Source organism: Mirounga angustirostris, unplaced genomic scaffold (genome assembly GCF_029215605.1).
Source record: "Mirounga angustirostris isolate CCGP_5_RB_7025 unplaced genomic scaffold, mMirAng1.0.hap1 SCAF_6, whole genome shotgun sequence".
Lineage (NCBI taxonomy): Eukaryota > Metazoa > Chordata > Mammalia > Carnivora > Phocidae > Mirounga > Mirounga angustirostris.
In genome coordinates this window covers 141,220,894-141,509,251 of record NW_026991714.1, presented here as the reverse complement: position 1 = coordinate 141,509,251, position 288,358 = coordinate 141,220,894, and the positions used below count along the sequence as shown (strand labels likewise).

At 45.1% G+C, this 288,358-nt stretch overlaps 3 protein-coding genes across 3 annotated transcripts; 1 reads left to right on the top strand and 2 right to left on the bottom strand.

Moving 5' to 3' along the window:
* Positions 1-98,564: 98,564 nt before the first annotated feature.
* On the top strand, positions 98,565-178,612 carry PDZD8 (PDZ domain containing 8). The gene is made up of 5 exons (XM_045878940.3): positions 98,565-99,692; positions 123,641-123,766; positions 140,080-140,182; positions 169,167-169,329; positions 173,505-178,612. Exons 1-5 carry the CDS (start codon positions 98,815-98,817, stop codon positions 175,706-175,708), a joined length of 3,474 nt encoding a protein of 1,157 aa, XP_045734896.1. The 5' UTR covers positions 98,565-98,814; the 3' UTR covers positions 175,709-178,612.
* A 490-nt stretch (positions 178,613-179,102) lies between these two features.
* SLC18A2 (solute carrier family 18 member A2) lies at positions 179,103-216,474 on the bottom strand. Its single transcript, XM_045878941.3, has 16 exons — positions 216,385-216,474; positions 215,853-215,988; positions 214,230-214,578; positions 205,308-205,366; positions 204,956-205,039; positions 204,571-204,663; positions 203,681-203,770; positions 203,523-203,566; positions 203,391-203,451; positions 200,844-200,939; positions 190,918-190,996; positions 190,687-190,738; positions 189,971-190,034; positions 188,131-188,250; positions 187,860-187,993; positions 179,103-181,388 (listed from the first exon to the last, which is right to left on the bottom strand). The coding sequence occupies exons 2-16, from the start codon at positions 215,971-215,973 to the stop codon at positions 181,284-181,286; spliced, it is 1,551 nt and encodes a 516-aa protein (XP_045734897.1). The 5' UTR covers positions 215,974-215,988; positions 216,385-216,474; the 3' UTR covers positions 179,103-181,283.
* Positions 216,475-240,267: 23,793 nt separating this feature from the next.
* On the bottom strand, positions 240,268-252,201 carry KCNK18 (potassium two pore domain channel subfamily K member 18). Its single transcript, XM_045876308.2, has 3 exons — positions 251,982-252,201; positions 249,314-249,442; positions 240,268-241,183 (listed from the first exon to the last, which is right to left on the bottom strand). The coding sequence occupies exons 1-3, from the start codon at positions 252,199-252,201 to the stop codon at positions 240,387-240,389; spliced, it is 1,146 nt and encodes a 381-aa protein (XP_045732264.1). The 3' UTR covers positions 240,268-240,386.
* Between the last annotated feature and the right edge of the window lie 36,157 nt (positions 252,202-288,358).

Here is a 288,358-nt window from a genome sequence, read left to right as displayed (position 1 = left end):
CTTCCCTGCCCCCCTCCTTTCTCACTCACTCCTTTTCTTCTTAAAGTTAATTGCAACTTTTTTCTCAGCGCTCTGATCTGGATAAGCCACATCTCATTAGAAAAAGATTTAGCTGGAGCCAAAGCAGGCTGGAGAAGGAATCCCTAATCAACAGAGAAAAGATTTGGGTGTAATTGCTCTCTCCCGCCATTCTCTGCCCCCCCTCGATCTTTCTCTGCTCATTAATCTGAAAAAGAAAGTCGCAGCCCAACGTCAAAGTGCTTTGGGGTGTTCTTTTGGGGGGGGTGTCTACACAGAGAGCATGGGTTATTGGAGATATGAGTAAAGCATTTTGGTTGTGGGGAGCAGTGTATGAAGCACCTTGGTTGGGAGAGTAAAACTCTTTGAGGGTGTGTGTGTGTGGGTGTGTGTGTAAAGTGCTCTGGTTGTTGGGGAAGGTGTGAGTGGGATGTGTGAACCCTTTGGTTGTTGGAGTGTGTGTGTGTGTGTGTGTGTGTGAAGTGCTTTGGTCAACAGGGGGGTGAAAACTCTTGGGGTGTGTGTGTGTGTGTGTGCTTGGGAAGCACATTGGCTGTTGGGTGCATGTGTTTGTGGGTGTGAAGTGCTTTGGGGGTTGGGATATGGTCAGCTGGCCTGGAGGGAAACGCTTCAGTTGTTTGCACAGGGGCGTGCAGCGTTTGGGCTGCTGAGGGTATGTGTGTAGTGGTTCTTCAGTGTGTGTGTCTGTGCCGTGCTTATGAGTTGCCTCATTCAATCCTCAGGAGACCCCGAAGAGAGCTCTTACCCCACGTGTGGATGGGGACACTGCTGCTGACAGCTTGCTAACATGCTGAAGTCACTCTGTAGGAGGCAGAGTCAGAATCTGAGCATGGGACATTGGAGGGCAGAGCTCTGGGCCCTCAACCACTGCTTTCCAGGAGAAAGTGAGGAACTGTCTGGGCATGGGAGGTAAAGGGAGAGTGGGAGAGTACCCCCAGGCTCTCTGGGAACCCAGGGCCCCAGTGTCTAAGCTCTCCCACCCACTTTTCCCACTGTGGCCCAGCCCAGGCCCCTGGCCCTCCTCCTGAACCCCAGGGACCACTGCTGTTGGGAGAACCCAGGCAGATAGTGGCCCCATTTTCCATCTCAGCCCCCTGTGGGTGAACCCTGGCTGTGTCTCTGAGCACAGCCCCTGCACATTTGCACCCCTAACCCCAAAAAAGGATCAAACATAGCTACTGGCCCCCCAGGTGGAGCTCCCTTGTAAAGACAGCATCTCTACAGGAGTCAAGCCAGGTGCATTGAGGCAATGGTCTACACTGGGAAGCAAGGACAGCATCCAGGTGCCATGGTGACCAGAGCCCAGGGCCCCACGTCCCCCAGGGAAGGGAGGGCACCATTCCTCCAGCTTCTCTGTCACCTCACCCTCCTCTCCACTCTCGGTCTTGATTGGACTTCAGGCTATTGTGAATTGGTATGAACACTCCCACCACACCAAGGACAAGATGGACACAAATATTTGCAAAGCATGCCAAAGCTCTGCGTGTGACCCTGGAGGAAATGAATCTGGGGAGGGAGAGTTTTCAAAGGCACCCAGTGACCGGCTCAGAGCAGGGAAGAATTGGGGATTTATCACCTCCACGGCTGAGCCCGAAGGCAGACCCTCCACGCCCATCGGGCTCCAAGCAGATTATCTTCCAGCTACATGAAGAGGGTCTGCCCCAGACCAGGTGTAACTGCACAGACTTAAACCATAGAGCCATGCGCTCAGAACGCTTATCAAGGCCTAGAACAGTGCCATCCAATACAGTAGCCACTGGCCACATGTGGCCATTGAGCACTTGAAATGTGGCTAGTCCACACCGAGATAAGCTCTAAGTACAAAATCCACCCCAGATTTTGAGGACTTGGAGTGAAAATCAAACGTCCAAGTATCTCATTAGCAATTGTATATTGATTCGATATTTAAATAATATTTTGAATATATTAGGTTAAATGAAACAAGTTATAAAAATTAAAAACGATGCACACACGTCAAGTACTTGGGTTCACCTGATTCCTTTACCTTTTTAAAAAGTGGCTACTAAGAAAATTTCAGATTACATATGTGACTTGCTTTTGCGGCCCCTATTAGATTTGTGTTAGCACCGGCCTATAATATAACCCTTTCATGAATATTGTTATTCCCATTTTACTGACGAACAAACCTGCTCAGTGGTTGAGGGACTGGGCCAAGAACACCAGCTAATGAGCCACTGAAGCCAGAATTCACATCAGGAGAGGCCAGTGATCCTGGCGGGGAGTCTCCTATCTGATGAGATGCCTAAAACGAGATGTACTGTTATTTTGACAAGATCTTCTGCACAAGTGTCTAGTGCGTGAGGACGGAAGGAAATTTGGAATTGAATTTGGAATCTTAACGGCAAAATAAAAGCCTGTGGCGTGGTTATGAGGGGGGCCTCCCAACACCAGCAGGGAACGGTAAGGTGCAGGATAATTCTTAGTGCCTGGTGCCTGGGGGGGGGGGGCTCCTCAAGTTCTCCGAGTGAACTTGGGCTGGTCCCTTCCCATCTCTGGGCTTCAGCGTCTCCATCTGTGAACAGAAGGGGCTGGAAGAAACGTTCTCCGAAGTCCGTCAGGATCCGGGGTGCACCTCAGCGGATTCCCCCCTCTCGGTGGTTGGGAGGGGGCTTGAGTGCAACTTGCCGGGTCCCTGGGCAAAGGTCCCTTCTCTCGCGTCATCTGTGAGATGGGGACGAGAACAGCGTGACGTCAGAGAGCTGCTCGGAGGGCCAATGAGCTCCTGTGGGCGGTGCCCTCCGCGCACGCGCAGCGCGCAGGAGGTGCCGGGTAAATGCCCCTCTGGTCGTCGTGGTCGCCGTGGTAGTATCCAGGCTGACCCGCTGGCTTGGAGAGTTCTGGGTCGGCAGTGTCTGCCTGGGGGCCTCCCCCTGACCTGACTCACACAAATGCTGACTTTGATCGAAGGCAGTTTCCCCTGGACTTGGCTTCTGAAGGGTTGGTTACAGCTGCAATTCACTTCCCCGATTACACGAGTAACAGAAGCACCCAGAAAGAGCGCAGCTTGGCGGGCGCCCAGAGGACCGTACTGCGGAGGGAGGCTCAAGATTCTTGTAATAGAGCATCTTCTGGAATGTTCCGAGGAAGACAGGAAACCTCCACCACACCTCCCCCCCCCCACCTCCGGTGATGTATTAATTTGTAGTGTTACTTCTTTCTCTCAGTTGCAGTGGTCAAATGTCACTTTTCCATTCTTTGGAGGAGTGATGTAGATCCGGGGCCACGAACCTTCTTCACCCCCTTCCCACCGCCCCGCCGTGGGAGGACTCTGACCTTGGTTCTTCTCAGACAGCTGTTTTCATTTTTTCCCCCCCTGAATTGTGTGGGTAAACAGCCTCCTTTATTAGATAAAAGCTTTATCAGCTCAGCCGCTCACCTTCTACATACAACGTCTTTCTCACAAATACAAGTCTGCATTAAGAGTGAGCTGAACCCGATTTTGTCTCCTGGGTCATTATCTTGGATTTAATCCGGCGGAACCTTGAGTTCAGAGTGTTGGCTTTCAGCTGTCTCTAGCGTTCATCGGCTGCCATCTGCTGGGCAATGCTGGTATGACACGCTCCCCGGCTGGCAGGCCATTTCACCAGGGGTGAAGAGGTTCATCCAATTGAAAAATATTTATTGAGGGGAAACTGTGCCAGGCATAGTTCTAGACGCTTGGATCCATTGGTGAACAAAACTGACAAGTATCTCTGTTCTTCTGGAGCTTATGTTCTTGCAGTGGTTGATAAACAATAAAGAATTCAGTAAGGTAGAAAGTGATCAGTGCATGGAAAAAAATTACAAAGTAAAAGATGTAAGGGGGATGGGAAGTGCTGGGTGGGGAAGGTGAGTTCCCATTTTAAATAGTTTTCCGGGTCAGCCTCATTGAGAAGGTGACTTTTGAATAAAGGATTGAAGGAAAGGAAAGCCTTTGCCATGGAAGACAAGCTTACCTGACAGAATGGCTGGGAGTACAAACGCCCTGGGGTAGGACTGTGCTCTGTGCATTCAGGGAGTAGCCAGGAGGCCAGCATAGCTGAATAGAGTGAGCCAGGGAAGAGGAGTCAGAGAGGTGATCAGAACGAGGGAGAAGGGCCAAGATAGTGCAGGGTCTTGTGGGTCATTGGCTGTCTTGATCGGCTTAGGCTGCCATCAGAATATATCATGGTGGCTTATGCAACCCAGACATTTACTTCTTTTTTTAAAAAATTTTATTTATTTATTTGAGAGAGCGAGAACACATGAGAGGGGATAGGGTCAGAGGAGAAGCAGACTCCCTGCCGAGCAGGGAGCCCGATGCGGGACTCGATCCCGGGACTCCAGGATCATGACCTGAGCCGAAGGCAGTCGCTTAACCAACTGAGCCACCCAGGCGCCCACCCAGACATTTACTTCTTACAGTTCTAGAGGCTGGAGAGTCCAAGATCGAGGTGACAGCCAGTTCAGTTTCTGGTGAAGGTCTCCTTTTGGGCTGTGAAGGGCGACTTGCTTACTGTGCTGGCGTGGCCTTTCCTGAGTTCCTTGTTGTCTTCTTCATACAAGGCCACTGATCCCCCCAGGAGAGCCCCATCCTCGTGACCCAGTTTAACCCTAATGACCTCCCAAAGGCTGCACATGGCATCACAGTGGGGATGAGGGCTTCCACGTGCTGGCGGGTTGGGGCGTGTGTGCAGAAGCCACGTCAGCAACATCACAATGCCAGGATGTACAGAAAAGGCTCTCAAAAACACAAGCCACTCTGCTGATTTTCTTCATTCATTCAGTACATGAGGTGGGGAAAATAAAGTCCAACCATGTGTGTGGAGGTGATGTGAGTGTGTGTGTAGCCTGTGTGTGCATGGGAGTGAGGGTGTGAGGGTGTGTTTGTTGTGTGTGAGTGTGTGTATGTAGGTGTATGTGTGTGTAATATGGAGCAGCTACTCACTGAGTGATTAAATTTCATTTAATTTACTTTGGCGTCCCCTCCAAAAAAAACCAATTTGTACCAAAAGCATGCTTTCTTTTTTTAAAATTTTTTTAAAGATTTTGTTATTTATTTATTTATGTATGTCTGTCTGTATGTATGTATGTAGAGCGAGTGTGAGCAGGGGAGGGGCAGAGGGAGAGAGAGAATCTCCAGCAGACTCCAAGCTGAGCAGGGAGCCTATTGTGGGGCTCAATCCCACAACCCCGAGATCATGACCCAAGCTAAAATCAAGAGTTGGACGCTTAGCCTACTGAGCCACCCACGCGCCCCAAGCATGCTTCCTAGGTACCTGTTTGCTGAGATAAATGAGGCTTTCATCAGGGTCCCTCACTTTCCTTCCCCACCAGCTCTGCCTCAGACCCTATGACCTGGAAGGCTGATGTCCTCTTGCCATATTAACATACAGCAGGCTGACTTCCTCTTCCCTCAGGCCTGCAAACATACCTGACTGTCTTTCCTTCTGCAACATTTGCTGCTCGCCCCTCTTCTTGGGAGTGGAGCCCACCCTTCCCCTAGCTTGCCGTGGAGGGTGCAGAGTTAGGTAAGACCCACCACAGCCCTGGCCAAAGGAGATGACCATTTCCCAGAACCCCAAAGTCATGACTGAACTCAATTGCCCAGTGTACAGAGGTCAGAAGTGTTTGAACTTGGGGGGCCGATTGAGTGGCTTTATTTTTTTATTTTTTTATTTTTTTAATTTTTTTATTCTTATGTTAATCCCCTTACATTACAACATTAGTTTTAGATGAAGTGTTCCATGATTCATTGTTTGTGCACAACACCCAGTGCTCCATGCAGAATGTGCCCTCCTAAATACCCACCACCAGGCTAACCCATCCTCCCACCCCCCTCCCCTCTAGAACCCTGTTTGTTTTTCAGAGTCCATCGTCTCTCATGGTTCGTCTACCCCTCCGATTTCCCCCGCTTCATTCTTCCCCTCCCGCTACCTTCTTCTTCTTCTTCTTTTTTTTTTTTTCTTAACATATATTGCATTATTTGTTTCAGAGGTACAGATCTGAGATTCAACAGTCTTGCACAATTCACAGCGCTTACCAGAGCACATACACTCCCCAGTGTCTATCACCCAGTCCCCCCATCCCTCCCACCCCACCCCCCACTCCAACAACACTCAGTTTGTTTCCTGCGATTAAGAATTCCTCATATCAGTGAGATCATATGATACATGTCTTTCTCTGTTTTTGAGTGGCTTTAAATTGTACATTTGTCACTTCCCAACTCGGGGATTGGAGGTGAATTCTTTAATGTCTCCCAGCTGCTGCTCCAATGGTCAAAACCCATCTCATGGAGGAGCTGAGGAGACCAAAGGGATCTGTCATTCAGGTCCCTGAAGTTTAGTGAGTACGTACTATGTGCCGGGTGCTGGTCTAGGTGCTGGGGGCACAATAATGAAGTCTCATGAGGTATATATTCTAGCAGGATGTAATGTTAACTAGCATAAGATGGCAAAATTTCAAAAGAAGGTGTTCAAGTTTCTAAGAGCACATATTTAGTGCACTCCCAGGTGTTGTGTGTGTGTGTGTGTGTGTGTGTGTGTGTGTGTGGAGGATACCGAGGGATAGATACTGGAGACACTGAAAACACCATTTATAATTACTTAAAATTACAAATCATGCTGTATAAATATTTTTAACATATAACTGAATAGTAATTTTATTAAAACATTTACCAGAAATATAAACATTAACAACTTCAGGATAAAGGTCCCTGGTGAGAGAGAGAATGAGACAGACGGGAGAATGGGATTTGGAACTACATGTTTAGCTACATCTGTAATAATTTATTTCTCTGTAAGAAAAAACCTGATGCAAATATGGCAAAATAATTACTTCCATTGAATATTTTTAGATTTATTGTTTCATCTACTAAATGCAGTTATGAATAAAGCTGCTATAAACATCTGTGTGCAAGTTTTTGTGTGGATGTAAGTTTTCAGTTCATCTGGGAACTGAATACCAAGAAGCGCAATTGCTGGGTCATATGGGAAGGGTATGTTTAGTTTTGGGAGAAACCAACGCTGTCTTCCAAACAGCCTGTGCCATTCTCCATTCCCACCTGCGGTGAATGAGAGTTCCTGTTGCTCCACATCCTTGTCAGCATTTGGCGTCATCAGTTCTTTGAATTTGGGTCATCCCAATAGTTATGTAGTGGTATCTTGTTTTAATTTGTTTTTATGTGGTGATATATAATGTGTAGGATAGTTTCAGAAGCTTTTTTTTTTTTTTTTTTTTTTGCCATCTATGTATCTTCTTTGGGAAGGTCCATTCAGATCTTTCACCAGTTTTAAAAATCAGGTTGTTTGTTTTCTTATTGTTGAGTTTTAGAGTTCTTTGTATACTTTGGGTAGTCGTCACTTATCAAATGTGTCTTATGCAAATATTTTCTCCCAGTCTGTAGTTTGTCTTCTCATTCTCTTGACATTCTCTTGACATCTCTTGGCATTGCAGAGCAGAAGTTTGTAATTTTAATGAAGTCTAGGTTACCAATTACTTCTTTCATGAATGGTGTCTTTAGTGTTGTATCTAAAATGTCATTTCCATACCCAAGATCACCTAGGTTTTCTCCTATGTTAATTTGCTCTTCTCTCTCTAGCTTCCTAATGTGGAGGCTTAAATTATGGATTTTAGATATTTCTTCTTTTCTAATATATGTATTTAATACTATAAATTCTCTTCTAAGCACTGTGCTTTCACTGCAGCCCACAGATTTGGGTAAGTTGCATTTTCATTTTCATTTAGTTCAAAATATTTTAAAATTTCTCTTGAGATTTCTCACTTGACCCATGTGTTATTTACAAGTGTGTTGTTTAATCTCCCAGTGTTTGGGGATTTTCCAGCGCCATGTCTGTTAGTGATTTTTAGTTTAATTCCATTGTGGTCTGAAAGCAGACATTGTATGATTTCTTTTAAATTTGTTAAAGTGTATTTTATGAATATGGTCTATCTTGGTGAATGTTCTATGTGAGCTTGAGAAGAATGTATTCTGCTGTTGTTGGAAGAACTTCTTCTATTAAAGCCCTTAGCGTATTACTCATAGTTTTGTTTTTAAATTCCTGGTCTGATAATTCAAACATTCCTTCTATATCTGACTCTGGTTCTGATGCTTGTTCAGTCTCTTCAAACTGTGTTTTTGCCTTTTAATATGCATTATAATTTTTTTAAAAATCCAAAGATAATGGACCAAATAAGAGGAACTGCTATAAATAGGCCTTTAGGGATATACTGAGAAGCTGGGGTGGCAGTGGGGGTATGGGGAACCATTCCTTAGTCCTACGATTAGGTCTCAGTCTTTTTTTATTTTTTAATATTTATTTATTTATTTGAGAGAGAGAGAAAGGAGAGTGAGTGCTGGGGTGGGGGGTGCGGAGCAGAAGGAAAGAGAGAGAGAGAGTGCATCTTCAGCAGACTCTGTGCTGAGCATGGAGTCTGACTGGGGCTCGATCTCACCACCCTGAGATCATGACCTGAGCCCAAACCAAGAGTTGGAAGTTTCACCGACTGTGCCACTCAGGTGCCTCTAGGTCTGTCTTTTGGTGAATCTATGCCCCTGGACTGTGAACTTCAGGGGTACATCTGTCCCCACCCAGCCCTCAACTTAGATGGGAAAGAATGGCTGGATGGGGCTGGAGTTGGTATTTCCTTTCCTTCACATGAAAGACTAAAGCTGAGTGTTTCTCCTCATGCAGGTCGATTAGGTTCTGATAAAACCCTAATAGGTTAGTCTCAAGGAGATAGCTTCTCTTGAAGGCGAGCAGTGTTAAGAGGAGAATTATCTTTAGAATGTTCCTTTTTTCCATCCCCCTGCTAGAAGCACAAGGGGAATTTTTCTCCAATGTTCACTGTGAGAACCTGGTGGAGTTCCTGGAGATAAAACTCACAGAAACGTGGGGGCCCCCATGACCAGGCCCACTGGGGTTTTTAGTCACAGACTTGCTGAGCCTCCAACTCTTTGTCAATGACAGCTCTGGGCTTCCTCCTTGCTCCCCCTCACTGATTTCCCCAGAGGTTTCTATCAGAGGGTTTCTGCTCTGGCAAATTCTGGTTCTCTGTATGCTCCTGTCTGTTTCTCCAAAGTGGGGGGCAGTAGTTTGCCCTGTGACCTCACTTCTCAGGGGGATCTGGGAAGAGTTGTGCATTTTTCAGTTTGTTCAGCTTTTTATTTGTCGGGATGATTTGGCCCCTTCTAAACGCCTTAGTTACCAGATTGGAAACCAAAAGTCTCCTTGCCTTCTTGCCTTTGGCTGGTCTGGGGTACCCCAGGAGAGGATTAGCTTCACAAAATGAGTTTCTACTTTCTAGAAATGATGACATAAAATTGATGTTACTTCTTTAAATGTTGGAAGAGTTCTCCAGTGAAATCATCTGAGACTGAAGATTTCTTTTTCAGAAGCTTTTTAAATCACAAACTCAATTTCTTTAATGGTTATATGGCTACTGTCTATTTCTATCTTGGTTGAGTTTTCATAGTTTGTGGTATTTGAAGAATTGCTCCATTTCTTTTAAGTGGTTGCATTTATGATTATCTGTGTCATCTTTTTATCTTTATCAGTCTTGCTGGAAGTTTATAAATTTTATTGATGTTTTTGAAGAACCAGCTTTTCGTTTGATCTTTCTCTATTGCTTTTCTGTTTACAATTTCAATGATTTCTGCTCTTACCTTTTTTATTTCCTTCCTTCCGCTTAGTTTGGGCTTAGGTTTGGTCTTCTTTCTCTAGTTTCTTGAAGTAAGAACTTAGATTGTTAACTTGAGACATTTTCTCTTTTCTACTGTACAAATTTAGGGTTATAAATTTCCCTCTGTTCTGCTTTAGCTGCACCCCACATATTTTGATGTTATGTTTTAATTTTCACTTAAGTTCTATGATTTTTAAATTTCCTTGGACATTTCTCTTTGATCCATGAGTTATTTAGAAGCATACTGCTTAATTTCCAAGTATTTGAAGATTTTCTTGTTGGCTTTTGACTCACTGAATTTTAACAACAGTCTCTGGTATTATTTTGTCTTCACGAGAACAGAACTTTGTCTATTTATTCTACTGTTATATCACTAATGCTGAGAACAGGACGACAGCATATGCTCAAAAAATAAGGATGAACAAACAATGGAAATATTTAACTTAAAAATCAATAAAGAAAACACTAATTTGAAAAGACTTATGCACCCCTGTGTCCATCATAGCATTATTACAAGCTATGGAAGCAACCTAAATGTCCATTGATCAATGAATGGATAAAGATGTTTTGTATATATGTGTGTGTATGTGTGTGTGTGTGTGTATACACACACATGATGGAATATTATTCAGCCATAAAAAAGAATGAAACCTTGCCATTTGTGACAACGTGGAGGGACCTAGTGAGTATTATGCTAAGTGAAATAAATCAGGCAGAGAAAGATAAATATTACATGACTTCACATATACGTGGAATCTAAAAAATAAAAAATAAATAGAAACAGTCTCTTAGATGCAGAGAACAAACTGATGGTCGCCACAGGGGAAAGGGTTGGAAGGATGGATGAAATAGGTGAAGGGGATTAAGAGGTAGTGTCTTCCAGTTATAAATAAGACACGGGATACAATGTACAGTATAGGAAATAGTGTCGATAATATTGTAACAATTTTGTACAGTGACAGATGGTAACTAGACTTATTGTGGTGACTATTCTGTAATGTATATAAATAGCAAAACACTATGCGTTGGACACCTGAAACTAATACAATGTTGTGTATCAGTTACTCTTCAATTAAAAAAATCAATAAAGAGAAAACAAAAAGCTAAAGAGAGAGAGAGAATGGTATCAGAACATTGATGGTGATTCTCCCTGGCTGGGGAAATAGGGTTTTCTTTATTTTCTTCTATCTTTCATATTTTTCAAATTCTCTGCAGGGAGCATGTAGTACTTTTATAATCAGGTAAAAGAATTATCAAAGTGGGAGCTACTATTTCTGATCATTTTCACTCCCTCCCTGGCAGGCTATAGCAGAATTTGAATTGCTGAAAAAGCTGAAGACAAGAGGCAGGGCTAAAAAGATCCTCAGGAATGTCCCAGAGCTGACCTGAGCCAGACTCCCTCAGGCACACAGGTAAGGACCGTGCCAACCATCATTCTTGTTGGCTTCTGAGATTCCTGCTACAATCCCTCTATCCTGTCCATGTCATGTGATGAGGGTCAATTTCATCCTTCTCACTGCTCAGAGGACCCTAGAGAGCTCATGAATTAATGTTCATTCCAGGAGATCTGGTTTGCCATTGGAAATAAAACATCCATCTGCCTAGGTCCAGCCATAAAAACTCCTTTAACAATTTACTTTAAGGAAGCAGTATTTGTGTTTGCTTTCAGGGCTCATAGGATGCAAAAGATTACAAAAAAAAAAAAAAAAAAAAAAGCAGGAGGGAGCAGAGAAGAGAGGCTACAGCCTCTACAGCATTGGGTTTTGGTTCTTAATTTTTAGGTTTTTTTTAATGTAACCATCTTTTACACCTTTGGTCACAGCCTCTTCGTGTGTTTTCAAGGTAATCTCTTTGGAAAGATGAATAGATGAGACAGTGATGGTAACCCCAGCTGGCCAGGGTCACCACCCTCACAGTTCTTAGGTGTGGACATTTTCTGAAGATGATTGAATATGCTTTTCTACTTTTGAAAATAATGCTGAGAACTTGGTTTAAAATTATAAAAATATGTTCATTCAATAGAGAGATTGCCCAGATCTGGAAATTTATACTCATCCTTTCCTAGTTTTGAGGTAAAGTGACTTGCTGGAAGGTTCAGGGATTTCCTGGGGGCCCAGGATTGGGCAAGTATGGACCCTGAGACCTGGGGATAGCACAGAGCACTCCGGGGACACACCACCCACAGTGGGAGTGGAGTGTGGCCACGGCTGCCTTCTTAGAGCGGAGCCAAAGAAACCATCAAGATCAATAAGCATAGCCATACCAATTTGCTGGAGTCTTAAAGAATAGCCAAGGACATGAGAATCTGGAAAATAATGACATAACCTGATGGGAGAAAATGAAGAATCCATATCTCAGGAACAGTTCATATCAAACAGAACAGGCTCTGTTAAAACCAGCCAGAAATAGAATACTGTAATATAAGCCAGTCTGCCCATTTCAAAATCATTTGAATTCTGCAATTCCTAAGCACCTGATTTGTTTATCCATGTAATTTTTATTGACACCTACTATTCTATTAAATTAAACAAAAAACATGAATTGCTCCTCCATGGCTCCCTGGTGGAGAGACCATCCTTGCCCATCGTGGGGACTGTTCACCAACTCTTTCTAGCTTTCCGCTTTCTGAAGATGTAAGGATTTTGCTTTCCCAGCCCGTAAATGTTCGGCATGGCCATGAGACTTGCTCTGGCCAATGAAATTTGTGCAGAGTGACACTTTGGGCAGAAACTTCAGCCAGTACATAATTCACTCCATCTTCTTCCCTCTTACGTTGTGATTGTGCGTGTGTATGTCAAGAGGAAGTGAGCCTGGGTCCCAAAGTATCCAGAGCATCCCTTGCTGACCTGCATGGGACAGGTAGTGTGAACAAGAGAAAGCATCTACTGTGCGAAGCCGCCAAGATCTGGTGGTTGTTACTGCAATATAACCTAGCCGGTCCTCACTGATGTGCCCGCATGCACACACACATGCACATGCACGCACTTACTGAGTCCCTTTGTGTGCAAGAGAGGAACCCAGGGCCGGGGGGGTGGGGGGGGGCGGGGAGATGGGGATGGGAGGTAAGACACAATCCCTCTCTCCAAAGTTTACAAGCTGGTTTGGGAGATAAGATATCTAGACAATGTATAATGATAATGACACAAAAGTAGATGGGTCAAGAGCAAAATGACAAGATGTTTATGTCCCTGCAGCCTTAGAAGGAAGGAATCAGGTGGGCTCCAGGATGAATGCCACGCATCTCCTCCTGCTCCCCACCCCTAGATGCGCTCATTACCCTCTATGCTCTGCTGTCTGCCCCGCGAGAGTGACCTGCCTACATTAAGAGGCTCTTTTCCCTCTGGCTTCTGACCAGGTTGCGTGAGTGCGGGGGAGGATAGGGTGGGGGCGCAGGAGAAGAGCCAAGGGAAGGAGGAGACTGAGGCTGGAATATTTATTCCTCTGGCTTCCTTCTTGTGGGGTCACTCAGGCTGGCTCCACCCCTGGCTGACGGGCCCAGTTCCTCTCAAAATGATCCTCTCCTCTTGACTGTATCTTTCCAGATTTTCATAATACTCTCTCCCCTTACCCATTCAGGCCCAGGGGTGGTAAGAGCCCCACAATCAGATATTAGCCCCATATGCTGTACTATCCCATTTGATGTCCCTATACCTTTTGTAAATAGTTCTTTTTTTTTTTTTTTTTTTAAGGACTTGTTAAATTATCCTATTTCGAGCATGCCATCTGTTTCCTGATAGACCCTGACTAATAGATCTTGCTTTGGAGAGCCAGCAGGAAATGATCATGTTTGGTCTAATTATAGGGTCAGCTGGTAAAAGAGGCAGAAGGCTTTACAAAATGATTAACTCTTCATTAAGAAATGAATTTTTTTTTAAAGATTTTTTTTATTTATTTGACAGAGAGATACATAGCGAGAGAGGGGAACACAAGCAGGGGAGTGGGAGAGGGAGAAGCAGGCTTCCCACCGAGCAGGGAACCCGATGTGGGGCTCGATCCCAGGACCCTGGGATCAGGACCTGAGCCGAAGGCAGACGCTTAACGACTGAGCCACCCAGGCACCCCATTAAGAAATGAATTATTAAATGGCTTTGCTTCTCCCGCCCAAACTGGAAGTTTCTGCTCTAAAGAATAAAAGGATTGGAGGCAAAACACTGGCCTCTTTGCGTCTCTGATGAGTTCCCACATACAGCACAGAGCTGCTTGGGATGGGGATACAACCTCTTTGCCACAAACCTACTGACTGGGAGTTCTTTATCTGCCCTGGGATTCTGGTGGCAAGTTCACTGGGTCTATTTATTGGTTATTTGGTTGATTGGTTGGCTGGCTGGTTGGTTTTCCCTGTAGGAAGCCAAAGAAGCCTTTGAAAAAGTTGGATTTGAGAGAGTTCTGGTCTCCTTCTCTGTTCCCCACCCCCAGGGACCCTGCTTCTTAGCTGCACCCCACTCTGGGAAGAGATCGGAAGAGGTTGGTCCCTGGAGCCCCAGCAATTCTCAAAGCATCTGGAATGAGCAGACGCTTGCTTGCAGCTGCTGGGGCTGAGCCCAGAGGGGCAGGCTTGCTTAGGCATGCAGGGATATAAAGTTAGAGGAAGTGTAGCCAGCAATTTGGAAAATTTAGGATTTCTTGGGCCGTCATTGGGTTTTTCTGTTTGTCATTGACTTGTGTATGTATTCTCTCCAGAGCAGGTAAGAGATGGGGAGAATGAAGGGAGGGCATTCCTGGGCACCAGGTCTGTATATCTGAGCAGATGAAGACAGAGTGGAGGAAGGGGACAGGGATTGTCTGGAAGTCTGGAGGATCCTCTTGGCACCTGAGTGCCAGAGGGTGCATGCCAGGGCCTGGAGCCATACCCACCAGGAGCACAGAGCACAGCCAGAGAGCCAGGCATTAACAACTCCCTTGAAATAAAAACATGCTCTTCAGGGAAACACATACTGATTCAGTCGGCAAATAGCAGAGGGTTCTCATTATAATCATAAAGAAAGGCAGGGCTGCTGAGGAGTGTCGGAGTTTCAGAAAAGAAGAGGGGAGATAAGAAGGCAGGGAGTACCACATCTTCTTTATCCATTCATCTGTTGAAGGGCATCTCGGCTCCTTCCACAGTTTGGCTATTGCGGACATTGCTGCTATGAACATTGGGGTGCACGTGCCCCTTCTTTTCACTACATCTGTGTCTTTGGGGTAAATACCTAGTAGTGCAATTGCTGGGTCGCAGCTCTATTTTTAACGTCTTAAGGAACCTCTGTACTGTTTTCCAGAGTGGCTGTATCAGCTTGCATTCCCACCACCAGTGTAAGAGGGTTCCCCTTTCTCCACATCCTCGCCAACATTTGTTGTTTCCTGCTTTGTCAATTCTTGCCATTCTAACTGGTGTAAGGTGGTATCTCATTGTGGTTTTGATTTGTATTTCTCTGATGGCTAGTGATGTTGAGCATTTTTTCATGTGTCTGTTAGCCATTTGTATGTCTTCTTTGGAGAAGTGTCTGTTCATGTCTTCTGCCCATTTTATGCCTGGGTTATTTGTTTTCTGAGTGTTGAGTTTGAGACGTTCATGGAATATTATTCAGCCATCAGAAAGGATGAATACCCACCATTTAATCGACATGGATGGAATTGGAGGGGATTATGCTAAGTGAAGTCAAGCAGAGAAAGATAATTATCATATGGTTTCACTCATATGTGGAACATAAGCAGTAGCACGGAGGACCCTAGGGGAAGGGAGGGAAAACTGAAGGGGAAGAAATCAGAGAGGGAGATGAACCATGAGAGACTATGGACCCCGGGAAACAAACTGAGGGTTTCAGAGGGGAGGGGGTGGGGGGAAGGGGTAACAGGGTGATGGGTATTAAGGAGGGCACGTGTTGTGGTAAGCACTGGGTGTTATCCACAACTAATGAATCACTGAACACTACATCAGAAACTAACGATACAGTGGCTAACTGAACATAATAAAAAATAAATAAAAAAGAAGGCAGGGAGTGCAAGCCTTGGACAGCCTCATCCTATTGCTCAGACCCTGGCATGCACATTTTGGAGGGGGCGAGAGGAGGCAATTCCTAGATGCTAGATTTTCTTCCAGAGATGACCAGAGAGGTCGTAGATTCTCCATGGAAGTTGACCTGGAGCAGTACTCTTTCACTCTGATACACACACACACACACACGATCATGCACCATCACACAAGCTCATACACACGCACATGCTCACATTCACCCCACTCACATACATACACACAGAATCATGCACAACAATACACTCTCTCTTACACACACACACACACACACACACACTCAATTTTGATGACCACATTCTCTCTTAGATATGTTCATACTGTGAATCAAGTGAAACAAGGTCTTTGCAATTCTCTGCTCTGACCTATTTTATTTGTTTTATAGTTTAACTCTCAGAAGAGCACTTTATTTCTCTGAATCCAGCTTCCATGGGGGCCGCTCACTATGGCCCAGAATTCCTTTCCACTTCTAATGCTCCTAAATGGTTCTGCATGGCTCCTTCCCTTGACATCTGAAACAGAAGTCTTAAATGGCCCAGAGTATTGATGGTTCCTTTTTAAAAAAAAAATGCACTCTCAAGGGGAGGTCGGACAACTTTGCATCCAGTTTTCATTCATCTTGAGTTTAAGGGCTGCTGTCTGTTTTGTACGTGGGAGAATCTCTCTTCCATTTAACCGATGCAGCGGCTAACCTCTGCTCTCTGTCCCTGCGTGAAGCTGCGGCCCACTGCACGCTGGGCCTGTGTTGCTCGCAAGCCTTCCACTGGTATTCCTTTCGGCTTTTCAACTGACCACCTAATCACCGGTCCTAATAACATCAGATAAGAAGGTTTCTGCTGTGCTGTGCTTGTTTTCAAAAACTGAAAATGTTATCGAGCTGGAGTCAAGTCCAACCTTAGACAGAATATAAACACCCCAGGCGGCCAGACATACCCAAGGCCATGGGTTCCTCTGACAGAGAAGGGGCCTTTCATGAGCCTGTGTGTGTGCAGAAGGCTTCCTGGAGGAGGTGAGATATCTGATGAGCCTTTGCTATGGATTGAATGCTGTCCCCCCACCAAATTCATATGTTGAAGTCCTAGCCCCTGGTACCTTAGAATGGGACCCTACTTGGAAACAGAGTTATTATAGATATCCTTAGTCATACTGGAGTAGGATGGGCCCCTAATCAATAGAGCTGATACCCTTACACAGATGGGAAGTCCGAAGACAAATGCTCACAGGAAAATGCCGTGTGACATGGAAGCGAAGACCAGGATGATGAGTCTCTAAGCCAAGGAAAGCTGAAGACGGCCAGCAAACCAGCCCAGGCCAGGAGAGAGACCTGCAACAGATTCTCCCTCACAGGAAGAAGGAAGGAGGAACTGACCCTGAGACCACCTTCATCTCGGACTTCTAACTTCCGGAACTGTGGGCAACACGTTTCCATTGTGGAAGCCCTGTAGTTCGTGGTTTCTTGCTATGGCAGCCTGGCAGGCTAACACAACCTGAAGGACAGAGGAATTTGTGATGTTCAGAGGAAGTAACCTGGCCACCAGTTGTTGCAAATAATCATAAACCTGAGCAAGTCCTTCCCCTGCCTCCCCCGTCACTTGCAGAGCTGTTAAAAATGATGCAGCGGCGGTGGGGTGGCGGGGGGAGAATCTCTGAGTCTGAGGACATGTCACTAGAAACCTCCACAACTGAAAAGCAAAGAGAACAGAGACGGGAAAACCAGAACAGAACATGCCGGGACTGTGGGACAACCACGGAGCTGTAACATACGTGTAATAAGAACACTGGAGCAGAAGAGAGCCTCTGGGCCTCAGCTCCTGCCCCTAGAATGGGACGAGGTGACCTTGAGATGTGCCCGGGGTTCCAACCCTAACAGGGACCTTTGCACCTAGCCCCAGGTTACTCTGCAGGGGGCTGTGGAGGCTGAGGGCTGTGGGAGCAGGTCCCCCCAAGCCGGTCCTCAACCCACCCACCCATCCCGGGGAGTCCAGGTGCAGCACCCTGCTGGGTCGGAGCAGCTAACTGGCTTCATGTTCTTCTGTACATGCTGAACTCTGCCAAGATACTCAGGCATTTTACAACAGTCCAGCCTTCTCTTATTACCCCAATACCTCCCACGCCCTGTCTCACACATACACAAGACATATATTTGAATGTTTTGATGGCAGTAAACTTGGCCCATCGCCCAAACCTCCAAGGGGAGGCCACAGGTAAAGCTCCCACCCAGCCACCAGCACCCAGAGGAACCCCACCCTATCCCATGTTAAGGACACATCCAGGGGCAGCCACTCTGATAACAGAGTCTGGGGGCCAAATGGAGGTGCCTGCCTAGCCAGGGCTCAGCTTGGTCCTCACTGCTGGCAGGACTCCCCTAGGGGGATTCCAGGGCCCAGGTGTTGTGACCCCTGAAGAAGAATCAGCTCAGGATCAGACCCCTGTTCAGGGAGCTGAGCCTTTGGATCTAGTGAGGATGGAGTTGCCTGGAGTCAGGTGGCTGAGGTCCACCACACAGTGGGAGCCACAGTCTGGAAGGCTGCTGGCTTGCAGCTCTGATGGACCCTCAGGGTTCCTAAACCTCTCTGTGCATGAAGCTTGGTTCTTTGGGCTCAGCCTGGAGAGGTGGGAGCAGGTGAGCACTCTCCAGGGGTAAGTGGCCCTGTGGTAGGGGTTAGATTCCTAAAGACAAGCTTACCAGGGCCTGGGAGGTCATGCCTGGCCAGCAAGGGGAGAGGTTAGAGGCAGCTGGGATGCAGTGGGCCAGCCTTGTGCAAACTTCCATTTCTTCAGCTCAAAACTGGAGAGAACCCTCCTGGGGCTACCACTGGGTGAATGGGCTAACTCAGGAGAAAGTGCTCACTACCTACAGAGCACATGCACACCTGGTTTAACAATGCCTGCCACCTGCTCTGCACCTGGCGTCTGTGTGCCCAAGTTCTGGATTCAAAGGGCCTGTGCTCAACTCCCAGTCCCTCCAGTCACAAGCTTGGGCAAGTCTACTTCTTTGAGCCTGTTTCCTCATCTGCAAAATGGGGACAATTCCAGTGCCTACCCCACAGGACTGACAGGCTCGAACGGTCGTCTCTTTCCCCTTCCTGCCTCTATTTGCCGGCTTGCTGTTTATTGAGTATGTCTGGTAAGCCATGCACAGTGGGGGAACGAGGACCAGTATCCTTAGGAAAGATGCAGTCCTAGCTGGACACATGTCCACAGAGAGAGAGGCAGATAACAGATCACAAAGCAGCCAACCTTCTCTTCAACAAACACAGTAAAACTCCCCAACTGGTGTCTGTCTCAGGAGCTGGGGATAGAAAAATGAATAAGAATGGTGCCCATCCTCAAAATGTCCAATAATGTCTGATAATATAATTCCCATCAACAATTAACTGAATGCTTCTGGGGACTTTGTGTGCCTCACTTCATGAATAATCCTCCTCCCACTGCATGCAGAAAGTCCTGTTAGCCCCGTTTTACAGACAACGATCCTGAGGCTCTGAAAGATTCACGTGACCAAGGTCTAAGTGACTGCCAGTCAGTGTCCAAAGTGCTCTAACCAGAGCCTGCCCAAACTGTTGTAGAAGCTTGGGAATGACTTTCCAGAGCAGTGCAGGTTGTAGTGAAGGAAGAACAGTATTAGAGCTGTTTCTTGAAGGACTCAGAGAATCTCCAGCAGGCAAAGCCAAAGGGAAAGATACTCCTGGAGCAGAAACAGCATGTACAAAAAGCACCTGGGTATGAAAGAGTACAGTTAAGGGGTGTGTGTCAAGTATTTATTCTGGAATCTAAGAGGCTTTCAAGGTAGCAGTGCTTTCAGCTGTGAAGGGAGGCAGGGGCGAGATTATAAGGAGCTTTGAATGGCAAACTAAGAAGTGGAACTTCAGGAACCAATAGGGAGCCACTGAAGATTGTTAAGCAGGGGGAGAGAGCATCGAAAAGATCATGGGCCAGTAGAGGTGAGTCATACTGTCAGCGTCCTGGGTGATGAGGGAGAAGAACATGCACTGAGTAGGTTCCTGGAGGTAGGGCTTTCTGTTGGTAAGGAGGATCGAAGTAGGCCCACCACCCCAATGAATGCAGCACATTGAGAGGGAAAAACAGTTGTTAAATGAAGCCATGAGCAGAGAACATGAAACCTGGAGCATTTCCATTCAGCCCAGATTTTCCCTGCACCCACTTCAGCACTGGGAACTAAAAGAGAAACAGCTAAGCAAGTGTATGATTTATTGAGCTGAGTTCCTGTCTCTCTTAGGCTCTCCAGCTCTGACTTTCCCACTATATTTAGATGTTCCAGAATTCTCCTCTGCCCAGGCATTCTCCACATACCCACCCTCACAAGAATGAGCACGTTTCCTGCCCCGCACCCATTGCCAACCCCACTCAGCTGCCTATCCCACCCCAAGGCTCAGGTTCCAACAGGAGTCTGAGGGACTCCAAGTGTCACAGCCCCCTCTTCTCCCTAGATCTTGATTCCACAAAGAACCACCCAGAGCCTGGTGTTATTCTCCTACTGAAGAAAGGAAAAGCCTGAATTATTTCTTTGGCTGGGTTTTTCACCATGACTGGTTTTCATTAGCTTCTCAAGTGGAAAATAAATTCTACCCAGTGGAAAGTTGCCACTTATATGCAAGGAGCCATTGTTCACTAAATATGTTTCATGCCGAATGACCCAAGCGCCCAGTCTGCTGGGGCTCCGGCCAGGGCCCTGAGGGAGTGTGCTTTGGAGACCTTCGTGGCAGGCCCTGTTGTAGCAGCCAGTGGCCGGTCACCTCTTGTTAAACCTTCAGGGCTGAGGAAGTCTGAGGAACTTTAGCGTCTGCTTTGCACTGCCCGCCCAGTGTGCAGAGCTTGGACCCCCTCCTCAGCCTCTTGCTTTCAGCCCAACTCATAGCTAGCTGGCCCGGCAGAGAAGCTTCTCAAAGCCTCATCTGCCTCCTAGCTTCTCCTCACCCCAGAGCTAAAATCAGGGGTTAAAGAGAAAACTAAACGAGGAAAGGAGACCAGCCGATACAACTCCAAACCATGCAGCTTTGTGGGGCCCGAGGGGGCCCTCCTGGGCACAGTTCTCCATGTAAGGGGCCAACACTGGAGGGGCTGAGACCAAGAGAGGTCTGGGCTTGCAGGCCAGTCCCAGGACACTGAGTGGCAGGTTCAGACACAGGTAAGAAGAATATAGGCAGGAAGTGGAGACTGAGAAAGGAAGTGGGGAGACCGGAGATGGTCAGAGAGGAGGGTAGAGAGAGACCGGAAGTGGAGAGACTTGGCCGGGGGGGAAGTGGCTGTGGCCAGCAGGGGCCAATGTTGTTCAATGTTCCTTTGCCAGCTGGACTCCCCATGCAAGGGGACGGAGAGGATTGAAGTCTCTACCGGGAAAAGTTCAAGCCTGGAGATAATTTAAGCTTTCCTGGGACTCCGCCAGCCATTTCCAGGTTTTGTCAAATTTTCCACCTACTACCTTTGCATGTGGAAGCTCAGTCTCCATCTTAGAAATCCTATCCTCAAGCCCCATGGGCTTTTGTCAACTTTCTTGGTTATTCAGGAGGGTTTGTGGTTGAAGCTGGGTGGGATGAGGGGTTTATAGGAACTGGCTAGAGCTATATCCCTCTCCCTGCCTCCCATTCACCTCCACATACACACACACTTGTGCAGGAGGCACTTCTTGAAGGATGGAGGCAGAGCATCAGGAATTGGAATGTCCTGCTTTGACCCCCAGAAAAACACCGGGCATCCAGACAGGACATATTCTCCACTGCTTGGGATGGCAGTAAGTCAGGATTTTTTTCCCTACTTTATTGGGTAAATACAGAACCAAATTACATAATATATAAAGTACTATAGGTAAAGTTATATTTAAATTCTCTCCTTCCAATCCCTCTCTTCTGAGGATTACTATTTAGATGTGTATCATTGATTTTTTTTAATGCCTTTATTGATCTACTGGCTTTTTTCTCCCCAGACAAAACTAGGACACATATTTCTAAACTTGCTTTTTAAAAAAATTTAGCACTACATCCAGGCTATTTTTCCAGCTCATGAGATAGGGCCCTGACTTGTTTTTTTTTTTTTTTTTTTTTTTTGACAGCTGCATTGCATCCCATTGTGTGGATGTACCATTGTTTTAATCCACTCAGGCTGCTCTCACAAAAATAACATAGACTGGGTGGCTTATAAACAACAGGAATTTATTTCTCACAGTTCTGGAGTCTGGGAAGTCCAAGATCAAGGCGCTGGCAGGTTCAGTGTCTGGTGAACCCCTGCTTCTGTGTTCAGAGGTGCCTGGCTTCTCACGGTCAGCTCACATGGCAGAAGGGGCAATGCAGCGCTGTGTGGTCTCTTTCATAAGAGTACTAATACCATTAGTAGGAGTACTAATACGGGCGGCCCCCTTGTTAGTGCTAATTACATTATGGTGTCATTGGTGGGGAGGGCCCCACCGTCCTGATGTAGTCACCCCTCAAAAGCCCTACCCCCAAATACCATTGCATTTGTTGAGTAAATACCATTACTCAACAAATGAGTTTTGGGGACACAACAGTTCATTCTGTAATGATGAATGATTAACCATGATTTTATTAACCAGTCTCCTGTTGATGGACATTTAGGTTGTTCCCAAGTGGGCTTTAGTTGGTCCTGTTGGTTTGGTTTGGTGTGATTTTGCTGTTACGAGATGATGGTCACGGTGATGATCATGGTGCCCCTCCCCCGGGGTCTGACTGCCCCCTGGAGTCCGGCAGTGGCTTGCTGAGCCAGAGGAGATGTGCGTTTCAAGTACAGGGGGCACTGCCAGATGGCGTCTCAAAAAGATCTTGCAATTCACACTCCTTCAGAATCATCTTCAACCCCGAACCAAAGGGTGATCATTTCTCAGGGAAAGCCTTTTTTTAATTTCGTTTCACTTTTAGGTAAAACATGGAAACTACTTTGTGAGCTCTAAGGTATTTACAGCTCAGGTGCTAGCTACTGATGACTTGCTCCATATATTCTCAGTAACAGGGCTCCCCATCCCCATTCTGCAGATTTTCCCAGGTCAGGGCCCAGCCAGGTTTCCTGGAAGTTCTTGGAGGGAGTGGGGAGGAGATGGCAGTTTTAGGGTCACCTCCAATTCCGCACTGAGCAACCTTAAAATCATTTTATTTGGGATCATTTTGTAATCTCATGCATGCTGTTCTGTCCCATGCCTCATTTAGTCACATTAGGACTGAGCTGTTTCTATAGCACGCGCACACACACACCCCTCACACACCCCCCTCACACACACCCCTCACACACCCTTATTCGTATGTGTACAGACTACCGAAACCTTGGGAGAACCAGAAGGATTTACATCTTAGGATACATAGTAATGACATTTCACAGTTCAATATGCCTATTGCTAAAACTTCCCCCAAACATTTTTGAAATGGGGGCTCTGGTCTTCTGATTTTTACTTGACCCATCTCTTTCTCCCCCTATTTCTGCTTGCTCTTAGAAAAACAACTGCCCCCAAATAATAATAAACCTTTCCCTTTTCTAATACACCAAAATTCAGTTCTCCCCAGCCTCTGCTCCCCCGTTTTGCGGCAGTAGGACAAGACAAAGGAGCCTTTCAGATGATGGGATCCACCCTCCTTAGAAAGGGGAGGTGGTGAGTAGCTAAACATGTTCACCCTTTCCCACACTAAACAGGTTCACTCTTTTAATCCACTCTCTACCCCGAGCAGAGTGTTCTTTAAAAAAACATAAATCCGATTATATCACATCCCTGCTCCATCCCTGCTAGCTTCCCAGTGCCATTAGAATAGAATCCAGGGGTGCCTGGGTGGCTCAGTTTGTTAGGCAACTGCCTTCAGCTCAGGTCATGAGCCCAGGGTCCTGGGATCAAGCCCCGCATCGGGCTCCCTGCTCAGCGGGGAGCCTGCTTCTTCCTCTGGCTCTGCCTGCTGCTCCCCCTGCTTGTGCTCTCTCTCTCTCTCTCAAATAAATAAAATCTTTAAAAAAAAAAAAAAAAAGAATAGAATCCGAACCCCTTTCTGGGCCCACACCTGCACCTTTGCTGAGTCTTTCTCCTGCACACACAGCCAGTTCTGCTCTTAGCTCTCCAAGCATGTTTTAAGGTTCTGTGGTATCTCCTTCCCTCCCTCTCCCTGCTTATCACAGACACAGGACATCAGTGCCCATGTAAGAAGGCCACTTGCTCCCCTCCAGCTTCTCTGCCCAGCCCTCATCGGGGCACACTGGATATCCTGTCCTGGGGGCAGGGAACGGGGCTTGGATTGAGCACAGTCTTCCAGGTCTTTTGTTATGTACTCAAACCCAGGTTCTCAAACCCTGCACTCTTGTTCTGTGCATGGTGTTGCAATGGTCCTCTCTTGGGGTGATGATGGTCCCACGGCCCAGAGAGGGGGAGGGGCACAGGATGACAGGAACCAGGAGAACCAAACATTTTAATGAAGGTAAGAGCTCATATTCTCTTAGCAAAGATGCTCTCACAAGACAGCGGCTTCTTTCCAGTGAACACTCTTCAGTTCTTGCATAGGGAGGGGTGGAGAGGGGTGTGGCCCAAGGAGCATCCCTGAGGGGTGAGGGCAGTTTCTAGCCTGCTCACTACTTGGTTTACATTGAGAGGGGTGCAAGCCTGGAGAGCAGATGCAGGATTGCTCAAGATAAGGAAGACATTTTGAGAGACTGTAGATTAGGAAAAGAGGAAACGTGAAGCAAGAAAGAGAAACTTGAAGGAAAGAACAAAGATGTTTCAAGGGGATTTCTATAGCATTTTGCTGTATCATGACATCTTGGCTTCTTTCTGGGCGACTGGGGCAGTGTCCTCCCTAACCTCCCGCGGTGCCCCTCCAGTGCCTTCTCCATACACTGACAGTGACTGATCTGAAATGCAACTCTGATTGTCCCCTTTCTGTCTGAAACCTTCAATGGCTCCCCATGGCCCTCAGAACAAAGCCCAATCTTTCCAAGTAGCCGTGAGACCCTTCATGGTGTGGCAACTCGGGGCCTCTCTCTCTCTGCTCACCTCCCACTCTGCACTTGGAGAAGTGAGCTGCTACCCTTTTCCACCTCCCCGGCCCTCCATGTGCCATCTGATTCCTCACCACTGGGCCTTTGCACAGCCACAGACCCACTAAACTCCCTGCCTTTTCCTCCATGAACTTTTCTAATCCTCACAACCACCCCGGGAAGAGGGAAGCTTTATCCTAGTTTCAGAGAGGAGACTGAGTCTCAGAGCATGGAAGTCCCCTACCAAAGCCACATGGCTTTAAAAGCAGAGGAGGCAGGTTTTAAAACCAGGCCCGTCTGATGTCTGTGCCCTGTCCACCATTGCCACCAGGGCTGGCAGTCTCAACATGGATGATGTGAACAGATGATATGTCTTTATAGGACAGGAACTTCTTAGTCCAGTCATTGGGCCACTGTACAGAACCCTGGCTCCAGATAGTTTTGCCTGTGGGAGGAATCAAGAAGATTCTAGAAAGAGAAATACTGTATGATTCTACTTATATGAGGTCCCTAGAGGAGTCAAATTCACAGAGACAGAAAGAATGGTTGTTCCTGGGGGTCAGGGGTGGGAGGAGTGGGGAGGTAGTGTTTCTTAGGTGAGAGCTTTAGTTTTGCAAGATGGAAGGAGTTCTGGAGACGTACAGTGGGTGAGGGCTGCCCAACAGCATGAATATACTAAATGCCACTGAATTATACACTTAAAAGTAATTAAGATGTTAAATTTTGTAATGTGTATTTTACCACAATTTAAAAAAACTTTTAAAATCACATAATAAAAGTTACCAAGTTCATGGAAAAAAGTGAAATTGGGGCCTAACACTCAGAAATTTGGTCAATTGCATATTTAAAAGAGAGATAGGAACCTAAGAAAAATGGTAGCATGGTCTTACATATCAATGGTTAAAAAACACATAAATGCTAAATAAATGTAGTACCTCACTTTGAAGGAGAAAAAGAAAGATCGAGAATGGAGGTTCGCAACTTCCTGGTTTAAAGATCCCTTTACACTCTTGAAGCAGTAAGAACCCCAAGGAACTTATATTTATATGGTTTCTCTCCTATCAATATTGTCCACAGTCAAAATGAGGACTGAGAAACATTTAACAAACTAGAACACACAAGCACACATTCCTCCAGCCATCAGAGTTGTCACGTGTCCTAGAGCTTCTGGAAAACTCCGTGACACACTGTGAGAATGAAAGGGGAAAAGGCAAATAATGTCACAATATTCTGGTATGAAAATAGTTTTGACCTTGTGGGTCACCTGAAAGGGTCCTGCAGACTTGCAAACATTCCCAGGACACACTTGGAGAATTTATGATCTCTTCTAGAACTAACGTAGGGTCTTTAGTGGGGCCAGTGGAGAGGCTGGGAAAGGGGGAGGTGAGGTTATCCCAATGGGGAGTCATGCACCATCAGGAAGGACCCCTGAGGATCCCAGAAAGGCTGACGGACGCAGAGACAACCATGCCCACATGACCTGTGAGCAGTGTCCCCTGCCGCTCAGCCGCTGGATGCCAGGCTGCCCACACTCCACTGCTCCCTGGGAGGACACCTTCGGGACCTTCCCCGGGGCTCTGGGCAGCCTCCAGCACCAGCCCCTCCACCTCGGTCATTCCCATATTTGCAGCAGGAAGGAGCCTGAGAGTAGCTTTGCTGCCCACCGAGCTAGCGATGGCCGAGCCTTGCCCTGCTTCGCTCCCGCAGATCCCACAGCAGCGGCAGCCAGTTTAATAAGGCTTATTTAAAAACAAAAACAAATCAGCTTATTGTCAGTGTGAAATGAGTTGTGTTCGGCCGTAATCCCCTGTGGTCAGCCAGCTCTCGGAAGCTACACCAGCTGTCCCGGTCCCCGCAGACCGCCTCAGTGAAGGTTACGTCCTCTTTTTAAATGACGAGAAGCAGAAATCCAGTAATGCATTCAGTGCAGTGAAAACTTAATCCCAAATATCATTTTTCCTCATATGAGGAAAGTTAACTCGCTGAAGATTCAATTCGACAAACACCGCCTCCGAATTGAGGTCATCCATTTACTTAATTGTCACATTGTTCCTTCTTGCACTGGCTTCTGACCAGCATGCAGGTCAAGCTCTCGGCTGGGTTTTATTCATCTGATGTTCTGGTCCCCTCCTGGTAAGTGAAGCCAGGATGGGGAAGGGATTGGCAGTGTGCCCCCACTGATGCCAAATGGAGCTCCCTGCACACGCAGGCATTTATGGGCCAGGAGGGGTCACAGGCACTGGGGGCATCAAATGGCATGCCCCTTTGGGAATGCTAGGATCCTGGAGGAGCCTCTTTTGCAGGGGGCTCCTTGGCCACCTGGGGGAGGTGGTAGAAGGGCTGTGGAGCCTGAAAAGAGGGGCCCTGCCCTGCAGAGTGGGCACTGTATGAGGGTTCTCTAGAAACAGAACCAATAGGAAGTACCTGGAGAGAGAGGTTCATTATTATAAGGAGTTGGCTCACAGGATGATGGAGGCTGACAAGTCCCAAGATCTGCAGGTTGAGTGGGCAAGCTGGAGACAACAAAAGCCAAAGGTAGAGTTCCGGTCCAAGCTGGAAGGCCTGAGACCCAAGAGAACCAATGGTGTTTCAGTCCAAAGGCAGGCGGGCTCAAGACCCAGGAAGAGCCAGTGTTTCAGTTTGAGTCTGAAGACAGGAAAATACGGCTGTCCCAGTTTGATGGCAGTCAGGCAGGATGAATTCTCTCTTACTCAGGGGAGGGTCAACCTTTTTGTTCTATTCGGGCCTTCAACTGTTTGGATAAGCCTCACCCACATGATGGAGAACAGTCTTTGCTTTACTTAGGCTACTGATTTAAATATGTTAATATCATCCAAATGCATCCTCCCAGAAACACCCAGAATGATGCTTGACCAGATATCTGGGCACCCTGTGGCCCAGTCTATTTGATACATAAAATTAACTATTGCAGGCACTCAAAGAAAAAGAGAGACAAAGATTATCTCCGAATCAAGAGGGATACGGTGGTGCCCACTCTGAAACACAGGAGAGCTAAAAACTGAGTGCCTCATCTCAGACTGGTGGTGTTTCTGAGGCTGGGGCTTTCCTGAGTCCTGCAGCTGTGGGAGCTGTGACATGAAGAGAGGCTAACTTTGTAGGGCCTACAGGGCCTACACCATTAGAAGGCCAGACCTCTGGGCAGCCATCACCACTCCCGACCCTGGGATCAAGGAGGACCTGCCCCCAGCTGCCAGGCCTCTCAAGACAAGGCAACATTTTAGAGCAAGGTGTCTCCACTCCTGATTACATCTCTATGGCTTTATTGATTAGTGCTGAGTCTCCAGACAACCATGAGAGTAAAGGACATTCACTAAAAAGAAAAGGAAGGAATGAGAAATCAGAGAACCTGCTTGGAATCAGGTACCAGGAAACACTTTGCAAGTATCTCATTTAACAGGTGAAGAAGGTCATGGTGGCTCTCTTGTAATTATGATTAATGGTTAAGCAACATGACTGAATACCTAGGATAAGCCTGACCCTATGCTCTATAGTCTTAACACATTTAATCTGCTAATCACATTAATCAGAATAACCCCGAAGGTAGGGACCATTATCCTTCCCATTCTACAGATGAAGTAAGTGAGGCACATGGGCGTGAACTGACATGGGGTCATACAGCTACTGAGGGATAGGTCTGGATTTGAATCCAGATGGTCCCTCCAGAATTAACCACTCCATGATGCCCCCTCCTCCCGTAAGTGGGGTCCCCCATTGGGCCCCCAGGTTTGAATTATACACTGGGCACCCAGGGAACAAACTGAGGAACATGGCTGGGTGCTGGGCTGAGGGTACAGCTCAGGGGAGTGAAAAGCAGACTTCCTGAGGTATAAGAAGGAGCAGAGCAGCCTGCCAGCCTGGAACCCTCTGGGTCCCACCTTCCTCTTGCTAGGGCCATGGGCAGCCTCTGGAAGAGGATTACTAGAAAATGAGAAAACCAGACAGCCCCTCAAGCTAGGCTAAGGGGGCGGTGGCAGCTCTGACTGAGGGCAGGAGTATGGGTGCGCCCGCCTGTGGGGAGAGGAACAGGTGGGCAGGAAGCTGTTTCCTGTCTAAGGGTCTGTTAGCCTCCTGTGCCCCACTCCAGGCTCCCCTGTTGCATCTGTAAAGGCTGTGGTGACAGGGACTCTGCCTTCTTTCAACACACAGCAGACAGTCCCTCAGCCCGGTGGCCCCTCCGCTCCAAACTGCCACAGTGATGCTTCCCAGGCCAGCTTTTTCCCTGAGGAAAACAGCTAAGTCTGCCCTTCAAGTCCAGAGCAAGTGCTGAATTTTAATTCTGGATTTAATTCCACGTGGGTTGAGCCAGGAGCCATTCGGAGGTGGATTAGCAGCGCTGACATGCAGCCTCTGGTCTTTGGGAAAAGTGACATAAGCCACCACCCACTAAGCCTGGCCCCCGTGGATGTCTCCCTATGACTCAGGTAGCGCTTTTAGGGAGTGACCCCTCTGGGCCAGTTTCACATATTTTGCAGATCACTCTGCCCACCCAGGAGCAGGGCTCAGCAGCATGATGGGGAGGCAGCCAGAGAGGAAGGATGCAGCAGAAATAAGAGGTATAATACCAATGGCCATGGATTCCTAAAGGGGGAGGTTTTTCTCCTCAGGGCCCTTGCTGGGCACCAGGATATGCCCAAAGTAGAAGAGCAAAAGGGAGTTGAGGAGTTGGGACTTGTGTTAGTGTCTTTTGGAAAAAACAGAACCAACAGGAGATATATATATATATAATCCTGAATTATATATTCCAGGCCAAAAGCCAGCAGGCTCTAGACCCCAGGAGAGCTGATGTTTCAGTTTGGGTCAGGAAAAAGCAGGAGGAATTTTCGCTTTCTTGCAGGAGGGTGAGCATTTTGTTCTATTCGGGCCTTCAACTGATTGGATGAGGCCCACCCACCTGAGGGAGGGCAATCTGCTTTACTCGGTCCACAGATTCAAATGTTAATCTCATCCAAAACCATACTCACAGAAACACCCAGAATAATGTTTGACCAACTATCTGAGCCCAGCCAGGTTGGCACATAAAATTAACCATCATAGGGCTCAAGGTAAAAAAGGAGAGGATACATGGCATAAAAACACCTAAGGGCTAAGCGAGAGAAGTCACCTTTGACCCAGGAAAAAGCCTAATTGTCCTACAGTTGCTCCAGCCTGAGGCCAGAGCATGTGCAAAGCCAAGTGGCACCGAGTGAAGAGGAGCCTGGGGAGGGTCCAGAGGGAGGGGAGATATAAAATATGTACAACCTGGGCCATAATTAATCAACAAATTAATTAATATGTAAGTGCAATTACCTTCTATTCTCTAAACAAAACTATGCTGAAACCTCTCTTTGGGGACAAACATGGTATTGCAAATCATTCATTCAACCCTTCTGAGAATTCCAACTCATCTGTGGGGTGATCTTTTTCCTTTGTTCTGGCTGCTGCCGCCTAGGAGGCCCCTGTCTGAGCCACACTTTCCTACAGGGTCTGCCTCAACCTCTTCCAAGGGCACCCCCGTTAGAGTGACACTCACTAGGTCCCTGGTTCCTGGGGTGCTATCACAGACTGGGCTGCCTGGCGTCCTGCCCACACATCATGCCCGGGAACACACACACCTACCACGTGGTCTGGATGCAGACAGCGTTGGCCATGCAGCTGCTGGCCCTGCCCCCAGCTTCGTGGCACTTAGCCATGCTGGCTGCTCTGGAGAGGTGGCAGGAGTGGTACTCCCCCTTGCTGCCCCTGTTTGCTCGATGCTACCGAAGGCTGCCAGCACCCTCTCCAGCGTTCCCCTCTGCCCTGGTAACCTCTTCTGGGCTGCCAGGGCCAATGTCATTTGTTGGCATAGAGTCTCATCAGCTGATACATTTTACCATTTTGTATAAGAGGATTTCAGTATTTTAATCACAGTGAGACTTCCCTAGTACATCCTCACCAAATCACAATCCTAAGTCAGAAGGACCTAGGGGGCATAAGGAAGGGAGTGGTAATAGAAAGGGACCAAATAGGAGGGGTTTCCCTACTAGCTAGACAGGAGCCGCTGAGTGAGGCAGCCCAGGAATCTGGGGCTAAAGTCCAAAATGTAGGTTTTGGCTCTGCTCCAGTAAACCCTGCAGGGATGCACTCCTGTGATTACATAGGTTCGGATGGGATGTAACTGCCAATTGGCCAATAGAACCTGGAACAGCCCGGTGCACAAGCTTATCCTGGTGGTTCTGTAAACTTATCCGTGATGCTGCCCCGCATTTCATGTGTGTGAAATTTTCCTCCTTTAATAGCATTACAGTATTATAATTAGCTAGAGATCAAGAGCGATTTTTATTTTTTTATCTTACTTTTATTTTTAATTTTATTTTATTATTAGATTTTTTTAGAGAGAGAGAGCACATGAGCAGGGATGTGAAGGGGCAGAGGGAGAGGGAGAGAGACTCTTAGGCAGGCTCCACACCCAGCATAGAGCCTGACATGGGGCTTGATCTCATGACCCTGAGATCATGTCCTGAGCCAAAAGCAAGAGTCGGACGCTTAACCAACTGAGCCACTCAGGCATCCAAGAGCAATTTTTAGAATAAAACTCCAGTGTATGTGTGGAGGGAAAGAAAGAGAAGTGAAGGAAGGATCGTATTTAAGAAGATAAAAATCCGGGGCACCTGGGTGGCTCAGTCGTTAACCGTATGCCTTCAGCTCAGGTCATGATCCCAGGGTCCTGGGATCGAGCCCTGCATCGGGCTCCCTGCTCTGCGGGGAAGCCTGCTTCTCCCTCTCCCACTCCCCCTGCTTGTGTTTCCTCTCTCACTGTCTCTCTCTCTGTGTCAAATAAATAAATAAAATCTAAAAAAAAAGAAAAAGAAAATCCCAGGGAGGAAAAGAATAAAAATGATAGCTATTATTCATCACAGGAGCTGGAATGGCGCTGTCCCTCCAAGCGGGACATCGGTAAGGAAGCTCTGCAGTTCTAATCAGACACGTGGCGACAGTGACTTGATCCAGGGGGATAAGAGTTAAATGAGCAGCCAGAGAACGAGAGCAGATGCTATGACCCAAGTGCCCTACAGCCACACGGCCAAGAAAATGGACAAGTAAGCCAACTCAAGTTCAGTGGACTCCTCCAATTCTTTTCTCCCATCCAAAGCTCTGAGCCACAAACTCTGGGTCTGAGCCAGTTTCCAGTTAACTTGGCATCTCGCCTCTTCTCTGGCCTGTGGAGGCAGCCCTCACTGAGCTGGAGGGAAGGCCACCAGCAGAGGCCTGTGTCCTTACAGCAAGAAGGCTGGCTCCCAGGGGAGGGCTCCTCATCCCCCCTGGGCTCGGCTGGGCAAGCTGGGCCCAGGGGTATTCCCCTCCACCTGGGCCTGCACCTGTTCCAGGTGGGTGAAGGCCTGCAGACCTGGGTGGAGGCTAGAGAGATTCTGGAGAGGCTTCTGGTTTTAAAAGAGGCCACGCTGGGTTGATGATAGGGGTGGAAAAACATCAGGAATAGGAATCTGGGGTTTACTTTGGGTCAGTGTTAGGGCTTCCATCTTCAGTGTGTAAACTGAAAGGAAGGGGGTTGAACTGTCTACCAAAGGATGTACCAACCCTGCCCCCTTCACCCCTCCAGGCTCAGTTCTCAAGGAAGGCCTGGGGATAGGATCCAATGCCCTTGACACGTATCAGGCTGTCTCTGGTGGCAGCTAGGCATCTGCTTCCTACCCGCAGAAAACTCAGTCATGGACACTTGAAGAAAATAAAGGGCAACTGTTTGGGTCACTGAAATGCACAATGACCCAGACTCCTTGCCTCCCACGTCCCTAGACTTGGCTCCGGAGGCCAAGGGGTGGGGTGTGCCTTTCCCTGCCGAACCATCTGGGTCACAGCTTTGTGAAGTGTTTGTTTCTGAGCAGGCTGACTTAAGCAGTGACTAAGCTTGGAAGTCATAAAAGCTGGTCATAAACCTGTCAGTGAGGCTGTCGGCCAGGCCAGGATGCAGACCTCGGGTGTCTTTGCAGCTGGGCAAGCCCTCTTGCTTCCCCTCCTCCGAGCACCCCAGGCAGTCCCTGCCTGAAGTGTGCCGAAACCCAAAGAGCTTGCCAGGTCCTGTCTGGTGGGCCATGATGGTCCAGCTGGGGTCCACCTCAGACAGAGGGCAGGGCTAAGCCTGGGCAGGAAGAGGGGCCAAGATCAGTGTGACCAGATGACCAGGGCTCGGGTCTTTTCTGAAACCCTTTCTGAATCTATGGGCAAGAAGCCCTGGGATTTGAGGAAGGGGGTGTCTCCCCGGGATTGCTAACTCAGCTCATTGCAACACCTTCTGCTCCCTGTGGATGGTTTTCACCACAGTGACCACAAAACCCACAGTCTAAAGAGCCTGACCTCAGCTCAGCTCAGCTCAGCTCAGCTCAGCTCAGCTCAGCAGTGTGACTGGGGTAGGAAGCATCATCTCTGTAAGCCTCAATTTTGTGCAGCTCTAACATGGGAATGATAGTCTCACCTGCCCTGCCTGCCCCCGAGGCATCTGGCAAGGCTCAAAGGGAAGAATATATTCAGAGGATTCGAAGAAGGGCAAAGTGCCATGGAACAGAGAAGAATAACAAGTCTCTGAATTCAACCCTCAGACCTTTACCAAGTGCCATCTTCACGCCAGACAACATCTGGGCCCTGGAGATGCAGAGAAGAGGGAGAGCTACGGTTCCTGCCCTCTTCAGGCCTAGCCCACAGCTGGATTCCTGGAAGAGACGAAAATGCATGCTAGTAGCCGCACCAACAACATTAATAACATAGCTCATCCACTGCGTGCTTAGCCAAGTACTTCACATACATTTAATCCTTGAATTAAACGCAGGACACCCATTGTTATTTCCATTTTGCAGATGAGGAAATTGAGGTCCAGCGGGGTGAAGTCATTTGCCCAAGGTCACTCAGCTAAGAAGGAGTAAGTTGTCTGATTTCAAAATCACTCCTGTCCAGGGGGTACACCTTTTCTAGAAGTTTCTAGCACACACATTTTACCTAGTGTTTTTGTTTACAGCTTTTTGCAGCAGCCCAACCTGCTATGTATTTAAAAGCAGACCGGCCTCCTTTTCCTGCTATGAAATCTTGAGCAAGTTCACACTTGACCACATTCTAGTGGCCTCTGGGAGAATAGTGACACCCATGTTGAGGTGCTTTCATGGGGAAGAAAGAGAAGATGCTGCATTATGAAGCACCTGGCTTCTGGAAAGCCCTCTCCACCTGCTCTCCCCCATTCCTCGTGCCCTCCTTCCTGCCTTCTCTCCTCCACACTGCCTCAAGGAAGAGGCTGCCGTCAGCCTTCCCAGCAGACCAACTCCTGCTCTGGAAGCTTCTCCAGCTTCTTAGAGGACTCAGCCCAGCAAAGCTTAGCTTTTTGCACTTGTTAGAGTCAAAGGATAGTGGTGATGGGGCAAGACTCATTTCCCCGGGGCTCTGGCTGCCAGGAAGGTGGAGGGACTCTCTGCAACACAAGGTGTCCTTCATTCCATCAACAAGCACCTGATGGGCTCCTGCTGCTCAGAAGGCTCAGGATTACAGAGTAAAGCCTTGCCCGAGGGGCTCTCCTGCCCCAGAAGAGACATGTGCTCCTCCCCATGCAATAAGGGGCTGCAAGCACTTCTGGGGAAGTCTTCCTGAGCTGTCACTGGGGCACCAACGTAGGAGTGGGAGTTCTGCATTGGCGGGAGGGAGGAGGGAGATCAGGACTGGCTTCCTGAACCAGCTCCTCATTGTATGAATTAGAGAATGAGATCAGAGCTTGCCAGGCAAGGTTTGGGGGGAGTGGAAACCATGATGTGGAGGCATTCAGGGGATTCAGGGCGGTAGAGCAGAGGAGAGACCCCCCCCCCCCAGGTGTGGGGAAGCCAAGGAGCAAGCCGAGGGGCACCTGGCTGGAGAGGTAGAAGGGGGCAGATATTGAAGGACCTGAGGCTGTTCTGGGTGGTGGGGAGCCCAGAACACAGGGACACGGCATGATGAGATTCATCCCATGCACAGCGGGGACCAGGGGGAGGCTGGAGGCCTTGAGGTTTGAGGGCCACACCTGGGACAGGCCGGCCCTGGAGAGTCTTTGTGTTCAGCCACCTGTTTCCCTTTTACTTGTTCGAGGATCAGAATCTACTCATCAAGGAGTAGGGCTTAATGAATATTACTTCCAGTATTTCATGAGAATCAACCCCAGAGAGCAGCCGTGTGGCCTCCTCAGTGGCCATGCCAGGCTGCCTCTCTTCCCGGCACACAGCGGCCTCCTGGGCTGGAGGATGGGCCTGGCACTGAGGGCCTCCCGGTGGCTCGGCAACCATCCCCATATTCAGCTTCAGAGCTGATTCTTTTTAGCTCCACGAGCCAACTTTCAGGCAAGCATTTTTCATTTTCCCAAACCACTGGGACCCACAAGAAAATAATAAGAAAACTACTATTCAGGCTGCTTCTTCCTGGAGAAAGGGAAAACTTTGACCCCTCGTACTTGGTTTCTGCAGCATCTAATTCAACTGTTCTTAAGCGTGAGCATGTACAGGAGATCGCTTGGGGTATCTGTGGCAATGCTAGGCCCCAGGTCCCACCTTCAGATGTTCTAGTGCCACCGTTCTGGAGTGAAGCCCAGGAACCTGCATTTTAAGGTATCCTGGTGGTCACAGACCACACTTTGAGAAACCCGAGGGTATCAGTGAAAGCATCTGATGGCCAGGAAAGAAGAAATCTAAGTGTGCTGTAACTCCGCTGGAATCCCGGCCTCCAAGAAGGGGGTGGGCAGATGTTGGCCACCTACCCAAGAGCCAACCCTGTCCCTGGTCCACCAATCCACCTCCTTTCTTGCTAACTAGAAGCCCAGCTCTGTTTAGGAATCAGGCAACCATGTGTCCCCTGGCAGGCCGCCCCCTCCCTGCTCTAGCCCCAGCCCCGGGGAATCCTGATTGGTCTAAATGAAGGGTTTTCAACCCTGGCTGCAGAGTAGAGTGCCTGGGGAGATTTTAAAGATACCCTTGAATGGAGCTGAGATCAGTTCAAACAGAGTTTCTAGAACTGGGACCTGGATGTAGGGACTTTTTTTTCTTTTAACTCTTCAGGTGATTCTAATGTGCAGCCTTTGTTAATCACCAAACCAATCACAGTAGTAATTCCATTCTCCCTGCTGGTGATTGACTTAAGAATGTACACATGGTGCGTTATGGCGTAAAAGAAGGAGGTCTGCTCCATATTCTTCAAAAGGGATGTGAGGATGTCGTCTTTGGACCTTGTGGCCTTTGGACATTGTTGTGTGAGGTTGATGGCAGCCATCTTGTGATGGTGAAGGGACAAGCTTGCAAAGGTCAATACTGCAGTCCCCCTTATCTGCAGTTTTGCTTTTTGTGGCTTCAGTTACCCACAGTTAACCACAGTTTGAAAGCAGATGATCCTCCTTCTGACATATTGTCAGCAGGCCAATAGTAGCCTAATGCCGTTCCAATGTCTATGCCACTCCACGTCATCTCATCACATAGGCGTTTTACCATATCGCAGCTTCACAGGAAGAAGGTAAATAGTACAATAAGGTACTTTGAGAGAGACAGACTACACCTACATAACTTTTATTATAGTATATTGTTCTAATTCTATTGTATTATTAGTTATGTTATTCTCTTACTGTCCGAGTTTATGAACTTTATTATAAGTATGTCATTATAGGGAAAAACATAGTATATATAGTGTTCACCGTCTGTGGTTTCAGGGATCCACTGGGGGTCTTGGGGGTCTTGAATTATCCCCCAGGGACAAAGCAGGGCTACTGAATGCTGAGGATGCAGAGCAAAAATATGGTAAGAACCTGGGTCTTGCATTGGCCACTGAAGCGTTGCATTTGATATTGAACTGCAAGTTAACCAACCCTGGAGCTGTTCCATCTCTGAACTTCTGGTTATATGAAATAATGAGTGTCCCTTATTAGTTAAATCACTGGTTAGATCATTTTATTTTTGGGTTTTTTTTTTTTTGGTTGTTTTGTTGTTTTACTAGCAAACAGCATTTTAGATGACACAAAAAGATGAGATTTTCTTTTTCTTTTTTAAAGATTTTATTAGAGAGAGAAAGTGCATGCACATGTGAGTGGGGAGAAGGGAAGAGGGGGAGGGAAAGGGAAAGGGAGAGAATCTTAAGCAGATTCCACAGTGAGCACAAATCCCTACTGGGGGTCAATCCCACAACCCTGAGATCATGACCCGTGCTGAAACCAAGAGTAGACACTCAACCAATTGAGCCATCCAGGCACTCTGACAAGATATTCTTTACATGACACAAAAAGACCAAGATATTCTGGATTCCAATTGCCCTTATAATGATGCCTTTCTGATCTTTCAGTGATGAGTGTCCACATGGCCCTTCCTTAGGATTCCAGAGAGAACAGAACACCTTATTGATGAAACCTACGGGGTCTGGCACTGAAGTCAACCTGTCTGAGTTCAGATATGCGCTCCATCATTAATTAACTATGTGACTTCTGATGATTATGTAAGCCTCCTCAGCCTCAGTTGTTCATCTGTAATTTGGGGATAATTTTACCTATTATCTTTTTAGGATTTGACAACTGGATTTAATGAGATACTATATGCAAAAATCCATTTAACAACAATATTGGTGCCTTTAAGTGTTACTACTCAGTATTGAGTCAAACAAGGGCAGTCTGAATTACTAGAACATTCCCAACTTCTCAGTAAAGATAACTCAGTAGTAAAACTAAATGCCTTTCTATGTTTATAATTGTAAAAGTCAAGAGAAAACCTTTGCCAGGCTCTCTCAATTCCTATCTCAAGCAATGTGGTCGCCTTTCCTCTTCCAGGGAATGGAATGAACATAACTTTCTATATCCTCTAACAAAACAGAGATGAGGGATGATCCATTGTACAGTTACCTGGGCACAGCACAGGTAGACATATCACCACAAGCTGTTCTTGCCACTGCAAACTTGAATACTCAGAGGTCTAGGGTGCCTGTTTCCTGACACATGATTCATCAGGCTCAAGATATCCCACAAAGATGCCTGTCTATCCATGTGTTGCTGTGATGTCTATCACCATAGTACTCAGGAATGCTTGGAGCTGCTGCCATTTTTTTTAAGGAGAATCACAAATGTGGGAGAAAGTGGCTTCCTGGCCTCTGGGGCCTGTCCTGGTGAGGTGTGGCTGATAGGCTGAGGACCAGTCAAGGCAAGAAGTAGGTCTGCCTCTTCTGGAACATCCTGATCCCAGGCATGCACCAGAGTTACACATTCCAGTAGTTCCTAGGCCTACCCTCTCAAGAGCAGAGCCCTTTCCCCAGCCCCCATAGCCTACAGTGTCTGTGAGCAGTATCCAGGCAGAGGTCCCCCCCAGGTGCTGGAGATAACCTGCCTGGTCTCCCTGGGGTTCCAGCCTTTACTTTGGTCTTGCCAACAACCACGTGCTCACATACTGTTCAGCATGGCCAGCTCTGAGGGGTAGGATACAATCTGAGTAGGCGAGTATGTTCATGTTTTACTTTAATCACATCTGGTTGAATTTGTTGCAATGAGAATGTGTTCTGTGGGGGCACCTGGCTGGCTCAGTCGGTAGAGCATGCAACTCTTGATCTCGGGATTGTGAATTTGAGCCCCATGTTGGGCATAGAGCTTACTTGAAAAAAAAAAAAGAAGAAGAAGAAAGAAAATGTGTTCTGTGAAATACTTCTTTATTTTCCTTAAAATGAAGGTAGGTGGGGTTAAGAGACCCTATCAGGCCTTGTTGGCAATGAGAGCTTCCTGTTGACCTAACTTAGATAGCGTCTTGGCAGCTTGGGGGAGGGAGTGGTACCCAATCTTCTTCTTTTCCTTCCCTTCTTGCTTCCAGACACTGGGTATCCACAGGCTGAACTCACCTTTGCCCCTTCAAATCTTGTTTATTCTGTTCATGAGGCTTATTCAGAGGCTGCACTCAGACCCTAACACCAAAACTAATTCAGACATAGCACCTGGGTGAAGCCAAAAGTTGCCACCAGTTGATTCTCTTTTCTACATGTCTCATGGTCTTGCTTTGACACCATTTCTGCCAGTGCCTTTTAAAAAGATTTCATTTGTGATACTCCAATAAACCCCCCAAGTTATGAGATATCCTAATTAATACCCGTGTGCCCACCAGCTAGCTTAAGAAACAAAGGTTTAACCAATAATGTTGAAGCTCATCACACTCTCTCCTCCCCCTCCTCAAAGTAACCTGAATTTGGTGCCCGCCATACATATCCATTGAAATTAAGTCTGGCTACAAGTAACAGAAACCACAAAACAGTTGCTTACATGAAGGAGAAGTGTATTCACTTTTGTAAAAAGAGATCTGGAGGAAAATAGCTCAGGGCTGCTGTGAGAGCTCCATGATGTTCAAGGAGCAGCCATCCAAAGTGACACTGCTTGCAGCGTGGGTTTTTCCTCCCAGACTAAGATAGCTGCCAAGCTCCAGCCATCTTGTCTACCTCTGAGCCAGCAGGAAGGAGAAGAGAAGGAAAGAAGGGCATCTCACCTGCCTTAAGCAACTTCTTGAAAGTTGCATGCGATCATTCCTTTACATCCCACTAGCCAGGCTTAGTCACAAGGCCATACTCAGTTACAAAAGAAGCTGGAAGCTGTAGTTTTTATTCTAGCCGGCCCTGTGCCCAGTTAAAAATCTAAAAGTCTCCTTCTAAAAAGGAAACCGAGTGAAATTAAGTGGTCCCTGCCTCATCATAGTCTTAACCAGAATGCCAACTCAGGACCTTAAATTATTGAAGATGCCTTTTTTTTTTTAAATAATCTTTCTATATATTTAGTATACTTTAATAAAAAGTATGCAAATAAGAGGCACCTGGATGGCTCAGTCAGTTAAGGTTAAGCATCCAACTCTTGGTTTCAGCTCAGGTCGTGATGTGAGGGTCTTGAGATAAAGTCCCATGTTGGGTCCCACACTGAGCATGGAGTCTGCTTGAGATTTTCTGCCTGTCCCTCCCCACTCTGCCCCTCCCCCTGCTCACATGCTCTCTCTCTCTAAAATAAATAAATAAAACATTTTTAACAAGTATGAAAATAGGGGCGCCTGGGTGGCTCAATCGGTTAAGTGTCTGCCTTCAGTTCAGGTCATGATCCCAAGGTCTTAGGATCGAGCCCTGGGTCCAGCTTCCTGCTCAGTAGGGAGCCTGCTTCTCCCTCTCCTGCTCCCCTTGCTTGTGCATGCTCTCTCTCTCTGTCAAATAAATAAAATCTTAAAAAAATAAAAATTAAAAATATGCAAATAATATAGCTCAATGAATTTCACAAATGGATCCAGATATAGAATGTTACCAACACCCCAGGAAGCCCCCCTCATAACAAGAAAGAGTCCATTATTAAATAAAATCCCAGGTTAGTAGCTCTCTCATTCAGTGTTGGCTTGTGAGACATTAGTCCGCATTACTCCTTAGTCTCAAAAGGGCTATATTCCACTTTCTGTTCAGTAAGTATTTCTCCTGATGAATGAATGGACAGAAACAGAAGTTGAACTTCCCTGAAGAGAAATCCTGACAAGGGAATATGTCCATGGATTTGGTTATAAGCTGTGTTAGATACTGACAGATGGCATTTACTGTGCACCTCGTATGTACCAGCAGCTGTACAGAGTCAAGATGCCATTTTTGTCGCCCTCCCCATTCCTGGATCTGCCCTTGACGGGACGTGTGTCCTATCACCTGAACTTGGCACTCGAGCCAGCTCTGCTTTGGGTTACTCATCTGTAAAATGCGAATAATATTGTTGCCATGATCAAAAGAGGAAAATGTTGCCAAGGTGGTCTGTAAATACAAAGCTGGACTTAAAGACCTTGCCCATTCCTTTTGGGAGACCGTCTCTGAGTTCTGCCTCTACGATTATCCCACAGCGAACGGCTCCATTTCTGTTCATGCCCCTAGACTCCCAGGAAGCAGGAGACACCACCACCTCCCCTCGCAGAGCTGAAGAAACATCTGGTTGAGGGAGCCAAGGGCTTGTTGTTTTTCCATTTTCAACTGGATCTGAGTTGTGACCCCTTTGCCCCGTGTTGCTGCAGCCTCCCCTAAATTTCTGGAACGCTGGGGCTGGCTCCGTGTTCTCCTTTTGTGCCACCCTCCTCCCTCCCCTTCTCACTTCTCTTACTGTGCCAGCCAATATATATTTAGCTCTTTTAACCCTGCTCCATAAATCATGCCTGCAAGTCAAGTCCCTGAAAATGTTTCCCCTGAACTGCCTCCAAACCGTATCTAAAATACTTACCTTCCGGTAAATGCATCATAGCGAATTCAGAGTGTCACAGCTGCCTTCCTTACCAGGAGGAAGACAACAGGGACACTGAGAGGAGCAGAAAAGGTGGGGCTCTAGCACTCTGTGTCCCCCCCATGCCCGCCCCCCCTCCCCGCCGCAGCTCTGTTTTTTAAAGATGCTGAAACAGCATTGAAGGGCCTAGGGTGTAATTTATTCTTGGTCTTCACCATAGCGGTATAATCTGGTGATGAAGGGTTTGGACTCAAGCATCTGAGTGCCTGGGTTAATATCCTGGCTTCATCATCTTTTTGCTGTGGGATCTTGGCCAAGTCACTTAATTTTCTGAGCCTCCACATCCTCAGCTATAAAATGGGGATGATGAGCATTGACCTCCCTGGGAAGTTATGAGAATTAAGAGATAAAGCCTACAAAGTTCTCAGCATGGTGCCTGGTACTTGGTAAGGGCTCAGTAGATGTGAGCTGTGGTGGCTGTATTTCCTGTGGCCTAGCCAGTATCTATTCTCTTCATCACCATTATTAGCAGAGCCCTAGTTTTATGCTGGGTGCCAATATACCTCAATTTAAAAAATAATGATGATAACTTTTGCTGGCTTCCCCTGAAGCCCAAGGTAGTCACATGACACAGTTCTTGCCAAGGAGATACCCGCTGGAATCCCAGCTGATGCTCCCAGGAAAGGTTTTTAAAGGGAGGAGACAAAATTGGTGTGTGCCTATCTGCCCTTCTCCCCTTCCTCCTTTTTCTTGTTTAGAGTACGAAAGTGATGTCCGCACTTCTGCAGCCATGTTTTGACTAGGAGTCAAATTTGAGAAGGGCAGCCATGAGTTCAGAATGATAGAACAGAAAGATAAAAAGAGCCTGGGTCTCTTCTCCCAGATGATGCTTAGAGCTGCCACATTAGCCCTGGAATGCCTCCCTATGAACTTTGTTACCAAATAAGTGAATAAATAAACAGCCCCCTATTCTCCTTATTTGTCAGGTTCCCATTACTAACAGCTATTCACAATTCTTAGGTGCTGCAAACATCCTTCAGATGAGAGAAAATTCCAATTAGAGCCAGATGGGAATCTGAAGTAGTTTTCAAACTGTGTGCTGCAGAAGCTGGGGGTTCCACAGAGGACCCCCTCTCAGACTGGAGATTGGCATGGGGGAGTATGGGGCCATGCTACTTCTCCCTACCCCATCTTTTTTTTTCCAACTTTGTTTTAATATATTGTAGGGAGAGAGGTGACCCAGTTCGTTTTTGTTTAAAGAATTCCAGGGCAAAAAATAAATAAATAAATAAATAATAATAATAATAAATAATAGAAGGTTTGGAAACCTCTGTTCTTGTCCAACCGCCTCATTTTACAGATGAGTGATCTAAGGCCCCAAAAGTGAGGTCATTTGCCCAGTCAAGCTCAGCCAAGCAAAGCCAAGAGGAGAACCCAAGTTTTCTGCTCTTTCCGGGGGCCCTGCCAAGGGCTGGAACTGCCACAGAAACAAAACAAAACCAAACCAAAGGCAGATCCAAAGAGTTTACAACCCCTCACAAAGCCCCAGCCGCCTGAGCCCTGCTCAGCTGCCCACTCTGGGGGGAATGGACAGACCATCCAGTTAAAACTGAGGAGGGCCAGGAATGCCCTTCCAGGGCCCTGGGCAGCCAGTCCACCCTTCTGCCGAGACAAAGTTGGACCCCATTCCTCTTCTCTCTCCATGGCAGTGCATTAATTGTTTATTTTTTTTTTAAAGCGCTCACACACGAGATGCGTGGAGCAAAGAGAGTGAATGGATGGTGTGAAATTCTCAGTACTTGGGGTTCTTCCTCCCATTCTTATAGTTTTCCTTTTCACAATGCTGGCTTAATCAACTCCAGATCAATGGCTGTGAAGTTGCAGCTGGAAACACCACTTCATTCAAGGTCAACCCAGTTCTACAGCTAGGTTAACTGTAGGAGGTGGGGAAGGCAGAGCATTTATCATGGAGCCCATAAAGTAAGTGTTTAGAGGCCCCATCATTGCTGGGTTGCCGTCTGGGCACACTTGAGTAGAATAACCAGATGTAAAAACAGTTCGAAATATCTCATTCTAGGACTTGAACTAGAAACTCTTTCTCTCATTCCTCCATCTGATCCCTCCTTCCACCTATCCATCCACAACAAATATTTATTGAGCACCTATTCATGGGTCTAGCCCTGGTTCAGAGGAAAACAGGCAAGGTTCTCCCTTGGAGCTTATTTTGGGGGAGTGGGGAGAGACTGAAAAGCCAAGTAGGTAAACAATTCAACAAAGACAGAAGAGGCCACCCTGCACCCTCCCTCTGGGGGGTAGCCAGGACAATGCAGCCCCACCCCCACCCCCAATTTATCAGATGTTTGCTGGTTATCAGGTACCCAGTGTTAAGTGCTTAACACTGGATTCTTTTGCTGAACTTTTTTTGGAAACAGGCTTTCTACCCTCCCTCAACCCCCAGGCCCCCAGTGGGAGAGAGGAGCCCCACAAGCTTTCAGGGAAGTCCCCATATCAGAGTGAGTTCAGCAGCACTTCCCTTTGTAAGTGATGGGCAAGGCCCAGGGCTGCTTAAAGGCTCTTATTTGTAAACTGGGAAGGTTTCACAACAGCTGTTGAGCCAAAAGAAGTCAGCATGATTCGATCTTTCATAAGTTCATTTGGCAACTATTTGAAAAGACAGTGGAAGGAAACTAGGATTGACACTATCCTTAAAATTAGAGACCCAAGTTCAAATTTTCTTTCAACCACCCCTGCCTCCCTTCACAAGCCCTTTTTTTAAGGAGCTTCATTTTCCTAGTGATACTAGTATTCCACTCATGGAAATGTTATGAGGATTAAAAAAAAACCAACCCAATACTCAGCACATCTCTGGCATAGAGTGGAGACTCCACAGATGGTGATTAAATCTGCCTTGTGGCAGGGAGAGCCATGGAGAGATGGGGAGGGTCTGACCTAGAGCGAGGACACTAGGGATGGGAACAATGTCTGGGAAAGACAGTGAAGGGCTAAGATTGGTGGGACTTGGCCAAGTATCTAGATAGAGCAGGAATAGCCATTCATGAGGGCAAGGAACTAGGAAAAGCTTGGGAGACTTGCTGGAAGTGGTGCCACTGATAAAGACTGGGACACCAGAGAAGCTTAGTTCGGGGGTGCCAGTGGGCCAACTAGGTAGACATCGATGGGCATCTGGCAGTTGGGGACTGTAGAAGTTATCCACATGGTGTACTCCATAGAAGCAGTGGGTGTGGGTGATGTCTTGTAGGAGACATCTCCCATTTTTCACTGTCCAGTATATACAAACACACTGCTTTGAAGAACTGCTCCTCCTCCTCTCCCATCATGGGCATCTGGCAGGCCCGCCATCACTGCTTTCTGCCCCACAACATATAAGAGTAGACAGCAGGCCTAGGTCTACTCCATCCTAGCACACAGCTCCATGATTGTGCCAATGGTGAGTGTACAACCCAACATAAGGTGTTTAGAGTCCTTCTTCAGGATTTTTAATTTGGAACTGGAGAAGAGCTTTGTCTCTGAGTCCCAAGTGGGAAGAAATTGAGGGCTGCCAGGTGTCATCTTCTGTGATATGCGATGAAAGCTAACGTGCTGGAGAGAATAAGCCAAGCAGAAGCCAGCAGAATTGAGAAATCAAGAGAGGGAAAATCCTAACAGCAGTGTGTTCCTGAATCCAGTCCCCAAAACCTCCAAAGCTGCTGTGTTTCCTTCACTTCTTTGAGCTACTCTAGGCATGTGAGTTCAATTCCCTGTTTGTTCAGCTCACCTTAAGTTGGGTTTCTGTCTCTTGCAACCCAAAGAGCCTTGGTTAACTCAGCTCTCAAAGACAGAAAGGTTACATAGCTGTGACTTTTAACACTTTATTATTCATAGACCCATTTGCGAAGCTGACGAAAAGCTATGATGTGTATAAAGTGTCGTCTACGGTCTTAGGGAGGGCCCATCAAAAAGCCCGCCTGGGGCTGCTAGATCACCTAGGATACAGGAAACAGCAGAGAGCCTAGGACTGAACATTGGGGTGCAGATCCTTTCAGAAGACAAGGAGAGACTAGGGCCAGAGGAGAAGAAGCAAGAGCACAGAGGCAGAAGGATAACTGAGAAGGGGCATCATGATGGAAGCCAAGGATGAGATGTCCTGAGGAGGAAGATCCCACCTGTGACCCACTGAGGGTTGAGAAGGGCTGTGGAATTTGGGGACTGCATAGTGGAAGCCTGGGGGAGCTCAGCAGGTGAAACATGGGGCAGGGCCGTGGAGGCCAGGCTGCGAGGTGTTTAAGCATGAGTGAACCTTGAAAACATGATGCTGAGTGAAAGAAGCCACACACGAAAGGTCACATATCCTGTGATTACATTTACATGAAATGTCTAGGATGGATTAGTAAATCCATATAGACAGAAAGTAGTTTCGTGATTGACAGAGGCTGAGGAAGGGAGGAATGGGGACTGACTGCTAATTAGTATGGCCTTCCTTTTTAGGGTGACAACAGTGTTCTGGAATTATATAGTGTTGGTGGTTGCATACCTAGCGAATACACTAAAAACTTCCAAATTGTACACTTTGTTTTTTAGAGAGCATGAGGGGTGGGGGGAGAAGGGGAAAGAGAGGGATAGAGAGAATCTTAAGGAGGCTCCACACCCAGTACAGAGCCCGATGCAGGGCTCAATCTCAGGACCCTGAGATCATGACCTGAGCCGAAACCAAGAGTCAGACATATAACCAACTGAGTCACCCAGGTGCCCTAAGTTGTACACTTTTAAAAAGTGACTATTATGGTAAGTGAATAATATATCAATTTTTTTTAAAGGAGCAGCTGATGATGGATAGGAAGTGGTGAGAATAGACCCTCCTCTGAGGAGCTTAGCATGGAATCTAATAGGAGGACTGGGTGGCACTGGGGGCAAGTAACAGGTTCAAAAATCATTTTTTAGGATGAAAAACCCTGACCTTAGAACATGGGTGTGGAGGGTAAGATAATGGCCCCCAAAGATATTTCTGTCCTCATTCCTGGAAACTATGAATATGCTCTCTTAATAGCAAAGGGGAATTAAGGTTGAAGATAGAATTAAGGTTGTTAGTCAGCTGACCTTAAAGTAGAGAAATTATCCTGGATTATCTGGTAGGCCCAACGTATCCCAGGGGTCTTTAAAAGTAGAAGGAAGGGGCACCAGGGTGGCTCAGTCGGTTAAGCGTTTGCCTTTGGCTCAGGTCATGATCCCGGGGTCCTGGGATCCAGCTCTACTTCGGGCTCCCTGCTCAGCCTGGAGTCGGCTTCTCCCTCTGCCTTTCCCCCTGGCTTGTGCTTTCTCTCTTGCTCACTCTCTCTCTCAAAAAAAAAAAAAAAAAAAAAAAAAAGAACCAATACAAGTAGAAGGAAGTAGACCAGTCAGTGTCACAGTGATATGAGGACTCACTGGCCATTGTTGGCTTTGATAATGAACAAAGGGAGCCATGAGCCAAGGAATGGGAGCAGCTTCTAGAAACCAGAAAAGACAAGGAAATTATTCTCCCCTCCAGAAGGAAAAGCAGCCTGCTGACACCTGGACTTTGGCCCAGTGAGACCTGTGTTGGACTTCTGACCCATAGAATTCTAAGATAAATTTGTGTTGTTGTAAGCGACTAAGTTTTTGGTAATGTGTTACAATAGCCACTGGGGTATTCCAGAGGTGGGGTGACTAATAAGGAGCTGAGTAGATATGAGATGGTAGTGAGATGAGAAGTATGTTGGCCAAGAACTAACTGATATGTGAAACCACAAACTGCCACTAAATTGACAGCAGAGCCATGGAGAAGTCATTCTTTTTCTTTCTGGGCCTCAGTTTTCCTGTCTGTGAAATGGGAGTATTGGAGTGGATGGCCTCTGAAGGCCCTTCGAGCTCTGATAGTCTGACTCCAGAGGCCGGCCCCTGGGCTTTGCAGCTGCTGTCATTGGGGCAGCTCACACCCCGTCTCTCTGTGCTGGGTCTCATAAGGGATGCTGATCTTACCTTTGGTTTTGCACTGTGGTTTCTCAGAAAGGCTGTCCTGCCAAAAGATGGTGACAAAGGAAGTTCAGCTGCCTTCCACCAAGGCAGGAGAGTTGAGGGGACCTGGGACACAAAATATACCCAAGCCCCTGAAATGCCCCCTTTGAGTTTAGGCATGGAAAACATCCACTTGGTAGGAGCACTGCCCCTCTCTCCCCTCTCCCCATTGGCAGACCCCACGAATGAGTCTGAACCTTAGAATCCTCCTCAACACAGTGCCTCCTGTAACCAGTGCCCATTGAGCAGAGGTGGCAGGGGAGGTGATAGCTCGATGGTGGTCTCGGGTTGAGGGATCGCTGATCCTTTTTGAAACCTTGGAAACCTTCTGGAATTCGGTAAGACCTTAAAATGGTTTCAAATCCTAAACAGCAAACTGCAGGGTAATGGGTTCACCAAGGTTCTGATTGAAGGTTCCTGATGGCACACAATAGAAATCCACTCTGGCCAGCTAAGGAGAGAACACCAAATCTGAAGGTATTGGGTTGTTCACAAAATCGAGTGAGAGGCAGAAAAGGGAGGGGAGAGCATGGAAGTTAACGGGGAGAACACAGTCACATTCATGCCACAGAAGAGGCTTGATTGAGGCACTCCGGTTGGCACCACTGGACATTCTCCCCATGGCCTCTGCATTGGCAGCTCAGCTGCTGCCACTGTGAATAACCTCTACCTGAGCCCACGTCTGTGGATCACTCTCCAGGTTCCAAGTCCCAGGGAAGAAAGCCAGCTGCTTGAGCACAGGTTCGGGGCTGCCCCCTGGTTGGTGAGAGCAGAGGGAAGGCCTCTGCCCCATTCCACCTTCCCCAACGATCTGGGGGCCCTGCCTCCCAGCTTAACCCACTCTCTGGAAGAATGCCCCTGGTACCAAGCAGTTTCACATACTAAATCTCCGTCAAAGGGTCTAAAGTCCTCTGCATTCAGATGCAGACGTCTGGAAAAGACGTCTGACATCAGTAGTTCAGCACTCCTGTTTCCGAAGCTCACGTGGCTGCTTAGTATCAGAACGGGGACTAGCACTGGCCTCCCAGGTCTTCCTGCCCCACTGCACTATGCTCCCGCCTGCAATGGGGCTACTCCAGGAGGTGGGTGTTGCCATGGCTACAGAGAGTCACAGCTCTTCCAAGATTGGATGAATTTCTTGAGGGGTCCTAACTTTCTGAGATGGGATGAGTAGCAGCTCTATATAATTTAATCTTGATACCTTTGTAAACACAGCTTGCAGACGAATACATGTCTAATTCAGGAAAATAACCCTTTGCCAGGTTCTGTAAGTTTTTTCTGAGAATATGATTGCCCCAGGGACAGGTTCCTGAATACCACAGCAAGGACCTCTGGGCAGCAGGACAATGGGAGCGGGGGGACCCTAGCGCCTGGGGTGAGAGGCAGGAGAGGAAGCGGGAGGGACCCTAGGCGGACAGGGAGGAAGCTGGAACTTCCAGTGGCTTCATTATTTTTCATCAAGTGGCAGCACTGTGTCTTGGCTGGACAGGGCAATTAACAGCTCCCCAAGCTCCTAATGAGTACTGTTCTTGAGATGTAAGCTACCCACAAAGTTTCCCAAGGGAATTTATTCCTGGAAGCTAACTTCTCAAAAGTGGCCTCCCCTGGGTGCCCCTGGTCCAGGGCTACTGGATTTGGCCAATTGGTTAGAAATGGGAAATCTGGGTCCAGAGCCACCACTGGAAATTTGTGAAGGGAGATCAGTAGCATAGCTCAGCCATGACTCCAGCACTCATAATTGTGCTCGACAAGGACACTTACCCTGACCCTGGGACAGCCAAAGGGTCCTGCTTCCTTCAGGCCTCTTTTGAGACTGTTTTTCCACAGGGTTCTGCCTTGCTTTGTACCCTAGTTCACTTGGGCATGATCACAGCCCCCAGAGGCAGGGTTTATGGTTGGCCAGGAGCCAAAGCTTTGTCCTAGAGCAGAGCCCAACCAACCAGACTCTCTCCTGGGGAATCTGAACTTGAGATTTGCAGAGAATTTGTTACTATTAGCAAGAACAGTGGAATTTGAAGCTAAGAGTCTCTGAGTCTCTGAGGAAGAGAGGAAGGCTCTTGCAGCATGGCTGCTTGAAAGAATTCAGAGAACAATGAGCCCTGTAATTTGAGGTTGTCTGGATTTGTTCCAGATTTCTGTGACCCAAAGGATCCTCATTCCAAACACATGCTCACCTAGCCAAGTGGACAATGAGACATTTTTATCCAACTGACTCAAGCCTAAAGGAGTCCACTTTTGCCTCACACCGAGAAGACATGTGGGATTCAGCAAAGTTTAAAAAATGACTTCAGTCCTCACTTTAGTTTGTTAGTGAAACACGGACAGGGTTAAAATCTAGGAGCAATTGGTTCCTCAATACGGAGAAATATTCTCAGTGGAACACAATCCTCTGAAGCCCCAAGGTCTAGCCTTTACGAGCCACTAAACAACCTTCCTTCCATCTAGAGATAATGGAAGATGGTAGGAGGCCTTTGGTTCAATGGAAAGCACTGACCAAGGGTAAATTATGGAGGTTCTCAGAGCCACAGTTGTATGATCTGTAAGCTTGAGTGTGGCCTGCAAAGCATGGGCTGACCCTTGTGCCTCTCCAGCCTCACAACCCACCTTCTATGAACAGCTCTAGCCATATCCAGTGCTTCCAGAGTGCTGTTTCATGCCTCCAAACAAAGAGTACCTTTATCTAAAATGCCTTCGCAAGACTTGTCTGTGTAGCAAACTCCATTCCAACCTTCAATAGTATAGGAACTAACATTCTTCAGGTTGTAGGATATGGAAATGGACACTGAATGATTAGAAGGCATGCCTCGCAGATTAAAAAAAAAAGAGTTTAACTACCATATTTCAAAATGGACAGGGATAAGAAAGCTCATGATTTAAGGACTGTCACTCTAAAGAAGTGGTTCTCAATTTGGAGTGATTTTGCCACCCAGGGGACATTTGGCAATATCTGGAGATACTTTTGATTGTCATGACTGGGATATGGGGTGCTAGAGGCATCCACTGGATGGAGCCAGGGCTGCTGCTAACGACCTACAATGCACAGGACAGCTCCTCTCACCCCAGCAAAAAAAAATTAATCAGCCCAAAATGTCAATGGTGTGTCAAGATTGAGAAACCCTGCTCTAGAGGACTGCTATTACCATGATTCAGTTCCAATGATGCCCAGCCTGTAAGACTCTCCATTCTAGTGTTTAGTTTACTGTGAGATAGAACTTGATTGGCTCACCTTGAGAACTTGTCTACCCTTGGATCTATCAGCTATGGCCAGGAAAGGAGAGTCACCTAATATAGACTTGGCCACTGGGGACACCTCTCTCTGTATTGGGAATGTTCCCAGAAAAAAAGTGACTTCTTGTAAGCTGTGCATCACAAGAGCAATGGGACCAGAGCCCAAAAAGACATCACCCTTCTGGAAGCATTCCCACCACCTTTAAGATAGAGTTACCCATCTCCATTCTTGGCTCTCACCTTACCTTGCACATGCTTGGTCTTACTGAATTCTAATTAGTTTGTCCGTGTGTCCACCTCTCCTAAGAGACTTGGAATTCTCTATGGATTGAAACTGGGCCTTCCTCATTTCTGGAAACTCCCGTGTCAATATTCTGGTTACCTGTTGCTATGTAACAAAAAACCCCAAAATTTAGTCACTTAATGACCATTTCACCTCATGATTTTGTGAGCCAAGAATTTAGTCAGGGCTCAGCTTGGTGATTCTTCTGTTGCACACAGTCTCAACTGGTGTGACTCAGGAGTATCCAGCTGGCAATTGGGCTGGTCTAGAGGGGTCCAAGATGGCTCCTTGTATAAGTGGTGCCTTTGTAGGACAGCTGGAAGGAAAGCTGGGCTCAGCCAGCACCCTCTGTCTAGTGTCATGGCCTCTCCATGTAGTCTTTCTAGAAGGATAGCCACATTTCTTTTTTTTTATTTTTTTTAGAGAGGGAGAACAGGGGGAGGGCCTGCGGGGGAGGGAGAGGGAGAGAATCTCAAGCAGACTCCATGCAGGGCTCCATCTCACGACCCTGAGATCATGACCTGAGCTGAAACCAAGAGTCGGCTGCTTAACCAACTGAACCACCCAGGCACCCCAGGGTAGCTACATTTCTTATGTGGCAGACCGAAGTTCTAAAAGCAAATGTTTCAAGAAGATGTAGGCTGAAACTGAACAGCTCTTGAGACCTATCATTAGAAGTCCCAGAACATCATTTCAGCTGCATCCTCTGAGCCAAGCAAGTCACCAAGAACTGCCCAGATTCAAGGGGAAGAGAAGTGGATTCCACTTCTGGATGAGGCGCAACATGCCAGAACAGAAAGGGAAGGAACTAGTGGTGGTCATCCTTACAGATAATCTACCACAGGCTAGTACAGTAATGGCTCAATAAGCATTTAATGGGTAAATTAATCAATATGAAGACAGATTTGCCCTCCTGAGTTCACACAGTTGATATAATGGTTAAATGAAAATAAAGCAAATGAAAAATGCTTTTGAAACTATCAAGTGCTATCAAGATGTAAGGGATTCCTGTTCGGAGAAATTGTGCCAAACTCACTCTACTTTTTAAATGCATGTTTGCAGGGTTCCCTCTGGGCTCTCTTCTCTTTCTTTCCAGAGATTCATGACAGACATTACTAATCAATCACTGCTCTATTCTGTTGGTGCTGAACATGGTCTCAGAATCCTTCTCCACACGACACTCATATCATCCAGTACAAATTGATCAAAATTGATGAAGGAGTTGAAACCTATTTGCTCTCTTAGTTCTTGCCTAAATTCCTATTGCTAAGCCATTCCCCCAAAACCCAGGTCCCTAGTTTCTTAAACCATATACACAAACTGCTTCCTTTTTTTTTTTTAAGAGAAAAATAAAAAGTTTAAACCCTGAGGAAGATGAAATGACAGACACCGTCACCCTCCAAAATTGGATTTATAATGGAAACACAAACTGATTATGGTACTGAGCTATGCCATTACAAATTATTTTGAAGAAATAACTGTATACAAGAATAGTCATATGACATCTCATAAAGGAGAAAATCTGTTTACCTCGACATATTTTCCTCTGTAAAAACTCCATTTCAAGGTGAGGCAAGCCAAAACTTGTCTATCTGGATGAACGCAATCCACGCTGGCTGGCCACCATCTGCTTCCATGCTCCTCACCACCCACAGATTCCCCTAACACCCACCCTGCTGACTACTCAGCTTTTTAGAGAATTTGGAAAATAGATTTTGACGGTTCATCTAAAGCCCTTAAGGGAAGACCGAGAAAACACCACCACACAACCTCGAGTTCTAGAATGACTTTCTGCCATCTGATTGTTGAAGATACAAGGTCATACCTTCGACAGGGTGCATGGCCCTGAAAACTATTTCTCTTCCTTTCTCAGCCTCTAGGCTCCCGCCACTGTCCTCAGGCAAGAAAACAAGCTGAAGATGACTAAGAGAAGTTGGGGGGCCACCGATGTGGCTCAAGGCTCTGAGCCCATTTACTTACCTATATGATAGGAATAATAAGAGTGGCCTTGGGGCACCTGGGTGGCTCAGTCGGTTGAGCGGCTGCCTTTGGCTCAGGTCATTATCCCAGGGTCCTGGGATTGAGCCCCGCATCAGGCTCCCTGCTCAGCAGGGAGCCTGCTTCTCCCTCTCCCTCTGCCTGCCTCTCTGCCTACTTGTGCATTCTCTGTCAAATAAATAAATAAAATCTTTTTAAAAAAAAGTGGCCTTGAGGGAGCTGGACAGTTCAAAGGCAGTGTGGGGTGGGAAACTAGGGGCTCTCTTTTCACAACTGTGCCAGAAACCACCAGCAAAATATGGAAAGGAACAATCACTGTTAGCTTTCCAAATGTCAGCTTCACAGCTTCCTCAAATGTGGAAAATTCCAGGCTATGTAGCAACCCTTCCCCACCTGGCAGGAATCAGGCCCTCCTGACTGGGGCATTGCTTCGTGGAGTTGTGTTCCATACTGCCTGCTTAGAAACAGCCCACCAGCTCCCGCAGCACGTGTTTACAAGCAAGGCTATGAAGTAGGTATTATTGTTCTCATGTGACAGATGAGCAAATGGGGGCACAGAGTGGTTAAGTAGCTCACCCGGTATGTCCCAACTAGCAAATGGCAGAATCTGGCTCCAGTAGATTAAACTCTAGGCTATGCTATCTTTCCAGAAGATGCAGATGGCTGGAAAGAAGATGGGGCCAAGCGGGTCAGCTGGAAAGAGTTTCTCCCCCCACTGCTTCTTATGCCTTGCAAGTAGCATTTTCAGCTTTATTCCATAAGGAAAATAAACAAACCAGAGCTGCCTGTAAAAACATGGACAAATCTCATGTCTGATGTCAAGCATTGTGTTGAGTAAAAAAATCAGAAGGATGATACGCTATGATGTCATTTATATAAAGTTTTAAAACATACAGAAGACGAGATATTATCTGGAGATGAGATATTTTCTGGAGATTCATACATATACAGCAACAGCACCAAGACGTTCCTTGGGATGATAAACATAGCTTTCAAGATTCACCTTGGGGACAGGTGCATACCGGGGAGGGGTACACAATAGTCTTCACATATATCTGTAATTTTGAAAATCAAGTTCGATCGTGGGAACATGAATGTTCAGTAAACCTCTGTGCCTTTCTGGATGTCTGAAATATTCCCTGATTAAAAAAAAAACAATTTTCTACCTTAGAATACTGACTTCTCAATGAGGACATCCAGTTCATTTGTTGCCTCTTAGTTTATATCTGCCTCCACCTCTTTAAGTCAATCGATTATCAGATGGCTTTGAGCATCTTCTGATAATACCATTATAATACCAATGGCTCACATTTGAGGGAGCTTAGTATGAACCAACACTTAAATACTTTACAAACACCAACTCACTTGGATTCACAATAACTCTAAAGGTGGGACTGTTATTATCATTATAACCATTTCACAGATGAGGACACTCCGGTTTAAAGGGAGCTGGGGACTTTCTCTGGTTCCTCAGCTAGTATGTGGCAGAGCTGGGATTTGAGTCTGTTTCTGTCTGACCACAGGGCCTGTCTCTGTACAGTACATTGTCAGGTGCCAGGAGAGGGGCGAAGCAAGCAGGAAGGATGATGTGGCCCCAACCTCAAGGGGCCTCTGCTCCATCATGGATGCCCTGTGCCCTCCTTCCTCCAGCTGCTGGTAGTACTACCAGCTGCCGCTGTCGGCTGAGTCCCTCTCCAGGACTTGCCCTTGACTGGACAAAGTCCAACATCGCGCCCTGTTCCTGGAGCAGCAACTTCTGATGACTATTGACCTGGGATTATGAAGGCCAGCCTTTGGCCCGCTCAGAGGGCCCTCCCACGTTAGAGCTCCTGGGGGTGAGGACCTTGGCTGTGACCGCTCTGCAGCTCCCCTTCTCCCTCTGCCCCTCCTGCAGCCATCGCTCTCCCATGAGGTTAACCCCAAGAGCATCCCCCAGTAAAATTCTTGCTCACCAACCTCTATTTCAGAGCCTGCTTCCCAGGGAACTGGCCTGCTGCAGGCCCATCGGGAAGGAAGGCTCTGTCGGGACGCTGGAACAATCCCATGCTATGCTGTAACTATCCCAGGGAGAGGTCAGGAAGGCCCGCAGAGTTACAGACAACTTCCTGCAGGAGGCGGGGACCAAGCTGAACCTTGAAAGACAGGGAGAATTAGATTATTATTTGACCATCAAAAGGAATGAAGTACTGATGCACACTATGACATGGATGAACCTTGAAAATATTCTGCTAAGTGAAAGAAGCCAGACACAAAAACCACAGGTGGGATTCTGTTCATGTGAAGAGAACAGGGAAATCTATACAGAAAGAAAGTAGATGACTGATTTCTTAGGTCTGGTAGCAGGGAGCCAGGGGATTGGGAGGTGAGAGCTAAAAGATATGGGGCTTCTTTCTGAGGTGAGGAAAATGTTCTAAAATTAACTGTGAAAAGGTTGCACATATCTGTGAATATACTAAAAACCACTGAATCTTACACTTTAAAGAGATGATTTGTGTGGTGTGTGAATTGTATCTCAATAAAGCTGTTAAAAAAAAAAAAAGACAGAGGAGGGGCGCCTGGGTGGTTCAGTGGGTTAAGTGTCTGACTCTTGATTTCGGCTCAGGTCATGATCTCAGCGTCATGAGATTAACTCTGCGTCCGGCTCCGTGCTCAGCGGAGAGTCTGCTTGGGATTCTCTCTCTCTCTCCCCCTAGGGCCCGCCCCCCAAAAGAAGACAATGTGGATAGATTGACAGGGTGAGAGAACTGCATATGGGCAAAAACATGAGCAAAAGCCTGGCAACCTGAGTGTGTGGGTGTGTGCGCGTGCACGCATGTGGGTGTGTACAAGTGAGAGGGAAGTAAAAAACCACAAAGATGATGGGGAGGCTTTGGTCATGTAGGGAAGGCCTGAGGCCCACACAGGAAGAAGTTTGTCCCAGAAGATCTGGGAGTAGTGGGATGAAAATGTGCTTTAGGCTGATCAGTCTGTGCAGTGGGTATACTGGGAGCCAAGAGACCATTCAGGGGACTCTTGAGGCGATCCAGTATGTGGGCTGGGGGACAGTGTCTTTGCTGCAGCAAGATATTACTTGGTTTAACACACACACACACACACACACACACACACACACACTAGAGTTACATGTCCTTTTGTGTCTTTCTCAACTCATTGGGCTCATCCCTGTATCTCTCCTACCAGTCCACCCATGCCACACACTGAACACTCCACCACATCAATAGCCACCATGGTTGCCTTCCCATAAAATCCTCTCTGCCAGGTTCTAAAGTTTCCTTTGAGATGGCAGTGAACTTACAACAGTGTGCAGCCTCCCTATAAATCTTGTCACTTACCTCCATGATGCTTTCTCACCTCCTAAAATCAAAGCTACAATTTGGGCAGGGATTTTTATTTGGTTAAAGATAAAAGCAATCTTGCCCTTTCCCCAGGACCACTCCCATCTGGCATCTGGGACTTCATTAAATCACTCTTCCCCACTGTCAAGGGTGAACTGAGTCGGCCCACCTCACTCGTCATCATGAATGAGGTCAGCCAAATGTGACTACTCAGGCCATGCCCCCAACTCAGCTTCTTTTAGAAACATAGAACAATAGAGGTGGATGGACTTGAAAGGTCGTCCAGCCCCACTTGGCCATCTGACAGGTGATGACACTGGGGCCCTCCACCTATCACTAACTGGAGGAGGCAGAGGGGCTTCCCATCCCTCTGAGTTTCACCATTGAACCAGTCCAACCTGGCCTTCCACCCCTGACATGTGGAGAACAGAAGTCAGCGTGTCTTCTTCCACTCCCCAGGATGGTGGGCAAGAATTCCTGAAGAGGCTTTTCTCCTGGGTGCTCGTTCTTTCTGAGAACACAGAACTTCCCATATAGACAGTGTGAAAGTCCCTGTGCTCACCCAGCAGCCATTGGGATCTGGGTCAAATGTCAGCTGAAGACCCCAGCAAATCAGTCCCTCCCTAAAACCAAAGTCCAGGCCTCTGGTTTCTTATGGTATAACATCAACCTCACCAGTGTTGGGACACAAAAGTGGTAATAGGCGTACATACCCAGTGTCACTGCTCAGGCACCTTTCAGCTTGGAAAGTGTACATGGGGCTCCTGGGTGGCACAGGTGGTTAAGCGTCTGACTCTTGATTTCGGCTCAGGTCATGATCTCAGGGTCATGAGATCAAGCCCTGCATCAGCTTTGTGCCTGGCATAGAGCCTGTTTAAGATTCTCTCTCTCCCTCTCCCTCTGCCCCTCCCCTGCCCTGCTCATATACATGCTCACTCTATCTAAAAAAAAAAAAAAAAAAAAGGAAGGAAGGAAAAGAAAAAAAAATAAAGTCATGTGCACAGATATCAACTCCAAACAGCAGGGACCAACCCTGTTTTCTTCTCTGCTTTATTCCCAGAACCTAGATAGGAGTAGTCAAAAAATAAATTTTATGACAAAGGAGCAAAGAGATATGGAGATGATGGAGAAGAGACAGTCTTTTCAACAAATGGTGCTGGAACAACTGGACATCCACATACAAAAAAAGAATCTAGACACAGACCTTATATAAAATTAACCTCAAATGGATCATAGATCTAAATATAAATGCAAAACTAGAAAACTGCTAGAAGATAACAGAGGAGAAAACATAGATGACCTCAGGTTGGCATCATCTTTTTAGATACAACACCAAAGGCATGATCCACTAAAAAAAAAAAAAAAAAAAAAAAATTGCAAGCTGGACCTCATCAAAATTAGAACTTCTGCTCTGCAAAAGACAATGTCAAGAGAATGAGAAGACAAGCCACAAACTAGGATAAAATTTTTGCAAAAGACACATTTGAGAAAGGACTGTTATCTAAGATATACTTAGGTATTAAAACTTAATAAGAAAACAAACAAGCTGATTTTTAAATTGGCAAAAGATCTGAACAGAACTCACCAAAGAAGATGGACAGATAGTAAAAAAGATTATGAAACTATGCTCCACATCATATCAAGGAAATGCAAGTTAAAACAACAGTGAGACACCATTACACACCTATTGAAATGGACAAAATCCAAAAAACTGACAATACCAAATGCTGGCAAGGATGTGGAGCAACAGGAACTCTCGTTCATTGCTGTTCGGAATGCAAAATGGTACAGCCACTTTGGAAGATGGTTTGGAAGTTTCTTACAGAACTAAATTTATTCTTATCCAACAATCATACTCCTTGGTATTTATCCAAATGAGCTAAAAACTTATGTCTGCACAAAATCCTGCACATGTACACTTATAGTAGCTTTATTCATAATTGCCAAAACTTGGAAGCAATCAAGATGTTTGTTCTTCAATAGGTGAATGGGTAAACTATATACCAAATAATGGAATATTATTTAACCCTAAAAGATATGAGCTATCAAGCCATGAAAAGGCATGGAGGAAACTTAAATGTGCTTTACTAAGTAAAGGAAGCCAATCTTAAAAATAGCTACATGTTGTATAATTCCAACTATATCATGTTCCAGAAACAACAAAACTATTGCTATTTACTGAAGACAGCAAAATGATCAGTGGTTGCCAGGGGTGAGGAAAGAGGCAGGGATGAATAGCAGAGCCCAGAGGCTTTTTAGGGCAGTAAAACTACTCTGTACGTTACTGTACAGAATATAGTATACATTTATCCAAACCCATAGAATGCACAGCACCAAGAGTGATCTCTAAAGTAAACTATGGACTTTGGGTGAGACAATGATGTGTCAGTGTAGGCTCATTGAATGTCACAAAGGTACTACTCTGGTGTGGGAGGTTGTTAGTGGGGGAGGCTCTGTGTGTCTGGGGACAGGAGGAAAATGGGAACTCTCTGTACTTTGTACTCAATTTTTCTGTGAACCTAAAATTGCTCTAAAAAATAAGTTCTATTAAAAATATATTTGGGGGCGCCTAGGTGGCTCAGTCGTTAAGCGTCTGCCTTTGGCTCGGGTCATGGTCCCAGGGTCCTGGGATTGAGCCCCCCATCGGGCTCCCTGCTCCGCGGGAAGCCTGCTTCTCCCTCTCCCACTCCCCCTGCTTGTGTTCCCTCTCTCTCTGTGTCTCTCTCTGTCATATAAATAAATAAAATCTTTAAAAAAATACATTTGGAATCAATATTTCCATTTTTCCTCCTAATTCCAAGGTTTATAGAGGTGCCTAAATGTACCCATGAATCAGCCCTGGTCACTGCTTACCTCCGGGTCCAGGACTATCCAGCCCTGTGACAGACCCGTGTCCTGGGGTGCCTCTCTGAGGCTCCAACTGTCTCCAGCAAGGGTAGAAATCCACACCATATGCCTAATGAAATAAGGGAGAAAAACACACTCCCTCTGGGTTATGCTCATTCTACAGACAACCCACAGCAAAGATTTCTGGGCCCCAGAACATCACATGTCCACCCAAATTTTATTTTAAGTCATGTCACACTGTGCCCTGGGTGGCCAGGTCAGAATGTGCTTGACCCCCAGCCACCGTGGTCCACCCTTGATGTGCACACCCTGTTGCTAGGTTTCCATCTATGAGCAAAAGGCCCTGACAACATGGGTACCGGACTGAGGGGACTGGAAGGCTGCCTTGAACTAAAAACAGCTCCCAGGGACAGAGTAAAAGGGATGGGGGAGACCAGGATCATCTGCCAGTTTAGAGAGAGCAGAATAAGTCAGGGGTATAGGCTGCATGAGGAAAGGCTGGGAGGGTCCCAGGAAATGTGAATGATCCCCTGGGCTGGTTCAGAGCTGCACTCGTGCGGGCTGTCGAATCTGCCTTCCCCCTCCAAAAGGGCTGCCATGGCCATCCAGGCCGGTCCCCAAGATGCAAGCCTCCTGGGCCTCCCTTTCCTCAGGGTCTGACATAGACATTTGGACAAGCCCCGGAGGCACCATGGAAAAACATTTGAGACAGTCAGGAAGCCCCAGTACTTTGGAGTGGAAAGCCCCAGTCCACTTTCCCTAGCCCCAAACATTGTGCGATCTCGGCCAAATCACACAGAGCTGCTGGGTGACCGTAAAAAGAAGCCATAACGGAGCGGTTAAGAGCATCAGTCGGGCCTGGGTTTGAAGCCCAGTCCCACCGCTGGCCCCTCTGACACATTATTTCACCTCTGTAAACCTCCATTTCCTCTTCCAGTAGTACCTGATGGGGTTGCTGTAGGGCCCAAAGAGACGTGATTGAGTTCGTGCAAGGAGAGCACTTAGTCCAGGGTCGCGCAAACTCTAGCATGCTGGACTACTGGGGCCAGTCCCTAAGGCGGTCGTACCTTCCCTTCTTTCCCCTTCCTCCTCATTTAGTGGCTGCTCCCTAGCACTTTCTTGTTTCTGTTTTTATTCAAGCTACACACTTGCACAGTTTAAAGCCTCATAGCTCTTCGAGGCTCTCCCCCTCTCAGTTTTCCCTATCTCTTCAACGCTTTGCTTTATAATACTTCTGATACACCTGGACTTGTACTGTCCTTGGGAAGGGAACGAATCAGCCAACGGAGATGTTCTAAGGCCCTGCTGGAAAGGCTGCTTGTTCTCTCACTCTTGCTAGATCCGATCCAGAAGAGCTAGCTCAAACAACGTAGAGGGAGACTCCAAGAACTGCTGCCTGTCAGCCACGGAGCTGCAGAAACCCAGCCATTCAATTAAAATACGTGTCACTATACACTTTGCTTTTAATCAACACGCTTCCTCCTGTTCCGTTTTAAATCCGGGTGCTGATGGCTGTGCCCTGGCTGGGAAGAGGTTCGGTTATCAGGCATAGATCAGTACTGACATCCAGTGGTCACAGAGAATTGTCTGCCTGAAGCTCCCTATCTCGCTCTGCCCAGAATCCAGTGGATGTTCACGCAGAGGAAGGAGGAGTTGATAGAGGGTGTTGGCTATCGGTGGGTGCTATTAACTCGGGGGAACTGTGTGATTTACAGCTGGAGGCCATGTAACCCAGGCCAAGGCCTTGTCAGTTTGCAAGAGGCCCATGGGATATTTGAATGCTAATCCCAGAGTCATAGGGAGAAATGGGGACCATCACTGGCAATGTGGTAAGACCGGAAAAAATAAAACTGTCAGTGGCTACATGGGACTTTAAGTTAGAAACCTTGATTCAAGACTCGCTGCTTCTGTGTCACCTTGGACAAGTCCCTTAAACTCTGTGCTTCAGCTGCCTCATCCTTGAAATGAGGCCGATGCTGCCTGCCGAAACAGCCTCACAGGGTTGTGGTCAGTGTCCAATGGGAATGTCTGCAAAGTGGCTTGTAAACTGCAAGCGGCTGGGCCGCTAAGATGAAGGTGGTGATGGAATGGACAAAGCAGAGCTGGTAAGGAGGTACCAGGAAGGACTAGGACTCTGGGGGTGTGGCTACGTGACAACACTTCCAATTTACAATGTCACTGAAGCTCTGGAGATTCGGCGTTGGATGGCCAGCGTGGCCTCATCAGAAAAGCATTTCCTCTGCATTTTCCTCTGGACTCAAAGTCTCTTGAGATAAGCATTGGTGAGTAACTTCAAGAGCCATCTAACTTCAAAAATTACATCTCAAAAAGATTTTGTAAAATAGAGACATAACTCAAATGAAAACTTTGAGGCACTGCTCATTCTTATGTCAGAGGGAGCTCTCCTTAATATCAGCTGGACTAGTAGACCACACCCTTGTTCATTTCCTTATTTTTTTTTTCTTGTGTTTCCATTTGTTTTTGGCCTAGGGCTTTGCCCAGGGAGACTAGTCTCTCAAAGTGGCTCTAAGTGAAATTATGAAATGACCAGCGATAGAGAAATGTACGTAAGAGAGAAAACGTAGAGAGGTGATTTTCGAGACTCAAAGACCACATTCCTGACTCAGTTCGTGCCATCAGATTGCATAATTTATTAAAATGTACCTTTAAGAAGTTGAGTCTCCCTAGTGAGCTTTATTTAAAAGAAACAATCAATTCTCTCATGCTTCCTAAAGGTATCAGAGGGCTCTGAACCCAAAAAAATATCACACTGCTTTTTCCAGATTTCCGTATATCTGTGGAGCAAAAAAAAAAAAAAAAAATCCATTCTAGCCCCAGAAAGGGGTTTATCACAGTTTATAGAATTATAAGAAGGGCTGAAAAAAAGTACAACTTCCAATCCCACAGCAAAATCAGGCCCACGGGGGGCAGGTGACTCTTCTAACACCAGGAAGCTACCCACTGAACTCGAGAGCTTCCATCCTGCACTGCAGAGGCGTTCCACAGCCGCTCCAACCCACCAGCAGGTGGTGCCCTGCACCCTGTCCCCACAAAGCGAGCGAGTGATTGGACATTGAGATTTCCACTACCACTGCCCCAGGAAACCCCCCTCCTTCCCCACCGGTGCTTGTCAGAGCCAGCAGCATCAAAGCAGCCTTGACTTCATGTCCACTTTCCAAATCTCTCTGGCTGGCTAAGTAGAAGTCACACCCAGAATCCTAGCTGCAAGGGACTCTGGGAGATACAGTTTTCCCATTTCTGGCTTCTGTAGTTTGGAAGGGACATCAGGAGGGCAGAATGAAAGGGGAGCACCAATTCACCGTGCCCACCACGATGGCTTATTTTTATTTTCTTCTAGAGTTCTTCTTTTTTTATATGACTCTTTTTTTAATTACATGCTTACGTCAAAGATAACAATATAGAAATGAGGTAAAAATGAAAGTGCCCTGCCCCAACCCCATTTTCCAAAGGCAATCACTGCTTATAGTTTGATTTCTGTGCATTTTGGTGGGGGGGGGGGGGTTGTACTATATACTGCTCTGAAATTTGTTTGTCACTTGAACATAGATCCTGGACATCTTGACCGTGAAAGGACATGTGATTCTAACTCATGCTTTAAAAAGAGCTGCTGAGCGTCCCATCAGAGAGGTACCCTAGTGATGGACATTAAAGTTGTCTCTAATTATTTCCTATTATATATATAGTTCAAAAGGAACAGCTGTTCAAGCATTTGGAAAGGTCAGTTTTCCAGAAGTGATAAACCTGTACCATATTTCGAAGCTGAGTCTTCCTAATCACCACACAGTCAGGGGATTTAGTTCAGCTGGCCAGAATTTAAGACTCAAAAAAATCAGCTTAGGCCCTGAAAATTTTTGACTCAGCAGACATTGATGGAGCCTCAGTTGCGAGCATGAGGGATTCACAAACATGGCCCCCTTTCTTATCCCCAAGGGGCCTACCCTCTGCCAGGAACACACAGGTCTATGCACACAGCTGGTTAGTACCTGGCCCAGGCGGGGGGAGACGCAGAGGGCTGGGAGAGCAGGGAAGAGGACATGGCATTGACCTCGTGGGCAGTCCAGTCAAGAGTGCCAGAAAGCTAAGATTAAGAATCCTCCACCACATGAGTATCAGGGGGTCAGAAGGAAGGCTGGGTCACACATCTGCTGGGTCCCCAGATAGCCAATTAGAACATGTGACATCCCTTAGCAAAGTGGGCACCAGCCGCTACAGATCACCCCAAAGTGTGTTTCCTCTGCAGTTGTTCTTCAAACCTTGACTTCAGCTCATCTCTATATGAGCTGGGTGCCCCCCAGCATCTCAGCCAATCCCAGTCCAAGCCTGTGTACACAGTGGCCTCAGCAACAAGGGTTGCAGTGGGTATGTACTGCTCTGTCCGTCACATCCATCCCTGTTCCTCTCCCCAACAGGTAAGAGAATACACCCTCCTCCATTCTCTGCTCTGGAATCTGGACAGAATTGCTTCCCACCCTCCCAAAACATAGCCCCTTTCCTAGACCAGTGGCTGATTTCAAGGATGGACAGCCGATGCAGCCTGAGTCATCAAGGAAAAGTAAATCCCAGCACTTGTACAAAATCTGGGCTGAAAATTATCCTCTCTTTCTCTGAAGATCTGAAACGGAGGCATGCTGCTACTATAAGGGGAAGGCTGAAGCCTGAAGCTTCTAGGGTCATTCTGTGAACCCAAGGAAGGCAGATTAGAGAGGTAAAGAAATGACTTCAGAGACATTATTAGAGCCTGGATCAAGCATCACCTGAATGCAGACTTTTCTTTAGACTTCTAAATTACATTAGCTATTATATCTACCTTATTGACTGAACCAGTTTAAGTTGGAGTTTTCTGTCATTTGCATCATACAGAGAGGGACGCTTTTTTATATATCACCCACAGGGGCATTTCCTTTCTACAGCCTCTAAAAACAACTCATATGCAACGTCTATCCCTGCACCCAGTTGCTGCCCCAGAAAACCGCTCCTGTTGGCCTCTCACTGAGTGCTCTTTGAATGTGTGTCCTAGAAAGTTAACTGAAACTGACTTAGATGAAAAAGAATCTTATTGGCAGGAAGAGCGGGAAGAATCAAAACAAGGGCCTCTGTCACTTCAAGATTCAATCTCTCTCCTTGGCCTCTGGGTTCATTCCTCAAACCTGTTTTCTCTAAGAGCCTGGAACACCACTAACCTCAGCTCTGGGCTCAAACGTACATGTTTATTACCCAAGAGGTAAAGGTTTATTCCTCCAGCCCAAAGTGTAAAAATTCTCGAGAGCTCTGATTAGCCCAGCATGGGTCACATTTACATCCTTGGGCCAATCAGAACAGCCAGCAGAATGAGGTACGATGATTGGCTCGGCTTTCTTGTTTGTTTGTTTGTTTGTTTGGGTTATTTGGTTGGGGGCAGGATCTACTGGCCTGACCCTAGACGCAATTCATTGTACAGAAGAAGGTATGATTCCTTGAAAAAAGGGAGCAAAGCCGAGAAAGAGGTTAAGGGATGCTGACAAGTCATGATAAAAATGTCCACAAAACCTCAGCATTTTTGTGCAGATCCATCGATATGGGTGCAAAAGAGCTTTTGTAAAATGGGCTTTGTTCAAAGCTGGCGGCCATTTGTGGATAGAGTCACTGATAGAGCTGAGAGGCCAGGTGGGGGGGGTGACCAAGCCAGGACTTAAAGGTGGGCATAATGGTTTGCAACTAGGATTGTGACCTAGTGCAAGTCACGCAACCTCACCAAGCTCAGTCCTAGAAGGAATAAATGATATAATGTGCCTCACACAATGATTAAGGCTTTAGTACCTTCCTCCCAGCATGTAGAATCATTGTGGAAGAAGAATTCAAAAACCCAACTGTGAAAGTCTTTTCTAAAGATGTCAGTAGCAGGAAACTTCAAAATGAAGATTGAGCGGGGCCCCAAATGTCCAAGGCGGGGGGAAGTGATGCCAAATCAGCCTTGACCTGAAAAAGTTTCAAGATATAATCCATAACAAAGAAATGCCAAAGGAAGGAAGTGAAGGAAACGTGACCTCAGGTGGACACTTTTTCCCTGCTCGAGCCATTGTAATGCACCCAATGGGCATCTGCTATGGTCTGGCGCCCGATCATGTGGATTGCCACGTTGCCCCTCCAGTTATTTTCATAATGCTAAGAGGTTTATACTCTTCTTAAATTAAAACAAAACCATCCGACTTTCAGTGTTATTAAGTGACAAGACAGAGATGGGCTGATTAACCCTGCAAGTCCCCGCCTACAATCTACCTGTGGCTTCCCAATGGCGATCTCTGTCCAGTCTCGACATCCTCCCCGACCTGAGCATCCCTCCACTCCCTCTTGAAAATACCCTTGTACACTTGGCTGCAGAGGATGAACTCCGGGGCAAGGTGAGCCATGCAAGGGAACGACCCACCTGCAGATGCAGCCCTGGGAGGGGCCCGCTGTGCTTCTCAGCCCCTGCCCACTGAGTCCGGCCCACCCTCTCACCCAGCCCTGTACCGCGGCCAGCTGCCTGGCAAGGTGAGAGATAAGACCGCGATGTGCGGAACATCAACGCTAGACCAGCCCAGCCCGGGAGACTGCAGCTAGCAGCTCACAGGCTGGCTGTGGTCCATCAGCCCCAAGTTAAGAGCTGCTGGTGCTAGGCCAAGATTAGAAAGGATGGGCCCCTTTTGGCCCAGTGAGGCTTCCAGGGCACAGCCCAGAGCCCAGAGCATTTATCGGCCCTGGCCTGGAGGAAGCTCTTCCTCCATAGGCCGTGCGCTTCCCTGGAGTCGGGGAGGAGAGCTGCAAGCACTCAGGCAGCCCAGGGAGCCCCTTGGCTGCTCCCTTTGCTCCTGGGGGGCTGTGGGGGCCCAAGAGCAACTGCACAAACCCCGCAGCAGTTGGTTCTCATGGCTGTGCCCTGGCTCTCGCACTTTCTCCCCACCACCTCCCTTTAATGAAAGGCAACTCTTCTGATTAATTTCTGGTTTCCTGTCATTGTTCCTGACTTGTCATCAATCTCAAGGTGTGCCAGGATGCTTTATATTTACTTGGAATAGCTTGCCTAGGCCTGCTGAGTTGGCAATCCTATTAGCAGGATTTTTTTTTTCATTGTGTTTGTGAGATGAAAGAAAATAAAAGGCCCTGTTTCCAGAGAATTCTTCCTGCCCCATTTCTCTGTATCCCGTGAGGTTCTGGGGAGATCATGAGGTCTTGGTGGGAGAGGGGCGGCGATGGTGCTTCTCTCCTTTGGTGCCGAGAAGGCCTGGGAGGAGGCATTGCTGGTCCAGCCAGGGGCAGTTGGATCCAAGTCCTGCCTGCCTTTGATGCAGGCAGAATCGTGGGGAGGGGCGAGGAAGAGATCCCTGACAGGCCAAAGCAAAGAAGTCACGCAGCTGAAATCATGGCCAAGAGGCTGGCGGTCAACCCAGGGGCTCTAAGTCAGGAAGGTGGGTTCCTAGTTCTTGAGCAAGTAATTCCAGCTCCCTCTGAGGCTCACTTTCCTCATTTGCCAAGTGGACAGGACAATTCCTGCCTCAGAAGGTGGCCAGAAGGCTTAAATGAAATCTCATATGTATAATGCCATGGCACAGTGCCTGGTGCAAGGACGGCATCCAACTACTATTTTGGTCATTCCTTTTTTGGCATGACCATTCCGGATTAGACCATTCCATTAGAATATGGCTCCTGGTGGCTCGGGGAGAGCCAGGGACCTTTCTGGGGGGGGAGGGGGGAGGGGAGATAATAAAGGTTTGGGAAAGGCCCCGGGAGCCTAAAGCACACAGAGGACTAATGAGAGGAGAGGGCAGCATCCTGAAGCTGCTCTCAGGAGGTGATCTATGGCACAGAAGCAAGAGACTGAGGTGCTCCAGCACCACTAAGTGGGGAGAACTCAAGAGCACTTCTCTGGGTCACAGAGCTCAGCCTTGCACTCGCCAGGCTCCACGTGAACAGTCTTTGTGTTAGTATTTACACTAAGTCCATTCTTAGCTGATCTTCTTTGTGGCTGGCTTCTCCATCGTGGTGAGCATGGGCTATGTGCAAAACGAAGCGCTCCTTGATTCATGTTGGGGACAGAGAGAGTAGAGTGAGTTCTCTGGTGAAAGGTTAGGAACAGTTTAAAGCAATTTTCTTGGGAAAGAAATCCTCCTAAAAAGTCCCACTTGGGTGGAGATCGTGGTCCAATCCCGCAATGGAATATTACACAGTTGGTAAAAAGGCTTTGCGTTTGAAAAGGTCTGTGAAAAAAGTAGAGTACACAGTTGCACATACTGTGTGATCTAAGCTATATGAAAATGCATTTTTAAATTTGGAAGATGAAAATATACCTTCTTACCTTTAGGCAATGGATGATGAAAGCCTTTTTCGTCTTCTTCTGACTTTTCTGTATTTTACTAATTTTTCAAACAGCATGTATCTTTATAATAATAATAATGAGGCCAAGGGGAAGGAGGAGGAGTTAAAGAACATTTAAAGGCCTCTCAAGCCTCCATGCAGTGCTCGTTCCCATTTAAAATCGCACTTTCCCTCTCTCATGACACCAAGAAGTCATTGCGGAGGGGGGGAGGGAGAAAACAGCACCAGGTGACAGGTGCATCAGCATCAAACTTGAATCTACAGTTGCAGGACCTGAGGCCCCTTCCCAGGCCTGCCAGATGCCGACAGTGTAGGTAATGACGCATCCTCATGGTGACCTCCTTTAGCACCTCACATGCCAGAAAAAGAGAAGATCCACGAGGCCAGTGGTTTTCCAAAAGCAATCTCATACAGAAGTTCAGCATGTAAAACAGGTTACAAAGGAGGGAGGGACGAGGGAGGGATGCAGGGGCTTCAACCATCCCCCCAGCCCCCCACATCCCCATCCCTTAGTCCTTCTTTTGATCTCTGTACCTAGAAAAGAAATACAGCTAAAAAACGTCGTCATAGTCAACTGGCCCATAATGTGGAGAACAGACAAGATGATGGTGGGGGGAGGTGGCGATTCTATTTCTAAGTAATCGGTAACTACATTTTTGCTGAAAATTCAGATCTCTTTAAATAGCTCCATCCGGCTCTGTTTTAGAAACAAACAATAAGGCTGTTTTTACCAATACATTGTCTGGGAGGGGTATAGGGTTCGATTTGTGAAAACATTTAAGTCTTTGATATATCTAGTTGCTACATGGACCCTACAATTTATGAGACTGAATAAAATCATGATTACTAGCAGTTGATTCAGGCTTACAATAAGTTGTCTGCTCCTGGTGAGTTCTGTGCTTGGTTTCGGGCTGGGGGTTGGGGGGCAGAAATATCTTTTAGATTTGTTTCTGCCTAATTGTCTCCTGGAAGAACAGATTGCTGTGGGTTCTAGTTGCTGTTTTTTTCACCCATGTGAGTTTGTGTGTTACAAGAACTTGTTTGCAAATATGATCTAAAATATTAAAGGCATGGGTCTTTTCTGCGTTTTGATCATGTAACTTGACGTAGCACCTTGGTTGAGGTCTAGATCCTGGTGAATGGGGAAGCTCTCAGCAGCTTTCAAACGCATCTGCCTTTCAGTCTGTGTAGCCACTGGGGGCCTGAGTGGTCCCTTCCCTCTGTCTCTAAAGAGGGGAAGCCAGAGGCTGCAAGAAGCCTTTGTAAAACACACCGGTGTGAGTGAGTAGGCAGGCAGGTGTGCTCAAAGGGTTGCTGGGAGTGCATTTCTGGTCAGCCATGTGCTGGGGGGGGGGGGGGGTTGCTGAAAGAAAGGGCCCACAGAGGTGCCAGGCTTTTCTGTTCCCCAGAGGCAGCAAGCACCTCTGCTGGGGTCCGCACTGGGGCTGACAGCCCAGACAGTAAGGATGAGCTCTAGAGGAAGACTGCTTCCTCCACCAGCTACTTCCTGGGTGACCTTGGGCCAGCGTTCCCGCCTCCTTGAGGTCGAGCACTCACCTGGAAAATGGAGATAATCGCAGACGCTTGTTAGGAAGACTTTTTACATAATCTCATTGGCTTTTTGGTTATGTAAGAAAATGCCTGCAGAGAGACTTACAAATTATGTAGAGACGAAATAACATGAGATCCCGGGTTTGCTTTAAAATAATTCAGCAAAAACAAAGTGGGAGATGAGTCCATGTGCATTGGTTTCAAGAACAGGCAAAACTCATCTATGGTGATAAAAATAAGATTGAGAATTGAAATGAAAATGAAATGAATAAAAAATGAAAAGTGACAAGTGGAAAAGAGCACTGGGGAACTTTCTGGAGTGCTGAAAATGTTCTGTAGCTTGACTTGAGTGATGATTATTACATGGGCGTAATATTTGGCAAAACTCATCGACCTACAAATGGTTCAGAAAAATGTGTGTGTGTGTGTATATGTGTCTGTGTGTGTATAATGTATAATAAAGCAAATGGGGTAATTTGTTACCATTTGGGGCATCTCTTTGAAGAGTATATGGCAATTCTTCATATTGCTTTTTTTGCAACTTTCTGTATGAAATTATTTTACAGTAAGTTTAGAAACTCATCAAACTTCACACTTAAGATCTACGCATTTACTTTTATATGTTATATACCAAATTAAAGTTAAAAATCGTATGTAGCAAGATCTTGATAAATGTTGAATCTGAGTGAGGTATATGGAGGTTCGTTATCCTATTCTTTCTACTTTTGTGTATATTTGACTATTTTTATAAAGCAAAAAGAAAAAAAATTTAAGCATTAAAAACAACCAAACTAGGCATCACATTCCTGGCCCTGTGCCCAACACTAGGTGGCTTCCCCCTCTGAGAATGGCCCATCGGGGCCACCCTGCCCCCTCCCTCTTCGGTGATCTGGAAATTCTTTGCACGTCATATGCTCATGCTGGCATTGCCTGTGACCATGCTTGCACTCCAAATGGGTTTTCTCTGTCCTTCAACTAGAACGAGGTGAAACAAATAGCCAGACAATATTGGGATACACATCTTTTCCAAGCTCGCATTCAAGTGAACCCCTTTGCCCGGGTACCTTCCTCCCTCAGAAGCCGCGCTCAAAGGAGCCCCAGTGATGGCAAAGCCAAGAGGAAAAGTCACAGAGGGCAAAGCCGGAGACGTGTAAAAACCTTTTAAGACAAGCAGGAACCACTCTGGATCTAATTTCACTTTTGCAAGGTAAACATTTGCCGTGGCCCAGACAGAGGGAAGACGTGAGGGCCGGTGACCTTTGAAGTGAATCAAACACATCTCTTAAGAAAGCCTCCATTTGTATGAGGATGGTGGCTGCCTGTTCCCAAGGGCTGAACGGGAGGACCGACCCAGGAGGATGGAGATGGGGCTACCGTTCTCAGCTGTATCACTGATGATCCATGTGACTTTGGGAGAGTCACCTCCTCCTTCATGGGCTTCTTTCCTCCCTCCGCAAATGAGGGTTTGAACCTAAGAAGCTCTTGGATATGTTCCAGCTTTGTGATTCTTTAAAACAAACATCGAGCCTCAGGTGGAGAGGGACTCCGGGTCAGGGAACAAACCTTACATGTTTCCAGGGCCCAGGTAGGAGACAAGTAGGGACGCAGGTGGGACAGAGACTGCAGGAAAGATACCGGCTGTGGCCAAATCTCCCCAAGTTTTCAGAGACGCTGAAAATCTAGATTTTTCTGTCCTATCTCCTGATTTTCAAATAATAGTAACTAATTCAAAATTTTTTAATAAATTCTATGTGAGCCTAACAAAAATATTTGTGGACAGAATTAAGTCCCTGGGCTGGCAGAATGGGCCTTTGGTGTCACCTCATAGCCTCCTCGTGTGGGGGCTGGATCTCTTTCTCCAATCTTTTCAACATTAGGGTTCCATGGCTGCCTAAGTCTCAGAGCTCATCTCAAGACTGAAGGTAAATGTTAATGACACCTATTTCCAGCACTTTTTTCCATAACCTACAGTAAAATATCCATTTTACATCTGCTAGTGGTTTTATACATGTGCACATACATACATGAAACTGCAAGAAAAGATTCACGAAATAAAACTTGCCCCTCCTGCAAGCAGTGCCCTCTGATATTCTATATTCCATTTTTGAAAATTTTGGTGGCAACCCATTAAACTGACTTCATGGGTCTTGTTGGGAAAACATTGCTTTAGGGGCCACGTTTACTAATTCTCATTTAATTCTCCCTCTTACCTTATGAGGTAGGAATTATTATTATGCTTACACTTAACAGAAAAATGAATCTCAAGTTTCACACACCAGATCTGATTTTCTTTCTTCTATTCCTTTAATCAAGAAAGACAAGAATGAGATGAATTAGAGGACTCCAAAGGGCAAGGTCAGAAAGGAAAAGTCCAGAGGCAAAGCAATCCAGGAGGACCTTGGGAAGGATAGAAAAGTAAAGCAGGAGGATTAAGGCTGTATGTGGTGGGGCATGCAATTTAATGGCTCTGTCTACCCTATGGAATCCAGAGGAAACTCCTTGTGCCATGGGTAAGTGGCTTCATCAAGGAGGGGCTGAGACCGTCACCTGGGTGGCTCCTGCAGACCCAAAGGGGATGACAAGGTCACTAATGCCTAGGTCACATTTATGAACTTGAAATTCCAGCTCCAGACTTGTAGGGGTGGGTGATTGGTGGTTGCAGTGGAAGAGAGAAAGGGGAGCATTCAAATCCGGATCCATGTGACCATCAAGCCTGGCCTGGGAAACCTCACCACTCAACTCTACTACCTCCCCATTCATTATGAATAAACTGACAAAAGTTCCATGTTTTCTCATAGGCAATGGTCAGAGAGGACAAGAGACAGAAGCATAGCCTAGGGATGTCAGTGGGAGAGATTTTTTTTTAGATTTTTTTTATTTACTAAGGGAGAGAGAGACAGAGCATGCGTGCGAGTGGCGGGGGGAGCAGCAGAGGGAGAGGGAGAAGCAGACTCCCTGCTGAGCATGGAGCCCAATGCAGGGCTCCCTCCCAGGACCCCAAGATCATGACCTAAACCACAGTCAGATGGTGAACCGACTGAGCCCCCAGGTGCCCCAGAAATTTGGTTTCTTAAGACTGATGAACTTGGTTCCCAGCTGGACCAGTCAGCTGAGCCTAATACTATTTTCTCTGTTCAAGCTTTGCAGCAATCTGGGCTGGGGCAGGCAGCCCAGCAACGCCCTGCCCAGCAAGGCTCTGCACAGCCTGGCCTTCCTTCACTCACAGCACGTCAGGGCTATTGAGTCTAGGATGGCTGAGTCTATCGCCATCCTCTGTTTGTCTCTTTCCTTCGTGTCCCGTACCTCCAGATTCCTCAAGAGAACCCGTGGAGGTGAGTGTCTTGTGGATAAAGTCCAGAGGCAGTGATTTCCGACATGGCGTTGGGTGGCTTTCTGCTTTCTCCACGGTGTCTGGTACAAGCACCATTGCTGGGTAATATTTAAAGCCAAAGAGTCTTAGATTAGCATCTCCAAAGTCAATCAAGAAGGCAATTTCTTCCCTTGGTTTGTATTTGTATATTATTAATGAACTACAAGGCCTCCTTGTGCGGTAAATTAGCCTAGGTAACTAGGGAGCGGAGTACAAATATTTTTTCCCCTTAATGGCACCAGACATTTATCTCATTCGGAGAGAACTATATACAAGCACAAGGAGGGCTCCCCATTCCAACAGCTGAGGAAGCACCCCGGACTAGCTCTGATAAATACTGATGTTTGTTTATCCAAATGTCACAGACCATCCTGGCAAGCTGCCGCCCCCCTCCCGACCTCGGCGGCCGTAACTGACAACACTTATTATGCAAGGAGGAGATACAGGAACCCCAACTGCCTTTGCTGAATGGCTTTCAGCCTTTGTTTCCTGAACACACACACACGCACGCACGCACACGCACACGCACATGTAGAGAAACCAGTTGTCCTGACCTACAGGTGTTAGAAATGGGACCAAAAACCCTGTGTCCTATCATTCATCGAAGGGCAGAAGTATATACTACTGTGTAGAGAGAGAATGGCCACCGGAAGATCTGGGCCTCCCTGTAATAACTAGCTCAGGGACGTGTGAATGCTACCCCCCACCCCCCCGCCCCCGGAGTGCTGCTTTGTTACGAAAACAATGCCATTAAGAAATAAGCTATGCGGGCGCCTGGGTGGCTCAGTTGGTTAAGCAACTGCCTTCGGCTCAGGTCATGATCCTGGAGTCCCGGGATCGAGTCCCGCATCAGGCTCCCTGCTCGGCGGGGAGTCTGCTTCTCCCTCTGACCCTCCTCCCTCTCATGCTCTCTGTCTCTCATTCTCTCTGTCTCAAATAAATAAATAAAATCTTTAAAAAAAAAAAGAAAAAAGAAAGAAGCTATGCAACCTATAAGTCCCAGAGCATGAACACGGACACGTTTATAACCACCTAGCTGCTGAGTCACCATTGAGTTCCTGAGCACCTACCAAGTCCAAGGTGGTACCCCTCATTGAATCCCACTCATCTATTTCATTTTTAAAAGATATTTATTTATTTATTTATTTATTTATTTCCCTCCTGTGCACCAGTGGTGGAGGGTGGGGGGGAGGAGAGTAGAGGGGGAGGAGCCGAGGGAGAGGGAAAGGGGAAAGGGAGAGAATCCCAAGCAGACTACTTGCTGAGCGGGATCCCACAATACTGAGATCATGACCTGAGCCAAAGCCAAGAGTTGGACCCTTAACCGACTAAGCCCCCCAACCCCGGGCGCCGCCCTCCCCCCATCTATTTCTAAGCAACATGGTTCAGCTTCAAAATGTTTGAGGACTAAAGCGGAGGTCCATGTATTCATTCCTTTAATAAATAATGATTGAAGGCTTAGCATGTAAGTGCCAGGTGCTAGGCACAGACCACACACTGGAAAAGACCCAGTCCCCCGAGAAGCACAGCAACTAGTGGACAGACAGACGGTAGCGAGGGGTAACGACGTGCCCTAAAGCAGGCCATGAGAGAAAGAAGCACCCAGGCTCCTGGGACACACAGGAAGGAGTGGCCCATGACAAGTGGTCAAGAGAGTATCCTGGGGACAAGCCCCGGGCTCCCTACTCATGTCCTCCGCTTTCCCCCACATGATTCCTGCTCCTGGGTGATAAGCTCACTCCTGCAGGTGGCCCGCTCAGGAGGACTTCAGAAAATCCCAGTAGGCATCTCCCCAGACCCCCAGATTCCCATCTGCTACCTCTAGAGACAAGATAAAAGAAAACAAAATTGTTCCTCTTCTCAGCATTTTCTTTCTTACAGAATCTCCTGTCTTCTGTCCGTCTGGGCTCCTTTACCCTGTGAGCTCCTTGATACACTCTAGATGGTGCAGAGAGCCCCGAGGGCCCTCAAGGCGGCCAGGGAGGCTGGAGTCTCTGACAACACTTTAGGGAGACCTGCACGGGGTCCAAGACATGGTGGGAAACCTCGTGCAGCCTCTGGCCCCTGCAGATGGCAAAGAACCAGAGCATAACTGCAGGACGTCTCCTTCCGCAGGAGTCCGTGGGTCTGCGTGTGTACACAGATGTCTCATTTACATTTTATGGATTTCTACCTGGATGGCGTAATGAATATCTGCATGCAGCATTCTCTTCGCCTGGAAGATCGCCTGCCTCCCCACCCCCGTCAGCTTCATCTGGTTAACCACCTACTCACCCTTCAGATCTCGGGAAATGTGCCTCTGCCCCAGAAGCCTTTCCTGACCCCTTGGGCTAATTGCCTGAGTTATTCACTGTCATGTGCCAGATACTTCTCTATGACCTTTGGATAGTTCGCAATGATACAGTTCCCTGCCTCATTTCCTTTTATCTCTGTCTGTCCCATGGCCATAGGCTCCTTGTGAAAAGCACATGTCCAGTTCATTCCCCTCTGTAATCCTAGCTCTGGCTCAAAGTCCAGCACCTAGGATGCACTCAACAAATTCTCCCTGAGTAGTGAATGAAGTTCAAGGGATGTGACTCTCCCCAGACCCCGTTTCTCCTGGTATGCCACACTCCTGCCTGGCTTGGACTTGTTTGGTCTGAAGCTTTGCTTTGGGGATCAAAAGAATTCTAAGCAAAGTCCTTCAACCTCCAAATCTCTCCTGTGCCACTTGGCCTAAAGGAGGCTTTCAAAGGCAATAAGAGAAAAATAATAAATGGGAATTTTAAACAGGCCAAATATTTTATCAATAGTAGCACACATTTGTTGTTTCAGGAAAAGACTACGGTAGATAAAAATCAATAATGCTTTTGTTCCAGAAGATTAACCAAATGTTTTGAGCAAGAAGAGAATCTAATGGATAGCTTTTCTCCTGCTTTTCCCCCCTTAGTAATATGATGTGGTTACACCAGAGAGAAAGGTTTGAGGAGACAGGTTAGAAGGCTCAGACCATTGTCTAATGCAGAAAGGAAGATCTGGAGAGAAGGTTAGAATCTCCCTGACCTATCAAGTTGGTGGGTAGATGGAGGTTGTCTGCCCTTCGCACTGTCTTTGGCATTCAAACGAAAACCTTCCAGGATATCTGCCGGCAGCCCCCTTATCCTCAAACGAAGGCCCCCAGACACAAGATCTCACCCCTGGGCAAGAGTTGATTGGACCCAGGCTGAGCGATTCTGTCCCCCACAATTTAGAATCAAGCCACGGAGACACCTGTTGGTCCATCAGGCGCTTCAAATGTGATGTGAGGACAGGTCAGGCTGACAGTGCCTGTTTGGGCCACGTGAACGAAGAACCAGAGAGAGCCAGTCTGCAGGCCGAGAGAGAAGAGTGACAGGAGAGGAGAGGTCGAGTACCACAAACAAGAGAGCCACCCCACTCCCAACTTTCTACATTCTGGTCCTTGTTCCTCATGAGGCCAGCCTGAACTTCCTGTGCCAGATACTTCTCAGTATCCCACAGTACCCACAGTAGCCCCCGTGTACTCCTGGAAAGTGCCCCCTCCCCACCTTTCCTGTTGCCAAAGTTAGCCTGAGTGCATTTCTATGCGTTTCTGTCCTCTGTGTGTTAGTTTTCTGTGGCTGCCATCACACATTACCACAAACTGGGTGGCTTAGACCAACAGAAATTTATTCTCTCACAAGCCTGGGAGCCAGAAGTCTGAAATCAAGGTGTCAGAGGGGCCACACTCCCTCCAAGCCTCTAGGAGAGAATTTTGCTTCCTCCAGCTTCTGGTGGCTCCTGACGTTCCTTGGCTTGTGGCTGCGTCCCTCTAACCTCTTCTTCTGCCTTTCCATGGCCTTCTTCCCTTCTCCCTGCATCTTCTCCTCTTCTGTTTCTCCCAGGGACAATTGTCATTGGATTTGGGGCATACTTGTTTAATCCAGGATGACCTCATCCCAAGATCCTTAACTGCATCTGCAAAGATCCTTTTTCTAAATGTGGTCACATTTGTAGGCACCAGGGGTTAGGACTTGGACATATCTTTTGGCAGGGGGGCCACCATTCACCTCACTCTACCTTGTAGCCCGCCAAGCTCTAGAATAAGTTTACCAGGTATTCCTGATTAGCCATGCAAAGTGTAGGTGACCAGCAGATGCAGAGCCCACAACACAGGCTCTTTATAGAGCCTCAAGGCTAGATACATGAATGAAAAGCAATTTCCCTTTTTTGTGTGTGAAAAGTGTTTCATGGCATTTTGGTTTTGAATATTTAGGGATGGAGTTAAGCCTTACCTGGCACATTGACTGTCTTCTTTAGCCTCTTTTTGGACCTTTATCACTGATCACATAATTAAATGGTTACTGTCATGTACTGAGCCCTCGTCAGGTGTACCCGGCGCTGTACTTGGCTCTTCATGGGGAATCACACTGAATCTTCACCACAGTGTTCTGAGGGCAGAATTATTATCCCCACAAGTCGTACCCAAGTTGGTCTGGTACCAAGTCATTGTTTTTCACCACTAGGATGACCCTTTGGGTGATCTGGCACACTTGAGGGCTGTGGATATCAGAAGGAAGAGGACAACCTCATACGGGCATCACCTACTCTGTGCCAAGCAGTGTGCTTGCTGCTTCACATTTGTTACCTCATTTGATCTTTATAACTCCTCTGTGAGAGAGAGGGTGCAGAAATAAGATAAAGGCTGCTTGCACTTAGCCAGGGCTTCCCGTGGACATAACCTGCTGAGTCAGTGGGATAACATGTTCCCAGATGTTCCTGCCTGTCAGGGCCATGGGGCATCAGATCTCTACAGATCTGCTCATAACTTCTGGAAATAGGACACAGGTAGACACCAGAGGGACAGGTATAAACATACATCAGAAAATGCCTCCTGAATTAGAATCTCTTTTCTTTTTCCCAAAGATTTTATTCATCCATTTGAGAGAGATAGTGAGAGCATGAGCAGGGAGAGGAGCAGCGGGAGAGGGAGAAGCAGACTCCCCACTGAGCAAGGAGCCCGATGTGGGACTTGATCCCAGGACCCCGGGATCATGACCTGAGCCGAAGGCAGACGCTTAACCAAACTGAGCCACCCAGGCACCCCTAGAATCTCTTCTTGCTTGCAAAGCTGCTAATATCACCTCCCCAGCTAGGGGCCTGGCTGGGAACTCTTCCCCAAAGAGGAGGCTTCTCTTGGCACATATTTTGTCTTCATAATTTTCTGCCCCAATCCCTGGAAAGGATTTCCTTTTCAAAGCCTCACCCTAGACTCAGTTTCTGTCCTCCTTGTTCCTCTTGTCCCCCTCCGATTTGAGGACACGAAACTCAGCTAAAGATCACAACTGACCTTCCCCCCATTATTGCTCTTCATTCAGCTCCATCCCCACAGTCACTCAAGGTGGCCACCAGGATGTCATCCTCAGCTCCCCTCTGCCCAGGGCCATCAGCCATCAAGTCCTGCCCATCTTTCTATACTCTCCGTGACTTCCTCTCTCCCTTCATCATCACTGCCTTGGATCAGGTCCCCAGCATGTCTTTCCTGGGCTCAGTCAGGTCTCCCTTGCCTCCATCAGCTCTTGATTTGATCTTGCTCTTCTTTTGCTTTCAGTTCTGTGATGGGCCCCCATTAACCTACAGCAGTGGTTTTCAAAATGTGTCTAGAGGGACCCCAGTTTAATGAGTCTTGTTGGGGTTTTAATGAACCCAGTAAATGAAATTCTGCCTGAGTTTTGAACACATTGAGAGATACACAGGACTCCAACAGATGGAAATGAAAATATCACCTTTATTACTGGTAAAGCTACATTGAAGGATATGGCTTAGCTCTGGCCAAATAGCATGAATTAAACCACAGATGCCCTGAGCAGCACAAACATCCCTCCTTCTTGAGAAGTGATTGTTCTTTGAGAGGAGCATTCGCATGTATGGATAAAGGAGTATGAATTCATGTGCAAACCCTGAATTAGGCTCTTATAAAATTGTCAGGTGGCATTTCCCAAAGTGTGCCCACAGAACACTAACCTGGAAAAGAGAGGGTCTGGAAAGAAAGCGTTCCATGGTCAAATGCCTCTAGAGAAGTCTGCACACCACATTCTTCACTGAGAATCACAGCACACATGAGCATATTAAAAGTTTCCAGATCTGCAGTAAGGAAATCAGACTGATTTTGTTCACCAGAGATCAGCCCACTGTTTTCTGAAATTATTTGATGAAAAAACCCTTTGGAAGTGGTGACTCTCTATTTCCATGTGAAAGAAACTCCATCAGAGTAAGGCTGCTGGCCTCTCTCTGCCCCCTTGGGAGGAGGAAGAGGTGACTGAGCGGCCAGAGAATGGAGTAGAAGGGAGTGCACCTCAGGCCCTTCTCCCTCTCTTTTCAAGTAGAGTTCTCCTAAGTGAACCTTTTTGTTCATTTTTGTTGCTCTAACAGACTATGGCTCTAAAGTCTCTTCTGAAACTTTGTAGTTTTGACAGTAGAATGAGCAGTTAGGAATGCTTTCATTAAAAAGTTTATGACTGAAGTAGAGGGTATGAGAATTCTCGCTTTCACAACCGGAGAGCAGTTGGTTCAAGCTTTACTATGACCTCTGAGCTCTGATACAAAGGGGGCTATGTGTGGCCATTGGGAGTGGCTTTGTGGTTAAAAGAAATATGAAATCCTTTGAAGCGTCCTTTGCAAAGTAGAGAGCTGTGGAACAGTTTCAAAGTAGGAGATTCCTAACCTTCACATTACTTTGGAAATATGTGTTGGTTTTGTTCACTAGAATACATAAATAGAGGACGAAATGTTGTGGTGGGAAACCGTTCTTGGTCACATACAGTTTGGCTTCTCCTCTTTAAGAAAGGGATCCACCCTTGACCCCCAACCCCAAAAACCTTTGAGGTCACTGAAGAACATGGAAGAAGAAAGGTCTGCCTAGCTAAGCAATTTTGTGGGAAGAACCATATACTCATCAGTCTAGAGTCTTAATTACTCTCACTCTGATGGGAATGACTGTAAAAAGGCATGTGGTCTAAACTGGGCAGGATTGATGTTCTCAGCCAGCTCATCAATTGTCTCCAGTCCAAAGATATTTTGGTCTGAGACAGGAAATGAGACAGTGAGGATAAAAACATCTGAAACACATGAACATCTTCCACCTATTGATCCAAAGGTATCAATAGGAGGATGTAATGAGCCCAAGTGTGGTTGGAGGAAAGTAGCTTTAGCACAAATGAGAACAGAATTTCCTTGGGGGTTGAATGAGCATCTAGGTCAATTCCTACAGAGTTCCAGGAAAAGAGGAGTTTTGACCACCATCAGTTTATTTGATCAATGCATTCAGGCCCTCAAATGGACTTCTTTTAAATATGTACTTATAACCCTGACAGGGCTCTTAATAAACCAATACTTGTCAATGACTCCAATAATGGTCAAAGCTCCTGTTTAGTTCATATAAGAAAAACATGCGCAAGGGTGTGCCTTTCAGAGTTAATGGTTGTAAAATTAGAATGTGCCCTTCTACCCACAGGAGTTCACATATACGAGATGTATGTAAATCATTCATTCAACACGCTTTGAATTCCTGTGTCTGGAGTAATAAAAACAGCTAAGGTAGAGTTCCTGCCCTCCAGAATCACAGTCTAGTTGGAGTGACAGGCATATTAGCTAATTAAAGGACCCTGTGGAGTGACAGTCAAGGACAGAAGTATGCACTTCTACAGTGAGGTCCAAAGGAAGGTGTGTCAGAATGCCTGGGGAGGGGATAGAGAGTCTTCAGGAATAAAGGGCAAGTTTGGCAGGAAGGCAAGGGCACTCCATTATGAGAGAACTTCTTATGCAAAGGCCCTGAGGTGTAAAGTCTTAATATTCAGGGGACTGCTCATGGTTAGACATGAGAAGTATAGGAACAGAGAGGGAAGACATGTAAAATGAAGGTGAAGAAATGTGGGGAGAGCCCAGATCTTTCACTCAATGATTGAGATAATAGTACTGAGTACCAACTACGTATCTGGTAGATACTGTTTGTTGCAGTGAACAAGACAGAGGCAGTTCCTACCCTCGTGGATGAAGTTTGCATTCTGGTGGAAGACACGGAGAATAAATAAGGTGATAAACCACTTCAGAAAGTGATGAGGGCTATGAAGGAAACAATCAAGGAGATGAGACACAGTGATGGGGTCAGGGAGCAGCTTAGAAAGCATGGTCTTGGCAGACCATTTAGAGATGATGGCTTTGGAAGACCTGAAGGTTGGAAAGGCCAGAGATGAGTACTGAAGACCCAAATCTGGAGGTCCCTATCATTTAGAGGACACAGAAAGAGGAAGACGAGGCAGCAAAGAAAACCAAGAATAAAGATTTAAGACCCAGTTGGGAGGCCAGAGTAATGAAATCCAAGGAGAAAAAGGAGTATGAGAAGATAAGCCTCCACTACCCTTATCCACTTTTCATTTGGTATTCAAAAAATAAATGGTTATCAGATTCCCAGGTAAAGATCGTGGATTGACCCCAAGCATCTAACTTGCTCCCTCTTCAAACATCATTGAAAACTGCATTAAGGGAATTCTTTGGTAAGACCTAAACCCCCAAGGACAGGGAAAGTAGGCTGGGAAACAACATAACAATTCTGGAAAGCAGACAGATGAGTGTTAACTGACTTAACAGACAGAGAGAAGCCGAGTGCTAAGCTGGCCATGGGGAAAGCTAAGAGTCAACCTGATAGAACAGAGTATAGGAAGAAAATTCAAAAGGCTCAGCAAGTGGTGGCACCGATGGCACCAGAAATGAGGGTGAAGGTGGGAGATTAAAATGAGGAGGACTGCTTGAAAGCTGTTTGAGAAATTGTTAGATTCTTCTAGCACTCCACGGTACCACTGAGTGCCATCCACCCCACCCCACCCCCAGCAGAAGACTGGGGGTGTAGTCCTTGAAGGAGCAAAACACAGCAGAGGGCAGGAGTGCTGTAGTTAAAAACATGGATCACTAATAAATGCGTGCATACCAATTTATGAGATTCCTCCTGATTTCTACCCTCATTCAGTGCCCAGAACCCTGACATTCTGGTCTTTACCTTCAAGGCAGGAGAACCAAAGAGCATTCTCTGCAGAATCTGACTTGCCCCCAACAAAATGTCTAAGGAAACAACATAAGCAGAGCATCTGGGTGCCTCAGTCAGTTGGGTGTCTGATTCTTGGTTTTGGCTCGGGTCATGATCTCAGGGTCGTGAGATTGAGCCCTGTGTTGGGCTCTGCACTAGGCACGGAGCCTACTTAGGATTCTCGCTCTCTCCCTCTCCCTCTGCCCCCGCCCCCCAGCCCCGCATGTGTGTGTGCTCTCTCTCTCTCTGAAAAAAAGAAAGAAATGAAAAGAAAAAGAAACAACATAAGCAATTACCCTAAGAATGACTGAGCTCAAAATCTACAAGGCCCCCAACACACTCAAAGATCCCATCAGCTTTTTTGTCCACCTCTCTTAAATATGTTTAGACAACCAAGGACTAACTGACTGCTGAGAAAAGGCTTTAATATAAAAGTAGGGCCTAAAACAAACAGTAAAAAACAAAACAAAACAAAACAAAACAAAAAGAAACCTTGAGGAAACTAGGAAGAGAGAAGACAAATTCAAAAATGACCCTAACTCAGAGAGTAAGAAGACACTGCATCCATGATATGAGAGCTGGATTCTATTAAAATGGGGGAGGAGAAGCATTTAAAGGACAGGGGGGGAAAATCTCTGAGAAATTAACATTGAGTCAGAAATTAAAACCTCAGCAGAAAGTTTAGAAGATAAAGTTGAGAAGCACTCCTAGAGGAGAAAAGCAAAAAGAATTAAAAAGTTACAGGGAAAGGGGGAGAGAATTAGTTGAACAAACAAGGAGCTCCAATCTTTGAATAACAGGAGTTCCAGGAAGAGAAAACCAAGAAACTTAAGAGAAGGAAGCCATCATCTGAAGGACAGGCTTTTGGTTGAAAGCCTAGGAGTACTGAGCACAAAGGATGAAAATAGACTCTTACCGAGCACATTAGTGTAACATTTCAGAACTCCAGGAACAAAGAGAAGATCCTATAGGCTCCCACAGGCAAAGAAACAGAATAAAAATAGCCTCAGATTTCCTAAAAACAACACTATAAGGCAGTGGAGCAATATCTTCAAAATTCTGAAGGAAAATTATTTCTCTACCCAGTCAAAACGTTAATCAAGTATGAGGACAAAATAGAGACATTTTCATATATGGAAGTTCTCAAAATTTTATCTCCCACACAGTTTCTTTGGAAGGTCCTAGAAAATGTGCTTCATCAAATTGAGGGAGTAAAGAGGAAGACATGAAAGATGGGAAAAAGGAGATCCAAAGTAGGAGAAAGGGGAAGGCAATCCAAGATGGTGGTTGAGGGAGGACCCTGGGTAACACTATGGACAAGATGTAGAGGATGACTAGTTCTGATCGGAGCCCATCAGAAGGCTCTGGTAAGGGTACTTTCAAGAAGATGATGTTAATGAATGTACTGAGAGGCAGTGGAGATAACTGGCAGAGAGATAAGGGTTCAATTAGTATTAGTACTTAGGAAACTAAGGAAATGATAATACAAAAGAGTTACTCCCAATGAATATAAAAAGTTACAAGAAAAAGGAAGAATACTTATTTTACTACACGAGTCAACTCAAAACAGTTATATATGATCTCATTAGTATTAAAGCTGAATATTGACCTACCCCAGTGGATTGTAATTTTAGTGTGTGGATAGGACTGTGAGAGAAGAAAAGAGTGAAATCTTCTTCTTCTATATGAAGACCTTAATAGATAATGCCTAAAACGGGAAAAAAAAAATTAAAGTAGCAATACAAGCACATTCTTAGAGATATGGAAGTAAATACTGAAAGTATTAACATACCAGGAATAGAAAAGAACTTCCTTAGTTTGGTAAAGGGCATCTATCAAAGACCCACAACTAATATCATACTTAATGAAAAAAGACTAAATGCTTACCTCCCAAGATCAGGAAGAAGAAAATAGTGTCTGCCCTTGCCATGTCTATGCAACATTGTAATAGCCTAGCCAATCAGGCAACAAAAACAAAAACAAAAAAAAAAGGAATTGAGATTAGAAAGGAAGAAGTAAAACTGTATCTGCAAATGACATGATTGTGTACATAGAAGATAAGAAGGAATCCACTAAAAAACACATTTGAATTAATGAACAAGTTCAGCAGTATGGTAGGATACAAGATCAATATACAAAAATTAGTTGTATCTCTATACACTAGCAATGAATAACCTGAAAATGAAATAAAGAAAACAATCCCATTTTAATAACACAAGAAGAATAAAATACTAAGAATAAATTGAACAGAAAGGTACAAGATAGTCACACTGAAAAACACAGAGCATTATTGAAATAAATCAAAGAAAATCTAAATAAATGGGAAGACATCCCATGTCCATGGAACAATAGATTTAACATTGTTAGGATGGCAATTCTCCCAAATTGATCTACAAACTCAATGCAATCCCTGTCAAAATCCCAGTTGCGGGCACCTGGGTGGCTCAGTTGGTTAAGCAACTGCCTTCGGCTCAGGTCATGATCCTGGAGTCCCTGGATCGAGTCCCGCATTGGGCTCCCTGCTCGGCAGGGAGCCTGCTTCTCCCTCTGGCCCTCCCCCCTCTCATGTGCTCTCTGTCTCTCTCATTCTTTCTGTCTCAAATAAATAAATAAAATCTTTAAAAAAAAAAAAATCCCAGTTGCCTTTTTGGCAGAAATTGACAAGCTGATTCTAAAATTCATATGAAAACGCAAGGGACCCAGAATAACCAAAATGATCTTGAAAGAGATCAGTTGGAGGACTCACACTTCCTGATTTCAAAATCAGCAGAACTACAGTAGTCAAGACAGGGTGGTTCTTGCATAAGGATAGATATATAGGTCAATAGAGTAGAATTTAATGTCCAGAAACAAACTCCCACATTTATGGTCAATTGATTTTTTAAAAAAAGAATACAAGACCGTTCAGTGGGGAAAGAAGAGTCTTTTCAACAAAGGGACAACTGGTATCAATATGCAAAAGACTGAAGTTGGACACCTATCTCACACCTCAGACAAAAATTAATTCAAGATGGATTATAGACCTAAATGTAAGAGCTAAAACTATAAAATTTCTAGAAGGAAACATAGGAGTAATTCTTCATTACCTTGGGTTAGGCAATGATTTTTTTAGATATGACATCAAAAGCATAAGCAACAAAGAAAAATGGATAAATTCAACTTCACCAGAATTAGAAATTTTTATGGTTCAAAGGACACCATCAAGTAAGTGAAAAGAAAACTCACAGAATGAGAGAAAATATTTGCAAATCATATATCTGGGAAAAGACTGGCATCCAGAATATATAAAGAACTCTTACAACTTAATAAAGATAAGTAGCCCAGTTTAAAATAGGCAAAAAAATTTGTCCTGACATTTCTCCAAAGAAGATCATTATTAGACATTAAGGAAATGCACATAAAAACCATAATGAGATACTACTTCACAGCCATTAAGATGACTGAAATCAAGACAATAAATAATGGTGAACAGGTAGAGAAAATGGACCCCCACACACCACTGTTGGGAATGTAAAATGACACAACTGCTTTATAAAGTTCTCTAGTAGTTCCTCAAAAGGTTAAACATAGAGCTACCATATGACCCAGGTATTGAACTCATAGGCATATATCTAAGAGAAATGGAAATACATGTTCACACAAAAACTTGTACACAAATGTTCATAGCAGCATTATTCATCATACCAAAAAGTAGAAATGATCTAAATGTCTAACAACTGATAAATGCATAAAACAAACTGTATATCCATGCAATGGAATATTATTTGACCATAAAAAAGAATGAAGTACTGAGCTATAACGGATGAATCTCGAAAACATCATGCTAAGTGCAAGGAGCAAGAAAAAAACCAAACATATGATTCATTTCACATGAAATACTCAGATTAAGCAAATATGTAAAGACAGAAAGGGATTAGTGGTTGCCTAGGGCAGGGGTGGGAGGAAATGGGGAATAATTGCGAATGGGTAAGAGGTTTCATTTTAGGTTATTGAAATGTCCTAAAATTATACTATTGTGATGGTAAAGCAACTCTGAATACATTAAAATCTAATCAGCCATACACTTTCAACAGGTGAATTTTATGGTAGGTGAAAAATATCTCAATCAAGCCAAAATCTCATTAATCATAATGATATTGGCAAAACAAAAACATATTGTAAATATCTTCATAGCACTACAATGTGTTTCTTCATCTTACTACTCAAGGCCCTGTTGACACTTTTTCAACTTATAGTGACCTTGTAAATTTCGTTGGTTTTCAAAAAGTAAGATAAGTCAACATTCTGTAGTTGGAGGGAAGAGGTACTCCAGAGTTCATGGTCAGGTGTTACCCAACTGGAAAGCATAAGTCAGCAAGTGTTGCTTCACATCTTGTAACCTAACACTTTAACACATGCTTAGCTGTTATGCAGTCATAACAAGACTTGTCTTTGGGGGGAAACTTAAGAGTAAGCCGAAGAAAGATGCTTAGTCAGGGGCCCTCCTAAATTTTTCTTTGCTGATGTTGATCATTTGGTTCTTCTTGATGTGAGGTGAGAGGGAGCAGACAGCCAATATGCCATGGTGGTCACCAAGTCAGAATCTGGACACAGATGAACCTGGCTTGGAATACCGCCCCTGCCACTTCCTAGCTGTGTGACCTTGTGCAAGGTGTTTAGCCTCTCTGTGCCTCCATTTCCTCTCTGTAAAATGGGAATTCTATACTTACCTCTGTTTTTATTTGAAGGCTTATCCTATAGTAGGGTGCCCGTTAAGAGTACTTTTATTTTTAAAAGACTCTTAGTAGGCACTTAAGAGCAATATATCTTGGCAATTTTTTCCTGACTTGAAAAAAAAAAATAGTGTTGTCCTCTGTAGATCAGAACCTTATCCACTCATTAGTTCTGTTTTATTTTGATGTGTTTATTATTAAGTTATGTAGGCAAGGAAAAATTCTTCCTCTACCTTCCATGCTCTTCCAGCTGAACTAAGAATTAAATTTACATGAAACAGTAACAGGAGGGAAAAAAAAAAAGTCTTATTGCAAGTGCACTGAGGCCCAATAACAAAATTGAGACCTAAAGAAATGACCAAGTCAGGCAATTTTTATACTTTTTAAACAAAGAGACAATATATCTGTGAGGAATTGACAGGACAAAGAAAGCTTAACCTTAGTAAGGAATTTTAAACAGAATTTGTGCAGGGGTAGTAAATGAGTAAAAAGTAACAAGGTTTGTTTATATAGCCTTCTCAGCTTTAAATTCCCTATCTCTGGTGATCAGGATGGCTCTTCACCTCCTGATACAGGAGGGGACCTTTCACACAGGAACTTTATTTCCTGCTTTCAGTGGGACAGAGGTGGGTCTGAGTGTCCTTCTTACCCAGGCTGCCTCTTAAGTAACTTTTATTTAAAATAATCAGTATATGGGGCACCTGGGTGGCTCAGTCAGTTAAGCGTCTGCCTTCAGCCAGTTCATGATCCCGGGGTCCTGGGATTGAGCCTCGCGTGAGGCTCCCTCCTCAGCGGGAAGCCTGCTTCTCCTTTGGCCTCCCTCTCCCCCCGCTCATATTCTCTCTCTCTCTCTCTCTCTCAAATAAATAAATCTTTTAAAAATTAAAATAAAATAATCAGTATGTCAAGGTGTCATAGTTTGGGTCAGCCTGCCCTTGTCGCCTAAAGTTACTTGTCAAAGTACTTGCTGAAACTCAGCTATCAATCAGGAAATAAAGAATTAAAACATTTGATTTCCTTTTTTAGAGATTTATTTATTTACTTTGGGGTGGAGGAGCAGGGGGAGAGAGAGAGAATCCCAAGCAGACTCCCTGCTGAGCGTGGAGCCAGACACAGGGCTCCATCACAGGACCCTGAGATCATGACCTGAGCTGAAACCAAGAGTCAGACACTCAACTGACTGAGCCATCCAGGCGCCCCAAAACATATGATTTCCAAATATTTTGTTACTCAACTGCTGCTTAGCAAGAGCACACAGAGCGCAGAGTCAGATTGAGTATGCCCAACTGAAGAACCCCATTCTTCTCGGGTGTGGTGGGAAGTAAGGGCCAGTATACGCAAGAGGTAATGTACCCGTTCTTGGCTCAAGATTGCCTTCTAAGGCTCCTATTAATTCAGTATTCTCTACTGGGCAAATCCAGATTCAGGTTCTCCCAAGTTTAGCCGTCCCAACCAAAAATAAGAGTCTCCTTCCTATAGTCTATATATTCTTCTTGGGGTTGGGTTCTAATGGGCCCTGCTTAAATCCATGCCCACCCTTTCTATAACAGTCACTGTTGTCAGAAGGATTGGATACTACAGATTGGCCCAGACGTGGGTCTTGTGCCTATCCTTGAGATCAGGGGTTAGGAATGGAGAACTCCAGGAGAACAGCGTCAAAGTGAGAGTTCCCAGAAAAAAGGAGTGTTGGGCAGACAAAAACAAAACCCAAAACAGCAGAGGAGTCCTGTTCTATCTGCCTGGGTAGTACCCACAAGCTTTGTAGAGGAAGTTGCCTCTCCTCTTGTGCCCAGAACTGACCAGACCAGATACGAGCCCCAGAGCAGCCTGCAACACATATTGGCTGGACACAAGGAGACGGATCAGCTCTGAGTTGACTCCACACAGCCAGCCAGTGGCGGCCCTTCACTAGGTGGCTCCGAGCTAACCCATCAAACTTTCTCATTTAGAAATATAAATGCCCGGTTGGCAAAAAAGGAAGGCTGTTTTGCACTCAGATTGAGATTGCCAACAACCCTTAGCAATTTGTCCAGGTTTCCATGAAACTCACTCTCTGCATCCCCGGGGCAGAAACAGGACTCCACACAGTAAACCTAGTTGGCTGAAGGAAAGCCAGGCCTGTCTTTTCCTCCTAAGAAATTGGCCTGGATTGATCCATACAATCTGATGTCCTGGACATTTCTTCCCCTGCCTTTCAAAGGGAAAATGTTTCTGTTGCTGAATTCCGCACAGCAAAAAATGAGCTACTCTTCTGGCAAGGAACAATATGGCCAACATAAAGCTTCCCTCTTTGGAAGGGAGTTTAAACGCTTTGGTAGGTGGCCAGGGGAGATTTAACCACAAGACTTTCTGGGGGAGGAAGCCGAAGTCAAAGCCAAGCACAACAGAAATAGTACCCTGCTGGGGGTTGGGCAGGTGTCCTGGGTTCAAGTCCCTGCTGGGGCACTGTGGGCAAGCTGCCTCTCCTCTCTTCTGGAAAATGAACAATTTCAAAATCATTCATTCATGCTGCAAAGCTGTGTGCCCGGAGCAAGAGGGAAGTGTGGCTGAAGAGTGAGTTAAGGTAGAAAGTGGGAGATGAGGCCTGAGAGGTAACAGGGACCAGGTCATTTGGAACCTTGGACTTTGGCTTTTACCTTGCATGAGAAAGGGAACTGTATTAGTTTCTTTTTTTTTTTTTTAAGATTTTATTTATTTATTCATGAGAGACAGAGAGAGAGAGGCAGAGGGAGAAGCAGGCTCCCAAGGAGCAGGGAGCCCGATGTGGGACTCGATCCCAGGACCCTGGGATCATGACCTGAGCTGAAGGCAGACGCTTAACCATCTGAGCCACCCAGGCGCCCGAGAACTGTATTAGTTTCTTATGGTTGATGTAACAAAAGACCATGAATTTATGGATCGAAACAACACTAATTTATTACCGTAGAGTTCTGGAGGTCAAAAGCCTGACTTCAGCAGGTCTCACTGGACTGAAATCAAGGTGTTGGGAGGGTTATGTTTCTTCCTGGAAACTCTAGGGGAGAATCCATTTGTTTTGTCTTTTCCAGCTTCTAGCAGCTGTCCACATTCCTTGCTCCTAGCCCCAAGCCACCTTCCAAGCCACTAATGGTGGTTGAGTCTTTCTCACTTCCATTTCCCTTCTGCCTCCCTCTTCCACTTTGAAAAACTCTTGTGATTACACTGGGCACAGCTGGATCATCCAGAATAATCTTCCTATTTTAAGGTCAGCTGATAAGCAATCTTAATTTCAACTGCACCATTAATTCCTCTTGGCCATGTAACACAACATACACACAGGTTCTGGGGATTAGGACTTGGACGTCTTTGGGGGGTCATCATTCTGCCACCACAGGAACCACTAGTGCTTTTGAGTAGATGAGCGGCACGATCAGACTTGTGCTTTTCCACAGTTGCTTTGGCTTCAGTGTTTGCACAGACATTGGGGTGGGAAGGGCAGAAGCAGACAGACCAGTTAGGAGAGCACTCCAATAATCCACGCCCCAGATGATGCTTGAACCAGGATGGCAAATGTGTTAACAAGTGGTAGAATTCCGAGGCACCTGGGTGGCTCAGTCAGTTAAGCATCAGCTCCTGATTTTGGCTTAGGTCATGATGTCAGGTTCATGAGATCGAGCCCTGCATGGGGCTCTGCACTCAGTGGGGAGTCTGCTTCTTACCCTCTCCCTCTATCCTTTCCCCTGCTCACACGCTCTCTTTCTTTATCTCCCTAAAATAAATAAATCTTTTTTTTTAAAGATTTTATTTATTTATTTGAGACAGAATGAGAGAGAGAGAGAGAGAGCACATGAGGGGGGGAGGGTCAGAGGGAGGAGCAGACTCCCTGCCGAGCAGGGAGTCCGATGCGGGACTCGATCCAGGGACTCGATCCAGGGACTCCAGGATCATGACCTGAGCCGAAGGCAGTCGCTTAACCAACTGAGCCACCCAGGCGCCCCAATAAATCTTAAAAAAAAAAAAAAAAAAGCAGTGGTTAAATTCCAAATATATTTTGAAGGTAGAATCAACAGATTTTGTTAACAGAGCACACGTAGATACGAAGGAAAGGTGTCGAGGACAACATAGGGCTTTTGGCCTGAGCCTTAAGAACAGAGGTGCCATTAACTAAGACGGTGAGGACCGGCCAAGGAACTAGTGTGGGGTGAACATCAGCTCAGTTTTACACACAGTAAGTCATTCCACACCCACACCCAAGTGGAGATGTCTGTGAGGCTGTTGGATATATGGGTTTCCTAAAGGAGTTCGGTGGAGATGTGCAGATTGAATCAGTACATCTTGAAGCATAAGCATATGGGTGATATTTAAAACCATGAGGCTGATTAAATCACCTAAGGAATGAATGTAAACAGAGAAGAGGTGAGTGTGTCCTGGGGCCCCAGCCGTTACAATGATCTCCAAACAGTGAATCTGGCTCTCCCAGCAGGTCTCAAGGACTTAGCATCACTAAGTCTCTTACTGCTGCAGCCTGTTAGTTTCTCCCATGGTTACCTTTTCCTGTTTTGCCAGAGGAGAACAGCCAACAGCTCTTATTTACAAGACAAGTTGGGAAATGCCATTTTTTTTTTTTTAAGCTGAACCATTTGCTGCTTTCAAATTCTTGTTTTTTCTTTTTAATATTTATTTATTTAAGTACCCTCCACACCCAACGTGGGGCTGGAACTCATGACCCCAGGATCAAGAGTTGCATGCTCTTCTGACTGGGCCAGCCAAACGCCCCTCAAATTCGTCTTTGGAATGAAAGGAGGAATGAATGGATATTGGAGAGGCAGCTAGCAGTTTCTGCCACAAGCCTAAGATAAGGCAAGAACAGGGTGTTACAGGAGCATAAAGCAGGGGGCCATGCCTAGACTAGGGCGGGAGGAAGCCTCCTAGAGAGGAATGTTTAAGTCTAGACTTGAAAGGTAGTGGTGGCCTGCAAAGAGAAGAGCGAGAGAGCTTCAGGTGGAAGAAGTAGCATGTGCAAAGGCCCGGAAGTAAGAGAAAGAGCAAGGCACAAGGAGGAAGCACAACAAGTGCAGGAAGCCTGGCGCACAACCATGAGCAGGGAGAGTGTTAGGGATGGCGTGGAATCTCGAGGCAAGGGCTAGATGGAGACAGGCTTGAGGGATTGCACTCAGGAATTAGCACTTCATCCAGAAGCCTGTGGAGAGCTGTTGAAAGATTTTAAGTAGGGAGTAGCTTAATTTGGCTTGGTTGCAGAGTGGTGAATGAAGTAAGGAGAGGAAAACCGAAGGTGGGTAGACCAATTAGGAGGCAGTAGCAGGAATTTAGGTGAGAGAGGATAGTGGCCCAGACCAGAGAAGCATCAGGCGATAGAGAGAAGTGGAAAGGCTTTAGAGAAAAATTTAGGGGGGTATAAATGCTGATTAAGCCTCATGTATCTAATAAAAATCTGCTAATAGGCAATCTCTCCATTCTCTGGGTCAATGCCCTGGAGTAGTGACAGGCCTAGGGTTTGCTCTTCCTGCATTACTCGTCCATTCCCAGAAACCACATCTTCCTGCTCACCCAACTGTGAAACCTCAGTTGCTTTTGAGGTTCACTTAATTTCCAACCAAATTCCATTGACTAAAATGTCTCTTAAATCCAACGTACTACGATGGCCTCAGTCTAGTCCCTGATCAACTCTTGCCTGGATTCAGGCAAAAGTTCCTCATAAGTCTTGCTCTCCTTCAGTACAAACCCCCTTGCATGCTGTTACCGGTTATGTCTTAAAAAGGATTGCATTCACTCATTCATTCTTCTATCCCTCCAGTCCCCCCTCCCTCCCTCCATCCTCTGAGCATGTTCCCTCCTAGGTGCTTTGGGAGCTGAGGATACAGAGACCAAACAAGCCATGGTCTTTGCTCTCAAAAAGCTCACAAGTAGCCTTTGGTTCTGAGCAAGTACCTCAGAACATGGTAAGAAATGCTATTTCCATGCTGACCTTCAAGTGCACTGAGGGCAATGGAGAAGTTCCTAACCAGATTTAGAGAAGTTCAGGAGGGAAGGGGGTGTGGACAGTGAGGGAAAGCTTCCTGGGAGAGGTGATACTCCAGTTCAGTCTAAAAAGAGCCCAAGTAGGAGTTATTCAGGCAATGGGCAGGCAGAGCAAAGGGTGTTAAGGTCAGAAGGAAAAAGCATTCATTCACATTTTATTTATGTGTTTATTTAGAGAGAGAGAACGAGCACGAGCAGGGGGTAGGGATAGAGGGAGAGGGAGAGGCAGACTCCCCACTGAGCAGGGAGCCTGATGCGGGACTCAATCCCAGGACCCCGGGATCATAACCTGAACCGAAGGAAGACACTTAACCGACTGAGTCCCCCAGGTGCCCCATTCACATATTCATAAATATTTACTGAGTACCTACTATGTGCTAGGCAAGAATGACAAAACTAAGGAAAGTAAGATCATTGTGCATTCAGGAGCCTGCAAATGGGATTCCATATGGCTAATGAGCAGAGCCAGGATTAGGATGAGGTGAGTGAGGCACTCGCCTTGGGCACAAAATTTAAGGGGGTGCCAAAAACCCAGTCTTCAAGATAAATAACATTTAATACAACATCTAAAAAGTAAAAATTCATATGGACTCTATGACAAGCAAAAGATCAAGATTTTAAATAAAGACCGCCTCCGACAGTGCCATGCCAAGAAATGTTGGAGCCTAAGACAAAAGGAAAAATGTGAATCCCTATATATACATGTTTATGTTTTTTGTTTTTTTAAGTAGGTTCTATGCCCAGCATGGAGCCCAATGTAGGGCTTGAACTCACAACCCTGAGATCAAGACCTGAGCTGAGATCAAGAGTCAGATGCATAACTAACTGAGCCAGCCAGGTGCCCCCACTTTTATGTATTTTTAATGGCTAATGTATCCCAGAACATTAAACCAGTTGAAAATATATCAAAAGTTTGAAGAGTAGGTACATTAAAGTTCACATTAAGCCTAAATATTTTGTACCCCAAACAGAGTTTATTATAATTTTACTTTCCCGGCTTTAATGGAACCAGATTTGTCAATAATATCTTCAAATTCTACTTCTGGAGTAGTGTAAAAAAGAAGTTGAAGTGTAAGCAAAGGCCAGATCACGAAAGCCCTTGTTTGCCTTGCTAATGAGTTTGGGTGGCATCCTAAACGGATGCTGCCCTAAAATGAAAGGCTGGGGGTTAAACAGCTTGTCCAAATCTCTGCTCCTCCACTTACTTAGTAATCCTTGGTACATTATCTGCATTAAGTGTCTGTTTTCTCCCCCATAAACTGGAGATGCTAGCACCTACTCCAAAGGGCAATTGAGAGACTCCAAATGCTTCTAAAGTGCTTAGCACAATGCTTCCCAGTTACAATGTGCTTGATGTATGAGAGACATTATTATTAATATGGCTGTGGGGAGCCATTGGAGGAATTTTAGCAGCGAAGTGACAAGATCAGATTTGTCCTGGAAAAGATCACTCTAGTGACAGTGTGTAGGATGGTTATAGGAGGCATGACAGGCAGAGTGACTGGGTAAGACCTAACTGAAGAAGTAAAGTCATCGCAAGTGAAAGGAAGAGGGCCTGAAATAGGCTCTAGTGATAGGGAGACAGAGGGACACATTTGAGATATACTAAGGAGTACAAAGAACATGGGGGAGTAAGGAGGGCAAGCAAAGTTTGGACAGGTGGGTCAATGGTAGGGAACACAGAGGAAGAGCCAGCTTGAAGAGGCTAGTTGTAAGGTGAAGCAACTAGGATTACATTTGACTTAATGTTACAGAAAATCCAGAGGTTGGTACAGAAAATCCTGCTATGGTAGCCCCAAGAGGTCATGAAGGATCCAGGCATCTGTCTGCTTTGCCATCTTTAGCATACAGCTTCCATCATCAAACCTATCTCAAGGTCCAAAATAACTCCTGGAGCTCCAAAAATCTTGACTTTATTTCAGACAGTTGGAAGAAGGAACAAGAAAGGAGAGCAAAATGGTGTAGTGTACAGCTGAGTCAATTCCCTTTGAGAGACTTCCAGAAGGTCCTAACAATACTTCATACAGATCAGAAACCAGGCACGTGGACACATCTATGCATAAGGGAGACTGGGGGATAAGAGTCTTTTATCTAGGTGCATTGCCATTTGTGATAAAATGGGAGTTCTCTTATCGAGGAAGAAGGGGAGAATAGACAATAGGCTGGCAACCAGCAGTGTCTGCCAGAGGGGAGACGTTCAGTTTTGGTCAAGTTGAGTTGAAGATGTCTTGAGAATAGGCAGGAGAGAAGTATGGCTGGAGAGGTGTGAGCTGAAGCCTCCAGAATTGGTCATCATTCAGGTAAAGGATGTGGAGTAAAGAAAGAAGACGGCCAAGTAGAGAATTGTGGAATCGCTCAAAACTGTATGGGCTGGGGGGAGGAGTAGCCATCAAAGCCAAACCCAAACAAACAAAAGCAGAGAAGGGAAGCACAAGGAGAATTAATGTTAGTACTGTTGAATCACTTGGGGTCCAAAATAATGTAGAGATTTTTAAGGATCAGTCAATAACACTCCTCTGCCTCACCTGAGTTCTGAACCAACTAAAAATGAGCATTGGCGCCACGTAGATACCGGCTAGGGTGATGAAGAAAAATGCACACTTGATTTGAGGGCCCAAATAAGAACAAAAATCATGAATTTATAGATGCAGAGGGAAGGAAGTAGATAGTTGAATTGGCTGAGGCTTTGGAGATAGAGATAATGGAAGGAAAAGGGATAATGCCATAGTTTTGGCGTAAAAATCTTTGGAGACCTATATAAAGACAGCAAAACAGAATCTAAACTCACCTTGACATTCAAACCCTCCCTAATGCAGCTCAAGCCCGCTTTACCGTCTTACCTCCATCTCTCCTCCCCCTCCCTGCACCAAAGTTATTTATACCACCCTCCAGCCATCCTGGTCATAATTTCTCTCAACTGTTGGACTTCCAACTTCTGAGCTTTGGCCTCCTTCTGATTAGAATGCCCTTCTAGTCACCAAAAGCCAACAAAAATTCCATTGACCCCAAGAAGTTCCTCACTTTCCTCAGCCAGAATTAACTTTTCATCCCCTGTTGGACTAGAATTGTCCATTTATGCTCATTCTCAACCCTCTCTGCCTCCTTGGCGAAGTTGCTCCATACACCAGCAGCCAAAAGAGGCAAGCTCCTTGGGCATAAATGATTGGATTCGTAGATCCAACCTGGGTTTCTCTCCTAGTGCTTGACATTGAAATAGCAGGTCACATTAGGCACCAGGAACATAGGACCCTCTAGATTTGGGTGCAGAGCTGGTGCCTCCCAAAGCTGCCCACACGCTGAGGCTATGGGGCAGCCGGAACCAAGAGCCTTATGGAGGAAAATGGCACAGACTTGCAGAGAGGTGTAGCAACAAGATACTGGGTAGGTGGGGCCAGAGAAAACGAGTGAGAGAAACAGCCCTCTCTGTCATAGGTTTCTGAGAGAGCCCCAGCTGAGCATCTTGGCAGCTGAGTTCCTGGAGCTACCCCCAGTATTGTTAACATGAATCCAACTTTAGTTAGGTGAGCTTGAGGCAGTTTCTGTTCCTTGAGATCTACTATCCCTATCCCCGAACCAGTAAGGCTCTGTTCTAACAGTACCCCAGGTGCTATCTCTTAACCTCAATTACGTAGGTGTGTGTGTCTGCCTCCACTGGGGCCTGGCAGCCCTGCGGGGTAGGGACTCTGTCCAATTCATTCCATATCCCGAGCCTGGCACACACTGGATGCTGAAGAATAGTCATTGAATTTGAATTCTGACAGTTCACAAAATGGTGTGATGTATCATTTGTTAGACAATCATTCTAAATTTCTCTCTGCATCCCCCCCCCATTTTGTGATATTTGTGTCATTTTACATCATTTTTATCAAATTGGTTTTCATGCTACTCACAAACTCTCCATATTCACATGCTTTGGCTTTCCAGTCCTATTAAGTGGTCAGTAGAAAGGATTCAGACTTTAACAGCAAAAGTGGTCCATGCCTCTCTCTAGTTGGTGAGGATGCTAGTCTTATAAGCATCCCATCTTGCAGTATTCAATCGCCTTTACCCATGAAATAGATACTTCCCATGAAGTCTGTTGGAGCAGCTTAATTTCAATGATGTCATTTAAAACTCATTAAAAAGGTCAGCGGGCAGGCAAAATGCAACTTCTTCCTTCAAAAACCTACTCAGAATCATAGATTTTCAGAGCTGGGACCAAAGGTTCTTAGACTTTTGAGTTTCTATGAACTAGATTGATTTTTTTTTAAAGTTGATGAATTTATATTCTTCCAGGGAATGCCATTACAAATAATAAGCTTCTATTAACACAACATCATCTCCTGCAAGGCACAGGACAGTCCTCATAACAGAGAACCTTCTCGCTCCAAACGGCGGTAGTATAAAGGTTAAGATAGCTTGGGTTGGCTGAATGACCTAGTAAAAGGCAAAAGAAACAAAGGTCTCAACCTGGTGAATGTTTGCAGGTGGCAACATGGACTGGGATGGCCAGGTGGGTTATGATGGGGTCAGCCAGTCAGGGGCTGGACTCATTACCCCAGGCCTGGATGAGGCTAACACTTATGGGCATTTTGATTTTTTTTTTTTTTTAGAGAGAGAGAAAACACAAGAGCCAGCACACACAGTGGGGGAGGGGCAGAGGGAGAAGGAGAGAGAGAATCTTAAGCAGGCTCCACACCCAGCGCAGAGTCCCATGATCTCACAAGATTATGACCTGAGCCAAAATCAAGAGCAGGGACAGTTAACCAACTGAGCCACCCAGGCACCCTGGACATTTTGATTTTTAAAAGGAATAAGGCCTGTAAGATGTTTAACACCGTGCCTGGAACATAGTCAATTCTCTAAAAATATTATTATTTATGATAATATAATTATTAAAATCATTATAGGTGTTTAATAAATGTTAGCCATTTTTAACACGAGGGAAAAATTTTTTTTATCTTCCCAAAAGGTGTGCTGAGTTCCTTCATGGATTTGGAGTGACTGTATAATGGATTGAAAAGATTCAGGATTCCCAGAGGCAATCTGAGGAGGAAGGAGGGGAGAGGAGAGGAGAGGAGGGAGGAGCCTGTGAGATGGAGTGCACACTGTAGACTCACTCCCAGGAAGATCACCAACTTTCCTCGTGGAGGTGGCTAAGGAATACTTTAAGATGCAGGATGGGTCAGTATACAGTTTGAGGATTTTGGATCTCAGGAATGTATAAGAACTACTCCTTTGCTCCACCTCACCTCCAGCTTCAGTGACTTTTCTCACAGTGGTGCATGAGTTATGGATAAGGTTTTTGGTCGAAATTGAGGAAGAGCCTACAATTCCCATTTGGGTTGAAACCATGGAGAACTGAGACAGCAGTCCTGAAGCAGACGCCAGGAGTCAAAGGTGAGGACAAGAAAAGACCATCCTGGAGTTCCCAGAAATCCCGACAGGGCTTTGGACTTCCATACTACGTGGAATATGGGGTTTAAGCCCAGCTCCTCAGCAAGCACCTGTCTTACATTCTCCCAGTAAAGGAACCATTCTGGTCTCACACCTGGTAATGAGTAAGTAAGGCCTGGTTCCAAAGTTCTGTACCTGCTCTAGCTGGGTCAAAATGGGGTGGAACTCTGTCTTTGTTCTAGAATCATCCAGATTCGAGACAATCAGTAGCTTGAAGATCTTACAGGGCTAGAGAGAGGGGCCGTGCCCTGGCCCTTAGGGCCACCTGGAGTCGTCCTGACTGTTAAGTAGGGAATATCTGACCTCCGTAGGGCTAGAGGTAGAATTGTTGTGGTGTCCACGTGGCAGGAGCCACATAAGCATTTATGATGTAACAACCAAGTAGCCAGAGGACATGAGGAGTATCACTGTTCTGGGCAACCTGGCTTCGTTAACTTTATGGCTTTGGTCAGTGTGCTACCCTGTGCAAAATTCCAAGTCCTTCCTGACCCTCCTCCCCAACTCCCCCTTCCTGTGCACCAGGGAACCAGTAAACCCCCTTCCAACTCCAGCAGTTTGGTTGTCATGGTACAGATTAGTGACCAAGGGCTGGGGAGTTAGTTTTAGACAAACCAGCTTCCATTGCGTGACCTAGGCAACTTCTTTGCCTCTCTGCGCCAGTGTTTGCATCTGTAAAATGGGTGGGGGCTAACAACTTCCTCTTCAACACACTGCAAGGGCTCGATGGTGAGCCACTATTCATCTTCAGATCATCTGGCAAGTTCATCTCACTCATCATCCCTGCTCGTCCGGGCTCTTTAACTTCCTTCTCACTTAAATCTCGAATATCCACCTTGGTGCTCAAGTTTGCATCTTACGCCGTTTCTCTCCGTCCCTCCTTCCCAGGCCCACCCTTCGCAGACGCAGAGCGTCTGCTGGTTGGATTGATGGTCAGCGACGGCGGTCTCTGAGGCAGTTCAGTCCTGTCCTCGGCTTGGGAAGTCTCCGAACGGCCAGCTCAGACCCTCTGCGGCGCTGCCCTGCAGGGAAAGCCGCTGCCAGCCCATCTCTCAGGGGCGCGAGTGAAAGAACCACACTGCAGCAGAGGTAACAAGCAGGGACCGCGGCCAAAGAGGGGGGGATGGGCGCATCAGAAGGTAACGGGAGGGCCGGGATCAAGAACGCGCCACGCCATCTACGCCCGGCCTCCTTCTCCTCCAACGGTGGCCCCAGTTATCTCCCCGGATCCCGTCGCTGGCTCCAGAAGTGACAGCCACGTGGACCGCGGGGGGAATGGAATGTTGGCGAGGGGGGCGGGGCTGGAAGGGCGCCTGGGAGGTGAACTGGGAGCCGCATACGCGCGCCCCGGCGCCGGGTGCCAGGCGACACGGCCGGGAGCGAGCACGCCCCTGACGTCACGCGCCGTTCGTCCAATGAGCACAGGCCGGAGGGAGTGCCGTTCCGCCCCCTCCGGCCCGCCGCCGCCGCCGCCGCCGCGGCTGCCGCCGGCACAGCAGCAGCCTCCGGGAACGTCTGAGGAGTCGCGGGCCGCTGCGGACTCCGGCGCCGCACCGCGCCCGCCGGAGCCGCCGGACGAGGCCCAGGGAGCCGCTCGCCCCAGCCCCGCCGCCCGATGTCCTCAAGATGGAGGCAGCGGGGGCGGCGACGTGAGGAGAGCGGCGCTGTGGGCGCGGGAGCAGGGGCCCGGGCGGCCCGGGCGGAGGCGGCGCCGGGATGGGGCTGCTGCTCATGATTCTGGCGTCGGCCGTGCTGGGCTCCTTCCTCACGCTCCTCACCCAGTTCTTGCTGCTGTACCGCAAACAGCCCGAGCCGCTGCCGGACGAGGCGGCCCGCGCGGGCGACGGCTTCCGCTACATCAAGCCGGTGCCGGGCCTGGCCCTGAGGGAGTACCTTTATGGCGGCGGCGGGGCTGAGGAGCCCTCCGGCGGGCCCCCCGAGGGCGGCGCGACCCCGGCCCCGGCCCCGGCTCCCGAGACCCCCGCCCCGCCGACGCGGGAGACCTGCTACTTCCTCAACGCCACCATCCTGTTCCTGTTCCGGGAGCTGCGGGACACCGCGCTGGCTCGCCGCTGGGTCACCAAGAAGATCAAGGTGGAGTTCGAGGAGCTGCTGCAGACCAAGACGGCCGGGCGCCTGCTGGAGGGGCTGAGCCTGCGGGACGTGTTCCTGGGCGAGACGGTGCCCTTCATCAAGACCATCCGGCTCCTCCGGCCGGTGGTGCCCTCGGCCAGCGGGGAGTCGGACGGCCCCGAGGGGGAGACGCTGCCCGCCACCTCCCCCGAGGAGCTGGCCTTCGAGGCGGAGGTGGAGTACAACGGGGGCTTCCACCTGGCCATCGACGTGGACTTGGTCTTCGGCAAGTCCGCCTACCTGTTCGTCAAGTTGTCCCGAGTGGTGGGGAGGCTGCGCTGCGTCTTCACTCGCGTGCCCTTCACCCACTGGTTCTTCTCCTTCGTGGAGGACCCGCTGATCGACTTCGAGGTGCGCTCCCAGTTTGAAGGGCGGCCTATGCCCCAGCTTACCTCCATCATCGTCAATCAGCTCAAGAAGATCATCAAGCGCAAGCACACTCTTCCGAGTTACAAGATCAGGTGAGAGGGAGGGACGTGGGGGGAAGATACCCTGCCGGCGCCGGGGCCTAGCTGCCAAGAAGTCGGGCCTGGGCGGGCTGCTGCTGCCTGCGTGGAATGGGAAGGCCAGAGGCGCATCCCCAGCCCCCGCTTTTCCAGGGATCTCCCCAGCCCTGGCCGGACAGGACCCGGGAGGAAGGCGAGTAGTGCACACATTCTTTGCTTCCAGAGGGCATCAGTATGAGCCAGAAGCCTTCTCGCGTGTTCGCGGGCACTCAGGGTGCTGTCAGCGTGGGTAGGAGCAGCATGTTGAAAATGTAAGGGCAGTCCCCCTAATCCCCAGGAACGGCAGTCTCCCTAGTCCCCAGGAGTCGGTTTTGGGCCGGTGAGAAACTGTTCCTGTATGTGGTTGAGGCATTGAGGGCGGTTTTGCAGCATCACCTTGGCCACCTTGAGAAATTGGTCCCGGACCCAAAGTACCGGCGTGAGAAAGAAGTGTGCGGATAGCCCGAGGCTGTTGTATTTTGCAACTGCAGGCCACTTTTGCAGTGGCGCTTTGCCAACTTTCAGGCCAGAGATGTAGTGTCTGTTGTAAAGGAGTATTTTCCCACAGCAAACTGAAAGCCAGTTGGGAGCCTATACATACCGTAGTTCGCTGTAGATTTTGTGTTAATGTCATCCTCCCCTTTGGGGGAGGTTCTGTAGCACAGACCTAGATTCTGCTCCTCATGTATCAACTCTGGCTGCAAGTTTCTCACACGGTACCTGAGATCACCCTGCAGATGGAATTTTAATGATAGGTAGTGATTTTAACTTTTTAAAGCTCTCCTGTATGTGGTGGCTTAATTTTATGTAGTATACTGTTTCGATTAATGGGCAAGGGTTTTCTGTTTTTGGTGTTTTGTTTTGTTTTTTTTAATATCATAGAAGAAGTGGAAAGGGAAAGAAAGTTTTGTAAGGATAGGGGCTTCATCTACTTTGATCTGAATTGTTGGAGTGGAAAGGGTCATACGTGGCTGTTTCTTCAAAATCAGCTGAATTTTTTATCACTTTCTGTCCTCTAATTTTCTGTTCATTAAAATGACTCTTGGATTTTGTCAGTCTGGTGTTTGCCTTACTTAGTGCCCTCTAGTTGCATATTTCTAGATCACTAGTTTTCTACCAAAGTGTCAAGCAACAGTGACCCAGGTAATCCAGAGATATTTTATGTTTGGGTTTGTAATGGATTATTGACTTGTGTATGTGGCAGATACGCCTTACTTATTATGTTTTGTTTAGGCTAATAGCATAGAGTGACAGCTTAAAACTGTTGAGTGGCAGGAGAAATTTACTTCATAATGGATATATTTCCATAGATTTGCAGAAGGTGGTGAACTGGTTGTTCACTGTGTTTGATTTCCCATTCTGTGAAGTAGAACATACTTTATGAAACCTGCTCTTCAAGCTTTGGAATGTAAGTGACTAAATTATAAATGAGTTCTGGTATTTATTTAACCCGTGAGATGTTTATTTATGGCAGTGTGTTGCTAAGAAAGTAATGAGAAAAAGTTACAGATTTTTGGTATTCTGTTTTCTGGGTAACTTTCAGGTAATCAAATTTGACTAAATTATTATTTGGGGGGGTTATTGCAGAATAGCCAATGGCAATGAGGTTGGATATCATTTTGAGGGTTTGTTTTTTTTTTAACGTAGACTTGGAATTCAGTTAAATCTGAAGGAAATTATGAATAGCAGTTTTGGAGACATTAGTAGGTTTTATTGCATTGAAGGAACTTTATATCACTTAATAGCATCACCATTTAAAGTACAGTAAAATTGCTTTCATTTACTATATCTGAAGGGGTTTTTTAAAAACATAGCATGTGTCTGGTTATGTATGATAGTTCAAATTTTAAACCTTACACATTAAACGGTCACCTCCAGAAATGTATGTTTGTGCTCTTTATATTAGAAGGCATTTAGGTGGTAAATCAGTAAATACTAACAGAACTTATTACTTAATCTGCAAATATTTGTCGTACACCTGCTATGTGCTTATCATTGTTTCAGTGTTGGGGCTTCAGTACTGAACAGCCTCAACCATTGTAGAGCCTAAAGTTTAATGAGAACTGAATTAGCAGTACTTAATATGATTTAACTAGAATGTGATTGATTGGAGGGTTGAAGTAACTAGGCAGCTGATTTTAGTTAAGTAAAAGAAAATAATAGAAGTGTGAAGATGAAATGGGCTGCTCCAGGAAGTGTTGAGTTCTCTTGTCTATGTAGCTTTTCTGCCAGTATTTTAAGCTACTGATGTTGTGGAGCGGATTCAGATTTCAGTTAAGAGAGTGAATTAAAATACATTTAAGATGTATCATAATTCTCATAATGAGAATTAAAGTAGCTATTGTTTACCCTTTTATATAGATGAGAGAGTAGTGCTCAGAGTAGTTAAATAACTTGCTTGAAGTCACACAGCTGTTACGTAGTAAAATCCAGCCCTGATAAAGCCAAAGCTACCTTTTTTCCTTCAACTCTGTCACCTTGTTCTTAAGGTTTTATTTTTTGTTTTTTTTAAGTATGCTATCAATATAACATATATGGAGGTACTTTTACAAATCAACTGAGAACTCTGAGAAGAGTGTAACTAAAGATTTTTTTTCTTAAATTGAAAATTTTGAGAGCAGATCCTTTTTGTTTTGTTTAAAGATTTTATTTATTTATTTGACAGATAGAGAGAACAAGTAGGCAGAGAGACAGGCAGAGGGAGAGGGAGAAGCAGGCTCCCCGCCGAGCAGGGAGCCCGATGCGGGGCTCGATCCCAGGACTCTGGGATCATGACCTGAGCCGAAGGCAGCTGCTTAACCAACTGAGCCACCCAGGCGCCCCTGAGAGCAGATCCTTTAAAGGTTTAATCTTTGGGTGCTGCCCCACTAGTATTTCTTTTTTAATCCAGCAGATTTTGTTTCCAAATAGAAGGTCTGCTAGTTTATCCTTTTTAGCCATCTAATCTACTTAGAGCTAAAGCAGTAAAGAAAATTGTATTGAGTCTTAGTATCCTTTGGCACTTTAATTATTATATAACAGAAATACCTTACCAGTTAACATTGTTGTCACTTCTCCCCACCCTTTATTTGTTTTTCCATTTCATGTTTCTAAAGTGAAAGTGGCCTGTGAGGAATGCCAGTTCCTGATGTCTCAATCTAGAGATTCGAAGGAGTTCAAGTGGTTGCTTTCTAAGGATTGTGAAGATTAACACTTCATTTTACCCAACTAACATAGTTTGTAAAACATTATAATGTTTTTAAAAAATGAATTATAATATGTATACATTTTCCACATATTTAGTTTTACTAATATAATTCTAAATTCATCTCCCTCAAATGCTGTTTTGAACTTTTTCCCTAAAATAGTAAATTAAAGTACTAGTATGGGGGGGGGGGTTACCAGGTTTTTTTGTTTTTTTTTTTTTATTAACTCAAAAATTAGTCTTCAGGAAAGAAAGATTACCATTAATATTTATGATTATATGGAGAATCCATCTTCATTGTGAAATCTGAGTAATGGTCCAGGGTTGGGAGTCAGAGACTTGAGATTCTTACTGATGCTTCTCTTCCTAGACTGTTACTGCTGTGTTTTAGCACTGATTGCATACTGAAAGGCCATATTCAGTTTGCAGGTACTTTTTATTTGGCCTCATGGTATTTTTCTGTTGTTGTTTCGTAATTGCCAATATTTAAAAAGGGAAGATTTTGCATGATTTGGATTTCTGGCTTCTTTTAGGAAACATTGGAAGATCTTGTTGCACCAGGCCTGGATTCCTTATAGCAATAACAGGATGGAGAGATAGGTCTGGTAGCAGCTGCAGGAAGTTCTTATGCATAGTTTATAGTCCCCACCTACTTACTAATGGTAGTTGTCTGGCCTGGCATCATATGAATTTGAGATCCTTTCTAAATAGGGAGTAATACTGTTGCTAACCAGTGAAAATGGGAAGAGTTAATAGCTGGATAGTAAAGGGTGATAATTATTACCTTTCTTTAAATATTATTATCTTTCAAGGGACTTTCATTGAGCAATTTTATTTTATAAAAGACTTCGATATAATGTTGAATTTTAAAAAATCATTCTACCAGAATTTTTTTAAAAAGCCCTTGAAACATTTTTCGTTCTCTGCAGTACAGTGGTAGTAAGTACATAGTGGCCGTTTTTCACTTGAGTATGGTGGATTTTTGTTTTAGTGTGAAGTGGATCATTAACTATGTAAGGATATACTAATCTGATCTACAAATAAAGGAGACAACTACTTGTTGATATTTGAATTTGATGAATGCATGTGAACAAATATTTGGGGGAAAACTTCACTCTTCAGATTCATAGAATATCTTTTGAACATGGCTGTTTTTGTCATAACTGTTCTGTTCTTTTACTCCTGAAAAGCTTTGTGCTGTATACATTTGTGGAAATTTTTCAAATATTCCTACTGACTAAAGACCAAGGAGGACCACTGTCCCATCAAAGGCAAGGACTGGGCTGTATTTAGTTAGGTAGGCTTTTTAGCATGTTTTAATTTACCTATATCTTCTCTAAGTATACCATTTATTTCAGAGAACTAAATTAGGCTTGGTCTGGAAAGCCTCATGCTCTATAATGTGGTCTGTAATTATTTTTTCTTTGTCTTCTGAGATGAGGAAGAAAAACATTTACTCTTACTGTTAATTATAGCTTTTTCATTTTACTGATTATTTGAAGTAAAGTTTTTTTTTTTAAGATTTATTTATTTTAGAGAGAGTGTGCGAGCACATGAGGAGGGGCAGAGGGAGAGGGAGAGAGAATCTCAAGCAGACTCCAAGCTGAGCATGAGCCTGACACAGGGCTTGATCTCACGACCCTGAGATCGTGACTTGAGCTGAAACCAAGAGTCAGACACTGAACCAACTAAGCCACCCAGGACCCCTGTAAAGATGGTTTGAGTAATCATGTCTTAAAAACTTCCAAAGTAAATTTACTGAAAGCTGACAAAATCATTTGTAAGTGTCATGTACTGTATTTATTCACTTACTCTTTCATATACTTTATATGGACAACTTTTAAAAGGTGTCTTAGGCTGGAAAATATTTTACAATAGCTTCCCAAATCCTTAGTGATTGTAGGAATCATAGTTTTACTTACTAAGGTTAGTAGGAAATACAACCTTTGATACTTTGGGAGAGTACAGACAGGGACATTATTGTATCACGGTAGCTATTCTGGAGTCATGATGGAGCAGTAGATGAATATCTGCATAAAAAGAATTGAAAGATCATTGTCTTAGATAAATAAAATCAGGGCGCCTGGGTGGCTCAGTTGGTTAAGCGACTGCCTTCAGCTCAGGTCATGATCCTGGAGTCCCGGGATCGAGTCCCGCATCGGGCTCCCTGCTCAGCTTGGGGTCTGCTTCTCCGTCTGACCCTCTTCCCTCTCGTGCGCTCTGTCTCTCATTCTCTCTCTCAAATAAATAAATAAAATCTTAAAAAAAAAAAAAAGATAAATAAAATCATTTTTAAAATACTTATTTTCAGTAACTGTTTCCTGAAGACTAGCATACCTAGTGTTATGGTAGGTGTGGTGAAGGATAAAAATGGTTATAACATAGTTCATGCTTTTAAGCTGGTTAATCTTTCTGGAGAAAACAGAGAACAATTGAAGCTCATTATAATGGCATCTTGGATATATTTGAGACCTTACGTTTTGTGAGGAACAGGAAGAGGAAAGATCAGTATCTCTGCTGATGACTGTCCTATAACATTTTGTGACCTTAGATCCTTGGTACACCTAAGTATACTCCCATTAATGCTGGTTTTACTTCTTTCAAGTTAGGTTTTCTTAAGCTTTTTTGAATTATTGTGATTTGGGCATTTATAACACTTTAGATGGAAAATAACCATATTGATAAATTAAATCTTTGCTCTAGAAACTTGGTTCACACATTGAAGGGAGAAGAGTAATTATGAGGAGACTATTAGATTCTCATGAGTAACGTGCATGCCTGCTGGCTGTCCAGGAAAACCCCAGTTAGTTTCTGAAAATAGCCAAAGCAGATCATTATAAAGTAGATTGTATGGGAGGAGCATACCTACTGATCAAACACTTAATATTGACTTACAAATATCACTAATGATCTATCATATGAGGCACAGGCAAGGATAATAAAATCAGTTTGCTAACTATATGCCAGGGACTGCGTGGGCAGTTCGGTACACTTGCTGCCTCAGTAGTTAGAACTACTGCGTGGGAGAGTTAGGATCTCATTTTTACAGATGTGGAAACTTGAGACTTAGAGGGGGTTAGTGACTTTCTCAAAGAAAGAGTCTTGACTTCAAAGCTCATGCTGTGTTATTTCTGTAGAGGTAAACCAACTGTTACTCTAAAACAAGCTGATGTTAGTCCTTTGAGTTAAGAATGGTTTTTACATTTTTAAACTTCACATTTAGAGTTGCTCAAAGAAGAAGAAGAATATGAGACAGATCATATGCACCCACAGATTCTAAAATATTTACTATCTGGCCCTTTGTAAAAAAAAAAAAAAAAGTTTGCTTTAAACGTTTAAACAAAAAAACCTAAAAAACAAGACAAAAACCATACTTAAGTGCCTACAGAAAAGGAGCAGATGTACATAGATGTTGAAAGGTACTTTTAAGCCTTTTGAGGGTTTTATCTTTTTGGATTTTGGAAAGCTAATGAGAATTGTGGCTCTCTGCAGAAAAATGCATGAACAGATTTTCATGTAATTTCATGAAATTTATGGTGTGCTTAGGGTGCTTAGACTCCAGGTTGAGTAATAAGCACAGACAGAAGGATACAACTTTGTTGCCATAAGTATAACTAAAACTAACATGGTTAAATATTAAGCACTTTAATAATTGTGTTGGCCTTCTTAGAAGGTATACAGGACTCATATGGCTCAGACATTCCTAAAAAATCTCTATCCAAGGAAGTATAACCAGTCTCGCTCTCTTTCTCTTTTTTTTTTTCCCCTTTTAATAAGATTCCCTATAGCAGACTGAGGCTTTTTGAATCAGTTGTTCAGTAAGAATATTTGACATTTAAAGTTAAGAGTTTCTACCACCCAATACCATGTTTAGAAGTTAAATATTGACCTGACATTTCTTCCTATCAAATTCTCTATTTTCTCAGAACAGTGTCACCAGGAAACAAGTGCTATTAAATCCCTTTGTTCCATTACTAGAGTCATAGGACCTACCGACACTTGGCATGGCATCAGAGCACATCATACTTCACTAGAAAGTCATAAAGCAACTACCTAGTTATTAGTACAGGTTTTACAGAAGTTTAGTTTGAAAATGTTTCTTGCCAAATTGCTAAGACTTACATAAAACCACATACGTACTGTACTTGTACCAGAGAAAATGGAGGAATACATGTTAATTATTTATCTTCAGATAAGTGGAACTACAGGTGCTAAGGAGAGACTGTCACTGTTATTGGATTTATTTTATTTTGGGGGGTTGCAGCTATAGAGAAGTGCTTAAATTGTCTATTCCAGTCAATAGAGCTTTGGGGTAATATGTGCCTGACTTTAGCACTCTCCCAAGCAAGAGCCCTGAACAAGAGGCCTTCTCTTCCCTAGTCTCAATTTCCATATCTGTAAAATGGAAATGGAAATAATATCTATCTAATGTAGAGATATTAAATGTCACGTATATGCTATCTACTGAATAAACGTATCTTCCCTTTAGTAACTAATTGAATATACACATTTATTGATTATCCTACATCTGTCAGACTTTTTACTCAAGGTATGTCAGGCATTTGCTAGGTGACACATTAAACTCGTTTCCCCTTTCAAAGGAATGATAAGCTCATTGTAAAAATGCAAATAGAAAATATGATATATCAAAGTGAAAAATCTGTAATATCTTAAAATGGTTAAATTCAGGGACTATTCTTCCATACTTTTTCTTAAATATATTCTAATTTTTTATTAATTAATAAAAATAGGATCATCCCATTCTTAGCATCTTGCCCTTTTTTTTTTTTAAACTTACTATATCTCGGCTTTTCTAAATATACCTACCTCATTTGTTTTAACGGGTTCTTAGAATTACATTGATCAGAAGTACTATAAGTGAACCAATTCCTTATTGATTTTCTTCATTTTTCTAACTAATATAAATAATGATACCATAAACATCCTTCTACCTATATCTTTGTAGATATTAGGTTTTTTCTTCTGATGTTTCTTCAGGTTGTTTTTTGGTTTTTGTTTGCCATATTTTTTGCAAATGCTCAAATAGTATTTAGGAACATAAAGAAGTTGAAAATGTACTCCTCTCCCTTTTAATTTCATCCCCCAATATATCCACTAAGTTTGATGTGTACACCTAACTCTATGCTCAGACACATATTCAGACCTCTTGCATGCTGAGGAGGTTCCTCTCTCTCCCTCTCCTTTTTCCTCTCCCATCTTCTCTCCCTCTTTCCTTAACAATAAAATGGGGGAGTATATTATAAATGTCACCCGGCAAATTGGTTTGTAAGAGTAACATGGATATCCCTCCTGGCAGTTTGTATGGGTCTCTCATTCACCACTTCATTTCACTCCTGGCTGCGTCTCCAGCTTTGACCTTACCTTCTATAACTCTTCCTTTCACTTAGTCTCTTCCGGCCTCCTGGCTGTTCTCACACTCCACGCATGCGCCCATCACAAGGGCTTTCCTAGTTTTTCGTTAATAATGTTTTTCCCACAGAGAGCCAAAGAGCTCACACCATTTTTCATGTCCCTGCTGAAATACCATCTTTTGACTGTCCTATATGAAAAAGCACGTTAGCCCTTTAAATGCCAGACCTTTTCTTTTTGTATAAACTTTTTATTGACATATATATATGTGTGTGCATGTGTGTGTCTGTGTAGCTAGAAACTGCCCAACTCCTAAGTGTATGCTTGATAAATTTTCACAAAGTAAACTCAGCTATGTAACTGAAGTGCTGGAATTTTGAATTCTACCTCTAAAGAGCTCTGTATTCTTTGACTTTCATAAACAGATGTACAGAACATATTTTAACCTTCTTTTTTTAATGGTGGAAGGTTGTTATTATAAACACAGTTAGGCTGCTGATATGTAACCTAATTCTGATTGTAAAATAAATATGGAAGAGGAGTGCCACCTCCCTTTACAAACATACACACGCACACAAATTATGCTGATTGAAGTCACCAGCAGTTCACAGTGCTGAGTTAAGGTCTGTTGGACACTTTAGGGGCACCAGCTCTCCTCTCATTTCCACAAAAACAAAACATGAATGTGTTTGCAACCTTCTCTGACACTCCAGAAACTGTGGCTTTTAATTTCACATTCTTAGGAAAGGTCAATATAGACAAACTCTAGATGATCCTTTCCTTGGACTGATATAGAATAACAATAAAACTAATTTTCACTGGTCTGGTGCATAATTAGCAATTTTCATGAAACCAGCAGAATGCTTTAGTACATGTATTTCTTCTCTAATCAACACATTGGGTGTTATGCCCATGAATTCTTCATGTATTGTCGGGAGGATGGAGGTGATGATATGGTAGGTGGAGTACTGGGATGTTTGTGCTTTGGTTTGCATAGCTCTGAGAAAAGAGCTAGAAAATGTCCCACTGCCCAGCATAATTAGTTCTTGTTGGTATGTACTTAAAAACAAGAATACTAGGGGGCGGCTGGGTGGCTCAATCGGTTAAGCATCTGACTCTTGATCTCAGCTCAGTTCTTGATCTCAGGGTCATGAGTCCAAGCGCCCCAATACTACACTGGGCCTGGAGCCTACTTAACAAACAGACAGACAAACAAGAATACTATGATTAGCACAGTAAAAATGTTTTGGTTGGGCTTTTTCCTTTGTATTAAGTATCTGTATGCATACTTGGTTCAGTGGTAAGGTACATTGCCAGTTAAACAGGTATTTGTGACCTCAGTATGTTTAGAAACATACTTGTTTCTAACATAGAAACATAGAAACATACTTGTACATACTTGTACAGAAACAAACATTGTTGTAGGATCAACTCCCATATCCTACCTGTATAATCTGCAATTACAAGTGACTACTGTTTTTTGCTATAAAATCTTAATAATAATGAGGACATATTTCTATTTAGTAGCTGGCTACAAAAATCTATATTTTAAAAAAGAACTGGGTTCTGTTCTTAGATACAGGCATTTCATGCAGACATCAGTATCTACTAAATAGTGCATCTGGCGTTAGTGTTGTGTGCTTACTGTCCTTTTCACACAATAGTCTTTCATATATACTCGATTATACTCCTACTCATCACTAAGGATGATTGTGGTTGCTGACTACACAGTCTTGCTACCTTAGTTATTTGGTCAAGCAAATAAATAATTCAAAGCTTTTAGTTCTGTGAAACTTACTGTGGTTGAAGTAAGAGCCATTCTATTATAGCTAATTTCACTGTATAATAATCATTTTTTAAATGCACTGAAAACCTCATTTTCTTACCATAAGTATAATATTCTGTAAGATTTAGGACAGGTGATGTCTGGTCTATTCTAGTATTAGGTCATATTAGGTCATATTCTAATATTAGGTCATCTAATAAAGGTCATTAGCTCTCAGTATTTAACTTTGGATTTTAAACAGGACTAACGTGCCAACTTTTGACATGGAAAGAATTTAAATGTAGCAAACTATGCATCCTTCATTTATTAATACTGGAGTGGTAGATAGTACAGATTGAATTTAGTTCTGGATTTTGAAATTAGTCAAGTTTAAGGAGAAAATTCCCGACAGTCTTAGTCTGTAATAAAGCCCATAAATACAATTTATCTAAATTACAGGCCATATTTTAGTAAATTGTTTATTTAAAATATCTGAGTATATTATTCAAAATGTTTGGATTTTTTAGTGCTATAGACTTAGGATTTGGACTTGTTATTCCGAGAATCATGCCAGTCAACAAGCATTTATTAGACCAGACTCTGTGGTAATAATTGTTGGAGCCTTGGGGATACTTTGTGCTCTTAAGGTTTCTCTCGAAAGTAACTCAGCCTCTTTGTCTTGAAACAATAGGATTAGATGACTGGGAGTTTCTCTTTTACTTCTGGAATTACTGTTGATTTGTTGATTTAGTGTATTTTTAGGCAAGTCATGCAACTTGTTATTTTGAAGGCTTAATGAAATAAAAATTAAAGTTTTAAAAATTCTAAGAAAAAGGAATTATGTAATTGTGAAGTGGCATTATTATTCACTTATCTGTTATTTTTGCAGAGGTCTCATGTAGGGATTTCTCTCAAATATGCAACTACAAATCATCTTAAAAATACTTCAGTAAAAATTTAATAAGTTCCAACTTTAGGTAAGAGAAGCAGAGATACAGATAATATTAAAGCATTTATGTTTCAGAATATGCTTTGCTACTTTTATTTGGATAGAGAAAAAATTAGGAGAAAGCTGGACAGATATATAACCTTAAAGTATTAATTTTTCTCCTTATTTCTCTTGTTCAGATCTTTTGCTGTTCCTTCATGTCTTGAATGGAGTTTTTGTCTATTTGATACATCTCACTGGCTTAAGATCAGACATTTGTATTACATACTTCATTGTTTATGTCTTTACCATAGTAGAGAAGTGATAATTTTACTTTAAGATGTTTTCTCTTTCCCATTCCACTAGACTTAAGAAGAGATTCAGTTTACTCTGTGTTTGTACCATCTTTGACCAGGGCACTATACACTGTAAAGGGAATTAGTGCTAAGAGGGAATAAATAAAACAGCCCTTCCTTTGAGAAATTTTTTTTAATCCAGTACCGAGAAACAATGTACTTAAAGTAAGATGGTGGGTTAGAACTTAGAATTTAAGAATTGCCATGATAGCTGTTAACCTTCTAACTTAAGTGGTTTTCAGAGTATGGCTTGGGACCACTTTGGATTTCCAAGACCCTTGCAGAAGGGGTCTACCATGTCAAAACCATTCTCATAATAATACAAAAATGCTATTTGCCTTTTTCAGTCTCATTCTTTCAAGTGTTTTCCCAGGATGATGTCATCATCCTGACAGTAAATGGAATGTGAACTTGTGAGCTTGTGTATTCTTGTGTTTAAAATAGTGTTATTTTGGGGGGCACCTGGGTGGCTCAGTCGGTTAAGCATCTGCCTTCAGCTCAGGTCATGATCCCCAGGTCCTGGAATCCAGCCCTGCATCTGGCTCCCTGCTCAGTGGGGAGCCTGCTTCTCCCTCTCCCTCTGCCTCCCTCTCCCCCTGCTTGTGCTCTCTCTCTCTGTGTCAAATAAATAAAAAGAAGTTTTGTTTTTTTTTAAGAAAAACAATTGGTCTTTGGATTCCTTAATTTTTTAAAATGTGTAGGGGTCCTGTGAACAAAATATTTGAGAACTGCTGATCTAATCTCATTTATTTTTACCATATGGGAAGGAGATACCCCTGTTGCCTCACTTTCTGAGTCAGCTTTAATGAACATTACATACATATATTATTTTCAGTTGATTTATAGTATTTAATTCTTGGTGTTGTAAGCAGTACAGGTTTGAGTGGATCTGTTGCAGTTATGATTATGAAAGCCACTTGAACTTCCTCATCCTTAGTTTCTTCATATGTAAATAAGACTTTTAATGCTACACATTGTTATGAAGTCATGAGAATCAAGGATGTATATGAAAGTATTATATCATTCACAGACATGCTAGAAATCAATAAAGTAGTAATTTTTGTATTCTTTTTTTTTTTTTAAGATTTTATTTATTTGAGAGAGAGAGAGAATGAGAGAGAGCACATGAGAGGGGGGAGGGTCAGAGGGAGAAGCAGACTCCCTGCTGAGCAGGGAGCCCGATGCGGGACTCGATCCCGGGACTCCAGGATCATGACCTGAGCCGAAGGCAGTCGCTCAACCAACTGAGCCACCCAGGCACCCTAATTTTTGTGTTCTTTTATTCACAGGTGTGTGTTGGGGGAGCTGGTAGAGAGGAGTAGGAGTTTGGATTTGAGGACAGTTCTTTTCTCCCCCAGCTTTGTGAAAGCTGAGAATTTCAGTTTTATTGATCATAGGCTATGGTAAGGGACCCCCTCACATGTGAGTTGTGATGAACATAAAAAGATATGAGATTTATCAGACATGGTCAAGAGGATTACTTTGGTTGCCTGAGTGGCTCATCTCATTTGATACTGTATCTCTCCCGTGCATAGGATATCAGTTAACATTGAACTCAAGGTGAGTTCTATTATGAGGGACCTGCAGCCTCTGTTATCACTCTTTTGTTCAGTGTATACAGTGTATATATAAAACCACATCAGAAAATTGTGAAGAATTTTAGATCTTGATTCTTCTATGCAGAATTAGGAGTTTGGACAAAAGTGAATATTTCATATTAAGTAGAGGGTAGGTGGATGATTGGGAAGAAGTTTTTATAACCGTGTTTGTTGTCATTCTTATTAGTTTCATAACTATTCATGGATACCTTTTTCTCCTTACGAGCACAGGAATTAAAATCACTTTCCCAAGTATAGACTCTGTCAGCGTGGTACGCACCCAGGAATTCCATAAATAGAACAATTCTCCATAGGCTTCCATAAGTCAGTGTCTTACTATATTCAGCTTTAATATATGCTTTAGTTACAAAGCTTAATGATGCAGAGGTAGAAAAGTAACGCCTCAGGTAGGGAGGCATGCTGGCTATTATTAGTTTCCTTGCACTTGCAAGTTGATTATCTTCAGAAAGAACACAATTTTTTTTTTTAAGATTTTTATTTATTTATTTGAGAGAGAGAATGAGACAGAGAGAGAGCACATGAGAGGGGGGAGAATCAGAGGGAGAAGCAGACTCCCTGCTGAGCAGGGAGTCCGATGCGGGACTCGATCCCGAGACTCCAGGATCATGACCTGAGCTGAAGGCAGTCGCCTAACCAGCTGAGCCACCCAGGTGCCCCCAGAAAGAACACAATTTTTAAAAAAATCAACTGGTATGATGACCGAAATCATGGCCATGTGGAATCTAAAGTCCAAGGAAGGCCAACAGCTATGACCTTGAACATCATACTTGGTGAATGCTGACTCCTGAAATGGTTCTTTGTGGAAGGGAAGGAGTTTGCTCTGTGGTTAGGTCTCTAGGAGACCAACCTTAAAATAGATAAATACAAAGTTTGATAGGAAATATTTCTAGAGCACCTCCCAGTGCTTAATGCTTTATGTGAACCTTCTCATCTAATCCTTACAATAACCCTATAAGATAGGTAATAATTATTATCTTACTTTTACAGATGAAGAAACTGAGGCTCTCAAAGTTGAAGCGGCTTGCCCAAGGTCTTAAAGTTAGCAGATGTAAGAACCAAAATTCAAAACCAAGTACTGACTCTAAAACCTGTGTGCTTAACACTGCTTTAAACTGCCTTGTCAAAAAGAAGCTGAGGAGTAAGGGATACCAAATGCTTTTTATTATTTCACGTGATTCTTATAACAGCTCTGTCAGCTGGGTGTAATTATTATCCTCCTTTTTCATATGAGGAAACTGAAGCTTAAAGTCCGAGTATGCTCAAGGTTATGTTGCTAGGAAGTGGCAGAACAGGATTCCAAGCCAAGCTATGTTCAAGCTCCAAAGTCTGCTCTTACCCACTATTCTCCAGTAGCTGTCATGTATGTTTCTTTTCTCCAGGCAACTCACAATTTAGTTGGGAAGAGGGGGTGGTGTGAAGGGAAAGCTATAGAGAGAAAGAGACAAGTAAACAGGGTGATTGGCGCATAGTAGAGGTATGTGTAAAGTGCTTTTAGAACACAGGTGAGGAAGTGATACTGGGTGGAGGGGACAGTTTACAGAGAGGAGGTGACTTTCGGAAGTAGAATTTGAATGGTGGAAGGAGCTTACCAGGGGGGACTAGTTATAAGTGGTTAGCAGGCAAACAGTCTCTCAGGAGACATAATATGGCAATGCTAACCCTGGTAAGCATGGAGGAGTTTCCTTCATGAATTGTCTTTTTAATGTAATATCAAGTTGTTTAAGTAAAATTGAAAATTTGCAATTTAGTTTCATGGTTTACTAAGATAGAAACTTAAAAGAGTATTTTGAACCACTCATACTTTGTTTTCTCTCTAACTTGTATGTAGTTTTGTGTTAGTGTGCCACGCTTTGTATAATAATGTGTGCCAGAAAGGTTATGGCCAGTTGAGGTTTTGTAATGATACTTATATGCAGCAGGGGAACTCGCTATTTAAAGGAATACTAAGATACCTCCGAAGAACGACAAATGAAATGCTTTGAAAATGATCGCCCCGGCTTTGTCTAGTCCAGGTATTTGGTTTAGGAGAGTTTGGAACACACTTAGCTTTGTTTAGTTCCCAATGTGAGAGAGCCACGACTGTCAGACTGAAAGGCAGGAACCACACAGAACTCCCAACTGCCTCTTGAGAACTGCTTGTTCTACTCTCTTCCTTGGGCAGGATGTGGTGTCGTTTGTATTCCTGAGCATGAAATAAGACTATAGTCTCTGAATGCCTAACTTTGGTCTCTGTATTCTCAAGGAAGCACATTTGTGGAAAGGCATGAGATTACATTTGAGCTGACCAGTTTTTTAGACACAGGGAGATGGGATAGAAGTATAGTGTTGGTGGGAGAAGTAAAGGAACTGAATCAGGACATTGTATGGTAACTTTAGGGATGCAGTGAGGTAAAGGGGAAACCAGTTTGATAAGACTCGGAAGAAAACCAGAATCTGCGCGTCTGATACATGCCAGGAACTCCACTAGGTGTTTCACATGTGTGAATTCTCTAAATCTTTGTAAAAGTCCTATGAGGTAGCTTTTTATTTAAAGAAACTGCAGGCTTTTGTTTTGTTTTTTAAAAATACTCTTTTTAAGAAGAGGAAACCTAATTTCAGAAACCGCAGCCTTCTAAGTAACCAGTGAAAATCTGAGCCAGGCCAGTGGGCAACACAAAACAACAGTGGAAGAGACATCTTAGTAATACAACAGAGAGGAATGGAGGTGGAACGGATTAGTTGTGAGAAGGGAAAGAGTAAATAATGTAACTGCAGGTTCCCCAGTGTCTATGAAATCCACAGTGCCAGTAAGAAAATAGAAGAGGAGGAAGTTTAAAGAAAAGGTGTCTCATTTACTTTTAGGCATCAATATATAGAACTTGTAGAAACTGAGCAAATGATGTTGCTAAAAAAAGTATTGAAGAGAAAGGAGACAGGAAGAGAGAACTGAAGTTGTTTTAGTATGCAGAAAAAAACCTCTTTTAATTCTTCACTATGGAAAATTTCAAACTTAACTCAGAAGTTAAGAGAATCGTTCAGTAAACCCCCATAATCCATAGCAGACAGTCATTAATTTATGGCCACTTTTGACCATCTCTGTCTCCCCACACTCCCCTCCCCTGATTATTTTGAAACAAATCTCTAGGTGTTGGGATTGTATGATTCTAACTTTTGTGTTGTTTTCATGACACCCTCCCTCCTTGACAAGTCTCGTCCAACTTCTGCCTGTATTTCTAGAGATAGAGGGTATGCAATGCAGTGAAATAGCGGTGCCTTTTTTTTTTTTTTACTTGCTCTAATTGTTAATGAATTTTCCCTTTTATTGAGCTGAAAACTTGAGCAGATTTATTACTTTGGCAAAGACACACAAGCCCATGCTGAAATCAAGAGTAGATTTAGACCTCAGACTATTTTTATATTGGGTTTGTAGTAAACCCTCTTTCTCTAAAGATCACAGTGTTTACAAACAGTTTTACTGCTACCATGTGATGGAGATGTCACCAGCTGGCATTCAGGGTGCTTATAGAGCATTCTTGAAGAAACATCTGAGAGAAAAAACATTTTAGACATTAAAAAAGATTCAGATCCACATACGAGAAGGCTTGGCTTCTCTTGTAGGTGTAAAAGTTAAATACTGTATATTTTTAAAATGTTACCAAAGTAATGTACATTTTTAAATTAAACATGGTATTTCTTTTAAACTTTTACAGAAATACAACTCACCCCTTAAATGTGCACTAATTATAAAATTCAGTGCATTTTACACAGTGAAGAGAAGAGCATTCAGAACAAGCAAGTAGAATATTACCAGCAGTCAGGAAGTCCCTGCCACCCAGTCACTACCCTCCCTGCTCTGCCTAAGAGTAGCTACTATCTTGACTTCTACCGCCATTGATTTTGGGGTGGTTTTTATTATCTGTTTTTGAACTTTATATAAATTGAGCCATACTGTATGCGCTCATTGTTTTTCTAGATTCTTTATGTAGTTCAGCAGTACATTTGTGAAATTAATTCATGTCATTGTGTATGGATGTGTAGTTCATTGTATTTGCTGTGGAGTATTCCACTGTGTGATTGTACCTCAGTTTATCCCTTCTATTGTTGATGAACCATTGGATAGCGCTGTTATGATTATTCTTACACATTTGTGGACATTTCTATTGGCTATATCTAGGAGTAGGTTTGCTGGTTCACAGGTTATGTATCTCTTCAGGTTTAGTAAATACTACCACAGAGTTTTCAAAGTAGTTCTAATAGTCTACACTAGCAGTTTCACATCTTCTCCAGCACTTGGTATTGTCTTTTCATTTTAGTTAATATACATAATTTAAAAATCAAATAAAAAATCAAATAATAACAGAACGACTTAAAATGAAAGTCAGCAGTCACTTCCCTAAACCCTCTACTTTGCTCACCTAAGTCATACTCTTCAGAAGCAACCATTTGTAACTATTTCTGTTTTTAACAGCTTTTAAGAGGCACTGATTAAGAACACAGATTTGGGAGCCTGACTGCTTAGGTTCTTTTTGGCTACACTGCTTACTAGCTGTATAACCTTGAGCAAGCTGTTTAACTTCTGTGTCTCCGTTTCCTCATCTACAAAATGGGAATTATGGTACTCATCTCATAGAATTGTTGTTAAGAATTAATAAACGTAATGCTTTTTATACAGTAAGTACTCAGTAAAGTTAGCTTTGCTAATTAATTATGGTGTTACCTCTATATTGCTCAACAATGTTATATTGCGGTTCTTGATTTAACAATTTCAGACATTGTCTGTTGATTAACTTCTTTCTGAGGTAGGTAAGGATTTAGTTAGGTGATACCCTCTCTCACCTTCCCTCTGCCTTCTCCTAATACAGTTTTTGTATTGTTTTGTTTTAAGATTTTATTTATTTGACAGAGCACAAGTAGGGGGAGCAGCAGGGAGAGGGAGAAACAGGCTCCTCTTTGAACGAGGAGCCCGATGCGGGGCTCGATCCCAGGACTCTGGGGTCATGACCTGAGCCGAAGGCAGACACTTAACCGACTGAGCCACCCAGGCGCCCCTCCTAATCTAGTTATATCATTGTTTTCAATTCATAAATTGAACTATATGCTTATTTATATATAATTGATAACATTTATATTCTGTTCAGAGTTGTCTTCCTTGACTGGTCTTTGTGTTTACATTGTTACTATGTCTGTATAATTTTTCTTTATTGCAGAGCTACCTAACATGCAGTTTTATGTTTCCTTCTCTATATTCCAATTTCAAAATCTTTGTGCCATTCAAAGCAGTATGTCCCTATAATCAAGTTTGAATTCTTTATTTTTTACCTAATTGCCTTAACCAAATTTTCAAGATTTAAATGAAAAATTAACCTCTCCCTTCTCATTCCTTCTATCTTGTCCATTCCCCTTATTTCCAAGAGATCTTCTTGGAGCCTTCTTCCCCTGTTCCACAACAGAGCTCTCTCTTGGCTTGTCACATACCTGTCTTCTGGGTGTACAATATCATTGCTTTCTGGACTTGGATCCACTGTTTTCTGGATCACTTTGTTCTTTCTTGCTTTATGCCCTCATTTTGCTGGCATTTATTTTCATATAACTTTTTAATAAAGGATGCAGTCTCCAGCAGTCTCTTTGTTTTCTTCTGAACTAGTTTCCTTATCTGTGTAAAATGAAGAAATGATTTGCAACTGTGCTTCACCATGTTATTTTATGGATCAAGAACAATAATATGTGTGAAACCATGAGTGTCCTTGCTGGGTACCTTCAGGCCAGGTTTAGTGCATTATTCCTGCAGAAAACTGGGTAGCAGTCAGATCAGGCTCTGGAGTCACATTTGAGTTTTGTTGTGGACTGAATTGTGTCCCCCAGAATTCATATGTTGAAGCCCTAACCCCCAGTGTAATGGTGTTTGAGGTAGGGCCTTTCATGAGGTAATTAAGGTTAAGTGAGGTCATAAGGATGGAGCCTTAATCCAGTAGGACCAGTATCCTTATAAGAAGAGGAAGAAACATCAGGAATGTATGTGCAGAGAGAAAAAGCCATGAGAGGACACAGCAAGAATGTGCCTGTCTGCAAGCCAAGGAGAGAGGCCTCACGGGACACCAGACCTCCTGGTACCTTAATCTTGGGACTTTCAGACTCTAGAACTATGAGAAAATAAATTTCTGTTTTTTAAGCCACACAGTTTGTGGTACTCTGTTTCAGCAGCCCTAGCAGACTAATATAAGTTCCAGTTTTGGCTTCAGTGTGTAGTATTTGTGAGACCTCTAAGACCTAGTTAGACCTGCAAATGCCCAGTTTTGGGGTGGTTGTAAGGATTAAGTGAGCAAATAAGTGACTTTTAGTCAGTACCTGGTATGGTAACTGTTTAATCTTTTTCATAAGTCTTAAAAGGGGCTATAAGTTATTTTAACGGAGCTGTCATTTATGGTTTTGTTTCTTATTTAATCAGATAATTCTAACCAAGCATTTACATATCAAAGCAACAATAAGAAATTCTTTCTGGGTAAACTGGGTTGGGATTTTTCTTAACAGTTTTATTCAGGTATAATTCATAGTCCATAAAATTCACCCATTTAGAGCTTACAATTCAGTGATTTTTAGTATGTTCACAGGTATGTATAACCATCACCACAGTCCCTCTTAGAACAGTTTTATCACCTCAAAAAAGAAAACCCTCTACCCTTCAGCTATCCTCCTCCTAACCACCCCAACCCTAAGTACTAATGTACTTTCTGTCTCTGTAGATTTCTCTATTCTGGATTTTCATATGAATGGAATCCTATAATTTGTGGCTTTAGGGCTTACTGGCTGCCTCTATTATTTCTTTCACTATTTTTTCTACTCCCTCTCTCTCCTCCTCTCCCCTCCCCATCCCTCCCTCTGGCGCTCCCGTTATGTGTGTGTTGGTGTACTTAATGATCTCCCACATTCTCTAAGGCTTACTTCATTTTTCTTTATTCTTTTTTCTCTTTGTCCTTTGGCTTGCATAACGTCTGTTGCTCTGTCTTCAGATTCACTACTTCTTTCCTTCTGCCAGTTCATATTTATGGTTGAGAGCCCTTTTGGTGAATTTATTTCAGTTGTTAGTTTTCAACTCTGGAATTCCCACTTGGTTGCTTTTTTTTTAAATATACATTGATATTCTCTATTTGATGTGGCATTGGCATAATACTCTCTTTACCTCTTTAATCATGCTATTAAAATTTTTCGTGGACATATTTGTAATGGCTGTTTTGAATTCTTTTTCTGTTAAATCCAATACCTGGTCATTCTCACTGGCAGTTTGTGTTGCCTGCTTTCTGCTTTATGGGTCAGAAAGAAATCTGCTTTCCTGGTTCTTTGCATGCTTCACAATGTTTGTTGGAAATTAAATATTTTAGATAATATTGTAGCAACTTTGAGCCCTGGTCCCCCCTCCCAGGGTTCATTATTTATTTGTTTTTTAGTGATTGCCTGGGTTATTTTAGTGAAGTCTACCCTCTACCCCCATTGTGCCTGTTGTTTTCACCAGTACTCTGGGGCATATATTGTTCTACCATCTAACCCAGTCAAATTGTGGCTTCTTTGAAGGAATAATTTCTGAGGTCTTTGTTTGATACTTGTTCTGACCGCAGGAGAGATCGCCCAGCTGTCTTATTTCCTGTAAACTAGGCAACCTTTATTGTAGGCTATATCTTCATTAAATCCATGAATCTCCTTCCCCTTAGGTTTGAGTTTCTTAGTTCCTTTGGGAAGAGATCAGGAGCTTTTTTTATGGCATGCCTTACCCTTTCCAGCCCCCTTAGCAAAAATTTTGAGTCAGTTCTGGAGCTGGGGGTGGGAACAATGGCAAGCTTCTCTGTGAGTGACACCCCCACTCTAGAAGCTGGGTAAGAGTGGGGGAGGGGTGGCAGCAGCCTGAGGTGCTTTAGGCTTGCCTCTCTTGGCATAGGACCATTGCAGCAGGAGCCAGAGCAAAGATGATCAGGGCACTGTGCCCAGCATGAAATCTCCATTCCACAAATGGGGGCAGGGTCAAGGAAGGGAGCTCCCATCTCTTGACTACACCTGCCTGGAATTTGGCTCTGTACTAGGAGGCAGAAGCCTGGATGGGAAACACTGCTGTCCTGCTCTTCTCAGGAAGTCTCCCTTTGACTGTGACCTGGAGGTGAGTCGCTTGTGTTCTTGGCTGCAGCAGCCTAGAGTGGAATCTCTTCCTTGCTGAGCTTGTTGGAGGGGGCGGTCTTGGTTTAGGCACCACAGACTCACACCTTTCTTAACAAATTTTTGTAGATTTTCTTGAATAGAAGTTCCTTCATTTGCTGTTTACCCTTAGGGACATTTCAGAGGCTTTACGTGTTTTTTTTACGTTTTTGTTTTTATTTTAATAATTTCCACCAGTTTTATTGCAGAGGGGGTCAGTGGAGCTCTTCATGCTGTCACGTCAGAAGTTGATCTTTCTGGGTTGGTTTTTTAGGGCTTCTGCAGGACGACGTACAAGTAGCTTATTCAGGGAGCTTGAATGAGAAGACAGTGACATTTTTAAGTTGATAGGTTAACAGAAGAAAAGGTTCATGAATTCTGAGGAAGGATAATGTGGTAGGATGGGAAGGTAAAAGGAAAGGGTAGCCTGCTTTATTGTTTAGATTTCTTTATGGGTTTTGGGATACTTAAAGCCTTGGACTTAAAAGTTTTGAAAACCAAGTGTCCTTAGGGAATGTGAATGTGTGGATTTTATTATTAGCTCGGTGAACAATAGCTTTATCCCACTGTTTAGTGTGTTATTTTTAAATGGAATTCAGTTTTGTGATTTTAGTGTACTTTTGTGGCATAAACACTTTTAGGAAACACTGCTAGCAGCATTAATAAACCAAGTTAGACTTTATTCCATAGAACATTGAAGTCACACACCTGTGGGAAATGTTTTTATTGAATTTTAAGTTTATATATGACAAGAAAAGTTGATTCATAGAGCAGCTGTGATTTAGCTGGATTGTTACATTCAAAGTTGGTTGTGTATAGTATAGTGATCTTTGTAATGTTTTATGGAGTGACAGTAATGTGTTCTACAGGAGCCATAAGACTTGTGTGTTAAAAGCACTCAACTACAATAATGTATTAACATAATAGATTTAGTTCCTAATTTTTTTCCCTCTAAAAATTTGGTGCCAGTTTGAATCACATGACTTCAAATGCAAATTAAGGAATTGAGGAGGACTTTCTGCCTGCCCCCTAATTCAGAAGCAGGAGAAAAGCACTGAACATGGTTTGTATACCTACTTATCTTTCCCTAAAAAGTTTTTCCTTTTATCCTGTTCATTGGGAAACTGTAAAACAGTATTTCTCCCCCTCTATCACTATCTTCCGGTATAAACTGTAGTGGGCTATTAATATATTCTAAATGTTTATTTCATTTTTAGTGTTGGATTTTTATAAATCAGCTCAACACATACTTGAGTCCTGATTATTTGCCTGAAGGGTACAAACAGTGTGAGACCAGGTCACGTTTGAGATTTCAAGGCATAAATGCACAGCAATTTAAGTGACTGCAAAATAAAGAAGAGTGAAAGCAGTGCATGTGCTCTGCTGTGATCTGGGACCTAAAGCCGATTACAAAAAGCATTTAGGATTTGGCTAGGCTTTGAGAAGTAGGGAAAACATCCAGTTAGTTCAGAAGGCCTGAAAGCAGGAATATGCATAGTATCTTCAGAGTACATGAGGTGACTACACTTTCGATATAGGAAGGTTTCTTTCTAATAAGGAAAAATGCCAGTGGAAAGATTAATTGTGGTGGACCTTGGATGTGAAACCAAGAACTTTTGACCGTCTCTTTTTGTGTGTGGTTAGTGAGAAGCCATCATGTCTGGTGACAATGTGTAAGGTGAATTGAAAACTAGGCCCCCGAGCCCAATTTTCTCTTCATTTTCCTTGTCCTTTGCTTTAATGAGGAGTATGGATTGTGTTTCAAATTAAAGTTTTTAAAGCCTGTAGTTCATAACTCAGCACAAGCTTCTCCATGAAAACCAGAGTATTAAAGAATAAGCACATATAGGCCTGAGTTATTCATAGGTAACTGAAGTGTTTGGGCTTAGGTGGAGTCAGACTAGCTTGAATTCTGGTTTTGCCACCCACCATGTAACACTGAACAAATCCTTTAACTTATAAGGCTGACTATTCTCATCTGGAAAGGGAAGCTGGTTCTATCACCCTCTCAGGATTGTGAGCATTACATAAGAGAAAGCTTGGAAAGCTCTTAACACACTGCCTGGCAAATAGTAGACAATTCTGATGAATACCTTTGCCACCATTAATTGTTGTTATTATTAATCATTTTCATGTACTAATTACTATGAATTATATTGTTTCCAGAACAGTGCATTCTGAATTTTGATCTTGTACTGTAGAAACACTCTTGCCATCTGGTCCAGAAAGAATCACTGTCCTGACCCACCCAAGTTTCAGGACCTAATGGTGGTCTTTAGATTTTCTTTTTCTTTTTTCTAAGTGTCTTGCCTTGTCAATGAGGGCATGCAAAAAAAAAAAAAAAAAAAGCAGGAGGTCTGGGTGCCAGAGAGAAGACACCATCTGCTGCCAGTTGTAGGGGAGAATGATAAGCTTTGGATTTTTAGGGCTCATGCAGTATTAGGTTTTTGTTTTACATCGCTTTCCTACAGGTAGGTTTTGTTATTACTCTTTAAACTATGGTGTTTATTGTCCAAAAATTTAGACTTATCTTTACTTTTCCCAGGTTTAAGCCGTTTTTTCCATTCCAAACTTCGCAAGGATTTGAAGAAGATGAAGAAGAGCATATCCATATACAACAATGGGCACTTACTGAAGGCCGCCTTAAAGTTACATTGTTAGAATGTAGCAGGTATGTTCTTTATTTCATCATTGCTACATTATGGGAAAGAAAGTGCAGTGAAAATATACTTAAGCATGTTTGTGTTTGTTCCCCCTTTGTGTTAATTTATTATGTATGATCAGTAAATCTTTAATCATAAATTTCATAAAACTAGTCCTTCCCTGCTTGCAAAAAATATAAACCATATTTTAAGAAAGCATTCTAATGGAGAGGATCATTTGTCCTTCAGTGATTCCCAGACTTTTTAAATGTTTGATGCTCTGTTGGCATATTTCCAATTTACTAACTATTGGAGAGCTGTTTATAGTATAACATTTTTGAGACTTGTTATGTGATAATTGGAAATACCAATCAGAAATGCTTAGAAAGCCCTGTGATTCTTAAAATTTTAGAGCTGAAAGGGATCTCAGAAATAATCTTGCCCAGCCTCCCTTATTTTACTTTGCCTGCCCTATAGTCTAAACTGTGTTCATATCTTGCTTAAACTACTTACCACACTAACCTCCTTACCTTTCTCCTAATACTGGTTACCGATATAACCACCAGAATGGCCTTTTTAAAATGCAAATCTTCTTTTCACTTTCCTACTTAAAATTCTTTAATGGCTTCCCCGTTACTAGAATATAGACCCAAATCCTTGCTATGGTCTGCATGCCCCTCTTGCCTCTCTGGCTTTTTTCTCCTCTCAGCGCCTCACTCGGAGTGCCTCAGCCACATAGGTTTTCCTAAAGGAAGATGTTGGTAAACTTTCTCTCTCAAGGGCTAGATAGTAAATATTTTAGGCTTTACGATTCACATGGTCTCTGTTGCTCGGCCATATAGTATGAAAGCAGTCATAGTACATGGTATGGCTGTGTACCCATAAAACTCTACATGTGAATTTCATAATTTTCGTGTGTCATGAAATATTCTTTTAATTTTTTTCAATCATTTAAAACTGTGAAAACCTATGGTAGTTTATAGGCTACACAAAAACAAGCAGGGGGCTAGATTTGGCCCATGGACCATAGTTCACTATTCCCTGCCTTAGATGTTTTACCATACTAAGCTTCTTATGTTGACTCCCCACTGTTTTCCAGGCTGAAGGCCCTATCCCATTTTCTGCTTCTTGAAACCAAACTTCCTAGATCGGCTTCAACACCTGCCTCTTTAATGTGTCTCCTGATCATTTCAAGTACAAGTGTACTGCCCTTATGCTACATTTCTATGACACTTGTTTATACCACTTATTTGGTACTTATCACTTCTATTTTTATTTCCCGCCCATAATAAAAACAAGTGCCTGAGTACACAGTTATATTTTGTACCTAATATATTTGTGTCTTTGCTAATAGGTTAATTTTAAGTATACTAAGAATGTGCTAAACATTTTTTTTGTTTTGTGTTGGAATGGTTCAGTATTGTACATCATTATGTCAGAAAGACTGTTTGAAAGGAATTCTCTTATCAAAGACTAAATATGCTGTAGATTTTGTAAAAGGGACCGTAGTGTACAGTTAAATGACACAAGAAAAACACAGCTCTCACAAGTCTGAATTTGAATTGGCTAAGCTAATACGTATGTAAGCATGAGTATTAAATATCTAATTATAATTTGGGTTTGTCACATTAACATTAGGAAGGACATTTTTCAAGTGATTTGTGTCTAAGGAAATTTTGACCAGATGTTTTTTTCTCTTTCAGTGAATTTTCTTGTAGATTCACATTTCTTGTAGATTCACAATCATACCATTGGATTATCTTTTCCAAAATAGTCATAGCAACTTTTAAATATTAGAAGGGCAATTTTGGACAGAATTTCTTAACTCTCCGAATCTACCTACTCATCTACCCCTCCCCAAACCTGTAAAAGATAGCCTTGAAGGAGATTTATTATTCACTTATTCAACATACATTTGTTTACTATGATGTAGATGATATGTAATAAAGAGATAATGTGCTAGGAACTTTTATTTATTTATTTTTTAAAGATTTTATTTATTCATTTGAGAGAGAGACAGAGACAGAGCACAAGCAGGGGAGAAGTAGAGGCAGAGGGAGAGGGAGAAGCACAGTCCTCGCTGAGCTGGGAGCCCGACATGGGGCTTGATCCCAGGACCTGGAGATCATGACCTGAGCTGAGGGCAGGCGCTTAACCATCTGAGCCACCCAGGTGCCCCCCCCTTTTTTTTTAGATTTTACTTATTCATTTAAGAGTGTGCCAGGAATTTTTAAAAACTAGTTCTTTTGCCTTAATGTTGCTGGTGGGGTTATAGATTGATTATATCTTGGGAGGAAGCACACTATCTAAAGCGTTTTCCAGTCACTATCTTTATAAACCCCACCATGTAAAGTTACCTAGTATTGTGGTGCTGTGTTATTTTCACACAGTTTAAGGATTACTTAAAATTGTTTATGAAGGAAAGAATAAATTACTGTTTTCTACTCATCCCTGCCTTTTTGTCTTCAAATTGAATTCTAACATTCATTCTCATTAAAATCTTACTTACATTGTTTTTCTTCTAAACTATTTTCTTAGTATAAAAAGTAGAATTCTCAGGTCAGATGGATCCCAAGTTTGTAGGATTTAAACTAAAGAGGACATATTATTGTAATCTAAGCATTTATATTTTAATAATTTTTCCTGCTCCTGAATGTAAACTCATTTTGTGTGATATAAACTCTAAAGCAGAAAGAAAGTGACACTGTAAAGAAAGTAGAAGAAAAAATAAGTGTCCTTTTTTTGGAGGGAGGACAAAAAAAAAATGCTTATCATTTCAATTTTGGAAACTTAAAGGTTTAAGACCCTTGAGATGTTTTTTACCATGACTACTTCATTTAGTGATATGAAAAGGTTTGAGGCAAATAGAATAAAATTATTGAATGATCAAATTTTTAAGAGAACATAAACATTTTTTTTAAAGATTTATTTATTTATTTTAGAGAGAGGGAGAGCATGTGCTTGGGGGGAGGGACAGAGGGAGAGAATCTTCAAGTGGACTCCCAGCGAGCACAGAGCTTGATCCTATGACCCATGAGATGACCTGACACTCAACCCACTGAGCCACCCAGGACCCGCAAGAACATAAACATTTAAAATTAAAACATTTCTGTGGACCATTTGTATGTGGATAAAGTTGTTTCAAATTAGCATGCTGTCATGAGTTAAAGTTTCCTGGGTTTTTAGCTTTTAGACATGCATATTCACATTTTTCTTGCTTGAAAGAGATGTATATGTTCAAGTTGTTATAATGTCATATGTATCATTTACTATTGTTAATAGTTTTAGGTTAACATTCTTATGAATGCTTATTTCCTAGGCTTGTAGAACTTGACCTTGAATCTGGTAAAAATAATAGAACTTCAGTAATTTTTTTCCCAAGTCCATAAAATAGAACATCAAACTCATTATCCCCAGACAACCATAGTTTTCTATGAGGATTTCTTTTTCTTTCTTAAACTTTTTAATTTGAAGTAATGGTTGTGTTGTGAGGACGTTTTTTAAACTTTATTTTGATGTAGTTTCAGACTTACAGAGGGAAATGCATTTTTAAATGCATTTGCCGATGAGGAAACGAATCAGAAGTATCCATAGAAAACAAACTTTACTGAAAATATTGGAGTTGTGGAAATAATACTGGCATTTGAGGTGGAAAGTGCTGTGTTCATATCTTAGCCATGTGCTCTTACTGCTGTATGTCCTTATACAAGTTGCACATCTCTAGAATGGGCAAGGATGCTTGCTGCCTTGCTAGTAATTGTGATCAGAGAAAGGTACATAACCCGCAGTGCCTACTGCATAGCAAGCCTTCGACAGATGTAGCCTATATTTTTTTTTTAAGATTTTTATTTATTTATTAATTTGAGAAAGACTGCGCAAGTGATGGGGGGGAGCAGGGATAGGAACAGAGGGAGAGGGACAGGCAGACTCCATGCTGAGCGAGGAGCCCAGTGCAGGGCTCTATCTCACAACCCAAAGGTCATGACCTGAGCTGAAATCAAGAGTCAGATGCTCAACAGACTGAGCCACGCAGGCGCCCCAGTAGTCTCTGTTATTATGCCTTAATATAATCATAGTATTTATCAAGAAGAAAACAAATCTTTAAACAAAAGTATATTTTTCTTTGTGTATTTGGTTGTGAAAACTGGAATTTTTTTAAGATTTTATTTATTTGAGAGAGAGCACGAGTTGGCAGAGGGAGAGGGAGAAGCAGACTCCCCAGTGAGCAGGGAGCCCCATGCAGGGCTCTATCCCAGGACCCTGAGATCAAGACCCGAGCCGAAGGCAGACACTTAACTGACTGAGCCACCCAGGTGCCCCCTGGAATTTGAATTTTATTGCTTTAAAAGGGTCTCGCGGTGTAAAGGGAAGTTATTTTCTAATTATCTGAAATATAGTTTTGAATTTCCCGATTAAAATCTTGGGAGCAGAAACACAACTTCACTTGTAAAAATTGGTTCTAACACTTCGTATTTGTCAAATTTTTTTAAAAACAGTCATTCTGAATTTTTTTTGCATTGACTATAGCTGATTTTTTTAACCATAGATGAACTCAATTGCTGTATTCATAGCACTGCTATTAGAAGACTAAATTAAACATTCGTGTTGCAATCATATTGAGATTATTTTTAGATTTACAATTTATCTCATAAATTACATTCCATCTTAAAGGATTTGAGGTATTTTGCGGAGAAAATATATGCCCATGTGCAGTTAAATAGAAGATAAATTATATAAAAAATAACCATATAGAGAAGAAAAGATCAATTTTCTGGCAGCAAAGGAAACTTGATGGATTACTTAGCTCTTATTTTCTGGTGTACTATACATGTTCTTCAGGGTAAAAGAAATTCTGGCACCAAATTCTAGATGGGATTTGTCATATACATCTTTATGTTAAAAGACATTGATATAATAGATATATTTTCTTTTCTTTGGCTTATTTTATCAACCAGTTATATTTTAAACAAACTAAGTTTGTAGTTGGTGAATGCAAAGCCTATGAAATTTTGTTGTGTGAGAGTTCTGTACTCTAAAGCAGTATATTTAGGATAGCCTGTCCTAATTATAGATAGGAAATTCTGATTAAGGTCAGTTCTTCACTGAGTCACACTGTTCTAAAGTCTATATTTTGTCAGTAACTTCTAAAGTGTTTTGTTTTACTGGGTTCCAAAAATACATCATTTAAAATTTTTTCAAATGTTAACACAAAGACAGAAAACCACAGCAGTTGACATTCTACTCTATTACCAGGAGTCTTCCCTTATTCCCTAATTATCTATTATCAGCATGGATGCATGGATTCCTGTTTTTTTCTTTGACTCTCCTTAATTATTTGGTGCCTAAGTTGTCCCGAATTGGGCCTCTGGGAGCCTCTTCAAACTGGCTCCGGTATGCTGCATCTGACATAAACTTGTCTTTTTTTGCTTCTTTTTATTTTTTTTTAAAGGTCTTTATCACTCTGTGGTATAACAATTGTTCTAGGTTCATTTTGTATCTTCTCTGTCTCAGTCCTAGAATCCGCTATTTTTCCAAAGAGCCTTGGTTCCTTTTAGTAGAAAATAATACTAAAAATCAAGATCTGGGTGTTGGGTATAGTCATTGCTACTCATATATAATCAGAGGCCCCATTAGTGGACAGTTAACAAATACATAAATGTATAGACACTTACAGGTATATAATATATACAACACATATATAATTTAGAAATCGTGAATTGACCCAATATATCCAATTCCAGTTCATTCTCATAGGGTTGTTCTGTGCCTTGGTTTTTGCTCCTTTCATATTTTTGTCCCTTGAACCCTGGCTCCCAGTAACATCAGCAGTTTACTCATTTGCTTTATCCCGTAATACCTCTCAGATAGTTTCAGACTTGCTTTGTCTGTATAAGTAGAGAAAACATACTTACGAAAAGAAATTCAGGATTTATAAGTTAATCAGAGAAAGACATGTATCATATGACTTCACTGATATGAGGAATTCTTAATCTCAGGAAACAAACTTGAGGGTTGCTGGAGTGGGGGGGGTGGTGGGAGGGATGGGGTGGCTGCATGATAGACACTGGGGAGGGTATGTGCTATGGTGAGTGCTGTGAATTGTACAAGACTGTTGAATCACAGATCTGTACCTCTGAAACAAATAATGCAATATATGTTAAGAAAAAAAAAAAGATAGCAGGAGGGGAAGAATGAAGGGGGGGGAGTCGGAGGGGGAGACGAACCATGAGAGATGATGGACTCTGAAAAACAAACTGAGGGTTCTAGAGGGGATGGGGGTGGGGGGATGGGTTAGCCTGGTGATGGGTATTAAAGAGGGCACGTTCTGCATGGAGCATGGGGTGTTATGCACAAACAATGAATCATGGAACACTACATCAAAAACTAATGAAGTAATGGATGGTGATTAACATAACAATAAAAAATTAGAAGAAATTCAGGATTTATTTGCCGTTCTCCCCCACTCTACCCAAGATTAAGGGCATATGGTCAAGTACTATTTTCATGAATTAGATTAATTTCCCCCCTTCAGCGTGTTATGTTATGCATTTGAAATATAGCTGGGTTTATTCTTTTCTGTTTGCTTTCAGTTTCAGTTTCCCTCCCTCCCACCTCTGCCTTTCCATCCTTATTGATTCTTATTTTAATATGTGGGGCATTAACATACTTCCAAAACCCAAAATTATACAAAAACATATACAGACAGTCCTTACTCCACATGGAACTATGTTAACCAAAACCCTGCATATCAGAACAGTGCAAAGCAGGGACAGTGTTCTATGTAGTAACTCAAAGTAAGGGGTGCCTGTACAGTCATTCAGATCTTCTGTATCTTTACTAATTTTTTTAGTCTAGTTCTTCAATTACTGAATAAAAGTGTGTATAAATCTTCAAGCATGACTATGAGTTTATCTCTTTTTTGTAGTTATTAGGTGCATATTTCTTCTTGACATACTGACCCTTTTACCATTATGAAGGGTCCTTTTTTGTTTCATAATATTTCTTGTCTTGGTATTTATTTTGTCTAAACTGATAAAGATGCTACAGTTTTCTTATGTTTATTGTTTGTATGGTTTCTGTGTTTTTTTCTACAGTTTCTTTCAGTCTTTTTTTTTTTATATTTAAATATAAATGGTTCTTTTATGTGTAGTCTAACAATCTCTGCCTTTTCATTAGACTGTTTAGTTCATTCACATTTAATGTAACGATTAAGTTATATTTAGGTCTGTCATTTTGCCATTTATTTTTTGTCTCATCTGTTTGGCTCGGTTTGGTTTTTTGCACCTCTGTCCTTTTTGTTCTTCCTGTTTTGTGAATCAAACATTTTTAGAATTTAGACTTGACACAGACCTTCAATTTGTAAAAAGCACAGTATCTCTGAAGCACAATAAAGTGAAGCACAATAAAAGGAGATATGCTTGTATTAGGGGAGGCAGCTTCAAGGTGACATTTTGATAGTAGGAATTAATCCTTTAATGGCACTATGTCCATGTTATATAGCAAAATGTTTAGTTCTTCTGTAGAGAAGCCTGTTAACATGATGGATTTTGAAATTCATTTACAAGACAAGCTGTTTTAGAAGTTACAACCACAAAATAATTTCTACCTTGCATTGGTTTGTGAATCCTTCATTTAGGTTATAGTATTGTTTGATTCTATTCACTTGGTTATTTTTTATTCTAGTGGTAACTTTTTTTTTTCTCTGAGTAGTTGATAAATGGGTGTTGTTATATTATCTGTATTTACTTTAATGTTTGATATTTTATCTTTTTTATTTTTATTTATTTATTTTTTAAAAGATTTTATTTATTTATTTGAGACAGAGAGAATGAGAGAGAGAGAGAGAGCACATGAGAGGGGGGAGGGTCAGAGGGAGAAGCGGGCTCCCTGCCAAGCAGGGAGCCCGATGGCGGGACTCGATCCAGGGACTCCAGGATCATGACCTGAGCCGAAGGCAGTCGCTCAACCAACTGAGCCACCCAGGCGCCCCATGATATTTTATCTTTTTTAAAAAGGGAAAAAACCTAGCTAAATTTGAAGATATTTGGGAGCATGACCCTGCAAATACTTACATTGTTATTAATAGCATTTATTACCTGTGGTATATAACATATAATAGGCACTTTGCATTCATTATTTCTGGCTCTCAGAATATCTTTACAAAGTTAGCATTATTACATCTATTTTATAGATGATGAATTGAGATCTATAGGTTACTTGCCCAACACGTCCTGTCTAGAATTTGAATCTAGGTTTGTCTGACTCCAAAATCCCTCATTCTGTTATCTTTATATCCTTAAAAAAAATCTTACCAAGGAAAAATCTGGTCCAAAAATTTTTCATTTTATGTTAGAAATATACAAATTTTGGAAATTTTTTACCTGTTTGAGGGCAAGTCATTATTTTTAAAATGTTACCTTTTCAGGAAGATCTTCGGACAGATCTTGCGTACTAATAATGAAAGGAGAGCTCAGAGGAAATTAGCTCAAATATGAGACATTTAAATTTGTGTGAATGATGTTGAAAAATGGGAGGAATTACTTGGAATTGTTGCTGAATATTATTCCTTCAGGTCTTTAAAGCTATTTACATCTATAACTATAAAGGTCTGTAACTCTGAATTTGATATAATCCCACCATAATGAAGCAGCAGAAAAAGAACTCAGGGAACCAATCCCATTTACAGTTGCAACCAAAAATAATGAGATACCTAGGAATAAACCTAACCAAAGAGGTAAAAGATCTGTACTCTGAAAACTATAAAACACTTATGAAAGAAATTGAAGACACAAAAAAAATGGAAAACATTCCATGCTGATGGATTGGATGGATTTAACCAAACATGGTTAAAATATCTGCACTACCCAAAGCAATCTACACATTTAATGCAATCCCTATCAAAATACCACCAGCATTTTTCACACATCTAGACAAACAATCCTAAAATTTGTTTCAAAACACAAAAGACCCTGAATAGCCAAAGCAGTCCTGAAAAAAAAAAAGCAAAGCTGGAGGCATCACAATTCTGAACTTCAGCTAGCTATATTACAAAGCTGTAGTCATCAAGCAGTATGGTACTGGCAAAAAACAGATGCATAGGTCAGTGGAACAGAATAGAAAACCCAGAAATGAACCCACAACTATATGGTCAACTAATCTTCAACAAAGCAGGAAAGAATATCCAATGGAGAAAAGACAGTCTCGTCAACAAATGGTGTTGGGAAAACTGGACAGACAGCAACATGCACAAGAATGAAACTGGACCGCTTTCTTACACCGTACACAAAACTAAATTCAAAATTTTTGTAAGACCTAAATGTGAGACAGGAAACCATCAAAATCCTATAGGAGAACATAGGCAACAACCTTTTTGACCTTGGCCATAGGAACTTCTTACTAGACACATTCTGGAGGCAAGGGAAACAAAAGCAAAAATGAACTATTGGGACTTCATCAAGATAGAAATCTTCTGCATATCAGAGGAAACAATCAGTAAAACTAAAAGGCGGCCTGTGGAATGGGAGAAGATATTTGCAAATGACCTGATAAGGCGTAGTATCCAAAATCTGTAAAGAACATACCAAACTCAACACCCAAGAAACAGAAATAATCCAATTAAGAAATGGGCAGAAGACATGAATAGACATTTTTCAAAAGAAAACATCCAGATGGCTAATAGACACATGAAAAGATGCTCAACATCACTCATCATCAGGGAAATACGAATGAAAGCCACAATGAGCTACCACCTCACACCTGTCAGAATGGCTAAAATAAACAACACAGGAAACAACAGATGTTGGTGAGGATGCGGAGAAACGGGAACCCTCTTATACTGTTGGTGGGAATGCTAACTAGTGCAGCCAGTCTGGAAAACAGTATGGAGGTTCCTCAAAAAGTTAAAAATAGAGGGGCGCCTGGGTGGCTAAGTTGGTTAAGCGACTGCCTTCAGCTCAGGTCATGATCCTGGAGTCCTGGGATCGAGTCCCGCGAGCAGGGAGCCCGCTTCTCCCTCTGACCCTCCCCCCTCTCATGTGCTCTCTGTCTCTCTCATTCTCTCTGTCTCAAATAAATAAATAAAATCTTTAAAAAAAAAAAAAAGTTAAAAATAGAACTACCCTGTGACCCAGCAATTGTACTACTAGGTATTTACCCAGGGGATACAAAAATGCAGATTTTAAGGGTTATCTGCACCCCGATGTTTGTAGCAATGTTATTAACCATAGCCAAACTATGGAGAGAGGCCAAATATCCATCACCTGATGAATGGATAAAGAAGATGGGGTGTATATATATACACACACACACTGCAGTATTACTCAGCCATCAAAAAGAATTGAAATCTTGCCATTTGTAACGACATGGATGGAGCTAGAGTATATTATGCTAACCAAAATAAGTCAGAGAAAGACAAATACTATATGATTTCACTCATGTGAAATTTAAGAAACAAAACAGATGAACATATGGAAGAGGGGAAAAAGAGGGAAGCAGACCATAAGACACTCATAACTATGGAGAACAACTGAGGGTTGATGGAGGGAGGGAGGTGGGGGTGGGTTAAATGGGTGATGGGTATTAAGGAGGGCACTTGTTAACGATGAGCACTTGGGTGTTATATGTAAGTGATGAATCACTAAATTCTCCTGAAACCAATATTACACTATATGTTAAATAACTAGAATTTAAATTAAAGTTTAAAACAAAAAAAAATAAAATCATATAGGTGATTGGGAAAAGAGCCAATAAGACAAAAGTGAAAATTTGTATTTTCAGGGACCTGTCTGAGTGAAATATAGATGCTTATGTGAAAAATCAGGGCCAAATTTGCTAAGATGTTTATGTGAAAAATCAGGGCCAAATTTGCTAACAGAAAAGTCCAAGATAGTTATCCTTTAATCAGAGGGAATTATTGAAGGTGTCTCAAGGTTATATTAAGAAACACTTGTTTTAAGAAGATTGCTACTTATAAGGTAGATTGCATAGAGAGAAAGGTTAAAGCCCTAGAGCCTAATTAAGAGGTGTTAACAGGGTAAAGGTGAAGAGGTAAGCACTTAAAAGATACGGATCAGTAGGGACAGAAAGAAAGGGACAAATAGGATAACTAGGACAGGGTTTCCCGAGTGGCTGAATATGTGGATGGGTATAGGTGGGGGAGGCAAATGACTGTTAAAGATTTGAGTTGAGCAAAATTATGGTAAAATTGACTTCGATTTGGTCATCGAGTATTGATTATTTTTCTAGATATTGGAGGTTATAAAGAGCAAGACACAGCTACTGCCTTTTAGGACTAGTGTGAGAAATAAAGGTGCTTTTTTCAGAGGGAGATGAATGTGATTTCATATATCTTTAGTAGTGTAGGGTATGGTGAGATTTCCCTGTACAAGTGGTCTGTAAACTTGGGGTTTTAGAAGCAAAGCGGAGAGGGGTGCCTGGGTGGCTCAGTCAGTTGAGCTTCCAGCTCTTGATTTCAGCTCAGGTCATGGTCTCGGGGTCATGAGATTGGGCCCCAGGTTGGGCTCTGTGCTCAGCGTGGTGTCTGCTTGGGATTCTCTCTCTCCCCCTCTGCCCCTCCTCCCACTCGCGTGCTCTCTCTCTCTGTCTCAAAATAAATAAATCTTTTTAAAAAAGAAAAAGAAGCAAAGCAGGAAAAAGACAAGGACTGGACATTAGGTTTGGAAGTCTTTGTCAGAGATAAGAGAGTTGAGTTCTGAGTAGGATGGTTTCAGGGGGAAGGGAGGGGTAGTATAGGCCCTAAGCCTGTGTAGGAGGAGGTCAGCTACGTTTGATTCTTTTCACAACCAGTGAGTTGTTACTTGACTCCCTACAGGTGCAAGACTCCTTTCAAATTAATCATTTAAAAAAAAAAGGATTTTTATTTTTCCTTTTTGGTGTAAAATGAGATTCTTACAGAAGGGCACATTGGGAATTACTTTCCTTTTCTCAGTGGTTTGGTCTTGAGTCATATAAATTCTGTCTCTTGATAGGTGGTGTTTGTGTTTATATTTAACATGAGGTTTCAATATACTTCTGTCTTTAGAAAAATTAACCTTTTGAACTTGGAAATAATACCTCTTTCAGGAGACAGGGGTCTAAAGGCAATTTCCTTTGTCATTTTGTTCAGCAGTATGGACTCTTTACCCTTTCAAAGTAGTTTAGTAAAAAATTTTTGTACCATTTCTTGCTTATTCAGCATATATTGAGTGTTCATTTGACTCAAAATATGTATTAGCCAGTGATTGTAACCATGTATTTCTGGTGCTTATATAATCTGAATGGAAAGCCTTTGTTTAACTCAAGACTGAATTGTAAGTGCATAGGGATGTAGGATGAAAATTGATTCTTGTTTTAAATATTCTGCCTAAACTAAAGCAAATGCTTTCTAAATTCACCTAACTAGCTGGTACTTGTGTTTCGGTAGGAAATTCTTCCTGGCATTTCTCCAGAAATTTACATGTTTTTCCAAATCTCAAGAGATCAAGAAAATGGGGGGAAATGTTACAATTCTTCTGTGAGAATTAAAGCTTAGCATTCAACATAGTCATTATTGGGTGCAGGAATCCACTGATTACACGTCACAAGTAGGCACAGGAGACACTGATAGGAAGTGTGTCCTGAGGACCAGATATGGAGTTTATAGAGGGGAACAGTCATGGTCTGAGCAGTCAGTCTTGGGTGCAGCTTTTGCCCTGTCTGCTAATTGGGAGTCATTCTTGCAAACAAAATAAATATTAATAAATTTACATACATAGTATATACAAACCCTAGGAAATGATGCTTTTTTTTTTTTTTTCAAGACATAAGTTTTCTAAGCAAAATAAATCCTTAAATGGGCAGTACGACACAAGCTTCTGTGTTGTGTTGTTAACTTTTCTGAGAGAAACTGCAGTTACTTTGTTAGAGTACTAATAATGTTTCCCGGCTTTTTCTGGTACTTGAATATTCAGTATAGGCTACAGTTCTTTGTAAGCGCTTTAATGGAAGAAACGTAGAGAAGAAGTGAATGTTGTGGGATACTCTGACATAGAACCAGAAATTGATCTAAAATCAGAATTAATAAAAGCAGTATCTATTTCAGTGGTAAAACCAAATTCTGGACGGTCAAGGAAAATATCTTCATTATTAAAAAAAGAAAGTTATCTGAAGCAAAATGAACCCTAACAGCCAATCTGGAGTTATTTTTGGAAATACTTTTAACAGTTGGACCAGTTATTAGCAATGCAAAATGAAAGTTTTCTGTGTCTGGGATCAGGTTTATCAGGGCAACTAATGCTTTGTGTACTTTAAAATTTCATTGTTAAGAATAACTATTAAATGTTAAATATTTGTGGTATTTCAGTATTTTAAATGATTTTCATTTGGAATTTATTTGGTTTCAAGGTACCCTTTTAATGTTTTCTGTTATCAAATACCAGATAAAAATCATGTTTATGCTTTATTGAAATATGAATCTTGTCACAATATATTGATTCATAGTAATGATAAGCCAAGTATTTATTATATCTTTTTGTAACGAATATTAAAATGTTTAAAAGTTTTAGTGTAACCCTAATCATTACTATTCATTGTCATGATCATACCTTATTCTTTTTTCTTTAATCAGCTTTATTGAGGTATAATTCACATACCATACAATTCATCCAGGTAAAGTGTACAGTTCATTGTGTTTTAGTACATTCACAGGGTTGTGCAACCATCATCACAATCTAATTTTAGAACATTTTTGTCCCTCCTAAAGAAACCCCATACCCATTAGCAGTCAGTCCCTAATCCCCCTAGTCCTCCTCCCCAGCCCTAAGTAACCACTAATCTACTTTGTCTCTATAAATTTGCTTACTGCAAACCTTTCATATAAATGTGGATTCATACAGTATGTGGTCTTTTGTGACTGGCTTCTTTCACTTAGTATGTTTTTGAGGTTCATTCATATTGTAGCATATATCATTTATCATTAATTCATTTCCTCTTATTGCCAAATAATATTCCATCGTGTGTATATGCCACATTTTATTTACCTTTTCATCAGATGATGGGCATATGGGTTGTTTTCACATTTTGGCTATTAAGAATAATGCTACTATGAACATGCATGTTAAGTTTTTGCATGAATGTATGCTTTCATTTCTCTTGGTTATATACCAGGAATGGATGTGCTGCTATGCATATGTTAACTTTTGAAGGAACTGCCAAACTGTTTTTCAAAGTGGCTGCACCATTTTACTTCCCTCCAGCAAAGTACAGGTATTCATTTCTCTGCATCCTCACCAGTACTTGTCTCCTTTTTTGATTAGCCATCTAATCAAAAGTGTGAAGCAGCATATCTCACTGTGGTTTTGATTTTCATTTCCCTGACGGCTAATGATGTTGAGCCTATTCACATGTCCTTATTGGCTATTTGCATATCTTCTATGGAGAAATGTCCAGTTTTAAATTGAGTTATACTAGACCCTTATGAGATACCTAAGTTGAAAATATTTTCTCCCATTCTGTGAATTGTCTTTTCACTTACTTGGTGATGTCCTTTGAAGCACAAAAATTTTAATTTTGTTGAAGTCCCATTTATTTTTTTTTCCCTTTGGTACTTGTACTTTTGCTGTCCTATCTTAAGAAACCATCGCCTAAGTCAAGGTCACAAAGATTTGAATTTATGTTTTCTTCTCTTATATTTAGTTCTGTGACTCATTTTAAGTTAATCATTTGTTAAATTTTGTGTTATTCTTTTTAAAAAACATTAAAAAGGTGTTATAAAAATATGATAAAAGTGTTGTGGTTTCAGGGAAGGGTTCTGATAAATGTGCTTTCTCATTCCTGAATCCTGAAGATTATTATCTTTTGGGAATTTTAATATCTTTCTGGGAATTTGGTGCATAGCCTTCTGTGCATGGTAGTAAAGACCTATAGATAGTTTACTCTTTTGACCAGATGGTGGCAGCAGAGCTTTGATGAATGAAAATTCTCATTTTTCTAAACTTAGTATTTTATAATTATGACTCTTAATTTTTTGGCAGTAGGCTGTTAAGCACTAAGTTTAAATTTACTTTTAAGATTAAAAACTATTTAAATTTGGGCGCCTGGGTGGCTCAGTTGGTTAAGCGACTGCCTTCAGCTCAGGTCATGATCCCAGGGTCCTGGGATCAAGTCCCGCATCGGGCTCCCTGCTCTGTGGGGAGCCTGCTTCTCCCTCTCCCACTCCCCCTGCTTGTGTTCCCTCTCTCGCTGTGTCTCTCTCTGTCAAATAAATAAATAAAATCTTTAAAAAAAAAACTATTTAAATTTAGGGTTGGTTTTGTTTTTGTTTTGCCATGAGTTTATTCAGGTTTTTAGTTTATGAAGCCAGTTTGTGAAGTATGGACATGATTTGCTAGTGGTCTCCAACCTTAGGACACAGTTTTCTCATATTACTCTAATAAAGTTTTATCTACCTTTTTTTTTTTTCATCTCACTTCTATCCCCATGATCTTTGTGTAGACATAAAGTAATAGAGTAGCAGTCAAAATGTTGATTAACGCTAAAACTATTCTCAAGCTTACTCTTGAAATACTTTGGTAGACTTATGTTCTGATTTAGAAGACAGGTAATATGGAAGCTAGACATGTGGGTAATATTTTTTTCCTTCAATAATAAAACTGCTTTATATCATCTCAAGATTGGGCCTGAGATCTCCTTTTTAGATCTGAATATTAAACAGTAAAATTAGATGATGCTGTTATTCCTTGACAATTGTTTTCAAGATAATAGAAATAGCAAACACTTATGGAACACTTAGTGTTTGCTAGGTGCTATACTAAATGCCTTGTATGCATTGTCTTCTTTTGTTCTCACAACAGCTCTAAGTGTTATTATTTTTGCCCTGAATTTTTCAGAGAAAGAGATGGCTTTTGAGAAGTTAAATAATTTGCCTGAAGTCACACTGTTAGATGGATAAGTGTGTGGGTGTGTTCATAAGCAACTATATTGTACTATTTTATGAATGTGTTAATTTTTACAGAGGTGGTATGATACTATGTATATCACTCTGCAACTTAGTTTTTAAATTCAACAGTCTGATTTGAAGATCTGAAGCTTTTGCTGTCTGGTCAGTTTGTTTGCCTCATGAATACATACCACTTTCTGTTTGACTTAGCTGTAAGAAACAGCTTGTCCCGGAATTTCACCTAATTTTAGCTTTACTTCACTTTTCCACTAGAGGGTGTACTAAGTGTTTGACTTAATTTTTTTTTTTTCCTGTTACCAAAATTATAAATAGTAATGGAGTAATTTATTATTTCTTGATATAATCAGAGAAAAATTTTATTGTGTATAACTGTTATAATAGTCTCCTTGTTTTATTTTTATACTGCAGGTTACTCATTTTTGGATCCTATGACAGAGAGGCAAATATTCATTGTACACTCGAGTTGAGCAGTGGTGTTTGGGAAGAAAAACAAAGGAGTTCTATTAAGACGGTACAGTGGATTTGCATAGTTTTACATTCTTATAAAGTTTGTTTTCTATAAGCATACTTTTAATAATGTTTCTATATTTATAGAGTTACTTCTGGTCATGTACAAATAATTTTGAACAGCTCTTATTTGTCTTGTTGCAGTACAATAGTAATAAAATGAATCACATAAAACTGATATTCAGATCACTTGCTTGCATTAGAAACCTTGTCTGATTTTCCTTCTGGAACTTTAAAATTATTTCACAGGGATGGAATTAGAAGGAAGTAATTCTAAACACCTTAGAAAGCATTCATATTGTAGCATATATCATTTAGAGCATTCTTTCATTCAGTAGATGTTTTATGAGTGCTTACTTTGTACTAGGTGCTGTGTTAGATTTGGGAAACAGTTCAAAACAAGAAAAGACCCTGTTTTTGTGGTGCTAGCATGGGGTAGAGGTTTGGCATAAGGGTTAGAGGAGAGAGGTGAACTATATGTTATAGAATGGAGGTAGAAAATGACAATAAATGGGTAAACCAAAGAAGTGAACAAGGTAATTTCCAGAGATTGACAGATACTATGAAGAAAATAGGATTATGATAGAGCAGATTCTTCAGATTTGATGATTAATAGGGAAAACCTCTAAAGAGATGACACTGGAGCAGGATGCCCCAGTTAGAATTTCAGATAAACAGTGAATAATTTTTTTAAAAGTATTTACCCAGATTTTATATGCTAAGTCTGATGACTTTACACTGGAGATGAGGCCTGAATCCTGAAGAGGAGCAAGCCACATGGAGAGTCTGGGGAAATGAGGGAGTGGAAGGCATTTCTAGCAAAGGGAGCAACAGGTGTGTGAGGGCGTGTGAGTTTGAGGATAAAAAGAGCTAGTACATAGCTAGAGCATGGTATGAGAGCTAGAGAGTCACGTTTTCATCTTGTAAGGGGTTTGAATTTCATTATTTGTGGTGGGAGACTTTTAAGATGACAAGTGATATGATCTTGTGTACATTTTGCACAAAATGTTCTGCTTGTGTAGACAAAGGATTCTAGGAGGACAAGAGTAAAGCTAGAGAGAGGTCGGTTAGGAGGCATTTAGGGGAAGTGTTGGTTACTAAAACTAGGTGGTAGCTGAGAAAATAGAGAAAAGAGAATGGATTTGGGCTATACTTTTGGTATACGAAGGACTTAGAGTTCTGGTTTCTTTTCTTTCTTTAAAGGACTATTACAAGACTGAAAAAATTGTAAAGGCTTTTAAAATATTCTAAATGCTAGAATTAAACAGAAATAGTCCTTTGCTCTCAACATGGTTTAATTGGACTTGTTGAATCCTTTGGGTTCTTATATGAATAAAAATTGTCACTAGGTATTGGTTAATTTGTTTCCAAAGTGAGTTGGTAGTTTCTGAATATTCTGAGTAGCAGTTTTAATAGCAATTATTCTGTGCTTTCTTGTGTTTTGCATAAATCTAGTAGTCTATTGAAGATTTAGAGCATTTATCAAAATTGTCTACAGAATTTCTATATTAAGCCCATGAAGTTTCACAATGGAAACTTCCAGAGTTCCAGAATTTTATGGCTGAAGTAGGGGTGGGAGCGGGCGGCAGTCTATGCCCTAAAGGAACCATATCCCCCTTTTTTTAGATAATTTATTTCATTTATTAAGTATATACTGAAATATTATAGGTTTGGTGGTAATAAAATTCCAAGAGTGCTTCTTGGAACCCCCAAACCTCGCTGGAGTTACTTTTTAGTCTTTTGAAAGATAAGATCCATTTAGCACATCAATAGTTTTTTTGCAGGAATAAATTATAGTTGTATTCTTTTTTTTTTTTTAAAGATTTTATTTATTTATTTGACAGAGAGAGAAACAGCGAGAGAGGGAACACAAGCAGGGGGAGTGGGAGAGGGAGAAGCAGGCTCCCCGCAGAGCAGGGAGCCCAATGCGGGACTCGATCCCAGGACCCTGGGATCATGACCTGAGCCAAAGGCAGTCGCTTAACCAACTGAGCCACCCAGGCGCCCTATAGTTGTATTCTTTAAAGATGTATTTAATAACTTAGATATTTAGTTGTTTCTATTACATTTAACTCTTGGTGGCAATATAGCCAGTCCTGTGATTATTATCTGTAGCTGATATTTAGGAAAACTATTTCTCTGTTATGTCTTCATTATGGTGAATAGGTATTTCTGAACTATGCTACCTATCTGTTTTTTAGTAGTAATGATGTGCTTTTGGTTTCTTGAATAACCTGTTATTCTTTGTAACATTTTAAAAAATAGTCATGGTTCTCAATTTTTAAAATAGGTCTGTAAGCATATATCCATGCTCTTGGAGAACATGACTTTTTTTTTTTTAATCAGACCACATATGTTTTATTTTTCTGAACTCCATATTATCCGAAGGTAGAATCACATTTCTAGCATATGTACAATAGGATGTGTACTTATGTGGGATTTCTTCAGTCCCCATATTTTAGAGAAGGTACTTGAGCTCTTTCTGGAATATCTGGGTTTAGGTATATATGTCAGACTCAGTTGTATTCTAAATATCTGAGGTTGTCTATAATTCTGGTTGAGAATCTTACTTTATTTTTTAATTAATATATATATATTTTATTATTAACATATAATGTATTATTTGTTTCAGGGGTACAGATCTGTGATTCATCAGGGTTTTTTTTACTTTTTTAATGATAATGTGGTATTCTTTGGATGTTCCTTTGACCTTAAATTGCTTCTAAATTTCATAATTTCTTTATACAATAACTGTTGTGCATATCCTTACAAAAAATTGAGTAGTATGAAATTCTTTTGGAATAAATAGAGTAATTTTGATCAGGGTGGGAAAATAGGGAGGAGTAAAGCTGGAAATGGAGGATGGGCCACAGAGTTTGAATTTATGAAAGTAGTAGAGAGCTATTAAAGATTTTGAGCACAGGAATGACATGGTCAAAATAGTGGTTTTTAGGAAAGTCTCTCATTTCTTTGGTGGTTGTTCGTACCTCAGCTTTCTTTTAAGTTATGTCTCAAACAATTTGAAGCAACTCCTCAGAGGAATAAAATAACCAGTTCAGAATTACATGAATACATGAAAAAGCATTATTGTTTTATCCAGGTATGAAATGGTCATAACTTGCCATTGCTAATGGCATTTTCATTTTCCTTTATTACATTTGCAAAATATGAGATTAGACAGCTTTAATATTTTGCAGAAAAGGTTAGTAAGACTTTAATCTTGAGTTACGATTTTGGGTCTTCACATATGTCATAAATAGTTTTGGAGAAAGAATTCTAGATTACTAATTACGGTGTCAAAAATGTCAGCAGCGGTTAAGTGTCTCTAGGCATTAAATTACATATGTCTGAATTTAATAACTCTAGGGAGAAAAATTCATTGTGTTCTTTAGGACTACATAAAAGATTGCAGGCTAGGATTTGATTATTTGCAATATATTGCAAATTGGGATAGAAAAAAAACATCATTACAAAAATAAGTATGAGAAGGTATTTGATGAGTTTAGAAGCTATCTTTATATAAATACGGTTTTCAGGCTTAAATTCGTTTTTTAAGTGTTGAGATTTATTCAGTGAAGAGAGCCACTAGTTTCAGTGCATATGTAGAATGAAAGAAACTTAATTCTTTCCATATTTTAAATGTGCCTTTGAGTCTTTAAAGCATTATAATGTATGTTATCATGTTGCTGGATAGTGGAAGATCACTAATAATAACAATAGATGAAAAGCTTTAGGGGGTGCCTGGGTGGCTCTGTCGGTTAAGCGTCTGCCTTTGGCTGGTTAAGCATCTGCCTTTGGCTCTGGTCATGATCTCAGGGTCCTGGGATCCAGCCCTGCATCAGGCTTCCTGCTCAGTGGGGAATCTGCTTCTCTGTCTCCCTCTGCTCCTCCCCTCTGCTCCTGCTCTCTCAAATAAATAAATAAAATCTTTAAAAAAAAGGGGGGGGGGGGGTGAGGTCTAAAGCGTGCCAAAGGCACAGGTCAGCCAGGTTTTGTCCTTTTTAAATGCTTTCCTGGAAGCTCCTCCCAGGGATTTCCACTTGTATCTCATTGGCTAGAACTGAGTCACTCAGTGTCCTCAACAGCAGGGAACTATGGAGAATCATTTTAGTTTTCCAACCTTTGTAGAGTAGAAGGCACGAGTAAAGGGTTATGAATGCATTTTAGGTGCCCAACCCACAGTCTTACCATAAGAAAATATTCAAATCTGTCTGAGGACTTATTTTTAAGGGACTTTTTCTTATATTGGGATATAAGCGAGTAATGGAAAAGAATATGGATTTCTTCCTGTTTTGAAATGGACAAGTAAATAGAAAGGAATCTTCTGGGTCTCTGAATGTACAGTAGATGGGCAGAAAGGAGATATTGGAATAGTCGTGTGTTCAGTATAAATAGAAGCACTTCATGTCTTCTGGAGCCCAATATACAGGTTCCGAAGGGAACTGTGGTTAAAGGCATTAGGAGATGTCATGATATTTCAGATCTGCCTGAAAGATAAAATAATAAATCCCTGATGAGCGTTCAACTGACATTTGGGGAGAATCCATAAAAGATAATTTGGAACTCTTAATCAGAATGAGTATATTCCTATCAGAGGGTTATATGGTGTCAACTGGCAACTTGAAATTGGCAGCTGCTGTAAGAAAGGCTTTAGATAGGGTCAGCCATACTGCAGATTATGAAATCAGAAGAATTCACCTCCTAGAGTCTAGAGTTTATCTCTGTTTTGACCTGAGTGGTACTTTTCCTTCTCTTCACTGCTACTTCCCAATCAAAAACCTCATTTTTTTTTTAAAGGATCTGATTCTGAAAGATAAATAATTTATATCAGCCTTCCTCAATTTTCTTTTTAAACATACCCTTACAATTAAAAAGGCATTTGAGGAAATGATCCTTATTTTCAAGGAACTGTAAGTATAAGAAGAGAGGCATGGGAACCAAATATATAACATGAGTTATATACTTTGCTCATATACAGAGAGCCAAAGCCTTTTGCCTAGAGGATCTATACTTGTTCTATTAAATCCCACTACTCTACAAAGACTGGACTGAGTGGTATTCTAATAATTAGAAGACAGTTTGGGAGTGGTGGTAGTGGAATCAGAGGCAGGGAGAGCTCTGAAACTGTAGGGAGATGAGATCTGAATGGAAGGACGACCTTTATAATAAGATGAGCCATGCTCAACTGCCTAAGATTGAGCCTGATTCAGAGGCTATCTGCCTTATTATAGAGCCCAGTGAGTCTCCCTATACTTTCAGAGTAAAGGTTGGGGCAACTGAATCCAGGAAACACTTGGTAGAGGGCACATGATCAGTTGGAACAAAGTACAATATATAGGAAACGCATTCCCTATCTAATATTACAGTGCTAAACAAGCATATAGAAGAAATGGAAACAGTAAATGCATTTCAACTTTCACAAAGTTTTTGATGAAGAACTATACGAAAGGTTCCTAAATCATTTCTTTAGCAGGAGAATGTTTTGTTACAAATAGAGCTGCCTTAAGAACAAAGATGACCAGGTATAATATCCTGAGTGATTGAGTCTAGGACTTTGATCAGTTTTCACAAATGATCTGAAACTGCACTGTCCAATAGAAATAAAATGTACACCATTTAGGTGATTTTAAATTTTCTTGTAGCCACATTTTAAAAAGCAAAAATAAATGAGTAAACTTAATTTTAGTAATGTTTTATTTGACCAATATACCCAAAACATTATTATTTCAACATGTGATCAACATAAAAAATGAGGAGGTTTTTTTTTTTCCCCCCTTTTAAAGTCTTTGAAATCTGGTGCATATTTTACAATTACAACACATCACAGTTCATCCTAACCACATTTCAAGTGCTCAGTAGCCACATGTGGCTAGTAGCTCCTATACTGGGCAGCACAGACCAAAAAGAAGGATGTACAATATAATATTCAGATTTGCACGTGGCACGAAACTTTTCTAAGATGCTCTAAGTTAAGAGGAACAAAATGAAGAAAAAGCTCGTAGGACAATTACATAAGAATTCGAATCTATGCTTAAAATATATGAGATCTAGTATCCTTAAAGAAATAAATATGTCTTTGTGCCTCCAAACAAGAAATTTCAGCTTTTCATGATAGTGTCACAAAATGAATACACTTACTTAAAAACCATAAAATTCTCACACAACTAATTATTTGTGCATTTCTGGTTTCTATAATACAAGAAATTTATGAGAGCTTGATAATGTGGGGAGAGAGAAGTAAAATTAATATGGCAGTGAGATAGCCATATATAGATAAATGAATGGGGAAAAGTTAGTGATCTTCAGCTGAAAATACAAAGGTGGGTGAATGATTAATGGAAGCATATAAACACAAAAAGTGAACAGTAGGATGACCAACAAATATACTGAGCAAGGAACTGGATCTGTAGGGCAATGAAGATAAATCTTATGTCCCTGATGGTTGATGATCAGATGATATAAATGCTAAAAGAAAGATACTTAAAAGGTCTTCGACAATTCTGCACACTACATACTTGCTGGTAGACTTCATGGGGAGACAAATATGCTATGTGTACTGCACCTAGAAGACACCCTGGTATGTTCCATTTGTTCAGTTGATCTCCTAGGAGGGTGAGAGGAGGATAAGTGATCATTTTGAGATGCAAATATGATCCTTCAGTTGCCTCCTTAAATTTCTCAGTGGTTTCGTGTCGCTCCCAGAACGAGGACAAATTCTTTGATGTGCCCCACAAAGCACTCCCTGGCCTGGCCTCTATTTCTCCAGTCTTCTCTTCTACGCTCCTGTTTGGCTTTAGCTGTGCTATCTTTCACTCCTTCACACTTACCATAGTCTGTCTACTACACAGCTTTTGAACATGTGCACCCTTCCCCCAACTCCCTTTACCACATGTATACCTGTACCTATCCCATTCTTCAGGTCTCTGTGGCAACCCTTAGCTTGATCACCCTTAGATACATTATTGGGCCTGACCCCTGCACCATGTCATGACAGGGTTGACCTCTGCTGGCAATTTTCCCAGGGCTTTAATATCAGTTGACTCTCAGCTGGGTTTGACCAATGTGAAGTTCTGATGGGAAATAGAAGGGGACTGGGGAAGCCGGGGTATTCTTCCTGTTCCCCTCTGCCTTGGGAACAAATATTTTTGGCAGCTGCTATCTCTCCTCCAGGGCTCCATGCTTCTGCTAGGACAGGCCCACTATGTTTCCTGCTTATGCTGGGTGCTCTAGCCCCTGGCCTGTACTAATACCAATTCCTCCCCTCTGTTTTTCCAGCCTAACGTTGGTAGTGACCTGTGACTTTTGCTAGTATCTGAGTCGCTCCACTCTCTCCTGTTTGGTTTTCAGTTCTGTCACTGGGTAGCCATTCCCCTGTTTTGAAGGACCTCTGTTTCAAATACTAAGGTGTTTTCTCTTTCCTTATCAGACCCTGGCTGATACATCAACCAATCATCATTCCTCTAGAAAACTTTGCCTACTGAGCATAAGACACCTTGGGAATATTTTTTTTAAGATATTTATTTATTTATTTAACTTTGCCTAGTGAGCATAAGACACCTTGGGAATATATTTTTAAGATATTTATTAATTATTTATTATTTATTTATTAGAGCGAGAGAGCGTGTGCACGAGCAGAGGGAGGGGCAGAGGGAAAGGGAGAAGCAGACTCCCCCCAAGCAGGGAGCCTTATGCGGGACTCAATCCCAGGACTCTGGGATCATGACCTGAGCCAAAGGCAGATGCTTAACCAACTGAGCCACCCAGGCGTCCTGGGAATATTTCTCATAGTTGGGAATTCATACTTATATTTCTATGATAATTTGATAGGTGTAATCTTCACCAGTGTGTTTCTTTACCGCAGACACTGTGATTGTTTTTGCTGATAGCACTTGGCATTTAATGGGTATTCAGTAAATGTTTCTGGGAATATTGAAAATGACTGACTAGCCTTGAGCCTCCATTTACCCTCAGCCTTTTTTCTTTTAGACTTCTAGGTTTCAGCAAGACTTAGTCACAAAATGAGATTTACTGATAAAAGCCTGGTTTTAATATATTTTTTAAAGATTTTATTTATTTGTCAGAGAGAGCACAAGCAGGGGAAGCGGAAGGCAGAGGGAGAAGCAGGCTCCCCACTGAGCAAGGAGCCCGATGTGGGACTCAATCCTAGGATCCCACTGTCATGACCCGAGCCAAAGGCAGATGCTTAACCGACTGAACCACCCAACCGTCCCAAAAGCCTGGTTTTTACAGTAAGGGTTTTAGTTTACAAATATGGTACATAATGGAATAATGGCATTATTAAAAACATTAGAAGAACTTCTTACTCTATGTGTATAGTCAGTAACCTAAATAAAATGACTGTGATCCAAAATTTTACTTGTCTTATTTCCCTTTTGGTTTTGGAGAGTTTTAGAAGTCTTGCTGAATGATAGCTATCCAGATCTGTCTACAATTTATTGAATATACATACAAAGAGTCAAAAAGAGTTCCTAAAGAACATCTGAGACAGACAAATTATAAATACATTAGGCTAGATGCTTCAGAGCTGGCATTTTGGTGTGTTTGCTTAAGGCCAGATGCCTTGCAGATAGCATTTTGGTGTTCCTATTTAACCATTTGCCATTTACAGTCTTAATCTTATCAAAAGGAAGAAAAAGATTAGAGCAAATAAAGCTTTTTTGAAAATGCCAGTTTTTATGAAAACTCTCGTTTAATTCAATTTGATAATATTTGTGAATACAGTAGGGACTCAGTGGAATTTTAACCATATGTAATGTTCTATAATTTGGCTTCTTAAATAAGCTAAATGCCTTTTAAGCTTTAGTAGTAAATCCTATGCAGCATTTCCACTCTTGAAGTTCATCTTGGTTAAAAATGAGGGATGCAGTTCTCTGTTTCATAGTTTCTTAGTGTGTTTAATATGATTGTGAAATACTGTGAAAAGAGTAGGAACTTAGGTTAAAATATAGAAACATCAACTCTCCAATCCATGTAAGGCGCTGTCTGAATATGAAAAAGAAGCTGAGGGGCGCCTGGGTGGCTCAATCGGTAAAGCGTCTGCCTTCAGCTCAGTTCCTGAGATCAAGCCCCGTGTGAAGCCCAGCTTTGGGCTCCCTGCTCAGTGGGGAGCCTGCTTCTCCCTCTCCTTCTGCTACTCCCCTTGCTTGTCCTCTCTCTTTCTCTCTCTGTCAAATAAATAAATAAAATCTTTAAAAAAAAAAAAAAAGAAGAAACCTAATATGAGGTATAAGCAACGAGAGTATGATCTTTCTTTCAAGGAAGATAAGCAGTGAGGAAGTAAGATCAGCAGTATGGTGAGCATCAGTATTATAGTTAACATTTAAATGCTCTAAGAGAGTTTCAGAACCAAATACTATGGAGGGGAGGTAGCATTCTTTTAGGAAAACCAAGAAAGAATAGGAGGTGACTTTTGAGCCAAGCTTCCCGGGTATATGTAGTATTTTGAGATGGTAGGGAGGGCATTTCAAGGTGGAGGACATGAGTTAAAAACCAAATAAAGAATGAGAATGTTTGAGTATGTTTCGGATATGTGTTGTCCAGGTTGATAAAGAATATGGTAGGGTAGGAAGATTATACAAAACAACAAGAAAAAGGTTGGACCGTATTACAGAAGTGCTTTAAATACCAGATTAAGAAGTTTGGCTGTTACTCTCCAAGACAGTAGGAGTTATGGAAGCTTTTAGAATGAAAGTGATCTCATCAGAATCTTGGTTAAAGGCATACTTGGCTCTGAATTCGAGTCTTAGCTAGGTCACTTATTGATAGCATGATCTTAGTCAATGTCTTCAAACCCATCTCCACAAGCACTTTATTCCCCTATAAAATGGGACTGATAGTGCTTCACATGGATGTAGGAGGGATAAATGAAATCTCTATCTTAAAATGTTCAGTATCTGGCATACAGTATGTAGTAATTAATAACTTCACTACATCTGGCAGCAAATGGATAAAGTCAAGGATGATTTGACAAGGGAAGGATGTGAAATAGTAGGGGTCAGGGACAAGGAAAGTCTGAACCAGAATGTGGGCAATGAAAGTGGAGAACAGAATCGATGTGGCTTGGATACCACTGGAAATGTGGGGTTTGGGGAGAGTGAAAGAGGAAGCCAGAAGGACTGGAGCCTGAGGCGGCAGGAAGAAGAGAAAGAAGATCTCATTCCGGACATGTCGGGTTTGAGGTACAGTGGTTATCAAAGGCCGATCTAGAGATGGGATTTTGTTCATGTGCCTCTTTGATCTACTGTTTTTTGTTTTTATACATCTGATGCTGTTATTTAAGGTCTTGACATCTAGTAAGTTGAACACTTTGGTTGGGGTTATATGCTCTGTTTTTAGGTCTCTTTTTCAAATAGGATAAAGAGAAGCAGAATGGTTTCACAAGAAAGTAGTAAGAATCTAAATATTTTTTAAAAGAGCTTTTGAAAACAAGTTAAGAAAATAATATTAATAAAACTTAAACACTGTTTTTGAATTCTGTTCCTCAGGACCCTCCTATCTGCTATGGTCTGAGTAATACTCATCCACTCGGTCCATATTTTGTCATGAACTAAAGCACCCTACTGAGGCACAGTAGCAGCTCCCCACAGAAAGCCACTTAGCCAAATAGCTCATTTCCCAAGTCATACCCTCGGATGCAGGTTGCAGAACGAGGAAATAAACAATGAGAAAAGTGTTGAGTGTTACCAGAGATCCTTCAGTAGCGTAAACCTCCCTGTCCACATGTGTTCAGTCTCATAGTCCTTAGGAGCAGTAACAAGATCTGAGCACTTTCTTGTGCCAGTCATGATGGTAAGACTGCATCCAGCAACCGTGTAATTCTCTTAGCAGCCTCATGAGAATAGGCATGCTTGTCATCTCCATTTTATATGGGAGGAAACTGAGACACGCAGAGAGAAAGTAACTTACCCAGATCCCCCAGCCTAGCAAGTGGTGAAGACGGTCTGCACACCCAGGTAGTGTGACTCCAGAGCTGGCATTCTTAATTACTGTACCATCCCACCAGTGGTGGGTTCAGATCTGGGCTCTTTGATTCTAGTTCTGTGCCTGTAGGACAAGTTATTTCCTAGTCTCTAAAATAGAGATAATAGTACAAGGGTTAAATATCAGTGAAACACTTGGCACAGTATCTGGCCTGTAATAACTATAATAGTAACTATTATCATCAAACTTGACCTAAATGCCACCTCCTTTGCTCCTGTGTTTTTAGTGCTGACATTTTATATATCCTTTTAAATCCTTCCTATAACACGGTGAGGAGGACAGGGAAATAGCTTCTTCAGTCATGTGATAGTGTTTTTTGTTTGTTTTTTAAGACTTAGCGGGCCAAATAGTGACTTTTAAGAACATCAGCAATTTAAAAAAATATCAAGTTTAGTAAGGGCTCTTATAAGAAGAATGGAGATCAGCCAGCTGCTGCCCATCTCACATGAGGATTAAAACATGGACAAGCATTTAAATTTCAGGAAGGTTTAAGATAAATTAAGAACTTCATAGGAATAAACAGTGTTAGTGTCATAGCATAGAAAAAAAGCCTAGATATCTGTCATTAATAGCATAGTTTTAGAACATTTAGAAAGTAGTAGTATATGGGACTAACCTGAGATCTCTAGCACTGACTTTTTCATTTTACTGTAAATGTGAAGTTCTGTCATTTACTAATTGAAGTTACTTTCAGATGAATAGACTAAAAGTAAAACTAGGCTGAAGGTTTTGTTCGTATCTTCAAACGGGCAAAGGCAAAGGGCAGCAACAACCACACTTCACTCCTATGTCCTGTTAACAGTCAGTCTTTTTTAGTATTTCCATAAGGTGCTGTGTATTTCTCCACATAAATATTGAACATGACCTGATCAAAGTGGGTTTAGGACAGCTGTGTTTCTCATTTGTAAGCATGTTAATTTACATTGATACTGAATCGGACTAGACAAATAAGTGGTTATATTGAAAGCTGCTTATATATAAACAGTATGCTCTATACTGGAAAAGATAAGAATGTTTTATTAATCATTGTAAATAAGACTACTTCTGGGTAACTCATTATATTTCTTTAAAGGTTATCAAGTGACTCGTAGTATGGACAGATGGCTCACTTTCTAAATGAATGATGTGTGAATTATCTTTCATAAATCGATCAACACTGAATGTTATTAGAAGTCTAAGTGGGAAGCCATTGAGCATAAGGAAGCATAGGTATCATGAGGCAGAATTTTAATTTCTGTGTGATATACTCGTGTGAAATTTGAGCAAATGCATATTTAACAATTAAATCAGTTTCTGTAAGATAAAAATGATGTTTGGAAATTGGTATGAGCTATATTTTTTGCCCATATAAAAAAAATTCAGAAAGCTATAAAGAAAACCGTGGAAAGCCAACCATAATCCCACTACCCAGGGAGACCACTGTTAACTTTTTAGAAGAACTTTATAAACACAAGCATATACATACTATTCACAGGTTATGTTCATGGTTCCTTAAAAATGAGATCATGTCTTTTATAACCTGCCTTTTTTCCTACTTAACAATATACCGAGGGCCTATTTTTATTTCCATATACATGTGTTATTGTTTTTATTTCTGCCTGATACTCCACTGTGTGACATATTTTATTTAACCAATCACTTATTAATGAACATGTAGACTTTCCCATTTTTTGATGTTGTAAAGAAATCTGTAATGTCAGTGTGAATATATTCATGTACATCCATTGTTTAAGTCATGGTTTGGCATACTTTTTCTATAAAAAGCCAGACAGGTTTTGCAAGTCAGATAGTCATAGTCACAACTACTCAACTCTGCTATTCTAACTCTAAAGCCCCTAGAGACAATACATAAATGAGTGTGGCTCTTTTCCAGTAAAACTTATTTAAAAAATAGTCCACAGGTTACAGTTTGTTGACCCTTGATCCAAATGATTCTTTGGTCAGAGACTGTGCAGAAGTAAGAGGCTCTTTGTACATATTTCACAGTTGCATTCCAGCTAGAATAAGGTCTTTAGATTGTATCAGTGTTAATTTTCTGACTTTGATAATTGTACTGTGGTTATAAGAAAATGTCCTTGTTAAGAAACACACTCAAATATTTAGGGGTAAAGGAGGCATTATGTCTGCAATTTATTTTCAGATGGTTCAGAAAAAATATGCAGAGAGAGACCCAAATGTGGCAAAATGTTAACAACTGGGAAGTCTGAATTCAGGATAAAATGGAAATCCTTTGTACTATCTTTGCATCTTTTCCATAAGTTTGAAATTATTTCAAGATAAAATAATCTGTCTCTAAAACTCTTTAATACTTCCTTAGTAAGATATAAATCCCCTACCAAAGTACAGTGATAGTATATGAAGCCAGGGGTAGACTTGGTGATCCAGAATCAGAGCTATTTGACAAAGAAATTTAAAAGGGCAACAATGTTCCATTCTGTTGTTTCCATAATAACCTCAGACTTTGCATACTTTTCAGAGCTTTTTATTTCACTGGAGTGGTTGTATAAAATTTAGTTTCAAATCAGAGCATTAATGGAGACTTCAATCAGATTTAAAAAGAGAGAGAAGAAACTTAAGTGGATTGTAAGGTAGTTATTTTGATATGATTACTTTGATCATTTTTAATTTTTATTCTTTAGATCTCTTAGGTCAGTTTTGTATAATGGACTTCACTTTTTCAGCATATTTCTGTATCTTTGTTGTCTCTTAGATGAGGCCACCAAAGGATGTGGTTCTAATTTACCATCTAATTGCTTTAGAGACCAGGTTATCAGAGAAGTGTCCAAGCTGGCATTCTGTTTTGAAGATTGAGGGGCCTCACTGTATTTTCACTCCCGAAAGGAGTCTTCCTGTTCCGCCTGAGAGGCAATGGAAGTGCCTGGATTGTGCCAATCATTTATTCCTGTAGTTTCTTTAATTTTGACAACCAGTGTGGTAGACATTAGTATCCCCTTTATACACATAAGACCCACGGTGGCTAAATCACTTGTCTGAGATCACAGAACTAGTAAACATTAGAGCCCAGATTCAAACCCAGCGCTGAATACAAGCCATCCCAGACATTTCAGTTTTTCTTCAAAAAGGAATTTTGAATCTGCCCTAGTGCTGAGGAGGGGCTGATTCCAGTGTTAGTTTGTTTTGTTAACTATCCATTAAAAGCTGATCACTGAAAATTGAGGCATTCTACTGAAAAACTATTTACATGTAAAACTCCAAGTGAGAACATTTAGGTTTTGTTCACTGTACTATTCAAATATGCCCCTTTAAAAACGTCTTTAAAAAATAATTTTTGTCGGGCACCTGGGTGGCTCAGTTGGTTAAGCGACTGCCTTCGGCTCAGGTCATGATCCTGGAGTCCCAGGATCGAGTCCCGCATCGGGCTCCCTGCTCGGCAGGGAGTCTGCTTCTCCCTCTGACCCTCCTCCCTCTCATGCTCTCTGTCTCTCATTCTCTCTTTCTCAAATAAATAAATAAAATCTTTAAAAATAATAATAATAATAATAATTTTTGTCATCATTTGGGACAGGGGGTATGAAAACTTCTGCAGTAGCGCTTCTTTACCTGACAGGTTCTTTTTCATTTATCTGGCTTATGAGTTTAAAAACTGTTCTAATTTAAACCTTTATGAAGTAAACTTTAACGACCTGTCTTTGGAAAGTTCTGTGGGAGTTGATAGTAATTTTTATGCCAAGATATATGCCATATTTGTTTCCAGAATTATACCTTCTATGAAAAAGACAATACGATTAGGTATAAATTGTGAATCCTTGGGACGCCTGGGTGGCTCAGTCGTTAAATTGTGAATCCTCTTTGCTCATACAAGACAGTTTCAGAAAAGACTGCTAACGAATACGGTACTTCCTCTTTCCTGTTAGATGGTGGTGGACCTGAATAGAAGGTGGCTGAGAATGTACTTGGGTCCTTGGAAGTGCACACACAGTTACCCAGTAGTTGAGGGTCCCATGGAGTATTTCAGTTTGTATCTTCTGTGTTGTCAAACCTGCCTGTGCTTAAAAGGGGGTTGGACTGATACAGAATGACCTTTCAGAGACTTAATATTTTCTTTCTTTTCACATGTGCCCATTTGCATTCTAGAACCTAGAAATTGTTTTATTAATTTCTCAGAATTATAATTTATTGAAATGTGCTTTATGAGCAGCTGTTTAGTAATAGTACTCTAGTTCTAGCTCTGTCGCTTCAGAATTGAGCCAAATGTTACTTGTGTTACTTTACACTCAAGTGTGTTTGTGTGTTGAGGGGAGAGAAAGGGAGAAGGAAGAGTGGGGGAGAAGGAGAGAGAATGGCTGTGAACAGGAGCATATGCTTTTCCTTGTGGTGGGATTGTCACTTATGGTTATAATTTTTAAAAGTGATGGGTGGTAAAATATGAAATCTGGCCCAAGATCTTCAACAGCAGGTTGTTGCTGCTTCTAATTGAGATGGACGGTAAGCTGTTGGTTCCTAGCCTGGCAGTAATTTGTGCTCTGTAACCATAAGCAAATTGGTCTGACATCTGGTATTCAAGGAAATGACCAGAATGTTACACCTCTGCCACATTTTGTGCTGAGTATGTTGTTTCTCTGGCATACAGCTCAGTAACTTAATATAAAAGTTCTAGTTTTAGAAATCCTGAACTCTCAATTGAAATTCAGAGTTCAGGGATAAATCTTCAGTAATGTAATCATAATTGCCTAGATCCCTGATATTCAGAATTCAATTTCCAAGCCCCAAAGCAAGCCAAGTAAAGGTAATCTCTACAATGGCCCATCAGAAATAGGGATTTTTAGTCACCTTCTGAAATTAGAGTTTGAGCTACTTTGACCAAAGGATCTGTATTATATTCTCATGAACACAGTGTCCAAATTTTGTAAACTCAGGTGGCTTTCTGACAGAAAAATTTGCTGCATTACTAGAATAGTTTCTGAAGACAACTTTTAAAATTTGCACAATCCCAGAAGATCCAAGGTATTTAGTTGGCATAAACAAATAGTTCTACTTTCAGGCATGTATCTTCAAAAACTTCAATTTATAAGCTAATTGTTTTTAGAATCTCTGTACTTGTTATTCTAATTCTATCCCTGCTTAGGATGTGTACCCAACCAGAGGGCCCTTCAAGAAGAATAGGAATTAGGAAGCCAGGCCTAACCCTAGGTGGTGGCAGATTTTTAAAGGAGGGCAAAGCAGGTCAAATCTCTGTCATGTGTGAGGAAGTAGGTGAAGCTAGAGACCTCACATGGTAGAGAAGAGTCCTGGAGGAGGACGAGAGGTTAGAGGCATTGACAGAGACATCCCACATCAGTTGCTATCCAGGCTCTTAGCCAGTCTGCAGAAACTCATCAGATAGTTGAAAGAGTGTATGCTTTCAGTTTTTAAAAAATGTAGGCAACAAAACCACTGCAGATCAACACAGTAATAGTTGAATACTGCAGTGAGTAGGGAATGCCCTTCTAAAAAATGTTTAATGATGGGAACAGAACTATGTAGATGGCTCCTTCTTCAAAGGCCACCTCTTGTAAAGCTAGATTCTGCCACTTAGCTGTCTCCTGTCAACACGCTTCTCAAAAAAGAAAGCTCCTATAGGAAGCCCTTCCATTGTTCCAGACCATCACTGCCCTGATGTAATCCACTCTCTGCCCATCTGGAAAGAGCCAAATTAAGTGTAGTTTGTCTTCCTTGTTTAATCTTGTTGTCCTGGGTCTTTGGTGGCTGGCTCAGGGCCCTTACCCCCTGCATAGGAAAGGGAAGGAAGGGAGAAAGGGGAATTAAGTTTCAACCTGCCCAGGTAGGTGGGAAAGAAGTAGTCCGCAGACCTTTCCCCTTGGATCCTGGCCCCTGCAGCCAGGCAAGCAACACCGCTAGGCTGAGCTTGCCCGGAAACTTTGAGCTAACACTTGTGTTGCCCAAGTCAGACCTGTTTCTGTGCTTCTCACCATTTTGTCCATTACATGTAGGCATTTTCCTTTGTAACTACCCACTAGGGAGTCTGTCAGAGCAATCACTCTGAGTCACAAGTTGCTCATCTCAACGGCAGATTGCCCTGAGAAAACAACAACTATATGATTTTATTTTTAGAGCCTCAGTCTTCATTTAGCAATTGATGAAGTGCCTCTTTCTCAGCATTCACATTTTGGTTAAGTAAATAAAATGTATCCATGGGAGAATTCTGTTTCCAAACTCCTTCGGTTTGTGTTTTATGGCCTTGGCTTTTAGGTTTAGAGTACTTGAACTTCGGAAATTTGGATAATCTACATCAGTGACGTATAAAAGGAGAAGTACTTAATGGTTTACAAACATATGTATCTTTTTGAAACATTTGACTTTTTAGATTTCTTTTTTTTTTCTTTAAGGGAAAAAAACCCTTCCCCTTTTTGTGCTAGTATTTGTGAAATTGGGCATTTTTTTAAAGGGGCTTGAATGGACCAGTGTGGATTAAATATTATTCACATTCAAGTTTGCAGTCACATTATAGTATTAATTAGCACATCAAAATGCTTCTTATACCATAGTTACTTTGAGTATCTTGGGCATAAAATTGGTGGTGGAATTGATATTCTTCTTCTTACTTTGGAAAGGTCTTTTGGTTGAATGAACCAAGATTCCCTCGCTCTTCATGTAGACAGAGCTTGTCAAAGAGCTGTAATACTAAACTTCCTTCATTTTTTCAAATATGCCTAGCTGTCATCTCCTCCCTTCAAATTTACTGCTCTCATTGTTAGACACATTGCCTGCACTCCTGACCTGGCCTGATAAACTACTAATCTGTCAAGTGTCAAATTAAATTTGCTTTTTTAGGAATGCCTTCCTTGCTTTCTAGTTAATTAGGTGACTCCTATTAAATGGCATATGTAGTATTGTAATTATTTGTTCTACCTACCTATTCTGTCTGCTTCCATGAGGGCAGGGAAGCCCATCTGTGTTGTTCACAGCTAAACCTCTAGGCCCAGTGCCTAAGCATTTGAATGAGTGAGTGAGTCAGTTGGTGCATTTCTTCCCATTACCTTTCTTCCTTGGTAGCTTTGCTGTAGGTTTTGTTAAATATGTGTTTCTTAGATCAACATTGATTTTTCTGAAAGTGTTACACCACTTCATTTTGAGAAGAGGAGTTATAGAATACACCGATGTGTCTGAAGATCATGAGCATGTTTTTAAATTGTAATATAATGAGAATTCTGGTAGAAAAGGTATTGGTTTACATCATGGACCAGGAAGACTGGGAATGGTTATTTGCACTTAAAAGGCTGCTGATAAAAGTTCCATTATATACTGGCGTTGTGTACATATGTATACAGATTGTTGTGCCATTTCTCCCATCCCTGCCCCGCTACTCTACTAAAAAAGCTGGGAAATAGTTCTCAGGATGTCTTTTTCAGAAACGTATTTGATGAAAAAATACTCAAAAGTATACCTGGTCATAGTAATTTAGGGTCTTTCACTTAGTGATCCTTTTTCTTGCACGTCTGGGTTTTTGTTTTTTTGTTTTTTTTCCTCAATGTTAAAAGCTTGTATAGGAGAGAACAGTTTGTAAAAGAGCTATATTGATGTGTTATTAAAATATATCCTTTTCTTATCCATTGTATAGAATTATGTGCGTGTTAGGAAGGGATTAAAAAATCAATATGTTGTTTTCCCCCAATGTGAAAATACAGCATCCCAGCTGGGTCCAAGAAAGGCTAAAAGGATGTCAGAGTATGAGAGCTCTTAAAGGCTATCTCGGTGTTTTTACTAAATTGCTCTCCCCAAGATAGATGCACATACAGCTAGAATTTTTTAACCTGTGTCTGACATTATTGGCAAAGTTAAATGCAGGCTGTCTGCAATCTTGTATGTATTGACTTGTGATTCAGCGCATGTAATTGCTGTTTTAGTTAGTATGTGTCAGCAGTTCTTGGCAATTGATAAACTTTTTTTTGTATGTAATTCAGAAAATACTAGAAATAATATTTCTACTCCATTAAAATCTACTTTTTGGTTTTAACAAAATTCAGGCCAGTTGACACAGGCTAAGCCACACAGAAAACACCACATCCAACTTTTATGATGTATTTGTAGCTTTCCAGTTGAATAAATATAACACTTTGAGTTTAATGAGATATTGTCTCTGACTGTCTCTTAACACAGTACCTGTTAAGTTAGAGCTTATTTGAAACAGATTTGTACCCAAACTAGCTAAAGCAAGAAAGAGGTACTTTTTTGGTGTTGCACGGATGCCACAGGCCGATGCGAGGGCCACTGTTCATCGTTCTGTGGGTTAGACTCTGCTTAGCTTTTAGCAGGAGTGTGGCTAGGCCTTAGAAACAAACTGGAACCAGAAACTAAACTACTGTCAGGCCTCCCTTTCCTCTCTGCTCCTGGCTATTTATATGCCTTAATCTTCACTCTGCGGACTGGTTTTGTTTCCCAGTTCATAAGAAGATACCAGATGCCTACAACTAGACTTATGTTTATCCCATTCAAGGAATCTCTGAATCTGATGAATTCCTACCATCCAGAAAAGAACTCTGATTGGTCCAGTTTGGGTCATGGTCTGGACCATGTAAGGAGGCAGAGCAGTGGAACCATGTTATATAAGTCTGGCTGTTCCCACCTTAACCATACTGGGAATTAGAGAGTTGCAGAGATAGACCCAGAGCAGGGGAGAACATGACAAACATTAGTGTCTGTTTTACTAAGCACATAGTAAGTGTTTAATATGTACTAACCTACTAATTTCTTCTTTCTCTTATATCAGCCATGCCACAAAATACAGGTTTAAGGAACATATTTATAACAAATAGATATTAATAGAGGTTTGCAAACTATATACATTTATTGCAAAATGATATATTGTAGGATTTTTTCTCTATTAGATATCAGAATACATAGGATTCTGTGATATGTTCTATGAAGTGCTGCTTTTTCCTAGTAAAACGTGTTGTTATAATCAGGGTAAGAATTTTCTCTCCCATTAAATCTCAGCTAATACCATCATGATGATTTTAATTTTCTGATGTGCTCTGAACTCTTGTCTCCATCTCTTTGCTCTAGCAATGTTACTGTGACCTAGAATGACAGCCTCTCCTACCACTTCCCACTCTGCCCCCAACTCCCTACACTAGTCAAATTGTTCTCATGCTTTAAGATAGAACCTAAATGCCATTTCTTTATATGAAGCCTGCCCCAAACCCCTCATCCAGAGGCAGTCTTCACTTCCCCCTGAATTCCCATAACACCATATCCATACATGTCTTGTGGCCCATTGTGCTTTGCTCTTGGAATATCATTTAGATATTAATCTAAATCCCATATTAATCTAAATCTATATTAATCTCTAGAACAATGCTAACAAACATTTAAATATTGACCACGATGCTTCCAATCCTCCAATCCTCTGATGAAGGTAGGATCCTTGTGGTCTGAACAGTCTCAGGATCATGGAGTTTTTACAGTTTACATCACCACAGATTTGGATTTGGAGGACTTGGCTTAAGACTTCGAGACAAATTCCATGAAGTTAACCAGATGACTGCTCCAAAGGGAAAAGGTTTTGTGACCCCATTTATTACCTCCCCATTTATTATTTACTATTTTGATCTACACTTGGGACAAGAAGGTTTACCTTGAAACATAGAAAGCAAACTTGCATATCTACAGAGATTTTGATGGAAAAATTTTATAGAGGTTAACTTTTCCTTAATTGTAGCTTATCTTTTGCAGTAGGGGATCACCCAGTTTGGTTGAACTTAAAAATATCCAGTTGGCTTCTTATAAGAAAGGAAAGTTATTACATGATGATTATTGAAATTGACCCCAGGCCTTCCACCTTAATGTATACCTGTATTTGTTACACAGACATTTTGCCTTCACTTTCATCCCCCACTTTCTCTTTTTTAGTAAAGGTATCATGACCAGGGGTATCTGGGTGGCTCAGTCAGTTAAGTGTCCAACTCTTGGTTTTGGCTCAGGTCATGATCTCAGGGTTGTGAGATCGAGCCCCACATCAGACTGCATGCTGGGTGTGGGGTCTGCTTAAGATTCTCTCTCCCCTTCTGCCCCTCCCCCTCAAAAAAAAAAAAAAAAGATTTCATGCTCAGCCCCAAAGGACAATATAATATTGTTCCATGTTCATTTTTTCTTCACAATACTTTATTTGTCCATAAGAAATACAGTTTTTCTCACCCTACTGTTCTTTTTGGCCCTTTCCTTTTACTTTCATCTGATATATCTTTAGTCTCCTGCATAGAGGAATCTTTATAATGAAATGAAAACTTAAAATTTTGTGAAAAAGTAGATATTTACCACCATTAGTATAATTTCTACCTCTTTGGAAGTAAAGACCATGCTTGAGCCCATTGTACTTCTAATTGGTTTGAACTGGCAGCTATTCTTTTACCAACTGTTGACACCAGTCACCAAAGAGTCTTTTCTTATTAGACAGGTTTTTATTTATTTATTTTTTAAGTCTATCATAAACTTAGCCTCTCAATCTTGATCCTATAAAACTAATGTTTGCCCGATATAAGATAATTTAAATATTTTAATGTCCTGAATTGATGTTTGTGTCATAATAGTTTGCCTTGTTCATTTGCAGCAGACTGGTTTTTAAATTTCCTTTTGCATTCCCATTTTTGACTAGTAGTGCTGAGTTTTGCTAATAACAGTAATAACAACTGAACCTTTTCAGAGCTCCACATTTGAGATAGAGGTCTCATTTTACCAATGATATTCAGAGAGGTTAACATTTGCCTCAAGTCATCGTCAAGGATTATTATAGACATCAACATGTAGATACTTCACCCCTAAATATTTCAGTATGAATCTTCTAAAAATAGGGCATTTTGGGGGCGCCTGGGTGGCTCAGTCGTTTAAGTGTCTGCCTTCAGCTCAGGTCATGATCCCAGGGTCCTGGGATCGAGCCCCACGGCCAGCTCCTGGCTCAGCGGGAAGCCTGCTTCTCCCTCTCCCTCTGCCTCTCCCCCTGTTCATGCACTCTCTCTCTGTATCTCTGTGTCTCAAATGAATAAATTAAAAATAAATAAATAAAAAAAATAAAAGTAGGGCATTTTACATAACCATAATAACCAATATCACACATAAGAAAATTAATAATTCCCTAATTTTACCTGATAGTCTATATTAAAATGCCCCAATGTCCCATATTTTTGTAACCTTTTTTTCTTTTTAAGATTTTATTTATTTATTTGAGAGAGAGAGAATGAGAGACAGAGAGCACGAGAGGGAAGAGGGTCAGAGGGAGAAGCAGGCTCCCTGCCGAGCAGGGAGCCCAATGCGGGACTCGATCCTGGGACTCCAGGATCATGACCTGAGTCGAAGGCAGTCGCTTAACTGACTGAGCCACCCAGGCGCCCAGCCTTTTTTTCTTTCTAAGCTGGTATCTGATCAAGATTCATATATAACATTGGGTTGTTACATCTCTTTAGTCTCTGTGTCCTGTTTTGTTTTTTTTTTAATCTAAAACAGCCCCTCTACCTTTGCGGGGGGTGGTGGTATTTGCCAGAAGGTGATTTCTCTAATCTTATAATTTCTTCTGCATTTATTAACTGGCTTCTTTTCGGCAGGAGGCAAAGGGTGGGTAAAGAAAGCCTTCCCTTCAACTGGGTGCTAAATAATATGTAAACAAATGGATAAATGAATTTAAGAGCTAACTGCAGAAGCCGTACTTTATAAATTCTGCATTTAAAGTGAAAGCTATGTTGTTGAAAGAAAAAACTCCCAAGAAAAACAAAAGGCGCTCTACAAAACAGAAACTGTAATAATGCTCAGCTTTACAATTAATAATGTTTATATGGTTGCAGTAATTATAAATAAACACTGCTGATCTTTAGCTTTTAGAATCAAATTTGATAGCTTAATTTTAGTTAGAAAGTTAATAGTTACCAACTTTGACAGAGTTTAGAAGGTAGAAGGTAAAGAGGAGAGGTGAAGGGAAAGATAGAAGTCCTAATATCAAGAAAGATGAAATAAGCAATAGAAGTATAAGTGTATTAATTAAAATTATAAAGAGCTTATGTAGAAGAACTAAAAATAGTGATGAACTCTACTGTATTTGGGGAGAGGAAGATGGGGCTACATCCTTGTCTGTAATAGTAGGAAGTCAGCAGATTGTCTCACATTTGATACATTAGGAGATAATAATATATTCCCTAGAGGAAGAAAAGGTAATCCCTAAAAACTAGGTAGTTGCTGTGGTGTGGGAGTGGGGGGCTTAGAAAAAGAGGACTGTTGCTTTTTAGTATAAGTTATTTTATGTATTTGATTTTTTTTAACCACATGCAAGTATTTGACAAAAATTAAGAGTTTATTCATATTCTTTTGGTGATTTAACAGTACATAACATTAAAACTTGGGTTACATTTTCAAGTGTTTTTCTTTTTCAGACACAGTTTGTTCTTCTTATAATTATATCTGGTTTAATCCTGTATCTACAGTGTAGTATTTCCAGTTATCTGTACATAAGAGTCAGGATGCATTTCATTGACATAAGTTAAATGGAAAAACTGTCTAAATGTTGCTGTCCTTCCTGATTGACTTAAGGACCATCTAAATTCACCCCAGGTTGTTTTTATTAAATTAAGTAAATTGGAAAACTAAGGGCTATGTGAATGAATTATCAGTAATCTATATATTTAAGTATCTTAAGACAAAAATGGTATATTGGGGGTTTTGTTTTTGCTTTATTTTTAATAGCTTTATTAAGGCATCATTTAAATGCAATAAATTCACTAAGTATACAGTTGGTGAATTTTGGTAATTGTATGCAATCATGTAACCTTCACCCCAATCAAGATACAGAATATTTCCATCACCTTGAAAATTTTATTTGTGGTACTGTATGCCCTCAGTCTGCAGTCTCCAACCCCCAGTCCTTGACAAGTATTAATCTGTTTCCTGTCACTATAAATTTTGCCTTTCCTAGAATTTCATACAAATTGAATCATAGAGCATATGGTCTTTTGTGTTTGACTCCTTTCACTCCACATGTCTTTGAGATTTATCTATGTTGTGTGTGCTGTATATAGTAAGCCTTGAAATCAGAGAGTATAAGTCTTATATCCTTGTTCTATTTAAGGATGGGTTTGGGTATTCCAGGTCCTTTACCTATCTTTGACTTTGCCTCTCCAAAGGCCTGCAGAGATTTCTGTTCGAATCTGTAGGTAAATTTGGGAAGAATTGGCATCTTAACAGTAATGAGTTTTTCATTCTGTGAACATGGTATCATTATCCATTTATTTTGGTCTTCTTTAATTATCCTTTGCAGTGCTTTATAGTTTTCAGCATACAGATCTTGTACATCTTTCATTAAATTTAACCCTAAGTATTTTTTATGCTATTGTAAGTGAATTTGTAGTCTGTGACCTAATTTCACTTATTAATAGCTGTTTTATAGATTTCATAGGATTACTCATGTATAAGATCATGTTATTTGTAAATAAAGACCGTTTTTCTCTTCTCTTTCCAATCTCTATGCCTTCCCTTTTTCTTGTGTTATTACCCTGACTGTACCTTCCAGTATAATACTGAATTGAAATGGTAAAAGCAGAAATCCTTTGTTCCTGATCTTAGGTAGAAAACATTGACTGTGATGTTACCTGTAGAATTTTGTAGATGCCCATAATCAGGTTTAAGAGTCCCCTTGTATTTTTAGTTTGTTCGGGACTTTTATCATGAATGGATGTTAGGGGTTTTTTCTTTTTTTGTTTTGTTTTTGTTTTCTTAATATGGTAAATTATATTGATTGATTCTTGGCTGCTTAAATCAGACTTAAATTCCTGGAAATCAACTCCAGTTGTTTTTTATTATATTATCCTTTTTATATATTGTTAGGTTAAATTTCCTAAAAAATTTTTTAGGAGATTTTGCTTCTATGATTGAACATTAGAAATATTAGTCTGTAGTTCTGCTTTCTTGTTTTGTGTTTGTCTGGGTTTTAGAATTAGGGGATAGCATTGGCCTTAAGACATGATTTGGGAAGATTCCAGATAAGATTGCTATTCTTCCTTGAGAATTCACCAACGAAGCAGTCTAGACCTGGAGTTTGGGGGGTGGGGGTGGGGATGGCGGGGTTATGAATTTGATATAAATAGTAGATATGGCAGTATCCAAAATTTCTGTCTTCTGGGGGTTTTGTCATTTGTATCTTTTGAGGAAATTTTTCCAGCGCATCTATCTAAGTTGTCAAATGTATTGGCATAAAATTGTCCAAAATATGGCCTAATTCTCTTAATGTTTGTAGATTTTATAGTGATGGTCCCTCTTATTTGATTTTGGATAATGTGTCTTTTTTTCTTCATGAGTCTGGCCTAGAGGCTTATCACTTTTATTATTTCATTAATCAGCTCTCATGATCTCATGTTTTTATATTTCATTGATTTCTGCTCTTTATTCTTTTCTTCTGTTTTGAGATTTCTGATTTGATGTAGGAACTAATTTCACTAGTTTTGTATTTTTTGCCCCTAGTATAAGCACTGAAAGCTATCAGTTCCTAGTAAACACAGCTTTAGTTGCATCCTACAGATTTTAATAATTTGTATTTTCATCATTCCATTCAGAATGTTTTTTAAATTTTTCTTGATTCCTTCTTTGGCCATGAATTATGTAGAAACGTATTGTTTTTACTTTCCAAATACTTGGGGGTTTTCCTAGTTATCTTATTGTTAGTTGACTTCTAATTTAATTCCATTCAGAGAACATATCTTGAATTTCAGTCTTTTAAATTTATTGACACTTATTTTATAACCTAGCACATTCTGGTGAACTTATTATGTACACTTGAATGTGTATTTGTCATAATTAGGTATCATGTTCTTTAAATGTCACTTATGTCAGGGATGATAATGTTCAGATCATCTTGTCTTTGCTTATTTTTTTCTGGTTATATTGGCTGCTGAGAAAGGTGGAGAAACAAGTTACACCTCTAATGGCAGGTTGGGTAAGGGAATAATTACAGAGGGACGTGCATACGAGGATAGTAATTTGTGACCATGTTTTATAACCTACCACAGGGTTCATTTTACCTCTCCTCTGTTTTTGTATATATTTTAAATTTTCCATAATAAAAATTTCAAAACCAAAACCTCCCAGGTAATAAGATGTTCCGTATTTCAGAGGGGTACATGCCACATGCAGATACATAAAAAGTATTTAGGATTTCTGTTTTATTTTCACCTTTTAAAGAATTTATATTGGTTTAAAGAATTATATTTTGGCATATATTTAATAGTGCATGGTATATCCAGTAGTCATATATATAATTTTAAAAAATAGGGCGCCTGGGTGGCTCAGTTGGTTAAGCGACTGCCTTCAGCTCAGGTCATGATCCTGGAGTCCTGGGATTGAGTCCCACGTCGGGCTCCCGGCTCAGCGGGGAGCCTGCTTCTCCCTCTGACCCTATCCCCTCTCATGCTGTTTCTCTCTCTCTCTCTCTCTCAAATAAATAAATAAATAAAATCTTTAAAAAAAAATAAAAAATAAAAAATAAATACCTGTGTATGGAGGAGAAATTTTTATTTTTGGCTATTCTTGTTTAAAAATAGTTTCATCCCAATGGAGATGTCAGTTTTGTTCCAGAAGTCATGGTATCATTTGGATAGTCTTGTAAACTTTATCATAAATTTCACATTAAAAATTTTTGTGTGATACTCATTTTTAAATGTTTTGTCAGGGTTTTAATTATGAGGTGTTTTTATACTTTTAAAACTTTTGCTGTCAGAACTTAAATTTTTAAGTTTCTGTTTCAGAGAAGGCTGTACCTATAATCCCAAAATTAGACACGTCAGCACTGTGAGTTTAGAAGGAAGCAAAACAATCTTAACCAGAAAAGAGGCAGAAGAAATAGTGTCTTAAGTTTGGTTCCCTGTGTAAGTATGAAATCAATAGCATTTACTATTAACCAGTAGTAAAAAGGGGGGGCAGGCAGTAATGTATTATCTGCCCTTATTTTTCCTCCTGAAAACCTTATCCTTTTCCATCTGGAATGTTTACTTCAAGAATCATTTGAGATAAGAAAAGCAAAGGGAATAGTCTGATTGGTATATAGAAAATAAATTAAGTCAGTTACACAAAACCTCTACTGGCCTCAATTCCCTTCTCAACCCCATCCACCCAACCTCTATTCTATGTTAAGAACAAAGAGAAATCACAAAAAACACATTCAAAGTGTTTTTTAAAATTTACAGTTCTCAGACTCATACAATTTAGTTTTTTGCCCATTTGGTACTATTAACTTTCTCATATTAGAAAATGTTACATTATAAGTTTTAGTTTTGGCACTCTGTATATTAAGAATCTGTTTATGTTTGTGGATTTGAAAGAATGTATTCTTAAGGGCTTTTTTTTTTTTATTTATTTTTTTCTTATGTTAATCCCCATACATTACATCATTAGTTTTAGATGAAGTGTTCCATGATTCATCGTTTGTGCACAACACCCAGTGCTCCATGCAGAATGTGCCCTCCTCAGTACCCACCACCAGGCCTAACCCATCCTCCCACCCCCCTCCCCTCTAGAACCCTGTTTGTTTTTCAGAGTCCATCATCTCTCATGGTTCGTCTACCCCTCCGATTTCCCCCGCTTCATTCTTCCCCTCCCGCTACCTTCTTCTTTTTTTTTTCTTAACATATATTGCATTATTTGTTTCAGAGGTACAGATCTGAGATTCAACAGTCTTGCACAATTCACAGCGCTTACCAGAGCACATACCCTCCCCAGTGTCTATCACCCAGTCACCCCATCCCTCCCCCCCCACCCCCCACTCCAACAACACTCAGTTTGTTTCCCGCGATTTTCTTAAGGGCTTTTTAAAAGTGAAAACCACTATTAACATTATAAGGTGATTATTTACTGTATCATAAGGCAAGAATTGGACAGTTTTTTTGGAGGTTTAAATACATATGTTTTTTGGAGGGTTTTTTGTTTGTGTGTAAACCTTTAGATAATCAAAAACTTGACTACATCTCCCATTTCTTGAGCATAATGTGATTAAGATTTTACTTAATCTAAAAGCAACTTTACAAAATCTAGTAACATCCATATTAAAAAACAATTTCCAGTTAGGTCTCTTTTACCAGCCAACACCATTAGGTAGGAGAATTAAATTTCTGGCTTTTAAAAGTAGGGTTTATTTATTAAAGTAATACAGACAGTGATACATTAGGATATTAGCAAGTTATTTGGCAGAGATCTCCCTCATGAGATCCCTTGAAGACCAGAACTAAGAAACATGGACTGAATGATAATACAATTAGACTGATTTGTAATTTATTTAACTCAATAAACACAGATTGAATTCTTGTCATCTAGAAGGATGTAGCATTCAATCTGTTTTTTTTAATCAGTAATTTAACTGAGGACATAACATGTTGCATTGTCTTTAGTTCACAGATGATGTGAATCTGGGACACATATTTTGATAAATTAGGTGACATTTGTTTAGAAAACAAAATGATCTTGATGAGTTAGAAAAGGCTATCTCATTAATAAGATACCTGTTAATAAAATGTAAACTCTTTTACTTTGCCCCCCCAAAAGATAATTTAACAATATATCATAAAAAAAGAGGTTCCAAAGCACATCTAATGACATAGAAGATATTTCCCATTATATTTCAAAAAAGCAAGATTCAGAATTATATTCACAATCAGATCATAATTTTGTTAAAATATATATATTAGAAAGTATACAGCAGTTCTGGATGGTATGATTAGGAGTGTTTTATTTTGCCTTTCTATTTCCAAATATTCTACAGTGAGAATGGATCTTAAATAAGACATGTTGAAGATAAGAAAGTATGTTTAATGTTTTTGAACCCCGTATGTGTAGTCTGAGCACGTGTTAACATTGTCACAATAAAAATCTCCTCCTCTTTTATTTGTCTGTAAAAATAGTCACCATGGTACAAAAGTCAGCATCAGCTGCAGTGTTCTCAGTGGGCTAATGTTTTCTCACTCGCCTACCATGAACCCATTGTTTTCACTTTTTTCTCTTTATCAAAGGTTGAATTAATAAAGGGGAATTTACAAAGTGTCGGACTTACACTTCGTCTTGTCCAGTCAACTGATGGGTATGCTGGGCATGTCATAATTGAGACGGTGGCCCCAAACTCGCCTGCTGCACTTGCAGATCTTCAGCGGGGAGACCGACTGATTGCTATTGGAGGTAATTATGCTAATATGAAACACACATCACATTTATAGAGAAATCAGTGAGCAAATGTGGGAGTTTTCCCTATCTTCATTCTTTCTGTGAGCACATGTTACTTTTATAATGGAAAGAGAATAACTTTATTAAAAATAAAAATCTGAAGGAAGCCTTAATTTACAATACATATGCCATTTTAGTCCTTATGTATGAATCTGTAAAATACTTCATTTTTAGACCACTCTTCGGTAAACTTCTCTAATTTTCCTTTCCATCCCATCTTCTATTCCTCTAGTGTTTAATGAATATGAAAGAAAGGGCAGGTCAGCAGTTCCTTCTGTATAACCACCTAACTCCTCTGGGCCTAAAATTGACAGTATTAGCACTATGACCCCCATCACTTAGGACTAGATAATGAACAGGAGAGAGACTAATATTTCTTGTCCAAGAGGGCACACTTGAACTGTCCTGTGGCCCCATATTGATGGCTCTGTATTGCCCCTGATTGGCCAGCCATTTGTTAATATGCAGTCATTAGAGTACAGCCCAAATCACTATTGCTAGTGGAAGAATGTGTCACCTGTATGCCTTCCTATCAGTTGGATTGATAACTACATAAATTCTGTTGATAGGCAGATTATTTGCTTGGATGTTTATGAATAAGCAGTAGGACTCCCTGTACACACCAATGGGGGAAAAAGTCCAAACCTTTTCAGACCTTTGTAGTACCTGCCCCGTCCCCCCATTCTAGGCTTGTCAAGAGATTTCTTGAACACATGGTTGGTCACAGCTGAGCTTCCGAAGACAATGTGGTATATTCTTTCACAGCTAAGATAATAAACAACAAGGTAGGTCAGTTCCCAAAGCAAGGAGTTTTCTTTTTTTTTTCCCAAGATTTTATTTTTATTTGAGAGAGAGAATGAGCAGGGGTGGAAGGGTAGAGGGAGGGACAGAGAGAGAGAGAGAAGCAGACTCCCTGCTGAGCAGGGAATCGGACGTGGGACTCGATCCCAGAACGCTGGGATCATGATCTGAGCCGAAGGCAGACGCTTAACTGACTGAGCCACCCAGGCGCCCCTCAAAGCAAGGAGTTTTCCTTTGTTACATGTTAAAGCTTTGATTCAAAGCCATCGTGACAGTAAAATAATGAAAATCATTTAGTTGCACCCCTGGAAGCCCAACTAAGTCCATATTTTCACATGGAAATCCCTTCGATAGGTCATAAACAATGCTTCTCAAACCTTCTGACTGTATTCCAGTCACCCAGACGTGGTGTTAAAATAGGGATTCTGCTTCAGCAGACCTGGACAGGGGCCCAAGATTCTGCATTTCTCACAAGCCCCCAGATGCTGCGGCTCTTTGTAGGCACTGAGGATGGCAGAGCCATGAAACAGACCTCCTCTGTTACGTAATTGTTTAACAAACATAGCAGTTACTCCCCCTCAGCCAAAAACTAGAATTCAGTATAAATTTTTTATATCCACACATACCTTTGTTCTGGTTTTACCTACAGGGTATTTTTTTTTCTTTTTTATGTCCTTTTATGGGAAGGTTTTTGTTTTCAGTTACACATGTAGTAAATATTCTCAAAAATATCTCTTCTCAAAAAGAAAGCAATATAAATGTGTACAGATTGGAAAAAGTAAAGGTCACCCCTTTATAGCTAACATTTATAAAAACAAAGTACTGAGATAAGGGACAGGTATAATACTTATTTTTTATACCTATAATTTGTTTATATGGGTATATAATTTTTAAATATTTAATAATGGGATTGGTGGTAGTTGAAATAAGATCAGCAAAATGCTTATTATATTTGAAGCTCAATGATGGAGTTCATTTTTCTTCTGTTTCCTCTAGTTTTGTGTGTATTTGTAACATTGCAAAAGAAAAGGAATCCAGATTTGGCCAACTAGTCCTTAGAGGAACAGTGGTTGTCTCCCCAAAGTTCCTGGTGGTTGGGGAAGAGATGAGGCCAGGTGTTAAGTCACAGGGAATGAGTTTAGATTGAGTTGAAGTTTTCCTGCAGCTCAGTAGATGGACTTATTTTTCATTTGTATGTATGTCAGACTACAATTTTGTTGAAACATAGTGTGGTTAGAGGGAAAGAGCAGGCTGGATGAATCATGGAGAGAGCCACATTAGAAAGCCCTGGATTCCAGTGTGATGAGTTTGTACACTAAAGGTTTTTGAGCCAAAGCTTTAGGAAAATTGGGGAGCAGTATGTTTGATGATTAAAACAGGGAAGATCTGAGGGGTCACAGCAAGGAGCTGTGGATTCTTGGAACTGAAGCCAGTGACCAGGTGGATCTGAACAGGGGAGGAAAACGACTAGAACTCTGACAAAACTGAGAGCTGCTGGGATCGAGGGGGTCAGCTGTCTCTGAGGTGCAGATTGGGTTAATTGGGAGGGTGGCAAGTTAATTCACATAGGGACAGGAGAATGAGAAGATCAGAGAGGGGTTTTAACTAAGCTGAATTTGTTACGTCAAGGAAACATCCAGGTGCTGATCTCCAGAAGTAGTTAGGGATGTAGGAATAGTGTGAAGAAGAGGGGAGACCAACCAAAGAAAAAGTTGAAGGTTGCAACCACTGAGGTGGTTGTGATCCAGGGAGAGAGCAAAAAGGGAGAGAACTAGGGCATATAAAAACCATGGGGACGTTTGGTACAAGGGGCAGATATGGATGGAGAAAAAGAAAGCAGAGGTGGTCAGAGCCAAATTAGTAGTACAGTGTCATGAAAACCAAGAAAAAGGTTTTAAAGGAGAAGAAGGAAGGGAATAAAGATATGAGCCAGGATAGCTGATGGAGCAAAGTCCTGAAGGAGATGGGGAATAGGATCCAAAGTACAAGTAAAGGCTACTTCGTCCTCGGAGATAGGTTCATACTAAAAATGATTGGCCAGGAGAAAAGGGGGCTGCTTGTTGATCTCTTCAGTAAATAAGGAGAGATCACCTGCAGAATAAAAGACAGTAGGGAGGGTGGGCTTCAGGGGAATAGGGAGGGTTTGAAGCTGGGGTTTTAGAGACTTAGTTGTTTAGAGACCAGAAACAATTCAAAAGAATGCCTTGCTGAGGATGGCCAGTGTCAGTTAGCACTAGGTACCGGTGGTAAGCCCAGGAGCAGAAAAAGGAGATGGGGCTAGCAAGCTGGGATCAGAAAGCCAGATAGACAGAAGAGGAAAGTGCCAGGGCAAAAGAATCCCAAATCTTGATGTGAGTGAACATCAGTGAAATCTTGAGACTAAGGTTGGGGAGAAAAGCAAGTGGTGTTAGGAGACCAGTTGGACCAGGACAGCAAAGGAGGAATGATTGGGCCTGGAAATGACCTCAAAACAGATTCAGTTAGTAACAGACAACATTGTAACGAGGCGGGAAATAGGAGATTGTGAGCAGAGATTAACTACAAGTGAAGGACCTCTGATGTGGAAAATACCAAGTGATAATCAGGTCTAAAGCATGATCTTGCCTGGGCAACTGAGATAGGAGAGGATATAGGTTAAGGAACTCTGAAGTCAGGTTGTTAGATGGGGCTGATGTTACTCTGATTTATTTAGGGTGGTCCTAAGACCTTTGGAAAGCAAAGACCCCTTCTCACCTTTTTCTAAGTCCTACAGAAAGGGCTAGCTTGGGTAAGTACTGTTTGGGGGAAGGTGGGGGGAGGGCAGGAAACAAACAGAGCCTTTAAAGATAACACCTAGAGTATCTCTAGAAGACTCCACCAGAAGCTGCTAGCTTTGACTGCCTCAGGGAAGGGACAGTGTGGTTGGGAAATAGAGGTGGAAGCGAGATTTTTCATCTACATTTTTCTGTACCTTTTGAATTTCAAACTGTGTTAATGTAGCCACCTATTAGAACATAATAAAATGAAAATTTAAGCTGATATTATCGATGCAGATAGTAACCAACTTGTTTAACTTTAAAGCAATTTATGCTTTCCTTATTCTTTCTGGTCCTGATAAAAAGATTAGTTTGATGGGTAGGGCTAATAAAAAGAATATGTAAAAGAGTCCGCTATTCATAATACAGTATTTTGCTAAGTTTACTTCAAGCATTGGTCTCTGAATTTGATCATTCACCACATTTCTGTATTGCTTTTCCATAATCATAAACTAAGGGCAGTTACATTCAGCAAACTTAAGTGATTTTCATTGCAGTAATTTACATGTTTTCCCTTTTAAAATCTTACAACAGGTGTGAAAATCACATCTACCCTGCAAGTGTTGAAGCTGATCAAGCAGGCTGGGGACCGGGTCCTGGTGTATTACGAGAGACCTGTCGGCCAGAGTAATCAAGGTACAGCGCTGCAAGATAATTTTGGGCAGTTGGAAGAAAACTTTCTGTCAAGCTCATGCCAGCCAAACTATGAAGAGGAAACCACTGGGTTGGCAGTAGATGCTGAAAATAGAGATTTGGATTCTGAATTTGAAGACTTGGCAAGTGATGTCAGAGCACAGAATGAGCTCAAAGATGAGGCTCCGTCAGTAAGTCACAGCCCCAAACGTACTCCAACAACACTTTCTGTTAAACCCCTTGGAACGATATCACCAGTTTTAAACCGTAAATTAGCTGTAGGAAATCACCCACCACCACCAAAACCTCCATGTAAAGAGGGAAATAAACCCTTGGCCCTAAAAGCTTCTGAGTTAACGGACCCAACACAAGTGTCAAAACCCACCCAGGGATCCACTGTCAAACCACCCGTGCCACCACGACCACAAGTGAAAGTTCCTTTGCCTTCTGCCGACACCCCAAATCAGACAGAACCCGATGTTCTCCCTGAAAAGCCGGAAAAGGTGCTGCCTCCTCCTCCTGCGGATAAACCTGCTGAAAAGCAAGCGAAAAATATGGATCATACAGAAGATGTAGCTGCATCTAAGCCATTTTTAGCAAAGCAAGAAGTGGCGAGAGATTTTACTTCAGAAAGTTCCTGCCCTCCTAAGGACAGTTCAGATGACCCTCAGATGTGGGAATCATCAGAAATTCCTTACCGTAATAAGCTAGGAAAATGGACAAGAACCAGAGCAACCTGTTTCTTTGACATAGAAGCCTGCCACAGATACTTAAACATTGCACTGTGGTGCAGAGATCCTTTCAAGTTAGGGGGTCTTACCTGTTTGGGGCATGTCAGCTTAAAACTTGAAGAGGTGGCCTTAGGATGTCTGGCCACGTCAAACATGGAATACTCTTCAAAATTCAGACTGGAAGCCCCCTCGCCTAAGGCAATGGTCACGAGAACCGCACTACGGAATCTGAGTATGCAGAAGGGATTCAATGACAAATTTTGCTTTGGTGACATTACCATTCACTTCAAATATTTGAAAGAAGGAGAACCAGACCACCCTACAGTTACTAACTTAGAGAAAGAAAAAGAACTCCATTTGGTCGAAGAGGTTTCTGCCCTACCTAAAGAGGAACATTTTGTTGGACAGATGGGTTTAACAGAAAATAAACATAGTTTCCAGGATACTCAGTTCCAGAACCCAACTTGGTGTGATTACTGTAAGAAAAAAGTGTGGACTAAAGCTGCTTCCCAGTGTATGTTCTGTGCTTATGTTTGCCATAAAAAATGTCAGGAAAAGTGTCTAGCGGAGACACCTCTTTGTGGAGCAACTGATAGGCGGATAGACCGGACCCTGAAAAACCTCAGGCTGGAAGGACAAGAAACCTTCTTAGGCCTGCCTCCTCGGATTGATGCTGAAGCTAGCAAGTCAGTCAATAAAACAACAGGTCTGACAAGACACATCATCAATACGAGCTCTCGTTTGTTAAATTTGCGCCAAGTCTCTAAAACTCGCCTTTCTGAACCAGGAACTGATCTAGTGGAACCTTCACCAAAACACACACCCAACACATCAGACAACGAAGGCAGTGACACCGAGGTCTGTGGTCCGAACAGTCCTTCTAAGCGGGGAAACAACACAGGAATAAAGTTGGTGAGGAAGGATGGTGGTCTGGACGACAGTGTTTTCATTGCAGTTAAAGAAATCGGCCGTGATCTGTACAGGGGCTTGCCTACAGAGGAGAGGATCCAGAAACTAGAGTTCATGCTGGATAAACTGCAGAACGAAATTGACCAGGAGCTGGAACATAATAATTCCCTTGTTAGAGAAGAAAAAGAAGCAACTGAATCAAGGAAAAAATCCCTTCTTTCTGCTGCTTTGTCTAAATCAAGTGAAAGACTACAAGCTCTAACACTTCTCATGATCCACTACAGAGCGGGCATTGAAGATCTTGAATCTTTAGAAAGTCTGTCTTTAGACCAGCACTCCAAAAAAATAAGCAAGTACACAGATGATACAGAAGAAGACCTCGATAATGAAATAACCCAACTAATAGACTCCCAGCCATTCAGCAACATATCAGAGGACTTATTTGGCCCATCAGAGTCTGTTTAACAGCCTATTTAAACTGTCCGAGTGATTGGGGAAAAGTTGCATCTCAAGTACCACAGATAACCCACATGTAAGCCCTCTTCTAATGCACTTCGGCCTGCTTCTCCACAGCCATTTGCTTGTGTAAGAACAAGAGTGAAAAGAGGTTGTTTTCCAGCAAAAACATGACCAGCTCACTAAATTGGTTGTTTCAGATTGCATTTATAGCTATGCGTTTTTGGGTTTATACTGGGAATTTATTTTTACTAATTTATTTTTAACTTTTTCTAATTATGTAATTATGTAAGCTAACTTTTCATATTTATGTGTACGTGTGATGTCTCATTGTGTTACTTTCCTTCATTTAGTTTTGAATGAGTGTTAAATAGGATACTGTCCAAATTCTTGAAGTCTTTTCATTTCCATCACGGTTATAACAAGTTTGCTGCATGCCCAAATTGACAACGGCAATCATTGAGGGAACAGGTTTTGAATCTTCGTGTTAGGAAGTTTGTCATCTCTACTTGCTTGAAATTTTTGTTACTTTGGGGTTTTGAGGGTGATTTTTTGTTTTTGCCAAATGTAACATAAAAGCAGATGCTGCGGCTTTAGTCAGTTACACTGATCAGTAAAAAAAAAAAAAAAAATTACGTATATTGCTTGCTTTCTATCCTGTGAATTTTCTAGTTTTTGTGCAGTTTTAGTGAGAATACAGTTATTAATTTGAAGAGGTTGCATTGACAAACCAAATGTAATAGGAAATAGAGAATGCAGTTGGTCAAGAATTTTGTAGAGAAGATTACTAAAAAAAACAGTAACCAGTAGGATTTTGAAATAAAATCTTTCGAAATGTGGATGCTTTCTCCTTTTAAATGGAAGTTCTGAACATTTGATTTTTTTCATCTTCAGTTCTCCCATGGGAAATAAAGCATGTCAAGGATAAAGTTTCAGAGGACTGTTCTTAAAATGACCGTGTTGATAACTGGGTTTGGCTGTTTTGTTTTAGGAACATTTTCATGCAGGAGGATGTCATAAAGGAAAGGAATCATGCAAGATAGATTGACATGCTGCAGGTTGAAGGAATGGTGGTCATTCTGAACACGTCTATAGTTCAGTCTTTTGTTTAAAAAAAAATAAAAACAGTATAGATACGTAGGAATTGGGATCAGTTCTCTGATAATAAAGATCTATTCCAATACTCGGTCCACTGTGTGGACCCCAGTAACATGTGACTGAGGGAAAACGTGTGAGCATGACCTCTGTTGGTATACCATGAAAGTTTTGGCCTTTTATAGGTCTATTTTCCTCTTATAGGTAACTACTGTGATAAATGACATATACTAAAGATTGACATGAATTTAAAGGTAGGTGGGACAGTTTCGATGGCCGGCAGGAAGAGGCATAGTGTAAGATGTAATAGTGAGGGTTCTGGCCCAGGTTTAGAGCCCAGAACTCCAGGCAAGAGTTAAAGGTCAAGCTCTTCCACTGGCCATTAATGAACTTTATAATCACAAGCGGCTTCCATGCCGCCGTCTCCCCAGCTCCAAAGTAGGAATAAACAATACTTTAACTACCTCACAGGATTGTTGTGAGGAGAACAACAGAACTGCAGAAGTGTTCTGAACAGTAAAAAGCTATTCAAGAAAAGCTATGACTCAAATGGGGGACAAAAACATTTTTTGAAGGTAGAGGAGTTATTCTACTTTTATTAAGTGAACTTTAGGAAGTACCTTTATTGGCCAAGTTTATAACAAAAATAGATCTGTGTATCCCCTTTTTTGTATTAAGCATGTTTGCATTTTAAAAGAACACTGCTGTAGAAGTCTTTATACACCTACTCTGAAAGCTAAAAAAAAGTTCTGTAACATGTGCTTGAAACAATCTGCCCAATGTAATAACCAACTTTTATCTTATGAAAAATAACTTACCGGTGATGACCTGGAAGGCCAGTGTCTGTAAGTGGCTGGTGTGTATGGATGGATGACACCACAGGAGTTTTAGTGACATCCAAGCATGCTGCTGAAACCGATGCGTTTGAAAGAGCTGCAGAAATAACGCAAAATTTTGGTTCATAAAAATCTCCTGTTTTAAAAGTATTTAACTCTGTAGAACCACAGTTATGAAAAGCTCAGTAATGCTGCTAATGATATTTGTAAAATCTACCTTTAATGTAGTGCAATATTTTTCTATCTACTCGGACAGGCATTAGAAGCATCACAGTTGTGCTTTAGTGGGGGGGAGGGGGTCACTCCAAATAGCCTAGGGGGTAGTGAGGTGTGAGGCTTCCTTGAAAACAGTTGTATTCTCCTACATTCCTGATGTAATCTTGCTGCCATGCTATGTTATCAATAGCTAAAAAATAATAAAAAGAACTACCACAGAAAACAAGAATATCTTCATTTGCTAACATCTGAAAGAGGTGATTGCTACATCTCTGGAATTACCGCCTGGTTGAATTTGGCCATGCAAACAAGCTCTTCACAAAGTCCACTTTTGCTAAACAAAATTGCTCTTTTGAAATTTGCCTAAAAGCATTAAATTCTGGTTTTACTGTTGTTTTTTCTAAGCTGTGAAATCTCAGATATATGGATCGGCCCTGCTATTTATTAGGAATTAGACTATTTTCTGTATTTCTGGTATTTAGGTGAGGTGAAGAACTAGGTTAAACAATCACGCTGAACAATATTTTAGCATTATTTTGGAATCAGAATTAATATGCTACATTTCCTAATATTAAGTCCTATACTCAAGTATCAGAATAGCTGAAATACTATTGGCTATTTTATGATTTGAGAAGAGAAAACAAGCTGAAAATTGAAGGGTACTGTCAAGCTCTAAATTTATCTCGATTTTTTGAAAGGCAGTTTGAAAATACTTGGCTCCTGATTACAAAGATCTTAATTTCCCTAAAAGTGAATAAATTTAAAATCACTTTGAAAATGTATTGTCTTTTTTTCTAAATTGAGATAATAGCTTTCTTTTAATAGAAGGCTTGGGGAAGGTTTAGAGCCCCTCTAAGATCTGAGTAAAACTGCGATTCTCGTGCCTGTGAGTCTCATGCCTGAAAGAGACGTACGTACACACCCTGAGTTGTCTAGATTCCAGGGCCCTGTGGGCTCACCATGTGGAAGAGCTTAGTTACTTCCATCATATATGGTTATTTGTTCACGACAGTCAGGAAAGCAATTTAACTTTAGAAATGCAAGGGTAACTTAACTGGGCTTTTCCACATTGACGCCATGGGACTAGTTACAGATTTCAATTTAAAGCCAATTTTGCAAAGCCAAAAAGTAGGGTTCAGACTAACCTGAATTTTTACCTGATGCCTGCAAGCAGAAAAGAATAGTTTTTAATTAGATATTAGATATTCACAGTCAATACATTATGCATTTTATTCCAACGATGTCTGGTTTATAAAGGAATACAAACAGGCACAGTAGTGTTCAGAAGATTTATTAAGGAAACTAGCTAAAACAAGTATGCACATACACTTAGCAGTCAGAAGAAAGAACTGAATATTCTTTGCTACCTCAGTAACAATTTTGTATCTGTTTTGCCAGGTACAAACCCACCTCTGCTCAAAAAAACATTCAGGGAGCTGTATGTTCACGGTTCTGATACACTGAGAAAAAAAGCCTCACTTCACAGTTTTGCTAAGGCCAGAATTTTAGTCCTAATAAAAGACCTTGTAATTTTCCCCCTCAGTCAGATATAATTGATACTTTTGCTCCCAAAACAGTTCTGAAACACTCACGTCTTTTACGTTCTTTCTAGAGATCAACAGTGGGCATGCCTCTGCCAGTCATTCTTGAAGAGACTGAAGCCTTAAAGGCAAGAATGAAATTGGAGTAAATCATACAGTATTGTGGTCAGGGAGAGCCACCAACCCTCTAAGAGAATTGATCTGCAGCACGTTCTTGAAGGGTCTCCCCTGTGGGAGTAGAGAACAATCCTGATGGTTTACGTTAGCCATATGAAAGTGCTATCAGAGATTTGTAAGTTGCCCGGTGCAAATATGTGAATAGGAAACTTGTTTGCTTCCACCACACTGCACTTGAACACCAGATTTCAAGTCACTCCAAGAAGCTTCATAAAGCAAATGGAAAGAAAGTACCAGCTACTCTCTTAGAGGTCGAGTCCTTGTTCTAAAGTTCTTTGCTCCTTGACCAAGTTAACAGAAACACAATTTTAGCTAACAAAATACAGACATTAGGTAATTTTTGTTGATTGCAGAACTCTAGAATTTACAAGTATTATCTGAGACATTCTACACTATCTGCACACTCCAATCACATCTCATACAAAACCTGATGGCAACTGACAGTGCTAACACAGTATTTGCTGTTAAATTGAAAAGGCACGTCAATGTTGTCATGCTTAGAAAAACCACATTATACAGCACTAGATGATAGAAGAATACACAGACATTTCTAGATGTTTCTAGGGTTTTTCTGTCTTTGAAAGGGAATGTGTCCTGACCTATTATTTTTACCTGTTTTCCTAATGTGATTCAAGATAATTTCATTCCTCCTCCATCTTCGTTTAAAATTTTTCACATTAATGTGAACAACCTTCAGAAGTCTAAAAAATAATAGTTGCAATTCAAAACTTAATAGATTCCTAAAAGACACTTGGATGACCTCTTACCAGGTCAAAGGTCAGATTTTTTTCATATCCTAGCAGCTATTAGCCTTTTAAGTTTCTAAAAGTTGAACTAAATTTCTAAAAGTTAATATATCTTAGGCTTAAACAACCTCGACAGTATAAGGTGAATCTACCCTCAATTTTCTTTTCATCCTAAGACAATCAAATATATACTAGAAAGGGAAAGCTAGTTGTTCATAACTATACTTCCGGGTGCTTTTCTCTGCTTTCAGAACATTTACTATTTTCCCTGTTGGCTTTAGTGTCTGCTGCCCGCCACACGACATGTAAATACATAATTTACAACCATCTGTTTCCAGGTAGATGATTCTGTAGAAAACTAATGCCAGCCACGATTATGGGTAAGTCCAAAAGATGACAGACTCAACTTCCTGTCCTCTGCATCTGAGATAACTAGCTTTTAGCTCAGAAATATATTGATAGTAATTACAAGTTAACCACACTGTGTCACAACATCATATGCTGTCTTACTTGATTCTGTTTTTCAGACTTCCTTCTAGTTTCTCAGTGTTGGAAGTGTCTTGGAGATAATGTGTGCTTTCATTTTAAACACTCATTACCAATATTCAGAAAAAATAGATTTTTTTGCCCAAGTGTTCATGAATGTAAGTTTTTTAAAAATTATATTTGATTTGGATTCAAATATTTATAGATTTACACTATATCTATTTCGTCAAAATATATTGTACAATATTTAATAAAATCAAATACGTAAAATAAAGTTTTCAACACTATTTATACAAACCCCTAGAAAAGCTGCTTTTTCTTTATAAGGCTGTTGGCAATCAATCACAACCATGGAGAAGAATGAATAACCTTTGGTTGTTTTGCTTTCACCAGGGATGAATGGTAGGACTAAGACTGTTCCGGAGGAGTCATTTCACTTCTGGAAACACGGTTTTATACAATAAATACTTTGAGACTTTTGAGGATCTCAGTCACTTTCAGATTCTTCATCATCACCTACTGGATACGACTGGATATTATTCTGGGTGTACATTTTTGTTTTAATGGGACAGTTGTGATCCATGAGAATAGCCTGAAAGAGAGCAAAGTGCAGATATAGTAACCTTGTTTCATAAAGAGAAGATGGTTTTAACCTACCATCTTTAAGAATTACTAGTTGGAAAGCTGTATCTAGCACCACCCGCTGTCAACCAGTCCTTCGGTGCAACTGCCGGGTGCCTGGCCCCGAAGCCCCGGGGTTCCACACTCCGGGAGGGTTCCAGGCGAGAGACGGCAGCCATGGTCTCCCCCAGGGCCGTGAAGTCCAGTCGGGGCAACCTGCAAGCCATGAAGCAAGGGCTATGCGGGTCACGTTTAGGAAGAGTTCTATTTAGAATCTTGGAATTGGGGCTGGGGTGAGAAGCGGGTGGGAATCCTGGAGGTCACCCAGTCCAATTGCTATGCATGGATTTCACTGTGGCAACATACCCTCAATGAGGTGGACTCCTCTTGCAAATGTACCTGAGACTAAACTGCCTCCCTTGTTTCTCTACGTGGATCTGGTTCAGATTCGAGCCATCTTCACAGACTGCCCTGATATTTTAAGACCACTGCCCTGGCCCCTTAGGTTTCCCTACACTCCTCACAGGGCCCCTGTCTTCATAAATGGCATTTCCAGGCACCTCTCCCCAAATCCTGGGTGTTTTCCTCTTGCTCAAATGGAGGTTTTAAAACAAAACACAGACAGTGTCATGAACATACAAATCGTGTGCCTTCTCATTGTTACTGAAAAACAGCCCATTGATCCTCAATTAGTAAGTCCTGGTAATCATTATTCCTCTTGAACATGTGCAGACCAAGCCCGCTGTCTGAGAATACAGCTGCCCTGATCCTGCCAGGCCTGTGCCGGCAGCCTTGCTGCAAGACCTCAGCTTCACGAGCGCCCTAGGTGGTAGGCCCATAACCCCCTGCGTAGGCACAGCAATTAAAGAACATGACCATGGGACGTACAGCTACAATGGGGCAGATGTGCGCCAGATGGCCTTGTGCCGAAGTCTGTTCCTGCTGGCGGCGGCGGGGGGGGACAGGGAACAGAGCACTGGGTACAACTAACGGATTCTCCCACCAGCTGTGCCTTCTGGAGTCTTCCTCCACATAAACTATTCCCCCAATACCTTTTTATGCAGCATGAAAATCTACTTGGAAACATTTATCTGTTAAAATTTATCTCATGTTGGTCTACGGCAACCTATCTCGGTGTTTCGTCAGCTACGCCCCCCAGGTCTTGCCCCATACATTTGATAACTTCTGTGACTCCACTCAGTGCTAACCCATTTATCATTTCCTGAGAAATTCTAAAATGATCTGCCTGGGTGACATGTTAAGATAATGACTTCCTTGACCCTCTAAGTCAGGCTGCCAGCTCAAACCATCAGCTGCAAATTTAATTTTTTTTTTTTATGCTTCGTGCCAAGTGAATTAATACATGTATTTAATAAAGAGCTCAATTTCCAAAACTCAGTAACTGATGCAACAGACATTGTCCACAAGGACCATTCTCCCCATATGGATGTATCCTTGTTACACAAACGGTTTAACCTCCAAAGATCTCAATGTCTCACCTCTACAGGGTAGTGATCCTCAAACATGCACAATAATCACCTGGGGGTGGGGGGGTTAAACCTGAAATTCAGGTCCCTAACCCTTCACGACCGTGGTGTCAACATGCTATGAGAAGCACTGCCTTGGTGATACGGTATTATCTAGAACTACAGCAGAGCCGAATGGCTACCAACAGCCTGCTGGGCACCTGCTGCTGTCCCCCTAAGGTCCTATCCCAGCACCTCCGTGACTTCCCCGCAAGGGAAAGACAGGTCCCACAGCATGCACAGGTGGGTGAAGTGTTCAGGGACAGCCGTATGGAGGAGATGGGGCACGAGCTGAACCTGGAAGGATGGGAAGGATGGGCACAGCAAAGGAGCTGTGAGCACAGTATGAATTATCTACTCAACGAGCCACTATGTAAAACAGGGCCACGGGCACCTGGGTGGCTCAGTCGGTTAAGCGGCTGACTCTCGATTTCGGCTCAGGTCATGATCTCAGAGGGTCATGGGATTGAGCCCCACATTGGGCTCCACACTCAGCGAGCAGTCTGCTTGGGCTTCTCTCTCTCCCTCTCCCTCTGACCACCTCCCCCAACTAGCACACTTGCTCACTCTCTCTCTCTCTCAAAAAGAAAATAAAAATAATAAAATAAAAACAGAGACACTAAGTGAGCCAGCCTGACCACCACAGAGGTCTGATGTTGAGGTACACAGACATTCATTAGAAAGACCAACCAGAACCAGACTGCAGGGCCCTGGATGCCAGGCAGGGGGCCTCGATCCCTGACCCACAGGCAGCAAGAGCCTTGGGAAGGATGGCCATCATTCTACCCCTCTCATAACGGCCCTCTCTTGGTTCACCCCCCTTAGACCTGACTCTGCATATATGTAGACTTCTTAAGGACCCCGAAACCTAACACTGGGCACCTGGTACGGACTCAAACAGCTGTGTTGCAAGGGAGGTTCAGACTGATGATAGGAGCATCAAACAGACTTCAGTGGTCAGAAGTTATCAGTGCAGCCAAATCACATTTGCACCCAAAGCCTATTCCAGATAAGTAAGTTTTCTTTCTTGAAATATTGCTTTGTAGCTTTTAAAACCTAGCTTACTGGCTTCCGAACCTCTTTTGAAAGAATGTGTGACATCTGCTTTTATAACAAGTTATACGTGATCAAATAAGCCAGACGGCATCTGTAATATTCCCAAAGAGCCAGGGACAGAGAGGGGTGAACAGGAGAGAGTGGGTAAGTCAGGCGCGCGCACAGGGGCCACGAGGAGCGCGGCTCATGGAGCCGCCAGGTAATTTAAGCCAGCACTCTGCTGGGGAGCAAGGTGTGTCGGACTCTCCACCGAAGACAACAGAGGAAGGAGGAGGGCGTCTGAATTCCGAGCAGAGCCCAGTTACTGAGAACTGAACCGCTGCCAAGCGCCTGGCTTCCTACCAGACACAGAGCAGAGTGAGGCTCTCCAAAGTGGTAAAAGCCTTGTTGGACCAAATGACGTATATAAATTAAATACACAGCAGGATACTCAGGAAAAGCATTGAAGCATAAGCCCCTCCAGGCTTGGAGATTTTGAGATACACCAGGCCTGTATGCTGAAAAGTTTTATTTACTGTATCTAAAAAAAAAAAAAAAAAAAAAAAATTTAGTGATGGTTGTGCATACCCACTATGTAAATGCCCTGCAAAGGGACACATTTCTGTAAATAGATTGTAACATGCAGGTCTTTGCCTGGCTCCTGCATTCAGGAAACAGTAGCAGGAAGGACTCTCTGGAAACAACTATGAGAGAGCCAAGAGTCACCCAGGAAAACAAGCTGCGATCTCAAACACCGACCTTCCTGTCTGGCCCACAACCAGAAACTTTAAGAGTAAGATGTAAGAAACGTGCCCTATCTTCAAAAATAATTCTTCAACCTGAAAAAATATCCATACCAGCACACAGCTGTTCTCAACTGGGTATTCTGAGAATCACAGGCTGCATGTCATTGTCGTGTACCTAAAACACAATTGTCCTCACATGGCAGAGTGGATGTTTCTTATACTTGCAAAGGGACCTGAGTAACAAACAGGTTTTTTTCTCCCTCTGTACTTATGAAAGGGAGGGAGGGAGGGAAAGAGAAAGAGGGAGAGGAAAGGAAAGGAAAGGGAAAGGAAAGGAAGAAAGAAGGAAATCAAGTACACCAAATAGAAAAAAACACTCAAGTGCTCACAAACTAGTTCATGATTCTCCGGCTGGGGACCCATGAAAACAGCATTTGATCCTTCAACATAAAATAGCTGAAGCCCAAATGCCTCGCTATCAGAGCGTTGCCTAATGAAAATTAATTGCTACGGTTTATAGGCCTTCTTCAGGCTCTCCTGTCCCCATCTGCATCTGATAACCGCTCATCCTGAACGCCAGCACTGGTTGGGATTGGATTTTCTCAAGCGGGCAGTAATCACTTCTGTCCCCTCCGTGGCACACTGCCAGCCCGGCCTCACCCCCCACCCCAATCATTAGGTTGCTTCCTGCTCCGTGAGTAGGCAGCCACCGCCGGCCACCCACAAAGGCTACCATCCCATGGGGCAAACGGAATCCAGTGTGATACCTTCGATCACGGGCAGCAATTACGGGCGGCGAGATGCGCGTTTTCTCAAGTTTTTAAGGATTCCTCTTGCTAGGCATGCATTAAGGATTTTGACATTTTACAGTGAGAGTGGCTTTCTGGAAGCCTGCAATTCTTGTTGCTTTGCCTCTCAAGATCGTCCCTTTCACTTCCTGGGCATTGTCAAGTGAACTAAAGCACGGATTTACATGAGGGAAGAGAAGAGGCACCAGGGGCCTGCCCCCTGCCCGGCGTCATGTGGACCCCACGGTGGCAGCTGGTGGGCAGGCTGATCCCCCAGCTCATCCTCGGACCTCGCTCATCTCGCTCATTTCCTCCGACGCCCCAGATAAGCCATCGTGCTGCTGCCGACACACAGATAACCCAACAGCCACTAACGTCCGCTGCTTGGCCAGGGAAACCCATTCAGCAGTCCTGGGGTCTCAGTAGCCAAAGGAAGCACTCACCTCACAGAGGGGACAAAGGGACAATAGCAGGGGCCCTCTGGGCGGAGAGTAAATCAGAGCATTCAGTAAAAGCAAGAAAGAAGTATAGGGTGGTACTGGAAATAGTAACACATTTGCTGAATGAACATTTCCTGTGTGCTAAGCACGGGGCTAAGCACCCTGTGGGATTCTCCTCCGAATGCTCCCAGCCAGCCAGTGAGGCAGACGCGGTCATTTCCTCATGGGACAGTTTGACTCCAGGGCCATGCCAGCCCTTCACTATCTCCCAAGAATCGTAAACAGTCTCCTGGGTGACAGGAGCATTCGTAGGTGATTTGTCTTTTGTTGGTCAAAAAGGGTTGGGAGTAACCTTCCTTCAGCCTTAATCAAATTGATATGGGGGCAACAGAATGACAGTTTTTAGTTGTTGCACTGAGAATTTTCTGATCCTGATTTGGGCAAGGCACTGTGTGGGGGTCAGGCCGGGAGACAGGTCAGATGATCAATAAAGCACTATGGTTGTTCAGCATCTAAGCAAGAGGAAGGAAGAAAGGGTGGTTTCCACCGGGATATTTCCACAACACCTTCCACTCCTTTTCTTTGCATCGAACGGGTCCTGAGTGATTCAAAATTACCACTTTACATCCTGTATAATAAAGGGCATAAGACCAGTGCCCAATGCAGAATATATTTTTTAAATATATTGAAGGAATTAATGAATACAAAGAATGCTCCAAACAAATAAAGGCTGCACATGGCCTAACTTTAGAATCTGTGTCTGTTTTTAAACCCACTCTTTGGGGAAAATCATAAAAGGGCAGTTCGAGAAATGCCAAAGCATCAAGACCCATTTCAGTTCAACCGTCAGAAAGAACTTTGGATGTACCCCCAAGAGAACATCACAAGTGAACCTCATAATCACAAAAATACGGTCTCTCCCTGCCTTGGTTATCTCATTCATTCTTAATCTAAACCACTCTTCTTCCAGCTGGATGAGAATCTGTCACCATGGGAGGTTTTTTAAAAACTCCAATCACCACGTATGAAGGCTGTCAGGTTAACACGACTAATGCATTTCAAAATTCAAGTTTAGAATCAATAAGTGAATCTGTTCAGAAGAGGAACACCTCATACTCAATTCTATATCTTTCATCTAGTTACGGTTCTGGGTATAAAATTGTGAATTTAAAGGTTAGACATGCCCCTGTGTGCCCAGAGGTACATATATGATAGTTTTCCAAAATGCTCTGTTATCTACACCAAAACCATCTCCAGAATCTTTTGCAGTAAGGACTAAAACACTATTAGTGAAAGCTGTAAGGCTCAGGAGAAAAGCAAACGGCACCAAAAATGGCTAATCTTAGGACTCGGCACAGGAGGCAAAAAAAATAATATCCAAGATTTTCAAGAACTGAAGAAAATTACATTGAACTACCCCATGTCTGGTTGACAAAAGAGCTACACAGACTCCTAACATATGTATAAAAGTCATTTCATTCTTCACATTTACAAACGAAATGCTTGATATAGTAAAAAAAAAACTATGGTCCACGTGGTATAAACTCAAAAGGAACTTTGACCATTTATGTTTGGGGAATTCTGTCCAAAAGGAGCGGAAACATATTTTATAATTCAGCCATGAAGAAACTATCCAGAAGACCATGCTAAAATGATCAAGAAACACTTGACTGCTGGGGCGCCTGGGTGGCTCAGTTGCTAAGCTTCTGCCTTCGGCTCAGGTTTGATCCCAGGGTCCTGGGGTCGAGCCCCGCATCGAGCTCCCTGCTCGGCGGAAAGCCTCCTTCTCCCTCTCCCACTCCCCCTGCTTGTGTTCCCTCTCTCGCTGTGTCTCTCTTTGTCAAATAAATAAATAAAATCTTTAAAAAAAAAAAGAAACACTTGACTGTGGCCTAAAATTTTCTTACCATTTTTTCTTCCTTGGCAGGTGGACTTCGAAGAAAAAAGCAGAGAGGAGCAAAAAGAATATCAATTATTCCAATAATGGTCATGAGCCATGGAAATCCGATTGCCTTTGCGATAGCCCCACCAGCAGAAGGACCTTTCAGGAAACAGAGAATTAGATCGACCTCTCTCCAGATGTCTCACAGATAGGAAGATACAAAAGTTTAAATAATTTTCAATCAGCATGATCATGCATTAAGCTAAAACACTGTTCTGAAGAGCCAGCGTCCTTACCTATGGCATATCCCATGCAGAAGGCCACATCCGCAATGGCATACACGCTCCCGTAGACAGACACGTGCCGCAGGTCGACCAGGTAGCCCATGATGGGCATCATTGATGAATCCACCATTCCTGTGGACAGTCAGGGAACATGGTCTATGGAAAACGGATGTAACCCAAAAATGTGGGGAATATCGGGGATGTGTCCTAACCTCACAACCCCACCAGCTCTTCCCCAGTGGTCATCACCACCTGTGAGTCTCAAGGCAGGCTGCCTGAGGCATACCCTTCACTGAAGACAGACTGCCAGTCACTGAGGCTGGGACTGGAACCCAGGCCACCTTTGCCTGTTCTCCACCTTACCTCACCTGTCCTCTATGGTCTGAAGGGCCCATCTTCCAGGGGAGGGCCCCCAGTCCTCCGGTGACTCACAGACCAGGCTTCACATCCAGTGGGGTGCCAGCTACCAGCTGTGTGGCCCTCCTACTTGCTCCCAGCTGGTGCTTTCCAGATTAACTCTCTTCCGGCCCACTGGCCCCTTGCCCTCACCCAGGGGCACACCTACAAACCTCACACACCCCCATCCTCATCCACAGCTTAGCCTCACACGCAGACCATAAGAAGAAGCTGGAAAGTATCAGGGAAGATGGGAAGGAATCAGAACATGAAGCTGTCTGAGAGGTCACCCTGCCCTGCTCAGGGAAGAGACTGAAAGAGGTCTGATTTGGGGCTCAAACAAACACCACGTCCAAGGCCAGTATTATAATCTCTTGTTCCTTCAACAGGCAGGGACAGGAAGCATAAAGAAAGAGCATGTGTGCTGAGTCCTGGCCTCAAGTCCCTGGCGGGGTGAGCACAGCCATTCCTTCTCTCTCCAAACACTGGCTTCCCCATCCATAAAATGGTGCAGATGATGATTGGCTAAAATGAGGCTGTATCATCCGTGGACCCCTCCAGCGGGGTACTCCAAAGTTAGCTCCCTCACCCCCACCAAGGACTAGCAGCAAGAAGAGGAGGGAAGTTTCTTTCATTCAATGCGTATTCCTTGATCCCCTAACATGTGGAGGGTGCTGGGGCCATGGGGTGAACAACGTGGACAGAAGGGGCGGACGGGCCGCAAAAAGCTGAAACGTGAATCACAGCTGTGTCACGAACACCATGAGGTGCTGTGTGAGGACAAACCTAACCCAGCCCGGGGAGTCGCAGAGGCTCCCTTCTCTCTTTCCACGGTACCAAAGATTCAATTCTTGCCTTTAGCTTGTGATAGATTTGCATTTACTTTTATTAGGCCCCATCTGTATATTACAAATGAGAAACAAATGCATGCTATTTATCAAAAACGTTCACGAGATTGTTCCTAACATGTGACTATTCTTCCCATTACAGACTCGTCCCCTTTGCCGGTGAGAAGTCCCGCAGCACGGTGGTGATCGAGATCTCTGTTCACCCTTCCTGTACCAAACCTCACAGAAAATACATGTGAGGTCTCTGGCCCCACCCCACCCCGGTTCATAGGAGCAGCTCCGTGCACAGACCTGAGCCCAAACAAACGCGCTCCGAGCGAGGGATTCTCTTGTTTGCCCAAGGGCAGCAATGGAGTATCCGTTTGCTTCTGTAAATATCAGGCCTTTAAAAATACTGGTTTTCTGGAAATAAAGGACTAGTATGCAGAAGCAGGTATCTATCTACAGATAATCGTCAGGCTGTACTTGAACGTGGCTGCCCACAGCCTCCTCTCAAGCTTCCAGAAATTTTAGGTTGAGAAACTACAGTCTGCCCAAATAAGAGGAGATCTTTCTTAGTTGTGGGGAAAACAAAGTTTCAAATTTAGGCATAAGGTTATGCAACTTACCGATTGCAAAACCAACTCCAAAGTTGGGAGCTATGAGTCCATAAATGTTTTTTGCAAAAGGAATCTGTAAGAGGAAATAAACATTACACGAGAATCGTGATATCCAACTGCAAATCTTCTGGGAAAACCTTAAAGACATGTTTTCTCTGGCCTGGGTGTGCATGTTTCCTTCTGAAAGAAATGGGAGAAAGGAAGAGGGTGCTGTCTGGGGAGAACTGGGACCTCCGAGTCTTTAAAAGTTGAAGCTGAAATGGGTTTTTGCGACCACCAAGGAAAACTCGCTGACTGCCATAGTTGAGATCAGCCTGGACCACACTCCACTTTGACAAGAACCAGAAGGCCTCACCTGCGGTAGATACGGGCCATTGGTAGAAGGTGTTTTATTCTACAAAAACATCTTGCTATTGTTTCAGGCTAGTTGTCTGAAAGTGTTTTAAGACACTATAATGTTTAAAATGATGAGGGAGTAGTGACATTTACACTATGTAACAAAATATACTACAGAACCTCCAACTGACATAAAATGAAAATATATTCTTTGGAAAATCTTGTCCAAAGTGTTTAAGATGACAAAAAAATTAGAGGAAAATGGGAGATGTCATAAAACCAAATATCAACAAACTTTAAACAGCTGTAAAAGGTTTCCTGGGGATCCTGGCCCAAAACAAAAGTTTTATTTACAGACCATTACCACTTGTCAAATATCTTTTACTCACACATAAAATGCTGATTCCAACAATTATCATTCCTAGAAGAGCACAAAGCCACCTACCAAGAAAACAAAAAAAGCACCTTCAATAAATGACCGCTCCGATTTTTTCCCCAGTCCAATTTTTCAATAGAAATTAAAACAATTGCTTGTGATAACTAAGGCAGAAACATGCAGAATTTGCTTAAAAGAGCTACATTGTTCTAAGAGAGTGAGCGCTGTTCGCATTTCATCTTACCTCCCCATTTTGTGTGCGAGCATCCCAAAAATATTGGTTCCAATGAGATAAGAGATGCTAGCTGGCAAGAAAGCAATGCCTGTAAATTTATGAAAAGGACACCTTATCAGTATTGATTATCAGTCAAGTGTTAGAAAAAGTAATAATTGTCAGACACCATGATGGTGATTAGAACCGAGGAGAGAAGCCCTGGGGCCAGCACCCAAGCAGCTAATATCCGGCGGCTGACAGATCCAGACTGGCCCCCACGGGTCTGACCCGTCCTCCCAAAGCTGCTGAGACACTCCAGAAATGAAATCCATGCCTCTATCAACAGCTCCATCTTGCCTGGTGGTGGCTGCACGCGTGGCCTGATATGGGCGTCTCCCGCCACGGGAGCGGGGCCACTGCGACCCCACATGCGCCCCGGCCTCACCCCTTTGTTACTTTACCACAAGGAGGAAGACACGGGCATTGGGGGAAAAAACGGGAATGTTAAGGACCAAGAAAAAAGTTAAAATCATCCCAAACCCCATCACTCAGAGAATGAGCATGGGCATCCCCTCCCGTAAGTTTATACACGCAAGTTCATACACACACAGATAAATGTGTGTCCATGGGATTTTAAGAAAAAACCAAAAAACAAAACATGGGTTTGTACTACTGTTCTACACCCTGCTTCTTTCAACTAGCTTTATGAACATCTTTCCATGTCTAAAAAAATAGATGTCCACGTGGTCCTTTTCTGTGGCCGAGTCATGTGACGGACATTAACATGTCCAAGGTTTCCACGCTCTCCCGGGCACCTGGCATCCCCGGGCCAAGCCTGTGCCAATTTCCAGGTGGGTGGCGGTGGTCGCCTTGAACGTCGTCTCTGCATTAAACAGAAAGTCCTCCTCAAGTCTGACCTGCCTGGCTGCTGGGGATTTGTCCACATCAGCTCCGTGTGGTCCCCATCCATTATCAGGACAATAGACAATCTCTTCTCAAAAGATGGCTTTTTTCGAACTAGTCATATATATATTTTTTAAGATTTTATTTATTTACTTGACAGAGAGATAGAGAGCACAAGCAGGGAGAGCGGCAGGCAGAGGGAGAGGGAGAAGCAGGCTCCCCGCTGAGCAGGGGGCCCGATGTGGGGCTCTATCCCAGGACCCTGCGATCATGACCTGAGCCGAAGGCAGACGCTTAACAAGTGAGCCACCAGGCACCCCAGACTAGTCATACTTTTAATGTTCTTCTTGGACTCAGTTATGCCAGATTTGATTCTAAGCCCTGCCCACTCATGGTGAACGTTGCTCAGTCCTCGATCCCATGACTGTGCGAGCTAGACATGCATGCCAGATACTAGATGGTCAGCAGGTAGGCACTGGAAGTGCCCAGGGCCCGGGGCCCTTCTTGTCCCAGCAGCTCTGCAGCGTGCAGACAGACAAGTGTGATCTCGCCCCTTCAAGGATACAGCAGCCTCCCCCTGCACCTCTCTAAGCACGAATGCAAGCCATCAAACCCTCCAGAGAGGCTGAGCCTTCCAGCACAGGAGGGACTTCCAAAATGATTAGGTTCAGGAGCAAAATCCAAAACCAAATCATCCTAGGCTTGGTGATCTGGGAAATAATAATAGAGAGCAATCTCATTTTCATGTTCCAGGAAACCATTTCCGTCACACTTGTCATAGGGGCGGCCAGATGATTGTTGGGTGTAATCGGATTCAGTAAACGTGACTGATAGCACGGCCCTGGCTCAGCGCTACAGTGAAGACAATGACCACAACGTGGCTCTGGTCGCCATGAGCGCGTCTTCAAAGGAAGGAAGCAGATGACGCCTGAACTGGGACATGGCTATGTTAGGAACTGACGAACACAGGTATGGACGCAGTGCTCTGGGAACCCAGAAGCTCCCCAAAGTAGCCGGTAATTAGGCCTAACCTTGATCACAACGTAGTCGAGTTAGTCTGGAGACATAAGAAATCATGAAGGCCTTGGTCTCAGGATGAGTGTCTCTGGGGTTTGGGGAGGAGGTAAATCAAGGAAGGAAGCAAAGTATGAGATAAATAACAGCACAGGGGCCATGATAAAGAGCCACCAACGCTGGGCCTCAGCGTCCGAGAAACAAAAGGAAAACGGAGGGGAAGGGCCTCGACCCCCTCCAGGAAAGCAGCTGCGCTTCCTCCCGGGCGATTACTGCTCTGGAGGACTGAGGTCCCAGATTGGAAGATCCAATTTTCTAGAAAAGCCTGAACTCAAGGGTCTTACATGAAACCTCCTGGGATTTGTAAATGTTGGCAACTAATTTTTAAAAACGTAAAGCCCTTGCAGGCTGACACTGAAGCAGCCAACCAAAACCCACCTATGGGCTGAACTCCGGTCCACACACACCACCGTAACCTGGAGCCAAAGGACGTGGATGGCAGAGAACCCGGCCGGGAGCCCTGCCTCCTGGTGAATCCGGATTCTAGGGGCAAAGCCTCAGAGCAGGACGTGCTCCCGGGGAAGCCACAGATCAGCCACAGCTTCCGGACTTACGAATGGGGTGCTAAGCTCACCCGTGGGACCCGCCTGTGGACGCACCCGATTTTCCATAGACGGCAAATACTCTCAGGTGGCAAACTCCAGTTTCGAGCTTCTCCGGGAGAAAGCACCAGAAGTAAGGCAAGAAACAAGATGTTCCTTTCAGCTAGACACGGACTAGCGGAGGCTTGGGGGGGTCACCCTAACCTCTCAGAGCCCGAGAAACAGCGACCGCTCCTACAGCACGCATCTCATAGGAAGGCTTTGAGGTTCCAAGGGCAACTAGTCCTCCCCGTCTGATTCCCCTGCCCTGTCCCTCCCTGTGAGCTCCTTCCTGCCATTTCACCCTGGCGGGCTGGCCTTCCCCAAACTGCAGTGATCTCCTAGTGGGCAGGGGGGACCACAACACCTGTTCCCACCGCCCAGCTCTGGGTGGCACACAGGTGGTGCTCAGAACACGGCTGAGCACTTAGAGAAAAAAACCCGTGTAAGGACACTGACTTCACAGAACCAAAAGTATTGAGGGAAGCCACTGTCCCTTGAAGGCAGGGCCCCCTTTGTCCAGCAGCCTGCCTCCGGGGGGTGAGAGACGACAGTGTCGTCTGGAGCCAGGATCCTCTTTTCTTGACTTCCAGCTTCGGACCTCAGCCTCCAAGCCCCTGAGAGCTGATCTGCCACAGCTTCGCATCCTCTGCATTGCCAGGGCCCCCACCACACCACACCACACAACCTACAGAACCCGTTCTAGGAACTCAAAGAAATCTAGAAACCTCAGTGTGCCTCCCACAGCAGCCTGCCTGGTGTCCCAAGAGGAGACCACCTGGCTTTGCTCAGAGAGACCCGGGCTGGGAGCACTGCTCTTCCAGACAGATCTTTAAGGACCGTTCCTGCGAGGGGCAGGTGTCCTAACACGAAGCCCAAAGTTTGCCATCACTTCCACCCACTGGTCCTGGTGTGCATTCTGGACCTTCCACCTCCTCCCCCAGCCAGGCCACCCGCATGAGAGAAAATGCATCCCACCCATGGTTTGGCTTCCCCAGCGAACCACCACCAGGGCTCCGGATCGTTCCCAGTGGCTGGGCATCCACTAACACCCTCGTGTACAAGTTCAAGTGACTCCTCGACCTTGAAACACGGTGCCCGGAACTGACCCCGCCCAGCTCCATGCTGGGTGCACAACACGTGACCATAGCGCTTGGGGAAGGGCCGAGGGAACGGCGGGGCTGGCCCCACCATCTGGCCCCTGGGCTACTCCGGGTTCTGCGGGCAGTCACGCCTGTTCAGCACCCGGGGAGCCGCCGCTCACGCTCACACAACCTTCGAGGGGCTCACGGCGCACCGACCCGCACCCCCCCACCCCGTCCCCGCCAGCCTCCGGGGGGCGTCTTCCACCCTAGGGCAGGACTCTACCTTCTCACCAGAGGGATTCCTCCTTGTCCTTTTCAGCCCTTGGTTGGTGCCAGGGGAGATCTTTTAGGATCTGTCACCAACTGGCCAACTCTGTCCCTCCCCAAACCCGTAGCCCCTGCAAATGCGACAAGAAGTCTCTGTCCGCCTCTTCCTGACACGAGGAGGAACGTGTTGACAGGCCGGCCTGCACACAGTGCGGGGGCCACACGTGGGAGCCTCCCCTTCTGCTAGGCCGCTGCTCTCCTCACAGGGGTGCCTGCACCTCCTCACTCACCCCTGCACCTATGAGAAAGTTCATCCACGGGGATCGTCCGCCCACCCCTGTGCTTCCATGGAAAGCCTGGCTTTGACCACCGGCTCGACGGGCACAAGAGGGCAAGGCTCAACCCACCATGAAGCCCCCAAGGAGCCGATGCTGGACATGCAGCCCCAGAGGGATGGTGGGAATGCGCCCGTGGGCTTCTTCCAAGCTCCAGATGACCCATTCCTGAGGCCGCCATCTACCTCCTCTAAAAATTATGGCCGAAAACACAGCGTTCAACAAAAGCTGTCATGCGTCCCCTGGGCAGCTGGTAAGATTGTTTTGCTTTGACTTCACAGCTTACGGTCTTTTTCCAGAAATGCTGAGGGAAGCAGAGGGGCAGAAGGGACTGGAGAGAGAGCTGACACATGACCTTGCACCGGGAGGGGAGGCCGCCCAGGCCTCCCGAGAACAGCTGTGCACCCTGCCGGCGGGTCCTCACCTCCACCCTCAGTCCTCATACTGCGTCCCCTCCGCCCCGTGGCTTCCTCACCCCAAGGCTCCGAGGGGCCTGAGGGGCTCAGGGAGAGGTGCTCCGCGCACACTGGGGAGGACGTGGCAGAACAGGTGCAGATACGGATTCTCTTGAAACACAAGTCCGGGTCGGAGGCAGGAAGGGCGTGAGCTCAGGGTGGAAAGGTGCAACGGGCGGACCATCTGGCCCAGGAGATAAGCCCAAGAGGATCTCCTGATAAAACCGAGGTGGTCTGCAGCCTGTTATCTAACCCAGAAGGCCCCGGCCTCTGATGGACTTCAGGACTTTCTAAAGAAAACCTCAGGCTGCGTCTGGAGAGGAAAAGGATGGAGCAGCCGAGGTGCCCTGCTCATGGCCAAGATGCATTCAGTCAGGAAAGAAAAGAAGTCAGTTAGGTGGGGACAAGAGAAACACCAGAAAAGGGCTTCAGCCCAAGAGCACTCGCAAAGCGAACGCAGAGGCTCCGTGGACCCCGCAGTGCGCACACCAAGTGCCGCGGGGGATGAGGGGCGCCTCCTGGAAACACCTGGAGGCCCAAACCACCATGGGGAGAAACGGCGCCCACGGGGTTAACGGCCAGCATGGGCAACAAGACAGGAAGAGCGGCTCTTCATCTTTTATAAAACTCCCGGTTAGGGGCGCCTGGGTGGCTCAGTTGGTTAAGCGACTGCCTTCAGCTCAGGTCATGATCTCAGGGTCCTGGGATCAAGTCCCGCATTGGGCTCCCTGCTCTGAGGGGAGCCTGCTTCTCCCTCTCCCACTCCCCCTGCTTGTGTTCCCTCTCTCGCTGTGTCTCTCTCTGTCAAATAAATAAATAAAATCTTAAAAAAAAATAAAATAAAATAAATAAATAAATAAAACTCCCGGTTAGAACAAGTCCTTCCCTCTGCAAAGTGGTATGCCTTCCCTGGGAGCTTCGGGTCTCTGGGTCTCCTCTGGCATCTCCCTTGCCAGGAGGTTCTGAGCTAAATTTCTAAGAACCAGCCTTAGGTTTGCTCCAAGAATCCTTCCTCTGTCGCTGAATGACTCTTGCTGTTTGGGGCGTGGTTTTGATTTTGTTCGTGACATCATTTATATACCCTAAAACTCCCCCTTTGCAAGTGTACCGTTCACAGGGTTGTGCAACCATCAGCACTATTTGTTTCCAAACTACTTTTATCGCCCCAAAGAGAAACCCCACACTCAATAGCAGCCCCTCCTCATCCTGCCCTGCCCCAAGCAATTTGGGACTTTTTAAGGAAGGATTATTTGATGAAAGAACACGGCAAATCAGGGCAGCGTCCATAAGGGCTGCGGTAGGGACAAGTGTGAACCAGGAAGCAGCATCTAGCAAGATGTCATGGCAGAGGGAATAGAAAGTTGCCTGTGGGAAGGCTGGGGGCACTAAAAATGTCAGCTTCACTTGGAACTGAGAATCTCCATCCAAAGATGGCAATTTATAAGCTGAGAGAACTATGAAAAGAAAATAAATCCCCAGGAAGGATAATCAATAAATTCTTAAAGAAAAAGGTGTGCGTGCAGGGACTAGCTGTCCAGATATTCAACAATGTCCTAAAGCTCCAGTAATCAAATAGGAGGATCTTGACACAGAAATTCCTGCCGACTAATGGAACAGAAGAGAGAACCCAGAAACAGACCCAAGGACACACAGTCATTTCAAGTATGATAAAGGTGGGAAAAACTGGGTGGACACTTAGGGTAACTGGCTAGTCATACAGAAAACAGTAACACCAGATCCTTCTCACACACCATGCACGTAAAGTAAGTCTGTGTAAATCCAAGATTTTCATGTAAAAAAACAAATCATAAATGAGGGGAAAATATGGATGACAAAAATAATCTCCACATGGGAAAGGTCTCGCCTTGAAATGACAAGGACACGAAGGGGCAGACCACTAACCCTGACTAGCGGCATCTTAAATGTTCTGAGTTGGGGGCGGTGGGGGGGGGGGGGGGGAGTCCATTTATAAACTCAAAAGACATACAACAAGACAGAGGCAATATTTGCAAAACATCTGATAAAGGATTAATATCAACATACAAAGAACATTTAAAATCAGTAAGGGCAAAACTCCCCAGAAAAAAAATGGGCAAAGTATATTAATAAGAAATCCACATAGAGGAAATAGATATAGCTAAGAAACATATGAAAAAATGCTCAACTGCGAAGAATTTGTAAAAAGAAATCAAAATGAGACCCCCTCGCCTTCTCACATACACAACTGGGAAAGACAATACTTGTGTTAGTGCAATGCTACTAATTATCGAATGCCCGCTGAACTTTCAGGAATTTGCACACAGAAATACTTGCAAACATGAACGGGAATACATGTAAGAATATCTTGCTACAAGTATGGTTTCTATGGCAAAAACGAACCAACCCAAATGTCTGGCAATAGGAACTGGCGGAAAATTTATGGTATAACCTTAAAATAGAACAATATCCAATCATTAAAATGAATGTTGGGCTTCCAGTTAAACAGGGCACACTGAATCTATAGGTTTTTCTCTATTCCTATCCCAAATTCTGTTTAAATTTTAATAAAGGAACAAAAGAAAACTCCACACCCTCCCCTCAATGCCCAAAAACAAATAAAAGGAGAAAATGCAGTGAGAGGGAGGAAGCAGCAGAGTGAGAGCAGTGATGGACAAAGCAGAAAACACTGGAACCTTCCACCTGCACATGGGGCAGCCAACAAGAAGGAACAGCTTTTGTGCCTCAGAACCCAGAATATTCAGGAACTGAAGGCTCCAGGTACTGTGAATGTAAGGCTGAGTCTGTCAGCTGGAAAAGAGGGTTGAAAGGCTGTTTGAAGAGCATTTGGACCCTCCTAGCTCTCAATCACTCACCCTGGCAGGAGAACAGCTTCTTTAGAGAAACTAAGCTCAATTGGCCCAGGGAGCCCAGGCAGCATGGAGACCAGGGATAACACGAGAGGCTGAGATAGGGAGTGGAAGTCTTCCTACTAAATGGTAAGAGGCTGTTATTTCAACAGCCTTTCCACACATCCAAAACCATTTAGAGTAAATATGAAAGGGCTCTTCAAATTTAAGATATGAAGACACCAATTACAAAAATTTAATAGACTAGAAAATGAAGATGAAGAAATCAGTTATAGGGGTGCCTGGGTGGCTCATGGTTAAGCCTCTGCCTTCAGCTCAGGTCATGATCTCTGGGTTCTGGGATCAAGCCCCACATCAGGCTCCCTGCTCAGCAGGGAGTCTGCTTCTCCCTCTGCCTCTCCCCCCCTGCTTATGTGTGCATGCTCTCTCTCTCTCTCTCAAATGAATAAATTAAATCTTTAAAAAAAAATCAGTGGAAATAAGAAAAAGACAAGAAATTAAAAGGATAAAGCACAGAGGGTCCAACATCAAAACAACAAGGGTAACAGTAAAAGAAAGAAAATGGAGTAGAGGAGAGGATTAATTAAGGAAATAATACAAAATGGTTTCCCGGAACTAAAAGGAGCAGCTTCCCAAGTGAACAGGCTAACCAAGCAAGTGCCCAGTAGAAGAAAACAGACCCCACTGCAAAAACCATCATGGACGCTCATAACCTAGAGAGGAAGAGATCCTTTCACCACTTACAGGGGATGGGGAATGAGGAGGACACTAGCCTCCTCAACAACAACCCTGGACACTAGAGCACAATAGGGCAGTGGCCTCAAAACTGAAGAAAAATAGTTTCCAACCAAGAATCATATACCCAAATAGACTAAGTCAACCAAACATGAGAATAAAGATGTTTGTTGATATGCAGGATCTCTGAAAACTTTACATGCCATGCACCATCTCTCAGAAAGCAGCTAGAGGATGTGTTCTATCATAATGATAGAGTAAACCAAGAGAAAGGAATATAGAGGAGAAGGATATAGGAAACAGAAGAGAGGCAACGATGCCCAGATACTGGAAGAGGAAAGTCCTAGGACGACCTAGTGGTAAGTCCAGACTGAAGCAAGACAGAGTAATGTGAGACAAATGTCCACAAACAAGCAAAAACACAGATTAGTCTTGCTGATGTACTTGGCCACATTTAGAGGGTCTTTAACTTCTGCCAGAGAGTTTCGGAATATGTCCATAAATGCTACATTGAAAACTAAGAAAATGGAAAGACATGGCCATGACTAACTCCAGGAAAAACAAAAGTTTGTAAAAAGAAATAATCACAAAACTCTATATAGCTCTTCTTTGAACAATATTTACATAGTCACGATAATGTCAATACTGAATACCAATCTAACCAACAACCGTAATATAACTGTTTTAGGAAAACAGAAGTTGAGAAAACAGGTAAGTTGGTTGTTTGATGTTTTCAGGTAGAATAATGGCATTAAATCTCCATCTACCATGTTAGGGAGCTGGTAGATAATGTCAGAAACTGGAGAACTTAAAAAAAAAAAAAAAAGCAGTTACACTTATTAGAGACCTAAATTAGCAGAAAAAACAACCAAAAGAGTTGAAGGTTATCAAATCTAGGAAGGGGGTTGGAGATGGGGAGGTATAGGTCAAAGACTACTGGCTTTTTCATTATAATTCTAGTAATGCTAGTAATGTTCCACTTAAACATTAAGTACATGTGTATCTTGTAAAAATTTAAATTTAATTAGTTTTCAAAATTAAATCTACCCATCTGACCTGGAAACATGAACAAACAAGAGGTCACACAGTGATACATTTGGGAAGATTCCACTTGAGTTGGGCTTTTAAGCATCTCCTACGTGGCAGAACCATCTGGGAAAAGACACAAAACTATTAAAAATGAGTATCATGGAGGACTGGGCTGGGAGGAAAAAGATGAACATGAGATTTTAAGATTCATTTCCTTGATCTGGGTCTGTTTTTTAAATAATAAAGTATGTATTACTTTCTAAATTAGAAATGTTAAAATTAATCCTCTTAACTCCTGCTTGTTAGCTTCTTTCACATAAATTTTATTGCTGTCCACATAAACATAACTAGTCTAATTCAGAAACATGGGGAGACACTGAATGTATTTTTGCGCTCTCGTTTCTGCCCACGTCTGATGCCTCTATGCTAATTCTGTATCCATCAGGGATGATTAAAAAAAAAAAAAAAACTGGAGCTGAAACAGACCCCAAAGCTCATTGCAACCCTAAGCACAGACCCCATTAAGTGTCAAAGAGAAACCATCATTTTATCATCCTGGTACCTGCAGCTTGGCAGGGCTTACAATGATAGGACTTGCCCTGAGGACAAAAATTCTAGAATCAGAAGCACCCACTCCAGTCCTTACCCAGCTGCCACTTGCGGGAACACATGGTCTCCATCATCCAGATGGGCAGGGCTGGCTCCAGCATGGCAATCCCCATGTTTGCAAAGCAGATGGACCCTTCAAGGGAGGGAGAGGGTTAGTGTGCTTCCATTTTGGGGTCTTGAGCATCTCTTACTGATTCCAAACACAGTTAAACCCCACATGCCCACAGCCAGAACAATCCACTTGGAGGCCCAGAACTTCTATTTGTGAGGAAAAGACAGACAACAGGTCAAGGGGAGACTGGGGAAGTTGGGTTTATTATTACTATCATCATCATCATTATTCTTATTCAATAATAATTAAATATTAAGTTAAATCTATTAAAATGAAATACTAATAACTGAAGTCAAATATTAAATTTTAAACAAAGTATTAAGAAACAGTATTTTCAAACTGGAATCCCAGAGTCATAAAGGAATTGGAGGGAGCCTTAGAGGTCATTTGATTACCCATCCCAACCTACTGGCAAAGGAGTTCCAATTTATTAACGAAGTAACTTGCCTGAGGCCGCCCACCAGTGTGGGCCCCTTCTAGACCACACACAGACCCCAGCAACTGGAGGCTCCTGCACCTAAGTTTTACTGTGCAATGAACACAGACATTTCTAAAGATGCCCTGGGATGTCCCCAAATCCAGTACATTCAGTACAGATGGGCTGTTGAGGGATTTTTTTTTTTTTTTAAATCAACTATCCATATAGTGTATCTTTGCAAATATCCATTACCACCCTGTTAACCAGAACCCTTGGTAAAGGTAGAGCCACTGCGGGAGAAGACGCACGGGGCCCTTCCCCCACAGTGCTGGGAGCTTCCTGTGCCATGTCCCCGGGAACCTCTAATTTGCCAGAATCCTGATTCAAAGAACATTGTGCTGTGGTGATTAAGGGGCTCATATAATGAAAAAAGGTTTTTTTCATGCTTCGTGACGTTACAGGTGGAACAGAGAAAGGATACGGACATGACCAGCTCCCCCCACCTACCTGCTGCCCAGATTCAGGGTTGCGGGTTACTTGCCGTCTGTTCAGTAGGGCCAAACTGATACCATTCCTATGTCTCCCCTGGGACCCAGGGCCATGCTCTGAACCCCTCCTTGTCCAACTCTCACACAGCAAACCGACATCCCTGCAGTAAATCCACCCAGGGCCAGGCGCCAGGCACCCGGGGTCGGCCCCCAGCTCCAAAGCCTGCCCATCCAAAGCTGTTCCCCCAGCCCTGCCTTGCCCTTCTCATGCAAACCTCTGGCCTAGGAAACCTGCTCCTTCCCCAGGTGGCCCTGAGTGGTGTGGTAATAAAATCTCCTTTCAATAGCACTGGCCTCTCTGGGTCATCACTCAGTCACCTTCGTAAGTTAAAATCTCACCAGAACAAAGAAGACACCGCCTGGCCTCCAGCTCCCTCAGCCGAGGCTGCGTGGAGGTATGACAGCCTGATATTCAGTGCTGGGTGGATCTTTCCTCCCTGAGTGAGGGTGAGGCGGTGAGGGTCAAAGAAAGCCTGAGGCAGTGGGTGCTGGGCTGCAGGGAGGCCCGCTCTCACCACACATCTCCTCACTCCACCTGAGACCGCCCGGGCTACATGGGCGTCTGGGCGCTGGAACAGTCCCTGCATCATGCTGGGGGCACAGAGAGGTCCCCCGCATAAGGAAGTCACCACACCAGGTTTGCAACACTGGGGCCAGCTGGCCTGATGGAGAGGGTCTAGACCAGGGTTACAGAGGTGCCCCCATGACCAAATCCAGCAGCAGAAGCCTTCAACAAAGCCAGCCTGGGGCATAAAAAGGCTAAACTGGAATGCTCTCAGGTAGGGCACGCGTCCAGTTCAGCCAGACTCCCACAGCCCTAGCCGTGTTCGGGACCACTGCTTGGACAAATCTCACCCTAACCGCGTCGGCTGCCGCACTTCAGGGCTGCCCTCTCCTGGCCGGGCCCCAAGGGTCACTGCTGACCAGCGTCCAGGCCCAGGCAGCCCCAGGCCCGCATCCCTGAGATGGTCTTGGCGGGACAGTCCCGTGGATGAATGAACAAACCACAGAACCGGGGCTTCGCCTGAGCCCATCTAGGCCAAGAACCCGAAGACGGGACCTTCTGTAGACAGGGTTTCCCGGCAGCCTCTCTGGTGCTGCGCAGAGTGACCTCTCCACGGGAAGGGAGCGGTCCTCTGGGGCTCTGCCGTCAGCCCTGACTCACGCACGCCCAGGTGAATCAGACCGCCCACCTACAAGGTCTGCAGGGAGGCCACTGACTCCTTCTGGGAGTTCAAGGCCAAACAGTGATGGCCACTGACACAAACAAACCTCGGGGTCAGGGCATCCCCATGACCCAGACCCCTTTGCCCCAAGTGAAAACCAAGGAAGGACCTTGGCTGAGGGTCAGAGATTAATGATGGAAGAAAGACATTCCTGGTGACGCATATATAACCTCTTGGCCGCTCATGATTCTCTACAGTTCCCAGCAGCGGGCACTGGTTCTCGCCAGCCACCCCCCACGCTTTGGCGGAGGAAGATCAGGGAGACTGAGGGGAGCTCCACCTGCGGCGATGAGGATGTAGGGGTCCTTCAGCAATGTGGCTAGCGGTGTCCCCTTCTGGCTCTGTCAGCAAAAAACAGGGGTTAAAAAAGCTGATGTGGCCGCCCCAGCACCCTCCTTCGCCAGGGGCTTACCTCTGGCTGTACCCGGGACGGCTGGAGCACGAAGAGCTGAATAGCTATGAGGGGGAGGGGGAAAGAAAAAAAAAAAGAAAAAGCAGTGTGAGCACAAGCACCTCCTGACACAGGTCACAGCCGCCGAGGTCACGGCCAAGGTGCCCACGTGGACTCACCCCCATCCAAGAGCACCAGGGCAGCCAGCACCAGGAACGGAGCGGTCTTCCCCACAAACTCGTAAAGCACACTCCCAAAGGGGGGGCCCACTGCAAGGAAGAGAAAGAGGCGCTGCTGCCAGGCCCTGGGACTGATGCCCGCCCCCCCAGCCCCCGCCACTCCACAAGAAGCATCCATTTGTTTCCTGAGTTTGTACTTTGCTCCAAAAACTATTTGGGGTGGCCACCCTACATTCTATGCAGGTCAAGTTGCCCTGGCAACTTCCTCCAGTTTTATACCCAAGACATGGGCAAGAGCATACAAGGGTACCCCAAAAGTAAAAACCAAAGAGAAACCATACCCAGACCACACAACTGTGCTATTTAACGAGAGCAGGAAAATGGGTCAGTGAGGACCTTGGTCCTTATAAACCAGCATGGGCAGAACCTTGGGCTCCCAAGTGAAGGCCGGGAATGCGACAAAGGCAGAGGACCCAAATCGCCTCTCAGGGAAGGTACCTGTCACCTGGCCAGGGAGGTCAGCCAGGGCAGGGGGGAGAGGCAGACTTGGAAGGGAGCAAGGTGGGAAGGTCCGCAGGTGGGATGGTAACTCAGAGAATGCCCAAGAGAAAGGAGCTTGGCAGACCACCCTTTTCCAGCCTTCATTTTACATCTGGACCCGTGAAGGTCTCTGGTTTTTTTTTGCCCAAAGTCACCCAGCAGGCTGGGAGGGGGAGGCAGGGGAGCCCACATCCCCCAGGTCAGGAAGTTCCCACCAGTTTACACAGGCTCCACGGAAGTAGGGAATACCAGGGGAACAGACTCGGAGTGGACTCAGGGAGCACTGTGGCCCTCCGCCAACGGCCGACAGGCCCCTCCCCGCAGACGGCCTCCACGTGGCCCTTGCCCACCTAGCACCCCCATGGCCAGGCCTCCCAGGGCGATGCCCATGGCGTTGCCTCGCTCTTCGTCATCCGTGTACACACTGGCCAGCATGCCCATCCCTAAACAAGAGAAGAAATGCTCAACAGCCAAGCTCTCCAGGGAGCACCAAAAGAAATCACCTGTGACTCGCCCTCCCTCTCGGGCCCAGACCTGTGATCTCCCAAACCGGCCAGATGCACAGAAATGTAAGACGAAGCAGAAGCCAAGGAGAAAGCAGTACCCTCCTTAAGCACCCCTCCCCAAGCACCACGACTAATACCGTGATTCCCTACATTATTCCAGCCAATTCCGCAAGGGGCTGGCCAGCCAGCCCTGGGGCCACTGACTTACCAGGCGTTTTTGCACACCTACCAGCTACAGACGAGCAGGATGAGCCAATGCCCTGTAGCGACCTGGCGATGAGCAGGAAGGCGTAGCTGCTGGAGAAGGCGAACACTGCCGGGGGAGCGGCCCGGCGGCGCATCAGTCCCAGCCTGATGCCTCACACGGGCTCCGTGAAGCCAGCCATGAACCCGACGGCCCATTTCTGGACTAACCGCACTGCACTTTAGTGCCACGAACTGCTTGACGGACCCCCTTCTGCAACTGTGGCCAATACACAGCCCCCCACCCCCACCCTGGGGTTGCAGCCTCGATTCCCGGTGTGGGGTCCTCAGAGCCCATCCCGTGACCCACATGCAGAAGGCAAACAGTAGACACTTACTAATTGTTGACACAAACATGATGCAGAATCCCGCAAACATTGGAATTGGATAGCCGATTCTGCAAAAGAAAAGCATGGGGACACTTTGGTGACTCTCTGTATTTTTCTAAGGCTTTATATGGAGTCTCTCCTGCCTACCCTTTGGGATCAGGTGGATGAGTGTTTGGTCGACTTTTCTAAAAATTCATATAGTTGGTGCTTCCTATGTGACCTTTTCGTGTTTGACTGCCTTGGAACATGAATACATTTCAGGATTGCCACTCTGAACAGAAATTTCTCTGCACTAAATGTTAACACAATATTGGCAAGCAACCCAGAGCATGTCTAAAATACACAACCCCGGTTCCCATCTTTTTTTTTTTTTTTTTTAATTCTTCAATTACTGTCTTTGCTAGAGCTTCTCCAAAGGGACAATGGCAAGCAACGATTCCAGTAAAAGGTCATCAAGTGATTCAACTGGCAGCAGAGACTACATTTGAGAGGCATCAGGGATACAAGAAAATACTCAAGTCTATCTTCATATCGACCTCAACGGGGCCAGCCTAGAAAAATCGGCCTCGTTTTCTGTGCAAAAATTCAACATCCTGATTGCTCGGAAAGACCACGTGGGGTCCATACAGGGCTCTGCCCCGGGTGGACGGGGGCGGTGGGGAGACCCTGGTCTTCAGGTATCACATCCGGCCACCACCCACCTGCCAGCACGGGAGGGACGACAGAATGAGATGTGGATGATCAACTGCTACTATGGGACATAGTAGATGCTTCAGAAAGTGTTTCCTCCCCCCCACCCTTCTCTTCATTCGTTCCTCTCTGTGCCTGCAGGTAAGCAGACCGCTTGGCTCCTGCCACATGGATGGGACAGGAGAGTGAAGGCAGCTTCCTGGGTCCTGCTGCCCCGCGAGGGGGTTCAACGCCAGCTGAGTGGCCGCCCTCTAGCAGAACAGCCCAGAACATCTCCAGGCTTTGTTTCCTCCCAGCCCTAGACCCACTGGCTCCTGGACAGGAACCAAGTGAGGACCAAGGAGTCCTGAGTCCCCAGTTACTCAGCCTGAAGGGCTCTTCTCTTCCAGGCTTGACTAAAAAAATCATGACAACAATACCTTCATTTAAAGTTACATTCAGGGCACCTGGGTGGCTCAGTTGGTTAAGCGACTGCCTTCAGCTCAGGTCATGATCCCGGAGTCCCAGGATCGAGTCCCGCATCGGGCTCCCTGCTCAGCAGCGAGTCTGCTCCTCCCTCTGACCCTACCCCCTCTTGTGCTCTCTCTCTCTCACTCTCTCTAATTAAAAAAAAATAAAATCTTAAAAAATAATAATAATAAAATTACATTCAATTCTCCAGGCTCTTATGCCCACCAGCTCAATGATTTGATAAGGGCAGATGACCACCTCCCCATCTCACAGGTGAAGAGACAGAGGTGCGAAACAGTGACTTGTCAAAGGTCCTGGGGCTAATTTCACTCAGGACTATCCTGCCCAGTCCAGGACTTTTCCCTGCAAACTTCACCACCTCCCCGGGAAGCCAAAGGACATATGTGGCTTTAAATAAAATCTTTCCAAAAGTTCCTGGTCATACTCCCGCCTCCCCCCATTTTTTTTTTTAACTGCTTCATGTGCTCCAGAAACTAGCAAAAATACACATAGCATCGCAAAATCATGTCAGATTCCCAAACAGCCCTCTGTCCCATGCAAAAATTTCCCTACTATGACCGGAGATGAGTTTATTAATTCACCAGGCGGGGCTCGGAGCCAATCAGACAAACCAGGAAAGAAGCCAGGGTTCGACACAGCAGCTCCGATGGGCGTCAGATGGCAGCATCTCTAACCTCAGCTAGCCTGGAGCCGACTGCTCTGTGCGCTTTCCTCACTTAGGCAAAAGAACCCCATTCGCAACCCCAGGCCCTACACAGCACTGCCAGATACTGAATAAAGAAACTTCCAAGAGGCTCAGCGAGGAGAACTCACAGGCAGTTCATTTTTCCCCAGCAACTCCTACACATCTTGGGGAGAGAATGGAATATGGCAATGCTTGTAGCTGCCCTAGAATAGACAGAGCCTTCTCACCCCCTTTCAACACACCCCTTGGAAAACAACGTACTTGTCGAAGCTGGTGGAAATACCAGTGCAACGATGCTCAGTCTGCAGCCCTGATAACTGGCCAGGGCCACCTGGCAGGACACATCTCGAGTAGCTTCTTCTTACCAGGAGGCTCTGGCATTCCCCAAGACCATAAGTAGGAAACTAGCAATGGGGTCCCTTGTGATTCTCACCGCAGCTCCTTGAGGTAGCTGGCAGGACCCTCATTTTTCAGACGACTACCTTTTAGGGCCAGGGAATTTAAGTAACTTGTCCCAAATTCAGGATAACAGGCCTATTTTGAGCGCCTGGGGTGTGTCCGGTCCTGCTGGCATACACGTGGGTGGGGATGCCCAATACGGGAGCACAGGGTCACACCGCGTGGGTGGAACGGACGGTCTCTGGGTTAGCAGCAGGTAGCTCTGTGCCCAGAGGGCTATGTGCTTACACAGGATTCTTGTTACCAAGCCCAGGTGCTGTGTTTGCTTTAAAACCACTGCAGCTACAGGCTGTTTGTTTTAAATCCCTTTGGGATTTTAATAAGCACGTAGGGAATAACCACGTGGCCAAACTGGAAGGAAACTCAAAGGTTGGCCAGGCCAAACCCTCATGCTGGATGAGATCATGGAGGTTCAAAGGTAGAATGGCTCGGGGCGCCTGGGTGACTCAGGCATTTAGTGTCTGCCTTCGGCTCAGGTCATGATCCCGGGGTCCTGGGATCAAGCACTGCATCGGGCTCCCTGCTCAGTGGGGATCCTGCTTCTCCCTCTCCCCCCCTGCCCCCCCCACTTGTGTTCCCTCTCTGGCTGTCTGTCAAAAAATAAATTAAAATCTTAAAAAAAAAAAGAGAGAGAGAGAGAGAGTGGCTCACCCCTGGTGGCAGAGCGAGCCAACCACTCTGGATACCCCTGGGCTCGCACGGCTTCCTTCCCGTTACCAGATACACATGCCCCCTATACTTCCATTGCCGGCCAGGCTGCTGAGCGGGCTGCCCAGTGGAAAGTGCTGGGCAGCATCTTCCCCCAGGGCTCAGTGACAAGGCAGCAGGGCACAATGGGCAGATCCTGGACCCCTCCACCCTCAAATTCTTCTACCCCTCCCCACCCCCCAAACACCCACCTCCAAAGGAAAGTTGTCCCGTGCCCCAGGGTCACTGAGTGATGGGCAGATCACCAGTGCCCTTTCTCCTTCCCCACAATGTCTCCTAAATGGACAAAGACTCAAGTGACATTAGTCATGAAGATCTGAGTCAGCCTCTCGTCTCAGTGCTAAGCAGAGCTAGATCTGATAGAGCAAACCTTTAGCAAAATATCCCATTACCATTCCCTTATGCGTCATCCCAGCCCACGGTCGTCCTCTGTAGAGCATCAGGGAGCAGTTAATCCAATTGAAATAAGACTAAAAGTCATATATTGAATCCCCAGGAAAAAAAAGTACAAAGCAATAAAAGTGGTGCTCATTATATATACCTACACACCAGTGGAGAAACTCCACAGTCCCTAAATCATCACTGAAAATCAGTATTTTTTTCTTTAATAGAACTAGCTTATCTTTGCCATAGAGACCAATGCACGCCCCATTCTCAGGGCTGTTAAAAGTCAGGCTCCCTCTGCCTGACACAAAGTAGGGGATCCGAAAGGGTACAAACGATCATCAGATGAGACAAGAGGAGGCATCTCCCTTTTCAATGATCTTCTGAAAGGTGGTGCAGTAAGAGAGATCAGTAATGAATGATGCCTAACGTTTGCTAAAATGTACTACTAGGGAGTTGACTGTCCCCCATTTCATAGACAAAACAAAATTCTTAGGTTTAGTCCTTAAGTCTGTCTTGTTCAGCTATCAGATGCACGCAGGGAGTTACGCGAGCCGTGGACTTCATACTTTTGTGGGTGGGGGTGACCCCTGTCCCAGCCACACAGCTCAAGTGGGGGCTTGGCTCCTGCGGGAAACACCCCATCAACTGCCAGCTTCTCTCCAGTTCAGAGGCAAAGACTGTGTCACACCATCCTAACAACATCTAAGATGGGAGATCACTTTCCAGAAGAGCTGGTTTCCCTGTCCTCGGAAGCAATGAAAAGGTCACTGCTTATTCCCACAGAGCCTACTTCGGACCAACTGGCTGAAGCGAAGGAAAAAAAAATTACCACTGTGCATTCTGTAGAGACTCCATGCCCTGCGGCTTCCTTCTTGTCATTCAGATGTAGGCTAAGATTTGTGAGGACAAATAACTGGCTTTCAAATATACGAGGTAACTATGGAAATATATTAAGCCACTGATGCTGGCTTGATAAAAAGCAGACCAGGGAGCCGCCAACAACGAGCGAAGGAGGAAGCCGAGGGAGCTGTCCCCCAAGCACCCCGAGTTAACTCTTTCCCCAGCCATCCAGTGCATCTGGAACAGCTCTTGGTTCTCAAGATGCAACAACTACGGAAGCCCCAGAGTAAGCAAGTGAAGACCATGATGCCACGTTCTTAACCTGATTTATGGAGAGAAACAGAAAGGTGCTTTTGCAGTGTTTGTCTGCCTGGAACATTCCCGTTAGGTCTACCTATGCCTCAAATTCACTCACGGGGGTAGACGGTAACAGATGCTGCTAGTCGAGTTCCTTCTACCCCTCCCTTTGATGCACAGCTGCAATCGTGAGATGAATAAACTGGAATTAGAAACCTCATGAGCCTCAAAGATAAAAATCAAGGCACCCGCGGGCTTTGGAAAGCGCGCTGCTGGATATGCGAGCACCAATCTTGCCAAAATCAAAAGTCCTTCGCTCCCTCTCTGGGCATCTGTTTCCAGTAAAAATGTAGCACCTGAAGATGAAATCAAACAGGAATAAAACTTGTATATTAGCAGCGCAATGGGCAATTAAACATTTCTCAGGAATTGTCATTTTTTATCTCAGGGTTTGGAAGGAGAGCACTTCTCCAGTATTTAAAACAACATACCGGCAGCCCACCTCTAGGATCACCCACCCATAAGAGCCACTCAGGCAGCAGCACCTTGACCATGAATAGCAGGGTCCGAGCCATGACATGACGCATGTGATGAGTGGGTCCCACTTACAGCAAAAGGCTCTAGAAAGGAGGGGCTCCAACCAGCCTCCCCGTAGCTTCCCCAGTTTCGGGGGATATAGGAGACCTTTCTTTTCCCCACTGTCAGAAGCAAGCAGGGCCAGATCACACCAAGAGCAAGAGAAAGATATTTTTCCAGAGCTGGGGAGGTAAGGGAGGGTCCATGTCCAAAAAAAAACCACACAGGTTTTCTTCTAAACTCCCTACCCGATGATTAAAAGATAGCAATCGGGGGGCACCTGGGTGGCTCTGTTGGTTAAGTGTCTTGACTCTTGATTTCAGCTCAGGTCATGAGATCGAGTCCCAGGTCCGGCTCCGTGCTCAAAAGGGAATCTGTTGGAGATTCTCTCTCCCTCTACTCCTCCCCCAGCTCGTGTGCACATGCTCGCTAATAAATAGATCTCAAAAAAAAAAAAAAATAGCAATCAACAACTCACTGTTTGGGCTTTCACTTTCACTAGCTCAGCCTGGTACAATTAGAGCCCAAACAGATGCAAGGAGGACAGGTTCTGACCTGCGCTGTTGATTCTGAGTAGTGAATTGTAAAACCTATAAATCACGAAGCAGGTGGAAAGAACAGGAAAGGAGGAAGACACCCAGACAGAGTCTGGTCACTGGCTCTAGCCCTGCCGCTGCCCGGGGCGGACGATTTCTCTTCCTGAGTGACAAACTCCTTTGCCTATAAAATGGTAGGACTGGCCCCAAAGCCCTTGCTAAAGTCTCTTTCAGCTCTGATGCTCCATGCTTTTAACCACTCTTTCTTTAATCAGAAATGTATTAACCAACTGCAAAATGCTGTTTTAAACACACTTGTTTACGACGCTGAAAATGTGAGTCACACATCTTGTTCATAATTGAGGATGCAATTGGCACAAATTACATCAAAAGACTAACTGCAGGGGCTCACAAGGGAAAGCCCTGTAAAGGAAAGTGGAATATATCATGTCTCTGAGCAGAGCTGTGGGGTGCTCAGAAACGCCGCAAATCCTCAAAATTCATGTCTAGTGGGCTTGGAAAATACGGAATATACAAAAATCAGGATCATTTTGGAGGGACAACAGAGTTCGCGCTGTATCAATGTTACAACTTGTTTGCATTTCCATATTACAAGGCAGCAATAGATACGCTTTTGAAATTTGCTGGGGGAACTAGTCAGGGATTACAATTTTGCTCTAAACTGCAAAGTGGATTAACTCATCACAAGAAGAGACCGAATTTCACAGGTCACAGAACAAAATTAGGTTTCTCTTGGAAGACTTTTTTTTCTTTTGAGCCCCAAACAGGAGCCTTGAGTGGCTACAATATCAAAGCCTTTGGAGTATTTAATAGGGGAAAAGGTCTCACGGGCTTTAAACAAGCTTCTTCCCCATGGTGTAAGCAAAGGATTCAAAACAAGAATGGGATTTTTTTTAAAAAAGCTTTTCATTTGCCATTTGCATTTGGAAGATTGGGACGCTCACACCATTTCGGCCGAGTTTCTGAGTGCTGTATTGCACTCCTCAGCTAGGACGATTCGTGTCCCAGTGATTGGCGAGGCATTATTACAGTAATGTCTTCAATTTTCCTCATATAGCCTTCGAGCTGTTTGCTTTCTCAGAATACAAAACCCAGAGACGTTTTCTGTAATTACACCAGATGCGTTTTAAGAGGCACTCTTAGAGAAAAACAACCCTTCGACGGCTATTTGGTTTTCTCGCTGAAGAAGAGCGAAACCTCCAAATGGCACCTTGATAACCGTGCTTCGAGGTGGGCTCCCAGTCAGCCTGTCCTTGCGAGGTTCATTTGCTCAGCATATTTTAACCTGGCAGCTTCGTAATATTGCTTGACACAGACGGCGGGGGCGGGGCGGTGATGGACGGGGCTTGGGATTTTTAAAAATTTATTCAGGGACACTGCTACCCAGTCCAGAGAGTCAGAGTGCAAACGCCTAAAACGTGCTTCCATCCAAGTGGCCACGGGTACGTGACCAGAAACCTGTATGTGCGTCTCAGGCCTGCCCGGTGTGGGGGTCGGGGGAAAGGCCAGATCCACCTGAGCCTCTGCCACCACCCCGGGGCCCCCCACTCAACAGACCTCCTTTTCTCTGCCCCAGAGCCAGCCCCATCTCAGGAGGGCCCTGTGCTTGCTTTAATAATCTATTGTTACATTCTTGAAATGCTCAATAGTATTTGAACAAAGGGCCCTGCGAGTAACGTAGCTGGGCCTGCTTCCCCTACCACAGGCCCAAACCTGGGTGAATGTAAAGATATCCCTGCTCCCAGACTACACAGGGTGCCAGGCTGACCTACTGAAAATTGTGCTGGGTTCCTGGACTCTTCAACTTGGCTTTGGAACATCTAGTGGCTCCCAAGTGCCCCCTCACTCCAACAAAACCCCCCTCCTCTCCCGGCCTGGCACCTGGGGCCTCTTCCAGCCTTGCCCTGGCCCGTCCTGCTTGTCCTGCCTTCCTTATTCAGAGGAATAAACCCCCCCAGCCCCACGGCCTCCTTTCCAGCTGTACTCTTGGTCTCCGCTCCTGTGTCTGCGCCTGTCTCACAAGTAGGACTCTGGGCACTCCCCTCTCTACCACTTTTCTGCCTGAGGGCCATGGTGTGTGTATGGCTATCCACAGCCCCCACACACTGTACCAGCTCCCCCTCTCTGCAGCTGATGCCAGCAGGGGCTGCCTCGCTCTTTTCTCCAGCCTCCTGGCCTCCGCGTTGAGGCCCTGACGCACCGGGCAGAGCTGGCCACCTCAGCTGTAGAATACTAGCCAGATAGCCATTGACAGTAGAGACGGGAACAATTATTCAAAATTAGGAGGGGGGGTCCAGAAAAAAAAAAAAAATCCAGAACATCCAGATTAACATAAAGCTAGCTTGGAGCATCATCTGGGGGCATTGTTGGCCGGTTTGATTTATCCAGAAAACAGCCTCACTTTTCTCTTTGTGCACGTGGACCCAGCTCAGTAACTGGCCAGGGAGCCGCTTACACTGCCCATAGCCTCAGCGTCCACTAAAATTCCAACGATGAGGCAGGACCACTGGTCTTTGTCCACAGTCCCAACCCCCCCCCGCCCCCCACTGCCATCTTGAGGCTTCACCCCGCCAGCTGGAAAGCAAACCACCCTGGCTCGCTTTAGGGAAGTGGGTGACCCGAGGTAGAAGACAAGACAAAGCTGTGTGACACACTGAATCCAATGACGATGCCATGTGGCTGCAGACTTCTTGCTGCCCAAGAGTGAGTCTGGCAAATGCACTAATGAAATCCGGCATTTAGACAGAATCAGAGTTCTCCCACTTGGGGAGGGCCCCTTTCTTCTCTTTCAGTAGTGTCTCATCTCACTTCCTAAGCAATAGAGGGGGCAACAGAAAGGCTGAACAAATGCAAAGTCGTGATTTAGGAAACAAAAAGGAGGAGATCGGGGTTCTTCCCCAGCTCACCCACCACTGGTTTTCCACCTTCTGATGAATGAACAAGAAACAGAATCCCAGGGAGAAATAACTTGGAAACAATATAAATATGAAACCCCTTGGCCAGGGTCGCCTGGGAGGTTCAGTTAGTTAAGCCTCCGGCTCTTGGTTTGGGCTCAGGTCATGAACTTAGGGTCGTGGGATCGAGCCCCGTATGGGGCTCCGCGCTCAGTGTGGAGTCGGCTTCAGATTCTTTCTCCCAGGTCCCCCTCTGCTCCTCCCTACACGTGCGCACGTGCACTCTTTCACTCTCTCTCTCAAATAAATAAAACCTTTTTAAAAAAACAACAAAAAACCCCTCCTTGGCCAAAATAACAGAACCTACCTGTTGGTCAGCATTCCTACAAAGGGGTTGGTGAGGAGCTGGACGGTAGCTTTAGAGGCAAAGAGCAGGCCAACTTGCACGTTCTCATTCAGGAGGTCCTTGTCCTCACTGGGACAGTCAGAAGGCCCCGTGGAGGTGTTCGTCACCGCACGCTGTGTGGTGGCCGGCAGCAACCCCCCGTGAAGGGCTCGGGTGCTGTTCCCCGTGACTATGGTGGTGTTGTCATAATAAGAGAAGATGCTCTGGAAGCGGTCTGAGGGAGAGGCTGTGAGCCCTGGCTTGGCGGTCTGGATTTCGGTGGCGTTCTTCTCATGATTAATGCTATACAAGTAGCTTGGGATGATCGGAACTGCGGACAACAACATAGATGGAACCTTCGAGGACGCTGAGCCCCAGGAGGCTGCGAGAGGTCTGTCTGCTTTGTGCAGAAGGGACCTGCCTGGGGTTCTGGGCCTCTGTGGGGTTGCTCATTTACAGGGTTCCCTCCCAGGAATAGGTTAGGAAAGCAAAATGGGGTCTGAAGTCTGTTCAGGGCTGACCTGGGGTCAACGAGAGCTCCTCAGAGAGAGACTCAGAGAGACCTTTCAGTGAATGAATCCAAGAAATAGAAATTGAAATTTCATTATGTGTCTTAGGGGAAGATAAAGCCACAGGAAGTAATAATTTGGAAATTCTGCAACAGGCCCACTTCATCTTTCTAGTACTTGAGTGGGAGTCCACAATTTTTCATACAACCTGGAAAATGTAAAAATTCCTGAGACTTCTATAAAGAAAAACTGATGTAATAGCCAGCTCTAGGCATGTGTGTGACAACAGAGCATTCAACACAAAGGAGAAGTGAGGTCCTTGTTACTGAACTCGGATGAGCCCCAATACTCTGGTAATCCTAGAGGTGAGAACCCACAAATGGAGAGGAGGGGCATAACCCACCCCTGAGAATCCGAATTAAAAAATATATTCATTAGAAATTTAGACATGAAGGAAAAGCATACCAAATGCTGCTATTAATGGGGCTAATTAAGAGACCTGGGTTTTAATTGTTTTTCAAAAATCCATTATAGGGAAAAGACTAAAACCAACACTGTTTAAATTGCTCTTGAAAAGATCCTGAAACCTTTCCATCTCCAGCCATGCATTGATAACAATATATTTACATGTCACTTCCCTTTTTGGGGAGGGATGTTGACTTGTTCCTTTAAATGTGAAGCCGAATTGTTAACCCACCTTGCTGGTTGGCATAATAATTATTGTAACATTATTTTGAACCCTGGGGAATTGCTGGTTCTTAGTAGAAATCTTTTTCATCGCGGCCAAAGTAGGCAGGGGGAAGCAGGAAATTATCAGGAGGAAACACAAGTTCCGGTTCTTAACAGATATCACATTTTTTGACCTGACCACCAGGAAAACGAAGCCACAAAACGCGACTGCAACTAGCCCAGTGCGGCAGACCTGGGGATGGGGATGGGGATGGGGGCTGGACGGAAGAAGGGGGAAGGAGAGGTTTTGGCAAGATGTGTTCTCCAACTTTCCCGAGCGCGCTCAGGGGCGGGGGGGGCGGGGCCGGGGAGGAAGGTACCCAGGGAAGGGGTCCCCGGGGCGGGGGGCCGCCCGGGCCGTACGTACCCACGACGGTGAGCAGCATGTTGTCCAGCAGCAGCGCCAGGAACACGATGAACAGGATGAGCTTCCGCGAGTGGCGGCTCTCCAGCAGCCAGCGGAGCAGCGCCAGCTCGCTCAGGGCCATGGCTGGGCGGCTGGGCTGCGGGCGCGGCGCGCGGTGAGGGGCCGCGGCGGGCCGGGGGGCTCCCCGCACCCGCAACGCTCGGAGCGCGCCCGGGCAGCAGGAGAGGTCCGGGAGCCGCGCGCACGGGCCGGGCCCCGGCGTCCCACCCTCGGCTCGCCTGCGCTCGGGCTCAGCGCCGCCCGCGAGCGCCGTCGGGGCCCGAAGCTGGGGCCGCGGGGTTGCGTCCCGCTCTCCGCCGCCCCCGAGGCCCCCGTCCTCCCACCAAGCGCTCGGAAGGCGCCGCGGGACCCCGCGCCCCGTGCGGCCGGCGCCCCGGCCACCCCGGAGACCCACGCGCGGCGCTGGCGTTCTTCCCCGCTCCCCGCGCGACCCCGCTGTCCCCGCGCCGCCTCCTCCCACTTCCCGCGTTACCTCGGGGTCGCCTGCCCTACACCGTGGGCTCCGTCCGTGCGCGCCGGGTCGCAGCCTCCACCCCAGCGCCCCGCCGCCGCCGCCGCTCACTTTACCCGGTCCGGCTCTGACGTCACGGCCGGCGGGGGCGGGAGGGCGCCACCTTCCATCCCGGCCTCAGCACCCCCTCTCCCCAGACCTGCGCCGGCCTCCCCGGCTCTCCGTCCGGACCCGACGGTGCGCCATCCCAAGCCGTCCGGGGGACGCGGCTGGGGCGCCGAGGGAAGAAGTCAGGGGCCCCAGAGCGGGAGGTCAAGGGTCCTGCGGTTAAGGTCAGGGCCAAGAGGGCGAGTCCGGGATTAGTCCTTTCACCTGGCCCCAGGTAGGGGCTGCAGCTGCTCTTTGAGCCTCACCGCCTCTGAGACTGGCCGTGAGGACGTGAAGGCTACTGGATGAGAGTGCCAGGGAAAGGGGTCATAGGGTGTTGGGAGACAGGGACAGATCTCTTTCCAGGGGAAGCCACTGAGCACCCCCACCATTCCTCTCCTCTCCCCCCCCCCCCCTCTGGAGCATGATGCAGGGTGCCACTTGGAGTCTTTGACGGGCAGGTCCTTGGGTCCCCTCAGGTTGGGATGGGGAAACAGGGGGAAAGGGGACACCTCTGTGTGTCACCCCCCAGGGAGAGAGGGGACGTGAAGACCCCAGCCCTGGGAGCCTAGGACTCAGAAAGTAGGAGCAGGGGCCTGGGCCTCTGGGGCCAGCAGGAGTATGTCACCCTGGGCAGGGGACACTAGAGACCAGGTAGGTACCTGGCATCTTAGTAAAAGGACTGCGGAGGCAGCTGGTCCAGACCCCGTATGCTGTAGTCCTCTACTCTTTGTGCTAGGCCAAGTGGGGGGGGCGTGGGCCTGGTTAAGACAGGCCTGTTTGTAGGTGATCAGGAGCTGTAATCCTCACTCCCAAGGGGTAAGGGCCCACCTTTGATTTCCAAGTCCCTCCGTTCTATAAGCAGAACAGAAACAAACAGATGTCCTGACACAGCTGGAGCTTTGGAGACCCTTCTGGGGGGTGGAAGGAACTGGAGCTAGTTTCTTGGAAAGCCACATAGAATAAAGGTAACCCCGCTGCAGTCTCCTAGCCATGGAGCCCAGCCTTGTTTTATTAATGTTGGCCTATTGTCAGCTGGAGGCTGCTTACAGCAGAGGGGGATGCGTGGTGCTCCCCACTCTCTCACCTCCTTCCTTCCATACACCCCCATGCTGCCCCTGATGTGTGAGAACGATGGCTGGATAAGTAAGTAGGTCAGTAAGATGGGGACTCCGGGATGTCCCAGGATGTGTCAACTGAAATATTAAACACGGAGAGAAGGAAAACCACTTAGGAGGAGAGAGTAGATGGCAGGGAGTCGTGGAGAGGGCTGTGGCGGGTATCACACTCGGGGAGTGCCCAACGTGCCTGGAGTTTCAGAACCCAAAGACAGACTCTGCCCCATGCTCCCTTGGGCAGAGACGGGTCATGGTTAAGGGTTCTGGTCAGGATGCCTGGGTCCCACTCTGCTACTTCCTTGGTAGGTGACCTTGGGCAAATTACGTAGCCTCTCTGTGCCTTAGTTTCCCCATCTCTGACATGGGGATACTAATTGGAATGACTACAGGGTTGTAGTGAAGATGAAGTGGGAATCCCTTAACACAGTGCCCTGTGCAAAGTGAGAGCTTGGCTTGTCCACCATTCATTCACCCGATAAGGATTTATTGAGTGTTTACTATGTGCCAGGCATGATGGTTGATGCTGGGGAGACAGGAATGGTCGAAGCAGGCAAAATCACTGTTCTTGGGGTGCCTACACATTCTGGTAGCAGCACCATACAGGTGAATTTTAAAACTCCCTTTATGATTGTGTTACAACAATCATTAGTAGCATATAAATGATAAAGGCATCATACACATATGAATTTTGATAATTATTAAACATAAGAAAAATTGTATTAGAAGTGCATGACTGAATGAGATGGATGGGGGGAGGATTTTTTGGCAAAAACAGGCACTAACATTGCCTCTGGGTGTTCTTATGCCTCAGGACGATATAACACAGTAAGGTGGTAAGAATCAGGTTGGATGAGAGGTGAGCGTCTTCTCTGACCAGTGGGAGACAGGGGGATTATTGAAAGGGGAGGTGGTTAAGGAGCAACCTCATGTCTCTACCCGGGTCCATCTCAGCCAGATCATTTTTAAAATAGAGAACATGTGTAAATCGAGGGTCTCCCATGGCTTGAGAAGCCTTCATATATACCCAGTGTCCTGGCATTCCAGGTTGAAGATCCAGCCTGGGAAGCCCAGTCTGATCTGGGCCTTTGAGGATCCACAACCTTCTCTTATCCCATTTAGCCCCTGCCTTCCCCTTCAGCCACCCTGGTTCCTCTCAATGTTTCTCTGCCTCAGGGCCTTTGCACTGTTCCCTCTGCCTGAGAAGATCTTCCCCTTCTTCTCCTAGTTATCTCCTTCTCATTCTTCTTTATCAGCCCTAACTGTCACTTCTTAATGAGAAGCCATCCTTTCGTGGACCCCACCTTCAGTATTAGACAGGGCCTTCTCTTTTAAACCCTCATGGGACCGTTACTTCCTCCAGAACTTGTCTCTCCATGAAGAATGATATTCCCATGAGTGTAAGCAATTATCTCTGTCTCTCCAAGTATCAGGACAAAGGACACTCTTTTTGCTCATCACCAAGATTGCCAAACACAGTCAGTGCTCATTAAATGCCTGTAAGGAGTATGAACACGGGGGATAGATAGTTCCCTGGGAACTCAGACGGCTGAGCTCAGCCACCAAGCCCCCTGCCTCCACCTGCCCCCACCCTTTCAAACACCAGGGACTGGGAAAGTACAAAGGTACCACCAGGGTTGGCTTTTTTCAGTAAATTTCAATATTTAGGAAAGAGAAGGCATGAATGATAGGGAGCTGCTTAGAACATAGCAGCTATTTGAAATCGGCATTATTTGACATAAACTGGACGGAATCTCAGCTGTAGATAGCATCCTGACTGGGTCACTTTTACAAGTGATATGACTTTGGGCATTTACTAAACTCCTTTGTGCCTTCTTTCACGTCTGTCACTCAAGCATGATAAAAGGCCCCCTCCCAGAGTTGTTACGGGGATTCAGGGAGATGATGCTTGCATAGTGCCAGGCACACAGCAGATGCTCACGCTCATAAAATGTTGTCTGGCATTGGAAGCAGACACGTGAAAAGATGCTCAACATCATTCATCATCAGGGAAATGCAAATCAAAACTACAACGAGGTATCACCTCGTGACTACAACGAGGTATAACCTGGCAGAACGGTTAAAATCAAGAACACAAGAAACACGTATTGGCGAGAGTGTGGAGGAAAAGGACCCTCTTGCACTGTTGGTGGGAAAGCCACTGGCACAGCCATGTCGAAAACGATATGCAAGTCCCTCAAAAAGTTAAAAATAGAACTATCCTACGATCCAGGAATCACCCTATGGGGTATTTACCCCCCAAAGAAATAAAGCATTAATTCAAAGGGATACATGCACCCATATGTTTGTAGCAGCATTCTTTACTCTAGCCAGACTGTGGAAGCAGCCCAAGTGTCCGTGGATGGATGAACAGATAAAGATGTGGTGTATGTATTTAACGGAATATTATTCAGCTGTAAAAAAGAATGAGCTCTTGCCATTCTGCACCGACGTGGATGGAGCTAGAGAGTATAACTATGCAAAGCAAAATGTCAGTCGGAGAAAGACAAATACCATATGATTTCACTCAGATGTGGAATTTAAGCAACAAAACAAATGAGCAAAGGGGGAGAAAAGAGAGGCAAACCAAGAAACAGACACTTCACTATAGAGAACACGCTGACAGTGACCAGAGGGGAGATGGGGGGGGGATGGGTGAAACAGGTGCTGGGGATTAAGGAGGGCACTTGTGACGAGCACCAGGTGATGTATGGAAGTGTTGAATCACTATATTGTTCACCTAAAACTAAATATAACCCTATTAACTATATTGGAATTAAAACAAAATGACATCAAAATTTTAAGACGTGTTCCCTGGCATTGGAAAAGTGAACGTGCTGAGTACCTGGAAGGCGTAGGTGGTCTGTGGGGAAAATTCTTAGGGCCTCGCCTATGAGGGAACTTGGAATGAAGGAAAACAGACTTAGCTCCTGGGCATTGAACTATGAAATGCAAATAGTGTTCAGAGCAGAAATGAACAAAGGCGCCCTGAAGACACAATGGTTCTGACCTTAAAACCTGATGTACTAGGCAACACGGGGCGGGGGGGAGGTGAAAGGAGCCAGCGTACCCCCTGGAGAGCCAGGCACAGGGTGGAGCGGGCAGGTCACATGAAGGGAAGCCCAGAGGGCTGCCAAGCTCTTGAGGAGACACTCGGGCACACTAGTGATGAGAAACATGCCGATCAAAGACCGTGAGAAATAGTGCGACCCCCATCGGCCTGGCAACAGTTAGGAAGTTGGGTAAATGTCATTTGTTGGTGAAGATGTAAGGAAATGGGGTTCCTTACCTTGGGGTGGGGTGGGGGGACTGGTGCAGCCTTTCTGGAGAGCAATCAGGACTGCTTGGGGGAATGAAGTCAGCAGGCACCCTCTGATGCAGCCCTCTCTCCCCAATCCCAAAGGGGGCCAGAACAGGCAGAGACATTGCAGTGTCCTCGGCAGTGGTGGGCAGCTGCAGGCGAGCCCGGTTTCCATCCCTGGGGAACAAAGGAGCGGAATGAGGAGGAGCCCCCTGGAGCCGTGAGAGGCGGCATGTCGGATTACCCGCGTGTCTGCGCGCAGATTTCACAGTGATGAAGGAGGAAGGGAGGTGGGGGAGGGCAGAGAAGAGCAAGTTCTAGGGCGTGATTGCATGTTAGTTCATTAAAAGTACACAGAGCACCCCTGCCTATGTTGGGGCTTCATTCCTGTCCAAGGCTATGTATTGAGCACACGGACCTGGATGCCTTTGTAGGAGGAGGGGCCCAGGAGGGGGAATCCGGGATGAGGTGGGAAAGTGGAAAGACATAGAAATAAACCAAGAAATGGGCCTTGCAAAGACCAATGACCATAGTGTGCACAGAACCGAGACAGACGATCAGCTCTCTGTACAAGGGGCTCCTTTCCAAAGGGGCTGTCAGCCGTGATTGCCTGGAAGGGACAAAGGCTTTCCATGCAGAGGTGGCCGTATTGAGCACGTGGGCCACACGTGGATTGCATCTCCCAGGGACGGGCAGGGCTGTGCTGTGTCTCAAGCCCGACTGAGGGGGAATGACAGCCGATGGAAACCCAGATCCTCAGGAAAGAAGGAAGAGCTTCAGAAAAGGTAAATAAATACCTGGCTAACTGCAACAGACTCAGATGTTTTGTTTTTTTTCTCTTTTTTTTTGACCTTTTCCCTTTCCAAACCTTTAACTCTTTAAAAATATAACACTGTCAAACAAAAGTATATTGCTCTTTTGATGGATTCGTGACATGTGCAGATGTATTACTTATAACAATAATAAGTAAAGGATGAGGTGGTTATGAGGCTATAAAGTGACCAGACTTCTATGTTTTACGTGTGGTGGTAGATTATTACCTGTAAATGGACTGTAAAAAATTAAGGATGTATATTGTAATCCGTAGGGACACCACTGTAAAAAATAATTTGAAGGAGAATAGCTGAACAGGAAAATCAAAATTAAACGGAATTCTATAAAGTATTCAAATCATTTTAAAAGGAGGGGAAAGGAGGAACAGATGAGCAAAAGCAATGAGGAATGAATAAAATGATAGATGAAATCCAACTAGACCCCAAATTACTTTCAGTGGTAATGGACACTACATTTGAAAGACAGAAATTGTTAGGATGGATTTAAAAAAAAAAAGTCTGAACTCTACGCTGCCCGTAAGAGACATTCTTTAAATATAAAGACACAGATGGGTTGGAAGTCAACGGGTGGGAAAAATATACCAGGCAAACCGCAAGCATAGAAGCCTGGAGTACTGTCAGGTCGTGTGGATTCCCAAACCAAACTTTAAACGGAGATATAAAGAAGGAACTCTAATCATGACAAAAGTGATCAGTGCAGTAGAAAAACATCATCATTCACAGTGTGTATGTACACCATAAGAGAACTTCAAAACATACGGAACAAAGCTAGACAGGAAGAAAAAAGACAATTTCACAATCCTTTTTTTTTTTTTAAGATTTTATTTATTTGAGAGAGAGAATGAGAGAGAGAGAGAGCGAGCATGAGAGGGGGAGGGTCAGAGGGAGAAGCAGACTCCCCGCCGAGCAGGGAGCCCGATGCGGGACTCGATCCCGGGACTCGATCCCGGGACTCCAGGATCACGACCTGAGCCGAAGGCAGTCGCTCAACCAACTGAGCCACCCAGGCGCCCCTCAATTTCACAATCCTAACTGAGGGATTTAACACCTCTTTCTCACAACTGATAGAGCACCTAGACCAAAAGAACCAGCAGACGTATACAAGATCAAAACAATACCAACAACCACGTTGGCTTAATTGGTATTTATTTACCCTGAACCACAGCTGACTTTATTCTTTCCCGGTGCTCATGGAAGGTCTCAGCCAGGATCCGTCACATTCAGTTAAAGGGTTGTTTGGTTTGTTGGCTGGTTGGTTTTGGGGTTTTTTGCTTTGAAGCCTCTGTCAGTTGCTGAGCCTACATGTAAATAATGAGGCTACGACTGGGAACAAATGCATTTCATTTCCATTCATTTCTGAGTTCTTCTGCATACTGCAAAAGAACATTTTCTGTTTAAAATTGAACCAAATCTGTTGTGGTTTAAGAGGGAAGGGCAAAGCAAATGTCAATTTACTTGAAGGATGCCTTGCTGACTGCCGATAAAATTAAGTCATAGATGCTCTAACTTAATAATTCAATCCCTGAATTAGCTGGCTTCATGCAGCATTATCTGTAAAATGCAGGTCTCCAGGTTTGGCCACTTTAATAGAATCACCAACCTGTCTGAGGACATTCGCTGTAATTGGAGGCTGCAAAGAGCCAGCCAGCTGTGAAGAGCTGTGTCTCATCAGCTCCATGCCTTAATTTCCCCCCCTCATTTGGACCATTGCCATCATCCCCAGTGGCTACCCCAGCAGCCACCCAGGCCTCCCACTGTCCACCCTCCTCACCACCAGTGGGAGAGAGCTCCAGAACACCAGTGTGGTCATGCCACTCCCTGATCTAAAACCCTTCAGGGGCCTTGCACTTGGGATAACGTCAAATGTCTTCAGTGTGGCTCAGTGGGACCCTGTCCAGCCTCAACCACTCCCTCCGATTTCATTCGCCACGTTGCCCTTGCCTCTGATCGAAAATCGGATTCCCGGGCGCCCAGGTGGCTCAGTCGTTAAGCGTCTGCCTTCGGCTTGGGTTATGGTCCCAGAGTCCTGGGATCAAGCCCCGCATCAGGCTCCCTGCTTCGCAGGAAGCCTGCTCCTCCCTCTCCCACTCCCCTGCTTGTGTTCCCTCTCTCACTGTCTCTCTCTAATAAATAAATAAAATCTTAAAAAAAAAAAAAAGAAAATCGGATTCCCTGATTACTTGGGCTCTCACATGGCTTCAGATGTCTTGTGTGTCCCGAGGGTCCCAGCATTGCACCCTGAAGGGCCCTCGCCAACCTGGGCTATGCAGCCTCCACACCTCTGATGCCGCTCTGCCCTGTCTTCCCCCTCTAGCCACAAAGGGCTTCTCTCAAGGTGGGTTCTCTGCCTCAGGGCCTTTGCACTCTCTGCTCCTTCTGCCTGAAAGGTTCTTCCTCTTCCTTTGTCTGATTATCTTTCTCATTCCTAGTCTCCCATCTGTCCGTACACCCTGTGTTCCTTCTCACCCCAGAGCCTTCGCTCAGACCATTTCTGCTGCCTAGAATGTCCTCCCCTCTTCCCATTTACCTACTTAATTCCCCCTTAGCCTTTATGTCTCAGGTCAAGACATTTAAAAGTAAATGAATGGACTTTTAACATAAGCCTCACCTTTCATTTTAAAGGTTTCCATAGAAATGTAGTTATTTTATCTTTCAGCTGTATGCTAATTTTTTTCCCACTTGCCAACAACAAGCATAAAAAGGGAAGCCAATTGCAAGTGGGAGCAATGCAGTATTCTTTGTAACTCAAGTCTGGAAATGTTCTGTAGTGTTAAGCAAAGTCTCCTCTTGCTTGATACTAAATAAACTTTTGAAAGGAAAAAAAAAGTAAGTGGATGGAAAAGCATTTCAGAGAAGTCCTCACCGACCCTTATGCATGCGTATGTCCCCCGCGCTATTTTGATAGGTCCCTACACCTGTTGTTCCTGGCACTTATTATAATCACAATTTCACTGCAACTGTGATTAATGTCTGATTTTTGCATCTTCCTCCATGCAAGCTGAGGCCAGGGCCTCTGGTGTCTTGCTCACCACATCATCCGCCCCCCCCTCCCCCAGAGTCTCACACTGCCTGGCACAGAAAACAGCATTCAGTAAATGCTGTGCTTGGCTCACGGTCCCTAATCACCCAAGCAATGAGCACCAGCTGTGGGTAACTAACTGAACCGACAGGTGCCCTAGCAGGTGTCTGCCCTCCCACCCAGTGATGTGCTAGCTCAGTCCAGCCCCCTGCCTTCGCAAAAGTCATTCCCTCACCTGCCGTGTGCACCCCCTTCTACCTGCCCAAGCCCCATCTCCTCCTACCTGGTTTGGCGTGAAAAACTTTTTTCCCACCATCCCACTGACTCACCAAAAAGCCCATTCTGTTTGTGATGCCACGAGGGATGGCTGTCTCTGCTTGTTAAAGTCTCGGGTAATTGAATCCTTCATGCCCTCTTCCCTGCAGCCATCCCGGCCCCCTGACCCTCCAACCTCTGTTTCTTCCTGACTCAGAGTCTTTGCTTAGGCAGATCCATCCACCTCAAATGACCTTCCTGCCCTTGGGCAAGGGAGGCCGGCAAGAAGCAAAATACCCAGATGTCATCACAGGGGCACATTGTCACCACCAAAGCATGGCCACGGCACAGGCTTCCTCCAAGTCCATGGAATGGCTCCTCTTTCGTCTTAACCCCCAATCCCCATCACTAGCTACTGCTCCAGCAGCCTCCTGACCGGCCTCCCGGGCTCCAGGTGCTGCCTCCAACCCATCGGGAACTCAGCAGGTCTCCATGGACCACAGCTTCCAAGGGCCCCTGCCCCAGCTCAAGAGCCTTAGGTGGCTCCCTGATACTCACGTCTAAACCCTTCTGCCTAGCTCTTAGGGTCGTCTACAATTCCCCCACCCTACCCCCAGCTCCCACCCTCTGCTCTAATCGGACTGTGCCCCTCCAAGCCCAGCCACAGACATTATTCACGTTTTCCTCATCCCCCCAGAGCCCAGCTGAAGTCCTCTCTGCACAGGGCAGTCAAGCCTGGGATAACTGCGGCCACGCTCCCTGGGTTTCTGCCTCCAAAAACCCCACTAAAGCATTGCTAAGTGCGGTGTACCCCAACAGGTTCAGCTGGGCTCATTCTTTTTTTTTTTTTTTCCTTTTCCAACTGGACCTTTAACTCCTTGACAGCAAAGGACGTGATCTCTTCCTCCTTTGTCTCCCCAAGGAAGTGTGCACGGACCTACTCGCAGAGTAGGACCACAGGACTAACATCGGACGCACGGTGAGGAGCCCCGGGGCCAGAGCCGATTCTGCCCCAACCAGCTGGGCCTCAGTTTCCCCATCTGCCTGACAGCAGATGAACCAGGTAGACCTGCACTGTCCAATCCAGGAGCCACTCGGCACATGGGGCCTTGGAGCGCTTGAAATGCAACCAGGCTCGAGATGCGCTGTCGACATTTATATTCTGTTTTAACACACACTGAATTGCGAAGACTTGGTACAAAAAATGTGAAGTATTTCGTTAATAGCTTTGGTATTGTTTACATGCTGAAACAACACTATTTTAGATACATTAGGTTAAATAAAATATATTATTCAAACTAATTTCACCAGTTGCTATTTCTCTTAATGTGGCTGCTAGAAAGTTTTAAATTACCTGCATGGCCCAAGTTTGTGGCTCGCGTTGTATTTCTCCTGGGCAGCGCTGGGACAAAACACCAGGGCTGGAAGGGGCCTGGGAGGCTACGAAGTCTAAAGGCTGCCCTTCCCACACAAGGAAGCACCCAGAGACGGACACAGCCTTGCCCCATGTCACACGGGTGTGAGACCAGGCAGTGGGGACTGGAACTCTGCTTCCTGGACCTTTACGGTCTGGGGGCAGCAGGTGTCTAAAACTGGGGGTACCAACAGGTGGGTGCCCACAGGTGGCTCTCAGCAGCAGAGGACTCTGGGAGAAAGCACAGACTCAGGATGCAGCTCTGTAGAGCCTCACCTCTACCACCCCCGCCTCCCCCACCCCCTGCTCAGAGCGGTCTTTGCCCACTTGCTATGCCGACTGCACACCCAGACATCCGCAGGGCAGGAGACTTCAGTGGTTAATCAATAGTCCAATAGGGCAGGCTGCAAAGACCCAAACCTAATTATTTTGTTCGGAAACTTGTCTGTAACTAAAAGGCATCTGAGAAATCACCGTCACCATCTCTGTGGGGGGAGAGAAATCCAGTCATTATATCCAATTGGATTTATATTGACTGTTGTCTTCTTGTAGAAGATGTTGTCTCCCCGCAAAACCAGTGCTGGGTGCCGCAGGGAAACACGCACGTACACACACACACACACACACACACACACACACGCAGAGAGCTTTCCCTTTTCCAGGAGCCTTTGCGGAAGGTTCTGGTCCACCCCTTCTGCACAGATAGCCTGAGCTGCTACCAGCGTGACTTTCTGGGTCTTGGTCTTATTTTGTTCCAGATTTCGCAACCCTAATTCCTCTGAGGGGAGCAGAAAATGAATCCCTTTAAAATGGCCGCATGCAGAGTGTCTTTTTTTTTTTTTTTTAAGATTTTATTTATTTATTTGACAGAGAGATAGACAGAAGAGCACAAGCAGAGGGAGTGGCAGAGGGAGAGGGAGAAGCAGGCTCTGCACTGAGCAGGGAACCCGATGCGGGACTCGATCCCAGGACCCTGAGATCATGACCTGAGCCGAAGGCAGACGCTTAACCATCTGAGCCACCCAGGCGCCCGAGAGTGTCTTCTACCAGCCCAAACATTCACCAAACCCACCAAATGGGAGAAAAGACTTAAAGATGAGAAAGCTTTTGGAAAAGATGTTTGTATGTCAAGTCTCTTGCGTGACTTCAGAACTGTTGGTCAATAAGAAGAATCTGGAAACTTCCGGAGTGTGGGCACATTGAGGCCTATGAAATAAGGGGTGGTCACTCTTACAACAAAATACCAAGTGGTCACTTAAGAAAATTAGGTAGCGCGGTGTTTACCATAGAAAAATATCCGAGAGATGTTATCCTCCAGTGCAATCAAACTCACAGGGCAGCAGGCCTCTTACAATCCAATTTAGGAAAACAAGCACATTTATTAAAGAGGCTCTACGTGCACACAGCTGGGTTCTGGGTGGGTGTTGGTCAACCCCCGGGGGTGCCCAGAGTAATCAGTTCCAGGAAGTGAAATGGGGGGGCAGGTAGGAGGGTGAAGATCTTTATTTTCCACTTGTAATTTTATGCCCTTCCATATTTTTGAAGTGTTATTTACCACAAGCTTCTATTGCTTCTTATATTTTTTATTAGGAGGTGCATGCGCAGAAGAGGGCACAAAGCATGTGTTTGTCATGTAAAGGGGAGTTGTTTGGTGAGCCCCAGGTGACCCCCATCCAGGTCGAGATGTAGAAGCCCCAGGGCCCCCAGGTGCCTCTCCTCCATCACAATCACCTCCCTTCCCCTAAAAGTAAGCACTCTCCTGACTTACTTGATGACAACTTCCTTGTTCTTCTGGTTCCTTTGGTACAATATCGCCGATGAGATTCAGCCATATTCTGTGTAAGTGCAGCTCATTCGTGTTCATCGCTGTCTAGTATTCCCTTGTATGACCGTACCGCATTCTCCGTGTTCATTCTGCAAGTGGACACTGGGGCCTCCCCGATCTGGGGCTCTCATCAGCCAGGCTGCGGTGGAGATGCGTGCCCCACACCCTGGTGCACTTACGCACATGCGTCTCCAGGGTCTGCATGTGGAAGAAACTGCTGGATTGTGGGCTAGGCCCAGCTTCGCCCTTCCCAGGCAATGCCAAACACTTTCCAAAATAGTTGCATGAACACATATTGCTAATTTTGAAGGTTTTTTAAGGTCTTCGTGCAAATGAAAAGAAAGGAGGGAGGGAGGAGAAGTAAGAAGGCTTTCTCAAAGTAACCTCGCCGCTGCTGACTTCTCCCCGCTGCTTGCACTCTGGCATCCCAGCACCCAGGATGCCCCGTGCCCTTTGTTTGCACCTGGCTCTCCCACCACCCGAGAACTTGAACCCAAGCCTTCCCCGGCAGGCTTCGCTCCCTCTCCTCCGCTGCCTCATGGCCCAACACAGGCAGCCATCTGTCAGAGGCTGCCCTACCATCTCCCTCTGCAAACCCCCAGAGGCCAAGGCTGACTATCACTAAATGTCATGACTCCCCACAGAGCTTAGCACAAGGCTTTGCACACTGAACTGTGCACCAGTATTGCCCAGTGAGTCTAATTTTGGGAATGATGTCCTTTTGTGGCAAACCACCCCGATAATTTTTTAAAAGATTTTAATGTGCTTTTGCCTTCCTATACAAGTAATACATTGATTGCAAAAAGTTGGTTGCAAAAAGTTTCACTTTTAGTGGTTTGAGGGAGTCCAGTGTATAAATGCACAAGGATTCACCTAATTGCTCTCTTTTGATGGACATTTGCCTTGTCGGTCAGTGATAAACAATGCCACAGTCCCTATGATCACACCTTTTCATATCTGTGCAATTATCACCTTCAGGAAAACCCCTAGGAGTGACATATGGGGTGGCATATGGGGTCAAAGGGCAGGAAAATTCCCAATGTGGGTAGAGCCCATTTCAATCTTCCATAGCTGTTCTTTGCAGAGCGCAGTGGTTAGGAGGGTTTAGAGAGACACTGGCTGGCATCCTCTCTTCCATTTGTCCCCTCTAAGACCACGGTCAGCTCCCTTCACCCCCTAAGCCTCTATGTTTCCTCCCCTAAAAGCAGGTGATCATTCCCATTATCCTGCCTCAAGTGGCACAATGTCCAGAAGGTGCTGGAAGCCTCACAGCAGTAGGGGTGGTTCCCACCTGGGGTGTGTCCTGACCAGCTGTCCTTGTCACAGAGCCCTGGTTAGCATAGCATGAAGGTTCTGGAAGAACACTGGATAAACAGAAACTGTAGATGTGTAATCACCCATGGTTCTCCTCCAGAGCCCACCCCACCCCTCCTGCCTCCAATCCCACACTGGGCCAGCACTCTGCCTCACAGACTCAGCTCCTGGCCCCGAACACCCCTGTCTCCCAAGAAAATCACTCTTGTTCCTTTTTAAAATTTATTGTTTTCTCAAGGACAAATCTGTGTTTTTGTTTTCTGTTGTCCATTGAACTCTGCTCCAATGAAGCAAGCTGCAGTGTTGTGCTAGAAGATTCTCTATGAGAGACCAAAGGAAGAAAACCTTTGAAGAAACAAAAGAAATGGGGATGAGGTTTTTAAAAATGGCAGCCCTCAAAAAGGCCCATCAGTCCAAATGTCCATGCCAAGCCTCTCCCCGACCAAACCGTAGACATGCTTCTCAGAGGCTTCTTTCCAACTAGGTCTTGCTCTTGGGCCTGTCTTCAGCCAGTCTAGTTCAGCTGTAGCAAGAATCTCCTAAATCAGTTTAGCAAGAACCACCCCCATCCTTGATATCTGATCACCCTCTCTATCTGGTCAAATTCCACACCCTTCACTCCGGATGTCTGATTGTCCTGGTCTGCCTTCATTGAAAATCATGTTAAGTAGGTTCAGCAAGAATCCTTCCACCCTTGCTATCTGCTCTTAGAGATTTTTCATTCCCTGACCCTCATGCTCTGTTCCTTGGCTATCTGTCTGCAGCCAGCTTTGCTGGGATTTGGAACAGAGCCACCCGAAGGCCCGGGAGACTGACATCCAGCCACCCAGAAGGGCAGGAGCCCTGCCCTGGGAGCCCATCTGTGGGTGGTCATCACCGTCCGCAGGGCGCCCACACTTTCGTGATGGTAATCGCACCCCTCTGCCGTCAGGGAGTTACAGAAGGAAGGGCTCAAGGAAATGACATTGGCAAAGGGTGAAACCATCTGTGTTGAGATGCATGCACATGTGAAGGTGCCCTTTCCTCCAAATGTGTGGCCAGCGGTTCCCACTTCTAGGCTCATCATGCAGCTGCATGAGAAGGTAAAGCAGATCGCCCACCGACCAGCCTGCTTCGGGCATCTTTCCTCTGCTCCCCGCAGCTCACATCTCCCCAGAGGATAAGGGAGGGGCGGGGTGCAGGCCTGGAGTGCTGGTGACCCTAAACGCCACACATCCCCAGAAAAAGGGCCCCCCAAGGTGTTGAAACCAAGAGGTTACTAATCCTATGTGGCCAGTGCAGAGGGGCTGTCCCTGCTGCAGGCCCACCATGCGCCCGGGACCGTGCAGCACAGAGAAGGGTGTGATCTCCACTCCCTGGGATCCTCCGATCTCTGGATGGGCCCCATGATAATAAGGCAAGAGAGCAAAATTTCAACAGTCCCCACATAGTAGGGTAACTTTGCCAAGTTCAGGGTGTTTTGAATAGAAGCTGTTCTCTAATCCAGAATCTCTTTGTTTCTTGCACCCATTTGGTCTTCAGGGGAAAAGGTAACGTACGTGATAAAGAAATGAATAAAAGGGGACTCAGCCTTCAGGCAAAAATCTCAGCTTGAACTTCCAATGGGCCCAGGTGGTGCATGGCCCTAAATGAGCTTGTTTGGTTTTGCTGTATTAATAAAGCTTTCCTGCAGCTCCTCAAGACTAGAGACAGTCAATAAAACACCCTGTCCCCGACTTATTTCCCGCTTCGCTGCCCAGACAGTGTAAATGGCTTTTGGGAAAAACTCAGGTCGCCTTTGTAATGGGGGCCTGGTGTCCTTCAGCCGTCCATTAGGGAGGGAGAGGAGGTGGCAGAGGGCCGGCTCTGCACACTGCCCACTGGGCTCTCCTGCATTTCAGGAGAAAACCAGGAAGGGCACAGGGTGAGAGGCAGGGCCCAGAGAAGAAGTGGTACCAGTGGGACTCCCAGCACCTCATCTAGTGAGTTCCTCAACACACATCATGTTCTGAGACTGCACAGTCCAGCCAGGCAGAGACGGCAGACCCCAAATCACCACAGGGCAGGTGCATCGAGGCCAGAATGGGCGGGGGAGCTCTGAGGAGGATGTGTTCCTGAAGCCTCCTGGCCCAGGTGAAGTCCCACGAGGAAAGGGTGAGGATGGGGTCTGAGGCCGGGCTGGGATCCCAAGTCTGACAAGGGCAGGTGCCTAAAGCCCTGAGTCTGTTCTCTTTCCAACACTCAGTGAGGTTCCTGACTTTATTTAAAATGAAGGCAGGATATCAGTCATCCAGGTAGATAAACATCCCAAATGCAACCTAGCTTCTTCTGTGTATCAGTCTCTATGTGTCCTAACAGCCTGGGGAATCTGCAGTCTCCTTAGCTGTCAACAGCACAGAACATTCCATCTGGAAAAAGCCTTAGGGAATCCTTACCTACTGGTTTTCATTCCTTTTTTTTTTTTTTTTTTTAAGTTACGAACTTCTCTCTCCAAACAAAATGTTGTAGGGAAGAGGAGCACATAACACAGAGCAAAGCAAAGCTACTCAGTCAAAATAGGTGACTGGGATCTTCTTTCCACATGAAACCCCTGGACCAAGTCAGCCCCTTGTTTTACACTGGGGAAACTGAGGCATGGGGCAGCGATCGGGTCGGTCTTGTACCACACTGAACCACACTGAATCCCCAGCGCCAGCCTGGGTCCTGGCACATAGTAGGTGCTCAGTCATTACTGGCTGCAGAGTGACATCTGGGAGGTGCTGACCACCTCTGCTTGGTCATCTCTGTTTCACCACACATGCAATTGCTTTCTAAAGAGACTACAGGGGGACTGCAACCGCAGAGAGGCCCCCTAATTGCCGATGTTTTGAATTTATAGCATTTGAAAGGGTCTCATTCTCTGATCTAAATGGCAAGAACAAAAGCAGAGCATAAAAGGGCCAAAGAGGATGAAAAGAAACCACAATTTGTGTCCAAGGTGGAGGTGCCCTTTGTTGTCCGGCTTCCAAGCTACTCCAAAGTTCTCTGCCCAACGGACGCACATCCATCTCCATGGCAACAAGAGCACTGTGTCTGGGCCTCCCAACCCTGGACGGGCCCCTCTCAGCCTCACCATGTGCCTGGCTCTTCCTGGGAGCTGGGTGGGTGGGGAGCCGGAGGACCGGCTCAGCCTGGCCCCTCTCTCATCCAGCTGTCTTATGGGTTCTTTGTGGGGAGGAGGGGAATGGCCTGGGCCGCCACCTCCATTAGACGTATCTTCACCCACTGTGCGCCCATCCATCAGAGATGCTCCTCTTGAGGGCTATTCAGCTAGCCCCAGAGTCAGCCAGGAGCTTCTAAAATATACACGTGAGGGGCCTTGCCTGCAACTGGCTGCATCAGGGAGGCAGACTCAAAATGGGGGCCGCACACGCACCCCTCAGGTCACAGTGGAAGAGAGCAAGGCCAGGTCAAGACAGCCTCCCAGGCTTCTGTCTTGAGCAACTTGGAAGGCTGGGGCTGCCCCTCCCTGGATGGGGAAGAGCAGGGCCCGAGAGCAGGTTTGGGCTCCATCTTGAACATGTCAACTTGAGCTGCCGGGGAAGCAGATGTGAATCCAGAGTTCTGGGGTGAAGGACTGGAGATGGTTTTTATACCCACTAGAGAACACAAGGGAGGAGGGAGTAGAGCCGGGGAGAAATGAGGGGTCTCAGGTGTGAACTCTGGAGCACAGGGGAATAGCAAAGCCATGAAAGAGAGTGTCAAAGGGTGCAGTGCAGGGGAAGCCAAGAGAAAGTGACAAGCACAGGCTGGGGAAGAAGGACACAGCCAGGCACGGGGACCCCAGCATGCAAAGAGGGGAGCTGGGAAAGAATGCCTCCCACCCCTTGCGTGCTGGGCTGTTAGCTACAGAATGCGCCGCACCTGGGTGCGGGGTGCACATCCTGCCTGAGCCCCCACGATCCAGACCACCCCGGAACCACTGGGGGACCCATTGAGAGTGTCCTACAAACTGAGGCTAAACACACCCTTTCCACCTCGCAGGCAGTGGGGATTGCTGGAGAAAATGGAAATGTGCCATTTTCTGCCTCCTAGTCATAGTAATGGGCACAGTTAGAATTTTTTTAAGAGCTTGCAAAGCTGGGGGCACCTGGGTGGCTCAGTCGGTTAAGCCGCTGCCTTCGACTCAGGTCATGATCCCAGGGTCCTGGGATCGAGCCCCGCATTGGGCTCCCTGCTCAGCGGGGAGCCTGCTTCTCCCTCTGCCTCTGCCTGCCTCTCTGCCTACTTGTTCTCTCTCTCTCTGTCAAATAAATAAATAAAATCTTTAAAAGAAAAGAGCTCGCAAAGCTGGACACTGGGCTACCACACTTTCCATGGATTATCTTGTTTGATCCTCACAACCCTTTGAGGTAGGTACTAATTTTATGTCGATTCGACAGGTAAAGAAACCCACCAAGATTCAAGGCTGGCCAAGGAGGGTCTTAACCACTAAGCCACACTGCTCCTTGCTGGTCAGCATGACGCTGAGGGGTGCTCTGGAGGAAGTTTCTAGATGGCTGGCCATCTGATTGCCTTCCTCTTCACCCTTTCTATCGGTCACCTTCTTTCTGGGCGTCTCTGGATAGCGAGCTGTCCTAGCACTTGGCAGAAACCAGGGCATGGATCTTGTTAGGTTATTTTAAGGTTACTTGACTGTGCGTGCAGGCTGAGGTGGCAGGAAGGGACGTGATGCCCCGTGGAAATGTGGCCGGACCTCTGTCTGGACAGGATGCTGGAAAAGTCAGCAGGTGGCTGGCTTAAGAGGCTGTCCCTTTGGACATCCTTTTCCTTCTCGGCTGGGGTGAGGGGGCATCAGGTTTTATGGATGTTTATTCAACTTAAGGGGTCTTCCTAAAAAGAACGCGAAATTACCCAATCCAAACCAGATGAGAGCACGTGTATTTGCTTAGAATGAGAACAAATAACAAATTACAAGGATGACAAATACAAAAACACGCCCCTGCGTGACCACATTGTCAGAGCTTCTCTTGGCCTCGGAAGGTCCCTGAGCTTCTGTTTCTTTCGTTTCTGGGTGGATCAGCTCTGCCCTTCACACACTGACCTTGACTGGAGTCAGTGGAAGCCTCTGATCCTTATTCTAGGGCTTGGTGCAACCCACCCAAACTGGGGAAGGGACAGGATTAGAGAAGTTTCCAGTCGTTCTGAACTGGGCCCACCCCAGTGGTTTGGCACAAGCATTCAGGGGCAAAGGCTCTGATCCGAACCCCAACTTTTATCCTCTCTGTAGACTACCCACAGGGATTTATTCACCCAACATATGTTTGCCACGTACTTATTGCAAGCCAGCATTGCACTAGGGCCTGGGGTGGATCACCGTGATGAACCATGCCGATATAGCTAAAAAGGTTTAGATTTGTTACATGGGCAGAGAGCCTGGCGCATATTAGTTGCTCATTAAATGTTGGTTTCCTTGCCTTCTTCCCATCTGGCAAACACCCTCTGAAGCCAAGGCCCAGGTCAGTGCAGTGCATCCAGCAGCCCCCAGGCCAATGTCCTAGGAGACCAGATCACTCCTACTTCCCACCTATCAAAGCAACACCTGCTCTTTTGGTGGACCTGGCTCGACACTCACACCCTGGGACCAGGACTGCAGGGGCTATCCTGACCAATCATCTCCTCCAAGCGACCCAGAAGCAGGCATCCAGTCGTTTGGGCCACTCAGCAGAGTAGAAACAGCCAGGACTACCACTCAGTCAGGTCCCCTGACTCCCAGGCCCTCCGTCCCCAGCGGCCCATCCAGAGGCCCTCCCCAAGCCTCTTCCTTTCGGCCTGGCCTGGCCCTGGCCCCCCTCCCTTAGGACAGTACTTCCCAACCCCACGGGGGGGAATTACCTGTCATCGGAGTTAGAAACAGAAAACACACCCAAACCAACAGCACGGTCATCCCCGGGCATCACTCAGAGCCTCCGCCCTAGTGGACTTGGGTGAGACAGGGCGTCTGCACATGGTCGAAGCTTCCAAGCGTCTTTCTGGCAGGCTTCCGGCAGTCTGCTGGAAGACCCTGCTCCACGGAGCGAGGCTGGTGCATCGGGGAAGAAGGGTCCAGGGTGAAGGGCACTGAGGTGTCAAGTGGCCAGGACTCAAGTGCTAACATTTCCGGCCCTGAAATGAGCGTGGCAGGACATGAGGTTTGAGGAGCAGGGGACAGGGACGGTGGTCCTTGGCGCCCCCTCTCGGGGGGTCATGGCCAGGACAGGAGTCCAAAGCGCGCCGTCTAGAGCGCTGCTCTGAGGACAAGGGTTCACAAATGTGCTGCCTCCCCAGATGTCCGCGGCGGGGGAAAGGCGAGGAGCCTCCTCTTCGGGGACCGCGGCGAGGACAGAAGTCCGAGGCGTCCACTCTCGGGGGGCCATGGCGGCAGACAGGGTCCGAGGCTCCCTCCCGGAGGCGCGGAGCCGCGGACGCGCCCCCTGCTGGCGTCGGAGCGCGGGGCTCGAGCGGTCTGGTGGCGCCATCTGCTGGCCGTTCTGGGGAGCGCGGTCCAGCCGCCGGACACCGTCCTAGGGTCCCGGTCGGAGCGGTTCCTCCTTCGGTTTCTCCACCCTATGAAGCTCCGAGTCCCCACCCCACCTGGCAGCACCGGCCAGGTCGGGTTGCCCTTCCCTGGGCAGCGCTCGCTCTCGCAGCGCCCAGGCTCCGCGGGAATTGGGCCTCTTTCATCGTTGACCTTCCCCCATGTCTTTGGCTGGGTCATCTTGAGAGAACTGCTTCATGTCCGAGAACAGAAGTTCAGTTTCTTCTTCTGTTAAAAAAAAAAGAGGGGGGGGGGGCTGGAATCTAACAATACCATGTGCCGGGCTGGTGCACAACCGGACAGGGCGACCTCCACGGCTGCTAGGGCAGCGCCTCGCAAAGGCTTTGGTCCAGGTGCCTGGAAGTCAGAGATGAGCCGTGCATCTGCACGGGGAGGTTCTGCCCCTGAGTCAGAGATGCAGTAGGTGATCACCGAAATACTCCCTTCTGCCTCCAGTCCAAGAGCTTCCGGGCCACTTCCAAGTCCCCTAAGTCCCCACGCTGACTCTAGCCAAGCTGAGACCCTGCAGCCATTCCTAGAGAGCCCAGTGCTGCTGGGGAGTTTGATCATGAGCCCGCAGGTGAGGCCCTGCCAGGCAGGAAGCAGCCTCCCCTGATCACCAAGACATAGCCTGAGTTTGGAGAAGACAGAGTGTTAGCTCTTTTGGGGACAGGGTCCATTCCATTCTGCAGGAGGCCTTCCTGGCCGGACTACCCCTGCAGTGTGCTTTCCCCATCCAGGAGACCTCAAGCCTTCCCCCAGGTGACTGTCCCCACCGGCTGGTGACGCTCATGGAGGCTGTGAATACAGCAGTCAGAGCAGTGGTTTTCAAGCTTGAGAATGAAACTTTCTGAATCAAACATCAGAATCCTCTGGAAGGCTTGTGAAAACCGCCAAGCTCACTGTCCAGCATTTTGGTCCAGGAGGTCTTGGATGGAGCCTGAGAATCTGCATTTCCAACAAGTTCCCAGGGGATGCTGATTCAGGTGGTCCACCGAGAACCACTTAGAGTCAGATTAGACCTGGGTGTGAATCCTTGCTTTGCCACTTTCTAGCGGTGAGTCCCTGAGCTAGTTACTTGGCCTCGGCTTCCTCACCTGTAAAATGGGCACCATTCTCTCAGCACTGCAGGGAGTGTTAGATAAGATGGTGCACATGAGGACTCAGCTCAGGCCTGGATGTGGTAGGTGTGCAGTAAGTGCCAGCAGACCTCCTTTGGCACCTAGTCCTGCCCTCGGTCCCCCTATATGTATGCGGCTGACACAGCAGAGCAGGGCTAGGAAGATGACAAGGGAGCAAGAACACTGATGATGGGGGACCCTGGGGGGCTCAGTCGGTTAACAGTCTGATTCTTGATCTCAGCTCAGGTCTTGATCTCAGGGTCATGAGATTGAGCCTCTCATTGGGCTCCATGCTGGGCGTAGAGCCTACTTAAGAAATAAGATAAAATTAAATTAAATTAAAATAAATTAGGGCGCCTGGGTCGCTCAGTTGGTTAAGCAACTGCCTTCGGCTCAGGTCATGATCCTGGAGTCCCGGGATCGAGTCCCGCATCGGGCTCCCTGCTCAGCGAGGAGCCTGCTTCTCCCTCTGACCCTCCCCCCTCTCATGTATTCTCTCTCATTCTCGCTCTCTCAAATAAATAAATAAATCTTTAAAAAAGAAAAAAAAAGAAAAAATAATAATAAAAAAATAATAAAATAAAATAAATAAAATCTAAAAAACAATGATGATGGAAAAAGACACCATCTTTAGCAGGGCAGACCTGAGTCTGGAGAGGGCCCAGCTACAGTACTGTAACTAAGGAAGGGATTAGAGTGGGTGCAGTGAGAGTGTGGGGGAGACTGTGGTGATCACTCCCAAGAGTCAGGGGTCACCACCCAGAGGAGGTGCCATGTGCGCTGAACCTCAAAGATGAGTCTTCATCTATCCTGGATGAGAGAAAGGCATTCAGGCCAAGAGAGCAGCTGGTTCTCAACTCTGACCACATACTCGATCACCCCAATACCCCGCTACCCGGGTGGCACTCCAGACCAATGGCTGAGTCCCTTGAAGAGGGGAGGGAGACATGAATTCTTTGAAACCCCTTGGGTATTATTGTACAGGCAAGGTTGAGAACCCCCTAGCAAATCCTTGGAGGAATGAATTCATATTCCTGCACAGGGCTGCAGAAATGAATAGCGCAAGGTGGCCGGAATATGGGGTGCATGTGGGCAAGAAATGAGGAGCAGGAAGGCATGCGGGGCCATTTCCCCAGAACCGCAGAAGAACACCCACTAGCAAGTGCAATAAGCAAATGATCATGATGCTTAATTCACATAATATGTATCCCTGACAAACTGCATGTTTGCATTCAAACAGGACTTGCTCTTGCCTCCAGAAGGAAGTGGCTGAGAAATTCGAAACCACCTGTGATTACCTCCATGCTTCTAGGATGTACCTGATTCATCTTTGGAATCCTCTTTGAGAGTGGAAAGTAACAATCACTCCATCAATGTTGGTAGAACTGAATGAACCTTGAATAGCCCTTTGGCCCGGTCATGTGCTCTCATTTGAGTGGCCGGTCTGGATTGACCTTTGAGTTCAAGGGGCTTTGCTGCACCCGGGCCGCTGTGATTTCAGGGAGGTCAAGAAACCCCATAAAAACCCTCATCCTGGTAAGCTGCTGCCTGAAATCCCACTTTCGGGGCTTTCTGTCTCTCAGTGGTTCTTGCTTACACCTTGCCAATTCCCTTTCCTGAGGCAGGTCTTAAAGTGTTGAAAGGGCAGGAACCTCATAGTTGTGGGGAGGAGGAGGAAAGATCCAGAAAAGAAGACCCGAGGCCCCCTGAGAGCTGGCCCCTTGGCAGTGACCTGAACCTAAGGCAGAATAGAAAAGGTTCAAAAGGTAGGTGCTTCCTTTCCTTTCTAATTGGAACCTCCTGGCGCTTTTTATTGGTTTTTGCAATTTTTGTGCTATACCCTGGAGCAAAGTTCACCACTTACCCAGGGACTCATTTTGTGAATCGCCGGATTTCCAAGATTCTCTCAAAGAAGTTTTCCAGAAACATTTATTCTCTTAAGACATTTCTCATAACCAACCGAGGAACTAGGAAGACTTGTCCACACACCGATTTGTTACATCCTCTCCCTGGCTGGGCTTCCCAGGAGTGACTCTGAGACAAGGATTTGTGTGCAAGTGGGTAATTTGGGGGTGATCCCAAGAGGAATGGAGAAATGAAACTGAGATGAAGGAGACCAAGACAGGGGAAGCGGATGAGCAACTGAGGCTCCATTCCACTGGGGAACTCGGCGAGACAGTGCTGGATACGACCCAGAGTCAGCCCATGGGAGGGGCAAGCAGCTGGGCACCATCCATCTACCTGTTCCTGTCAGTTGTTGATTGAGGGGTACGCCCAGAAGCACTCACCCCTTGGCACTTCTAGACTGCCCCGCATAGGCTCGTGCTTTAGTGACTAGGGACAGTTCTCAGGCAAAGGAAGCTGGAGTCCCAGGGCGTAAGAGTGGGGCATCTACAGCATCTGCTACATAGCTCAGCTCATTCACGTGCCAACTCAGGAACAGCTCAGGAGAGTATCCCCCTCACTGAGCGCCAACCCTCTCCTGTACCAACCATCCACCCGGGCATCTACATTTGCACACGCCTACTCTCTCAGGAGGCGCCAGCCCTCCACCCTAGTGACAACACTGGTCCACACAGAATCTGGCTGTCGAAATAGCCCAGGCCCCTGAGAACACAGGTGACAATCCCACCCTGGCCTCAGTGCATTTTGGGTGGGCCAGGATTGGGCTGACCTTGCACACGTCCATGAATGCGCACATTCAAGAAAAGAGGTGGTTCAGACTCACCCTGTTTCATCAAGGGTGAACAGGGAGTAGCTCGGCAAGATGTTAATTGAGCTGAAGGTACAAATTGCAAGAGCAATGGTAATTTTTTTTCTGGTGACTCAAGAAAAGCTGTGACATTCATAAGGTGCTTTCATCTACATCAGGTGGGAGGTTTGAAAAATGAAGGCGGGGCTCCAGTTAACCGGGCTTTGGAGGATGGTGATAGTTTTTTTCTGACGTCTTGATATGAAGGGCATTAGCCACGTTTCTGCAGGGCCTCAGGACCAAAATCAGCCCTCATGCAGGATTTGTCTCTAAGCCCCAAGGTCTCAGGGGACAGGCTGCAGGGACACCAGTTTCAACTACCCTGGCTCCCAAAAGACAACACGAGGAAACCAGCTCAGCTGGTGTTTGTCACACAAGAGATGGCAGAGATTTCACTTTTTAACAGGGTGGTAAAATACCCCTTTTGCAAAGAACAGCATGAGATTTTTGTAGATGTGAATCAGCCTGTTTTGCACCAACTTGAAAGCGATGCACATGATCTCCATCCCAATGATGATATAAATGGAGAAGAACAAGAAGAAGTGGGGGTGTTCTAAAACGGTATCCCCGAACCCAATGGTGGTCAGTGTGACGAAGCAGAAATAGAAGGCGTTCTCGAAGTCCAGCTTCTTCTCCCAGATGGGGAGGATGGCGGCCGCACAGGAGATGTAGGCAAACACAAGGAGGGCGATGACCGAGAGGGGCACGTCCAGCTTCTCCACCTGCCGTCCCTCCTGGTCCAGATTGCTGATGAGCGAGTAGGAGAGGCTCCCCGACACCAGCTCGGGACACGAGTTACTCCTCTCCACGGCCCACGGGGGCAGGTGCAGCGTGTTCTGCTTCTCTCGTGCAAGAAGTCTCTCGAACAGGTCCGTGTTTCTGCTTGGGGTGGACGGACACGGGCCGGGGTTGGGGCCCGGAAGCTCTTGGGCATCTATGACGATCCTCGGGACAACCTCGCCCACGGGCTTGGTGGCCGGCTTTCTGCAGAGCAGGCGGGAGCACCAGGAGGGGAGGGGAGGTGGGAAGAATGGGAGTTTTTGGAACCGATGATAGGACGTGGACAGGATGGTGGCCAGGATGTCACCTGTGTCCGTGAGGACTAGGAACATCAGCGGGATGCCAAAGAGGGCGTAGAGCATGCGCAAGTATTTGCCGAGCCTGGTGACAGGGTAGATGTGGCCGTAACCTGAAAAAGAGGACAGAGCCCAGGGTGGTTGTCTGCTCTTCCCCCTCCCCCAAAAGAGCTTTAAAAAGACCTTCTGTCATTTCTCCTCCCTGGTATGATGGTTTACACAATGTGTTTGAAAATATTCAGCTTAAAGCATTCATCCGCCGTCTGGCCTTGGTCTCGCTTTGGTGGCGGGAGTGACAGGTGGAACTCAGCTTCTCTTTAGGATGAGGAGCAATTCATGTCCAGATCTTTGACCCAAGATGTCCTTGGCAGGGGACAAGCATGTCTGGGAGTGAGCTGATCCCTTTTCATTTTGCTACAGTCATGTCTAAGCATCCACATGGCAGGATGAATGCAGGGGAGAGGCCATGGACGGCTTTGCCATCAGACCCACCTCCTCCTTCATCCTCCACGAAAGCACCTGTTGTTAAGAAGCCACTCTTGTCCTCCCCAGGATGTCTGGCCCTCCTCGTTTATTTGTTCCTCTATAACAGGCTACTAGTATCTTCCATCTGCAGTGGAAGGATGGAAGGAATGAAATACAGCTGCTGCCCTCAGAGCCATTGTGTTTTAGGAGATTGGACAAACCCGTTCACAAATGCTAGTGAAGTGGTGAGGACCCCAGCATCTAGAATCTTACCAACCTGAGTTCGAATCCCAGCTCTGCCATTTACTAGAACGTTACTTGACTTTGGCTCACATTTTCAAGTTTCTTGTCTGTAAAATAGGGATGACCATCCTTGCTTGGTATACTGACCAGCTGGAAGGATTATGTGAGCCCAGGGTCTGACCCATAGTGGGCAGCTGAGAAATGTTGGCAGCCCTGCCCTCAAGCTGAGAATAGCTGCCAGTGGCGCTTACCGTGGGCTGGTATCGACCTACCAGCAGAGGTAGACATCGTTAGCACCATTCACAGGTGGGGAAACTGAGGCTTGGAGAAATGGAGCAACCCGGCCAAGAGCATTCAGGGACAAAGAGTGGAGTTGGCAGCCAAACCCCTAGACCCACCCAGCTGCCACGCCAGCATTCATCCCCGCTGGGTCAGGAGCACCCAAGGGCATGGAACCTGGCAATCCTTACGAACCAGTCAGCCAAGCAAAGGGAGGGGTGGGCTGCAGCTTCCATTCTCTTCAGGAGCCCCCCGTCCTTCCCACCCCAGCCCCAACCCTCCTGTCTACAGCAGGGCAGGAGCAGAGAGGCGTCAAACCCCACAGCCCAGGTAGCTGGATCTTCTGGAGTGAGCGAGCTCAGTGATTTCAACAAAGTGAGGGAAAAGCTTTTGTATTAAATGCCTGTGTTCAATTTTTGATGTCATAAGGGATGATTAATACAGGAAAACCTAGGCCAATTATGTAAATTGATTTGAAGGCATTTGCTAGGCTGGCTAAGCCCCAGCCTCCTCCAGGGCTCCAGCTCCCTGTGGCCGACTCTGGCCTCAGGCTCTGCCTTCCAGGAGCATGCACGTGTTCAAGTTGCCCACCCTCACCAGGGTCCTGGAGAGGGCTGGGGACCTCAAAGGGTCTAATCAGTTGGCATCCACCACAAAGCACTCCACGCCACCCTTGATTCCACGAGGCACCATTTGGTGGCAGGGGCAGTTAAATCTGAATGTACATTCACAGCGTATGTGCATATTTAGCCCTTACTGCATGTGCTGGGGACACAGTGGTGAGGTATCCAACCTTGCTGAGCTTCTGGTTTAGGGGGAGAGGCAGATATGAATCAAATACCCACACTAGTGAGTATGCTATGGCAGATGGAGATCAATAAAAGGACATAAAAGAGCAGACTGTTCCATGAGCAATTAGAACAAAGGCGCCCATCCTGGATTTGCATTTATTGAGCACCTACCTTATGCCAGGCACTTGTGGGTGGGGTTGGGGGTACAACAAGAAACAGGCGGAGATCCTGCCCTCTAGTAATCCTAGTTGAGAAGGAAGCAAGGCCGTGAGCTTAGCTCTCCACCATCAGCAGGATGTGGCGACAGGTGTATGTATGCACCAGGGGACAGGAATGGGAGCCGCATTGGTTAACCCTCCCATTAGAAACCCAGGTTTGTTCCATGGGGCAGGACTTGTTGAGACAGTGCCAAGGGTTCCAAATGCCTCTGTTGCCCCTCCCTGTTCCATGAGGCTCACTCGCAGCTCCAGTCCTCCCCTCTAGGAGAGGAGGTTGCAGAAGTGGCCTCAGCGCCTTGTCCAGGCTTCAGTAAAAGCCCAGAAGCACTGAGGCGATGAAGGTGGGGGTGGGGACTTAAAGGGGAAGGTGGAGAAGAGGAACAGAAGTGGGCCATGGTGGGATGACCACCTGCCCAGTTTGCCTAGGGCTGAGAGGTTTCCCAGAACACCCTATTTTCTGTGCGAAAACTGTGGCAGTCCCAGGCAAACTGGGCAGGTGGTCACTCCAGCCATGAAGAAGGGTGTGGAAAGAGTCTCTGGAGCAGGGAAGATGAAGGAGGAGGGCACCTGGAGCCTCTCCTGGAGGGGCAGGAGCTCAGAGAGGCCTGGCCACGGAGTCCTGGTAGAGCCTGGGCCCTGAATATCAGCAAAGATTCTTGTGCCAAAGCTTATCATGGGCCCCACACAGCCATCAGTCCTTAGGATGTCAGCAACAGCCATGAGGGCCCAGAGATGGGGACCACCTTGTTTTCTAGATGGTGGATGAGCCCCCTGGGTTCCTGTGCACCCCCCGGTGATTCAGGAGAGGCTCCACAGTAGAAACCTCTCAGCTTCCAGGAGAGGGTCCCAGGGTCAGATCTATTTTAAAGAAAAGAACATCCCATTTCTAGGATAAAGTGTCTTTTATTTTATTTTATTTTTTATTTTTTATTTATTTATTCATGAGAGACAGAGAGAGATAGAGAGAGAGGCAGAGGGAGAAGCAGGCTCCCAAGGAGCAGGGAGCCCGATGCGGGACTCAATCCCAGGACGCTGGGATCATGACCTGAGCCGAAGGCAGACGCTCAACCATCTGAGCCACCCAGGTGCCCCTAAAGTGTCTTTTATAATGAAAATTCCCTGCATAGCGAAATCCCTAATGCCTGCAACCACCATTACCACTGCATTAAATGGACAAGGAACAGGGAAGTCAGGTGACCTGTTTGGGGTGGCACAGCTCAAAGCTGACACGGGTGTGCACCCCTTACCTGAAGACTTCCCCTGTCCACCTGCCACCCTAGTGTTCTCCTTGGCAAAGGTGAATTTAGTGGATTTAAACTAGAGGTGGCTGCCTCTAGGTCGAACATGTTCAGAGCCCAGGAGATATGCCATATTCCAGAAAATGCATCAAGGAAGCAAATCTCAGAGAGCACACGGCCCCTGTGAAGGAAATTGTATTAACTGTACCAATTACTGAATGCTGAAATGCATAATGGAAAATCCTATCATTTCTTATAATGTATTCATATATTCCAATACGGTCAGTCCACTCCACTTAGGCTGTGAGTATTTAATAGTCCATGCACTTTCTTTCTTTTCTTTCTTTTCTTTCTTTCTTTTCTTTTCTTTCTTTCTTTCTTTTCTTTCTTTTCTTTCTTTTCTTTCTTCTCTTTCTTTCTTAGTAGGCTCCATGCCCAGCATGGAGCCCCCCCAACGTGGGGCTTGAACTCATTACCCTGAGATCAAGAGTCCGAGGCTTAAAGGACTGAGCCACCCAGGCACCCCCACGTGCTTTACTTTCTCATCCAGGGGGACTGCCCCAATTGGAAATGACTGGGGATTGACCAACTCACACCTGCCAGGTGTCCCTTTTTCAGCATCAAGGCCAGGTGCATTAAGGGTGACCCAGAGATGTAGGGCAGGAAGCACTTCCAACACTGTTATTGATTACATGCGGTGGAGAACCTCCCCAACATCCTCTTCCAGTTGTAATTACTGGACGGCATGATATCCTAATTGATTTGATAGGAGCATCGCTTTCTTGGGATTTAAACCAAGATAATGCATTTCCATTAGATCAGTGGTTCACAGCCTGGACTCCCATTAGAATCACCTGGAGGGCTCTGAAAAATACTGAGGCCTGGGTTTGTCACTAGAGACTCTGACTTGATTGCCACGGGTCCAGGCTTGGGAGCTTATAAAAGATGCCAGATGAGGGCGCCTGGGTGGCTCAGTTGGTTAAGCGACTGCCTTCGGCTCAGGTCATGATCCTGGAGTCCCTGGATCGAGTCCCGCATCGGGCTCCCTGCTCGGCAGGGAGCCTGCTTCTCCCTCTGACCCTCCCCACTCTCATGTGCTCTCTCTCATTCTCTCTCTCAAATAAATAAATAAAATCTTTAAAAAAAAAAAAAAGATGCCAGATGATTGCAATGTGCAGCCAGGGCTGAGAACCCTCCACCAGGGTCAGTGCTTCGCAAACGTTAATGTGCATCAGCATCACCTGGAGAACTTGTTAAATACAGGTGTCTGGGCCCCACATCCATAGTTTCCAGCTCAGTAGGTCTAGGATGGGGCCTGAGAATTAATTCTCATTTCTAACAAGTTCTCAGGTGATGCTCATGTATGCTAACAGGTCCAGGGACCACTGCATTAGATCAGTTCTCAACGGGGACAATTTTGCCCCCCCCCCCCAGGGGACATTTGGCAATGTGGAGACAGCAGGGGAAGAGGTGGGGGCATTGGGGGGGTAGAGGCCAGGGATGCTGCTAATCATCCTACAATGCACAGGACAGCCCCCGCCACAAAGAATCATCTAGCTCGAGACGCCCACAGCGCCAGCCCAGAAAGCCTGCGTTACATTAATCCCCAGAAGTTCTGGAGGCAAAGGAAAACAAACTGAACCCCTTTGCTCATCTCCACTATCTTCCCTGGGGCTACTGTTTCCCCGGCACGGTTGCTACACTGAGCTACAGGTTTCCCTGGAAAGGCCAGCTGCACCCTGCCCCTGCCTTGCTGGCTGTGACCTCCCTCTCCAGAGCCTCAGCTCGCTGCAGAAGGCCGCAGCGCCTACCCCACAGGACTGTCGTGTCATGAGGATTAGACAAGATCATGCATGTAAAGGCCGTGCGGGCCATGCCCAGTGCTGGCAACTGCTCGGCACTGCAGTAGTTGGTGGTTTTCGTTCTGCGGGTTACCGGTACCTCCCGCGGGTAGCGGCGACGGAGGGGAACAGACCGGCTCCGAAAGGAGCCACATGGGGGCGCTCGTGGACACAAACACGGGCCCATTCGTGACGCCCGTTGCCACAACTCTGGTTGTCCCCCCAGCAACCGTTCCTTCCTCTTTCCTGGGGTACCACTGCTCCCCCACCTGCTTTAGGGATAGAGCCAACCGGTCTAAGTCATTCTGGTGATCTAATCCGCTTGCCGGGACTGGCTTAGGGCTGGGAGTTTTCTGGGGAGAGTTTCTATGCTGGTGGTGATGGCCATCCCTTTCTCTGTCTACGAGATGCAGTGAAGCCCCGACGGGAGTGGACATTGGTGACCTGCTGAGCAGGATGGGAGAGAACCTGACGCTCAATGCCACGGCTGAGCTGCACACGGACCAGCCCCAGGGCTGTCTCCACCGGACTCCTTACTCCGGAGGGAACACGTTTTCCTTGCAGTTTAAGCCAGCTGGGTTGGATTTTCCATTAGTGGCAGCTGAGAGGATCCTGGCTGCCACTTACATTTATCCTCACACTGATCTGAAAGGCAGGCCTGGGAGGCGTTACAGATGAGGGGACGAGGCTCAGAGGGGCCACATTGCCCCCTGGTGCTCACACCGCTGACCCAAGGTGGCCAGCCTCCAGAGTCCACAGCTAACCAGTGTCCGCCACCCCCATGTGGGAAGGAGCCTCAGCACGAGCACGCAGCCACGGCCAGGGCTCTGTGACCCTTGTTGGCCCATCCCTCTCAGGGACTGGTACTCTCTTGAATGAAGACGGGGCCCCAGGCCTTTTCCCTGACCAAGAGGGGCAGGGGCTGAGCCATGGGCCCCACTCCCGGTGGGGATGCTGACCCAGGAGCTCCCGAGCCTTGGCGGAAGGCAGCCTCACCACCTCCACTCCTGTGACCCCCATCCCCAGCAGGGGACACGCCTGCCAGCCCTGGCATGGCCCCTCCGACCTGGCCCTTCCTGCTGCACCGCTGCGGAGGGAAGCCAGGGGCTCTTAGTTACTCGAGCATCCTCAGAGGCAGACCCAGGGACACAGCGCCCAAGTTCAAGAACAGGCCCAGCCCCCCAGCTCAGGAGGCTACTGCTCTGCCATGTCCCCCCCACTCCTGTCCGCTCTCTGTTCGGTCACCCAGGAGCCCACACCTCGTGTGGCCCCTGAGAAGAGGATCTGGAGCCCCTTTAAATGAGCAAGTGGCCACTGCAGGGGACAGCTGTGCCCCACACCCTCCCCTCTACCCTGGGCTCTGGAAGGGCTGCCCTGGGCCAGTGACTTGCACATAAGGGATCTTTGCTTTCTTTGGGGGCTGAAGACACACGTAAAGGAAGGGCAGGGAGCAGGGTCAGGCTGGCTCCTTCTCTCCGAGTGCCTCTCCTTCCAGGCACCGGCATCAACTCCAGCCAGACACAAGGTCTCTCTGGGAATTTGAGCAGCCCCTGCCCCCCAGGCACAGGCAGGCTCTCCCTGGGGCTCCCTGGGCAGGGCTGGGCAGGGTCCCTGCAGCACCCCACAGACCTGCAAGGCTGGCAGGCTACTCTGGGGAAAGAGCACTGGACTTGAAGTCTTGAGGCCTATTCGTGGGCACCAGCTCTACTCACTGTGTGCCCTTGGCCCCTGGCAGCACCTCTCTGGGCTCAGGCTCCCCCAGCTGATTCATAAGACCTCGCTGAGCTTTAAAGGAGGCAGCGTAGTACAACCCCGGGGTAACTGTTAGCTCCCATTACCATCGCGGTCCTTCCTCCCTCCAACCTCACTGTTAGTGCTCCCAATCCTGCGCTGGCCCACCGGCCTCCCTCCCCACACCACACCCCCCACTTCGGTGCTCCCTTCTGTTCCCTGGGAGTCAATTGCCATCTATATGCTGGTGACTCTGAAACCCAGCTCCGCAGCCCTGCCCAGAGCCCTGAGCCCCAGACCCACATTTCCAGCAGTGCTGGGTGTCTCCCCTCGGAAGCTCCACTGGAGCCTTGACCTTGACTGGCCCTGAATCATCACTTCCATCCCCAGGCCCAGCATCCTCACCACCCTCCCCACAGTCTGCCGGTCCCACCCAGCAAAGCTAGAGACTGCCGTGCCTTCCTCATCCCCCAGGTATCCAACCACTGCAGACTTTCCTGCAGCCTTCCTCCAATCCACCCCTCTTCTCCGTCCTCATGACCATTGTCCTGGATGAGGCCATTGCCATCATCACTCACATAGGCTGCCACAGAAGCCGCCCTACCGCTCTCCCTGCTGCCAGTCTTACCCTCTCTGATCCCCCCACCCCCCATGCTACAGCTGGGGTGATCCTTCTGGAATGCTGAGCTACCGTGTTCTTCCCTTGCTTAAAACCCTCTAGACATTCCCCACCGCCCTCAGGATGAACCCAACCTCTTTGCCCGGCTTGCAGGGCCTTCCCGTGGACTGGCCCCTCTTCTCCCTCCCACCCCTCGTCACCCCTAATTAACCTTACAGTGCCTGCCACCCCTTCTGCTACTGGGCCTTTGTCTTGACGCCCACCTTCCCCCACACTGGTGACTCCTGCTCTCCCTGCCTGACTCAGCATGGCCGGCATCCCCTCCCGGGAACCTTTAAAATGTTCTTACCACTTAAGTCTTGCCTCTTGGACCACCCCAAGCCTGGGACAGCTGCCCCTACTCTGCGCTCCCACGACACCCCGAATACTTCGCGTGCTGACCACATTCGATGCCCGGGAGCCTAGGCTGGCAGGCACCACTGGCAAGAGGTTGTCGTACGAGAACATTCAGCCAAGGGGCAGGAGGGGGCTGAAAGGCTTCCCCCACCTTGCTCCCTGGGGCCTCCACCCGGGCAAGGGGCTGCACCCACCAGAAGGAAGGGCATTCTTTCCGAATTCCCACCAGCAGGGGCCCCCACCTTAGGAGCACAGCTCTGCTCACCGGCTTGGTGGACCCCACACAGGGGCGGCCCCCATCACCATTTCTTGACCGAGTGAACCGAACATTCCACCTCCCCACCAAGGGGCCCCAGCCTCCCCCTTCTCCCTCTCGCTCCCCCACATCTCTCTCCCAGGCCTGCCTTTGCCCTAGGACTTACCCACAGTGCTGATCACTGTGCAGCAGAAAAAGAGTGAGCTCAGGAAGGACCAGTCTGCAAACTTGCTAAACCAGTGGGGCTTCACCTTCTGCAGCAGCGCCCCGAGGTCCCGTTTCCTGCCTTCCTCAACTGGGGAAAGGGAGGACCAGAGTGAGGCAGAGGGTTTTGCTCCAGACAGGTCCCACCACGCGCAGGGGTCTTCCCCAGGGACCAGCACGCCCCCTGCCTTGTGGACCCTTAATGCCAAAACCTGGTTCTGCTTTTGCTGTCTCTGCACTTAGTTCCTGCATTTAGTGCCTTCAGAGATGACGAGGCCACACCCGCCGTGAGAGGAACCCCCCAGGGAGAGGCCCACGGGGGTCCGGCCCAAGCTCAGCCACAGGATTGCTGTGTGGCCTGAGGGGGCTTCCTGAAACTTCTGAGCCTCTAAGTCTTTCACTTTGCAAAGGGGCATTCTACTTCTGCTCAGTCTCTCTCAGAGGGTTCTTGAGAATTGAAAGCAAAATGGGTCTTATGAAATGCAAGCTCTTATATGGATACAAACCATCCCCACTCCCGGGGGTCATTACGCCTGATGGCATTTGGTACTCACACTGGGATCTGTGGGCACCGAGGCGCCTGAGGATTTCTGGGAAGACTTGACTTTCACAACATCTGACCCAGGGCCAACAGAGCAGGACTGGGGCCCTGGTTCCTCAGGGAGGTTCCCAAATAGTTCTGTTGGCCTGGGTGGCCAGTGGGCTTTAGGATCCCAGAACCATCTTGGGACTCCGGCATGCAGGGGGAAGTCAGTACTTATGTGACAGGGTGCCGACCTGGGAGTCCAGACATCCTAGACCCGGCTCTGACCCTGAGTAGCTCCCACAGCCGTGGACAAGACGCTTCTTTCCGAGCCTGTTTCCCCACCAGGGAGGCAGCATGACGTGGCAGTGATAAGTGGGCTCTGGAGTCCAAATGCCTGGGGTGGAATCCTTGGCTCCACTTTGTAGTTTGCGACCTTGGCCATTTGCTTAACTCCCAGAGCCTCTGTTTCCTAATCTGTGAAAGGGGTCAATTCATACAGGCCCCTGGGGTTGGCGTGAGGATTAAGTGGGATAACGCAGGACATGTTCGGCACAGGGTCTGCGCTTACCGAGCATTTTAATCTCCAACAAAAATCAGTACAAAATGGGGTTGGAGGGGCGCCTGGCTGGCTCAGTCAGAAGAGCATGCGCCTCTTGATCTCAGGGCCGTGAGTTCGAGCCCCACACCGGGTGTGGAGATTATTCAAAAAACAAAAACAAAATGGGGTTGGACAAGTGCTGTATTCCCCTTGTATTCTGTGCGTCAGAATCTTTAGAAACTTTAGAAATAAGATTCCCAACCCAGCTCTGGAAATCCTGATTTAGTGGGTTTGGAGAAGAGCCTGGAAATGTGTATTTCAGACAAGCTCCCTGGATGATTCTGATGTGTGGCCAGGGTTGGGAAGCTCTGAACTTGTTACCATCAGGGCCAGGGGTGGCTCCGAGTCCAGCAGGTGGCAGTGGCAGAGGACACCTCCTGGGTCAGCCGAGTAGGCGTGTGTCTGCCTGGTACAGATGCAGAGAGAAGGAGTAGGACCCTCCATGGAGAAGAGACTGCCTCCTGTGACCAGCCTCCCGCCGGCCTCAGCTGAAAGAACCTGCTCGAGAAGCAAGGTCAGGCCCAATGAAGGAGCCGTGAGCAGCCCAGCTGAGGACCTACCTGTCACCCCAGGGACATCCTTCCCCTCACTTGTAGAGGCTGTTTTTCCTTTGTCTTTTATTTATTGACTCTCTATATTTTTATTCTGGTCTGATAAATACATACTTGCAAGCTTTGGGGGAACAAGGCAGAGCAGTAGTAAGTGACTAAAGATAAATGAAAGGCAGTAAGGAGATAGGTAAAGAGCCTGTGCCTTTCAAGAGGCCTCATGTGCTTTATCTGCTTCCCACAGGGTCCCTATGCTTGGCAGGCCTGAGACTGTGGGCCCCCACTGTCCAGCACACTGAGACCCAGAGAGGGCAACAGCTCTACCTCAGATCACGCAGCAAGTTGGGGGAGCAACCGGGACTGAAACCAGGCCCCCAAGTTACCAATTCCCTTCCCCTGAGTCTGACGGTAGAAAAGGCCATTGGGAACAGGAAATGGGAGAGAAGGGGCCCAGGCTGCTCCTCCGAGGGGGCCAAGCCCAGTTTAGTTGTCCGTTGAATCCTAGTTCCTGTAAACTGAGTCATGGGGCCAGGCAGGCATAATTCGGAGGACCAGCCTATGAACCCCCAGCCCCAACTCTAGTCACCCATGTCCCCCAACCAACCTCACCAAATCTCCAGCAATCCATCCTCCTTGGAGCCTGCCGGTCTGAGTGGGGCTGGGAACTGAGGCAAAGGGAAGGGAGCTGGTCCTTCCAGAGCATGTACTTGGTGCTCAGTGCTTTCCCTACATTCTTCATAGCAACACTAACAGGCTGCTGTTCTCCCTATTTTATGGAGGAGAAAACTGAGGCTCAGAGAGAAGTGGTTTGCCTGAGGTCCCACACAGAGATGGGGAGGATCCAAACTGAGGGCTCCCAGACCCCCCCCCCCAGCCTCCTGCAAGACAGCCCTCTGTTCTCTGGGGGCTGCCTCCACCCACGGAGAAAAGGCCCACCCCACCCAGGTGAGCCACCTACCTGTTCTGTTGCATTTCAAGATGCCACAGAGCTCCACCAAGAACTCCTCAAATTCCGGGTCATTTGGCCCCAGGTTCTGGCCACCCTCGATGGCTGAGAAGAGGGCGGCACCCAGCAGTGCATAGGTCACCAGGGAGCAGAGGAAGCAGAGGCGAGGGAAAAGCTTCTCCAGGGCCTCCTGAAAGCACCTCCGGGCCAGGGGTAGCCCTGCAGCCTCCATCCTCCCAGGAGCGCTCAGAACAGGAGGAACTGGTGGAAGAGGCAGGAGCAGGCCCCAGCTGGAGCAGGAGGAGGGACGGGGGAGGAATGGGAGTGCCCAGGGAATGGCCAGGCTCCAGCACTAAGTGGATGGTGCGGGTGCTTCCCCAAGGACTGGGAAGCAGCCGGTTCTCATCACGTTCAGTTACTTAGATGGCACCCCCCTAGCACCCCAAATTGCTATTGATCCGCGGGCCCGGGAGCTGCCCTGCAGGGGATTTGGGTAGATGCTGTGGGGGTGGCTTTGTGCTTTGGCCTTTCCCATCCGGCAGCTGCAATTTTGACCTCTAGGTACCAAATCTGACTTTTGTCCTTCCTGAGGGTTGTCTGTGGTACCTGGTTTCTTGGACTGGTAGTAATAACAGCAACAGCCGTGGCCGGAACTCGACAGTCTACAACCGTTGTCCTGTATGGATCTAATTATCGGTCCTAATTCTTCACTCCCCTGTAGCATAGTCCCCACCCCCCGCCCCCCGCCGCCTTGCCACCGCCTTAAGGTGGGCAGAGCTAGACCACGTGATTTGCTCTAACCAATCGGCTGTTAGCAGATATGACCTAAGCAGGGCTTTGAAATGTCTGTCCCCTGTGCCCTATCTCCGCCACAAGAAAAACATGGCCAGCCACAAGCACGGGGTTGTGGGCACATTCGGATTCCCCTTCGTAAAAAGATCCTCTGCACAGCTTCAAGGAACACAGTTCACGACAGCCTCCAGCTCTTCATCCCTTCAGGGCGTGCCTCAACTTTCAAGCCCTCTTCTCTGGGAAGCCCTGTGCAATGACTGAGCAAGGTGGGGGTTCAAGAGATTCCCTACACCTGCCCCCACCCCCAGGGACTCCTCCAACCTGCAACCTACGTTCCAGAACTCCCCGTTGGTTCGCCAGGGATTTTGTCAGCTCTGCATCATGATCAGAAGGCTTTCTCTGTCTCATCCTGCATCCCAGTACAGTTTTTGCAGTTCTTACCCTAGATCTCCATGTCTGCTTCGCAGAGGATCCAACCTGTGGTAGTTGACACCAAAAGCGTCCTGAGAGAGCAGACTCTAAGATGGGGGTTTGGAACTGGGTTGACCAATGCCCAACTGGTGGGGAGATGGTGGACAGACAGCTCTTGGTTCCAGATGGCCTTCCAGCTGATAAACTTCCCCAGTGGTGACTGGGATGGTGTGCAGGTGGAAGGTGTTGACCAGTGCAACAATTCAGGCATTGAAAACATATTGGAGAAATGATAAATGTAAGGACAACAAGTTTGGATGGTTACCATGAAGTTACATCGATCCCCTGAAGGCAAACTTAGAAGAGGGAGGTTAGTAGGACAGACCACAGCCTCTGCTGCAGTTGGCCTCGGGGCTGCAACTGATACTCATCATTCCCTTCCTGCACTACCCATTCTAAATTCCCCTTGCCCTCTGCCAACTCTTCTATTGTCTCAATGGCTTACCCCATGGCACGAGCCAAATCCTCATTCCTGGGGGGTCTGAGTCCATGGTAACCATACCCTCTTCAGGTTGGAGTTGCTTATGTTTGTCCATTCATAGACACAGTTGGGTAAGAAGTACCAAGATGTACCCATGTGGGTCACCTGAGTTACATTCATATTCCTTTCAGCCCCCATTGTGTGAAAGCAGCCCTACATCCTTCCGTTGACAAGGCAATTGCCCTCGACAAGATGGTCACCCCTTCTCTTGCTTTCTGGCTCCTGATTATGAAGATCCTAAAGTGCCCAGGCAACAGCCATAGGGTGTAGTTCAATGGGCCCCTTACTAGGTTTCCTGGTGAATGTGTCCCCCTTGGGGATCAGGACCTCTACAGAGCCCAGAATTGTGGGGATGGAAGACAGTAAAGGAATATGATCATGTAATTCTCAGTTTGAAATGGAAAGCAACCAATGCTTCATTGCTTCTTTACAGTCCTGAAGAACGAGAAAATCTCCAAGCCTAGAACAAGCCAACAGTCTGCATCCCCACACCCACTCTTACATCTGTATCCAGCCTCCTAGATGAGGTCAAGTTTAAGAACTCTTTGCCTAGCCCTAGATCCCAAAGATTTTCTTCTAAAAGTTTTATCATTTTTCTGCTTATATTTAAGTCCGTGATCCATTTGAGTTAATTTTTGCGAAACGTGTCACACTTAGGTCAAGGCTCATTTTTTTGCCTATGGATACTCAGTTGCTCCAGTGCCACTTATTGAAAAGTCTATCGTCACTCCATTGGATTGTTTTTTCACCTTTATGAAAAGTCTGTTGAGTGAATTTATGTAAATCTACTTCTGGGTTCTTTATTCTGGTTCATTGATCCGATGTCTATCCTTCCACTAATACCATACTGTCTGATTACTATAGCTATGTAGTAGGCCTTAATATCAGGTATAGTGATTTCTCCTACCTTATTCTTCTTTTTCAAGATTGTTTGAGCTATTTAAAGGACCTTCTATATAAGTTTTAAAATAATCGCATCTATGTCTACATAAAACCTAGCTGGGATTTTGCTAGGAATTGCATTAAACCCACAGACCAATGGGAAGACACTTGACATCTTCACTGTGTTAAGCCTTCCTGTCCATGAACATGGGATGCCTCTCCCGGCTGTTACTTTTGAACAACACCTTAGTTTGCTCCCATTGTTCTTTACTCAAGCCAAGAATCAACATTTTAAGATAAGAATGCATAAGTCATTTGTTATTAAGCGCTATTTACTGTGCTTGGGGGCAGTGTTACTAAGTGAAAGTATTAGATGGTGGAGGTCAGAGAGTGTATTTGCATTATCTTTTTAAGGGCTTTTTTTTTCTTTTAATACATAATTCAAGCATCTAGAATACTATAAAAAATAACGTAACCAGGGTGCCTGGGTGGCTCAGTCGGTTAAGTAGCTGCCTTCGGCTCAGGGTCGTGGAATTGGGCCCCACATTGGGCTCTCCGCTCAACGGGGAGCCTGCTTCTCCCTCTCCCTCTGCCTGCCACTCCCCCTGTTTGTGCTCTTTCTCTCTGTCAAATAAACAAATAAATAAATCTTTAAAAAAATAACATAACAAGTGCCATGTATCCATTACCCCTGATGCCATGCACCATCTGGAGGGAGATAGGTTGCTGGGTAGAGAAAGACCCTGTGATAGAACATGAACTGGAGACAGGTGAGCTCCGGCCTGTTAGCCACAAGATCTAGTTGTATGTGATTCAATGTTATGGTTTTTATCAGTATACAGGAGTTATCCACCCACATTTGGGCCAGTGGGATAGTGGTGGCAGGAATAGGTGAGAATCCACAAGAGAAGGGACTCTTGTGGATAAAGGCAGGCCATGAGATCCAGTCACCCCTCCCCACCTCTGAGAAGACCCAAGTTTCCTTCATTTTTAGGAGAGGGGAATTTTTCTGCTTCCTATACATTATCTAGCCCCTTTTCCTAGAGAGGAAGGGACAAAGATTAGCAAAAGACCTCCTCTTGCTGAAGTCTAAATCCCTCTGCTAATGAGGCATCAGATGGACATCAACCAGCCAAAAAAGCACTTCCTGGGAGCCCACTAGAGGCCAGATGATGTGAGGCCAACAAAGGTCCCCACCATCCATGGAAAGAGAGGATACAGATAGATGGATTCATTCATTTCAATATAATGAGGGATGAATTAGGAAGTGAGATGCAAATACTCTGTGACTTATGGAGGCAGAAGAAAGAGGGATGCTGGGAGACCAAGCAGCCTAGGGTAGCCACATGGAAGAGAAGAGTTCAAAAGATGTCCAAGGAGAAGGAAAACAATGGCCAGCTGAGAGCAGATCCTTGGTCATAGGTCTGACTGAGGTAAAATTTCCTAGTTCTGGAGTTGGGGGTGGGTGGAAATACAGCAAGGGTTTTTGTTCCTCTAAATGAGTGGTGGTGTTGCTGAGAACACAGGAACTCAAGGTACAGATAAAACAAAATCAAGGTTTAAGGCCACCTCCTGGTCTCCTGAGATCCAGTTGGGTACCTCACCTCAGGCAGGTACTGCGTACACAGACAGTGGAGAAGGGGGATGGTGCTATTCCAGCAGCCAAGGACGAGTCCTTCTAATCCAGGCAGAGTTGGAAGAGCGTCACCCAGGCTGGATTCTTCTAGTGCAAGAGCAGCAGTTTTGGCCGCGGGCGAACTCTCGCACCACAGCATGCCCTGGAAGGAGACATGGCGCCATGCTTTCTGCCCATGGGTGTGTGTGTATGTGTGTGTGTTTCTGTTTCTCTCTCTTGAGAGAGGACAAGCATGGCAGGTGGGTGGGCTTCTCGGTCACAATGAACCCACCAATTCTTTTAAAAATAATGAGGAGCCAATTACACTCCTACATTAAACACGGCATTAGTTCCTAAAATCAAATTGCTGTGTTACAATCAAGTTGTACAACCCACTTTATACTTACGACCTACAATCTTAACCTAAGGGAGAGTGTGGGAACTGAAGAAAGAAAGTCTTAATACAAACAGGTTGGTGGAGAGAAGGCAGGGAGGTGGGGGTGGGGTGTACAAACCAGACCTCCAAAGCTTGTTTGCTTTATCCAGCCCACATATGCCAGCCTAGGTGGGCACCTCTCAGGTCGGGTCTCCACCTCCAGTCCAGTCAGCTTTGCCCTGGGCAGAGGGCCCTGTGGCCTGCCATCTGCATGGTTAGGCTTATGGGGAAGGGCTGATTCCTTCAGAGAGAGCTGGACCTGCAGACCAAAGAAGAAGATTGAATGTGAGGGCTGTCACTGATCCAAAACCTGCCTAGAGATCACACAGGGCAGTCACCTGTGTCCTTGATGGGGTGAAGGCAAAGTTGCTTGAACTATATACAGTGCTTAAAAAAAAAAAAAAAAAAAAAAAAAAGGAGGTATATTGATCTCTTACATAATAGTCCAAAAGCAAGATTTACACATTGCTGGGGCAGCCCTGCTCCATCCTGACACTAAGTAGCCGGGGTCTTTCCATCTTTACCCTAGGGCAGCAATTTTCAAATTGTGGTCCCTAGACCAACAGCATGACCATTGTCTGGGAACTTGTTAGAAATGCAAGCTCATGGGCCCTATCCCAGATCTATAGATTTCAAAATTCTGGGGGTGGGACATAGCAGTCTGACCAAGCCCCCCGGGGCAATTTAGAAGCACACTGAAGTCTGAGAAGCACTACCCTAGGGCACTGTCCTCACCTACACGTTTAAAACTGGCCTCTGAGGCCCGCCTCTGTTTTAGTAAAGGGAAGGGAAAGAGGGCGTCAGGGCAATCTACTTTCTTTTAAGCCAGTGGGGTGGAAATAACACACATCACTTTTTTTTAAGGTTTTATTAATTTATTAATTAATTAATTTATTTATTTGAGAGGGAGAGAGGAAGAGAGAGCAGGAGCGCAAGTGGGGGGAGGAAGAGGGACAAGCAGATTCTGTGCTGACCGCAGAGCCTGATCCCACGATCCTGAGATCATGACCGGAGCCAAAACCAAGAGTTGGACGCCCAACTAACTGAGCCTCCCAGGCGCCCCCACTTCTATTCACATTCAGTTGATGAGAACTTTGTCACAGCTACATTCAGCCATAAGGTTGGCTAAAAAATGTAACCTCTAACAGGTGGCCATGGCCCAGGAAGATGGGGGTCATTGATGGTGAGGACATAACTGACCACATCCCCAAGGGGCAGAGGGCATCCTGAGACTGTAGCCAGAGACACTGCCCTCACAGACTTGGATGGAGACTCATGTCTCCAAGTCTCTGGCCAGGGCCTTCATAAAATCTCTTGGCAGAGATAACTTCTTCTTATAGTTATCCTGGTTGGTGGCAGGTAGAATGAGGAAAGTCAAAAGATACAATACATGGGAAGTGCTTTGAAAACTTTGAAGTACGCTATTTTTATTATTCCAGAATGTTGAGGTCTGGAGTTTCCCACACTTTCCGTCCTGAAGATTTAGCACACAATAAAAAACTTACAGACACACTGAGAGGAAAATGTGACCATAATCAAGTAGGGAAAGAAGAAGTAGACCCACAGATGATCCAGATGAGAGAGTTAGCAGACAATTAGTTTAACATAGCTTCATATGTTAAAGAAAATAGAAGAAAAGGTTGACAAATGGCTGAATGAAAAATTTTAACAATATCTACAAGTTATAAAAGACAATCAAGGGGTGCCTGGGTCACACAGTCAGTTTGGCATCTGCCTTGAGCTCAGGTCATGATCTCAGGGTCCTGGGATCGAGCCCCACATCAGGCTCCCTGCTCAGTGGGCAGTCTGCTTCTCCCTCTCCCTCTCCCTCTGCCCCTCCCCTGTTTGTGCTTGCTCACTCTTTAATAAAATCTTTTTAAAAAGACAATCAAAAGTATATTCTAAATTTAAAATTAAAACATATGAAATTTAAAACTTACTGGATGTCCAGAGAATGAGAGGACAAGCCAAAGACTAAAAGAAAATATTTTCAAAAGACATATCTGATAAAGGATTGTTATCCACAATCTACGAAGAAGTTTTAAAACTCAATAAGAGCAACCTCATTTTGCAATACATAACATTATCAAATCATACATTATATACCTTAAACTTACACAATGTTACATATCAATTACATCTCAATAAAGTTGTTACCAAACCCTGGAATCAGATTCATGGGTCTAACGCACTGTAAGCCAATATCTCTGTAAGCAGAGAAAGTTTTACTATCCGAAGAGTAGCCCAGGGGCGCCTGGGTGGCTCAATTGGTTGAGCGTCTGACTCTTGGTTTTTGCTCAGGTTGTGTCCAGCTCAGTGGGAAGTCTGCTTTTCTCCCTCTTCCTCTGCCCCTCCCCCTGCTGACGTGCATGTTCTGTTTGAATGCAGCTTTCCTATTAGTAAGAAATTCTTAGTTTCGTTTTATGATCTTACAGATGTAGGAAACCTGTGTTTGTCAAAAGTCCTTTCCACCTCTGAAACTAATAATACACTATATGTTAATTAATTGAATTTAAATAAAATAAATTTTTAAAAAAGTCCTTTCCATGAATCTCTTTGAAGCTGAAACCCATTTTCAAGGGCATCAGAATAAAACAATAACTGTAAATGACAAAGGACTCAAAAATGGCCACGGTTAAAGATCTAATGAGAGTTCATTATAATGCAGGTGACAGGGAAATTCAGTTATTTCTGTGACACACAACATTTTAATAATTAGGATTACAAGTGATGACATTATACTAGGACATATCAAAAGCTTAGGAACTGTATGTAATTTCCGGAACAATTATAGCATTCACTCATAACATAAGAAGGTTTATCATCACTTGTCTGACAATGCTTCCCATGTAATTTGACATACAAAATAAAGAAGCCTAATTAGGGGCGCCTGGGTGGCTCAGTCAGTTAAGCAGCTGCCTTCGGCTCAGGTCAGGATCCCAGAGTTCTGGATCAAGCCCCATGTCGGGCTCCCTGCTAAGGTGCTAAAAATGAAATGAGCTATCAAGCCACGAAAACACATAGAAGAGCTTTAAATGCACATTACTAAGTGAAAGAAGCCAATTTGAAAAGGCTACATACTGTACAATGCCAATTATATGACATTCTAGAAAAGGCAAAACAATGGGGACAGTAAGAGAATCAGCGGTTGCCAGGGGCTAGGAGGCAGAAAGGGATTAATAGGCAGAGCACAGACAACTTTTAAGGCAATTCAATGATTCTGCATGATACTATACTGGTGGATACATGTCATTATACATTTATCAAAATCCATAGAATGTACAACATTAAGAGTGAACTCTAATGTAAACTATGGACTTTGGATGATAACGATGTGTCAACGTAGGCTCATTGATTATAACAAATGTACCACTCTGGTGCAGGATGTTGATAGTAGGGAAGGTTGTGTATGTGTCTGGGCAGGGGGTATATGGGAACTCTCTGAACTTTCTGCTCCATTTTGCTATGAATCTAAAACTGCCCTAAAGATGAAGTCTATTTTTTTTAGAAATGTATAGGTTTAACTAAATAGGTTTAACTCAAGACTTGGATACAACAGAAGATAGAATTAATGAACTCAGAGACAATCAATAGGTCCAGTCAAAATGGAATAACAGGGATAAGATATCCTTCTGACCAGAAAAAAAAGACAAATTATATAAAACAATGTTTAAATAGATGGGTATCAGGGCGCCTGGGTGGCTAAGTTGGTTAAGCGACTGCCTTCGGCTCAGGTCATGAACCTGGAGTCCCTGGATCGAGTCCCGCATCGGGCTCCCTGCTCAGCAGGGAGTCTGTTTCTCCCTCTGACCCTCCCCCCTCTCATGTGCTCTCTCTCATTCTCTCTCTCTCAAATAAATAAATAAAATCTTAAAAAAAAAGATGGATATCAGACAACAAAGCACAGTGATCTATGAAGAAAAGAACAAATGAGACAAACGAAAATTAAATAGCAAGATGATAGACTGAAACCTAACCATAACAATATAATCATTAAATATATATGTTTTAAACATCCCAATTAAATGGCATAGATTGTCAGATTGGATATAAAAGCAAAGCCTCCCATCCAAGTACTAACCAGGCCCCACCCTGCTTAGCTTCCAAGATCAGACGAGATCGGGCACGTTCAGGGTGAGATGGGGATACTAGTTGCCGTCTATAGGAAACACACTTTAAATAGAAAGACACAAGTAGGTTAGGAGAATGGAGAAAGATATACCATGTTAAACCGGTCAGAAGATAGGGCTGTGGGGCGCCTGGGTGGTGTAGTTGGTTAAGCATCCAACTCTTGGTTTCAGCTCAGGTCCTGATCTCAGGGTCGTGAGATCGAGCCCCGCATGGGACTCCATGCTCAGTGGGGAGCCTACTTGGGATCCTCTCTCTCTCCCTTTCTTTCTTTCTTTTTTTTTTTTTAAAGATTTTATTTATTCACTCGACAGAGAGAGACACAGCGAGAGAGGGAATACAGGCAGGGGGCATGGGAGAGGGAGAAGCAGGCTTTCCGCGGAGCAGGGAGCCCGATGCGGGGCTCGATCCCAGGACCCTGGGATCATGACCTGAGCCGAAGGCAGACGCTTAACGACTGAGCCACCCAGGCACCCCTCTCTCCCTTTCAATGCTCCTCCCGCTGGCGCTTTCTCTCTCTCTAAAATAAATAAACAAATCTTTTTTTAAAAAGAAGAAGAAAAGGCCGTGATGACTATATTACTATCAGATAAAATAGATTTCAGAACAAAGAATACTACCAGAGATAACGAAGGTCATTTTGTAATGATAAATGAGTCAATTAATCAAAAAGACATAACAATCTTAAATGGCTTGCTCCTAATAATAGAGCTTCAAAATATATGAAATAAAAAGTGATAAAATTCAAGGACAAATGAACAAATCCACAATTATCGTTGGAAATGTCAATACCCCTCTCTAAAGAATTGATATAAGTAGGCAAAAAATCAGCAAAAATAGAGTAGACTTGAATGACACTCTCGACCAAAACTGAGTGACATTTATAGAACATTCCTGTGCATGACTGCAGAATATACATTCTTCTCAGATGCACATGGAACATTTATGGGAATCAATCATATCTGAGGTCACAAAACAAGTCTCAATAGATGTAAAGGGATCCAAGTCGTACCAAGTATGTTCTTTGGGCACTGTGGAATTAAATTAAAAATCAGTAACACAAAGATATCTGGAAATCCCCAAATATTTGGAAACTAAATGTAACACACTTCTAAGTAGCCCTTCTTCTTTCAAAGAAGAAATCATGAGGGAAATTAGAAAGCATTTTGAACGGAATGAAAATGAAAATAGAACAGATCAGAGAGAGAAGAATGCTGCTAACGCATTGCTTCAGTACTGTAATGAGCAGTTACGGGTTTTAAGTAGAGGAGTCATGGTCAGGATTTTCATTTTTAAAAGATCAGTCTAGCAGTCAAGTTCAGAAGGACAAAAGAGCAAGTAGGGAGTACCAAGTAATTTGTCAATATTTATTGACTGCCTACTCTGTGCTAAGCCCAAAGGTGCTGAAGTAGGAGCAGAGAACAGAGTCCCTGCCCTCAAGAAGCTTACGTTTTAGTGACAGGAGAAAGAGAAATAAATGCATAAATCAGATACTGTTAGGTATTAAGTGACAGTAACTGGGAGGGGGACATAAGGGTGGAGAGGCAGCTTTAGTCCCTCCTCAGAAGTGACATTTGAGCTGATCCCTTACTGGTGGGAAGGAAGTATCTGTGCAAAGGCCCAGGACAAGAGTTTTTGAAGCAAACAGAATGGCAAATGCCAGAGCCCTGAGATGGATATGAGCTCAGCGTGTCTGAGGCAGAGAAAAACGTGCAGGGAGCTGCAGCCCAGAGAGCAAGCTGACAATTGGAAAACGATGAACAGGTAGCCTGGCCATTAAATGTATTCCAAGTACAACTGGAAATCTCTGGAGAGTTTTGACATGAGGGGTGATGAGGTTGGCTTCCTCTTTAGAAAGATTTCCTGTGGCTTGCTGGAGGAAGTGAGGAAACCGGTTGCCTAGGCAAGAGATGGTGGGGCCTGGACGAGGGTCACAGAAGAGAAATATGGAGACATCACTAGAATGCAGGTAGATTTTGGAGGTAAACAGGACTCGCCAGTGGATAAATGGGAGAAGAGAAGGCTTGAGGAGGAGTAAATATGAGGTCTGAAAGAGGATGCAGGAAGTCCAGATGGGAGAAGACTTATACTAGAACAGGAGTGACCGAGATGGAAACAGATGGACTTAAGGTTCTGTATTTCGTTGACTTGAAGATCCACATTCTTTCTCACATTTATGCTTCTCTGAAATCAGGATGTATCCTCCAGGGGTGCCTGGGTGGCTTAGTTGGTCAAGCATCTGCCTTTGACTCAGGTCATGATCCCAGGGTCTTGGGATCCCAGGGCTCCCTGCTCAGTGGAGAGCCTGCTTCTCTCTCTCTCTCTGCTGCTCCCCCTGCTTGTGCTCACTCTCTCCCTCTCTCTCTCTCTGTCAAATGAATAAATAAAATCTTTTTAAAAAACAAGATGTATCCTCCAACCGATAGTATCTTTCGATTACTATCAACCATGGAACAATTATGAGGTAATTGTGTGGTGAAAACATTCCATTGACACATTTTGCTAAGATTTAAAAAGTCCTGGGGCATCTGGGTGGCTCAGTCGGTTAAGCATCTGACTCTTGATTTTGGCTCAGGTCATGATCTCAGGGTCGGGAGATCAAGCCCCGAGTCAGGTTCTGCCCTCAGCATGGAGTCTACCTGAGATTCTCTCTCTCCCTCTGCCACTCTCCCGACTTGTACACTCTCTCTCAAAAAAAAAAAGATTAAAAAAGTACCAGCAGCAACACATTTCAGATTTGATAAAATGTGCCTATTGTACTATGTGGATATATTTGCAGGCCAGGTTGACAGGACTTAATGATGGATTGAATGAGGGAAGCAAGGAAGAGGAAGATATCAAGTCATAATTCAGGAGGTAGAGGTCCTAATTCTGAGATGGAAGAGTAGTTGGTTTTGAAAGAGAGAGATCAACATCTTGATTTTGTTCAAAGTAAGTTTGGGGTTCCTGCAAGTCATTCAAGTGAGGCTGTCAGGAGGCAGTTGGGTATTCAGTTTGGAGCTCAGAAGACAGAAGGAGGCTGGAGATCCACCGTTGGGTGGATGGTACATGAGGATCATAAAGGACTGAACAAGACTTCCTAATATGTATAGAGTGAGCAGAGAAGATGATCCAGAGACCCACAGAAGCCCCTGAGGCCGGCAGCCAGAGCACCAGGTGGAAAATCATGGGGAAGCCGTCTCAGAAGCCAGGAGGACAACCCAGAGTAGCCAATCCAGTCAAATGTTGCTTATAAGTCAAGAAAGATATTAATACATGTATCAGTACAGAGAAAAATCTGCAGGATTATACACCATTACCAGAGATTGTCTCTGATGGCTGAGAAGAAAGGCACTCTTAATCTTTTTATTTATCTTGGGGTGATGATGCATCCATATAATAGATGTTTCATAAATGTTAGTTTACCTCCCCTCCCGAGTTTGGCTTTCTGAAAGAAGTCTTCCATTCCAAAGAGACAAAGCCCTCAGATTGAATTTTAGAGATGGAATGAATTTCTGGTATCTCAGCCGACAGGTAGAAAAGATCTTTTTGAACAGGCTAGATCCTTCCGATAGCCCAGAGGTCACCCCACAAGACCGAGCCTGCTTACTCACTCGTCTGACCCTCAGAAACTCGGAGTTGCGTGGAAATCTCCATACAAAGATTAGATTCATTCTTCCCTGAGATCTGAATTTTTAATAGTTAGAAATGTCCAGCCATTCAGAAGGTGAGGAAAGGTCCAAACACTGAAAAGGATGAATACCCTGTTGTTCATTTCTGAGAATGTTCCTTGAGGTGAATAATTTATGCCACTTATCGATTCCCATTTCTTAAGAGGCCTGGGTTAAAGGAGCCTGATGTTTTCCACCCAGCGCAAGCCCCGCTTCCCCAGAGGCCCATCCGGCAGCAGGATGCTTGCCGCCCAGTGCTGCAATCTGAGGGTTCTCTACCAACAAACACCCCACAGTGCAAATGCATTTACATCGAGATCATGAATATCTTGGAGACAATGTAAATATGACACAGAAAAAGTAAATTAAGTATTTCACAGGACCCCAGCCCCTTACCAAGAGGGAACAAATACCCCAGGGAATGGTGGGGAATATAACTGTTCCTTGTCTGTGACACCCCGATGCACCCACACCCTCAGCTGTGTGACGTCACAGTGCCTTCTGATAGACCCAGCCAGCATTATATTTCCCTCTCCATTAAAACTGGGCTTGGCCCTGTGATCTTTGGCCAGTGAAGTGGTGGCCGATGGGAAGAGGCTTTTTAATGTGTTTGCACAGATTGGTTTGGTCTCCTGCTATGCATCTTTTTTTTTTTTCTTAAAGATTTTCTTTATTTATTTGACAAAGAGAGAGAGAGGGAGAGCACAAGTAGGCAGAGAGGCAAGCAGAGGGTGAAGGAGAAGCAGGCTCCACGCAGAGCAGGGAGCCCGATGTGGGGCTCTGGGATCATGACCTGAGCCGAAGGCAGACGCTTAACGACTGAGCCACCCAGGCGCCCCTCCTGCTATGCATCTTAAGAAGAACATTCTCTGGGAGCTATTCATCCCAGACGTGGGGAGCAGACCAGAACCCCCCCACCCCGAATGAAACCACACCAACCAACCTGCAAACCGGAGACAGATCCTGGATTATAAACAAGGAGGTGCCCATCCTGGAGCGTGTCATCTTCCCTCCTAATGATACATCATTCTAAAGATTCAGTTCATCAAAAAGTTAAACACAGAATTACTGTATGCCCCAGAAATTCCACTCCTAGATATATGCTCAAAAGAATTGAAAACAGGGTCTCAAACAAATACCATTTGCTCAGAGCAGCACTATTTACCATCACCGAAAGGTGGAAACAACCCCAATGCCCATCAATGGATGAGTAGATAAATAAAATATGGCTTGTGTGTAATGGAGTATTACTGAGCCATAAGAAGGAAGTGCCTGAAGGTTTTATGGTAAGTGAAAGAAGCCAGAATGACAGATACCATCTATGATTCCATTCCGATGAAATATCTAGAATAAGTAATTCCATAGAGGCAGAAAGCAACTTGGTGGTTTCCAGGTGTTGGGGGCGGGGGGTGGGCATGGGGATTGGAGACTAACTATGTGGGTACAGGAGGTTTCTTTTAGGATTATCAAAGTGTTTTGGAGCTAGATGTTTTCATAAATTCCTCCAGGAAGCACTCCAATCGGCAGAGCCCCATGCTAGATGCTGGAGGGAAGGGGGCATCCTTCAAGGATGGTTAAGACGCCATCATGAATGTACTAAATGCCACTGAATTGTTCATTTTACTAAATAGGCGCTTTAACCAGCTAAGCCACAGTGCCGGCTGAATTGTTCATTTTAAAATGGTTGATTTTATGTTATGTAGATCTTACCTCAATAAAAAGAAAAAAGAAATGTTCGCACAAACAGATGTTTAATACCTACAAGTGCCATCTGGGCTTAGTGTCATTTCCCCCTTTAACAAATCCACTCGGGGCACCTGGGGGGCTCAGTCAGTTAAGCATCGGCCTTCAGCTCAGATCATGATCTCAGCGTGCTTGGATCAAGCGTCCCACATCAGGCTCCCTGCTCAGCAGAGAGTCTGCTTCTCTCTCTCCCTCTGCTGCTCCCCCTACTTATGCTCTCTCGCTCTCTGTCAAATAAATAAATAAAATCTTTAAAAAAAAAAAAAAAGATTAACGAATCTACTCTGAAGTAGGAGCATACCGGTTCTCAGAAGCTCGCAAATTTTTATCTGCAGCCAATTTTTATCTGGCTGTAAATTTATCTGGCTGTAAATCCAGACTGTCTCTAGGGGTGCCTGGGTGGCTCAGTCGCTGGGCGTTTGCCTTTGGCTCGTGTCCTGGTCCCGGGGTCCCGGGGTCCTGGGATCCTGGATCGAGCCCTGCGTTGGGCTCCCTGTTCAGCAGGAAGCCTGCTTCTCCCTCTCCCGCTCCCCCTGCTTGTGTTCCCTCTCTCGCTGTCTCTCTCTCTGTCAAATAATAAATAAATAAAATCTTTTAAAAAAATTAAAAAAAATAAAGATTGCCTCTAAATTACTGTTTTGAAAAGTATGGAGTTTCCTCAGAAAGTTAAAAACAGAGCTACCCTACAATCCATCAATTGCACTACTAGGTATTTAACCAAAGGATACAAAAATACAGATTTGGAGGGGCACATGCACCCCAATGTTTATAGTAACATTATCAACAATAGCTAATCTATGGAGAGAGCCTCAGTCCATCGACTGAGGAATGGGTAAAGATGTGGTATATATATATGTGTGTGTGTGTGTGTGTGTGTGTGTATATACACACACACACACAATGGAATATTACTTAGCCATCAACAAGAATGAAATCTTGCCATTTGCAATGCTATGGATGGAGCTAGAGTGTATTATACTAAGTGAAATAAGTCAGTCGGAGAAAGACAGCATATAATCTCACTCATGGAATTTAAGAAACAAAGCAGATGAACATATGGGAAGGGGGAAAAGAAAAAAAAGAGAGGGAAACATAAGAGACTCTTAAAGATAGAGAAGAAATTGAGGGTTGATGGAGGGGAGGTGGGGGATGGGTTAGGTGATGGGTATTAAGGAGGGCACTTGTAATGAGCACTGGGTGTTATATGTAAGCGATGAATCACTGAATTCTAATCCCAAAACCAATATTGCACTGTATGTTAACGAACTAGAATTTAAAGAGGAATTTGAAAAGAAAAAATAAAAATAAAAAATATATATTAAAATAAATAAATAAAGTTTTGAGATAAGGGAAAGGCATTGAGGGGGTGAATGACGAAGGCATCTGATCTGGTTACAGGTATGCGTTCCTTCCAGGCATGAATAAAGCTTTGTGGACATTCATTATCCAACCCTTTTATAAATCCAAGTTTATAAAGCCTTATGAACTGTTGAATTTCTGATCACCACCCCACAAAATGAGATTCGCTGCCACAAGGGGGCAGTAGTGTCCAGGTAATGGCCTCACCAGCTAAGGAGGAAATTAGTAGAAATCCTGAGTTAACAGATTCTTGAGTTTTCATCCTTGAAAGTGGTAGCACATAGCCACAGGTCACTGGACACGTCCTCAGCCTTTTAAATACATATTTGTATTGAAGAGACTATTGTACCTGGAAAAGAATCTTCGGAAAATACGTCCCGCAAGGTTATTATACAAACACAGATGCTGCGTTAGGAGATGTTCGGTGACCAGCCCAGGACCACAGAGCCAGGCCTGGACCCAGGTCCAGTGTCTTCCTGCCTGGGGCTCTTGGTGCCACCACTTCCTGCTCTCTGGAGCCTTTCCTGAGCGTTCGTGCAGGTCATGCCCTTCTCAGATCTCCCTGCCAACCCCACTGCTGCCTTCAGGGTCCCGCCGGCTGCTCCCGCCCCATCGCCCCAGCTGCAAGCATTCTCGGAAAAGCCCAGCGCACCTGCAATCAGAGCTGGCAGTCGGAGCGCGGTGACCGGGGACAAGTGTCCACGTGGGGCTGACAAGCTGTCAAACCCGCCACCATCTGTCAAGACCTATGAGAAGGCACACGGCATGGGGTAGGCGGTCAGTCAGCCAGCATCAGCCTCAGAGGTGACACCGCAGTTCACCTTGTGACCTGCCCCGGGGCCCCAGTTCCTCCAGGAAGCACTCCGGTCAGCAAAGTCCCCTGCTAGGGGCTACAGGGAGGGAGGCATCCTTTAAAGATGATCCAGTTGCCATTTCTGTGCTAGAGAAGCTGCCAGGCTGGTGGAGAGGCTGGGACAGGCCTAAGAAAGGCCAGACTAGGGTATGAGCACCAAAGTGGCACAGAGCAGATTTCCAAGTCCTCTGCCCCGGTCACTCATCCCAGGACACACGAGTATGGCAGCAGGGCCGGACACCTGCAGGAATTCCAATCCCTCAGAGTCCACATGGAGGGGCTACTGATCCTTAGCCCTGTCCCTGAAAGGGTAGAGGGTCCTCCCTCCTACTGCTTCCAACTGCATCCCCAGGAGGCCTCGGTGTCACCAACCCCCTGCAAATCCCATAGAGCTGGAGTATTTTTGACAGTTGTCACCAGAGGGAGCTCAAAGAACAAGTCTGGATTTTGCTTCCTGGGAGTTTAATGAAGGAAGTGGGAAGGAAAATGCTGTTCTCTGCTTCCAGCAAATCCAAAATCAGTTAAAAACCCCTTGACCCTTCGATTTCACTTCTAATTTGTGAAAAGTACACACGACAGAATGATGCTGGCCCTGCAGGTTTACAGAATAGCTGCCCTCCTCCGTGAGCTTCCCATGACTATTTCGGAGTCCAGTGATCCCCCACAGAAGCCCCGCCTTCCACGCTTCCACCTGAGCCGGGATCCCGCATTATCCCTGCAACCCCCCCAACTGCTCTTCCAGCCAGAAAGAAACCCCCACTCTGTCTCCAGCAGTTACAGGAGCGCCAGCCCCACCCCTCAGGCTCCTTCCCCCACTGCCCTGGGCACAGGGGACAACACAGATGTGACAGACGAAAATTAAAGTGGAAATGACTTCCGGCTACTAGATTCCACGTGCCTTTGTAGCGCACCTCATCTCAGTTTGGGAGGGGGATGCCCCAGTTGGTGTTCCGCTGCTAGCCCAAGTGCTGAGATTTTTCAGGGAAAAGATGCAGCCCCCGTATCCTAGAGCATGACAGATCCCACCTTAGATGGCTTGTTGATTAAAATAGTTGAAATTGGGGCGCCTGGGTGGCTCAGTTGGTTAAGCCTCTGCCTTCGGCTTAGTTCATGATCCCGGGGTCCTGGGATCCAGCCCCATATCCGGGTCCCTGCTCAGTGGAGAGCCTGCTTCTCCCTCTCCCGTTCCCCCTGCTTGTGCTCCCCCAGCTTGTGCTCTCTTGCTCTGTCATATAAGTGGATAAAATCTTAAAAAAAAAAAAAAAAAAAAGAATAGTTGAAATTCACAAGGTCTCACCCTCATTACCATGTGAGGATGTCAGGATCCATTGCTCTTTCCTTCTCAGGAATATTTTGCTCCTGCAGAAATTTCCTTTTTTTATGCATTTGGAGACAGAGCTATAAATAGGGATCTCCCTTGGGCCTGTAGGCCTCTGGTTTTCATGCAAAACTCAGGAGGCAATGTGGGGTGGAGTTGGGGGAGGGAGCAGAGGGAATGGCTCCTGACTTCCAGGTTCCAGGGTTCAGCAGGAATCGCTGTTGTGGACTTGAATGAGGCCAGCGGGCCAGTGGGGAAGTGGACTTGTCAACATGGCCTCAGAAGACACCAGGGGAGTTCGTGAGTATTCAGTAACGGCAGCTGCTCCTGGAGAAGGCTGGAAAGGCTTCCGAAGACAGGCATCTCCTAGGCTTCTCCTGGATGTGGTGACTGCAACCCCCCTCTGGGTTCACCCTTCAGCAGACCCCCCTGGCCTAAACTGACAGGTGTCCCCAAGGGGCACCTTCTGAGTGCGGGCCAACTCAGGTGACAGGACCAACAGGGGGCTGCTGCTGTCTTGCCTCTTATCTCCTGTCCCCAGGCTTCAGGTGACATTGATGTCTCACACCAGAGATGGATGGGTGATGCCCTCTGGGGCGTCTGGGTTCTAGCTCCACAAATGAAATATGCATTTGACCTTCCTTTTTTCTCATGCTTGGTCAAACACTCAGACTTTCTTTGAGGTGGTGCACACCCAGGATTTTGGTTCAGAGAGGAGAAGACCCTTCAACTGTGGTTTTTACCCACACATCAGCTGATGCTTCATCTGAAATGGTCTAGCACCTCCATGCCGTTGGCTTTGTGGCCATGGACCCTGCCCTCCCCAGCATCCCCAGTGTCCCCAGCCACCTTGTGTCCTCTGAGTGGTATGCTTTGTTTTGCAAAAAAGCTTTCACTTTCGTGGTACTATCCCCATTAGACAGATGAGGAAACGGAGGCTTGCCAGCTTCCAAAGTCTATGGTGAAGCGGGAACCAGATTATAAATCTGCAGAATAGTCCTGAAATCAAACTAATGGTCTTACATAGCCCACGGAAGAGATAAGGCTGATCCAAGACACCTCATGTTGATCAAGTAGCTTTGCCTAAACTGGAGGGTTTGTATAACCACCTGTATTCCAGAGTTTGCATGGCCTGGGGCTGCCACTGGAAGGCTGATGCCCTAAATAATATCTTGTGCAAATAGAATAGAATAGAATAGAATAGAATAGAATAGAATAGAATAGAATAGAATAGAATAGGAGTAAAATAAAACAAAATAAAATAATAATAAAATAAAATCTTGTGTCCAACCTCACATCTGTGGTGGACACCTTTGTTTTTGCCACCCAGCCCCCAGTCTGCTTTCTCCTGATACCTCAGTTTTCCTAAGAGAAATCAGTCTGCATGTTTCACCTGCATCAGAAATGGACATGTAATTCACACTTGACCATTGGGAGCATTGCTTTCTCTTGGCCACAGGGATGGTTTGAGGCATGAGTACATGGCCCAGTCAGAAGCACTGAGGCTCCCACTGTGAGCATTAAGAGATAGGCACTCTCTTTCACAGTGCTTAAATCTGGGAGGATGCAGGCCTGGAGTGACTGGCAGCAATCTTGTCACCATGAGGAACCCGAAAGACAGCGTGTGGCTAGCTGATGATATCACTGGTCTCTGGCTATAATACTGATTTCTGAAATCAGTATTCATCTGGACGTTTTTGGTATGTGGTCCAATAAAGGCCTTTATTTCTTGGGCCAGTTTGAGTTGGCTCAAGTGTCCTACCCAATGTAACATCTCTCCCACCAGAAGAAACACTAGTCATTCCATTTCCATAAACACATTCACTCCATTTCTAGCCAGTGGACTTAATCCTTGTCTCTGTTCCTCTTGCCAAGCCACATGGAAGCTAATTGAAGATTCTGGTGATTTATCCCTGGGTCAGCTGAATTCATTCATAGAAAGAAGAAGAAGAAAGCAGCCGGGCGTCTTGTTTGATACTGAGTCTGTCTTTTTTACTTACTCGTATAAAGGTATATTGTACTTTCTGCCCAGCAACACCTTTGGTGGCTTCTAGTCTACACCGGGAGCCTGTTTCCTCCTCTACAAAATGAAAGAGATGGACCAGGCGATCTCTAAAAATCCTCTACAATTCTAACATTCTGTTATACATCCATAAAGAAAATAAAGAAAAAATGGCCTTATCCAAGAAGCATGGCCTGTGATCCGAGGGCTTTGGCATTTGGGGAAAGCTGGAAGTTTCAGAGAAATGTTACTGATGGAGATCTGCTTTTCACTCTCTTTTTATAGTGACCTGTGACCCTAAAAATGTCTCGATTTGGGAGAAAATACAGAGGGATGAGTGAGAATAAGCCTGGAGGTGGGTCTGTGTGGGGCATTTTCTTCTTTGTCCAAGGCCTCGGATCTGTAAGCAAGCGCCATCCAAAAAGCAGCAGAGGTGGACCCCTTTCAGGAAAAACTTCTACTCATACGGAGGGTCTGCGAAAATTGCGTCTAGAGAGCTAAGAAGCTTGGCCGTGAGTAATTTGTTTTTTAAATAGCTCTGTTAGTTGGTCCACATTGTGTTTTTCATTCCACCAGAGCCAAAGGTGGTGTTTCTTTTGTTTATAGTATTAGTGTTATATTATTGGTGATCTCATTGTTCTTGTTTGTGACATGTTTACCTCGGTAGGATGGTTATTGTAGGAGGCAAGTTGGGGGCCAATCTACCCACCAAACCTGTAGAACTAAAGAAAAAGACGCCAATCTGTACTGCAGGGTGCATATTACTCCTCTCTTGGATTGTTAAAGTCTAATTATAGGCTGTTGATCCCAGTTAGAACCATTTATAAGCCTAAACACCATTCTGCAGTGTCTTGCCAATAGGTGTGTTTCGTTGCTATTGTTGTGTAAAACATAACATTTGCACATTTGGGGGACTAGAACAGGTTAGTGTTCCCTGGGAAAGTCAGATGGAAATTAGGCTAAATGACTCAAAACGGAAGGGGTGAAAGCAAGAGACCTTGATGTTTATTCATTAGGAATTTCTGAAACCCAAGACTATGGAACTCTTCTTTCAGATCTCTGCTCAAATGCTGCTTCCTCTGGGAAGCTGTCCCTGACTGCCCACCCCATATTCTCGGGACAGTAGTTTCTCTTGCCCCCACTTTCTGGCATTTATCATATGTCACAGGAGTGTGAGGATTATTTGACTGTCTTTCCACTAGATGGAAGGCTGCCTAGCATGATGCATAGCACATGGTGAGCATTTAAGAAATGTGTTGTGTAAAGTGTGTGTGCAGCATTATCTGAGAATATTCAGTCATGCTACAGAAGACAAGAAAAACAAACAAGATGGATTAAACTCATGAAAAGTGTGAGATGCAGATGGTAAGCAAGTCACTAGGTTGTGAAATATAAGCAAGATGCATAGGATGTGTTCAGGACAGAGGATGAGTAACCAGTAGCTTGTGGGACATAGAATTCACAGGGATAGTGAGTATATCAGTAACCTGCATGGTATGTTAAAGATGGTTAGAATGAATGGAACATATAATAGAACAAACCAGAGTGCTAAGTATGGAAAGAAATAGACAAAGGGACCAAGTTATAAGGTATGATCATGCCACCTCAGAGCTAGCAGCTATGTTATCCCCTAAATCTGACACCCACTGGTGACATCCATTGTGGTCCCAGTTGTGTTCTGCCTAAGAAGCACAGCTAAAACCAGAGCTGTTCAGCAGGCTAATGGTTGAGCTCCTGCTGGGGCAGGCAGACTTGCCAATGCAGCCCTCCTGTAGTGAAAGTGTAGGTCATGGCCTCGGGCACCTTCTGTCTATTGGGTCCTGTTACTCACTCTCAATTCTGGTCCTTGTAACCACATCATTAAGGGGGAAGGTTAATATGGAAAGAGGGAGAGAGACAGGTGAACACTGCATATTACATAAGCCAGGATTCAGGAGTGGTCCTCCCACCTGCTTACACCTTATCATATTTGTGCTTCCCCATGTCTTTCCTCTTCCTTCTTGCTATGTGTATTCAGTCATCTGCAAGATCCGCACATCTTAACTTGGTCTAAGAGGCTTCCTCTTCTGTCACCTCTAGAATAGCTTACTTGGCAGTGATTTGAGAGGCTAAATTTCCTTTACAATACACTGAAATAGTATACTGTGAAGTACCTACTATGACTGCTGATTAGGGCAAGGGTAGGGTTAAACTAGTTTTTGAACCTATCTACAAAAAAACCTATTTCATAGCCACTCAACAAGTACCCCCTGCATTAAGTGATGAGGATACAGTGATAAGAAAACAGCCATGATCCCCGCCCTCATCGAGCTTAGAGCAGAGAAATGCAATCTGATGCTCAAGTGAATAAACGCAGTTTTAACAGTGGTTAAGTCCTGTAATGAGAAGCCGCGTGGTCCTCTGAGAGTGTATGACAGGGGGAATTTGACCTATTCAGACAGGGTGGAGTTAATGAAGCAAAGAGGAAAGTATAAATGTCCCAGGAGAGGGAATAGCCTGTTTAAGGTCACAGAGTGGGATCATCGAATCAACTCTTTATTCAGCAGGCTGCACTGACCCCAGGGCCTGGCCCCATGCTGGGTTTGAGACTAAGGAGGGGATAGACCATAGAACTTGAACCAAGATATGTTCAAGAAAACTGTTGGGCCTGGAAGGGTTCTTGGAGGGCCTTGGTATCCTAAGTCCCAGCACCTTCGCCTAAGTACTTACTCTCTGATGCTGACTCCCGCCACGCCTAAAACTCATTGTGAGTTCAGCTCTTCCAGGACTAAAAGCTGACCTCAAAATAACATCACTGGTTACAGTGTCATCCTCCAGCTGTTTGCTGGAGGAAAACTTCTGATGCTCCAACTCAAGCCCAATTGTCAAATCTTCATTAGCTAAAGCATCACTGACCTCCTGCTTTAGGAGAAATAACCAAGCTACCATTCCCTGGTCCATGCTAAACTCTTTACATGCATTTCGTTTTATCTTTACAACAGCATTTGAGGTAACACCATTGCACTAGGAGAGAAAACTGATGCTCAGAGAGAAACTAAGCCTGACCCATTCAGCTCTTAAGTGACAAAATTAAGATTCAAATCCAGGTCGCTCTGGCCCTCGAGCTGAAACCACCATTAACGTGTGGAAGCTCTCTCTGGGAATGAAGTCTCCGCTGACTGGATGTTCCATGTTTAGGAAGGTGCATGTTCTGGAAGTACCTTGGTACTGCTGTCCTATTGATGGTATTGCGGTTTGGGATATGTGGTCTTCGGGCAACACGTGCTGGAAAGGTTTGCAGACTAAATACTGTGGGGTCTAGGCTCTGCTTCCAAATAATCTCTCTGAATGTGGGAGAGGGGCAGGGTAGAATTGGCTGGGAGGGGGAAGGAAACAGATTGGCCGAGAGTTGATTACTTGCAGATTGGGGATAGGTACATGGGGGAACATTATAAAACCATCTCTTCTTTTGTGCACTTTTGACATTTTCCATACAACGTTTTACAAAACAAGTAAGTTGGGGGGTATGCTCCAGTGCCCACTCCTCATCTCCACATCCCACAGAATTTCACAATTATATTTTCTTCCAGAATCAGGTGGTATAGAGCTGGTTCAAGAATCTGAATCACCAGGAAGGGGACCCTGGGTGGCCCAGTGGGTTAAGAGACCAACTCTTGGTTTTCGCTCAGGTCATGGTATTGGGGTCTTGAGATCAAACCCCTAGTCTCCCCCCCCCCAGCTCAGCGGGGAGTCTGCTTGAGACTCTCTCCCTCTCCTTCTGCCCCTCCCCTCACACACACTCTCTCTCTCAAATATATATATATATATAAAAGAATCTGAATCACCAAAGATATAATCAAGCCCCACCACCCAACTAGCTGGTGGAAGAAAAAAGCACCCAGTACATTCCACAGACACATGGACAGAAGCCTTTTCCTACATTGGGGTCAGAACAGCAAGCCAGGTAAGAATCTGCTCAATTCAACTTCTTTTTTTTTAAAGATTTTATTTATTTTTTGACAGAGAGCATGGGGGGGGGGGACGGGAGGACAGAGGGAGAAGGAGAAGCAGGCTCCCAGCTGGGCAGTGACCCCCTCGGAAGGGGGAGGGCGGCTCATCCCAGGACCCCAGATCCTGACCTGAGCCGAAGGAAGACTCTTAACCGACTGAGCCACCCAGGTGCCCCAGAATCTGCTCAATTCTGCTTCCAACTCCCTGACTTACTAACTGTGCAGTGAGGGGCGAGTTGATTTACCTCTCCTGGGCCCTCAGTCTCCTTCTATAAAAACCAGTGGGGAGGGGGGTGCGGTAAGGAGAACCCCAGCACGGGTGGTTGGCAGAATGACCGAGCCCAGCGCCGGTGGCCGCTGGGTTTTTGAAGCGCCCTGAGCAACCTCTGCCTCCCCATTCCGTCCTCTCCCACCGCTCTCCCTGGCGGGGGGTTTTGAGGGAGACAAACTGCTTCACACAGAGACCTGGGCACATGGCATCAGGGAACAGGCGTGTGACAGCCGAGAAAGTTGAGGCATATTTACCCTTCCTGTTCTTACGATGTGGGCAAGGGGCAGGGACACCGTGTGGCTGCGATGGGGGCGGGGGGGGTTCTTTTTTAAAAATCCAGTTGTATGTAATTCTCCTTCACCTTTGAACTTGGGTGGGATTATCTGACATTGGTGGCCTCTAATCGGGGACGACCAGGCCCGCTGCTGGAAAACGTGGCGGGCTTGGAGCAGCCGCGCGCCCCACCCAGCCCAGGAAAGCCTTGAGCGACTCTCGGCCTGTCTCTGGGGACAAGGCTGGCCACCCCGGTGGGAGGACGCCCCGGGGTGCGCCGGCGGCGGGCGACCTTCCTGCCGCTCTGCTTCCTGCCGCCAGGGGGCGCCCAGCCCAGCGAGGCCCGCGGGCCGGGGCGACGGGGGCAGGGTGAAGGGTGAGGGCGTGGAGAGTGCGGATCTCCCCCGAATGCTCACTCCCCCCACCACTGGGGGAACCCTCAGCTGGGCCCCAGGGGAGGGCCGGGGTGAGGGCACAGTGTGGCGGCCCTGGGGTGGCCTGGAAGTTGACAGAGGCGGGGGGGAGAGGGCTGGATGCAGAAACTCGCACCCATTAGGTGCTGGTTAAATATTTTTTGACTGGGGAACCCCGGGACAGCTCTAGGGAGACCAGGTGCGCTCCCTGGCGTCTAGGTAGCTGACAGCCTCCTAGCGATGGGCCCTGCACCGCGAGCCCGTACAGTGACTCGGGTCCATGTGAGCTTCCGTTGAGGGTAGGGAAGCGAGGGGCCCCTGCGCGGCGTGGGCACCACCTGGAGGGGGCCCGAAGTGTCCCGGCTCCACGTCCCTTCCCGCCTCCCCGGGACTCAGCACGTGTGGCCTCAACTGCGATCTTAAATGGTTCCTACTCGACCGCGGCGCTGAGCCTCCAGGGAGGGGAGAGAAAAGATTTTTTTCCCCGGGCACCTTTGTCCCGGCTCCGGGCCCTTGGTGCGTGAGCGGCTCTTTTGATCGGAGGCCTCCAACGGGACCAGAGACCGAAGGGGGCTGCACCAGAGAGTCTCGGGACGCCCCTGGCACTAACTGGGCGAGTGGAAATGCGCGCCGCGGCCCGCGATTCCCGGGAGCAATTCTCCGCCTCTGCTGGTGCCAAGGCAGGGAACAGGGCAGCTGAGAGAGTGGAAACCCAAGAGCAGAGGCTCCCCTTTCTAATGTCACACAACATAGCGGTTCGGAGCTTGACCTCGGAAGGAAGCCTCACTTCAGATCCCTACTCTACCCTTGATCAGCTGGGTGATCTTGGGCAAGTTACTTAATCTCTCTGAGCCTCGGCTTCCTGCTCTGTAAAATGGAGATTTAAAAACAAATAACTTATGTCGTCTGGCTGGATACGTGACAGCTGTTAGGCCCGGGTTCTCATTGCTGCCAGAGCCAGACAGAATCATAAGGGAGGATGGTTAGCTTCCTAGAGCTGCCAGAAGTATGCCAAGTCCTCCCACGTGTACAGTGTGGGCCCTGCTCTAAGAGGCTGGGAAGTGGAAGCCTCCAGGTCCAGCTCTGCTCTGTATGCATTCCCCCTGAAACTGGAGATCCGGAGATGCCCTGGTGCAGTGCTGCTGGAGCCCACCCTCCCGGAGGCTTGCTGGAAAACTGTCCTGCTGTGGGTCACCTGCAAAAATAAGCAGTAACTGAGCATATGCTGACACCACAAGGACATGACCTCAATTAATCCTCACAACATCCCTGAAAAACAAACGAGGAAACAGATGCACAGAGAGGCCAAGTCACTCGCGCAAGGTCACACAGCCAAGTACGTGCCCAAGCTGGAATCCCAGCTCCGTCTAATTCCAGAGCCTGAGCTCCTTCTTTAAGTCTAGTGGTCTAAACATCTACCTCCCCTTCAGCTCAGTCCCAAAGCCTGGGACCAACCACCCAGTTGGGATGGGACAGGATAACCAGTCCTGAGGCTTGGGCCCCTCTGTCCACCCTGGCATCTGGTGCCCAGAGCGGGTTGGAAAAGGTGGCAGTCTTCCTCCTGGCACCTTCAGGAAGTGAAGACAAGACTGGTGGGAAGGGAAGGAGTGGGCTGGGCCAGGGGCTCTGGGCCCCTCCCAGGTGGACCTCGGGGATTAGGCCCTGGCACCTCGGTATGAATCAGCAGGTGCTTTGCTCACCTCTCCCAATCAGGGTGTGAGGAGGCACCAGGCCCTGCCATCCCTTCCTTTTTTCTCTGTAAAGCCCAGGTGCAAACCCAAGATGCCCTGGGAGCTGGTGTTCATTAAAGAATGAACATTCCCAACCTCAGATGAGTCTCTGTGTGGACAAGCCTTCCCCGCTCCTCCTTGCCCGGGCCTCCTTGGGCCCCCCACATCTCTAGCCCCCTCCAGTAGACATCCGCCTGGACTTGGATGCCAGAGTCAACAAGGGCCGTGGGCCACGCTGGAGGCCTGGCTCAGGCAGCCGGCTCCCTGGGTCTCTTTGGGGTGGTGAGTGCTTGAGGGGGGGGGGGTGGAAGGCTTTGAGCAGGGCAGGAGGGCTCTCTTGAGGCCCCGGGAACAGCTCTCGCGGGGCTTGTGGCCTAGAGGGGAGAAAAGGGCTGTCCCAGCAGCGCAGGAGAAAGCCCCGCCACCGGCGAGCGGGGCAGTTTCGACGGCCGATACCAGGGGGCAGTGCTGCGCAGCGAATGCGGCCGAGCGGCAGCTTGCAGCCCGGGCCGCCGTGCTCACTGACACCCCTCGCGTCTCCCAACGCCGCAAAGTTGCTCCCAGAGCGCTCCTGACCCCAGCAGCCCGCCCGCCCGCTGACACGCTAAAGGGGGCACGCTCCTCGCCCTCCGCGCGCGAACGTCTCGGCTCGGGGAAGACCGCAGCCAGCTGGTTGGTTTTTGACCACCCACTTGGCCCTCCAGGAGCGCCAGCTGGGGCGGCGGGGTGCACCGTCGGGTCTTGCAGGCGGTGTGCGCCAGGGTGGGGTTACCTGGAAAACGGGGTTTGAGGCGACTTCCTCAGCCCGCGAAAATGCAGACGCGCCTTTGAAAGCGAAAGAGAGCGGGCGACGTGGGCCCTCTGCATTCGATAGACTTTCGGATTTCCGTGGATATCCGTCCCGGGCAAGCTCGGCTGCAAGGCGGAGGCCCATCCCCGGCCAAGATGGGAGCGATCCCAGAGAGGCGGGGGTGGGAGGGTTGACCTTTTGCGCCTGCACCCAGCCCCAGGCCCACCCCCTGCAATCAGTGATGTGTTAGGGAAACGCCTTTCCTTCTAACGTAGACGCGGTTGTGTCGGGCTTTAAAATCCGCAGCCACAGTGGGCCGACCGGTGACACGCTCCGGGCTTGCCCCCCCCCCCGCCCCCCAGCGGGTCTATGAACCCCACTGCCTTTCCCATCCCAGAGGGAGAGGTCGCGCCCTCCGGGTTCTGAGGCCAAGTGGGAGCACAAGGGAGCTTGGTGAAATTTAAACAGGACATGATTCTCTTTGGGCACGGCCTGCTTTTACTAGAATTTTTGTTTTAGCTTTTCTTTTTTTTTTTTTTTTTCCTAATAGCCGCTTTGCAAAAAATAATGCAGCTGCATGTCGGCGTTTGAATACTGGTGGCTGTTTGTTCTTTGAAGAATTCACACCTTAAAATTGCTTTCTATGAGCCCAGAGGAAGAACTTATAAACCACCGTTATGTACTTTGAAACCATCAATAGCCCCTCTTTAAGGCTGTCTTTATTGTGGGAAGTCAAGGTAATGATTTTGTCGCTAATTTCATCCCAATGTACGGCGTCGCTTTTATAGCCTTTCAAAGGTAAGTGAAAGGCGTCAATCTGGGACCCTTTTTGTGGCCGATTAACAGTTTAAACTGGTTTTCTAACCCTGTCACAACTATGGGGCCGATAAACAGGATTTCTGGGGAGGCATTAGCAAGTCTGTAAATAGATCATTTTTTAAAAACTCTGGCAATTCTGCGCTCCTCTGGCAAAAATAAAACATAGGTTCACAGGGTGGTGTGTGTGTGTGTATTTCCCACCTCCAAGAAGAGGTAGTTAGCAACGACTTCTCAAGAGCTGTTTGTGTCCTGGTTATTATGATGATGATGATTATTGTCATAATCTTAGGAGAAGGTGAACAACAAGCTGAGGACACAGGAATGGAAATCAATGGTTTGTAGGCACTGCACTGACTCTACCTTATGGTAGGAAATGTCCTCCCTTTAATCATTAGCAAACCTGGCCGCTGCTGCAATCTTTTTTGACATAGAACCATCCAAACAGAAAAATCCGATTTTTTATTTTTTATTTTTTGCAAGGGTTCTACTGAAGATCTTTTAGGTGGACACTGCTAACACAACTTCGCGAGAGAGGAGGGAAATGAAGGCGAACTACACACCAACCTAGGATGACCCAACCATCATCTTTTAAACCCTCTGTAGCACTGAAAAATAGTTACTAATTTTTAAATTGAAGCAAAAAGGCACACTGGGCAATTTGAGATCTTTTAAATTTGTTTTTAAATTAAATTTAGGCCCAGTCCTACTAGAAGTGTACTTTAAATGCCGCCGATTTTCTCTGATGGAACAGTAACCTCTAACTCCCGATCCCCGTCGCGGACCGCCCCGCTCGCCGGGTCACCTGAGAGTTACCTCCGGGTGCAGGCGCGGCCTCTCTCTCCAAGGGGAGGGCGCAGCTACCCCCGTGCAAAGCCAACGGGAAATTATAAGTAGGCGTGAAACTGTCAAGAGGCCCAGCCTGGCGCCCACCCCCGCAAGGCACTGGGGAAGGCGACACCCCCGGGCCTGGAGCGCCACCGAGTTGCTGCTCGGGAGCCGTGGGCGGGAAAGCTTTGACTGTTTTGTCCTCCCTGCCCCCTCCCGCGCGGGGTTCTGGGGTTTAGGGCCCCGGCCCGGGAGGAAAGGGCGAGAAGGCGCTTCTGGGCTCGCTGGGGACGCGGCCGCTGCGGAGCCCGTGGCAGGCCCCCATCCTCGCTGCCCGAGGCGGGGCGGGACGCGGAGGTGAGGTCTCCGGGCGGGCGGGGACCCCAGCCCCGGGAGGGGCCTCTGCACGCGGAGCCGTCGGCGCGCGGGAAGTGGAGGCGCGGGGATCGCCTGCCTCCGCGCTCGGCTCCCGGGCCCCACGTGCGGGTCCGCGTCTGGACACGGAGATCGCCGCGACCCGGGACAGGGGGCACTCCCCCCGCGCCGAGGAAGGACTGCCGCGACGGAGGGGGCCCGCGGCCCCGCGCAATTGCCTTTTGAGCTCGGCCGCCACCAGCAAGAGGCACAACTCGGAACCCGTCTCATACCCTCACTCCGGTCCCCGAGCCCGGCCCGGCCCGGCCGAGCCCGGCCCCCGGTGCTCAGGGAAGCTCTGATGGCCCTGTCTCCTCCCCTCCTGCAAATGCCACCTCCAGTAAAACGCGCCCACCCCATCCGGCCCCGGGGCTGCCCCTGCCGCCGCTCAGTCTCGCCGGCCCGCGGAGCCGGCGGACGCAGAGCACAGCGTCCCCGCGGCTCCCACCTTCCCCAGGCGGCCGCACGGGCTGGAGGTGGGGTGGGGTGGGGACAGAGGCCAGCGGTCGGGCGAAGGGACCCAGCTCGGCTGCGGAGGGCGGCCCCGGGCTCGGTGGCGCCCTCCAATAGAGCCCAGTCCGGGCCCTCTCGCCCGGGACGCAGCTCGCGTCCCGCCCTACCTCTCCCAGCCCCCGTCTGGCTGCGCCCTCCGCCTCCGGCCTTTCCTTTCCCTCCTAGGGTTGCCACCCCCTGCTTAGCTCCCTGACTCTCCTCTCCTTCGCGGACTCCTTTTCTCCCCACCTCGTCCCCCGCCCTCTACTCTTCTGCAGTTTTACCGTAGAGAATAAACCCAATAAACCCCAAATGTAAGCACTGCCCAGATCCGGGTACGTATCCTGTCGCTTCTAGAAGGCAAATTGACACCGGGTGCATTTGGATCGGCTTCCTCAGAGAGGCCAGAAAGCTTTCAGACACTAAGTCAGGAGACAGCTGGCTGTTCTCTTAGCATCTCTGCAGCGGCTGAGGACTTTCTTCGTCCCCAGACATTCCCAGCCCAGGGGCGTTAGCCCATTGCTCAGATGGAGGACGTGGAGCAGGGAGGTAACCCCGACTATTATCAACTTAATTTTTCTCATGTGGTGGATTTCAGTCCTTTGAATACTCTACCTCCTGTTTCCCCTTCCTCTTACTTGCTTTCTTGACATTTTCTTGGATGGTTTAAGTAACAGGAGACAGACAAGGCAAAGACAACCTCATCCCTTTCAGTAGAGTGCAATAAATCGCAGCCTGGAATTACAGCCACAGAACTATCACAAATGAATCTGTGTTTGTGAAAATCTGTAACCCTAGCTATGTAATTTGGAGCTCATCATGAAAAAGGATATTGCACAGGTGAAAGTGATTTTACAATTGCTTCCATATTTTTAATATTTTTCTAAATTGTTGAGAGGACTTTTCTTGAATGCAAGGATGAATGTTTCAGCCTGGGAAGTTCCTTGTAGCCTTAGTCATCGGAGGAGGGCTACACTTAATCATAAATTGCCTTTAAAGTGTATATTAAAGTGATTGAAATTTGTTTCCTTTTTTAAAAAAAATAGTCTCTGAAGTTGAAAACGTTCTACCCTAGCCAAATAGACTTTTCTGAAACTTCAAAATAATTCCCATGAACTTTTTCTTAGAGAAATTTCACATTAAACGTAATGATTCTAGAACTCTTTTAAAAACAGGAGTTGAAACACAGCCTTCGAAACCACCAATTTCCTGGCCAGATTCTTTAAGCTGAGCCTTTCCCTGGGTGCCTGGACCTTGCTCTTATTGAAGCAGATTTTCATGGGGGAAATTTTGTGTTCCTGGAGAACTCTGCTCTGTGGCAAGTCCTGAAGTGATGCAGGTTGAGACGTCCCACACCCATCAGGGTGCACAGGATCTGGGACGTGGGATCAGTGTAATGCCCAGCAAATATTCTAGGTATGCTGACACATTGAGGGAGATGCAAAAGCAAAAACTCCTAGCCAGATTCATGAAAGATGAAGACAGAATTCAAAAAACACGTTCTTCATTTTGCACGACGCACTCAGATATTGAGGCAGAGGAGGCGCTGAGATCGGAATTGTCCAAAGCGTATATGTGCCTTCATGTTTATTACTAATTATCATCCCTTTTCCATAGCTCGTTTTGTTTGGCCAGCTCTGAGTACCTGGGGACTTACCGGAGAACTGTTTGCTTTGGTTTCTCCCCATACTGTTAGGAGCAACTTGAACTGAGTCTGCCTATCCAAATCCTTATGTTTTAATTTTGTTCGTTAGCAACTAGATCATCAAATTAAAGTTTTTCTGTCCCTACATGATTTTTACCTTCCCCCCTTACCTTTACACTTGTACTTCAAACTAGTTCTTCTTGCTTATTATTCTCCCCATTTATTCTCTTGATCACTTGAGGTTTCTATGATGGTGATTTACATTACTGATCAAATTTCCGAAGCACCTTCAAAATTAACTGCTGCCTTTTATCACCCACTGGAATATCTTTTCACCAAGGAGCTCTGGTCAACCCAGAAGGGTGAGGGAGAAAAATGAGAAAATCATATACAGGTAACTGAAGGCAAAAGCATCTCATCGCTGTTGTGGTTTCCCCTGCTCCCCCCCCCCCCCCCGCCCCAAATGAATGTCTTTAAATTAGAAATAGCAGATTAATTACTGTAATAATAATGTAAATTGCCACCCTCCATGGGGTTTGCAGGTCAGGATCCTTTTCTGCTGGCAAGACTATAAAGCACATAGAGTGGCCAAACAAAGCATCAAAAAGTTGTGTGTGTAACCCTGAACACCTAGTTCTTATTACTAGTGATCTATCAGGCATTCTTCTTTATGTAGAAAAGGAAAAGTCAGAGGGACACCCTGACAGCTGATATGAAATAATTCTCTTGTTGGAATACATGAAGGGAACTCCACCATCACAAATTGGTATTTCCGGGTCCTGTGTCAGCCCCAAGGAGAGAGAATTTGGAATGGGAGGGGAAATGGCAGTTATCAGGAAATGAAATTCTTGCCCAGAGAATTCTAAGCAAATCAATCACCAGTTCAGGCAGGAGGGGGTTGTTGGTTTTGTTTTTTGGTTTTTGTTTTTTGTTTTAATATCCACTTCCCATTTGTTTTACCCAATTCAAAAAATTTTCCCAAGAAGAAAATACGCTTGTAAAATGTCTCATTAACAGCAAAGATGAATTGGACCTCAACTTTTGAATGCCATGCCACTTTAATGGAGATTGTAGAAGTTTGTGGAATGAAAGAATAGTGCCAGCTTGTATTCGGACTAGTTTCCATCTGTGTGGTAGAGTTTGAGCTGTGTGTTCCACAAAAGCTCCAGTTGGTTGAAGGATGACTTTGGTCCTGAATTTTCATTTATTTTTGTCTCAAATATGAAAAGATGTTTATTTTCCAAAGTTTCACATTTTAAATAATTTCTATTTAACTTTTTATCTGATTTAAATTTTTATCTGATTTGAGTTAGGTTTTGAGATACACATTAGAGAGTCTCTACATTTAGTATTATTTTACCAGGAAAAAAGAAAAAAAAAATTGGAAGGTACTGATTTCTGTATCACATGAATGGATTACTGGTGTCATTCTTCAGGCATCCCCGATTAATACTTACAAAATAAAGGTTTTTCTCTTCAACAGATGTGGAACTTTACCCATACAAAGTGTGTCAGTGTGATCAGCAGTCATAAAATGAATAGAGGTGAGGGTGGGATGTGGGGGTAGGGATATCTCAGCCGGTCCTGAGGCATGATGCAGTGTTTTTATGGAAAGCCTGTTTTGTCCAAAAGCTGGTGAAATTCAAAATGGTCCCCAAAGCCTCTCCCTGAAGCCAGAGGTTCAGCCACAGTAGCTCAGCTAGCCTCTGTACCCCGCCCCCTACCCAGCAACATCCCAGCCCAGAGCACCTCCAAATGCAAGACTTTTATTACAGGATGGAAGCCGCTGGGAGGGGCTCTGATCCAGGATCAACGGTTTTTGCTTTAAAAAGAAGGTAGCAGTTCAGCCCCCTGTTTGTTTTTGCTGAGCACCTCGGTTTTGCCTCCGCATTTCTCCACCAGCAGGAGACTATTACCCAGGACAATGTTCTATTCCATTGTCGTTATGTCCCACGGAACTAAAACAATGCTCTGTTTGGCCTCCCAGGCGAGAGGGATTTGTTCTGTTCTTCCTTAAGTAGAGTTTCCGACTGAGTTTCTGACCCAGTCACTTGATATCCAGCAGGGATACCTGGCGACATTTTTTTTTTTTAAACCTACTATCTTGTGTTTTGTAATTTCATTCTCTGAGAAATAGCCCAGAAACTCGATTCTCAATCAAGAAGAATCACACCATGGTTGGGGAAGAGGGTTTGCTCAAGCTGCATGAGTTCTATAACTTAAATCAACTAGACAGGATTTATTTATAGTTGTCTTATTTTTTTGTTTTGTTTTGTATTATTGAATAGCAAACCCTAACAGGTTTGTAATAATGTATTGTTGATTACCAAAACCTAAAAGGTTAGAAACCACAGGATCTCCATTATTTTCCATTGGGCCATGGTGTTTCCTTTCTGTTTACTCCTTTTGAAATACATAAGTAAATTTTATATGCGTATATATAATATTATATACATAATATTATGACATATCAAGATTTCTAACATTCATGACAAATATTGATGAACATCAACTCTTTAGAGCTATTTTGTCATACTTGTGATCTTCTATAAAAGCAGAACAAGCCCACAGAATAGAAAAAACCTGATCTGCCATAAGCATCTGTCTTTATATATAGTTACACAGGCTGCTATCCCTAAGTGTTTTCACTTGGAAAATGTTATGTAGCTTAACGCAGGTCTGGTGGCAGAAAAACTTGTTTGTCCTGGAGCTAAAGAGTCAGTAGGACACTTAGGACTGTGTTTTGCCCTTGGATGTGGGCAAACTAATTGTCAGTATCCCTCCAGCAGTTGCTATCACTTTACTGCTCAGGTTTAGCTATGAGTAACCTGGAAAGCACGGATGTAACAGCTGCTTATAATAAAAAATGTAATTGACCAAGACAGGCTACCTGAGGAGATTAAGCCTCTTGCTAATGAGGTCATATGCTGATTTGTTTATCTTTGAGTTGGTAATAAATAGTCCCTATCGCTGGCAGTCCCGGTGGCTGGATCTGGGCAAACCCACCTTCACGAGGCTAGTAGAGAAACAGTTCACAGCCAGGTCTTCTTGGAGAACGAGAGAGCCATTGTAGGAGATGAGATGGAAAAGCATGTTAAGAGTTAGGGCTCCGGAGGCAGGCAGACCTGTGTTTGAATACGGACTCCCCCATTTGCTCTCTTGGTGACTCTGAGCAACTTACTAACCACTCTGAGCTTCTGCTGCCTTAGCTCTAAAAATAGAGGAAATAATAGTAATAGTGCCTATTATTTGTTAGGAAGCTTAAATGACAAGATGCATGTAAAGCATTCAGTATTCGGCATTAGTGATCATAACCAAGGACCAGCCCTGCCCATCTAAGACCCAACCCTATATTTCTTGCCAGTCTTGCCCCTATCACTAGGAAGAATGTCCACTCTGGAGATTGCAGTCACTTGTTTTACTCCTAGATCACAAGAGGCTTGTTGTCATGGACAAGTGAAACTTCATTTATTTTGCTTTTCAAACATCAGGGTGTTTGGCTTGCAAGAGCAAAATTGCGCCTAGCCTGCTCTGTCGTGGGTTCTGATCAATTACGCTCCTTCTCAATGGCTCCGTTGGGCACCATGTGTGCCGTTCCTCTCCTTAGATCCAATTCCTACGTCCCTTATCCTGTGTTACCTGTGGCTTTAGAAGCCTCCCCATCAGGTGGGCTGTTTTCCCTTCATCAGTTTCTTTGACTGTAGCCTGAGCCCTGTCACTTTACTACATTGGTCACAAGTTCAGGGGAGAGATCCCTGCTTTTGGAACTTAGTCTAGTTATGGGTACAAATGTGCATGAAAAGAAGACCAGCAGTAGAAAGCAAGGCATGAAATGGGATGAAAATGTGGTCAAGATGGGAAGTGCTATGGCCTATCACACTCTGAACCTTGCTTTGCTCATCCGAAAAGCTGGAGCAAACCCTCCTCGGCCAGTGGCTCTCCTCGGACTTCAGTGGAAAACCAATGATGTGGTCTATATGGAAGCATCCTGTCAACTGCAAATCAACTATACAAAAAACAAAGTGAGAGGCATTGTGGAATCATAAGCTGCAGGGAAAGAACAGAATTATCACTAACCCTTAAAAGGTGACTAGAGATGACAAAAGCCATATTCAAAGGCATGATGTCTGGTTTCATCTGAGGTGGGGGAGGAGGGGGGTGCAGTAGGAATGAGTATACAAAGGGCCTTGGATTAGGTTGGCATGCTCTGTCTTATGATGAGGGACGATCATGATCTCATTTTTGTAAATTTTGGTATGTGCATAGACACACACACACACAAATGACTTTAGTTATTGGTCTTAAAAATTTCATTTCATAAATGAGGGGCTCAGTTGGTTAAGCGTAGGACTCTTGAATTTGGCCCAGGTCATGATTTCAGGGTCCTGAGATCAAGCCCTGCCTCCGGCTTCTAGGCTCAGCTCAGAGAGGAGTCTGCTTGAGATTCTCTCTCTCTCTCTCTCTCTTTCTCCCTCTGCCCCTCCCTTGAACCACCCCCCCAGCCTCGCATGCACGCGAACACGAGCGCGCGCTCTCTCTCACAAATAAATATTTTTCTTAAAAAAGTTTCATTTAACAGATGAGAAAACTGAGACCAAAGAAGGAAATGCTCCTAGAATCAAACAGCCTCTTAGCAGTCCCACTAGTGCTATCTCTGAATTGTCTCCCCCCACCACCCTCCATCTGTATTTTCTTTATCCTCTGTAAATCTTAGCATCATTCTTGAGTCCTCTGCCTCCCTTACCCCCATACTCAATCCAACAGCAGATCCTGCAAGTTGGACCTTCTGTGTCCTGAGTCCCCCCATTTCCCATTGCCCATGTCCCTGTTCCCCAGCAGCTCTCCACCGCCCATGGTGGGTTGGGGCAATGTAGGGCTGCATGGCTGGGGTTCCCGGGTTCCTGGTTGGCTCCTAACTGAGAGAGCACTACATTTATTCACATGGAAAACAGAAGTGAACACTGCACCTGTAATGTATAATTCACAAGGCTCTTATGT

What these genes read in the sequence shown, in the direction of transcription:
- KCNK18 (XM_045876308.2), bottom strand. Translation starts at nt 252,201, where the DNA reads ATGGAGGCTGCAGGGCTACCCCTGGCCCGGAGGTGCTTTCAGGAGGCC. An exon ending in CTTGAAATGCAACAGAACAG is followed by an intron (nt 249,443 to 251,981) that starts GTAGGTGGCTCA and finishes CCCTTTCCCCAG; the next exon opens with TTGAGGAAGGCAGGAAACGG. An exon ending in CACAGTGATCAGCACTGTGG is followed by an intron (nt 241,184 to 249,313) that starts GTAAGTCCTAGG and finishes CCTCTTTTTCAG; the next exon opens with GTTACGGCCACATCTACCCT.
- PDZD8 (XM_045878940.3), top strand. Translation starts at nt 98,815, where the DNA reads ATGGGGCTGCTGCTCATGATTCTGGCGTCGGCCGTGCTGGGCTCCTTC. An exon ending in ACATTGTTAGAATGTAGCAG is followed by an intron (nt 123,767 to 140,079) that starts GTATGTTCTTTA and finishes TTTATACTGCAG; the next exon opens with GTTACTCATTTTTGGATCCT. An exon ending in CCGACTGATTGCTATTGGAG is followed by an intron (nt 169,330 to 173,504) that starts GTAATTATGCTA and finishes ATCTTACAACAG; the next exon opens with GTGTGAAAATCACATCTACC.
- SLC18A2 (XM_045878941.3), bottom strand. Translation starts at nt 215,973, where the DNA reads ATGGCCCTGAGCGAGCTGGCGCTGCTCCGCTGGCTGCTGGAGAGCCGC. An exon ending in CTACATCCTCATCGCCGCAG is followed by an intron (nt 200,940 to 203,390) that starts GTGGAGCTCCCC and finishes CCTCCCTTGAAG; the next exon opens with GGTCCATCTGCTTTGCAAAC. An exon ending in CTCGCACACAAAATGGGGAG is followed by an intron (nt 190,739 to 190,917) that starts GTAAGATGAAAT and finishes TTTTCTTGGTAG; the next exon opens with GTGGCTTTGTGCTCTTCTAG.